The 288,358-nt window shown below is 42.0% G+C and overlaps 2 protein-coding genes across 7 annotated transcripts; both read right to left on the bottom strand.

Moving 5' to 3' along the window:
* Positions 1-30,332: 30,332 nt before the first annotated feature.
* On the bottom strand, positions 30,333-84,356 carry ICE1 (interactor of little elongation complex ELL subunit 1). 2 transcript variants are annotated; one of them, XM_045848417.1, is made up of 19 exons: positions 84,037-84,356; positions 73,593-73,651; positions 73,020-73,054; positions 70,802-70,820; positions 69,954-70,065; positions 68,412-68,488; positions 67,419-67,456; positions 65,076-65,158; positions 64,822-64,861; positions 64,681-64,737; positions 57,598-57,705; positions 54,400-54,794; positions 48,506-53,254; positions 47,110-47,278; positions 44,960-45,120; positions 41,864-42,054; positions 39,969-40,075; positions 36,661-36,759; positions 30,333-35,466 (listed from the first exon to the last, which is right to left on the bottom strand). In XM_045848417.1, exons 1-19 carry the CDS (start codon positions 84,118-84,120, stop codon positions 35,285-35,287), a joined length of 6,765 nt encoding a protein of 2,254 aa, XP_045704373.1. In that variant the 5' UTR covers positions 84,121-84,356; the 3' UTR covers positions 30,333-35,284. The 2 variants fall into 2 exon arrangements, with proteins under 2 accessions (XP_045704373.1, XP_045704374.1); XM_045848418.1 differs by lacking the exons at positions 30,333-35,466; positions 36,661-36,759; positions 39,969-40,075 and adding an exon at positions 44,302-44,387 and having other exon boundaries at positions 41,870-42,054.
* A 67,095-nt stretch (positions 84,357-151,451) lies between these two features.
* Positions 151,452-278,816, bottom strand: ADAMTS16 (ADAM metallopeptidase with thrombospondin type 1 motif 16). 5 transcript variants are annotated; one of them, XM_045848302.1, is made up of 23 exons: positions 278,591-278,816; positions 278,398-278,503; positions 271,827-272,152; positions 240,013-240,295; positions 235,078-235,277; positions 233,358-233,441; positions 231,028-231,187; positions 229,411-229,516; positions 222,134-222,271; positions 213,438-213,591; positions 210,086-210,181; positions 208,406-208,554; positions 206,876-207,048; positions 204,745-204,875; positions 202,741-202,864; positions 202,095-202,339; positions 200,701-200,839; positions 190,847-190,973; positions 164,124-164,325; positions 163,772-163,966; positions 161,210-161,434; positions 153,490-153,637; positions 151,452-152,722 (listed from the first exon to the last, which is right to left on the bottom strand). In XM_045848302.1, the coding sequence occupies exons 1-23, from the start codon at positions 278,720-278,722 to the stop codon at positions 152,607-152,609; spliced, it is 3,759 nt and encodes a 1,252-aa protein (XP_045704258.1). In that variant the 5' UTR covers positions 278,723-278,816; the 3' UTR covers positions 151,452-152,606. The 5 variants fall into 5 exon arrangements, with proteins under 5 accessions (XP_045704258.1, XP_045704259.1, XP_045704260.1 ...); XM_045848303.1 differs by having other exon boundaries at positions 278,603-278,816; XM_045848304.1 differs by lacking the exon at positions 204,745-204,875 and having other exon boundaries at positions 202,741-202,860.
* Positions 278,817-288,358: the final 9,542 nt, after the last annotated feature.

The raw sequence follows: 288,358 nt of genomic DNA, 5'->3' as shown, positions 1-288,358 counted from the left end.
GCTCAGTGGATTGAGCACCAGCCTATGAACCAAAGTGTTACCAGTTTGATTCCCAGTCAGGGCACAGGCCTGGGTTGCAGACCAAGTCCCTGCTTGGTGGTGCATGAGAGGCAACCACAGACTGATGTCTTTCTCCCTCTGTTTCTTCCTCCCTTCCCTTTTCTCTAAAGAAATGAATAAATAAAGTCTTTCTTTTAAAAAATAACATTGTAATATATACAATTACAGTTTAATGAATAAAATAACCCACATTTATTTCATATAATAACTTCTTAGAAGTAGAATTGCTGGGTCCAATAATACATGGAATTCCCAGACTTTGAGCAGCTATTGCCAAATTCCCCCCCCCCCCCCCAGAAATGCTCCGCTAGTTCATCCTCCCTCTGCACTAGAAGAGACAGCTCAGCTTCTGTACTCCATTTGCTTTTTACCCCAGTCTGATCCTAAGGTCATTAGTTCCTCTTTTCTTCCATCTCCAGTTTTGTTGAATACCAACTCTCCTTATTTTTAGAGGTTTAAAATTAATTGCAAATTGGAAAATGCAATACGCCCTTTATCATTTTTTGGATGAGAGGTTAAAAAGTTCAGCTTTCTTGAAAAAGCTCGAAGACCCTGTTCCTGATGTACTAGTCCAGCAGGGATTGTGCTGCACTCCCAACTGAAATGACGGTGACAACCTGCACCCCAATCAAGCAATGCCATCTCTCAGTAATTGCCTTCACAATAGAGATGTTGCATTACTAATTAATGGTTGAAATGATCCAGCATAAATAAAGTTACTAGACTGAATCATGCTGGTAATCAAAGCCCTCTCAAGGCCACTGGGCAAGAATGACACCACAGAGAGAAAGAATGCCTCATTTGACGCAGAAGACAGCCTTCCCTTTCTGTACCCCTGAGAAAAAAAACAACTCTGAAAATTCCCCCACTGTGGCTGATGCATCATCAAAGCCACATGGGCTGTGAAATTTCACTGAAACAGAAACAGCTTCCTCTGCCAATGAACTCTGAGCAGTGATTGCTGAATGGCACAAAGAGGAAAAGGAAAACAGGGTTGGGGCAGTTGCCGGATGTGAAAGACAATGAAATCTCTCTACTCCAAATGTCTCTGAACTTGAGATGGATATTGCAGCTCAGAGGCTTCTAACAAAGTTCCTTTACCAAGGTCATTTCACTGAAAAAAAAAAAAAAGAAACAACTTTAAAATACTGCTCTTCTTAGCATTAAAGTACAGAAGAGTAAAGATACCAGGAAGCTATTTATGAAGCTGAGTCATGAAGAAATTAACCGATTGGCTGAGTAGGAAGATTAGACTTCTAGCAGGCTTGCTCCCACTCCCCAGCGGTAGGCTTGCAGAGAGACCACCAGCTGATATCCAAACACCTTGCTGAATCAGTTCTTCTCCACAGTGCTCCAAGCCACTGACACCACTGTGAGGAGGATACACATGAGAGGAGCCTAGACTAGATGCTGTCTTCTCCATATCACATGTGGTTGAATCTCTCTTCACCTTTGTTTTTTGTTTTTTGGGGTTTTTTTTTGGGGGGGGGGGGGTCTCTCTCTCTCCTCTTATCCTTTTCTCACAGAGGGACATGAGAAAGAGAGAGAAGAAGATGAGGAAAGACTGGAGATTTTAGTCTATTTTCTCGGCATGATTACCCCACTTGAGATGGAAGTAAGAACAGGCTCAGCATGTATATCTGAAGAAAAATTTTCCATCCAGAAGGAGGACCATCCATATGAGTCAAATGATTACTTTTGTTTAAGAGACATTGGTTTGAGTAAGCTATCAGTACCAGGGACATTTCAGAAGGCAGAGGCTCTAGAATTCACATTTACTTCCATGCTGTTCAGAGAATAGTACACAAAACAAATGAGAAACTGGAAATAAGTAGAAATTTAAAAGAAGCTAGAAGCAAATAGGATAAAGAAAGCATGCCAGACAGAGCGATAGAAAGAACAGTTCATGGTGAACTCAGGAAATGAGGGAAGTTGAAAGAAATATAGACACAACTTTCCACTTATACTTCTATGTCACAAAGCACTTTGAGAGCCAGCAGCTCCTAATCTCACTACCCCTCAGGGGAAGAAGGCAGTGCTCCTTTTCAGGTGAGGCAATGAGAAGAGAGCCATCCAGTGGTCTGAGCAAGGTCACAGAGCTGGTTAGTGGTAGATGATGTCAGGTCTTCTAACTCGTCAGCTGGTGACAAAAAGACAAAACCACAAGGGAGGGCCAATATTTGAACTAGAGCAGAAGGGAGTTGGAAGAATGACTTGGAGCAGAAGCAATGTTTAAATATCCTAGAAGAAAATACATTAGACAGAATTCTCTGAATAGAAAAGCCGTACTGAGACAGGAACAGGGTTTGATTCTGTAAGTTTATGACACAGCTCCCTCAGGCTCTGTAGATGTTGGGGAAAAAAATGAATCTGGTGAAGGGAAACAGTTTATAATGAGTTGATTGAAAACACAGAAGCCAAGAGTGGAAGAAGAACAGCGAACAAGACAGGTGATGGGGGAACACCCAAATGGAACTCAGGAGGGACACATCCCCCCAGAAAACTGCACAGAAGCCCCCTGCACAGTCAATATGGACAACACCACCAGAAGAAAAGCCAAGGCAGAGGTGACTTACAGAGCTAAGACTTTGATTAAAACTTTGTAGTATTTTGAGTTAAAAGAGTCTGTGGGGATGCCTTACTTGCCCATCTGACATTTATCTTCCAAGGGTGTCATGAGAAAAGAACACGGAAGTTAACCCAAAGATTTCCACAAAAAAACACTAGAAGCCACTTCTAGTATTTTTATTTTAGGGGCTGTCGTTCAGAAGACATGGGGATTTGTTTTTCTTGAAGAAATCTCAGGAGAAAGGGGCTGTTAGTAGCCATTAGTCCTTGTGACCTCATTCACTATTGTCTTCAAAGAGGGCATAAACCAGAAGCAGATTCCTAATGAAAGCTCTTCTAATGAGCAGCGACAGACGTGCAATTTGGGAGTAATGAGCCCTGAGTCTATCATCAGCCACTCTGTTAAGAAGTGTCCCCAGATAAGTCAGCCCTCTGAACCTAAATAAACACACATCCCAACTAGTATGCTTCCTCTCTCCAGATAGCAACCCCCTCCACCTGTAAATTCTTGGTGTTTTACTGTCTCCTCCTTCCAACCAAGAATAAGGCTCAGTGATCTGGGGAATAACGAGTTTGTTTATTCTATGTGACCCAGTGGTTCTCAAGCAGAGAAGACTCTGCCTCCCCAGGGACATTTGGCAATGTCTAGACACATTTTTTACTCTCATGACCGGGGAGGGGCTGAGTGGTGCTATTAGCATCTGCTGGACAGAGGCCAAGGACGCAGCTCACCCTCCTACCACGCACAGGACGGCTTTAGGACAATAATCCAGACCAAAATGTCTGTGGAAAAGAAGTCAAGAAACCATGACCAACATTAAGACATGGAAAAGTCAGAGCTGTCCCTCTGCTCCCTCTAACATAGGAACTAGTTCACATGCAAACCCTGCCTCTGTCTTCTTTCTCACAAATACAGGACTCTAGTATTCACGTGTCCAAACAGGGATATGTGTAGGTGACGTCCTGTTGTTGCCTGCATCTACTGCTGAAGCATTGTCTTCAGGTCTCAGACAAGTCAGGCCATAATTCCACAGTGATGTGGGGTTGGGGCAGCTCTAGAATGTGTGAATACTTGGGGAAGAGACATTTGCAAAGAGGTTAATTTCAGCTGAGTCTCACATGTCAACTTTCAACAAGATTTCCAAAACCCTGTGTTTTTAACCTGGGTCATTTGCTATACAACTATACAGAAATCAGTTAGTTAGCACAACTTGATAGAAGTCAGTTACCTTCTGGATGCCTTGTCCTGTCCTGATTGTCAAAAAGTGCCCAGGCTGGGTAGCTTAACAGGTTACAGTGTTGTCCTGATACACCAAAGTGCAGGTTAAATTCCTAGTCAGGGCACAGACAAGAATCAACCAATGAACACATAAATGAGTGGAATAACAAATCAATATTTCTCTCTCTCTCCTTCTGTGTCTCTTTCTGTTTTTCTTCCCCTTCCCCTCTCTCTCTCAAAAATAAATAAATTAAAAAAATTAACAAGAGATACTAAGAAAACAAAGGCCAACTTTTAATCCTGGATTACAGACTATAAAGAAGTGGAATCTAGTTGGAGTCTAGAAGAAGAAGTTGTGTATTTTTTAAAATCCATGACAAAAATAGCAAAGAAATAGGGCTTTAAAAAATAGGCATATCACAATAGCCAAAAAGATGGAAACAACCCAAATATTCACCAACTGATGGCTGGATAAATAAAACACCCTGTGTCCATATATTTTCTCTATAAAACAGGAATGAAGTATTGAAATATGCTATAATATAGATGAGCCTTAAAAATATTATATCAAGTAAAAGAAACCAGGCTCAAAGGCCATATATTGTATATTTTCTCTTATATAAAATGTCCACAATATGCAAATCAATTGAGACAGAAATAGCTCAGTAATTGCCAGGGGCTGGGTGGGTGGGAAATGCAGAGTGACTGCTAATATGTATAGAGTTTCCTTTTGGGACAATGAAATGTTCTGGAACTAGATAGAGGCAATGGTTTACAACATTGTGAATGTACCAAAAGCTGATAAAAATATATTTAAAGTTTTTAAAATGGTGAATTTTATATTATATATACATTTTAATCTCAATTTCAAATAAAACGTGTTTTGGGAAGCTTCACTTGGAACAATCTGATAAAACGAGTTCTACTATATTGGAGGAAAGTTAAGTGTAAAAAACCTCTCATGGTCTACTGACTTATGAAAAGTAAAGCCAAACAAACAGCAAAAATTATAAATATGCCAGGTGTTTGTGGATGGTAAATTAAATAGCTCATTCCCCTTGGCACTGGGTTGCACAGTTCTGGGACAAGATAAATGAATACATATCATTGAACATAAGTCATTCCCTGGCCTTTATCCAGGCATATTGTTCTGTTATTCCCACTCTTAATCCATCCATGCAGCTTCATTTCACTGTGAATTAGAGACATTTGGGTGTAATCATGGTCAATGCCAGCCTTTGGGACAGATGGTCTCACATGAACTCTAAGAACTTCCTCCTCAGGAATATCTTCATCACTGGCATCAGTGAGTCCCTGACTCCGGAGTTGAGACATTATATCTAGATGGTCCTGGGGACAAGAAACAGTGGTGTGAGATGGCACCTCTAAAGTCTGCAAAACACTTGGCAAAGTGAACAAACATCATACAGGACGAGTGACCAGCAGCTGTGTTACCTAAACCAAGGTGTGCTTTCTACAAAGGCTGATCAAGCTGGGGAGCCCTAAGGTTTGGCACATTCAGAGGACAAGAAGGCAAAGACACAGCCGTTCTAAAGAGGAGGCGGTTTTAAGCAGAAGTGGTAGAGCTCTGAAGATCAGCTTCACTGGTTCTGTCTGCTGGCCCCACCTTGATCTCAGCCTGCGTCATCCTATGGTTAGACCTGACCTTCACCCACATACTTCAGCACCTCTCCTTTTCTGATGCTGCCAGAAAGGGCAGATTTCAGGCTTCCAGAATGTTCCAGCTACTTGCCAATCCCATGATCAAATTCATAGTGTCAGACTCACTGCAGAAAATGTGGAGCCTATTCTGACTAAAATATTCTTTGCAAAAGAAGACAGGCTTATCCAGGCAGTCTGACTTTGGACATGGTTTCTCCTGTTCATGGCTATACCTCAATAGTGCAAAAATCTGAGGATGCAGGGATAAATGAAAAGCAGCCCCCGGGACCTTAATTCTCTACTTTCCTTCCATTTCTCAGAGGCAGTAACTCTAAGCTGGCTGACAAAATGAGTACACCACACTTCTAACAGTCTTGTCACATGGTAGACATGGCCATAAGCATTCTCAGTGTTTTGCTGTTTTAAAACCTTCAGATAGCTCTTTCTGTGCAGGAGCTGACACATATAGCACACCCCCACTCCCACCCCTCCCACAAACCATGCAAAGACCAGATTCTTAGGGTGGCAGAGAGGAGGCACCGAAAGGCCAAGTATGCCAGATCTCCAGGCTCCTTGAAACTTAACGTGTACACCTTGTTCATTGTCCCACATTCACTCCCACAACACAAGACCCTGTGAACGATTTCAACAAGGCTCCCAGGTAGGCAGGTTTTCCTTTGGGTTCGGCCAATGAGAGGCACCACGAGGAGACTGGAGGGAGGGCAAAGGGGGAGGTCTGGTTTTCTCTTATCCATTTCCTGTTCTAGATGACTTTTCTAGTGGTATCGATAGGGGTCACTGCCACCAATTCATCTTAGCTCAGATAAAAACCCTTTCCTTAACTGTAATTTAAGAAAAAATCCTGACACTTGTTTAAGACAGCAAAGCAGACTTTATTCAGGGAACACCTACAGGCTCTACCACAGTGGGGCTTTTAGTGCAGAGAGACTGGGCTTAATTCTGAATACGACCAGGAAAGTGAAAATTTATAGCCCAAGAGAGATTCTGGCTGATTCGACCTAAGAGGATTCTTGCTGAAGACAGAGCAGAGTAATCAGAAACCTGATCAGATATCCAAGGAGATCAAGGACGAAGGGTGGGGAATTCTGACTAAAGCTACTTAGCAGAATTTTTGCTAAAACTGGGTGATACAAACAGACACAGACATGCAAGTGTCCAAGTTCAGGGAAGAGAGCTCAGAGAATCCTGACTAGAGTTTTGACAGGGAGAAACACTGTGCTTCCTTGGCCCTCCCAGTCTAAAATAAAGTCATCTTCCATGGTCATTTATTTTAAACAAGCTCACAGAGAACAGACCTTTCCTTTAGGTATCCTGAACTATCTGAGTTTGAATGTGTTTTCTGCCAGGACCCAATTCTGGGTCCAGTCCTTGCTGTGTGCATCATCGAAGTGTTGTTAGCATTCAACATTCTTTACTATTTTATTTTTGATGTTACCATTCATCAGAAACCTCCTGAAGATCTCCTAACAATGGACAGATCCCTCCTTCAAAATGGGGCATTTGAAAGGTAGGTGTTCCCCCAGGACTTACAATGTGCTTTCAAAGTCTCGCAAATGAGTGCCTTGTGAATAGGAAAGATTTATCACTGTCACTCCTGCCACTGAAAACAAGCCTGCCGCTCACATCAGAGAATTCCAGCTACACAGAGCAAAGTCAGATGAAATCGAACTCTGAAGACAGCGGGAAAGGTGGCTCCCCTTCAGCATCAGCATTGGGCACATTTGTTCTCTGAGGAAAGCTGATTGCCTTTAAAGGCAATTTCTCTGTTCTGCACAGCAATGCCCACTTGTCCATTCTGAGCCCCCTTTTGTCACTGAGAACAATGAAAACACACGAGCTCAGTGGATAGAGTGACCTATCTTGTCCCACTGAAAAGAATCATCATGAGGCACAGGTGAGGTAGATCAGAGCTGGATAAAATGACGTTAGATGCTTGCTGGATTTTTTCACACTCAGAGTAAAACAACATCTTTCTTTTATTAATCTCTTTCTTCACTAACTCCAAAGATCTACAATAGTTGAACTCAAGTAACTTTTTATTACGGTTGTTCAAAAGCCACCTTATGAGGGTGCCTAGAACATGTATTTCTCAGTCTAATAGCCTGACAAAGGCCTCGATCCTCCTTCTCCACCCAACCTTGAAGTGCCTTTTTAAACAGGAGTTGAAAGGGATCAAGCACTTTATCCTATCTGCCTGGTCATCCCAGTGTCCCTTCCATCCCCATCAGTCATGTCCCCTGGGTTGCCTGTCTCGTTTTGCTGTACTTTCTGTAACCGGAAGTCAGGCATCTCCCTGCTCCGTGATGACAGCTGCAGTGGCTGCCAGAGTGAGGAGGCACACAGCCCCATCCTGCAGCACTGAGTGAGAATACAGCCTGGAGAATTCCTGCAGAGCGTCTGAAGGGAAATCACCTTGAAAATGATGATGCTTAGAACCCTTCTGAGGTCACTGTTTATTCTGGAAGTAGAATGTAATGCTGAAGGATGCCTGCACTAAAGGAAAAAGTCTTTTGTTTAATGGAAGACTTAAATGAATACCAGCCTTGTGTTCTCCCCTATAAGCACAGTGGTGGCTCAACATGAAATAATAACATGTATCCCCATATACTGGAGTTTATCCAGTGTTGAAATGCACATACTGAGTATCTGGACCATAATGATGTGAAAGAACATAAGCTAAGGTCCACCATCCTCATGTAAGGTAAAAGATCTGGGTCCACAAACAATGGCCCATGAGGTAAATGTATCCCACTGCCTGTTTTTGTAAACCCAGTTTTATTGGAACAGAGAGCACTTCCATGTGTTGATATATTGTCTGTGGCTGTTTTCCCACTGCAAACGTGGAATTGAGTCATTGTAACAGAGATTGGATGGCCTGCAATGCCTAAGCTCTGGACTCTCTGGCCCTTCAGAGAACAAGTTTGCCAAACCCTGTGACAGGTAAAGGATGGCAGAACAGCCTTTTCCTACCATGCCTGAAATCCAGTGAGAATGAACCCAGGCAAATTCCTTAAACTATTTGAGTTTAATGTCAATAGAGTTAACACTGACTGTTCAGTAGAAATAATGAAGCCAGGAGACAATAAATTACCTTCAAATATTAACACCAGGAACAAAAGCCAAGAATGCAAATTCATTTAAATTCTAGAAAAAAATACATCTCAAAAATGAAAGTGAAATTAAAACATGTTCAGAAAAACAAAAACAGGTGCAGTTCATCAGCATGAGAACCACACTAAAGCAAATGTGAAAGGGTGTCCTTCAAGTAAAGGAAAAAAATACTCCAGATAAGAACTGAGAGAATGGAAAGAAGTGCAAACATTGAAACTGGGAGTAAATCTAAACAGAGTGTCCATTAAATAAAAATAATAAGAATTAAAATGAATGACAACAATAATGCATAAGATAGACAGAGGCTAATTGGAGTTAAAGTATCCTAAATTTCCTACATTAGGTGCAAGTAAGTGAAAGTATTAATTTATCTTAGAATTTGTAAGTAGAGGGTGGCTGCTGCTTTCTCTAGGGTAATTGCTGGATTAAAAAGAGCATATAACTGTGAAACTAATATTGGAGGGAAGTGGAGTAATTAAAACATGGTTAACCAGTCCAATAAAAAAGGACAAGGAACAAAGACAATGAGGGGAGGATTAGATGTGGGAGGTGGGGGGTGGGTAGGGCAGGGGAGAATAATGGGGAGAAATGGAGACAACTGTAATCAAAGAATAAAAGAAAAGAACAAGAAACAAAAATCATCTCTCCCAGATACAAAGACTTGCTATAAAGCAACCATAATTGAGACATTTCAGTGCTGACAGAAGGGTAAACACATTTTTTAAAATTGAATGACCTTTTTAGAAAACTATATGTTATCAGCAGCTAACTACAGGTGGCACTGAGAGTAATTGATGGTGGTGCATCAGGTAATGTGTTAAGTTTATGGGATACCCATTTGGAAAAGAGTGGATCTTAACCCTACCTCATGCAGTACACAGAATCCCTTCTAGGTGAAATACAAACAATACATTTTCTAGAAAATAACATAGAAGCATGTCTCCATGACTTAGGAGTAAGAAAAAATATAAATGAAGAGTGGTAAACAGAGCTGTGTTAAACATAAAAAAATAGAAAAATGGAAAAAAGTACACTACTAAGTGACTAATAAGGCAAGCTTAATATTGTTTAAACTTATTATTGTATAAGCTTATTATTGTATTATATTATGCATGTTATTTACATCACATATAACCACCAAAGTCCTCCCAATCCAAAACCCCTAGAGAACAAGAATAAAAAAGACAGACAATTGTATGAAAAAAATAGGCAAGAGACTTGAACAGGCACTTCACCAAAGAGAATGTCTTTAATCTTCCTAGCCATTTAGGGAAACAGATATTAAGACCATGATGGACTTATCTCCCCCAAAATAAATTAATCAAAATATTGACAGTGACAAGCATTAGCACAGCAGCTTGGAGATTGTTTTGTGCTAACTACTGGATTTGGACAAATTCCTGCCCTGTGACCCAACCACCGTACTCATTGATCTATACCAAGAGACATGAATGAGGATATTTGTGGCAGCCTTATCCATAATGGCCCCAAACTGGAAACAGTTATAATGTCTTTCAATATTGAAATGCATAAATAACTGGTAGAATACTAATATCATGAAATATCATGACACAAGAAAACAAATAACATACATCTACATATAACATAGCTGAATGTTACAAATATAAGTAGAATAAAAACAATAACAAAATAATTATACTATATGATTCTACTTATGTAAATTCAAAAACAGCAAAAGTGCTGTAAGATGTTAGAAGTCACATGGGGGTTAGTAATGATTTCGAGGCACCATGAGCCTAGGGTCCTGACCATGTTCTCTATCTCTTGGTCTGAATATTGGTAGCTTAGGAGTACTCTCCTGGTAACAATTTATTGGCAGTACATTTATGACTTGTACATTTTATGTTCATGTGTTATATTTTGTCAAAAAAGGGAAAAACGTGTGCTTTCAAATTCCAAAGCAGAAAGCATAAGGCCTTCACAAATTAATAGCTGAAGTTGGAAATAAGTTCCTTGGGAACCTCTAAGTTACTCTCTTGACTGGGTTTTGATGTGAGTGATTCAAAATAGATTCTGCTTCTGGCACCTGCATGTGGTGCACTAAAAAACACTAAGTTTTATGAAGTAAATAAATGAAACATTGGGTATAAAAAAGGGATATTGCTATTCTTTGGGAATAGAAGGGCAGGACTACTGTGAAGTGTTGGGAACCGCCCTGCCTGGTATCAGAAGCTATAACCCCCACCGAGGCTAAGGCTGAGGGAACACCCTTGGAACCGCAAGCCAGCAAGGAGACAAAAGCTTATCTCCCTGCCAGGAGCGCTGCTTCTGCTGCTTCATTCATAATTGAACCCCAAAGCTTGGTCGGTTAGCCAAAGACAGGTAAGATTCGCCAAGGGGGGGATGATCTAAGACAGGCACCATCACGTGGGAGGCCCCCAAAAGAAGGACTTTGGGGGCTACAGAAAAAGGGGGTGATGGACCCTCGCTCCTCAGCTTTGACACAGCCTGAGTCCTCATCATCTGGGAGAAAAATCTCCTTATCTCTTGGTTGCCTTAGTTCCCTTGCTCCACCTAAACCTGAAACAATGACAGGGTGGTGCAGCTCTGTGCTGAAAAGGGCAGATTCCCTGGGTGATCAGGCCTAAGAAAGAACATGTAAATTCCTGTGAAACCTTCTTTGTTTAGAATGCTCTCAGTTGAATGAGAAGGGTCCAAGGAGGAAGTTAGTTTGTTCCTTAAAGTTTTACAGCTGTTTGACCCTGACTCAAAATAGGCCCTCAGACTTCCTTGTTATCTATTGTTTGATCCTTACTTCCTAGCAATGAGTAATGAGCTTTTACCTGAATTCTTATGCAAACAAAACCAATAAAAAGCCTCTCCGCAGGGGGAATGGGGCGCTCTCCCCACCAGGGAGGGTGGCCAAGCAGCGCCCTCCAGGAGAGAGGGTGGCCCTGCTGTTCCTATTCCCCCACAGGACCTGGTTGTCTCTGTGTATGTTTTTCTCGCGTGCGACGAGCCATCCGCGGCATTCCATGATCACTGCTGGCCAGTGGACAACACATCAGTGAAGAAAAATAACTTTCTTGAAGTCATTCACTAAGAACCTGCCAAGCATTGCACAGAGCAGTTGTGTCTTTTGACTCAGAAATCAGTACTTAAAAAGAGAATCCCATGACCTTCATGAAGTTGAACTCTTTCTTCTGACTTCTACCAGAGAAGGGTGGTGTTGAACTGTGATTAAAAAAATAAATATGTAAGATATATTTATATCATCTCATGTATCAATAAATATGTAAGTTATATCATCATTACATATGACATAAGATATATTTATCTTTTTAAAATTTATTTGATGACTTGAAACATGTATTTTTTTTAAAGATTTTATTTATTTATTTTTTAGAGAGGAAAGGGAGGAAGAAAGGGAGAGAGAGAAACATCAATGTGCAGTTGCTGGGGGCCGTGGCCTGCAACCCAGGCATGTGCCCTGACTGGGAATTGAACCTGCGATGCTTTGGGTCTCAGCCCACGCTCAATCCACTGAGCCATGCCAGCCAGGGCAGATATATTTATCTTATATATAAATAAATCTGTAAGATATATCTTACATATGACATAAAGGCAGATTTCATGAAGTAAACGAAAGAGAATTTAAAATCAAAACACCTATAGTTTAGCCCCTGTGCAGGTATTTTAACATGGAAGATAAAATATACAATATTTTATCATTTCTTAAAGTAAATCTTGAACATTACAATATTATAGTCTTATTTATATAGATTTTAAGTAAAATGTAGATGGTTTTATAGTCAGAGAATTCCCATTAGGGTTGAAGTGGATGAACCACACAAAAAAAAAAAAGACCACCAAAGATCAGATAAGAAATCAACTGGGTTTAATTCTCCTTAAAAAGTTGTTCTCTCTGAGATTTTGAATGACTTTGAGGTTCTTTGGAGCAAAAACATAAGGAGACCTGAAGCATTTTCCAGCTCTAGTCTTCTGAGAATAAGCAAGTAAAGCTGGTTCTGCTGATGTTTTCCCTGCAATTGCTATTCTGAATTGTTCCTTTGTCTCTCTGGTCTGTCAGAATGAGCTCTGTCTAGTTCAAGAACAGTAGAATCTCAATCAGCGATGATATTCCTGCCTCAGTCCACATTCACCAGTAACCCTGAGACAGCCCCTCTAAGTCTCATGACACAAGGCTCCATGATACTCCTGGTGAAGGGTGGTATGTAAAGCCATTTTTATTTTTTTGTAAAGATTTTATTTATTTTTAGAAACAGTGGGAGGGAGGAAGAAGGGGGAAGAGAAACATTGATCGCTTGCCTTTAGTATGCATCCCGACCAGAGGCTGAAACCACAACCCAGGCAACCTTTCATTTTGCAGGATGATGCCTAACCAAGCCACATTGGTCAGGGCATATTAAACCCTTTTTCTCTTTTCTCACATTCCTGTAAACATTTTTGTTTTCAGCTTCAACCTCTGCACCTTATGGAGTCATATGACAGCCACATGAAATCGTTCCTGACTTCAACATAACACATTTAAGAAAAAAATCCATGAGCCTTCCAAGAGTCTATAGAATGGCTTTTCCAAACCAATTGTCCCAGACAAGAAGAGTAAGACTCCATTCAGAAGAGTTTCTGAGTCAACAAACAGGCTAATAATAGTAACTGTATCCTAGGGTTTGAGGCTTAAATTAGATTAAATAAGAGGTAAGTGACTGAAATGGAGTAAGCTCTATAAATCATAGGTGTCACCATCATCATTATCATTATGATCACTACCATCATTTGCCTTATCACTATTGTCACCACCACTCTCATTAGCATTAACACCATTATAACCATGACCATCATTACCATCAACAGTATCATCATCATTAACATACCATTATTGTCATTGTCATCATCACCATCAACACCACCATCATCACAATCATCATCATCATCTTCACCACTGCCATTAATATCATTCTGGAGCTTGTGGATTGCATCTGCCATCTTACTTTTCTTTTTTTCTAACCTCCCACATTCTTGAGAGCTCCCCCTGAGACCACTGGAACTAAATGTGCCCAACCACATCCAACACAGAGGCACTGGTAGAGTGGTGTGTTCCCTCTCTTGGACCATATGTCAACAGCCAACAATGCACTATATGAACCAGACACATGGCAAACAAGCTTGGATGCATGGCTTGAGTTCATTGAGTCCAATGGACGCAGAGCAGGAGTGCCCCAGTCACAGGAAACAGTATGACCAGATGGCTGAGACTAAAGATGTTGAGAAATGGCTGCCTATGATCTTGAAAGTGCAACTGACTGGAGGTCTGTAGGAAGCCTTTTTGAGACCCTTTGCCTTGAAGTTCTGAGTGAAGCTCATTGTGATGCAGACCTGTTCTGTTTATTTATACAGATAAGATGAAATCCAGGTGAGTTATTTGGCAGCGGGGAATACTGCTGTTTTTAATCGAAGCAAATAAACAGACAATCTCTTTATTGAAAAGTTGTATCCTCAAGGCCTTTTATAGACTGCAGATGTGTGCACCTTCATCTTATAGTCCTTTGAAAAGAGAACACACTGAGAAAGCAATCTATATGCTCCCAATTTCCCAATAAAATACTTAAATAATTCTATCTTTCTGAATCAGGAAAGAAAAGAAAGGGAAGTAATAAATCTGAAATGATACACAAGCCCCTGGAAGGTGATGATGCAGGGGGGATACTGAGTTCAAGGCCACCAAACTTTAGGCTGCTAAGAGGCAAATTTTATTTTACAATATGAATATGAGAAGCCAAGAAATGACTAAAATACAATGACACAAAAGGATGGACAGAAAATCAGAACCCAATGAGTCTGAGGAGCCTACAACTAGATTTATCCACTGCTGGAAAAGACTTCATACCCTCAAGTAAAGGTGAGTTGGATGCCACCTGTTAGGTCCCACATAACAACAATGGATGGTACTGTCAAGGCAAGTGGATAATGATGCTTAGGACACATTAAAAAACATGTCGTCTTTTATGGTTGCTCTCAAAGACATTGCTCTGAAAAGACAAATACCCAGAGAATGGCCCCCTACCTGGCTGACGCAGGCAAGAGCCAGCACAGTTTCATAACAAGCTGGGGAGAGAGATGATCTGCCGAGTGATGTTGCTCATGAAAAACATTTGAGTTCTTAGACATTCAGGTATCATGAATTATGTACAGAAAACATATTTTGGTGGATTTCTGATGTGATTTATTCACCCAACTAGACCAGAAAAAATATGTATTTTCAAGTTACTCTTAAAAAAATAAAAAACTAGTTTGTGCTAGTGCAGATGGAACTTTGTCTTTTCATTAGTTGTTTTACAGCTCTCAAGTGACTCTTACCACCAAATCCATTACTACTTTAAGGAGGTCTCAGTTACAAAAAAGGATACATTAGTCAAGCAAGATGAGCAAAACTGAGGGGCACTGGGACTTGGGACCTGAGTTTGAGAAGGTAAGCACTTACAGAATCCATACTAGGTGGGGAAGAGTCTCCCCAAAATTCATGTCTACCCTGAACCTTAGGATGTGACTTTGGCTTTTTTTAATGGTCTTTTTAGATGTAATTATTTAAGGAGAGGCCATTCTGGGTTAGGCTGGGTTCGAATTCAATGGCTGGTGTCCTAATTAAAAGAGAAAATAGAGACGCACAGAGAAGGATACTGAGTGAAGACAGGGGCAGAGAATGGAGCAACGTGTCCACAAGCCAAGGAACACCAAGGATTAGTGGCCACCATGAGAAGCTGGGAGAGGCAGGAAGAACCATCCCCTAGAGTCTTCAGAGGGAGCATGGTGCTGTCAACACCTTGGTTTCAGACTTCTGCTCTCCAGAATTGTGAGACAATAAACGTCTGTGGTTTTGAACTATCAAGTTTGTGGTACTTTGTTACAGCAGCCCTGGGAAACAAACACCAGGTTGCCTAGCCATCAGGAGAATGGGGTCCAGAGGCCCAGCCCCCTTCCAGGAATTCATGACCACTGAGCATTCAATTGTCCCTTGAAATCTGTGAAAGGAAGAAATTATTAGAGTGGATTAAACAATGCTTGTCTTAAGTGACCCTGCTAACACACAGAGTTTTGACAGACACTGTTTCCTCCTACCACATGCCACCGCGAGTTCTGTCAGTCCTCTGTCTGTGATGTCTTCCTTTTATTCTTGATCAGGCTTATGGGAAACTATTTGTTTGACCACCTAACCTGCATTTTCTTTTTTCTTTTTTAAATTTTATTTATTTATTTTTAGAGAGGGAAGGGAGGGAGGGAGAGAGAGAGAGGGAAACCTCAATGTGCGGTTGCTGGGGGTCATGGCCTGCAACCCAGGTATGTACCCTGACTGGGAATCGAACCTGCGACACTTTGGTTCACAGCCTGCGCTCAATCCACTGAGCTACGCCAGCCAGTAACCTGCATTTTCAACGACCTGAGTGGAACACCATGTCACCTCCCTAGGCTTCAGTGTCCTTGTACGTAAATGAAGAGACAGGATCATGTTATATTTAGGGACCTTTTGGCTCTACTAGTCTCTTGACTATAAAATTTCCATCAAGACCAAAACCACCTTTGCCTGAAATGGGGACAAACAAATGAAAACCATGTACAGAAGTCACCAGGCAAAGCAGAGTGCCAGGCATTGTGTGGAGGAGGGACAGACACCAGGCCTTCATGTCAACATGAGGATTGGTCTCTCCTGCAGAGGACACAGATCTCACAGCACAGCATAGCACAGCACAGCAGGCAGCTCCATTCCTGGCCACCGGACAACCAGTCCTGGCCAGTGCCTCCAGCTGTGAGCAGCCACAGTGTCAGGAATCAGATGCCCACCGTCAATGGGCCCAAGGGAATGTTTCCTTTGTCAGCCTGCAAATTTGACCATTAGAGTCCTAGCTCAACCGTGACTTGGTACTGTGTATTAAGTCCATCTTTCAAGTAATTACCTTGACTTAATAAGGCATTTTCATTGTTCTTGTTGCCTCCTTTCGTGTCACAAAGAGCCTAAAGAGTTAATTTTTTATGAAACTAGATCTCTCTCAGGCTTCATCACCTTGTGTTCTTAGGAATTGCCCACCTCTCATTGAAGCATGCCAGGCTGGGGGAGGATAAAGGGTTTCCAGGTGTATAATCTAACCTCAAACTTAATAATCTGTTTTTTTTTTGGGGGGGGGTGGACTCTAATGAAGAAAGCAAATGACAGATCAGAGAAACCTAATCAAGCAAGCCAGTCTTACAGACTGCCATTTATTCTTCATTTCCCCTAGAGATCCAGCCTAGAGAAGGGGAGTCAACGATGAATTTGAGTTGCAGCCTAGCTCAGTGTCAACCAGGGCACGTTCCTGACCACTGGCCTTGTCACTCCTGGGACCCGATCCAGCAGCCTGTGTGTAGGGCTGGGTGTGGAGAGGGGTAAGAAAGTGAAGAAGGGGAGCTCATTGTACAAAGTGAAGGCCAGGGCTGGAGTAGGGGTCTGCCTCTGTGTGAGTGAACAGACAGTGTGTGTGGTGTGGACAAAAAAGTACCCTGCACTCTCTGTGCCTAATGAGTATAATAGCTCATGTGGAGAACATACTCCCTAAAATGAATTTATTATTTTTTTTTATTTTTTTCATAGTTGTTCAGTTACAGTTACCCCATTTTTCTCCCATCACGCTCCCCTGCCCTATCTACCCCCACCTCTCACATTCAATCCTACCCCCTTGTCCCTGTCCATGGGTCCTTCATACATGTTCCTTGACTTGACCTTTTCTCTTCTTTCCCTGTTATCCCCCTCACTCCTCCCCCCAGTCACTGTCATTTTGTTCTTTATTTCAATGTCTCTGGTTCTGTTTTGCTCATTTATTTGTTTTGTTGGTTAGGTTCCACTTATATGTGAGATCAGATGGTATTTGTCCCTCACCGCCTGGCTGGTTTCACTTTGCATAACACTCTCCAGTTCCATCCATGATGTCGTGAAGGATAGGAGCTCCTTCTTTCTTTCTGTTGCATAGTATTCCGTTGTGTAAGCTCATGAGCCAAATTTAATCACCTGGCTGGGAAAGTTTCTGAGGCTGTATCAAAGTCAGTGACAGAGGGTATTATTCCAAGGAGTGTTACCAGCTGGCTTGGGGTGGGGAGAGTTGAACTTCAGACCTTTTGTTGTTACCACTGGCCTTATTAAAATATGTGTCCAATGACAATTGCTCCATAATTGCTAAGGCATGACAGGACACATCATTACTTTTTCACTTCTTCCTAAAACAACTTCATGATGTAAGTGAGACAGTTTTATTTACTGGCTCTGCTCCTGTGTATTTTTCTTTTACCTGGAATATTCAGATGGATATAAGCATACCAGATCTATAATATATCCACATCCATTTCCTAAAATCTTTCCAGGATTGTAAGCAATCAGCATTAAATGATAATCTGATTCATCTCAGGACTCATAGGGTGAATTTTTATTTCTGCCTATAAATCTTCAAAGGTTAACAGAAAAAGAAAATGTTTTCTACCAATGAGTCATAGAAACCAACAACATGATATAGTTCCTCCCACCTTTAGACAGAAATATTTTTAGACCATCCAACATGAACTACTCTTCTTATTCCATAGCTCTCCTAGAAATTCCATCTAAAACCTTCTGTGCGTCAAGCCTTTTGGGAGTAAAGTCCTTTTGTGCTGTGAGCTCTTCTCTTAAGACTAAGCACAGGTGCCTGGGAAGAGGGAGAGAGACTAGTTTCATTATTAATTTCCAAAGTTTCTGATCTTATCCACAGACACCCTTAGGGACAGTTCCTCCATCCACTTACACCTTGCATACCTTGGTGCTGAACATCCTTGTAGGCAAAAGAAAAATTGAGTGTTACTCCTTTTTCAATGTGGAACTTCAAAAAAAGTCACAATGTCTTCGACACTCCTTCTTTGGCTGCATCTGTGTTTCCTCCCTTTAAGTCAGGCAGGTTTGTGACTGCTTCAGTCAATCAGTACAATGGAGGCAACACTACATGACTTCTGGAGTGAGGTCTTAAGTCATGAACTTCCATGTGGTCTTTTGGAGTGTTCCCTGTTTGAACGCTCTTTCTTAGAACACAGCCCATGCCGTGAGAAACCTGAGCCCCGGGGAGAGGCCATGTGTGAGCACTCTGTTCAGCCGTCCCAGCAGAGCCCAGCCTTCAGGCCACCCAAGCCTGTGTGCCGGGCGTCTGAGTGAGGGTGTTTCCAGTCTCCGGCCTCAGATCATCCCAGCCAGGCAGGTGTTTCTGAGTAAGGCTTCAGACTGCCCTTTTGAGCCCCGTACAATTTCCTGACCTATGGGATTTCTGAGCATAATAAAGTGGTTGTTGATTTATATGACTAGGCTTGGGGTGGTTTGCTGTGCAGCATTCAAAAACCAAACACCCACATGACTTTTGGTCACATCACTTAAACTTGCCGAGGGTCCCACCTCTCAACCTCTTTCTATCCTGATAGCACATTCTCTGTCTGTCCTTAAGCACCTTTTCTATCTTACTGTTCATTCAATTTTACACTAATATTTTTCTCGTTGTAATATTTTGGTGTATTTAACTCTATTTAAAAATATTTTTTTATTATGGGATGTTTGGACTCTTTTCCATTTGGGGCAATTATGGATGTTGCTATCCTGAATATCTTTGGGTATAATTTTATGCTTGAGTTTGGGATTTGTTATATAGAATAGGTTTTCAGAAGTTTAATCACTGGGTTAAAGAGGATTAATGAGAAGGCTCTGGAGGCATATTGTCAAATTTATTTTCAAAGAGTTATAACCATTTAAGAGTGACACCAATAATATATGAGCATGCCAGTATCATTGTACCCTCTTCAGCTAAATTAGGTTTTATAATTAAGAGAAATATTAGTTTGGAGCATAAGATTCATAGCCTTATTTATCTCACAAACACTTATACATGTGGAATGACAGCAGCAAGGACAGCTAGAATAATAGACACATTATAGCACAGGATAGACAAACAGATGAAGTCTGATGTAGAGGAAGAGAGGGAAGCCAAAACAATGATTGTCGGGCCAGAGGGAGGGAGAGAAACAGCGAGATGGAGTGATGTGCTTGGAGGGAAATTCAGAGGCCATGGCAAGGTCAGGGGGCATCAGGAGAGAGAGAACCAAAAACAGAAAATTTCCCAGCAGCTGCATGATCACTGTGCTGAGCAGGACTCTGAGGACTGGGCAGAGCTCACTGAGGGCTGAGTACTGGCTACTTCAAGGTGGGGTTTTCAGGAGACCCGTGTCTGAGAGACCAAGTATTGCAGAAACCCAGACAAGAGTCCTTAAGAGAATAAGAAAAAAATAAATCTTGACTGATGGTGTCACTGTGATTGATTTACCACCTTGTCTATCACTCCAAGGTTTCCTCAGAGGGTAACTAGAGGCTAGAACACATGCTTTAGAGAAACAGCAGTAAGAAAAACATTACAAAAAATATTTGGAATGAGACTGAATTTGGCCAAACCGATTCAAATGCCCTTGGCATTAGTTTTCAAAACAACTGCCAATGCATCTTCTTCCGGGTGAAGGTAGCTCCTAGAACTAAGAAATTTATTAAAATATTCAAAACATCAATCTAAATGGTGTTCCTGGAAATCCCACTGTTTAATGGCCAGCATGCTGCGCTGGCCTAGTTTTTTCCCTGCCACCAAGGGCTTGTGAAAAAACAAACAAACAAAAACAAACAAAAAAAAACACCTGGTCTATGTGAGCTTGTTTGTGGCAGTAGCACTTTATGTAAATAAATACCTACTTAAAAACACATCCCACAATTGCAACTGATGTCATCAGCTGCCCAGTTTTCCAAGAACAAAAATGAGAAAACCACCAATTAAGGCTTCTAAATGAGAAGAGGACACCTGAGAGAACCCTCAGCATTGTGCGGGCTGCCTGCTCCGGGCTGTCGGCGAGGACCCATGGAGTTCTGTGCACGTGACGGGAATGCTGCAGTCAATCTGTCTGCTCCCACACCACGCTTAATTGCTTGGCACAAGCATCTCACACATACAAACAAATTAAAATGTATTTTCTCCTTGGACAGGAAATGGGCAAATGAAATATTTTAGCTTGTATTGTATAAGTGGTATTTATGTATCAGGTGTGGATTGTTCATTACCAGAAATCACTTAAATTTGCACACTGACCTACAGCATGCATGGTGAGTTCCTGTGTATTATCTCACTTCATTAGTATGACTCTGTCAAAAAGTTATTAATATCCCCATTTTTCAAAACCCCAGACCAGGTAAATCTAACTGCTTGCCGACAAGTGAACAGCCAGCACTGAGGAAATTATACAACTGGACATGATGTGATTTCCAATCCATATTCTCCCAGTGCACCTGGGCCCACAGACCCTTGGCTGCTCTTCCCCCACCTTACACCACAGCAAGGATGCTGTGCTGGGCTCCCTCGCCCTTACACACCTCTCCATTATAACTATCAGGGGCTCCTATGTGAATTCTACCTCCTGCAGTTATCAGAGTGAACCTAACACAGGCCCGTGAACAATAGCAGGTTCTGTAAGGTCTTGGGGGGCCTAAAGACAACCTTCAACATCATTTTCTGAAGAGTTCTCTTGTTTCTATCCGCACTCCAAATAGAACCAAAAGGCCTCTCTCTCACGTCCAGATGCTCTTTGAAGAGATTTCTGGCGTTTTCCAACTTGCTTTCTCTCCACATAGACAAACATTTCCTATTTGGGAAACATTGATCTTTTCATTTGTGCATGAGCCTTTGAAAAGAACAGAAAGCAACATGGCAGCTTCTAACACTGGCTGGCTCCCCAGGAAGGTGCTTGCTGAGGCAAGGGCCCCGGACTGGCCACACCAGAGACTAGTTAGTGAGTCCACTCTCCACAGCTCAGCGAATTTTTCACAAGAGAGGACAGAAAATAGAATTAGTTATGGAAAGGACAGTGTGACAAAAGACACAGCCATAGCCTGGGGTCAATTTCAGAGCCTTTACTTATTGGCCAAAAAGTTCATTTGTTTTTTTTCCATAAGTTGGCTCTCGTAGCACTTAGTTGTCTTTAACTTCATTAGAAACAACTTTGTTAGATTGTATTGGGACAGCTGTCATATCAGTGTGGTTTTTGAAAACAACTTACCAAAACTGGTGAATTTTTGTGTAGCTATTCAATATTGAAGATGGAAGAAAATGTGTAACATTTTTGGCATATTATGCTTTATTATTTCAAGAAAGTTAAAAACACGACTGAAATGCAAAAAAAGTAATAAATTGTGCAGTGTATGGAGAAGGCACCGTGACTGATCAAATGTGTCAGAAATGGTGGGTGAAGTTTCATGCTGGAGGTTTCTTGCCGGGTGATGCTCCAGGGACGGGTAGACCAGTTGAAGTTGGCAGCAATCGAATTGGCCCATTAATTGAGAACAATCAATGTTCTACCATGCAGTAGATAGCCGACACGCTCAATACATCCTAATCAATGAAGTTATTGGTGAAAGTGAAAAAAATGTGTCTTTTATTTTATGGAAAAAAACACACGAACTTTTTTGGCCAGCCCAGTAGATTGGAGCAGGTCCTGGTAGTATTTACACTGTGAACATAATAGGGGATACACGGCAGACCTGGCAAGCCCAGTGACCAAAAGTAAACACACAGGGTCTGATCACAAATTCCTAACTGGGCAGATCACGGTGGGTGGTCACATCCCAGACCTATAGTGGGGGGCGATGGTGGGGGAAGTGGGTGGAGACCAGTCTGGGGAAGCAGGAGCAAATGATGATGGTGGTCTTCCCGTGGGCCCTGCCAAAGAGTTAACCCAGTGTGACAGGTAAAATTAAGGCCAGTGATCTGTAGAGACAGTGAGATTAACACACTAATGATCAGCAGAGGAAACTGATCCAAGGCAAGGAGGAGACTGAAGGCTCCCTGAGTGTCAGCTCCAAAATGAGGGGTGGCAGGGATGAACTGGCTTTCTGGTTCCACCAGACCCCCCATCTGTGCATCTTTGAAAAGAAAGGAAGAAAAGAGGCCAAGGGCATGGCAGGGGCAGAAGCAAGTGAAACCGTCTGGGCGTTGGCAGGGTGGGGTGCATCACAGTCTGCAGCAGGAGATTTAAATTCCTTCCAAGGAATCAGTAGTCTGAGAGCAGCTCCTACTGCCTTCTTCCTCCTCAGGCCCCCACCTTTCCCTTCCTTCTGTTCTGGAGCCTGAGGTCTCTCCCAGTTTGGATGCAATAGCCTTTTTTTTTCAATTACAGTTTATATTTAATATCATTTTGTATTATTTTCAATATACTGTATAGTATAGTGGTTAGACAATCATATACTTTACAGTAAAGTCTTACCCTTGATATTTCAAATACCCACCTGCAACCATACATAGTAATCACAACATTATTTAACTATACTTATGCTATACGTTACAGGATGCAATTGTCTTAAGTATGTGCCAGTGACAATTGCTCATTATCGGATACACCGAGGGTCACAGGCTGCTGCTGGTGCAGTGTACCCACATAAGTCCAAAGATGGTGTGGCTTTCAAAAAGCAGCAGTGTGACTATTGAAAAGAACTTCTGATCTGGGAACACAGAAGCAAAGGGCTTAATAAATCTTGAGGGGAGGGGTGGGGTGAGTGATCATGAAGATGAATGGGATCACATGCATGCATGCATTGAACTGGTCTGTCAACCGATGGTCATTGGCACCAATTCTATGCCAAGAGGCACCCCCAATTTAGAGTGTGGTAAAGAAGAAACCCTTATTCAGTGCAAAATATGGATAGCTCAATTGTAATACAGCACAGATGTGAAAATGGCAAGGCTGTGAGGTATCCCTGGGATCAGGTCCCTTCTGGCTGGACAGCTCTGCTCTGCTCCAGCAAGACATCTTGGGTGTTGCAGCTCCAGGTGAGGAACACAGTCCTTGGTGGAAAAGGAAAGTGTGCTCTCAGAGCCAGAGGGGAGCTGGCTTATATAGACAGAAGTCTCTACTCTGGTTTCTGGTTGGTCCATTCTCATTCAAATGAGGACTCCAAATTCTTACAGTTTAATTGGTCCAAGAGGTACTGTGCTAATTGCTCAGAATAGAGCTGGTCTGGTTGGTTAGTGAAGTTGATGGGGATATACCTGCACAGCTCTAATTGGATGGATGAAAGCCTCAGTCCTATGGGTTGAAATAGGATTCCAGGAATTTTGTAGAGGTTGGTTCAGCAGGCAGGAAAACAGTGCAGACAGGCAGTTCAGTGCAGAGGCAGGCAATTTGGTGCAGGATTCTTTCTCAAGTGCAGCTTGCACGAGAGACCCCTATGCAGAAATGGCTGCTATGCTCTGTTTTTTAAAAATTTGAGTTCAGTGAGCCACCGAGACCCCTGCTTAGTAGGTCTCTTCTTTCCACAGGTGTGACCAGGGAGATGTGGTCCAGATAGGGTAGACAAAGCCTCTGTACCCCTTCACTATGGGGGTCCTAGTCACAATAGAGCAACCAATCCCATAATGACTGTGAGAACCTGACCTTCACCCACATGCTGAGTTCACACTAGAATAATTAAAAGGGAATTGCCCTCAACAGAAATTGGCACGTTGTTATTAAAAAACCCACAGACCCTGAGATGGAAAGATTACAGTTTAACAGTGTTATAGCCAACCACCATTTTTCATTGAAGAAATAATGAACAGGTATATCATCAAGAATTATGTGACGAGCAATATAGCACCCTTTTTAGGGAATCTGGTTTCAAAAATATAAATGCTCCTGTCCCCAAATATGCCAGTTGGAAGACACCTTCATCAATCACTTCAAGAATGTTTTTCCCCAAATAAATGACCTTTCATATGGAGCCACCTGCTTCCTCTGAATCAGGATGCTGTGCTGGTGCAGAGGAAAATATGCTGATGTGTCAGCCTGGGATCCCCGGAGACACAGACAAATAGGACGTGTATTAGTCAGGGATATGTGCTTCTGTGTCTTCAGAGAACCCTGATATGATGAATGGATGGATGGATGGATAGATATTAATAGATACAGATACCAATGTAGATATATCGATATATAGATATAGTATAGATATAGATATAGATATAGATGATATAGACATAAGAAAGAGTGAAGATAGGGAATATATACAATGGAGTCACTTTAACCAAGATGCTAAAATTATTAGTATTATGAAGATTGAGGTATCAGGAAAGTTTCCATTCTTATTCTAAGTTGAAAACTTAAACTTTTTGAAATTTCCAGTCCTGTGCCAAAGCCTGGATATACTGCTGGATATACATCACACCTTCAGATAACCCTCTGAGTACCATCTGAAGGGCTCACTTATCCAGGCCACCTGATATGACCAGACCTCCTGGCCACATCCTTTAGACCACCTGGCATCCATCACCCAGACTGCCTGACATCTGACTGATAACCATCCTGGACCAGTCTAGGGCTAAGAATGTAGGACTGATTATTCTCAAGAATACACTTTTTTTACTTTGAGAATTCTTTTATTATTCAGGACATTTCGAGTTTTTCCCTAGCTGTGTTCCAAGTTGCAAACTCTGAGACCCTTAAATAAATCTTTATCATGTATTTGTAATCAAAGCTTCCACACTCTTTTTGAGTTTGTTTGAATATATAGACCATAATTCTAACTACTTTTGTTGTATTGTTCTGGATTTCTCAGAGACACAGAGCCACATATCCCGGCTAATATATGTCCTATTGGTTCTGTGTCATTGGAAAACCTGGATTAATAAATTGTAGGTAGACAGATGACGAATAGGTATATGATAGATAAAATAGAGATATAAGCTCTCTCTACACATACATATCTACAGACATATCAATATCTAGATATGTATATCTGTATCTATATCTGTATTTATCTTATCTACAGCTATTGGTATAAATAGATAATGACTGACTGACTGACTGATTTTTAAGGAATTATCTCCTGTCATTACAGAAGCTAGTGAGTCTGAAATAAGTAGGGCAGCCTGGAAATTCAAATATTAGTTGATGTGGCAGTTTTAAGTCTGAATTCCGCAAGGCAACGGGCTGGAAATTCAAACTGGGTTTCTGTGTTGCAGTCTTGAGGCAAAACTGCTTTTTCTTTGGGGAACCTCAGTCTTTGCTCTTGAGGCCTTCAGCGGATTGGGTAAAGCCTACCCACAGTATCAAGGATCATTTCTTTTATTTAAAGTCAACTGATGGTAGATGTTCATCACATTTACAAAGTCCCTTTACAGCAACATGTCCAAGAGTATCTGACCAAACATCTCGGTTCCAAAGCCTAGCCACGCTGACACTTGAAGTGAACGATCCCTGCTGGTTTAGATTTCCTCTCTCTGGAATGCCACAGGGTGAGAACAGTTCTCTTTCCCCACAGGACAGCTGTGCAGCTTTCATCAGCCTGCTACTCCTGAGCCAGAGGGGGCTGCATTCAGTAGGGCGGAGGGCCCAGGGGAAGAGCACACAGAGCTAGCTGTCCAGTGGTTCTCAAGATCAGCCTTTTCCTGCTAGAATTCCCTTGAAATGGCAACTTCAAGTTTCAGGTCTGTTCTCTAAACCTAGGGCAGAGGGGATGGGCATGGCAAAACTGTTCAAAGTCACACTAGGAAAAAGTTTAAATACAATTTACACACATTGAAATGCTCAGCTCCCAACTGGACTCTTCCATAAGTTCTATGAATATCTATCAAGACACAGAGCATTTTCACAAGCAGAAAGATGCCTCTCCCCTCCTCAGTCAATCCTCTCACTCATATTAAAATCTGATTTTGAAGGTCTTAAGATGGAACAGAAATATACTTTTATCAATTTTGCTGTTAAAACAGGTTTTGGCAGCTGGCTCTAAGGCAGCTGTAAGTATAACATGACGTCGTGGGATCCAGCTCTTTGCATTTCAAGCTCCTCTACATGGGAAAAAAATTCCCAGGACATAAAATCAACTTCTGGCCAACATGGTAGACTATGGAACATGCTGTGCTCACCTCCTTCCAGGACCACGTCAAAACTGCAGCTAAATTATAGAACCACCACCCTTCAGAACCACCTGAACACTAGCTGAGCAGAGCTCTTATAACTAGAGCTATAAAGAAGCAACACGAGACTGAATTATGAGAAAAGCAAAAAATTACCAACATCAGTAAAAAGGAGATAGCTGTACAGATTCTATATTATTGAAAGTATTATTCTAATACACTTGAAAATTTAAAAAAATAAGGCAACGACCCCCCCCCCCCCAAAAAAAAAACCCATAAATAACAACAGGCAAAAGAAAGCAATAAAAATAATTCCATTTTGGTAGTCAACTAACAAACCACCGGGATTCTGCCAGAATAAGTCAATGTGCTGTGGTGTCTCCTAATGCAAAGAAATGTCTCCTGGGCTCAAATGCCTCTTGAGTTCTAAATCTCATGACCTGAATGAGCATTCTTCAGGGGGTAGTGTCTGTATTTTCTATAGAAAAATGTTTTTGTCTTCATCAGAACTTCTTGGTTGATTCAGAAAAATGGTACTTAGAATGTAAGTGTCCTGCTTCATCAAAGCTCCATAAGACAAAGGACAAGTTCAGGGACATAAAGAGCTACGTGAAATTATGAAAGAATACAGATGTTCCTCACTTGACCTGCATCTGACAGATGTGCATAGAGTCTTGTTTTTGCCACAATAATCCCAAGTAAACTGCAATGTCATTATGTTAAAAAGGAAGGAAAAAATTTTCAACTTCTCTGAAAAGTCTCTGCTGGAAGCTCTTTCCCACACTTTGGAAACTCCCACCACCAGCTGACATAGCCCCCTTACTTCTGTGAAAATTTCCTCCTTAAAATATACACCAGGAACACATTTGGGAAAAAGAGGGCATTGGGTTAATTTGAAATACACCTTGATGTCCTTTGTTTCTTTTCTTTCCTAAAACGGTATTTCCATGCATGGGTGTGGAAGGATGGATGGATGGTTGGGGGCTCATGACCAAGGTGCAGGCACCCCCTACTGGGGAGGCAAGTAGGAGACTGCAGGCCTCGAGAGAGTGAGGAGCTAGGGGACTGCTAATATTTCCAGATGCATTTCCCACTGAAAACACAGGGAATTAAAAACCAAAACAATCAACAACGACACACTTGGAATCAGGCATAAGGGTTTTGTGAAATTTAAGAGAAAAGGATGCCAGGTAAAGGACAAATACAAAGCTCAATCTGTGAATAAAACAAACCATTTGCAACAAACCATTTCTTGACTTCATTATAACATGGGAATACACTGCTAAGGAAAGCCAGAAAGAAAAAAAAAAAAAGGAAGATGAACTGACAGTTTATGGAACTGTATTTATCTTTAATTTTTCTCATGCTTGTTTCTCTAAATAGAAATTAGTTAAGCATTTAAAAATTGCAACCAAATCCAGAAAACTTATTTCCTCATGCAAATAGGCTTTATAAACAAAAAGGTGCATTAAAATATTATTCTGGGTGATGGCCAAGATGATTGGAGTTAAATTCCATTCTCTTAAAAAATACAAAGTGGGAAAGGTCAAGAGTGAGTGAGTGCCTTACCGATTCTATTTTCTGCTCCACTGCCAATGGAACAAACAGATTTTCAATATGCAGATAAAAGCTGGCCCTTGGTGGCAGGCACTCAGAGGGGCAGAGCGAGTGGGGGTGTGTGAGCGCCCTGCACGGACTGTGCGTGTCACGCTTTCCTGTCTTCCGTGAGGGGGGCTCCCCAGTACCCTTGCTTCTTGAATATGAGTCACTGGGAGATTCGCATTCTAAAAGCTAGCCTGCAAAAGGTGCTCATGACCTTTTGTAATGCACTTCTTTGCATTTTAAGGTGGGGACCAGGATTGTGTTTAGTTTTCTCCAGCATCTCTTCCCTCAGCTGATCACATGCTCCGGAAGAGACCTGACCCTTGAGTCCTGCAAAAGAGATCCCAACTCTATTCTAGATGTTTCCACATTAACAAGATTCTGGAGGAAGTTAACATCCTACAAATAGCAGGTTCTCCCCCACCTCAGAATCCCTTTCCTCATCTCCTCAATGTCCCCAGGGAGAGATCAAAGCAGAACCTCGAGACAAACCGTGCCAGCCTCTGAATTCTTGATTGGAGCTTCCCAAAATCGCAGTGAGGCTTGCACCATGGACTTGGTAGGCACATGGCTGCCCCAGCCTTCCCCCAGCCCACCCCGACCTTCCCCCTGGCCAGATCTGGTGTGGGGGCTGACAGGGTGCTCCACCTAGCAGCACAAACTCTGGTAGGCTAAGTGCCTTTTCTGTGAAAAATTTTTTCTCTTTCTCCAGAAACATTTTTTCCCCCCTGAAAGGTGAAGCACCGAAAAGTACACAGGGAGGAATACAGGTCAGAAGGCCTATCGCCCCACAGAAACATTGAGTATGATTCACCAACAGTATTTCAAGAAAGTTTCTGGAGGTCAGATTTGCTTTGTCCAAACATTTGCAAACATGACTGTCATTTTCTATTAACAGGAAGTGAGATCTTGGGTTGTTTGCTAGAGGTTGATGGGCAGGGCAAGGTGGGGCTTTCCCTACTGTATGTGGAAGGTGCCCTGGGAGAGGGAACTCTGGTTTTGGTCTCGCCTTTTGGCAATTGTTTTGCCAACTTCCAGCCCCCTTGCACTAACTAGTCCACGCAATCAGGGTGGCCTTAAATAGATATTACAGTATGGAACAAAAACAGTAATGCAGTTACCTGACACACTCAGGGGTGTTCACCATGCAGCCCAGCACAAAAATCATGTTTACTTAAAACCTTTTTTTTTTTCTCATCAGTTTTTGTTTGTGTATTTAATGTGTGGCCCAAGACAACTCTTCTTCCAGGGTGACCCAGTGATGCCAAAAGGTTGGGCACCCCTTTGAGGTCACATAAAAATCACACATTCACCGCCTCTAAATTTCAACCCCTTAAACATTACTAGGTGTTTTTTTTCTTAAGAGCTGTTAAAAACTTTAAATGCGATTATTCTTCAAAACTTAGAGTGGCTACTTCATTTGAGGTTTTGGTGCATCTTTATTAGGGTTGGTTTTAAGAATCCAACCAGTGTTCAGGGAATCATAAAGCAGGCCCGAGTGAGGAGCTGAGGCACGCAAGCCGCCACGGGCTGAAAGCTGTGTAGAGGCCTCAGGCCCCGTGATACGCCACCTGCCGGCCAACCCTTCACTCTAGAACTGTGAGCCCTGCAGCTGGGGACAGCCCTGAGGGGCAGACGTGCACACACACACACACGGCCCCTGACTCCAGGTCAGGCATCCTTCTCCTCCCTCTAGCATCTAGGATCCCAAGGCCAAAGGGTCAGCCCTCCACACTTAACTTCCTGGCACTTTTGGCTTCTGAGGGGAACTCCCTTTGAACAGCTGAGTACGACTCAGCTCTTCATAAAACCTGGAGACTTCCCTTCATCAGGGGACACCTGATGTTCCCACCCTAGGGGACAACTTTCAAAGGGAAACATGGGCATGTAGGACCCAATTCCATACCAGAAGGCGAAGCAGAGAAGGGAGAGGAGCACAGGCCCTCGCATTTTGCCACCCTCGGGGATTAAAAGAGGTGGAGGAGTGGGTGTGGGCCTGCGGTTCCTGCCCCATGCGGAGTAGTTGGGAGCGAGCATCCCCATCCACCCAAGCCACCCTGCACAGGGGAGGGGTGGGGCAGACAGAGGCTACTGCCAGGAGCCTGGCACAGAGCCGGCCCCGGAGAGCAGGGCCTGAGTGACAGGGATGGAGACTGACATTCCAGTGTGTGACCTGTTTTAATTTTTAATTTACTACTCGCATACAACACATGATTAACATGAAAAGATTAGGTAATAAAATACATTGGATTACAATTCAAACTATTAAAATGAATATGTAATAATACAAATTTACATATAAAATCATGACAATCAAGAGGGGCAGTTACTCTTTGAGTGCCAAAGGTGTGCTGGGTTCAGGGTGTGCATTTCGGCACCCTGTTCTCTCGAGTTTTGCCAGTTGTACACTCACGATGTAGGGTGAGATTTCCTCAGAGCAGCAATTAATGACTATTTGTTAAGAAAAAAAATATTCTTCAAGACAACACACCAAAAAAGTAAAAACAGGGACTAGATTCAGTTTGAGACGGTGGGAGGCAGTTACCAAGCCCTCCCCGCTTCCTCCCAAACTGCCACTGAAATGAACCAGGAAGGGGAACAAGGGGACAGCCTCTGTAAGGAGTGGCCGGGAGGGCAGAGCCCAGAGCAGCGGGCGGGTGCCCAGGCAGAACAGGGTGGCAGCAGCTCTCAGGGTCCCCAGCTGCTGGGGGTTCCCTCCACACCACCAGATTCCCGGTCTGGAATTTGGTGGGTCTGGGGTGAGGCCATGTGCCCTTTGAGAAATCCTGGTCTGGGGACCACCCAGGAAGGCCTCCCCGCCCTCACCCCCTTGGGCACAGAGCCCTTGGGGCGGGGTGCTGGGCAGCACCACCTTTCCCAGCAGGGAAATCAGAGGCCCACCTGGCCCCAAGTGTAAACCCTGGCCCAAGGGGACTGGGAGGCAGGGGAAGCCCAAGGTCCAAACATTGTTCACAGAAACCCGAAGTCCGTAAAAGCAAGCAGACATTTTCATTTTCATAAAATTGAGTTGTAGCATCTCTCAGTGATGCCTCACCCACAATTCTTTGTTTACACAGAACACTTTAGCTGAGCTGCACACACACACACACACACACACACAGAGTTTATTAAGACAGAAATGTCATGGTATAAAAGTACGTCTTCCTTAAAATGCTCTCCTCCAGGGGCAGGAAAAAGAACTTCCTGTTTGTTTCACAATGAAAACTGAGAACAATAAATTTTTCTAAGCAGGTTTCAGGCAAACAGACAACTGTTTACGGCTGCCTTACCTTCAAAACTCCCAAACTTCCCCAAATCTCTCACACACTCAACGAACCCTTTCTTGCGTCTGTAGTCTTAGGTTGACTGAACTCACATTTATAAGCTAGATCCACACTATAGATTCTTTATGGTTCTACAGGAAAATGTGCTGGAAATGGTACCTGGAAACAACTGAGTGTGTCGATGTGTGCAGGATGACTTGACTGCTCGAACACACAGCCGGTCCCGATGCTCACGCAGGCTTCCCACCCAGTATCGCTTACCCACTTGCCACTGCTGTTTTTCTGGTGAAAGCGTTTTACTTTAGGATCATTAAAAAATATCCAGGAAAGCGTCTGAACAAATAGGCAAAGTATTTCTTTTTTTGGGGGGGAGGGGGCATATTCTCTCAAATACCATTATTTAACATGTTACCCTTTCGCATTTACTCCTGGAGATACCGGGCCCAGGTGGTGGCACTAACTCCCCTCAACAAACGAAGTACGAACCGAAACAGCTCCCTGACAGCAAGGGTCTCAGGCTGCAGACTGTGTGCACCTAGGTGTGTCCCAGGCAAGGCCCCGTTTTCTGGCAGCTGTAGTTCAAGGGCGAGTCTGCAGTGCCCTCTAATGGCCATGGTGCAGCTCTTCCCACCCCTAAGAACAGATCCTGCTCGCTGTTGCTACACCCTCTCTTAACCAAGTATCGGATGTCACACAAGCCGCCTCAGGGTGGGAAATTACAGCCTGAAGCACCTTCTACGGGCCAACTCTGCACTCATGAAGAAAAGTCGGACGTCCTGGGGAACATGCGTGGGGGAAAGGTTCCAATGTCCAAAAAGATCACTGAGACACGCCCACTGTTCACCCCCAGAGCCATGGCCTCATCCGGAGCAGTTCTGTAGGCTGCTGGGCTGTTCCCACCACAGTGGTCACACCAGAGCTGGCCTGAGAACCTATGTGCTTCCTGGTGCAGACCCCTACGCCAGCCTAACGTGGCACCCAGCTCTAGGTCCAAATGTTTGTTCAGAATTTCTTTTTAAGTGAGAAAACCCCACAATGTTCTGCTTGAATACCTGGAATTTAATTTATGAACAACTTAAAACTGCTTCACCCTCTGAGAATGACAAACAGCGCCAATGGCAAGTTCAGGCCTACTTACCATCATCAGGTCACAAAACAGAGCAGATGACGACAAATTCCACACACCAAAGGGTCAAAAGAATGGCAACCAGCAGAAAATGTCAGGTGTTACCTATCCTCCACCAAAACCAAATAAAACTGCTGAGGCTAAAAAAAAAGTATTTTGAACAGCTTTGACAAATCCATCCACTAGGCAAATTTTCTAAACACTGCCTGCTGACCCGCTCTTCTCTTCCTGACTTCCTGTTCACTTTGCACACCTCTAGGCCAAATGTGATGGGAGATGCTCGCTGAGGTCACCACATCCACAGGATGCAAAACACAGTCATCACCTGGCAGGTTTACCTCACCTGACTTGGCAGCTTCAAGCATAGCTAATGCCCACCTTCTTGCCTCTGGCAAGGGAAGAGTCGCCAAGGTACTACTACTACACCACCACCTCCTGCCCTAATGCTGTTTCCTCCTCTGCCCTCTGGGATGTTACTGTACTTTTCTTCCTAGGCGTGCGCGCGCGCGCTCGCACACACACACACACACACTCACACACACTCTCTCTCTCTCTCACACACACACACACAGCTTTAAATAGCCCCCATACATTATCAGCTTCCTAACTTCTGCCCTATCTGGTCTGTACTCCAAACTGGCCTGTAAAGGCTGCCTGTTGCCTCCACTTGGCTGTCTTACAATGTCCAGGTCCCAAATCAGCACCTAGGATTTTTGTTTTCTACCACCCACCTGTGCACCTGTACCCAACCCACGGAACCCAACTCAGTAACCTTGACTTTTGATTCTTACCTGCCCCTCATCCAAATTCAGGAACTTAGCATTGATTCTACCTCCAAGAGATATGTGAAATTCATCTAACACCATAATCTCTCCCCTACCTCCTGACAGGTCCCTCTGCTTCGCCCCTTGCCCTTCTCACACCCCTTTGCCACAGAGCAGCTCCAGTGAACTGTAATCTCACAGGACACCTCTGCTCAGTCTGTGAACAAGCCCAGGGCTGCCCCAGTCCCAGGGACTGGCATAATCTGTACCATCCGACAAACGACACTTGAACGGTGTGTTCTGGCTGTATCAGTCAGCCACCTTCTCGCACAAGAAAGGCTCTTTCCTTCCAAAAGCCTCACTTACCTGTCTGGGAGGGACACGTGTCCGCTACTCTCAAAGCTGGCTCCCTTTTCTCAGCTCCTAGCTCAAGTGTTGTCTCCTCAGAGGGACCCTCCTTGATCAACACCTAGAAAGAGCAATGTCTACTACCCTGCTATCCTACTGCAAACCCCCACGTTTTCTCACCAAACTCACCAAAATTTTCAACCGTTGATTTACTGGGGTAATTGCTTAGGGTTTTCCTCTACTAACAGATCACAGGTCTTCAGGGACTTGTTGCTTGCGGTCTGCTCACCAGCTCCTCTGGTGAGGCACCGGTGCAGAGCGCACGCTCAAGGAATCCTGGATGAACGCACCAACCAAAAACTTCCGAGGGGTTACACAGAATTGTTCATACATCTCAGTTTTTTTGCTATAATTAATTTAAAAACACAAAGGAGTAAAATATTTGTCAAATATAATTTGAAAAGGGCAGCAACTGTAATTCAACAAACATATCCAATCGTAAGTGCCGATGAACACTTAATTATCTGGCGTCTGATACGACCCAGAGCATCTCGGAGATACTCAGAAGGGTGAAACACTGGCAAAGCAGCACGTGCCTGCCCTGAAGTGGAGTCTCCTTTGGAATGGCTGTCTTCTTCTATCTGCAGCAAAAGTGGGAGTAACACCAAGCATCATCTTTACTGATCAGAACAATAATGTACATGGCTTCCTTTTATTTTTTATTATAAAAAAACACATACAAGAGATTTAGGAAATGATGAATATAAGACAAATCAGGACCACGGAGAGCTGTTGAACCCATTCCCTCTGTACAAATACTAAAATTCCGAAAGCGGAACATCATCGAATGTGACACACATCATCACGTGGCACTGTCCGCAGGCTGGCGGCCGGGACCCTGCGCGCCCGTCTCCGAGTCTGCACGTGCACGCCATGGAGGCAGGGCCTGCAGAGCCTTCTGCTCCTCACTCTCCTTTTCCTGACAGAGAGTTAACTAGTTTAAAGAACTTTCGTTAAGGAACTCCTGTGAAGAAAATGCATTACGGTGAGTTTCTAGAGGCTCCCCCGTGTTTACTCGGATCAGCTGCACACTACACCTTGAGAAAAACTTCTGTAGCCCACTTCCAGCTGAGATCGCGGAAGAGTCTTCTAGTTCTTTTTTAGCCAATATAGTTTTTCCTAGTCAGTCATTTAAGCACAAAGGCCAGAATAAACTCAGGAACCAAATCAATGCTTTCATATTAAATTCATTATAAAATGCCACTCAATTTCAAAAAGCGACTGAAAGGACACTTTCTGCAGCAAAAAGGGCTAAATTCAAGTTTTTGTTGTTTGACCAAGACACAACACAATCCCTACGTCATGTAATCACAACAGCCTTACGTGATTTGAGCATGTGGTTTGGGGGAACACAGCTGTGCAGCTGCACATTTTCCCCGCCTCCTGGCCACACAGTGAGGAGAGCCTCTTGGCATTTTCTCTTTTGCATCTTTCCTGTGAAACCTTCGTTTACATTTGGAAAGCTCATTAATCTGTTTATACTCAAGACATGTGAAGGCACTTCTCTAGGTGCAGTGGCGGGCGGCGGTTTAGCCGAGCTCCCCTGCACACAATGCACTGACTTCCTCCAGGGAGCTGACCACTGCAGAGGGGACGCTGTGCGAGGTCTCTCTGCGCCAAGCTTCCAGGATCTTGGATATCTCTGCTGGATTGCTGGGGCTCAAGTCGCAAAGGGCGTACACGGCTGCCAGCTGTATACCCCACGGTATATCTGAAAAGAAGTTTCACATCCATCATCACAGAAAAACAGGTTATTCAAAAATTTAATGGTGTAATCTACTGAATACTATTCAAAAACAGAATGCTTTCTGCCAGCAATGAAAACTAAATATAAAAGACTAGATCCCTAATGAAAAAATTAAGACCTGTCTACAAGGAGGGGAAAAACAAAAGGAACAAACGCAGAACAGCTCTGTGCAGGCTCCCAGGGCTGGCCTGGGTGCCGAGAGCGGCCTGCGTGCTCCTGTCGGGCCCAGCACTGGCCACACAGGGCTTGCCCCCTCACCACCAACACGGGCTACGCTTTCCAAAGCAGTTCTGGAAGCACCAAACTCCAATGTTTATCTTTTAAGGAAATGTGAATCTCAAAGCATTCATCAAATAAATGACTCCATTTAATATCCACTGGAAGAATTTATATAGGGACTTTGGAAATGAAAAACATGATGAAATGAGAACAAATGAAAAACTATCCTTGTACCACGCTTTCCTATACCGGGTTATAGTGTATGATTATAAATTATACCACATAACTACAAATTATAGCTAGGTTATAGATTATGGCATATTAATTAGAGTTCTCATTTAACATAAGTTTATTTAGGAGTTATTTAACTGCAATTTAATTTAGTTAAATTTTAGCTAGTCTGTTGCACTGAAAGACTTTAGGTGAAAAATTCAGGAGTTATTTCATTAAAATTTATTATTAACTATATTATTTTAGAGTTCTATCATTGATGGGACTGATGCCCAACAGGGCAAACTACTACTATTTAAAATAAACAAAAAATCACAAAACCCACACATTCACATGTTAATGCTGAAAATGGAGGTAGTACTGCGGCTTTAAAATTACTTCCCCCTAATCTACAAAGCAATTAGAGAAACAGAGTGGGGCTCACACACAGACCTAAAAAAAAAGTCTAAAGATAAAAGAAACAGTGATTAAAAAAAAAAAACAACTCTAATAATTTCAATAAGCAGGAAGGTGTGGCACTGGGTAAAGAGCTGGGACTCTGACTGAAATGTCCGTGCTGAGAGTGCAGCCAGATTGCAGCTTTTAAAACCGCCCTGACCTCCTCAGCTATCCTGCAGCGAGACAGGCAGAGCACGGCACGCAGGCCTAGTGAGGACACAGTAAGGTCTAGTGCGAGGCATGCAAGTGATTCATGAACAGAAGTGTTACCTTCGTCCTGGGCATGCTGTATGAACATACCAATAACTGAACTAATGTTTTTCACAGCAGATGGGAACCCTTCCTTCAAACCCAGTTGACCTAAACGACCTAGGAGAAAAGAAAAATAAAACCAAATATAAATAATCTTTGGCTAAATGTAGATTAACCTTTCTTAAGAATTTGAAATTTGTTCTTTCATAAAATATTATGTACATTAGGTTTAATGACCTTGAACTGAAGTTAAAATGGGTACCCCTATTCTTAAGTGAAAACAGGTTAAATAGTTAACGGGTCAGAACTCAATAAAGTACCATTTGTCTTACAGGAGTGATCAAAAGGAATAGTCATCTCTTTTATTCACACATACACATGGTAGGTGATGCTTTACTTTCTCGGTGAAGTTAAAATAAATGAAGGGAATTTAGAAGAATGAGTGGTTTCAGCCAGATAGAACTTAGATAGGAGGAAGATACATTTCCTTTATTTTATGAATAGTCAGTGTGTGACTTGCTGATACTATTAAATTATGCTCTACCAACTAAATTATTCACTAAATTCTTTTGTTAATGCTGGCTTCAGAAACTCCAAGACAAGAAGGTTCTCTAGAACTTTTCTCCTTAGAATCAGTTCAAACTCCAAGTTGACTAGGTACATGCGGCAGGGTACACGTACATCCAACCCTAACACCACTTCTCAGGACTCCACCAGGTCTGAAGAGTTTGCCTCACCTGTATGTGCCCTTCCTCTCAGCCATTTCCCCCACACTATGCTCTCAGCACCTATCAACTGCTTTGTCTGGGTCAGCCTTCAGTGCCGCCAGACAACCAGGGCAAGCAAAGCTTAGCCACAGCTAGAACCACCCAGCTGTCCCTCCAGCCCTCTCCACACCTGCTTTTTCTCAGGCACACGAGCTCAGCCTGCTCTGGTCCACCTGCAGGCCTACGCAGGATTCTCTAGTCCTGACTGCTCTGATTTTCGGGACTACGCTTCCTATCTATCCATCCCTTGAACCACATTTCTGTATTTACACACTACCAATAATTCTCATATAGAAGTGTATTAAATATATGCAACTCTTAATTATGTAATTACATAAGTATTACTCTGAATAGTACATATTATTAAATTTTACAAATTATTTTCTCAAAAGCCAGAATTTAATGATTTAAAGAATAAACTAGCCTGAGTTTGACTAAAACTACAAGTCAGGTTTTCTCCCAACAATTATACATTCTAATTTTTCGATAAACAACTGACACATTCTTCTTAATTCTCATATAGGTTACTTTTAAGATATATAATTAAAAGTACTTATATAATCTTGTATAGTTATGTGGGGAGCCAGAGAATCTGTATTCTAAAAAAGCTCCTCAGGCAATCTGGGCGATCAGCTGAACCTGATAAGCACAGATTCACACCAGCCGCCTGAAGGCGAGAACCACACGCAGGGCTGCCCCTTGGCCAGAGCTGACCGGAGAGAAGCTGCTTCCATGCAGTAGAACAGCCAACCGCCAGAAACTTGAGCTTCCACTCTCACGTCCTCTCTTGTTACAATCAACAAATACATAAACACACACCACTGCCAGAGTAGCCGGAAAATCTGTATCATACTCTGTAAGTGTGACTTCAAAAAGTGTTCTTTTGAAAATCCTATAGATACTTCACCTAGGTCAACATGTATTATAGACTTAACATCTCTCCTAATTTCTTAAATTCTCAAAAAGGTTTTGTAATTTAAAATGAATTAGTTCAAAGTGAGAACATTCTTGAGTCCACAAGAGGGGGCGCTACTGACACCAGAATTCCCAGACGTGCAGATGCCCCGACTGCTGAAAATGCCATCAGTGGCTCTTCCGTGTCCCACTGCTTCCTACTCGGCACTGAAATCGTTCTTCAGGGTCTCTTAAACTGAGGAATTCAGCAAAATGTGTTTTGAGATATTAACTCACCGAGTAGTTTATTCATTTCAACTTTTGTGCCTTTATCTCCTAATTCCAAACAAGTCTTTAGCAAGCCTTCACTTCTCACACCGTCTTGTTTAATAACTTACACGTGAAAATTGGATGTCTACCTAGGTTGTTTTAAATCATTTTGTATTTACTTAGCACTGTGTTCCCATGTCTGCGTGTAAAATATGCACAGAGTAGAAATGTACATTTGCTGGAACAGTGACAAAACTAACCAGAGATAGTATGTTTCCTACTGTGACCTATTTACAGACTTACATAAATATTCTCAAACTTTACTTCAAATGGTATTATCTTGAAGTTTGAATTAAATAAACTCCAAAGAAACCTAAGACTCATGGTAACTGTGGTCAGGTACCTAGGGGCCTTACGTAAGTCAGATGAACCTTGTGGTGTGTGCTCAGGGGCAGTGAGCACGTGCTGCAGACAGAGAGGTCCGCGGAAGTACAGGGCCTGCTAATAACGAACAGAGCTCATCTCTGGTCATTGTGCAGAGTCTAGAGAGCAGATTGTCAGAGATGAAGGAAAAAGGGGAAAAATAGGTAAAACTTTAAAGATCTGTGGTTTTAGGGAGAAGAAGACCCAAATGCTCACTGAGGTCCTTCTTGATTAGATCTGTGATGAAAGTGTGTGTCCCATTTAAACAGTGGTTTAATTTCTGTATATTCAGCCTAGAGGAGAACAAAGCTGGATCCCAGCTATGGAAGTACACAAGGTGATCCTTACAGGGCAAGTACGAAAAACATATGGTATGAAAACAGTAAGAGACAGCCTTATTTTAGAAACCAAATGAGAATACAGTACAATTTATAGCAATTTATTTATTCTGGTGTGTATATTCAAGTGTGTACATGTGTTTATATTAATATTAGTACTTGAGAAGCAAGAGTTCCATTATAAATAAAACATACTAATATTAAAAACTTTTATCTCTGACAAAGATGGATAAAAACAATTATTTATAAAGAAAGACGCCCTGGCTGGCATAGCTCAGTGGATTGAGTGCAGGCTGTGAACCAAAGTGTCGCAGGTTCGATTCCCAGTCAGGGCACATGCCTGGGTTGCAGGCCACGGCCCCCAGCAACCTCACATTGATGTTTCTCTCTCTCTCTCTCTCTCTTTCTCCCTCCCTTCCCTCTCTAAAAATAAATAAATAAAATCTTAAAAAAAAAAGGAAAAAAGAAAGACCATGAGTAAGGAGAATGGATTAAATGCAAAAGTATCTACTCTAATGATTGCAAAATCAATCATTATGGTGACGTTTCAGCTAACATACACAATCATATACTTGTTCTCTCACCAAGAATATCATCAAAAACACAAAAAAAATCGAATCAGAGAGAAACTCACCAATCAGCCTTAGTATCGAGGCTATGATGACATCAGGAATATACGCAATGTTCGCATGTCCTTTTCTGTGTTTTATCCACTTATCCATCACAGGCCACAGCTCCTTACTGTAAAGTAACAACAATACACATGTGTATATGAAAGTATGAATGCTCATCATCACCAAGTATTAAGAACTTATCTTAAAAATGGTCTGTAAGAGACAGTCAATTAGTGAACAAGAGAAACTTTTGAAGGTGTCACTTTTTAAATTAAGATGAGAACAGACACTGGAAGTTCACAAACTCTGCAAATATTTGGGATATTTGTGCCCATGCTGACTTAAAAGAGGCTACAAACACCCATGATTGCATCTTTGTTCTGTTTTAACCTTTTTTTTTTTTTTTACAAGACTTTGCACAGAGAGGCTGAACAATGCCCCCAAGTCACAGAACTGGAAGAGAGGAATCTTGACTTTCACTTTGGCCTTGCAGACAGTAATGCAGCTCCTGTGTTCTAATAGCCAACAGCTTCCGTGGGAGGAGCAGGGATAAACAGGCTGTTTTGTAAAAAGAACTAAACCATCAGAAATAATAATTTTAAAAAACCCACTTTCAATGAATTAAAGAAACTTTCTAATCTCAAAAATCAGTGCCAATTCCCTTCTACTTTCTCTTTCAAAAATGTGTTTACTTCTTGGACAGTATTTATATTAGAAAAGGTAAATGCAGACAAACAAAAGAAAAATGTAAACCAAAAGCATCCCAACTAACAACACATGCTCAGGTAATTATCACTATTCTAATTTTGGGCTCCGTTTCCATGCACTTCTACGTGTGTGTGTGTGTATGTAAAAAACGTGGTGGAAGTAACCACAATGTTCAGGAATCAGGGTCTGGAGTCACTCCCACAGATGTCCTGATATTCGACACTCTGTCCTCACCACCTGTGGCAGGACCTTCAACAAAACACCTCCGAATGGCACCATCCCTGGTGGTCTCCATCCAGTCACTGGGGATAGAGGGGCCCAGGTAGGCATTCACACATCATTCCACAGAAGGATGGATAGTCTGTTCACTTTCTTAGCTACTTCCATGTCAATACATAAAAATCCATTTATAGTTCTTCTAATATGGCTGTATTTCGTTATATAATTCAACTCCCCATTGCTGACATTTAGATGTCTAATCATTCCCTAGTGTTAAAGAGGAAAAAAAGGAACCAATTTCTATACAATCAATTCCTCCAGCAGGTATCTTCAAGGATATGGACTATCAATCCTTGGTGAATCCCTTTCAATGTCATCATAATTGCCTTCAAACCAGACTTCCTCAGTCAGAATTCCAAGAAAATTAAGAACCACAGAACAGAAATTTGACTATCTTCTTCGTTTTTCTGAAGATGGCACATAGCCAGTGTCAGAATTCTAGATGTACAGAGAGAAGTTAATTCATCACTTATTTCTCTCCTGAAACCCCCAATGAGAAGAGCTGTTAAGCTGGAATTTTGAACACTTCTGTTCATGTGGGGTTTTCCAGAGTATCTGTATGCTAAGACAATGGTCATCATGTTCCATGTCACATGTTTACTGGCGCTGCCCCGTACGCTGCGGTATGCCAGTGAACCAAAGGGCCTCCCTCATGAGTCATTTCTCCTTCGGGGAGGCAGGAGCAATGGACTGTAATGAACAGCAGTAACAAGTACCACAGAAAAATAAAACAAGGAGATGTAATAGTGAGACACATACTTTAAGGGTAGTTTTATTATCTCTTACCCAGATCACAATGCCATTTAGAAATGTTTCCGCTGCCTTAAACAGCAAAAATTATTCAAACCACAAGTCAGCAATCATTCCATACACTGCCCCACAATTCAAATAACCCAACTGTACTGTAAGTTTAAAAATATCTCCGTACCTTATAATGTTATCATGTGTCCAAACCCATTTCTGATGGCAGCAGAGCAGATCGATGGCAAATATGTACTCCCAAGTGTTGTCACTTAGGTCTTCACCAAATCTTTCACTGGATTGAAATTCTGTTTTTGGACATAACTGTATGGTCAAAAGCAACTTAGAAACCATGAAGCCAACATCTGCAGGAGAATTCTAGCAACAAAAAAACAATTTAAAAATAAACAAAATTTATTAAGAGTTTCATTCAAGTGTAACACATTTTATGTAACCTCAGAGTAAAACAGATATCAGACAATCATTTAATTTTAAAGGGCACCTTCTGCAAGTTGTGTTTTGAAGAAGGAATTATGTTCATCTTACTTATGGCACGTGTCCTAAAGCAATGCTGGAATGGCGGCTGACAGGCCAGACAGAAAGCTCCAAGCATGAAGCGGAAACCCATCATGTAGAAAAGAGACTAGCTGCAATCCAGACTGGAATGCAGACTTTCAGGAACTCTCATCAGAGATTTAAAGTTATAAAGTTATAATAACAACTTTAAACTTTAGAGAACACTACACATTCTGTCATTTTGCTGACTCTAAATAGTCTCTTTATCCAGAAAGTCACAAAACTGAATGACAGTACTAGACACTTGTTACCTGTATTCTTTCCCACCTGTGCATGTTTTTAATATTTATCCAAGTTTTCCATGTACTGGTCTGAATGCTCCTTTTAATTGCTGAGTAGTAATCCATTATACAGATATACCACAGCTGATCCATTCACCCACCGATAGACATCCAGGTCATTTCTGGCTTTAGGCTACAGTTCATACTATGAGCATTCATGCACAAGTCTTTGTGTAGACATAAATTTGACTTCTCCTGGGTAATACCAGCAATAGAATTATAATTGTTTTCTTTCTTGTGTTGTTAGGTTTTTAATTTAAAATGAATAGGGACCTTTCAATCTTTTCTTATTTCTGAAAGAATGGGATTACTGGTTCTTTAAAGATGAGATAAAGCCCTGGCTGGTGTGGCTTTGTGGAAGGGATCACCAGCCTGCGAACTGAAGGGTGGCAGGGTTGGCTCCCTGTCAGGGCACATGCGTGGGTTGCTGGCCAGGCCCCCCCCGTCGGGGATGTGCAAGAGACAACAAACTGATGTTTCTTACCCTCTCTCTGAAAATAAATAAAATCTTAAAAAAAGTAAAGATGAGATTAAATTCAGGTGGAACCTACATATTTTCAGTGTAGTGCTTTTTAAAAAAAATCCTCTGGTGAGGATTTTTGAAATTGATTTTACAGAGACAGGAAGGGGGAGGGAGAGAGGGAGTGGACGAAAAGGAGAGACAGACAGACAGACAGATGCACACTGATGTGGAAAACACCGACTAGCTGTCTGCCACACACGCCCCGACCAGGGCTCTGACCCGAAAACGTCTGGTGTACAGACAGGACGACACTCCGACCAGCCGAGCCACCCAGCCAGGACTGTACAGTCCACTCTTAATCATTTTTCCTGCCTCCGTTATGATCACCAAAATCAACAGGTTTATTTAAATGTTCTACCCCCAAAACCAATTTGGTCAGTTTTATTTTGCTAAGAAATCACTCTAGGTTTCCAAATTGGTTGCTCTGGAGCTGTAGGTGGTAGTGCTCTCACTATCCTTTAAATTTAAATTTCTTCTTCATCAAAAATCCTGAATATTTTTGCTTTTTCCTTTTCCATTAATCTGAACTCTGAGCTACCAGTTTTGTATTTTTAAAGGCAACGTTTTTTCTTCTATGTGTTTTTTTGTTCTCTACTTGAATACTTTTATTACCTCTTAAACTAGACTCATTTTTTCTAGATTCCGTCTCAGCTTTTTAATTTTTAAGATTACCAGCCAACTTTATTTATTTGTTTAATAACACATTTAAACTTTCTTAATGAATATAGGCTTTCCAAAAACCAGACATCTTTGTTATGAAAGGTTTTCTTTTCAGTGACTTTGAAAAAATTGTGATTTCACTTTTCGATTTTCCAGGACTACACATTGAAAATTTCCAAGTTATTTTTATAAAATTTTAAAATTATTTTTGTCTAATTTTATTGATTACCAGAGAATTGTGAGTGTATAATCTTTACTTTGTTAAAAATTAAGGTTTCAGGTGGACAAACTCATGAATGGTTTTTGTAAATGTCTCACAGGCATATGAAAAAATACATATTCCTCATTCAAATTTACCTTTTATGTTACTGAATTCCACTCTGTCTTTACTGATTTTTGTCTATTAGATCTTTTGAATTCTTTAAGAGAATTTGGAAGTACTGCACCATAATAGTATTTTCTCCCCAAGTATTCCTTTTTTTTCATAGCTTTGACTTTATATTTTATTTAATCTGATACAGGGTAAATACATTTATTAAAATTCTACCTTATTCACAAATGTCTCTTATTATCAAATCATCACACCTGGCTTCATCCTGAACAGGCCAAAGGAGAAGGCTCCTTTGCACAAGTGGAGGACGACACAGGGGCCAAGTGGTCCTGCAGGCAGCCTGGGGAGAGTAGCCTTTTTCTTAATACGTAGTAACATCAGAAACTACTAACACAACAATCCAGATACTATATTAGCACATCAATTACTAAAGAAAACAAAGTAATAAAAGTAAACATGTGAATAAAATACTTGTAAGCAAATACAAATTCTATCAACTACAAAGAAAAATAAAGAATATTAGATTCAGAATAATCTCAACAACAAAAAAGTTGAGATACCAATTTTTTCACCTTTCTCAGCACCTACTGTAAAAGCAAATTATTTTCAGCTCTCTTAGGAGCTCTTACACACACATACATATCATCTCATTAGTCATATAAATTAGTGCTCAAAATAAACTTAAATTCTCGTAAAACACAGGTCTACAATTCTTCCCAAGGGGTCTCATGCATACTTAATGAACAAAATGCAAAAAGCTTAGGCTAAAATGATATTTTAAAAGATCTAATGCAAGGAACGTATTATTTCTAAAAGGCTCTGTCAACTAACACAAAACCTAACACAAAGCCAAGTAACATTTCCGTGAGCCCTACAAAGTATGGTATTACAAGAAGTAAAAATAAATCTCACCTTTTCCCAATTGAGAAATGCTCTCAAACAATTCAGAACCTCCCCTTTAGCACGTTGCCTGGCAACTAGCTGCATTGCCTTATTAATCACTGATTGAGAGATAAATATATCATGCCACATGTTTGCAATGAACAAAGTCAGTTTTTCTGACTCTGGGAAATCTGTAAGAAAGAAAATGAGATAGTACACCTTTATGTCTGATCAAATCAGTAAGCTGAGAATACATGTTAGTAATTTCACTTGTGCCTTGCAGGGCTTCCGACCCAATGAGGCCCAACCTCAGTTTACAAATCTGCTTCTCCTTTCCTTTCTTCCCTTTGGCAAACGTTCTTTAAATTTGAAACATAATACATGTGTGTATAAACCACTGTATGAAAAGAGTAATAAACTCTAAAACATGAAGAAGACAGAGCAACTAACCTCTCTCCAGCCTGCCCAAGTCCCAGAACCCTTCCACTTGGTTAGTGTCATTCTGGGCCATATTTTTGTGCATTTATAAGAAAACTCTCTTATAGAACACATAGAGCTTTTGATCTGAAGAGATATTTTTAAACAAATTATGAATGATAATCCTTTGTTGTAAAAATATCTCTTCCCACACTGTGGGCTTGGCCTTTCGTTCACTTAACTGAGGTATAACATACATACAATAAAATATACTCTTTAAGTAGACAGGTGGATTTTGACAAATGAATACATCCATATAAACCCCACCATATATCGAGAACACGGACAGCATCCCAAATTCCCAGGGACTGGCTTTCCCAGTGAATTACTTTATCCCAGATCCAGACAGCCCTGCTCTGTCTGCCGTCACCTTAAAATAGTCTGCCTAACTCACACGGAGCCCATGCTCCCCTTTCTGCCTGGCTTCCCCTTATCACAATGTTCCCGCAGTTCAGCCCTGCTGCTGTATGCATCAGCAGCCTCCTCCTCTGTTCAGGTGAGCAGTATTCCACCTGAATACAGCAGAAACATGACAAACAAAATTCCTGTCCTTCCACAGCATGTACGCTAATGGAGAAGTGAGACAGCAAATAAAAGAAGCGGGGTAAGTGCCCTGAAGGAAAAGGAGACCAAGGGATAGAGAATGACTGAGAAAGTATGTGAAATCACAGAGTAAGTCATAACAAAGTTGTACAGAAAGCTTCGCAAGAGAGAGACCTGTAACACAAGAACGTGACGTGAGAAGGGGCTGGTTGAGTTTGAGGAAAAGTCAGAAATCCAGCTGGTGCTAAGCAGAGTCACGCCCTCTCCTTTCTGCCACCAGCCGCTGATAAAACCCGTGTGCTTGTGTACTGTTTCCATGTACTGGCCCCACTGCATGGTCACATCTGGTTTTGGCTGCCACTGGAGCCCTGACCCATAATATTTGCATGCACCCACAATGTTTGTTGGATAAATCAGTGACTGAAAGACTAAACAAAGAAATAAAGTGGGCAATAAACACAGCAGCCTCATTCACGACTCTAGAAGTGATGGCTATATTCAATTATCCTGATTTATAAGCCCCACAAACATTATGGTAATAAAAGAATGTAAATGTTTGCAATCTAAATGAGACTTTCTGATATAATATTAAATTGCATTTTTATATCATTTTACTATTTAAAAATGTCTTCACTGATGATCTGATATAATGAAGAATGACTCCTAATCTGATTATCAGTGGAGACTGAAGGAATGGCAGTAAAGGGAAAAGAGAATCACAGGACAGCCCGCCTTTCCACTTCTAATAACCTTCTTTTCATGAGCTAATGAATCCACCTTGTATTTTCTGTCCTTTCCAGGTGATGACACAGCACTATTGTTTGTCACTTACTTTAAATCATTCCCTTATCTTGTTTCAACTACATCTGATTCTAAAGTGGCTGCACAAGGAACAGAACAAGCATACAGTAATGAGAGATCCCATATCTTACACAAGTGAAATGCTGACATTAAGTTTAAGACACAGACATTCTCCTACTGGAAATCAGGAATAGACAGGTATACTTATGGCTCTACATGCCCCCTGGTAAATGTACAAACGACTGCACAATTTAAAAAAATACACAGCAACTGCTTAGCTAAAAATACAGATCCAAGTATAAAGAGGTGAAAAAGCAACAATATGTTTTCAATACAAATAAGCCACCATGTGAACATACCTTCCTTAAGCAGGCTGTAGCAGAACAAGCGAGCTCTTTCCACGTCTCCAAGTTGCCGGCAAATACCCACGTACACTCTGCAGAGCGCATGAATGTAATTGTGCTCCAGAGATGTCTTTTGAAGTTTTAGTTCGGAGAGAATAGAATGAAGCAAGCACTCTGCTAAATGCTGGAGTGAGGGGAAAAAATGAAAAGGCAATGTACCCTGATATTTATCCTTAGCCACTAAAGAGAAGTCAAAAGTTACACAATTTAGTATCTACTAGAAAAATACAACGTGCACTCTATCAGAAAAGGTAGCAGAAGGCAGTAACTGGTAACGACTTGCTTAGCAGGTAAGCCGAGGGGCTCTGGGGAGTAAGTCCACATCTGTCAGCTGCCTGTGGTCAGTGGAGCTGCAGGTGCTAGATGGCAGATCTGAGCACACCTGGCTGTCTGCTGCCATTACCACCACTGTAGTCAATCACAGTGCCTTGGTTTTTGCTGCAATTTGTGTGTGTGCAAGTATATTAAACCCATTCTATCCTATCCCCCTCTTGTTTTCTCAACTCCAGTGCATTTCGACACATTTATCCTGCTTAGATCTTCAAACATTAGGTAACATTTTCCTTGTTCAGGAAGAGAAGCATTAAATAATCTGACATATACATCTATCTGAAAATAAGTGTCTTTCCAAAGTTACTTACACTGCTCTGTATGCTTTCTGAAAGTAAGTGATCTAAGAAAAGTATTTATACCACTTTGACTCACAAATTGTGCAGATAGCCAAGGTAGTACAATCATGTAGCATTGAAGTCATCTACACGAGGTGTCAACATTTAGAAACTGTAAGCCTATAAAGTCATAATAAACTGTACTAGATACCCACAACCCTCATCTTGAAAGTGAACATGTGCTCCCATTTGATTTGCAACATACACTAAGGGAAGGAGAAGGGGAAACCAAACCTACACGCCGTCTCTCTGAAAGACCTTGAGCTTTCAAAAAAAAAAAAAAAAGAAAGAAAAGACCTTGAGCTTTCAAATGTGCTTGTAACACTGCTGAAATGAAATGCTGTTATGCGATAATCATTTGACGCTCTCAAGTAAATAATTTCAAGCCTTTAAACATGTCAGAATCAATGAGAAATATGCTATTATAGTTCTGACAGATACTTTTTCTTTCTCTAGAATGTTATTTGATGAACAAACATTTTTAAATCTCTAGTGTCGAATCACATCTCAAATGAATAAAACTCCAGCTGGAAATAAAAGTCCAGGTCTCAATGCTTGTATGTGTAACTGTCAATATCTGAACTAAAACTTCTGTTGGAGTCCTCTGCCATCCTGCCAACAGCAGACAGCCTGTCCCTGATGGTGAGCCATCCCTAAGCTCGTGGAAACCAGGCACCACCTACCTTCTTTGTTGTGCTGAAGTCATAGACAACTTCTTTCTCCTGATCTCTCATCACAGGCTTTTTGGAGATATTTCCCACATACACGTGACTCCGAATGACGGGCAACAGGTCGAAGGATGACTCTGCGATCTTCTTCAGGGCATCGGCTATGGCTTTATCGTGGGACTCCACCGTTTCTGTGGGGTTCGGAGGCAACTGTGAATCTGAACTGGTAGCTGAAACAGAACTTGGTTCCTCTTCAGTTGCTGCAACTTCAGCCTGAGGGAGGTTCCTGCAAGGGGGCTTGTTGACTCCTTCTGTAGTGCTGCTCCCACCTTCCGATTCCGAGGACCCACTGTCCAGGCGCAGTCTTTTAGCACTCCTCAATATACACGCTGACAATGTTCTTTTCCCACTTGAATCCTGTTGCGTCCCCAAATCTCCGGACTTATCCTGATTACAATCACCACCAGAGCTGCCCCCCGTTTTGACAAAGGCAGTTGACATGGAACTGATTGCTTTGAAACCTGTTATGGCACTGACAGGCCCTGGTAAATTCTGCCGGTCAGTAGGTGGACCTCGCGTGAGCTGTATATTCCCTTTGAGGATGTTGAGAGTACGGGCCCTGGCAGATAACTCCGGGTACATGGTATCAAGGATTTTAACGGAATTCTCCTGGGGCCCGGCCACAGGAGTGTGGGCCGATGCACAGGGAGGCAGTCTGCCGGGCACAGGAAGGGCATGCTTTGGGGTGGTGGCACAAAACTGAAGAGGAGATGACAGTATCCTCTCCCCAGTGGACACAGCAGATGGGGATGGAGATGTGCATGAAGGGGAGGCACGCCTTGCATCTTCCAGCAAAGGAGACATCATGGGTGGCACTGGGATCTCACACAACGGAGAAAGCTGGCCAACAGGGGAGGTAGGCGAGGAGGGACTGGAACTTGATATTAGAGGAGAAACTGGGTGTGAAGTCCTTGGAGGTGTAGCAATCAAAGGAGCAAGCAGGGGCGGTAAAGGGGGCCCCACTTCCTGCCGTATTTTACTCAAGGTATCAGCAGAACAATCCATAGGGGTTGAGGTGTCGGCATTGGCCAGGATGGTCTGAGTTTGAGGTCTCTGGGTTTTTGTGTTAACACTGTCCGCTGAAGGTGACTGAGAAACTTCACTTGGGTTAGTTTCAACCCTGCCAGATGATGAAGTCTTTACCAATTTGTTTGACTGATCTTTGTTTGAAATCTTTGATCGATTCTTGTTTTTGCCAAACGGCTCCAGTTTTGAGTTGTAATATGTGTGATCAGATGCAACAATCTGGGACTCAAAGATTTGATCGTAAATATCAGAACTAATCCTTACGCTAGGTTTAACAGGTCTATTCCGCAAACGACTTTTATCAAAGTTGGAACTCTGAACACTGTTGGAAATATCCTCTGGGGCACACGGAAGATTACTGCCGCATGGGGGCTCCGGAAGTGGAGAGCCAGGGTGGCTGGTCTCTGGGGACTTCTCCACAGAACTAACGGAGATGAAACTAGCTCCCAGCCCTCCTCCGTCTGGGGAACCAGGGTTGTCTCCAGGAGTGTCACACAGGGTGACCTGGTCCACATTTGGCATGAGGGCTACCCCGTTTATGATGGTCCAGTTGTCTCCCTTTTCAATGACTAGATTTTGGTCCTTATTTATCAGCACATTTATAACTTCAGAAGTCACAGTAGATATCTGACATTGAAATGTCTCTTCTGTCTCACAACTGGCACTGTGCTCGGCTGTCTGCCCAGCTCCGGAGTCAGAGCACTGGGATGGGAGCTCCACCAGCTCTGACAGTACCTCACCTCCACTGCCAGTCAGCCTGGTCACATCTGAGTTACCCTCAAGCTTGTCCTGAGTGTTTTTGACAGTCAATACCCCACTAGTGGGAGAACTGCCCTTAGCATCCAAGCCAGCTGTTGCCGGGGGTGGATCTGAAGGGTGCAATGAGGAGCTGCTTATTTGCTGAGGTGAGACTCCTTCTTTTAAGTGTTCGGTTGTCAGGCTGTCGTGTATACTGAAGAGCAGTAAATTACCAGCATCTTTCCCATCTGAGTCCTCATAGTTGGACTGAAGTTCTTGCCCAATCTTGGTTAGCACCTCGGACAGCGTTTCCAAAGAACACTGAGCGAGCTGACTTGCATCCCTTAAAGGACAATCATCTTCCTCAGATTCAATCCACTCTTCACAGGTTTTGAGTGTTTCTTCATCACAGAGCTGCTTGCTATACTTCTCTCCCGATGTTTCACTTTGCTTTAATTCTTTGTTAATTTCTTTGTTTAGGCTTTCTTTGTTAGAATATTCTGAAACAGAGTCCCCTGAACTATAATCTCTTAACTGACAACTTTCGAGAAACATGACCACATCTGAGGTAGAAAGTCTGTCTATCTCAGAGAGAGTACCGATGTTGAAGTCCTGCAGTGCTGAGGTCAGACAGCCCAGCTCTGTGGAAGGCCGGGTCTCGGCGGCAGCAGCGCGTGCAGCTCCCACGTCTCCTCTGGAGGACTCAGCAGCATCCCACTGCCGGTTACCCGTCACAGCTTCAGGCTCATTCTCACCCTCACTGCAGCTAGGGGCCTCACTCTCTTCCACCTCAGTGTCAACACCCCCCACCTCCCGAATGCCTGTGTAACAATACAGAGGACCAGAAAGGCTACTTTGTGGGAGGGCATGTGTCTCTTCATCCTTTCTGCCAATCTCTGGTAAAAAGGCAGTACCTGTGGTGCCTGAACCTTCAGGAGAAGCACCACCAGGAGTTGGCGATGGCTGTTTCAGAGACTCCTCTGGACTTTGCTCTATAGTAGGAGAGTCCTTTGAAGTGGCCAGGGCTTTACCACCGGATCTGACTGTGTTTCCACAGGGCATTTCTTCAACAGAAAGACTTCTGGACGCTGCCATTTCTGCAGCTGGAGGAAGTTTTCCTGCACCAGTCCCAGATGAGTCCAGACCCGTGGCATTCAGACGCGGACGCTGCTCCTGTAGCTCTGTCTGCACTGCGGGTTCTGTCATGTTTTGGTTTGGGACTGGGATATTTTCAGGAAAAAAAGATAATTTACTCTTTGTGGAACAATGAGAATTTTCTACTGGTAAAGAACCACTTGGAGAATCAAAATCTAATTTTCTCCAAGACTTGGAAATTTCTGGTGAAGTCCTTTTTGTAGCAGCCACCCCCTTGATGATCTGGGTTGGCTCCTCACTTCCTCCACAGCTTGCTATGGATGACACGCTATCGACATTTTCTGTTGCTACGGCAGGCTCACTCCTATGCAGTCTCAAAGATTCCGATCTAGCACTCGGTGTCGTTTCGGGCCTGGCCTGCTTGGTAATAACCGACACTTGGTTAGGCAACAGTGATGCTGACCCTCTACTTTCTAAGGGCAGCACTGCCTTTTGTAACTGAGGGTTGGTCTCTTGCTCACGTTCTGATTTAGCTCTCAGCCCTTCTTCACTACCTCTCCTTAACAGATCACTATGGTGCCAAGAAGTGCTTTTAACAAAACCAAGACTACTCTTAATCAAACCAGACTGAGGCTCTACTAACGGTGCAAAATCTGACCGACTCGGTGCGAGCTGAACTCCTGGACCCTGACTTTCACACTGCCCACCCTTCACAGCTTTCATAAACACTGACTGAGGAAGGGCACACACTTTGGTCATGCCTTTCACAACTTTTGTACATTCCACGCCACTGCTGCTCTGCTCATGAACACTGGATGCTCCCAACCCCGGGTTTGGAGCATGGACGCTATTCTCCAGGTCGTTTGCTCCTGTAGAACACTCTAGAGGCTCAGACTGCAGACCTGACCTGTTTGAAGCTCTGGCCTGTAACTTCTGTTCTGAACAACACACTTCGGTAGGGATTATTTCAGTAGGGATATGTTTATCATGACCACACTTCAGCCCAGAGGAAGACTGGGGAATACTGTAGACAGATAACGCTCCTGAGGTAGAAGAGGAAGAAAATTTGGCTTCAACATCAAGCTCTGTTCCATCCATTACATCATCTGAATCTTCTTCAGGTTCAGATGATTCTCCTAAAACAAACCCTTGCCCTTCCCTGTCCTTTTCCAGTTCTCTAGATGTTTCCTGAAGATGGTCAGAAACTGACATATGATCTGAATCGCACGTGAGTTCATTAGTTGGTGTCCACTTAGTAAAGTCTGATTTGGGTGATCCTATCATTCTGGATAATGGGTTTTTCCCTTCAGATCCTGTAAGCTCACTCAACAGCCTCTTGCCAAGGGGAGAATAACACAGGTCTGACTTCCCAAGGGCTGCTTCCTTCCCTTGTGTCAGGCTGCCAGACAACCTCTCAACACTCACACTTCTGGTGGGTTTACAAAGTGTTTCCTCAGTTTGCACTGATTTATCCATCTCCCTAACCTCTCTTTGTCCTTTCGCCTCACCTAAAATGCCTCTTTTTCTACCACTAACGAGTTGAGATGACATTGCCCAGTGTTTCTCACGAGCTAAGGTGAATGTGGCTGAAGGTTCTCTCAGTGTTGCTGTAAGTGCCCCAAACCCAACAGCTGTCACTTCATTTACTTCCAATGTGTTCAGAGCTTCGGTGGCTTCCTTCGAATTGGGCTCTTCCTCCCATGTACCACTTCCTTTATTCTTTCTGGGTGAGCCAAAACAATCCTGTGCGTCAGAGGTATCATCTTCTGAATTAGACTCGGCAGAATTTCTGTGTTGGGCTGAGTCATTATCACTGGAATCTGTGTACTCTCCAAAGTAGGTTTCCTTAAAAATAAATGAGTTATACTAGTTAAGTATATACTAATTCAACCAACTAAAATATCAATTAAATGCATTAAAAAAAGTACATGCTTCCTGAAGACCCTTTAACATATGTGAGGACAGTTTACCCTCTAGGACTGCTGTAACAGGTGGGAAAGTCTCAATCACAAGTACGACACTGATCTGTCCTCTCCTAAGAGCCCATCTCTCCCCAAGAGTCATCCTCACTCATACCTCTTCTCTCGTAACAGGTTCTTCCAAGTTCTAGTCCACATGTGGTCTCCTGTGCGGTTTGTTCTCCTAACCTCCAAAAACTCTACTTCTCAACTACTTCTCCATCTTCTGGCCAAAAAGACTTCTGATATGAGAGGATACAACCCTCTCTTTATCTCCACCTCCCAGTTACTCCTCCACAGTATCTGACTCACATCTGACTGCCCTCTACGCACCAACCGGGACATCCCTCTGGGTGCCTACTCACGGACAACTCTCGCCACCCATTTCCGCACACGGCTGTGAAATGGCCACCATACAAGATCCATCTAGGTGGCAACCATTCCCTCCCTACATCACCCCTGCATTCCTGGGGCCTAGCACAATGTCTGAAACACAACAGAATTGCATTATGTTTCCTGAATGAAGGAACTAATTCCAAGTCATTTGCTCCTTAAGTCAAAAAGTATATAAATCCGTTTTATTAAAACTTCCTAATAAATTATGCAAACACACAAAAAGATGATGTATTCATGAAGTGGAAGTGGGGAATTCAGTAACCTAGGTTAATGTGTGCTATACACATGGATTTACCCATCTCTGAAAAAATCCATGGCTACAAACATGTATTTAATTCATTCATCCCATATCGGCTAAGAGCCCATCATGAGACATAAGAAGAAACAATTAAGATTTCGCTCTTCTACAGGAGACTTACAATTTGGTTGTGGATAGACCAAAAAAAAAAAAAAGAACCATAACAAAGAAAAAAAAATACATGTTAATCCTAAGGGCACTGGCAGGCCCTTTTATATTCTCTTAATACTCCCTAATAAAATCTAGTCTGAGTACTGCACATGTTCTTTGAGCATGGCTAACGTATTAGGATGAACACTACGCCCATTTGGTAAGTCAAATTCAAAGTGCACACTCACAGGTGCAAGAGAAGAAGGTAAGGAGCGAAGGTGCGGTAAGGACCCCAGAGGGGGCGATGGCACGGGAGACAAAAGAGGAGGGGGAAGCTTGAAGAAGTCAACTGCAGCTTGAAGATCTTCATCCAAACAGCGATTGCGATGCAAAAACTCACTACTGTCCTCATCACTCCTTGGCATTACAACTTCAGGAGGCTGGTCCTCACTCGGAGGAGCTGCCCCACTGGGCCTCTCCCGTCCCACATTTTTGCATGGGGAGAAGTCACCCTCTATCTCCATGGACAGCTCTGCCAGACACGTCTGCACAGCAGAGGCTCCGGGAGGACTGCCTCCTCCCCGAGTGGGCACGCCATCTTCCCCGGACTCTCTGGATCTAGGCTTTTCTTCAGCAGGTTTTGCTGTGGGGAAAAAAAAATAAACAAAGTAAATATCCAATATTTACAATATTGAGAAGACTTAAAAAACCCCCACCTTACTCTAACAGTTTAAAATGCTTGTAATATTAAGTCCAAGTAAAAATGTATTTTTAGAAAAAGATCCCTTCCTGAAGACTGTCCTATAAAACCTGAACATACTTCATATAAGTATGCCTTGCTCACAACCAATAGGATAAGACAGGTGGATGCGTGGATGGGATGTCCACGACCCTTCCGCAGCAGGGCGCAGGGTGGAAAAGCACCCCCAGCAGCCTAACGGCCCTGGGTCTCGACGACCTGCTCACTCTTCTTAATGACCCTAAGGAACAGTAGTTTCTGGCGGAAAACAGCTTTGTGCATGCAGGTTGACAGGGAACGTGATATTCTCTGTCTGACAAGCGATCTAAAAATCCACTGATAGCCAACCTACCCCATGACCACAGCTGTACAATGCTCTAATTAAGGAACTAGAGCTTTTTATTATAAGCAATGGAAAAATCACTGTAAGAAGCCAATGCTTTTGAGTCTTAATTTTGGTGAACTGCAGTGGTGCTAATTAGTGTCCTAGGAAATAATTAGAAGCATCTATTTGTCATATTTGAAACCTGTAAAAATGTGTTGTACAGAAGGGCTCTGGGGTCCTGGGAAAAGTGGCTGATCGCAAGGCTGGGGGGCGGGAAATACAAGCCAGGCCTGAAATACCCTGCAGTGCCAGAAAATGAAGAGGTACTCAGAGCGGGGTGGGGCGCACAAAAGGCCCAGCCAACAGAAAGAAGATGACCCCAATAACCAAGCCCGGGGTAATCTGAACAATATGTAATGACAGAACTGAATTATAATGCACAAAATAAATACTGCTAAAACTACACTGGTAAGTGAAAAGAGTAACTCTTTCTTACAGAAGAATCCCAATTAATAAATGCAAAACAAATGAAGGAAATACAGTAAAACCTATTAGACAAAATAGTCAATACGGCCAATAAGACCCATGGATGGCTGCCAAAATTAGTACACACAGTTGGAGAGAAACAGAGTGTCTGCAGTGGAGAAGTATCTCCCTGAAGATAATTAACTAGTAGTAACTTGACATGGAGAAACCTGGCAGACGCCACTTTAAGTAAGTGATCAAGGTTCATATCCCCAGTGACAGTGCAGCTCTACATCCCCTCTCTCTGGGCACGGCAGCCATGGCAGGGTGCAGCATGACCTCTGTGGGTGTGGGGGTCTTCCCACAAGTACAAGTCTCAATCTAATGTGAGAAGACATCAGATATGCCCAAACTGACAGGCTTTCTACAAAATCAAAAGTAAAAGTAAAACCAAAAGTAAAAAGACATGAGAGACAAGGAAAAATGGATGTGTTGTCCTTCTGGGGGAGATGGAAGGAAGAAGGAAGGTTAAATGCAAGTGGTATCTTGGAAAGGAAAAATGATCCTGGTGAGAAAACAGATGAAATTTATATATGGTTTTTGTTAACAATATTGTACTAAGTGTTCTGGTTTTGATTATTGGTGATGGAAAATGTTCAACTTTGGAGTAATAAGTGAAATTTTCTGCACTATTTTTACAATTTTCCTCATATGAAAAGAAAAGGTAAGAAATATATATATATTTTATGGTATAAAATTCCAAAGATACCATGTTTTCCCTTCTATTTGAAAAAGCTAACATCAAGGAACAGACTTACCCCTCTAAATAATGTTTTTATATAAACATAAAATTATTAAATGAAAGATGTCCCTTTTAAAAACATCTTTAACAACACAAAATCAAGTATTTATAATAAAGTAGGACTACTGACTAATACAGAAGACTAAAATGAATCTCAGGCTGCTTTTGTCTGAACAGATGAGTCCATTCTAAACTGGAGAGAATGATTTAGCAGCTGCAGGCTCTACACGGTCACATTATCAACGTTTTATCCAGGAGGTGTTCCCAACAAACATGCGTCTGTAGGCCTCACAAGGTATGAATCCACACACACGAGAGTCAGGAACTTGCCTATGCACATTTTTCTTAGGGAACACCACCTTGAGAGCCTGAGAAGAAAAACTAGGTGCACGTTTCTACAGACTTTAGATCTTGAATATCTGTAAATTCAAGCTAATCAAAAAAACTAGTACAACAACAAAACACTTAAAAAAACATTTTAATCTTATGCAAGATAGCAATCTCCTCCCCATCTCCTCCAAGTGACTAATACCTATTTCCAAATCTTGAATACAGTGTAACAATGTGGTAGAAAGCCTCCATGGCTTTTTACTGCAAATCAAGATACACCACAGATTAAGTCAAATCTCTGAAAATGCATTAGCTACTTGTGCTGTACTAACAATCTGATGTGACAGTTTTTATCTATCCCTCTCTGTATGTCTGTATCCTAAAAGAGAATACGAATGCAGAATAGATTATAACTAAAATTTCAGCCAAAGTAACTGGTAAATTACATGAAACACAAATTAAGCTAAACTGCTGGTGGATGAATGGAACCCATATGACTGGAAAAGCTGTTTGTCCTCAGTCTTTTGCATACACCTGTTAAATATGCCTCCACTGTGGGTCCTGCCAATGTCTCTGTATGCTCTCTAATGAAAGGTGCTATTAAAAATTAAAACCCAAATGCATTTACTGAGATTGGCAGAAGTAACATTGCAAGGAAAAGAGTTTTATATAACTAAGAGTACTCATTATAGATTAGTTTATTCTTTAATGGAAGTTAAGACACCAAAAACCAAAGGCACACATTACCCAAGATAAACATCTCTACTTTCATGTACAATATGTACCTCTGGAAGCTTCTATATCACCTGGGAGACATCTGCTGCTTTCACCAGGTACTCTGTGTGTTGTGTTTATACAGAGCCAGAGTTCTTTCAGAAGTAGTTTTACTTTTCCTAGGAAAGAGAAAAAGGTATTAAAGGCACGCTACTTGCCTCAATCTATGCAAGGCCAAAATATAGTCTTGTGAAATCAGGACTTATCAGAAATTTAGAAAACTAAGTAACTTAACGTCTTCCCCAAATTCAACCACTGTGCATAACTGAGTTAGCCACTGATGGAAAGGTCTGCAATGCTCTAGCCCATTTGGGAGAGGAGGGAGAATGGGAGTCAAAAGACCAAATATTCCTGTTGTTAATGGCTTCTATCACCTTTCTGTCGGTGTGGCACAAATAAATCTGTGGCCTGTAAGTTTTCAACAGAGAGTGGTAAGTGATTGGGGAAGGAAGCAGGTATAAGGACTAATGTAAGAGGTTTGGGCTCTACATATCCTGCAAAGAACAGGACAGCTGTATCTCCTCAGTTACATGAAGTTACCAGAAATGCGTCAGACCATGCTGTAATTAACCTGGGGGCTTCATGGATCACAGAAAAGCCATTAGTGGTCTTAAGGAAGAGTGAGGTGAGAGACAAAAATGTGTGCATGTAAGCATATAGACAGGACAAGATAATCACACAGAGAAGCATATGCTCTCATGAGCAAAGCAAAAGCTTTGGAATTTTTATAACCTTTCAAAGAGCTTTGTCTGGATCCCTAAAATGGTTGAGAACCACTGGTTCAAGTTGAAAGGCCAACAGTAGTTGTAACTAATACAGGCCCAATAAAATTCATATAAATCAGGAGTATTAACTATGGTTTTAAAGTGAGTTTAACATTAATAAATATACAAATTAAAACAAAAACTCCCAAAGCAAAAAAGTATTCATGAAAATATAATAGTTTTTGGTCAAATCTGCATAAAACAACAACCCACATAAATTAAAATTCAACTTAAAATAAGCTATAAACATTAGGCAATTTCAGGTCACTTCAAAGTTCTGTTATTGTTTCCTTGAACATGTTTTTAAATTAATCTGAAGCATTTATTAAAAATACTGAAATCTTCAACCTAGTCTCAGGAGGCTAAAAGACCAACCTTTTAAACCAAAATATCTCTAAGGAATCACAAATTTTGAATAGGTCAGATCTATGGAAGCTGGCAAACCCCATCACACCAAATAATGAGGTTCAGACAGAGGGACCAGGACAGGAGAGGAGGACAGAGGCGCAGGGTGGGTTTGAAAAGCTGGACATTTCCAACTTCCCCTGAGCCAGTCAACCTCTGATGGTCACCCTGTGTGAGACACATCCATTTCTGAGTTCCAAATTCTGTGATCAAGCAGCTTATCTACATTGTGATTTAACCTACCCCAAAGCCTGCTTCCAAACACTGTAATCCCCTTTGCTTAAATGACCTGACCAGGATCCCTGCTTATTACGTATACCCAAAGCAGCAAACAGGGAACCTTAAAAAAAAAGAAAAAAAGTTACTTTTCTATTCTTATGGAGGCTATTAACCAGAGCTATGGCTATTCTAACTGAGCACTCTTTCATTATGTCTATACACAAATAAGAGAGCTATCCATTCCCAGCAAAGAAAAAAAAAAAAAACCCTACTGTGGCTTTACTACGTAAGTGGGGAGAGAAAACCTCATTAAATTGAACAGCACACCTTAACCCAGTATTTTAAAGCACTTCTTTTATCAAAATATAAGGCATCTGTCAGTATTTCCGAACTTTTCTATTTCACTGACTAGTCAGTTTACACATGAATACCACACTACTTTAATCTCAAGTTTTATTACTGTTTTCATATCTGCTCAGAATTTTTTTCTTTTTAAAAAATATTATTCTGAACATCTATTGATTCCAGATAAAATCTCAGCATCTGCTTGTCCTTTCCCATATAAAACCTCGAGATTTTGAGTGAGGCAGTGTATTTACAAATACATTTTGGGAAAACTCACGTCCTTATCCTTCGAATATTTCAATCTCAAAACATGATGTTTATTTACTCTAACACAGTTCAGCAGCGTATGAGGCATGGCACACTGCTTTTAGGCCTTTTCCTAGACCTCTGATGCTTCTGTTGCCATTTGAGAATGGGTTGTTCTTATTCCATCCCTCTTCTAAAAAATTCATAATGACATGTTGTGTGTTCCACGTTTGTATCACCACTTTCCCAAGCTCCTACACTTGTATTTTCCAGCTGAGACTTTTCAATTGTCTAGTCATATCTTTTGAAATTATGACAATGTTGACTCTTTTTTATCAGCTGTGAATACAGCTCCTAGAGGCTTCCCATAAAGAATGGAGGTAACAGAAAGCACGTTTGCCTTGACCTTGCTCTGTACATTTCACCTTTCTCAAGTGCAAATGTTTTTATTCTATTGTTACCTCACCACTATTTTTTATGAGGAATGTGTGCTTAATTGAGATATCATTTCTCTCTTACCCAGTTGTTGCAGTATTCCTCAGAGCAATCCTTAAGTCATAATTTGTCTATATTTGCAATTATTAGATTTGAGTTCTTAAAATTTTACTTATATTCCTTAGTGGCAAAGCTCTGAGTCTTGAGGATGTGTGTGCATGTTATTCTTAACTGACTTTGGTACAGGGTTATGCTAGTCTGAGAGAAGGAGACAGAAAGCACTGCATATTTTTCTAAGTTTTAACATAAATAAAATAATAAAGACTTTAGTTTTCACTGAAGGCTTTACAGGGCTCAATAGCAAGCTACCTGGATCTCCTATGGCATTAGAGCTTTAACTAATTTTTAAATTTCTTCTGAGTTCTTTTTCTGTTCAGGTTTGTGATAACTACTCTGAGTCAAATTCAGTATGTTTTCCTAGAAAACAGTCCATATCAACATGATCAAGTATGAATATAAATTTGTTGAATTAAGATTCTCCAACTACAGTTTTATAGGTTTCTCAGTCCTGGTACTGTCAGATTTTTGTCCCTTCCTTTCTTAATCACCCTTGCAAAGACCTGTCAATTTCACCAGCATTACAAAGATCAGGCAATTGGTTTTAATGGTCTCAAACAAATTGTTTGTTTTCTATTTCATTAACTTGTTTTCATCTTCACCTTCTGCTTCACCTTCAGTTTCCTTGTATTTTCCTGCCTTCTCAGTTATTCATTTTCTGTAATTCTTGCTTTCTAAAACAATCACTGAAGACCACAAATCATTCCTTTGAATACTATACTGGCAACATCTCAAAAATTTAATAAATGCTGCCCTATTGTTTATTTCCAAAACAGTTTAGCATTTCCATTTTTATCTTCTGTTATCCAAGAAGGATTTGTTCGTGTTTATGTGTTTGCAGTTACCAGGTAGGTCTTGAAAGACTTTTGGGGGGCATGGGAGAGTATTTTTACCAGTATCTTATTAAACCCCAATATCTTAATATACCAGATTAGATAGGAGTTATTAGTAAACAGCCAGCTTCTACATATGCTTTAAAAGTATTTTAAATTCTAAACCCGTGGTTTAAAAGAATCATATGTAAATCAGCAATTTTGCAATTACAATTGCAATTCTACCTCCTATTTTTTACGCTTTTCTATTTCTGAGAAACAGATTAAAGTCTCCCATGAAAACAGATCTGGCTACTGCCCCTAGAATTTCCAAACATTTTACTCAATAGTTTCATGCTTTTTTATCCATGACAGTAGTCTCTTCTTGGTGAATTGTACATTTCATCAATCTAGATATTCCCTTTTAACCCATGTAAAGTCATTTCTAGGCTTGAATTATTTTTTTTGTCTTAGATTACAGCTTACAAGTTAGCATTTGCTTGGAATTTCTTTATTCATTCCTGTATATTATTTTTTCTATTATTTCACCTGATGTTAAATATACTCCCTATAAAAACATCAGAGATAAAGATCATTAACAAAGGTCATACTCAACACTCGGTATGCCTTTCCAATATAAATATCACATCTGTGCTAAGCTCTGGGAAGTTTCCTTCTGTTATTTCTTGATCACCTTTTCTCCTTAGGCTGTTCTACCCCGAGAAGTTCTAACAGATGGCTATTAGGATACCCAGCCTATCATTCAGATTCTTACATTTCCCCTAATACTTTTTATTTCTCTGTTCTTTTGTACCATGTTCTCAGAGACACCTGCAATAGGTCTGAGACACTTATATGTGTCCATTTAACAATTCAGCCTTTCTAGTAAGTATATTTCTACAATCATATGTTTAGTATTCCAAAACCCCAATTCTAATTTCATAGCAGCCTATTTATACGTCCTTAGACCTTCTCTAAGGATACAGCTCAGTTTTTAACATTTAACACAGTTCATGATTTCATACTATTTCCTCAGGTACTAGGTCTTCTCCTTGCGCTTTTTTGCCACTGCCTTTTCTGTTTTGGATGGAAGTTTAGGCAGGACATCTTTGATAGCCAGAGAATGTTTCTTCAGCCTACAGTTTTTAGCCATGTACTCACAATAAATACAGGTTCTTATTTCATGAGCCTATAGCAACAGTCCCCAACCTTTTTGGCACCAGGGACCAGTTTCATGGAAGACCATTCTTCCACGGACTGGAGGCTGGGGGTCAGTGGGAGGGGATGGCTTTATAATCTGCCACCAGATGCAACTTAATTGTCACTTGCCACTCACTGATAGGGTTCTTTTTGTTTTGTTTTGGACCTATATCACTGATAGGGTTTTGATATGCATCTGCAAGCAATTGATTTATTATGGTCTCTGTGCAGTCAAACCTCTCTGCTAATGATAATCTGTATTTGCAGCAGCATCCCGGTGCTGGCATCACCATCTCAGCTCCACCTGAGATCATCAGGCATTAGATTCTCCTAAGGAGCACACAACTACATTCCTCGCAGGCGCAGTTCATAGTAGGGGCTGTGCTCCTATGAGAATCTAATGCTGCCAATGATCCTGACAGGATATGGAGCTCAGGCGGTGATGCAAATGTTGGGGACTGGCTGTAAATACAGATGAAGCTCTTGCTCCCTCACCAGCTGCTCACCTCCTGCTGTGAGGCCTGTTCCTAATGGGGCCATGGACGGTACCAGTCCATTGCCTGGGTGTCGGGGACCCCTGGCATACAGAACCCTGCCTTTAGGGGGCGGGGAGACAGATGAATGCAGTTGTTGAGGACTTACATGGAATATGTAAACATCTCATTTTCTGGGACCAGAAGCAGCTATCCTTCAAAGCAGCCACAATTGCCAATTTTTGCACCCACCCTGGGTGTCTCCCATGGCATAACTAACACTTTAGAGAGCCGAACTTCGGGCCATAGCCTACGGACAAATGTCAGAAACTGTTTCTGAACCCAGACGGTTGCACATTCTTCACACCTTAGTCAATGGCCTGGCAAAATGCTGCTGTCCTGCTCCTTCTCCCTCCCCCTGCCAGCTCTGCTTTGAGGAAATACAGGGCTTCTGCCATAAAAACTTGCTTTCTGAGGGCTGCTATTTTCTCTGTAATGTGGGGCTTCATCGCCCACTGATACCGACTACTTTACATAAAGAGCTCTATTTTATTTTGTCGTTTTTACTGGAATTTGAAAGGAAAGGCAAATGTAGCACTCAAGCAGCCTTTTTAAAAGTGAAATCAACACTCTTTCTGCCTAACTTGTAAATCTCTGTCTGAAGTATTAAAGCATTAACTTTACATTTGAGTATTAGGAATTAAACCCATCCAAGTCCACAACTTATAATCATCAGCACACTCCTGAAGATAAAGACTTCCATTTATTTAGAAAAAGTAAAATCTACAACAAACAACATCCCAGCCCCCACAGGAAGGGAAGATCAAAACAAACCAAGATTTTACTTGGAGACAGTATCAAGCTCTTTGAGGAAAGTAAAACAGAATGTAAGGACAGAGGCCAACTACAGTAAGGGGGTAGGCGGGTTCGCTTCGAAACACTAAGGCTTGAGAACAGCCAAATCCTAGGGCAAATCTGTCAGTCCAACAGAGAACATTCAATTCAACATCTGACCGGCACTTCGGAAAGCCAGTGTTGTCCAGACTTCTACTTCTCAGCAACATGTATTACTAAGACTTTCACTTTCCACACAGAAGAGCAGGAAGAGAAAAGTCAAAAGCACATGAATTACACATCACTGACAGTGATAAATCAGTGCCCAGATAACGGAAATGTGTGAGCTGTTAAGCCTTAAACCACACAGAAAAAAATGATCTTGTGCTCTGAATTGAAAAAAAAAAATTAAAGAAAAAAGATGAAGACTTCTAAAGAGACACTTTTTTTATTGTACAAAACGATGTTAAGTGGTTTCAATAATATCCATCTTGGGAAAAAAAGCACAATAGTGACATGAAAACACCAATATTTACATTTTAAATGTATCCCTACCAAAAAAGCGAGAGATGGCAGAGCAGAAATTCAAAACTCCCCTTTAAAGAACGAAGAAGGAAAACACACAGGAAGGTTAACGGACCCACAGTGAATGAACAGAAGTACTAATGGGAAACCCCTAAGTTCTAACTGCAGGGTCAGGCCTCCTCACCTACAAGACTGCTCTGGGGTGAAAGGCACACCTGCACACCTGTCATTTCCCTTGCGCACTGTTCGACAACCACTTCCCTTTTCCTCGTAACTTGTGCCCTCCCCTCAAGTTTTGTCTTCTGAAAATACACTTATGTGACTTTGACTCCAGTTTTCCTGCCTAACAGTAATAATGTTTATATATTTGGCGCCTAAGAAATTAACCTGATAAATTGTAAATGAATTCCAGCACAAACCAACCCAAACCCTTTAGTTTTTATTTTTTGAAAAGTGTGGAAATTGTATCTCTAACTAGTTTTCATTTCCCAAACAATATGTTTCTTCATGTTTAGTTTCACTGTGTTCTTTTATCGAACAGCAGGGTGATAATGTACACGGATCCAATGGAGACAGGAGACAGGATATGACTACTTCTTCCATGAAATATCTACTAAGCCCGGGGACTTTCACAGTTACAGGGAACAGCAACCAAGAAAAGCTCCCGAACCACTAAAAGTAGTGAACAGAAATAAAAAGAGAACTTGGAATATACTCACTTTTATCTATGCTTCCGTAAGAATCACTCGAAATTTGTGTTCCAATGTGTTTCAACTCTAAAAGTGTGGGGGAACAATGGTTAAAAAGAATACTGGATATCAAGACAGAATTTTTATGTAGGCCATTAACTGAATACTCACCTTTTTCATTTTTCTGCTTAGCAAACTCATCCAGCCTTTCCTGTGAAAACAAAACACTAAGAGAGCTGGCACTGCACAGGAGTGCAGCCACTCTGGCCCCAGCCAGGGGAGGCCGCCTGGCCAGCACTGCCGGCTACGCTCCTCAGGGGCCTCATCCCTGACTCCTGCGTGATTAGGACACGGCATTTTTACAAAGGACACTAAGGAGCCCAGAGGCCAGAAATTTAACGTGTGTGTGCACTGTTATCTATTACCTGTGTCTTCTTAAATTCCTTTTCAAGTATTTTCTTTTCATTCCTCAGTTGCTTGAAGTCCTGAGTTTGCTTGAGAGCGGCCTCTTTATTTACAGAGGGTATGGAAGTAAGAAAGAAAGAGAATTTATGAACTTTACAACTACCATTGATAAAACATTCAAAATCTAAAATACCGAGAGTGTTCTCTCATTTCTTAAAACTTTGAAAAATTTTTGTGAAAGATCACTTTCTTCAGTATTTTATCAATCAGGGATAAATGAAGAAATACTTTTGGCTTTAAATATTATCTCTTTTAGCTATAAAACCGTAACACTGGCACAGGCCCTAAAAATCCTTTGTAATTCCAGCACAAGCCCACCCAAACCCTCCAGTCAGGCAGGAACCCAACAGGCATGACCTTTATGGAGGGAGAGTCCACGACCCGACTCCTTACTCTTCTACAATCAGCGACATTGCAGGTTCACAGATTTCAGAATACTGTTAATACAGTTCTCTTTATTTGGGGGAGGGGACAAACTTCTCTGTGCTTACTATATTGTTACTCCTTTCTGGAATTTCCTTCAATAAGCTGATAGTCATGACTGCTAATACCTTTGTTAGTGATCTACAGCTGACCTCTGAACAACACTGGGGTCAGGGGCGCCACTCACCTAGTAGGTGAAAGTTCTCATAAAACTTCTGAATACCCAGAAACATAACTACTAATAGCCTACTATTGATTAGAAGCCTTACCAACAATATACACTGTCATTTAATACACCCTTTATATGTTATATATGTTATAGAAAATGGTATTAAAAATCATAAAATAGAGAAAATATATTTACAGTATATGCTAAAAAAAATCCGAGTGCAAGTGGACCCACTCAGTTAAAACCCGAGTTGTCCAAGGTTCAACTGTACTTTTTTGTAGCAGTGCTCTGAATCCTAAGCCCGTCATTCATTCCTATTTCGGGTTCTGAGGCGCTGCACAGTCCGAGAACACTAGAAGGATCTGAGCAGTACTGGCTTTACCTGAGACTGTTCATACGCAATCATCATGAAAAGTAATATCCCATAAAACACTGGAGTAACAATCCTTACTCGATTCATTTTGATAAGGCCGAGTATCTCTTTACTCGATTATTATGCCTGGTCATTTACTAGAAAAAATATTTTTGTCACATAGAAAACAAAGGTTATACTTTTGCTTCAAAGGAATTCTGTTCTAAAAGCTGTAAGTAGTCTCACAGGCATTTCAGACCTTTTTAAAAATATCTCCTTGAACAGATACTTATCTCCGCATACTGGCAAGAGAAGGCAATATTTAGAAAGAACACAATGCTGTTGTATTTGCTGCCACACTACTGTTTGTGCAACAACCAAATCAAAGAAAAATTTGTTACCAAAATACTTATGGAGTTATGGCGTAAAAAGATCAGTTCCAATCTAGGTAAACTGATGACTATTTTCTCATACCTACACGTCCTGATCCGACTAAACTTAAACCCTCACTCCACACCCTAAATGGGCTCCACACCGTTCCCCAAGGCAGAGCCCTGTCCAGCACGAGGAAACAGCGAGGAGCAGGGGCGGTGAGCCACAGGAGGTTCAGTGGACTCCTGGCGCCCACGTGGGAGTGAGAGAAACGCGCACTGCACCTGGAATGGGCCTGACAGAGTACTCCTCGTCTCCACTGGGTGAGACGTATTTCCACGTCCCAGCCACCCCAAGGAAAGAGGGAGAAAAGAGAATAAAAGATTCTGTGTTCAATTCCTGAAAGGGTCATCAGCTGCCCCAGGAAAACTGACCAGACCCGTGCACGGCGTCTCTGCCCTCTGCGTGCCAAGGACAAAGTGACAATCCTCAAAGCAGGGAGCTTCACGGACATCTCTCCATGGATGTTGTCACAGCTATCGAAATACCTCAAGTTTCTTGGGACTAAAGGTAGTGACCTTCTCTACTAACCACTGATTTCATTAGGAAAAAATGAGAAAGCCCCATGAGATTCAACTTTCTAAATTAAATCCTTTTATTAATCACTGCTCTTTATGGTAAAAGTAAACCAGACAAGCCAACCCAAACCCTTTAACAGGTAAGAACCCAACACACATGACCTAATGCAACCCACCAGGCTGCTATTATTTTGAGTGCAACAACATTTCAAGGATTTGCCACATTCCACTTTCACACTACTATCCAGTAACTGAAAGGAATACAGCATTCAAACTTCTTCCCTAACGGTGCCCGTAATGAAGTCACCCAGGGATGCACCATCGAAGAAACCACGATGACTCAACTGCCTAACCAAGTACTACGACCTCTTCTAGTTACTGTGCGTAGCTAGACAATAGTGCCAATTACCTTCCAGCTTCTTCACCTTGGCTTCTAGTTTCTTCCTCCTAAAATAAAATTTTGTATTTTAAAGTGGCAAAAAAAATATATGTAACAGGAAAAATATATACACCACAATTTGTGGTACATTTATTTTTTAATCACTGAGATTTATATAACAAAGTAAATGTCAGTCACAATAAGCATCACACATCAATCACCAAAATTGCCAGTCACTGTTCTGAAGGTAGAGCAAACGTAAGAAAAAACAGTATACCGTTCAGTGTGTAACAGTTCTAAAATGGATTAAAGAAATCTGTATTCTTCTCTCTGAACCACACGGTCTCATCTATCAACCAAGCTGACGCGTCGGATGGTCCCTAGAATTGGTGCGGCCTCTAACCGATGACGCGACTTTTGGGAGCACGGACAGCAGGAGTGCTCATGACACCACTGTGGCAGAGGCATGGCTGGGGACATGTACTCCTTTTAGTATGAATTTGAATCACAGAAAGGAGGTAAGTGTCTGAGAAAGAATCTCTGAGTGATTGCTACATCAACATTAAACTGCTTTATGTGTAGCTCACAAGTTTGTTGGATAATGCGAATATAGTATTAAACTTAAAATCATCAAATGGTTGCTTCTGAACGGCCCTTTCTATGAATGGTAACAAAGACATCCACTCCACATGATACCTGTTGAAGTGCTGGCACGAGGAAAAGAATGGATGATGTTTATGCACACAGACACAGAAGCACACATGCCACACACAGACATAATAAACATGTCTACAGAGGTCTTTCTTTGTGTAGCCCTTTGACAAGGGATGGTTTATTTAACTCTCCTTATAGTCCTTCAAGATAGTTACAATGTCCATTTGGCAGATGTGGACACCAAGGTTAAGAAACGTTCAAGGTCACACAGTTAATTACAGCCAACAAACCCAAAGGCAGAAAAGAAACATTCATTTAAGAATTTTCAAAGATGAAATCCCTATTTCCAGCCTTTTGGAAACTACTTACTGAGCATCAGTTTTCAAGCATTCTTCTTTTACACGAGCATATTCCTGATGAGTATCCTGATACAATTTTAGAGAACTCTAAAAAAAGAAATCAATATATACTGTCAATTTGAAAGTCATTACTATCAGACTAACTTATTTTGAGCTTGAAAAGCTAAATTATCATTTCAAGGTATGAAATTAACCAAATATATAATATGTTAGGAAACCAAAGTATAATTCATTGAACATTTTAAAGGATATAACCAGATCAGTATTAGATAGTGTGATTAATAATTTAATCAAAACTATAAAATTGAAAATATATTAATTTTAAGGCAATCACAAATCTTCATAATATCAAATAGTCAATATTTTTACCTCAACCAATTAAAATTCAACAAAACCTAAAGAAGTTTTAGAGCTTAATATAAACAACTGTTTACTACTGTAAACAACTGTTACTGCTATGCAAAACTATAAAATATGTTGTTATACTCAACAGTAACTGGAAAAAAATGTGTTAACACCAATCAATATATACACCCTGATGGCCACACTGGAATGAGAAAGAAACGGTTATTGAATAGCTTTGTATCACAATATAATGAGAGATACTCATTTCTCTCATCACCATAGCTCTGAGACGGGCTCTATGACCTCTTTTCACAGATGAGGGGTTTGAGGGTCCGTAAGATGAGTGTCTTCCAAAGTCAGAGTGAGCGAGTGAGTGAGTGAGTGAGGAGAACTTTTATCATTCAGTTCTGACTTCAGTTCCTGTTTCCTCTCACACAGGGCTGATGAGATTGTTATACAAGCAGAGGTAGACAAATTTTAATGTTGCAGCTGTTTGTTTTTTTTTAAATTTCATTGCATAGTCAAATATATAATAAAGAATTTCTACAAAAATAGAAAATCAATCACTGTTAAAGTACGTAAGGCCTCAGACAGGTGCGTGGCATTGCTAAAATGCCACAATCTGAACACCGAGAGGCACGATACTACCTGTGACGAGCTTAGGAAACAGGTAGAAGAGCCCAGAATCGTCCCAGCTTGGCTACAACTAGTCTTCTGCAAACCCCCTCACTTTAACTGCTTTATATTTTTCTTAACTGTAAAAGCCATGAATTATATTCTAAGATTCCTATAAAGAGGAAACCAAAATGTATAAAGAAAAGCAAGCTTATACCATTTTAAATAAACTTACTGCAATCTAATCTTGAAATGGAGAACATGATTTTGCTATCTTTAATTTTTTTGCATGTTATTTTACATTAAATTAAAAAAAAATGGAAAGGCAATGCAGGACACGTGGAGCCACAAGTTCACAGCTAGAACCCTTTTCAAAAAACAACAAACACAAAATTACACATTTAATGATGACTATAAGGTCCGAGCCATAAATCAGCTAGTTCAATGTTCACTAAGTACAGTAACATACGTAAAGCATCCTGACTAGCATTTATTTCCTTTGTTAGCACAGGAAATGTCCCCTTATCCCAATAACAGTGACTTAGAAGCTCTTGATTAATTTGAAACTCCGGAGGAAAATTACTTTAGGTACCTTTTTCTCTTCTAGTTCAGCTTTTAAAGATCCTAATTCTTCCTGACATTTCTGCAGAGGAGAAATTTTTTGAAGCATCTGTTCCACTTGGTGATGCAGAGTACTATTCTCTCTAAAAATGGACAATGAAGTGAATTATTAAATGTATCTATTGGTGATTTTCAATTATTTTCTAAATTGAAACAAAAAAAGGATAAAAGACTTTCTCTTTTTAAATGTATTCCTTCTATTAATATCAACATGATCCTCATGTTGCTTTTTATTTCTTTGGCACTATAGTCTATTTCTAATAAAAGTACATCAAAAAGCCACTTGAGAAGCAGAAACAGCAGACTCTCAACCTGCTGGAGAATATATTAAAGGGCAATCCGCCAAGCAAGCTGGCTCTTCCAATAATGAACTCATCCCCATTTATTCAAGTTAAATGATAGGCAATTTTGTGGTTCATTTTATAACCATGTTTTATTGTTTTCTCCTAAGTGATCAACACAGAGTATGAAATATTGCTAAATTTTTATGAAAGTCTATTTTAAATTGTTTCAAATACACAAGATAACCCCCATTAAACAGTCCAATTCATGTAGATGACAATAATTATATAGTAATAAGCTTCATCTCAATGGCAACACAATTGGTAAGAGTTATTGAAAAGCCAAACCAGGCAATAATTTAAGACCTTTATTTGGACAATTTAATAGTAAAGAAAACATGAATCTTCTTTGATCATGACCATCAAAGCAACATTCCAAATAATGCATCAATCTTATACAGCGCTTTGTTCGAATCTGCTTAAAAATCTAGGCTGCTGAATGTCTCGCCCAAATCAACAATGAAAACAGGGAGCTTACCTTCTGGCAAACTGCAGCTGTAAAACTTGTTAAAGAAAACTGACAATTTTACCTAGTGACACTTGTCTGAAGACAAAACTCACTTAAAAATAATGAGTATTCAATATACATATAGGCAAGATCCTAATTCCTAGAATGCAATATTCAGTTTCATCTACAACATACATGTAACCGTGATAAAGAGTTTCACTGTTACTCCTATTTATAACATGTACCAAGAGTCAAAATATTCATTTCTCTAAATTAAAAAGGTATCTGATTAAATATATAATTAATATTAAATTTGAAGCCCTGACCGGTGTGGCTCAGTTGGTTGGGTGTCATCCCACAAAGCAAAAGGTCACCCTAGTTAGATTCCTGGTCAGGGCATGTATGGGAAGCAACAGATTGATGTTTCTTTCTCACATTAATGTTTCTCTACCTCTTTCTTCCTCTCTCCCCGCTATAAATAAATTAATTGATTAATTTTAAAAATTATTCAAAAATTAAATTCTAAGAATAAAGATAATATGAAACTAATCAAAAATACCTTAAATCCTGCATATGTCAGAACCCCCAAAACAACCTGTCTTTACTTCTCAAACAGTCCAGACCTTAATTCCATCAAACAAGAGTTAAGTTCTTACTAAAATGATACGAAACTATATTCGGTGAGTAATAAAGAAAGAAGACAGGGAGAACATAAAATCTAGAATTCCCATCTCAAGCTGCCAGTATTTTTTGCTCATAGCAAAAAATAATTCCTTCAAGTTTTCATCTTCTATAAACTCCTGCTTGTATCACAATACAGCAAATGTTTGTTCGTAGTAAGTCTGCATCCTCCTCTATTAGAATGCAAGCTTCTAGAGATTAAGGAGTATACTGTATTTATCCTAAACTACTGCAGTCTTTTTTTGCAAGAAAGAAAAGCTCAAAAAACAAAACTCTGCCCTTTAGAAAGAGGAACTAATAAACAAAGAAATGGTCAGAATTATATAAAAAGAAACCAAGTTAGAAAGCCAAACTAACTGCAACACTGGTATTTCAAGGTGTACAGCAAATTACTACATACTTGAGGTTCAACAAATACATATTTTAGGCAAATGCCAAATATATATATTTTTAAATCCATATTTACTTACAGTTGAGACAGAAGCTGAGTACATCACAGAACGAAAATTCAAGAATTGAAAGTTTTACCAATTTTTAGTAACTTATTCTAACAATTTCGATTTTAAAATTCGGCAAATTTTAGAAAAGTAAATGATTTTCCTGCTTACTTGTGTAATTTACCTAAAAAAGATTATACCATTTCTTCCAAAAATGACATAAAACACATACAGCAATAAGCATCTCAATGGCAACATGATTAGTACATAGAAGTGACAGCCTGTTTTCCTATGTAACTAATTAGAAGTACTTGTAATAACTTTCTGTGCAGTCTTTGTAAGCAAAGATATTACCCTTGTAGTAATACACATTTATAGGTAAAACAGATGATAGTTTCAACAAATGAGGCACGAGAAACTTCAATGACATATTTCTTAATGTAAAAAACAATTTAAACACGAGTAGCAGATCTCAACATCATAACTTGATTTTATTCCCTAACCACACAAAGCAGGTATGACGGCAACAACACAAACACATACGCTCAGGACACCAGAAGCGACACTGCAGCTGGCCTCGAGTGACTGCCAAAGGTGAACTACACTGAAGCTGTACTTCAGTGACCTTCTGAAAATATATGTGTCTTTTTATGGAAGAAATTTTATTTTTATGGGAGAGAAATAATTCAGGGTAAGTGTCCTCACACAAGATGAGGGAGGATGGAGGATCAGTTATACACACCATTTTCACACTGCCAAGGAATTAACCAGAGGCCAACTGCGCACAGGTGCTCTCCAGGTGCCTGAGCACAGGGTGACTGTGCGCCTCAGAGCACGTGGTGTGTACCTGGTACGAGTGGAAAAGACCCACTGATGAAAAAGCTTATGACACCTTAAGAAAACCAAAATCAATAACAAACATAAAATAAATGCTAAAATAAGGAGACCAGCAGTCTTTATCACGAACATGTAATAATAGTACACCAGCTGTTTACTGTGCTTGTTAGAAACACTTCCTACTTTAAGCCTGTAAATACTGCCCTCCAAAAGATAATATCAATACCTTACATTTCTTTAAAAAATCATAAGTAAAGTTAAAAATTCAAAGGGAAAAAACAGTAAAAGGATATCATCGCATTTCTTCTGATATTCTGTTAACAAATTACTGAAACAAAAAAAGGAATTGTTATGTTAAAACTGTTTTAAAATATGCACAGCACCTTTCTTCCTATGCAAAGAATTTGTTTAATTATATATACATGTATTACCCTAAATTCCTTAAGAACAGTGCACTGATATATGAGCTTTTCACTTAAAATCCCTCTGATCTGACATCTTAGCCTATCAATCACGTGACTTCTACAGAATTAAAATCAAATCAAATCCCGCACTACAGCTCTGAAGTACTGGGAGGGAATCTGAGGCCCTGCCCTAAAGCTAAGAAGGCTCTGAAGACAGAAAACAGCTTTTAAAAAATGTTCAGCTTGGCAAAAACCATTTCCTGGGCCATGAGTCTTGTAAAAGCCACTAACGGAAGGTCAGCAGCTAGGACGGCAGTGGCACCGCCTTCGGGCCACCACCACGCCGGCCTCAGAAGAGAAGCCCCCGCTCGCCTTCCCAGCCCAGGCGCTGACGGCGCCCCCGCTCGGCGTGCCTGCCCTGCCAGCCCACACAGCTCAGCCAAACACAGGGAACATACTCACTCTGTGTTGATGATTTTTTGCTTCAAGGTAATTAATGCTTCAACATATTCATTTAAATTCTGAAAGAAAAAAAAAACACTACAGTCAGCTACTTGTTTTTACGTAAGTTACTTTAAATATGATTTTACTGAAACATGTCATTTATTATAAACATATTGTTTACTCTACTCACATAAATGCAGAAATATGTGAATCTATTATTTCCATTGTGTCTAACACAGAGACATATGCTGAGCCCACACTGTCTCTGTGCATCTCTTTTACCCGAATGATGGACTCCACAGCAAGGTAGCTGCACAGATGAGCAGTGCACCCAGTTTCCACTGCGTAACACCAGCAAGCTTGGAAATCAGCGACACCAGTTCCCTCTCAGCCATGCCTCACAGAAACTGGTCCTCCCTCATGTAGCAGGAGCTTTGCTTTTTGAAGAAGTCTCTTCCTGGAACACTGTGAACACCTGGAGCAGGTGGACTAGAACAGTGACGGAGGGACAGGATACACCCATGCACAACGGCTGCCTGCTTCTTCTCCCCATTAAGCTCCCAGATGGTGGCAGCCAATCTTGACGTTCTCCAGGCAGAGACCAGAAACAGTTTCTCTGAGGATCTGAGGAACTCTAACCAGTCTGAGGATAAGATCTAATGGTACTGACATCAGATATTATTTAATCCATAAATGGCCCAATCTGACCTACTGCAATAAAGCTCAGAGAGAAATTTATAACATGAAGCCAAAAAAACTTGGAGTAAGCAAAAGCTGAGAAGAAAGCTTCAAAAAAATTAATACAATTTGAGATAAATTAAATTCATGAAACAGGAAGCTGTTTTTAAAAGGAATAATCAGAGCTCTGAGAAATTAAAAGAAAAAGCTCTTTAGGATTATAAACATCCACTAGTATGGCTAAAATCAAAATGACAGGCAATAACAAGTGTTGGAAAGGATGCAGAGAAATTGGAACCCTTATACATTGCTGGTGGAATATAAAATGGTGCAGCTGCTGTGGAAAATAGTTTGGCAGTTCCTCAAAATGTTAAAGAGAGTTAACCATATGATCTAGCAATTCCCCTCCTAGGTATATACCCAAGAGAATTGAAAACACATGTCCAGGCCAAACTTGTACACTCTTATTTATAGCAGTATTATTCACACCAGCCAGAAAGTAAAAATAAACTCAACGTCCATCAACTGATGAACGAATAAACAAGATGTCATACAGACACACAATGTGATTACTAGGCAATGAAAAAGAATGAATGACACCTGCTACCACATGTATGAACCTTAAAACATTATGCTAAGTGAAAGAAGCCAGACACAAAAGGTTATATGCTGTATGATTCCATTCACATAAATTGTTCATAACAGGCAAATCCAGAGACAGATTAGTGGTCTTGGGGGATGGGGGGGATGGCAGGTAATGGAGGACAGAGAATGACTGCTAATACAGGGTGGGGCAAAAGTAGGTTTAGTTGTTCGTATGAAAAAATACAATAATTAATAAATAATAATACAAGAATAAACTCTGTGTTCACATACTCACAACTGTAAACCTATTTTTGCACCACCCAATATTTAAGAAGTTTCTTGGCAAGGACACAGGGGTGTGTTGATGAACCTATTTCACAATTACATAGTGGTGACAAGATGAGATAACTGCGAACATACTAAAAACCACTGAATTATACACATTAAAAAGATGACTGTTATGGTGTATAAGTTATATCTCAATAAAATTGTTATCATTAATTAAAAACAGGGAAACAAAATAAAAGATTTGATGATAAAGTTGAAAAAAACTGTCCCCCAAAATAAAACAAATCACAGCCCTGGCTGGTGTGGCTCAGTGCATTGAGCATGGGCCCGTGAAGCAAAGGGTCGCTGGTTCAATTCCCAGTCAGGGCACATCCCTGGGTTGCCGGCCAGGTGCCCAACAGGGGGTGCGTGAGAGGCAACTACTCACTGATGTTTCTCTCCCTCTCTTTCTCCTTCCCTTCTCCTCTCTAAAAATAAATAAATAACATCTTTAAAAAAAAATAAAGCAAACCACAGACATGGAAAAGGATAAAGAAAAATAAAAACAATTAGAGTGTCAGGGTAAGAGGTCCCACATGCCCAATGACAAGAATTCCAAAGAGAGAGAATAATAGAAAAGATGCGGAGATAAAGAAATACTGATGTTCAAGAAAAAAAATCCCAGAAACAAAGCCAGAAGTTTCCAAATTAAAGGGTCCAACACTGGGACACAAATAGGATCCAAACCATGACACAGCAGTATACAAGTTGAGAACATTAGACACAAAGCAAAGAGCCTCTAAGTATCCTGAGAGAAAAAGACAATGATACAAGTCATATATATACAAAGACTGTGGAATCAGAATGGCTTCAGACTTCAACAGCAATCCAGAAAACGAGAAGTCTAGAGACTAGAAGTCAAGCCTTCAAAATTTGGAAGATAAATGAATTCCAAGTAAAACTCCGTATGAACTATCAGTCAATAGTGATAGTAAAAAGCGTATTTTCAAATCCGCTAAATCTCCATAAACTTACTTCCCAGACATCCTTGCTCGGGGAGGTACTGGAGGATATGAACAGGCTCCATGGAAACCATGGATAACCCAACAGAGGACAATGCGGGGCGTAGAGCAGAGGGAAAGAGAATCTAAGGCGGCAGCTGAGTGCCAGATTAGAGCTGAAGGCTCAGGAGGGAATTTTTCCCCTACGATGAAAACAACAGAATTATCTGCTGGAAGAATGAAAGCATGAACAGGATATTTAAGCCTAACTGTCAGAGAAGTGCAAGCAAGTGTATGGAGCTGCTTTCCATCATGCATTTAAATCATGATCTTTTTGTAAAAGCGATTCTTCCTTTTTCATTCTGTTCCAAGTTCTTCTAGTCGATCTCATCTTCCCCACCTTGCTTCCAGATGCCATCTGTAATGTGAAGTACTACGCCAGAGGCATTCCAGGGACCTCAGACCGCAGAGTCACACACAGCTGGATTCAAAATTCCTGTTCCTCCACTTTTTGTCAGAGTGACCTCGGGCAATCTTACTTGACTTCGCCCTGCTTCAGAGCCATTTCTAACTGCACAGATAAGGAGACAAACACTGGGAGGCCACAAAACTGGTTTGCTGTCAGGATTCAACAGGATGAGCCAAAATGTTTAACCCAGCCCTCAGCATAATGTAAGCACTTCTTAACATTCTTTAAGATGAGTACACCGGATTAAGGATGTAATCAATAACCAGGGGAAACCAGAAAACACAGGAAAGGAAAAGGGATCGTAATTTACTTGAGAGCTTAGCTGTGAATAACATATAGTTAGGTCAGCTGCCTTAGTGACCTACCTGAAATCTCAACTACACTGAAGACCTGGGGGCAGAGAAAGGCTGCTTGACAGATGGGGTGGGACAAAGGGCAGAAAGGGAGCTCAATTCTCACCTTCCAAAGTCAAAAATCCAATGACAAGCCTAAAAACGAAAAGCAAGGAGCAGCAACGCAAGTCTATTCTTTAATGAAATGTAAGTTCATTACGAAACCCACACTGTGCAAACAATTAAAAGCACTGTCTGTTGGGAAGGGGCATGAGTGGGGCGGGGGCTGTCTTAACAAATCTTGTATATCGAGCTGTCATTCTAAACTACATTCATGTATAACTAATAAAAATAAAACCCCAGCCCTGACTGCTGTCGCTCAGTGGATTGAGCATGGGCCTGCAAACCAAAAGGTCGCTGGTTCAATTCCCAGTCAGGGCACATGCCTGGGTTGTGGTCCAGGTCCCCCGGAGGGGGCATGTGAAAGGCAACCATACACTGATGTTTTCCTCTCTATCTCCTTTCCCTCTCTCTAAAAATAAATAAATAAAATCTTAAAAAAAAAACAACCCTAAATTCACAAGACATAGCATTATACAAGGAAATAAAACCCCACTAAATGAAGATGACTTCTCAGTTTCCTACAGCATTCTAATCTAGCCCCCGACTAACTTTTTTCCTAAGGCCTGGTTGGGTGGCAGAACAAATTTGATCAGATACTGTAGAGTCCTAAAAAACATTCTATTTTCTCCAATCTGATTCAAATGTCACTTACGTTAATTGCAACAAAGATCTTCAAATAATGAATCTCACGGTTGTGAACACTGCGCAGTCTGCGTTTATTCGAAGGGTCCCTGGAGCCCCTTCCAACCCACATTCACTGTCAGGCACACGCACAGGGCCCTCATACTGCCTGGCCTCCAGGAAAGGAAGTGAGGTTCAGCATACCCTTCTCTCCAGGAAAAGGTTAAGGTGGTGTGGTTTCTTTGGTTACTGCTTTTCTACCAGCAGCCCTGCTTTCTTCTTTGAATTTCTATTACAATACCTGCTGGAAGGCTCAGATTTACTCCCAATTCTCTCTTCTTCTCTCCTCCCATCACTACCATCTTTTCTCTTTCTTTTCCGGTTGGTTGAGTTCCTCAAGCTATGCTGTATACTTACTCACTGGGCCACTAACACAATTCTCAAAGGAGCCCATTACTCAGACTTTCTGTTCCCCTTTCACTCCTTTTGTATAATGTACAGTTTAAATTTTATCCACACAGTCCTTCCTAATTGGCACTGTGAATATGCAGCACTGGAGAAAAAGAAACCCACTCTGCGCTTCCCATCTTCCTTTCCCTTCTTGGGGAGGTAGAATCAACACAGTGGCTGAGCCCACAGGACGAGGGGAGGGGGCAGCAGGACAGCCACTGGCGAAGAGCAAGCCAGCAACCTGGCCAGGGTAGTTTATGAAATGGCAATACTAAATAAATAAATACAATCTGTAGATACACAGCAAATAAGTAAAGAGATAATGTGGGTAAAAGTCAACTGCCTGAGTGGCTGCTCCTCTAACACTGCTATCATTCTGGGCTTGAAGACCCGTATTTGTGGGAGCTGTCCCGTGCGCTCTGGGATGTTTGGCAGCATCCCTCCCAGGTCTCTACTCACTAGCTGGCCAGAGCACCCCAAGCTGTGTGTGCAAAACAGTTGCCAGAGGAGGACAGAGACCGCCATCCTTAGAAAAGTTTGCTTGCAAGGCAGGTCCGTGGGTGGAGTCTTCCCACCCCAGTCTCTCCAGCCTGGACTTCTGTTGCCTTTACCTTTGACTTTGTGCCCACTCCATCACAAATGACTTTCTCCCCTCCATGCTTCTGAACATGACATGTCCTCATCCACACACTCTCCTTGCATCTCTTCCCTTTCACTTAACTAGTAAAGTTACTTACTAACTTTACTTAGCTCAATTTAGGTTCACTTCCTCTTACGAAGCTTTCAGATGCCCCACTTAGATGCTCAGGGTACCCTGTACATCACCCAGCAAAGTACTTACTGCATTACGTTTATAGTCCGGATGCTTTCTCACTCATCTGTAACCTCACGCAGAACATGAGCTCTGAGCCTCCTCGGTTCTTGACTGTGTTCAAAACACACCATGGCATCACAAACGCAGTGATCCTCGATAAAGGTTTGCTTAGTGAATAAATGACAATTCTGCGAGCATCCCTGTAACATAACCATTTGTCTATTGATTTGCAAATCAATATTTCTATGGGGACATATGTGTTCAGTTCCAAATGATGAAGTTCAAACCACTGGCAATTATCAATGCGAGTTCAGCACAAGTTTATATAAATCATAGGCTCAAATCTGCTCCCAAAACAACCAAACACCATCTATTCTAAAGCTGTTCTAGTTGCATTAGCTAAACAGTATACCATATGCTTCAAATTCTCATCCGGGTCCCCAAGAGATAAAAACGGTTAGCTCTACAATGACAAATGAACTGGTAAGAAAAAAAGGGGGGGGGGTGCCTCTCCTTCATAGGAACAATGTGACTTATGGCAGCTCGACTTGAAACCACTCAATTTAAGCCTCGTTTATTGTACAGATCACCAAAGGTCCACACTGATTTATAACTACCAAATTTTGGCAACCCATATGGACCTTAACTTACAGATCTCTCATGAACCACTGCGATCAGTTAGGATGAGAAAACAGAAATGAGATGATGTACTGGACTACAAGTAAAAAAGGTGCAACAGTGTGGTGATCTATACATTTCTGAACCAAGGCATGATCTCAGGAAACATACTGTATCTCTTCAACCAGCAAGAAAAGAGGGCAGGGAGTAGCAAGACATGAAAGGAGATTTCCAGTGCCAGCAACAACTATTCAATCAGGACAGCGACAGTCAGCCTCCCAGCACAGCTCAGAATGAAGTCACAGCACTGATTGTGCATGCCTCCTGCAGGGAAGGTGCCTGTCACATGCTTGCACATTTTCTGCAAAATCCAGAAGTTTCAGCGTGTTGAAACTACACAGCAAGATGCTACCGTCTCTCTGTATAGAACCTCTTCAGTTTCTCTCTGGCACAGTTAAGTGGAGCACAGAACTTGATGTTCTACTATGGAACACTACAGAAATGTCTTTCCTAAGGTGGTTACTGACCTCTCATTGGCAAATCCAATGGCCTGTTCTCCACCCTCATGCTTTCCTAAGCTGAGTGCCCATACACACTGCCTGCACATCTGTCTCTCCTTCTCACCATTCCACACTCACCTTCCTCATTCCTTCACTGGCTCCTCAGGATGGCATGCAGTCCCATGGATTGACACAAAGGTCTTCAAAGTTTCTTTTAAGTGACGAGAACATGCTCCTCCATTGTCCTATTCCTACCACTCACCAAATAAAATCTTACCATGAACTCAGCACTCATCCAATGGGACCTCTTCTCTAATTCCCTGGAAGTATGTTAGTGTACCCTGGAGCACCGTGCTTCACAAGCAACAAATGTGAAAAGAGGGGAAAATCCTGAGTCCCCAGGTCATTCCAAAATTTCATCCCCACACTTCCAATGCCTCTGCTGACTTGGTTTTGCTTTCTCTTGCCTCTACCACAGGTCTCCCAGCCACTCAGATTTTAAATCTCTGCCCCTTCTATCTCCCGGGCTTGAGATCTATCCATTCTGCAGTTTCTCACCATCAGAACCTTTCTCTCCTCCATTCCCAGGCCTAGGAAATTTCAATGAACCCAGGCTTTTATTATCACTGGTATGCATTAACAAGGTAATTTACAAGAGCTAGTTGCACCTCCTCCAATCCATTCTGCTCACTATCACATGCCATTCTTACTGTAAGAACTGCTCTTATGTGGTAACTATGCAGAACCCTTCACCACTCCATAATGCTGACAGAAATAAGAACAAAATGGTAAGGTGTTAACCATTCAAGGTCCCCTATAATCTACCATGAATCTATTTTTACAGCCTTACTCTGCAATATGAAGATTTGTTCCAGAGACTCTATTAACCCTCTTTCCCTAAAACAAACAAACACATTTCACATAACAGAAAACCCAAATGCAATGGTGTGTCCAGAGATAAAGAAGAGGCCTGCAAACTAAAGCCTTTAGCCTGTTTTTTGTAAACAATATTTTGATGGAACACAACCCACCCATTCCTTGTGGCTACTGGAATGTGGTCAGGTATGGCCTGTGGCTACTTTTACACTACAATGGCAGAGTTGGGTAGTAATGAACAAGACCAACACAGCACCACAGATTTAAGAACTTGCTCCCTACAGAAAAAGCCAGCAGACACCTGGGTTTAGAGGTTTAACAAGATTACTCCTATTGCTGTTTTGAGAACCAACAGTGGGAATGTGGCAAGGGTGGAAGAAGGCAGACTCTTTAGGAGGCTACTGGAATAATCTGCAGGCAACAGATTATAGTCACTGACACAAGAGTAGAAGTGGTGGGGATGGTAAGAAGTGAATGGGTAACAAAGAGTCGACAGAATCAGTTGATGGATTGGAAGCAGGTTTGAGAGAGGGGAATTAAGGATGACACAGTTTCTGGCTAAGTAACGAAAAGGATACAATTGCTACTTTTAAGCAAGATGGGGCCTACTGTGAGTAGAACAGGTTTTGAAGATCAGATCCACGACTGAACAGAATAAATCACACTGGTTTCTTTCCTGCCCAAAAGCCTCCAATGGGTAACAAAGACAGAGCAAATACAATCAGTTGACGGACTGGATGCAGGTTTGAGAGAGAGGAATTAAGGATGACATAGTTTCTGGCCTAAGTAACGAGAAGGCTACAGTTGCTACTTTTAAGCAAAATGGGGCCTTCTATGGGGAGAACAGGATTGGAAGGAAGGTCAGATCCACTACTGAACAGGATAATTCACATGGGTTTCTTTCCTAAACAAAAGTGTCCAATGGCTCACTATTCTTTCAGAGTACAAGTCAAAATCCTCACAATGATTACAATGACCTGAATGATCAGTTCCTCCATTATGGAACTTCAGATCTTCTGACCGCTATAGACTGTGCCCCCCACCGCCCTCCAAAAATTAGTATGTTGAAATCTAATCCTCCATGTGCTGGAATTTGGACTTGAGGCCTTTGGGAGGTAATTAGTTAGGTAGGTCATAAGAGCAAAGCCCTCATGAATAGAAGAACGTCCTTATAAAAGACCGTCTTCCCCCTTCTGCCCTGAGGACACAGCCAGAAGGCAGTCCTAAACAGGAAATCAGGGCATTACCAGCACCAAATCTGCTGGTGCCTTAATCTTGTACTTCCCAGCCACCAGAACTATGAGAAATAAGTTTCTGTTACTACAGGCCAATGAAGCAGATGAAGACACCAACATGCGCTCTACCCCAGATATACAGCCTCCTTTCTCTTCCCAAGCACATGAGACAGCTCCTGCATCAGGCCTCCACACCTGTCTTTTCACTGTCCAGGATGCTTTTCTCCCAAGGAATCTACAGAGCTTATTCTCTACCCCCACCCCCCAACCCACTCAAACATAACCTTCTCTGTGAGGCCTTTCCAGCCATTGGTCCCTTCTCCCCCACTTTTTTCTCCCCTCTTCTCTACTTTATTTACCTTCAGTGTGTTTATTACCTTCTCACATAACTTGTTTGTCTCTTCCCCCCACCTCCTAAGAATGGAAGCTCCAAGAGAGCAAGGTTATTTATCTTTTCCCCTCACAGCTGTAATTGCACTGTCTGAAACACAGCACATGATCAACAAATATTTGTTGAATAAGCTGGCCCAAATAATAAATATAATTTATCAGAGTCATCATAATTTCACTCATGTTCCCAGGTTTTTGAAAAGTAAAAAAAGAAAACCACACTGTAAATGCTTTATATGCAGCTTAATTCCATGATTTTACTAGATCTCCTTCTAGTCCAGAATACCAGCATATGACTCCCTTCTCTCCTTCTCCCGCTCTTAACAATTAAAATGTTTGTGGTCAGTTCATAGATAACACATGTGCGCGCACACACACACACGCTTTTCTTGGTGGCCTATCAGTCCCACATTCCTTTCTGGTCCCATTTCATCAGCAATCTTCCCCTCTGCAACACGCACTCACACCAACCAGACCGTGTTCTCCTCAAAGGCACTGTGCTCCTTCTCACTTCAGTAACCTTTCCACCCTCTATCTGGAAAGCACCCCACACCTATTCAGTCTGCTCCTTCTCACCAAGATCTCCAATGTCACTCTCTCAAAAACACCCCGCCTGCCACTCTAGCCAAGAAGCAAGACCACTATTTCAACTCCTCCTCTATTTTCTTCCTAAGACTTAAGACCATCTCAAGTCTTATTTGCACACATATATCTTACTTATGACAACAGATCTTACCTATTTTTTCCCCACTATGCACCCCTTGTGCCTAGCACACTATACAAAACAGATGGCCACTGAATTACATCTAATAGGTATCAGGGTGGATAGCCCCAATTTACCACTGAAGACACTGATATTAAAAAGTTAAAAGATCCCTAACATCAGACAGCTAGAAAGTTCTAGCTGGAAACGAATACTTGGGGCTGGTTTTACAACCTCACAAGACCTGGGGCCAGACACTAGTAACCCCTCTTCGGTCACTACACAGAACAGTCCACGTAACCGCCAGAAACTTCCAGCATCTGCATGCCTTCAATTGATAAAAGACCCTTCCAGCCAACCCAACTGTCGCAGGAGAACCTGCCTCCAGGCAACAAATATTTAAAAACAGGCCGGGACAAGTAAAAGCTTTATCCTCGGAGGAAAATATTCCTTCAACATTTCACCTATCAGTCACCAACCTAAATGTAAGCCTTGGGGAGCCGTGAGGTTGGGTACGTGTATGAGGAGGCCCTCCAGAACTCCCTTACTCCACCCCACCATTGCATCCCCGTACATGAATCCGGGGTTCCAGTCCTATGTAAACCAAGGTGAACCATTCCCAAAAAAACTACCGTAGAAAGAGGAGGGAAAACCGGGGGCCGGGGGAAGGGGAGGAAAGCTTCCACCAAGAAGCTAGAGCAGCGCGCAGAGACACGGCCCCCGCGGCCAGACCTCCAGCGCCGCGTCCACACGGGTCCACCGAGTCCCCCCGCGCCCTCGGCTCCGGGAAGGCACCGCACCTGCTGCAGGGAGGCGCAGCCCTGACACCGTGAGAGATCCGCCGCTGCTCCGGGAGCCGCCGAGTGGGTCTCGCCCGGCATCATGGTGTCGCCGCCGGGCCCGATGGACCCGCACGCCTCAGGGACCCGCGGCCTTAGCCCTGTAGTGCCTCTGCTGACGCCGCCGGGGCCGCCGCCTGCCAGGCCGCTTCCCGCCGTATCCCGGCGGGTCCATCCGTGCACAGAAGTCCCCGTGGAGCAGACTAAAGGCTCCCTGAGCCAGAGCTGCCTCGGGCACTAGACAGAAACGCTACCCGGTGCGGCCCCCGAGCGCGACGCAGCCTGGCCAGGGCCCCGCCCCGCCCTGGCTGGCCCCGCCCCTCCTCTCTCCTTGGGGTGGCCTAAGGTTCCGCCGGAGCAAAATAGGGAGCACAGCCGTGCTGATGCGGCGGCGGCCACGTCCACAAAAGAAAATTCAGGAAGAGCAGAGGCATCTGAGGTGCACTCCCTTCGCTGTTTCCGAGATAACATTTTATTACCGGCTTGTTGCATGACAGACTTTCCATAGGCACCTAACTCTTCAACTAAGGGGAGGTGACCTGTGATGATGTCATATAAGGCGTCTCCTGCGCTGTGAGGACCTTACCCTCAACTGGTAAGTGCGCGATTTATAACTAGAGGCAGCCGCGCTGGGCGAGTCCAGCCCGTCTGGGTGGAGCCCCGAGGACTACAGTTCCCGACGCTCCGCGCGACGGGCGGACCCGAGCGGTTCTTCGGCCGCGCCCGGTGGGTTTTATCACCTAGTCTCGGCCTTCGCTGTCAGTGGTCCTTTCCTCCTCCAGGAATGTTTTTCTTCCCGGCAGCTACCCTCGCCTGCTGTGCTCCTTTTGCGGTCCAACTTGACCCCCTCAACCATCGCTCCCGGACCTGGTTCACAGGCCCATCCCCGCAGCATCCCTCGTGAAGCTCTCGCTGTGGGCACTGCCACCCACCAGTGCGGAAGGCTGCCCCGCCTGGCCTAGTCCTTGGCGACCCCGTCACCGCTCATGGTGACTAGCCAGCCTATGTCAAGTGTCATTTTAATACCTCTTGGGAGGGGGTAACAAAAGAAATTCTTCCCCTGGCCACAATTATTGGGTAACTTCAGGATCCCGATCCTTTTGCTTGAACCGCAGTTTTTTGTTTCTCCAGTTCCTTATCCACCGCCACCAGAATCTCAATAATCACAGGGAGTTACCATCCCTAATATCAGAAACCAACCTGGCTTCCCTGATATCTAGTTATAGTCTAAACTCTTAGCAGTCATTACAAGTATTTTATGTGCTAAGAGGATTTGCTGACCTTACCAGCTTCTTCCTAAGTCTTTAGGATGGAAATTGCAACTGGAAATTCCCCTTCCAGGAAAGCAGCCAGGATTTCTCCCCTTGACTACACACTCTGGCTGATAGCTAGAGTTCTTGTCATTGACACCTAAGCTAGCCCAGTATCTGACTGAGGAAGTTTACTAACTGATGCAGATGCGTGGAAAACAAGAGTAGGACTAAACAGGAAATGAAATGAACAGATGTAGAGCAGGGGGATGCCGACACACGTTGGAAGACAGACGCCAACAGGAATCTTCAACTTGGGGTGTGGTGAAGAATGATATTCACTGCAAAACAGCTAACTTGTGATACAGCTTGGCTGTGAAAACAGCAGGCTGTGAGGCAGCTCTGGGGCCAGGCCTTCCTCCAGCTAGACAGCTCTGCTCCATGCTGCATTGGTCTGCTACACCGGTTTGCTAGTTTGCTCCTCTCTACTCCCCATTGCATCTTAGGGAGACCCACTCTTAGGTGGAAGGGAGAGGTGCTCTCTGAGGCTTATATGGCCAGAAGTCCCCACCCTTAGCCCCTGATAGATCTGTCATGCAAATGAAGACTCCAAATTCTCCCATTGTGATTAGTCCAAAGGCACTTGTGTGCAGCTTGGGTTGGATGGGGAAAGCCTCAGTCCTATTGGTGGAAATAGGCTTCCAGGAACTCCTTTGTAATGGCTGGCTCAGATGGCAGAAACAGTGTAGGCAGGAATTCAGTGCAATCTTTTCCCTGAAGTGCAGATTGTGTGAGAGGCCTCTGTGTAGAAATGGCTAATAGACTTTTTATTTATTTATTTATTTATTTATTTATTTATTTTGCCTGCTTACCCACCAAGAGCCCATTTTAGTAGGTGTTTTCGTTCTCAGTGTTCACATGACTCATTAGAGAAAGGGGAGAGACCTGTGTGGGTCCTAATGACTTTATATTTCTAACTTCTGGTCCCAGAGAGTTTCAGAGTAACTTCCTTTTTATTTAAGGTTTCCTAAATTAGTAATTTTTTTCTGGAGTACCTCAGTGGGGGAGGCACCAGCTTACTGTACAGCTTTATCTCCCTCTCCTCGGTTCAGCTCCAGCTACTACGCATGTACCACTGCGGGAACTCAGAACCACTGCTGCCTTCCTGCTTTTGCATAACCTGTCCTTCTCTTCCCTTTGCCTGGAACACCTTCCTCCCAGCTCTAGATGTGGTGGTCCACATATTCTTCTAGAGCCCACATTTGTCCTCCACATCTCCAAGTAAGGCCTGCCTCCTTTTCACCCCTTAGCACTGAGTAATGTTTTATAACAGTACATTTTGACTTGGAGTATAGCAACTTTTTATGTCGTAGGGCAGAATTTTCCTTTTAAATCCTGAAAAGTGCTGTACAAGAGTAGGTGCTCAATGAATATCAGAGTGAATCAGATTTGTTGCAATTAAATGACAGGTAATAAGAACAAACACTTCTGTTCAAAAATGAAAGTGCATTTGTTTCTACTGCCTTTCTCAAAATCAGTTCTAAGACGTTTAAAGGATGAAAGTGTTTTGTGTAATGCAGGGTGGGCAAACTCTACATAAAGAACCACATAGTAAATATCATATTTTAGGCTTTGGGAGCCAAAGGCTCTGTTGCATATTGGTCTCTGTCATTTTTTTTAAAGAACCTTTTAAAATATAAACATCATTCCAACCCTCCAGTCTGTACAAAAACAGGTATAATTACAGGAAATAAAGGAAACTGAGTAGGTCACTCACTGAGGAGTGCTGAAAACTGCATTGTTCCTCTTTCCCACGTGATGGGCCACACCTGTTTTGTCATCTTGATGGAAACAAACGTCTATACCGAAGAAAGAGATGGACAGTGGCTTTGGAACAACATGCCTGGCTTTAAATTCTTAAGCTAGTGACCTATGTGAGCTGGTAGATTCTTACAGAGGATTGGCTGTAATTTAGGTAAAAAGTGATGAGGACAGGGCTGAATCCTTAGCATCTACCATAGAGAGAGTAGTTGTTAACAATTTATTCATGGCATTTTTTTTTATTCTGGAAAACAGAACTTTGTGCTTTCTGTCCAACTGTCCTAAGACCATCTGGATTTTGGACTCTGATTTGGGAGCTTCCCTGTGCCTCTAGTGTCTGTTAAAGTCCAGTTCTTGCCCCACACCCACATCATCACCTTCCAGGTCCTTGACAACTTCATGAAACAAATTCTTTAGACTATAACATAGCTGTGAAGTGACTGAATGTTTAATTTATTAATATATGCTTTCACTGAAATGGCCTGTAGAGTTGGTATAGAAGCCAAGGAGGTTTTTTTGTTTAATCATTTCTCAAAATGGATAGCTATCTCTTCTTAGCTTTATGAAGAGCTGCTCTTTAATTTAATGCATTTTCTTTTCTCCTGTACATCCTCAAGAGATGTTTTATAAAGTAGTTCGCAACACTAGCAGTCTACAGATTCAGGGATATTATCTGATGATGTTAGATTAATTTTCAGACCTGTGAGGTAATGCTACCATGTGCCCACAAGATGTCCATCTTTCCCTGCCTGTAGTTTAGACACAAATTTAATTTCCTGCCCTATTGATGACACGTCAGCCCCCTCCATATGGCAGTGGAGGGGCCACCTCTGGGGCATCCCAGGGCAGGAGACGTTTTGTGGCAACCACCTGCCATTAGCAGCCCACCGAAGCTCGGTGCTGAACTACTGTGCCCCGGTGTTTCTCACTTCCCCGGTGATGGTGCCAGTTTGCTTTGTCCCTGGACCTCAGGAATAGGCCCCTCGCTTTTGCATACAGCCCCTGCTCTCACCTCAAAGGGGTGCAAAGTCTCGGGGGAGGGCACACATTGTGTCTTCCTGGAAGATTAAGTTTATTCAGAAATCAGAAGAATCCTGACTTTTTTTTATTCTAAAACAAGCATAGTTGGAATAGAATGCAAAACTGACAAGATTGTTAAAGATGGAGCACAACTCTAAAGGCCTCTCACAGTTGCAGTACCTTCTCCCAGGGAGTACAGGCTCACTCTGCCTTGTACAATATTTTGTGAACAGCAGGCAGCTGAGACGGCTGGTCACGTCAGAGCTTCTGGTGGCCTTCAGGATTTGAAGAAGGGAAGTAGGGCTCAGAGAGGGTGGCACGTGAGAGATTCTGCCAAGGGGAGTGGCTATGCCAGGGCATGTCCTTCCTACTGCAGAGAAGGGTGTTGGAGAGGGAAGAGAAGTGTGTCCTTTCATCTTAGGCCTGTGAGGGGTCATGGAGCGAATCTCACAGAGCTCCCTATGTGCCTGGAGTGACTGGAGGCAAACATGGGAAGGCCAAAGGTGGTAGGAGGTTCCTGGGGCTGTGGGAAAAGGGCCACTGCAAGTGAGCCACACTTTCACCAGCATTGGAGAAAAGTAGGGGTTTTCTGTGCAGCAAATATATAAGCCTCTCCATGAGAGCTGTCCAGGGACCCAAGAGGACAACCAAAAAGGAAGACAGACACCTAGCAGGCGTTCCTGGTGCCCAGCACCCAGGCAGAGGGAAAGCAGGCAGCCTGGAGTCAAGTGTTGCTGCTGTATCCACCATCAAAAGAAATGCAGCTGGATGCCCACAGCCTGTTTTGGCCACCTCCTGTACCCCAAACGCATGGCAGACCATGTCAGCTGCTCACCAGCATCTGTTTCCGTTTTTCCTGGGCACTCAAGAATTCCCCAGCCTCCCTTGCAACTCACATGAGAGTAAGTTCCACTGGTTGAACGTCAGCATCGCGTCCTGTCGGTGGTGCCTCTCCCCACATCCATCCACTGTTCCCTCCACAGCAGTCGCTGCTATCCCAGGACTGCCAGCTCCTCCCGAGTAGCTGTAAGGAGTCTCCCACTGCACTAAATTTCTGCTCCTGCTCGGCCTCTGCCCTTGGCCACCCAGTTTTGAGTGGCATCTGGCTGTGCATGAGGGTGGCACAGTGGAGAGGAGCGAGGCAGACAGGCTCTGGATTCAAATGTATTGCCTCCCTAAACAGCAGAAACAAAATTCAGACTCCTACACACGATAAGGTTCCACTGGATCTGGTCCATGCCTTGTACCCCACGCTGCCTGTTCATCCTTCAAATCTTCTGGACAGGTGCTTTCTCATCACTCGGGTCTCAGCCTAAATATTACCTTGTCAGCCCTTCCAGGCACACGCTGCCCAGACACTACTCTTTCACTGTCTTCGGAAGAGTATCACATTAGTCTAGGAAGAAAATAAAATCAATGTAAATGATCTGAGGTGGTCTTATTTTATCCACGCCTTGGCTTTCCACCTATCCCCTCTAGAAGGTGAGCGTAGGGAGCAAGCACTTGGCCCACTTGTCCTTCCGGAAACTCGGTGCCTCAGGCCGCACTTGGCACATTGCAGGCAACAGTGAGTATTTGTTCCGGAAATGGATGAATGTGCTTCTTTCCACAGCTCTAGGAGTGCATGTTAATTTACAAATGAGTCGCAGACCCAGTGTGATTAAGTGGCTTGTCTCACATGTCACAGGGAGTAAGTGACAGTGCTGGGACTTACACGGAAGCCCCAGTGACATGCTGTGGCCAAGGCACCACTCAGTGTCCAGTCTTGGTCTCCACTTTACATTATAGTAATTCTCTGAAACAAGCAGATTGCTTTGCACACTGGGGCCTTGCAAAAGGTATTAACGACATGGAAAGAAATGCCCCTTTCTAATGAGTCTCCACGGTTAGAGCCCTGTTGAAATGTGTGACCTGCCAGCTGCCTTCTTTCTAATTAGATCTGCTCCCAGTCCCCCTCACACTGAGTGGTCCCAAGCCAGAGTCACAGGGCTGATTCCTCATCACTCTCAGACTCAGCATGCCAGAAGGATCGCCTCTCCCCTATGCTCATTTTCCCCTCCTACTTCTGAGAAGCCGCTACCATTTGGCATCCCACAGCATCGATTGGTCGACTTTTCACTTTCACCAGGTTCTACTATTCCAGGTCTCAAGTCTCTCCTTTCTGTCCGTCTGCCTGCCTATCAAGGCCCTTCATCATTGCAGGTACACCCTGACCTCACCCACACATATTGTACATTACTCCTTTCTTTGAGGGCCTGATTCTTAAGACCCCAGGGAGCCCTAAGATCACCTCAGGATGAGTACACAAATACTCTGCTTGGCTGCTAAAGATAAAGTAGTATTCTAACTGTTAAAGGAGAAAAGAAAGTATGGCATATGATGGAGAATGGTGAGGGAGACGATTCAGGATTGTCGTGCTAGGTGCAGGGCCTGCTGCAGTGGAGTTTGCAATGGTAGATGGAGAGATTGGCTCAATGCCACATGTAACAAGGGAAAGTGGGAGTGTGTAGCCAAGGAACAGGTGGGGTCAGTGGATGGAACGTTTCTAACATGAAACATCAGGGGTAAGAGGGTTCTGGCTAAACCACCTAACAGGATTCTTGCTGAAGTCATGCAAGATTGGTGACCATCTGGAAATGGAGGAGGGGGAACCCAATCAGATTTCAAGGGTAATCAGATACTGTGGATGGGGGACTCTGGTTACACTAACTCACCAGGATTCTTGCTCATATCCATCAATGCAGAGATGAACACGGAGGCCCAGGAGTGAGAGTCTCATTGAGAAGAGAGTTCTGAGGAGTTTGGTCAAGGAGGGACTCTGTCAGAAAAAGAGGCAGCTACTCTCAGGGGACTCTTGTCCCTTGTCCTCACTTCACTGCTGCTGGGATCCTCCAAGGTATCATCTAACAAAAGGATTTTACCTTCAAAAGAAGTGTGGCGTCATCTTTCTCAGAGTCATGCCTCAAGCATAGGTTGAGGGCAGGTCTGCCCAGGCAGGGCTCAGCCCTAGGCAATCCACCAGGGCATTTCTGAACAGAAGCTTTTATATAAACATACACTGTTAGTACTCCAGGCAGAGGCAGAGGGTATCAGCACAGGGCAATGGGAGCAAGGCAGGCCTCCATGAGGGATTCATGGGGAGAGACCCAGCACAGGTGCCTCGAAGGCCAGTCCACTGGCACCTGCCTGGAGGTTTAACTCTTCTGATGCCGTTCCTTTCTAGCAAGTCTGTAGGAAGAGGTCTCTAATGGACACTCTTCAAGGAAGGTGGTTCTCCTTTCGAGATGGACATCCTTGTTCCACTCCGTGGAAATAAGGCCACTGTGAGAAGCAGCACCACCAGTGCCCAGGTGGCTGTCCTGCCTGCTGGGACTCTCACATCCTTCAGCTCCCAGGCAGCCCTTGCAGGGCTGAACTGGGGCCTCAGTCCCCACTCCCAGGGTGCCTGTCACCATGCCATTCAGTCCAGCAGACACTCAAAACCCTCTGCTAACCTCCCCCATGATTTTCACGAAGCTTCATTCTCTGTGCTACTGTTTTCTGCAGACAACAACTATTTCACACCCTTCTCTTGGTCATTGCCTTCCCTGGCCATCCTTCCCCAACCACTTCAGCCTCTGGCCTTCTGAGCCAAAAGTACTTGGGCTCCACAGCTTCTGCTGGTGTGTCCCACATCCTGTCCTCATGCTGTCTGGACCTACTCTAGAAATAACCTGACTCTATCATACCTCTAATCCCCAGGATCCCACCTCTGTCTTGGAACCCCTGGTCAACATCCTCTAAAAGGCCATCCTTGCTAACTTAACCAAAACATCTACACTAACATCCATGGAGAACAGCATTTCACCACCATTTTTTATGATTATTAAATGGGAGGTCTGGTAACCTCATTCAAAGCTTGGTACAAACGACCCATTGGTGTCATGAATCACACCTGAGGACATATTTATATGCACTTGTGAGCCTGGGTGTGCCCGGACCTCTGTCCTGCACCTTCTCTTCTCTCCCACAGTCACCCGCTGTGTGATTTCCTCCAGTCATGGGGCTTTAACACTAGCCAACATATTCCAGCCTGGGTTTCTGGCCTGAACAGTACAGGTGTATGCTCACCAGCCTGTGTGCTATCTCCCTGCATGTATAAGAGGTATTTTAAGCATCTCCATGGGTTAACAACCCATGTCCTCCCATGTCCTCCCGAGGCCAAGGAGGGTGCTTCACACTCTACTCCCTGTCTCCCCTCATCCAGTTTGCGAGTAGTCAGAGCACCCACAGCTCCACATCATGCACACCGGCCTCCTTCCCATCTTCGGGTGCCCATATCTACCTCAGGTGCTCATCTAAACGATGCATTCGAAATAAGCCAGATCAGATTCCTCTTTGGACCAGAAAGAGTAAAATCCCAGCCTTGGAAATCATGTGTTACCTCCCTGTTTTTCCCACCTCTCTCCCCTTCTCACCTCAGTCTGGTGCTGGGGTTCCGAGCTGCAGTGTGGGGTTGGCACCATCTCCTCCAGGTCTTTGTGGTGCTTTTCCTTTCCAGAGATACTCTTCTCCTCAGCATCTGCTGGTCTTTCTCCTTCACCTCATTCATGTCTCCACTCCAATGCCACCCAGCCCGAGGGGCCTGCCTGACAAATCTATCCAGAGCAGCAATTTTGGTCAATCTCTGTCCCTTTTCCTGCTTCCTTGTCTTCCCAGCTCTCACCTGAAATTATCCACTTGCTTATTGATGGCCTTTGTCTACAGAATAAATGCTTCATGGAAGAGAAACCCACATTTTGTTCCTTCTGTGTCCCCAGTACCTAGGTCATGCCTCACACATGGCAATTATTCAACAAATGGTTGTTGAAATCTATCTGGATAAATATTTATCTGGATAAAAGCACAGCCCAGTGAGATTAAAAACCAAGAGCTCCAGCAATCTCACTCCTTGGTATTTACCCAAATGAGCTGAAAACTATATCCACACAAAAGCCTGCACACAATTGTATAACACCTTTATTCAAAATGGCCCAAACTTGAAAGCAACCAGGAAGTCCTTCAGTAGGTGAATGAATAAACTGTGGTATACCCAGATAATACAATATTATTCAACCCTAAAAGGGAATGAGCTTTCAAGCCATGAGAAGACATGGAAGAAACTTAAATGCATGTTACTAAGTGAAAGATGCCAATCTGAAAAGCCTATATACTATATGATTCCAACTCTATGACATTCTGAAAAATGCAAAACTATGGAGATAGTAAAAAGTTAGTGGTTGCCAGGGGGTAGGATAGAAGGATGTATAAATTAAGGAAGCACAGAGGGTTTTCTTTTAGGAGAGTGAAACAACTCTGACACCGTAATTGTGTGTTCATGTCATCAGACATCTGTCCAAACCTATGGAATGTCCAGCACCAAGAGTGAACCACAGAGTAGACTCTGGACTGGGCATGACTATGATGTATTAATTCAGGCTCATCAGTTGTGACAAATATACAATCTGGTAAGCGATGCTGATAGTAGGAGAAGCTGTGCCCTCATGGAAGCAGGAGATAAATGGGAAATCTCTGTATTTCCCACTCTATTTTTCTGTGAACCCAAACATGTCCTAAAAAATAATATCCATTAACAACAACAGCAACACAAATCCCACTGAGGACAAAAAGTTGCCAGCAGTGGGAATGGCAGCAGCAAGTCTTCATGTCAGGAGTCAGTAATGTGGCATTCATGGGAAAGCATCAGACACCAGCTCAGAGTCTGGAGAGCACACCTAATTGAGGTGAGGGGGTGAGCACAGACCACATCATACAGGAGCTTGTAAGCCAGGGCAGAAGGGTTTCAGATGGTTATGTGCAGGGGGAAGCTACCAACTAGTGGCATTATCTGATTTCATTACTGCTGTCATCTGGAAATAGGCTGGGAGCCTGGGTGTCATTTCCCAAGCTGGGAAAGAAGAAATCAACTTGAGGTAGGAAATCAAGGATATTTTGCTTCAAAGATGTGCATAACTTAAGGAGGTTATTTTCTTCCTTTCTGCATTTAACTAGGAAAAATCACACAATACAGTTACCTGGAAAAGTGATGGGTTGAGTTTCTTACTGACCTTGAAAAGACATAATTCTCAAAACTTCCTTATTTCTGAAATTGAGGCTTCAGATTATTAGTTGGGATGGTTTTATTCTAAGATCATGAGAATATGGCACATTTAGTAATTTATCCAGGCAGAAAATGGTTGCCAAGGAGGAAAAAAAACTATTTTTCATTTAAAATAAATGTCTAGCAATTGTTTGAATTTTAGATAAAATGATACCAAACATCTTTGGCCAGAAATTTTCCTTTGGCCTCATCCTCAAGTTCTGACATAAAGAAAAATGGTGCTCAGTTCTAACAGTGTGTTCCAGATACATGGTGGAAACTCCAAGATTTGTAGACAATCGTTCAACATACACTAGAGCTAAAAAAATAGCTTAACTTAATGTTTTTCATTAAAAAAGTAAGAGAGGAAAGTATGACCCCAAACATCTCTTGGATGCATCATGTTGAATGGTTATTATATTCTGAATTTCTACTAAAAGGAGAGCTGTTTTATCAGTGAGAAACTTTATAGATGTTGAGAAAACAAATTCAAATACCTGTTAAGCATGGGTTGAAATCTCTTTGAAAATTCAGCACTAAGATCTGAGAAGGATGTTTGTGAAACGGATCACATCCCTGTCAAACTCTGAAGGTATGGATTGCAGCTTGTCAAGTCTATCCTTGTTTTCAAGAACTAAGAAATTCAAAGGGTATGTGGAAAGGAAAGAGGGGTGAGGAAATGATGATAATGCTTTCTTTTTCTTTGCAAAAAGTTAAGCCACTGTGGGCACTCTTGAGTAGACAAAATAACTCAGGTTTCTGCTGATGCCAGGTAGTTATATCACTTAGAAATGACTCAGTTGTAATTAACAGAGAATCCAACCTCATTTGATTTTAACGGAGCATGTTGGCTCATGTGACTTGTGGGATTCAGGGCTCACTGGATCTGACCTTTTAGCTCTGTTTCAGGGATCAGAAAGGCCCTCTCTGCACCATCACATGATGGGTGATGGCAGCTCCTTGTTCTGCATTTCTGTGGGTTCTCATTTTGCTAGGGAAAAAAAGCTATCTGTGCCTGCCCCTAGCCACAATGCCAAAATTCTGTGTCACCTAAGTCAGGTGTTCATACCTGAACCAGTCTCTGCGGTTGGGAGAAGCTTAGATCTGGGTCACATGTCCTGCCCACAGCCAGGAGCACAGGCAGCACAGCCTTGCCCCAAGGACTTTACAGGTAAGGGACAGATACCTACATGGAATCAGGTGCTTCTGCTCAAGGTGGAAGACTGGATGCTGGGTGTCCCTGGCACCCAAACAGTGATCCAGTGGACTCTGTGACTGTCCTGCCCACTTGTGGTTCCCACTTTATGCAGAGTTCAGAGGAGCGAGACAGTTGGTGGCTAATGACTCACTTTATGGCTAAGGTGACTGATCGTGTTAGAGACTTTAACAGTAAAATAAAACCAGATTTGGGAGGGTGGTTTTAAAGCCAGATTTCTTTAATTTGTTCATTCATGGGACATATTTCATGCGCCACTGTTCTCTATTCCAGTTCCTGTGCAAAGACATGCAGGTACGAGCTCACCGTGTCACCAGGATCTCACTTCTGAGTCATGTAACGTAGCGTTGGGAGCGAAGAAAAACTGTTGTTAAAGTCAAAAAAGAGAAACAGGGAAGTCCTAAAACGCCTAGTGGTCAGAAATCACTGGGAAATTGAGTTATACCTGGATACTTATTTTAATAACTTTATGTGGATAACATATAAAAATGAAGGGTTTAGCCTTATACAAGTAATTATTTTAAAGGAATGAACAAGAATGTTTGCTTAGCATTCATCTACTTAACTGCCCAACTGATGATTGGTTGTTCAGATTAAGGAACTATAACCAGGACATCAAAACTTAAGTCATTGCAATTAAACCAAAGTATAGACAAAATATTATAGATGAAAACAGCAGACTTCTCCAGTGGTGCTGAATTTACAAGCCTTTATCTGTACTTGGAGAAAAAAGGACACATGGTAAATAAATGCAAATCACATGCAATAGACCAAATTGTGTAAAATTAAAGCAGATAATTTCTCATTGTTTAAACGTGGCTTAGTGTGGTGGGTGGAGATGATTTGCAACGGCAGCCTCCTTTCATTTTCTCGTGCATCTTTTACACACTAGACAGTGTAGAAAACTATCACCACCATGTTCATGTGTCTTTGTAGCTAGAATGATGGACGTGAATTAGCCTCTGCCAATTAGGTGCACTCAAAAGTAATGGAAGGAGGTCACGTTTCTGCTGATGTGACTTTTCTCTGTGGTGTTCCCATGCGCCATCACTAGATTTGTTTAGGGGTTGAGAATCCTTTGCAGCTGTGATGCCTAGAGCTTCTCTGCACAGCTAGGAAAGAAGGGCACTGAAAGTCACAGGGTGATGCTGTCCTTCTACTCGGTGCCTTCCCAGCTTGGCCCAGGTTGCCACCCCTGATCTGCTTTGTCCTGCAGCGTCCTGGAGCCTGGAGCTGCTTTTCCAACTAGGGTCCAACAGTTCTGTGGACTCTCTATTTTAAATGTCTTTCTACTTAAAATGGTTGAAATTGTTTTTATTTCTTAAAATGTAGCGCTTAACTCACATTAGTTCAGCAGCAGATGTGGTTGTGGTCAACAGATCCTTAAGGATGAGCCCATGAAACTGTGTATTTGTGTTGGTTGAACTAGAGGGCAAAGAGGATCAAATTACCATTGGAAAATGAGAAATAGCATAGGTGACACACTATTGAAGAATAGCTACTTAAATTGTTACCTGAAGTCACTGAGAATAAAGACCATAGGGACAAGAGTAAGGAGTACAAACAGGGGTATGATGGCTGCTGGTGACTGAATTGAGGCGTGAAAAGAAAGACAATGTCAAGCTCGAAGCTTTGCATTATCAGCTCCAGGTACAATCAGAAGAGGAATTCCTTAGTCCTAAAATTGTTGCCTAGCTCTGTTGGCTTCAGGCCACACATAGCCAAAAATATCATAGGAATGTAGTCATCATGTTGCTGGATAACTTAATTTCAAAGTGTCACCAGCTCAGCTTTATAAAATACAAGGAATGGTTTAGTTAAAAATGGGAATGGGGAGATTACTCTGTTAACAGAAGTTCCTCCTCTGACCGATAAAATCAATCATATCCATTTCTGACCTAGTTACCTAGAAAGGAATGCTAGTTTCCCCTGAGCCCATCCCTACCTCCCCCATCACCTCTAGACATACAGAGTCCAATCCCTACATGCCTAAAAGGGTAAGTATGGAATCTGACCCAGGAAGAGAAGGTTTACTCTTCAAAATAATTCTAATTTGTTTATACTTAATTACATTAGAATAATCCTGGATATTACATTTTGGAATGGATTACAAACATGCTAAACTAGGATAAAAGGAAGATAATTTTAGTTTGGGCAAAATGTATCAGATATTCTGGACTCTTACTTTTGATATACATCAATATTTTTATTCTCTATCACAATTTGGTCATCAGAAATTTGATTATCTTACCACCCTATAATATGGCACCATATTGGTTCAATTTGTAGGTACCATCATGCTTATTGAACTTGATGAACCAGAACTGCCCTATTACCTGCCTGATAGAGCAGGTAAGATAAAACCTATAAAAATATATAAGAGCTACCATCACAAGAAGTTTCTGCAGGTCCAGATATGTCCCAACATTGGAGAATAAAAAATACGTTGTTGGTCTTTAAGGCCCCACCACTGGAAAAGTGGCTCAATGCTGTGATGCTGGGTCTCCCTCCTTCTCTCCCTCCTTCCCTCCCTCCTTTTTTCCTTCCTCCCTCCCTTCCCTTCCCTTCCTTTCCCTTCCTTCCTTCCTTCCTTCCTTTCCCTTCCTTCCTTCCTTCCTTCCTTCCTTCCTTCCTTCCTTCCTTCCTTCCTTCCTTCCTTCCTTCCTTCCTTCCTTCCTTCCTTCCTCAGAATGTACCACATTTGGGTATTCTTCTCTGAACAATTTATGCAGTAACTTGAAAAGTCTACCAACTTTTTAAAAAGCACTGGCAGGGAAGAAGTTCTGCCATCTGGTTATCCAACACATACAGTGGGACAAACCATATGGCACATGGAACCTATTACAAGCTCTAAGAGGGGATAGATAATGTCCCTTAGTCATCTGGCCCAAAGTAATGCTTTTTGGGGAAAATATAACAATTTTTTTTAAAATGGCTTTTGGTTGCTACGAGGCACCAGTAGAGACTGAATGCTTAACCATGGGATATGGTGTGGCTGTGTGATCTAACTCACGAAGTCCTGAAGTCTGACTTCCTTAGCAGCATCAGGTCAAATGGAAGTGACATGTGAGAATGAGTATAAGTGAAACCAAAACCCAGGTTCAGCTGCTGCCACAACCAAAGCCAAGCTTATGAGAAAGGTGCTGGTGAGAAGAACAGCAGTTCAGTCAAGTGCCGGCCACCTGAAAAAATGGAGGACTCTCGTCCCAAAGCCCGTCTTCACATCTCAGTACAGGCAGACATTTTTATAGGAGGGAGAGGGAAAACAGAAGAGATCGAGGGCAGGGGTTTAAAAAGTTCTCTACACGCAGACCAGCACCGTCCATTCTCATAAGGATCTTGAAGCAGGTCAAGCGATGGCCTGGTGTGTGTCATCCTGGTATTGCTGTTAAAGGTCAGCAAATCTCCTTTAGCTGGATGCCTGAAGGTTGGAGTCTGCTTCTTCTGAAGTTAGTTCTTAGAACTCCTTTACAAATATGCTGGTCATCTACAAGCTACAAATTAGTCAGAGTTAGCATTTGCAGAAACAATATCAAAAGAATGGTGGGGTGGGTTACATGAGCAGGTCTTGAAGGCCAATACAATTGCTGGAGCAGAAGACTCCCCCACTCAATGTCCCCACTAATGCTACACTGCACTTCTGCTAACCAGCCCATGTCTCTAGCCATGCCTCTCTCTATGCCCAGTTGTCAGAGGAAGAAAAACATTGAGCCTTGTTAACAGAGAGCTCTGCATGGTGGGCTGAGAATAGCCCCCGATGGATTTCTGCAGTATCACAGCTCCCCTCAGGCTAGTCTCTGTAGACAAGGTGAGAAGGAAATTTCTCCCAGCGGCAGAAATTGAGCAGTCCATGCAAAGTCTCAGTATTATTAGAAGGAGATAAGGCCAGAGGTGTAGACCTTTAATGATTCATGGGAAGTTGATAGAGTTTGGAGGCTCAGGGACTTGGAAGGAATAAGACTGGAAAACTGGTGGTAGGATGTCTGGCACAAAGGTATAGGCCCAGGGTATTCATGTCCTAAGGAGTGCTCACCATCGGGCACCAACTTCTGAGAAGTTTTGTAGTAACTAAATAGACAAGATGAGCCATCCTGTGAGGGCCAATTAGCACTTTTCCATGTCACCCTAAGTTTTTCCAATGGCCCAGTAGCAAGACGGCCACAGAGCCATGGATGAAGATAAAGGATGTGTCCAGCAGCACTGGCTTTTCTTCATAAGGCCGATCCATCAACCTTACTGTGTTCTCATCTTGTCAAGCAGTGACAGTACAGAGTGTCAGATACCGTGTCACTGAACGGGAGATGAGACAGACACCCAAGGGAAAATAATTACATCAGACCCTTCCACTGTGACAGGAACAGTGATTTGCCTTATTGGAATAGACACTTTGGGTATGAAATGCTTCCGTCTTCACTGCCATCGACTGAGTGTGTTATTTATTACCATGGTGTCCCATGTACCATTGCTTCTGACCAAAGTATCCATTTTATAGGAACAGAAGTATGGTGAAGGTGTCTTCCCATGGGATTCTGTGTTCTTTCTTTTTACCCCATCATTCAGATGTGACCGGTCTTTAAAAATGGTAAACGGGCGATTGAATACATATATATGAGACATCCATCAGGAGACATCATGTGAGGATGGGGTACATACTATGGAAGGCAGTATATGCCTTTGAAGTGGTGACCAAAATTGGAACTATTTTCCCAATGGCCAAAATATATGAGCACTGGACTCCTGCAAGTGGAAGTGGCTCCTTTTGTTATTGGACCTAATGCCCAACACATAAACTTGTGCTTCCTATTTCTCCAACTCTGTGATTTGTTTATTTAAAAGCCTTGGTTCCCAGAAGACATGCAGAAATCCACATAATTCTCAGGGACCTCTCTTAGTACTGCCAAACTAATGGGAAAGACTAATTGAAGAGTCAACAAGTCAGTACAGACAGGACCTAAAAGATTCAAATGTACCAAGATTTGAGTTGCCAGGTAAATAGTGGAGATATTTTCTGAATGGAAAAAAATGAAGTAAATTGTAAATAACTATAATTATGTAAATACAAATATTATTTATGACTTTGGGACTACGTGTAGAAATAAGGGTTGTAGTAACTACCTGTAGTTTCTTTCCTGTTCTGTAAAAGTAGATAAGCCAAGTTCTTTCTTTCACTTTTTCCTTTTCTCTTTTTATTTCACACGTGGTGTGTTGGCAGTGGTTAACTTCTTAATTTAGTCTTTAGGCTGCAGAAGGTGAGATCGTGAATGTAAACCAGAAGAATGACATCATGAAAACTATTTGACTGGTCATTGCTGGCTTTAAAGGTAGAAGAGAGGCATGAGCCAAATAATGCTTTCAGCCTCTAGAAACTAAAAAGGGCAAAGAAAGGGATCCTTCCCTAGAACTTCCTGAAGGCACATGGCTCTTCCTGATTTTAATTCAGTGAACCCCTTTCTAGACTTCTAACCTGAAGAACTGTCAGATAATACATTTATGTTGTTTTCAGCCACACACACACACACACACACACAATGAGATCCAGTGAGGTGCTAACTGACAAGACTTTACATCAATCTTTTATGAAGAAGATGGAGCTACTTTTCCTTTATTTCATGACTAAACCCATTATGATGGGCAGCAGCACTTGGTATTGTTATGGTGGTTTGGAAATTTCAACACGGAATGGTGTGTGTAGACTGAGAGTTACCAGGACATGTTCCTAAGACACATGTGGCAGCTTGGCCCTCAAAACCCATTCCAAACTCTTTCTCATATGCCTTTCCAGAGTTCCAGGGATGGAGCAGTATTTCATTCACTCAATTCCATCTGGGTTTCTGGGTACAGATTAACTTCTGAGAAGGAGTTCCTTTCACAGGAATGTTGCCAGGCAGAAGGGTGGCAATGCTTACCTCACTACCAACTTGACCATTTCAGCTGACATGCGGGAGTGAGATGCTGGCTTTATGCAGCGTGGCCTTCACTATCTGTACTCCAGAGAATGTTTCCTGGGACCTGGAATGCCCCTCAGGCAGGGTGTTCCTGAAGTCACTGGTCCCAGTGGTGGCCTCACAATCCCCCACCTTTCTCTTTACTGTGGAAGCAGAGCTCTTTAGAAAGGCTTTCCAGAGTTACTCCCACAGTCACAAACCCACTCACACTCGAGGGGAGAGAATTATACAGGACATAAGTTCCTGGGGAGAGGTTGCCTTAGGGTATCACCTGAGTATATTAAACATCTGTATGAATTCTTCCATTTCTTAAATATTTAAAAAATTACAAAAAATACAGAAAATTTAGGTTACATGAATGAATACAAAGGAGAAAACAAAATCACTCCTAATTATTACCCTTTCTATCATGAGGACATGCTCACTTAGGACACTTAAAGATGTTTTGGACCCAGTTCTTTGGACCAATGCAGCTTCCTTCAGTCACGATTTACTGCTCAATGTGACTGATGTCGCTTCAGAACTATGTGCTGAGACCAACCACATTCTTACAGGGCACAGAAAGGAGGCCTCCATCTTCCCTGGCAAGAAAGAAGCTTCTGGACCTCTTCTCCACCTAACAGAGGAGGCTATTGGCCAACTGGCCAGTGGAGCCCCGTGTGCTCTATGATGCGACATTTTTGAATTTCTAATTGTCACACTGTTCAGAGGGGGGAAAGTGCTACTGGCATCAAGTAGGTGAAGCCTAGAGACTGTATGAAACATCCTACAATACACAGGACAGTCCGTTGCCACACAGAAAGGTCCAATGCTAAGAACCCCTGGTCTCACTTCTTACACAGAACGTGAAGCTAAAGACATTGTGGGTTATCTCGGTTACTTACAAAGGTGTTCCTTTCTCTCTCAATCACACCACATGGCTCAACCCAATGAAAACAAAGAGTGAAAAGTTACCTGGTTGCAAAGCATCTATAAAATTCAACACATTTTTTTAAAATCACATAGCAATCTTATGTAGACATTTACATGTACTAATAGATCAGGCAGAAATTGTATTCCCCCAAAATAAACCACTAGAGAGTGGGAGAAGATTTATTGAGATTTAAGGAATAAAAAGGAAAATTATGTTATCAAGTGACAGCTTGGAATTAAAGATTAGAAAATGCAAACCAGCACAACCTCCTTCCCACAGGAGCAGCAGGCTAGCTTGCCCTCTGGGATGTGTGGGGCCCAGCATGTGGGCAGAGGTTTACCTAAGTTCTCCTCTTTGGAGCCTGTGATGGTTTGAAAGTAATGTAAGAAAGTTGTCAAGCTGCCCTGGCTGACGTGGTTCAGTGCATTGAGTACCAGCCTATGAACCGAGAGGTTGCTGGTTTGATTCCCAGTCAGGGCACATGCCTGAGTTTCTGGCCAGGTTCCCAGTTGGGGGCGAGCAAGACTCAATCATGTTGATGTTTCTCTCCCTCTTTTTCTCCCTCCCTCCTTTCCCCTCTCTCTAAAAGTAATTAAATCTGAAAAAAAAAAGTTGTCAAGCCAAGGGGACAATTTCAACAGGCAGGCACCTCAGAGGTGAGGATGGAAACTGCTTATTGACTGCGAAATCATGGGATAGCTATGTGATGAGGAATTCAGAGGCTCAAAACCCTAAAAATTGCTAAGACTCTTGATTCAACATGCTCATTCCACACACTGAGAACCTGGGGTCACAGAATAGCCAGGGGAAGGCCAGATTTGGGTTAGACGGTCCTGTATCTCCCTGTGCCTTCTTCTCTCAGGCTGACTCAGGGGGTGGAAAGACAGGCTTTGGAAGAAAGCAGCCCTTCCTCATTCCTCCCATGAGCTGCTCGGAAGTAGACCTTTGTAAAAGCAGCCTCACATGCAGTCACCATCCCCAGCTCTTTACCAAAACTGTCTGCTCCCCAAAACAGAGTTGAGTCACAGGCAGGCAAGGCAATCAGTAAACTGCTTCATAGATGGCTACACAGCTGATAGGAGCTCACTATGTTATCTCCCCAGGACAAGTTCATTATTACAGATTTAACAGTGTCTTCACTTAGATGCAAGACTAATGGTGGACCTTTAAGCATTTATATTATGGTACATTATGCTATATCTAATATATGTGTGTTGAGGAAAGTATAGAAAAATAAATGATAAATATCATAGTATGTGTGCAAATATGTATTTCATTCATATGCTCCTTTCTGTAGAGATATATAAAGAATATATATGTTCTATAGAGAACATGAAAGATAATATTCTATAAATATGTACATATTTTATTAATATGTTTTTATTTTTCTACCTCTATGACCAATGTAAATATAATTTTATAACCATTTTTTCACTTAACAATGAACTCTAAACATAAATAGGAATGAATCTGTGCCAACAAGATCATAGTTTTATCTCACGGGTTGCAAAACTTTCCACTTTAATTGATTCAACCTAATCCCTGTAACTGCACATTTTAGTCATGGTTTCTCAACCTCGTGCTATTGACTTTTGGGCTGGATCATCCTCTGGCCGGGGGTGGAATGTCCTGTGCACTATAAGAGGCCGAGCAGCATTCCTGGCCTCTGTTGACTAGATGCCAGCAGCAGCAGCAGCGCCTGCCAGTTGTGACAATTAAAACTCTCCAGACTGGACACATCAAATGCCCCCGAGGCCAGAACCACCCTAGGTGGAGAACAAGTAATGTAATTTGTTTCCTTTTTTGTTTGTTTGGGTTTTGGTGTTGTTGTTGTTTTTTGATTATCAATAAACAAAGCTGACCAAACTTCCTTATGGTTTCTTTCCCACCTCTATCCAAGTATATTCAGAGTGGAAATTCCTAGATGTTCAATTACTGTTGTAGAGAGCAGGCATCTATTTGAGAACTTTAAAATAATTTTGCCAATTTCTGTCAAAGTATCCTTTATTAAAAGTTAAAATGTACCTCTCATACAGATGTAGAGCAAGCCTCTGGCCACCGTTTCTTTGTCTCGCTGAGCGAGACAACCAAGAGGATGGCAGGGCAGGTTCAGAAAGAAGTGGAGAGACAGGGCCCAGAAGTACTACAAAAACACTGGACGGAGGGTGTTCGGTCCTGCCACCATGAAGCTTTTGCCTTGGGCAGTGAGCCCTTCAAGGTTACAGGACCTCGGTCATTTCCACTGACACCAGACAGGAGTCACTTGTACTGCTGTCAGCTTTCTGTGTGTTAACATGGCCTCCCACAGCTTGTGAAGTGTCCTGATCAATAGGAAACAATCCGTCAAGGCAGAGGGAGTTACTCCTACTGAAGCAGAAAGGCCTTAGGTGGCTGTTGGCAAAACCCAGAGTATCCTTGAAAAGACAGTCTTTCGTTCTCCTCCCCCTCCCCTCCCCCTTCCCCTCTCCTTCTTCTTTGCCTGTGTCTATTTTAATTTTCTTTCTCTTAACATTTTCTTCCTGAACTTTTATAAAATTGACTCAGTTCAATTGACCCAGCTGCCATCACCATAACTAGCTGGGGGATTCTCATTCTTTTTTACTATATCTATCAGATAGGCATTTTATTACTTTGTTTTAACTTACTCCACTGCCTACAAGGTCAAATATGTTCTCGCATGTTTATTGGCCATTCCTGCTCTAATTTAGTTTGCCTATTTGTGTCCTTTGTCCATTTTCCTTTTAGGAAATTCAACTTGTTCTCATCCATTTGTAATTTACTTATCCATTTAGAATAACAATCATTTGTCTTTTACAAATGTTAGGTCTATTCTCATAAAGATTCCTTTACCTTTTCACTAAGTTTTAATTTATCATAAAAATTTATATTTATGAGGCCCATCAGCATTTTTCTTTATGGTTTCACTTATGCAAGTACATTGGAAAGTTGTTTCTTAAACCCAGAATTAAATATTTATCTATGCTTTCTTCTAATATATTTAGAGGTTATTATTTCATACTTAAATCTGTACTCTATTCAAAGTTCATTTAAAAATAAGAGGAGAGTTGAGAATATAACATTTTTTTTTCCAAAGAGTTAGCCAGTTTTCTTGACTCTGTTGAATAATTCACCTTCCTGAGGTCCGTGGCTCAGATGTGAAGTCCCTGTGCAGGAGAGCATGTTTCCGGACAGTCTGTTCTATTCTCTTCATCTGCCTGTTGTCTTGGCCGCAGGTCATAAAATGTAAATCACTGTTGATATGTAATGTACTTTATCTGGCAGAGCAAGTCTCATTTTAAAGGTCACAGCTTTTATTTGCAAATGGAAGAGTATCTATGTATGCAGAATTAAGGTAAGTGAAAAGGTGCTCTTTTTTTTTTTTAGGACAGTGATTTTTCATTCTCTTACCAGGCCAAGAATTTCCTGTTAAAAAGATATTTTCCTTTCTTAGTGAGCATTTTGAAGGCATGAAATTTCCCTCTGTGTGGCGAAGCCACCTGTCTTAAATGTTCTTACCAGATCTCCTCTTCCTACGCCCACAGTGTCTAGGAATGTTTAGGCCCAAGGTCATAGGGAAATGTCCTGGGAATGTCCACAGCTGGCCGAAAGCACCCGGGCACTCCTGTGGGTGCACACTCTCATACGCTCATGGCACAGCATGACCAGAGTGCAGGCCATGCAGAGACACATATCTTTACTGATTTGTTTTTACTAACTTCTGGACCAGTGTTCTTAAACTGGTCCCCTCAAGTCCTGCAAGACTTATTGGAGTGACTGGAGGAGAGTGCTCTTTGGAGCACAACTGTTAGAAAACACCAGGTTAAACCATGTTGAGAAGTTTCTGCATCAGAACTTCTCAAAGGCTTTAACCTGCTAATGTCCTATGACTCCCCAAGAGTGTGATGGTTACTAGGCCTTGGCACCCTCCTCCAGGAAATGATAACTAAAAACCAGTGGACATCAGCCTCCTAAACTCTGCAGCCAGAAAAGGCTACTTTGCAGATACTATTATTTTTCAAGCAAAATTGTGAAAAAGACAAGATGTCTCCTGCAGTGAGAATGAAGACAGTTGTAATTAAAGATAGTGACTGACAACTAGGACATGATGGAGGGATTCCATTCTACCCTTGACGGCACTTTCTATTTTTCCAAGTGAATGCTATGCATTTTTCTCAGCATCCCTCATCACTCTCAGATGAGGAATGGAAGATTGGAATTATTGACCCTTTTCACTGAAAACGTTGATGTCTGGGGCTGTGGAATGGTGGAGCCCGAATCTGCATCTGTTGATTGCACAACAGATTTCATTAGCTTTCCTTTGCCATGTAAAAGTTACCAAGAACTTAGTGGTGAAAGTCAACAGCTATGTATTATGTCAGAGACCTCGAAGTCACAAGTGGGGCAGGGTCCCAGCTCAGGGTCTCACACAATGAGGCTCAAGAAAAGAATCTGCTTCCAACATATGCAAGTTGTTGGTGGCATTAACCTTTTCATGGTTATAAGAGTGAGGACCATAGATGCTAGAGATTGTCCACATTTCTTATTGTGTGTTCCCCCTATATTCAAAGCCAGGAACAGAGAATCTTCCTCATGCTGAACCTTCTTCAAGCTTCAAATTTCTTTTTTTAAAAGATTTTATTTATTTATTTTTAGAGAGGGAAGGGAGGGAGAAAGAGAGAGAGAGAGAGAGAAAAACATCAATGTGCAGTTGCTGGGGGCCGTGGCCTGCAACCCAGGCATGTGCCCTGACTGGGAATCGAACCTGCGACACTTTGGTTCACAGCCTGCACTCAATCCATTGAGCTATGCCAGCCAGGGCTCAAGCTTCAAATTTCTATATTCAGGAAGTTCCCCATCCCTGTATAGGCTCACCAGATCAGATCAAGCTCATCCAGAATCTATCCTGAAGTCCACTTATTTTGACTCAAGACTTAATCTCAGCACTACTTATATTAGTGTGATTGAATAACTGGAGGATGATGTGGGTACTCAGTGAGGTCAGGGGAGTGGTGAGAATCTGGGGTCTATCTTAGAACGCTGCTTCCCACAGTCACTCCTGTTTGGTTGCACTGATTTTAGAAATTTTTGTGCTACGAAGGTGCCCATGTGTGATTGTGGAAATAAAAAACAAATCAGAAGAGATTTGATCTTAGTTAGTGAGTAAAATACATGAGAACCACAAAGACACTCCAAAGCTGCTGATCCTGACAACCCAGCAAAGTTCTTTCCAAGTTTGGCAAAACTGTTTTCCTCGCTGCTGCTGGTGATGGAAAGAATGTGTATGGTGGTTCCACGGTTGCCTTTTAATGAATACTTTAAAAAGAGTCTCTTTTAAGCTTCATTGTTATAATGCTCATATTTGGAATAATTCAGTAGTTAACTATCATGGCACTGACATTCTTTACGAGATGCTAATATAAATACGTTGTTTGCCCTTAATGACAAACTGGGGGGAAAAAACTACCAATGCCCCACTCCCGGAATGAGGCTTTTTAACATGACTGCCAGCACGTTGCACTCCAAGTCATAGCTTCCCCAGCTACATCTGACCTTACTTTCTCAGTCCCTGATTTTAAGTTTATAAAAGTCACTCTATAAAGGTTTTAGTGAAATCTATCAGGTGAAAAAATTTAGCCAAGCCAGACTCCCTGGTGATGGGTTTGTTGCAGCTCCCCATTTTCAGCCAGTGCTGGAGGGAAAAAGAAGCCCTGGGCAGAGGCTAAAGGACCATCCTGCTCCACATCCGCCCCGAACTCCTCTGCTCAGGAACCACCTGCTTTCCCCTTGACTGGAGGGAGCTGCCATGTCCTCTGTCAACGTGCAACAAACTGGGCTCTTCTGGGTGGGGCTAAACAGAAAAGTCCCACTGCATGGTTCCCTCTGCATCAGGGCTGTTACCAAGGGAACTGGTCCCCAGCGAATCCCTCAGCTCTGATGTCATAGATTAGGGGCTGGGCTCATTTCTCAAGCAGGCCAGGCTAATATCATTAAGCTGCCTGGTTTTAATTTTCCACCACTTCCCAACTGTCTACTTAGGCAGATGGAAAGCCAAACTCATTCATTCTTTCCACCATTTCCTGGTGATTGGAGCAGTTTAATGATTGTCTTGTGAAGAGGAGAAAGGGATGCAGATCAGGAACAACTGGAGAGTGATGAGAGAGAAGAATTGAAAGTTGGAAGAGGAACATCAGCTCATAAATGTGTAATTGAAAACATCATACTAGTACAATTACTGTGGTGGGCTTGGGTAACAGGGACTCTAAATTTATCATACGGCTGAGAGTCCACTGTGAGAAATAAAATTTTAGAATATCTGGGGGGCATTCCAGTATTTCTCAACAACTTTATCTGAGAGTTTGGCGTGTGGGAAACAGAATGTGGGGGCAATTTAAGGGGTCCCCTTGCCCTTCAGTAAGGACGCCAGCTCTATGACCGGCTGTGGAGATCTGCACTCAGTCGCTGACTGGAACCTGTAGAAGCCCTCCTGTGTTCTCTGAGAGAAAGCAGATATGCTGCTGGTCTGCCTCAAATCTGATGTCTTGTCCTTTAGATAGATGTCAGAGTTCAGAGAACAGGGTGGTGGCTGTGAGGTCAGTTAGTTTGGACATTTCCTTGTTCATTTTAACCTTCAACATGCCCACAAAAATGTCCCATGATCATCGCAAACATTTCTTTCCCGCATCTACCTGAGCGTTTCAGAAATCTGGCCCTTCAGTCAGTAGCTCCACCCTCCTCAGACCTTACTTCAGAGGTGGCTGTGGGTTTCCTGTGTCCTCAGAGCTCAAATCCAATGGCAGAATGTCATATGGGCTTCCCCTCCTCTGGCCTTTCTTTCCAGCCAGGCCACTTCTTCCCTGACCCCTGGGAGAAGATCCACCCCCAGCATGTCTGCTTTTCCTCTTTCCCCCACTCATACCTGGTGTGCTCACAGGTACCTGAGGAACAGGTTCAAAACCTAAATAACATTGTGCTATGTCCCTGCACAAAGCCCTCCAACAGCTTCCCAATTTGCTTAAAATAAAATTAAAATATTACAATGGCCTATAGACCTGCATTTGCAAATGCTGCCTCTTCCTACTACTGGCCATCAAGAGCCCTCCTTTCCTTTCTGTTCATGGAATATGTCATGTCCCTTCCTACCTGAAGGTCTGGTCCCCCAACCCAGAGCACACCCTCTTCAGATCCTCCTGTGATACACAGGTTTCTGTTCAAATGTGCCCTCCTCTCCTGGACAACACATGTTGAGTAAGGGGGCAGGGGCAGGAGTGCCCAAGGCAAGAAGGGCATCTGAGCGGTCTCTCAAATGTTTGGAAAATTAATGAATGAATGAGTAATTTCCCTGATATCTCAGAAGGTTTAACCATTTAAGCCAAGAACTATGATACGTTCTCTCTTATAGGTTCAGTTCATTTCAATACCCAAGCAGTTTGGGAGCTTCTAGTGCTGTGTTGTCCAATCAGGTAGCCACTAGCCACATGTGGCTATTAAAGTATAAATTCAAAAAGACATAAAATACAATAAAATATCCAGCTCCTCAGCCACACTATGCACATTTCAAGGGCCCCATAGTCACATGCGATTAGTGGCTGCCTGTTGTGGACTAAGTACTGTGTTTCCCCAAAATTCATGTTGAAGCCCTAGATGCCAAAGTGGTGGTATTTGGAGACAGGCTTTTGGGAAGTGATTAGGGTTAGATGAGGTCATGAGGGTGGAGTCTCCATGATGTGATTAGTGCCAAATAAGAAGAGACACTGAGGTACCTTCTCTGTGAGCTCTGTGAAGACACAGAATAAGGTAGCCACCTGTAAACCAGGAAGTGGACGCTCATCAGAAAACAAATCTGATGGTACTCTGACTCTGGACTTCCCAACCTCCAGAACTGTGAGAAAAAATATCTGCTGTTGAAGCCCCAGTCTGTAGTATTTTGTCAAGGCAGCCTCAGCTATAACAATGCCTATTGCCCAGTATAATTGTGGAACATTTGCATCACTGCCAACAGTTCAGGTGTGCAGGCCTCTTATGAAATGCGGTGTGAGACACATAGTCATCCTCTCTTAAGGAGTTCAGAGTCTGCTGGGGAAGCAGAGATGGGTAAACAGCATTTAATTAGTCCTGGTATGTCTGTGCACAGGTGCTGAGGACTAAGCACAGAGGCCATGGTGGGCCCCACAGCTGCTGACTTTGAGCCCAGTTTTCAAGGATGAGCAGGGGCCCTCTGGTAAAGCAAAGTGTGGGGGAATGAAGGTTGACCTCATGTATCCTGAAAATAAATACAAATGTAAAAAGACCTCAGCAGGAGATGTAAAGCTCCAAAGAGTGTTTGCTTGCTTGTTCCCCTCTCTTCACTTCCTTATACATTTTGTTTAAAAGAAAAGAACATGTCACTCCTGTTTCTTGGCAACAGAGACATATATGGAAGTATGTCCCAGTAAAAATGTTGGGGATAGTGGACCAAGGTACTCTTTGTGGAAGCATCTAATGTTTGTGAAATAGAAGAGATAGTACGAGATTGTGGGAGGTGCCACATTGTCATGTGAATAAAGGTCTCAAGGTAAGACCATGAGGGTGGCTGGCATTCACACATTCTGCAGAAGAAGCACCCTTGTGATGAGCAGTGATCACAGCTGTGTAATAGGTTCCAGTCACAAACGTGGGTCCTCTGTACTCATACAAGGTTATTGGCTTAACTTCTCCGATGGAGGAAGTGCATTCAGCCTTTTCTCTGCTCACTTGATATCAGTTATTTTCTTGCCAAGGTAAGTGGTTGTTAGCCTGCCTAATATCCAGGAGTTTCAATTATCCAAACTATCCACCTGGTTTCCTGCTGTGACTTTGCTTCCTGGCATTCATATTTATGGACAAAGTTTATGCCACCATTTCACACCCCAGTCTTCCTTTCTCCCCAGCACCCAGCAAGATCCTTCCCAGTAGCAGGTATTTAACAAGTTGATGCATGCCCTGTATAATGGTAAATGAATGACCTCCTGGTTGAGTACCCAGTGCTAGGCTGGGATTTGGCCTTGCTCTAATTCTCCTGAACCCCATTCCTAGGATTGTGGGTAGCACGAAAATAAGAGAGAGGCGGTCAGATTCCCCAAGAAGCTCCAGAGGGGAAATTTACATTCTTTGACATGGATTTCTAGGGATCTATGTGAGGAGTGAATATATCTTTGTGTCCATAGATGCAAGAAGAAATGAGAAAGGTGCAGCAAGAGACTCTGAAACTGTTTACCCAGAAAGCAAGCTCTGCGTCCAACTCCTAACGTCTGTGAGGCTCACAGGAGAAATGATGGCAGTTGCGGTGCATTCACACAGATAAGAAGGCTCTTCCTCGCCTTGTCTACACTGGCCATTTTTCATTGTTTTTGGAGGCTGCAATTGCTGCCTCTATAGGCTGTGCTGGAGATGATATAGCCAACTAAGCTTCGTGTTGAATAAATGTTGGCAACCACATCAACTTTAAATTGATATTAATGTCAGGGTTGCTTTTTATAGCTTTCCTGAAGATTTAACAACAATAGACCAAGGCAAGCATCATGGTACCTGAACCAAAATCAAGCTTGCATTTTTCTGATGTGTATTTAATTTGGTTTTGGCACAGAGTCTCTGTTTTTCTTGGGTTTTACATCATTTATGAGGTTGCATGGATACACTCTAACAAAACATCATCTATAATCAACTGAGGCTCACAGAAGAAAGAAATGTGTGCCAATTCCAACTAATCTGAGCCTTTATGGGAATAGCTCTTTGCTATGAATGATTGGCCAAACATCTGTGTCAACACTTTGGGAGCTGGAGATACAGGGGTTGTTCATCGCCACATTCACAGTATTTCTAGCTTCATAGAGGGGGAAATGCTCATTACAAATAAATATCTCAACTAAGCTCCTCTGAGTGAAACCTACTCTCCTAATTAGTTATAATAATTAAAAACGGATTTTGAATAGGGTATGTGTATGTGTGTTGTGTGTGTGTTGGGCAAAAACAGTTTTCCCTGTTTCACATGAACTTTCTAATAAAGTGACCTCCAGTCATTCTTATGGGGTCATTTTAGGAAGAAAGCCATATTCTTTTCCTCATTATACAGAGGCATCTGGTCTCATCCACCCCTCTATTCCAGACATCACTCAGCAATTTCTGGACTGAAAAGAGGCATACATGCTCTTCAAGGATGGCTTGTGTGGTTAAGGATGATGAGAAAGCTCAATAATTGAATCCACTGTACAACGTTTCGCACAAGAGTCAACATCTGTCCTCAATTGTTCCATGCATCCGTGGCGTTCTCAGAGCTTGTTGTGGGGAATGTATTTCTCCTGGTGATTACCAACACTCAGCTGCCTGACAACTTTGCCTCCTAATTTACTGCTTAAGGGGTGGCGGGGGCTGTGCCTCAGGGCAGGAAGCTCTTCTTTTCTGAACTAAAGCATCATTTCTTGTTGCAGATCGCTCTCTGCTGGTCACCCATTCTGCTTATTTGTGACATCTGCCTGAAGAGTGGACATCACATGAAAATAGAATAGAATAAGATCTGCACACACAAGAAGCCTGAAAATTTTCTTAGATTTAAAAACAGACACAGATGTTGCCACTGAAGAACTGGGATACTGTCGAAGCCTGGGGCGCACGGAGAATCCCATGCAAATGGAACATTTCTATTCCATTCGAGTCAACTGAAAGTACCATTGGTGTCGGGTCAGCAGCTGCCTCTGTTTTATCAGCTGCATCCTCTGTGGGCATGCAGACATCCCCCAGCCCTCAGAGGAGGCCAATGCAAAACCTCTGAGTCATTGGATCAGCTGTCTTTAAACCTAGACACAAATTCCATGAGTTTAATAAAATGAAGTTTTAAATAAAATGGGTTTTCTACTTTAATGTCTGTCCCTATTGCATCTGGCTCCTTCTTAAGCCCCTGGACTGAGATTCAGAGAGCAGGCAATGGAAGGAGAGCTGTCTAAGATAGTTCAGTCTCAGATCCAGTGGGTCCTTTGAATTAATAACACCGACTGGAATGGAATACAGCTACAGATTTGATCCCACTCTGGACAGGCAGTTTCACCTTTTTGTTTCCTTAAGTCAGCCCTTTTGCCTTGTAAAGGTTTACCAATGAGGCAAGTTCTCATGCAGCACAACCAGAGACAAGAACCTAAAGATATATATCTAGGTAAAGTTTTTCCAAACTGCTGTCACTCGCTCAGAAGAGAGTGCTTCCCATGACTGAAGTCATCATATGTCCCAGTGGGTTTGCTCCTGCCACCTCAGCCTCATACAGCTTTTAGCCTGGCCTTCCACCTGTGCTCATTAAAAAGCCTCCGATTGTTCTGATTTTGGCACACTGAACCAGGAAATCATTTATTACCTTTACTGAGAACCCTAAAATAGGAAAATGATTGGTATTTATTTTATTTCAGAGTCGGTGCATCTGGAGGCCAGGAGACACAGGCTGCCACAGTGAGTAAGCCCAGCCTCTCTCCCGAACAGCTGTCCACAGAATCGTGAGTGCTCCTGCCCAGCATTCCTTCCCTGGAACTTGAGTGCTAAGCAGAAGTTCTGTTCAGTGCATCTTCCTGGAAGTCTGCCCATCTATGTATCAGCACCCAATTTGCAAGGGGACAAAAATGTAACTGGAGAGGGTGCTCAGATGCTCAAATAGGTTTCAGTAAGATGGAGGTACTTAATGTTTTTTTTCGCAGTAATTTTATCATACATTTCCCCAGTCTATGGGATTCCTCCCCTCAGTTGTATTTGTGACTTCAGTGTATGGTAGCTGAGGGGAGGCCAGCTTGCCTTGAAGATATGTTGCAAAGACCGGGGTGACTGTTGAGCTAAAGCCTCTCATTGGCCTAAGCACCCACTTCCCCTCTTTCTTGGGCTCTCGGATTACAGCCTCAGGCCCTTACATCGACTGTCCATGTAGATTACTACTGCTTCCAAATGCCTTGTTTTGAAATTGCGCTCCCATGTATAATGTACACCCACATTTTGTGCACATTATATATGGGATTATTATACGCATGATATGTAATCATTATGCCCATGTATAATGCACATCCTTATTTTCCCCTCAAAAATTTTTGCAAAAAAGTGCACATTATACATGGCAAAATGAGGTAGCATATATTGGGCACAAGAAAACACAATATTCTTTCTTGACAAACATGTGGGTTAGCCACAACCTGTAGACAGAGTCCAAATGCTCACTTTTGAATGAGCTGATATGACCCTACACTATTTAGACTCAAAGGGAAATTTTCATACAGCTTGCTTTGTTGTGATGGAAACATACAGTAAAAGCTTATTCATTTGAGTGTAAAATGAGAACTTACTTTGGGAGACTATATGTAAACTAATTAAAACTCTGGAACTTTGGAACAAGCCCATGGTGGAGAGCTATAGAATGCAATACAGTGCTAACCCAAGGTCATTAAGTAAGGCTTGATAATGAAGATTTGTCTCCTTGTATTATAATTTGAATGTTGTCATGGTTTAACACTTCCTAAAGCAAAAATTCATTTTGGTTATATTCATGCTTAGATGGCCTTGGAATGCATCTTTGATCAAGAGATGACAAGAGTTGCTCTTTGGAGCAGTTGTCCTGGGTTCTGCTTCTTACTGTGGAATTTTTTAAATGAGACTGTTATCATTCAAGTCCTCAGAAAGGTACCCAGCTAAGTTTGTGGGGCCTTCTCTTTGCAACAAGTTGCTTCTGAGTAAGTCTACACCAGGACCCCACCTTTTGATGCCCTGCTACCTGTATGGAAACTGAAATGATGTGTAGGGGAAGGGGGAAGACTAGATCACACATCTAGCCAAAGTTACTGTGATGTTTCTTCGTCTCACCCAACAACACAATGGATGCAAACTTAGCACAAAGATAAAGGGGGAAGTTGAATTCTTTGGGAGAACACATAGCCCTCGTATTATTTACTGGGCTTATTCAATTACATTAAAGAGTCCAATTTTATAGGAGTTACTTTCCAGCTTTGGGCTAAATTTTGGATGTTCTACACAAGTTGATTTGAGTCATTCATAAATTATCATAGTTTATTCCATCTCCTAAAATTTCCACATTTTATTGAATCAACTATATATGTTATTAGAGTGATTGACAACCAAGTTATGGAATTTACATGTTCTATTATTTTAGTTTTAATATTCAGTTTAGTTTTGATATAAAGAAATATATACAAATATAAAAGTTTGAAGTTTGTTGTTTAAAAGTTTCAATTATATATTTTTCTTGGGATAGTGTTTTTAAATTTTAGTTCGAAAGTACTGGGAAAATATGCTTTTGATAATATTGGGTTGGCCAGAAAGTTCATTTCATTTTTTCTGTAAGATAGCTCAAACAGCACTTAGTTGTCTTGAACTTCATCCGGAACAGTTTTGTTAGGTTGTATTGTGACAGCTATCATATCAGTGTGCATTTTAAAAATTCTTATCAAAATTGGTGAATTATTTCAAGAAAAGTAAAAGTGCAACTGAAACACAAAACAAGATTTTTGTAGTGTATTAAAAGGTACTGTGAGTGATCAAATGTTTGAAAAGTGGTTTGTGAAATTTCGTGCTGGAGATTTCTAGCTGGATGATGCTCCATGGTTGGGTAGACTAGTTGAAGTTTATAACTATCAAATTGAGACATTATTGAGAAACATCAACATTATATCATGTGGGGGATAGCCAACATACTCAAAATACCCAAATCAATAAAGTTATTGGTGAAAATGTGTCTTTTATGTTATGGAAAAAATGAAACAGACTTTTTGGGCAACCCAGTACCTCTAATAATTTTCTAACTACCCACAAATAAATAGAAAAGATGGGTAAAATGAACTAAATAGTTGATGACACTTCTTTGCTTTCAGTTGCTGTTCATTCTGGAAATCTGTCCAGGATTGAAAAAAAATAAACTAACGGGAGGGAATAAGGTGAGGAAGAGAGGAGAGAACATGAGATCATCAGCTGATTTGACAATGAATGAAATCAGAATTGAAATAGCTGAGAAGAGGTGTAGGTGTTCTTGAACTGTGCATATGAAGGATTGAGCTGGTTTGGGGGCAGGTCCCTCTTCTTTGAGGGGTATGTTTGAGCTGGTCTCAGAGGTATAAAGGAATTATCCAGGGTAAAGTGTTAAGATGAGCATCCCAGGCCAGGGAATGGTTTCTGTCATGGTCGCGTCCACTTTGCATTGAGCCTAATGTTCAAAATCACCTCTTTAGGAATTAGTTGAAATTCCAGCCATCTCCTCAAGCCCCACATGCCACCATTCCATGTACATTCTTCAGCGACACCATGGTCCTAGTTAATTCCATATATCCTCTGCCTCCCAGTGTGATATAGTTAGCGTCTTTTCCCTGGGCTCCTATAGCCCATGGACACGGCCCACTCTTACCAATATGCCATATATAGCATGTAACTTGCTTGTCTCTATTCTTCTTCCAGACTGGGCTGCAATGGCTCTGTCATCACTGTAGCTCTTGTATCTACTACTGAGTTTAGCACATAGTAGGTCAACTAACTGAATGGAAAGAAAACCACCAGACTGTCTACCCGTTAAGTCTCAAGAATCCATGTGGTGAAGAATGTGAGCTTTTCTACACTTATTCCCCCCAGAAAAGCCTTGGCATAATGAGGACTCAACATCTCACTAATCCCTTCTTGAAAATAACCAAGTATTTTAAAATTCACTTACTTTACCAATGATTTCTTTTTATTAGCTATTTCTCTGAAAATGAAACATGACTCACTGCCTTTGGATGAAAGTGGTTCATCCCTTTCTCTGCTGCTTCTTGTTCTTCCCAAGGATACTGCCTTCATTTTATTTTATCATTCATGTAGTCTTCTCTGCTTCTTTTTCTCTTTTCCCTGACTCCAAGGATGCTCATCATCAGCTCACATAGCCTGTCCCAGTAATCATACTGCTTTTTCTTTCTCTTTAACACAGTCATCTCCCTCACCCCTCCCATATCCACAAACATTCACATACCTTTCCCCTCCACTCAAGCTCCCGCTCACATTCTTCCCCTAGAACTCCCCCACCACAGCTGGACAAGGCCGGCACATAGTTGGGGAGATTAGGTCACTGTGGCTTGTCTATACAGCTGTGTTTCTGGCAGAACCCCAGAATCTTTAAGCCCATCCCTCATGGTGGAACTGATAAGTTAGTCTCAGATCCATTTTCCAGGCATGTTCATACTCCTAAAAACATGGCGTTCATAATAAACATGAGTCACCTAGCCCTCTAACCAGGCACCCACTTCCTGTAGGTTCCATAACCCTGATGGGAACCTGGATTCACTGAGAAACCCTCCCAGCTGATACTAGGAGTGGCTGCTGTTAAGGCTACCATAGCAGGTGATGGTGAGGTCTGCGAACAAGGTCATTTGTGTGCAGTAGAGCTATTCTTGGGATGATGAGTATAGTGGCTGCTATACTGTATAGTGCAGAGTAGTGGCTGCTACTCTGGGGTGGAGGAGACTGGCATTCTGGCTTCATGCTGGGCACTTTATTGTGGTACTGGAAAGGCCTAATTTGAAATTTGTGGGTGGAACAGGAGCCATAGATTGGGTCCAAACCAGAAGAATGTTAAAAACATGCCAGAAGAGAGTTGGGGATTAGGTAATATGGAGGGAAAAGGGCTAGTCCGCCACTGGGCTCCCAGTTCATCTGTGTTTACTAACAGTCATGGTTGGCCAAGGTCTATGTGAAGGCGAGGCCAAAGTTGTCAAAATAATAACTCTACTTGAATACAGACCACACAGTCATGGGCTGTCAGAGTAGGAAGTGACTTTAAAAGTAGTCTAAGGTTCACAAGGTCAGAACAGTTGCCTAAGTCACAAATATTTGGGACCAGTCTTCAACTCTTCCTCCTCCCAGTGGCCTTTTCAGTACTTTTTTATGCCACAGTGCGCACACCAAAGGTTACACAAGGAGGTGATGCTTGTTGCTAATCTAAGTACTTCAATGCTATTACCCATGAAACCCAGCCAGGAATGTAATATGGTCTTGTACTTTTTGGACATTTTATAATCTGGCATCACTTAGAGAAATCATAATTCATTTTGCAGCACCTGAGAATAGTGAGCAGGAGGTCAACCAACCAATATTGTGTCCATGGAGATGTGTACCGGATGGTCTGCCTGCCTTTCCCTGGATCCCTCCTCTTTTATCTCCACTCATCTGCTCAGAATCTGTCCTGTTCTTTTATGAGCCTATCTCCACGGCCCTCTTCATTAATCCAAGAATGGAAACCTGATTCATGTCAGGTTTATTCCCCAGGGTTTTTGAATAGGTGCAAACTGAACCGTGTAAGCCAAGGCACTGTGCATGTCACATTTCCTTCCATTCAGAGAAAGGTCTAGGGTCCCAGTGCCCCACTGGGAGAGGCAAAGACAAGGTCCTAAAACTGAGAAATCCTGGTAACATCTACATGTGGAGGTGAGCTGCCCTGGAATTCAAAAGCACCCCTCCCCTTCAGAGGATGGTCGTGCAACCCATCCTTGGATTCTGTCATCTAATCAATTGATCTTTGGTTTATGCTCACTCAAGTCAAGTTTCTGTTTCTTGTCACTTATATGTGGAATCTGGTGAACTAAATAAAATGATGAACAAATAGAAACAGAGGCATGGATACATGGAACAGATCGACAACTGTCAGAGGGAAGGAGGTTGGGGAGCTGGATGAAAGAAAGTGAAAGGATTAAGCAAAAATCACACACACACACACATATAATACAGACACAGACAACAGTGTGGTGATAGCTGAGGGGAAGGGGGTAGAGTAGGTGGAGGTGGGCAAAGCAGGGATAAATGTGGACAGAAAGAGACTTTTATGGGGTGATGGGCATACAATGCTGTGTTCAGATGATGTTTTGTTGAGCTGTACACTCGAAACCTGTATCGTTTTGTGAGCCAATGTCACCCTAATACATTCAATAAAAAAGAAATGATCCCAGACTGCACTTTACCCGTGGGGAAATAAATACAAAGGACATTACTGGGTCAGTTGTCAAAACTGGACAACAGACAGTAGACTGGATAAAAGGATTTTATCACTTTAATGCACTGCAGTTGGTAACTGTGCTATGATTATCAAAAGCAAATTTGATTTTAGGAGCAACGAGGCATGATGTATGCAAGCTATTCTCAAGTTGTTCACAAAATATTTTATATATCTGTACACACACACACAAATACATACATACACACAGATAGAACAAATGACCAAGCAGGTGGATAAAAAGGCAACAATAGTTGAATCTGAGTGGAGGGTACACAGGTGTTCTTGTTCTATTTTAAAACCCTTTCCTCTATATTTGAAATTATAGCCAGCCAAAATGTTAATAACACTGCAAATATGGTGCAGCCTATGTCCCCAGACACAAATCCAGACCTGTGATGGGTGGCAGATTCCTCACCTGGGTAGGGCAGTCTCAGCTTCAGGTTTTGCTATTTGGGTCCAGTAGTGGCGCAGCAGGCTGGGCTGCTCATTCCTCTGCCTTGCCTTTGGTGACTTTCTCCTTTCCAGGATGTTTGTTTCAATTAACCTCCAGGTAGCAGAGTGTGACAAAGTCCAGCTGTGTGCCAACAATAAAGCCTGGCTCTGGAGCCGCACAGCCTTCAAAAAATTGTAAATAAACAAGAGGCAGGGAATTGCCTTTGATCTGAAAAAGGGTTAGTTAGATATTCTAGGGTGTTGGAAATGAGAGTTGTTTGAAATTTCACGGGCCCTTACAGGTGATTTAGAGGATACTATATTGTCCAATATTAGCAGACATCAACTGGGCAAAAAACATAGCTAAAGACTAAATGTATGAGGAAAAATTGTTTTTTAAAAAATTCAGTGTCTTAGACCCCAGGACTTCAGTGATCCTCATGTTTAAGTGAACAATAACAGGATCAACATATATCCAAAAGTCCTTGAGCTTCTAAAGATTCTGGCTACTGTTTCTGCAGGCATTCCTTTCATCGTTGACACATCTAGAGCTGAGAGGGCTATGCAATTGCCACATGACCAAGCTAAAGGGACAGCATCACTGGTTATCAGAGTAGGGTCTCCAAACAGCAGTGTCAGAATCACCCAGGAATTGAGGAATGCAGATGACCAGGCCCCAACCAGACCTGTCAAATCAGAGCTCTGAGTGTGCTTTCACAGGCCCTTGGCTGATCCCAACACACACTGCAGTGTGAGAGCCAGGGGTTCGTCTCATTTCTCAGTTTTTATTTTCATTGGAAAGTCAATTGTTTGAGGAGGAAGATGTTAATCCAGCTCTATCACCTATAACCTTGGGTAGATCAAGACAAATTGTTGGGCCTTATTGTAAATTTAGGAAATTTGATCAGAAGACTTGTTTTTTATTTCTCCTTTTTTATTATTTTGTTTATTCAAAATTACACCCAACTGAATTTATCTAATTTGAAGGGGTTCTCAACCTTGCTGCCAAGTGATGTGTCAGAATTTATTCATTTACTGATCTCTCAATAGGCAAGGATTCAAGGAGCACATCGAATTATTTGTGGAAGGGCATGTGGGAGGAGGGTGACACATGAGGAAACCCCAAGGTCCCCTTTTCCTGCTCAGGGTCTGGTGGGGCCCGTGCTTAGAGGGAGGGGCTCTCTGGCTCAGAGCAATGCTTATATCTCATGGTCTGGTGTGTAGTAAATGCTCAGTAAATACAGTGTGATGAGTCAATCAGTGCACTAATGATAAAGAGTTGTTATATTGCTTCCATGAGAAAAGCAATATTTATGCTAAAACTTAACCTATAAACCAGAACTATCTCCATAGGCACTTTTCAAGAGCTCCTGGTCTTTCTGTAGATACTCTGCTTCCTCTTCAGGGTCACAGCCAACAGAGAATGAGATCAGGATAGTGAAACATGGTGAAGTGGGACAGGTGGATGCAAGCTTCAGATGCTCATATGCCAGTTGCTTGGTTCTCTGCCATATCCATGACCAGGCATGCATTCCTACAGAACTTGGATGCAGGAATCATGAAAAGGCCTTGGAAAATCTAAGTAGCAAGGACCGAACTCAAGTCTGGAAATCCCCAGCACCAACAACCTCACCTTTATTGAGTTTCTTTGACCGGTCTCACTCTTTGAGTTCAAATTCTTACATGGTAAGTGAATCCTTTCTTGAGGGTGACCCTTTAATCACCAGGAGTACCAGGATCTCATGTGTCCATAATGAGCATGGTACTGAGGGACTGAGAGGAGTTAAGACTGCCTTCACTGCTAAGATCTTGCACTGATCTGCATTAGCATCTCAGGTCCTGGATGCCCAGTCCTGCCTCTGCCTTCGTTTTCAAGGTGACCATTCCTAACACAGATGTGTATTCTGACCCCTTCAAGCAGATCAAGAGAAATGAAGATTTATGAGACTACACTTTCTGTAGCTAGCCAGTTCTGTTTGCTAAATGTGTCTGGTGTCCTGGGGATGCTTTTGTCTCCTGCATAAAAGAAAAGTGCTTTTAGTGAGAACGAAATAGATGTCCACAGGGGGAGGGACAACCTGGGCCACTGGTTGCCTCAATTTCCCATAAGAGCCTCATATTTTCAGAGTTCACTGAGGCCAACACAATTTGGCAAACACCTCAGATGTCTTCAGTTTAGATTAGAAAAAAACGTTTCACTGCTATTTAGTTATTACATTTAAGCTTTGTGAATCTGCTCAAACATGTATCCCTTTATTTAGGCAAAACTATGAGAACTATTCATTTACAGAGGTCATGTTTTAAACTTCTAAACTGAGAGATTATGTTTTGTAGACACCTCATACAAAGGTTTTTGGGTGGGGTGTGCTGGTTGTCAGGCAATTCTTTCTTCCATTGGTCACTTTTCATCAAATATGACAGCTGGTCTTAAGCCCGACTCTTAAAAGTTCTTAACGGTCACACACATGGGGAAAGAGCCCTCGGCAAAGCCACTGACCTTCATAGCCTTCAGAAGACAAGGCACACTAATGAAGGCAGGATTTAGTAGGCAAGAATATGTCAAATTGAAAAATTTAAGTTTCTTAGTGCAATTACATTAGTCCATTATAAAATACCAAACATGGCAAAGCAGACTTTGTTACTTCTGTTGCCATAAACTGAACATGTGTGATTAAAACCTTCCCACACCATGTTACCTATGCCTCTTCGCTATCTACAACCATCTCTCTAGGGCAGTTCTCAGCCCACCCACTGCCCCTCACTGGCACCCCCACCCTCGGCCTTCTGCTGTTGATTTGTTGATTTAAGGGTATGGCTGCTACAACTACAAAGCCCAGCCCCTCTCAATCTCCCAGTGAAAGCACTTTGGGGCATCATCCATGGGGTGAGAGCTTTCCCACTCCTTCTTTTGTGCTCTCTTACTTTCGAGTTGCTTTTTCTGTCCACCTCTTTCTGGCACATATGTCCACTCCCAGGCCCAGAATGTCTCTTAAGAGGCATGAACTTTTGCCTCCATTCCCTCCACCCAAACACCTTGTCTCATTGCTTTAGGACCTGCTCCACACAAAACAATCTACTAACCAAATTTACTGTAAGATTGGAACATAGTGACTGATAGGGGCAGATCCAGGTCCTGTGAGGCCTGAAGCTTCACAACTTGAGAGGCCCTCTGTAAGAAAAAGAATACAAGTGAGGTGTGAAAGTGACATTTATTTAAAAGGAGAAAAGAAAGCCAAGCAAAATGAGATCCTTGGTGGTTCAAGTCACTTTCTTCCGAGACCTGGTTGACAGATTTATCAAAAATGCTTCCTAAAACTGCTTCCTGTAAACATCCTGGCCTCCCCAACCTTCCCAGAGCAGTTGAGGGTTACAGGGGGGCTGGAGGCCAAAGTTTTATCAGCTTCACTGAAAACGCTCCTCTGGTGGCAAACAGAGGGTGGGCTGGGTTGACCAGATGTACCTGGTTTTGAATCCTGGCTCCATCCTCCACTCAATCATGGGAAGGTCTTAGAAAACAATTTTTCACTTTTAACTTTCCTCATCTGACAGTACACACTACTCTGAAGTTTGTGGTGAGACCATGTATGTAATTACTTGATGACATTTGGTACTGACACCTAGTAAATGATTAACTGTTAGTAATATGTTTAATTATATGAATATATAGACAGATGCCTCTTGGCCAAACATTTGGTATTTCCAAAATTCATCTATGGAGTCTCCCAAATAATTGATTTTACTTAAAAATGATAAAAACAAAGCAACAATGGAAACACCAACAATAACACCTTTCAGAGCAAAATCCACCAATTCATCTTGAAAAGCATTTTGGTATTAAATAAGCCACAGCATAACAGAACATCTTTTTCTGCACAAACATTGTATGTCACAAATAGCGTGTAACAGTGATGCATCTGGAGGTGACGTTGCACACAAATGATGTGACCCTACCCTGGGACAAGAGCTTTCCTTGCCATAACACCATAAAGTCTATTTTTCCCCAACTTCTCTGATTCCTTCAGCGATTTCCATTACTTAGAACAAAAAACTGAAATTAAATCTAGGGGAAGTAAGTGGTGTGTAAAGTGTGAGAGGAGAAGATTGCCTTTGGGCTTTATTTAAGATTTTGGCTTGGGAGGTTGTTTCTAAAGGATAACAGGGGGCTGCTGGCTGCCCCACCCCTGGCTGAGATCTCACGGGGGCCTGACCAACGCCAGCAGGAGTACATGCTGGGAATTTTTGCTGCCTTGGCAAATCCAGGACACTGGGGAACTAGGTCTGTGTGCCCAAACCAAGGAGGTGGGAGAAGAATGGAGGTGAAAAGAGAGAACTGGCTCCAATCAGCCCTCCAGAGTGGGCTCAGGGCCTTAGCATTCTATGAATTATAACTTATAACTTGAACTTCACTTTACCCTGTCAAGAACAGAACCACTTTCCCCTAGTAAATTTTGTGTGTAGAAAAGTGCATGGTTAGGGAAATTCCATGATGCTATAGATTGAATGTTATAGTCCCCCACACCAACCCCATTCACATGCTGAACACCTAACCCCAATGTGATATTAGGAGGTAGAAACCTTGGAAGGTGTTTGGATCCTGAGGGTAGACCCTGATGGTGAGATCAATGCCCTTATGAAAGACACCTCAAAAAGCTCTCTTGCACTTTTGGGGGACACAGTGAGAGGATGGGTGTCTGAACAGGAAGCAGACCATCGCCAGACACTGAATTTGCTGGCAGCTTAATCTTGGACTTCTAGACTCCAGAACTGTGAGAAATGAATTTCTTTTGTGTATAAGTCACACTGTTTATGGTAATTTTTAGAGCAGTCTCAATGAAATAAGACATGTAGGTAGAATATTTTTCATGTTTATCTTCTGGAAATATACGTACTTGCAGGGAAAAATGCATTTGTATGAGGAAAAAAGGGAGAGTCTATTTGGTAAAGTGATGTGACAAAGGTTTCTCCCACCAATTATTTTAGTTCCTCTTCCCGGTACAGCAGTGAACATGCCTGTTATTAATATAAGGACATTAGCCTAAGCTGTGTGTAATCATACACAGTGATTTAACTGCTATAACTGATCTAATGAATCAAATCAAAGTTTTTTTTAAGTCAGTCCAAACATTAAAAATCTGAAAAATTCAATCCATTGCGTGTCCTTCATTTTTTTTTCTCTTTGGAATGTCAGATAATGTGGACACTTACTTCATCTTGACGTCACTGGAAAGGAGTTATTGCGTAAGTCAGGACAATCAACATATGCTGCATTGTCTGGATACCACGACTCTCCAGGCCTGTGTCTGTCTTTCCAGGCAGATGCTGCTCCCAGGACCCTTCCACAGCAGGGGCTGCATGGGGCTGCTCCTCTACAGACACGGTCGTGCTCACATGTCTTTTTCTTTTGTGATCTGCAGCAGGATAAGACATCTCTTAGTGCCTTCTTGGTGACAGGTGCTCTCTGTTTGTGTAGTTTGGGCTGGTTTATTTTCCTTTTCAGCGTGGGAATAGTCCACGTCCAAAAGTGAGTCTCTGTTTCATGATTGGGGACTGTTTACATGTTCAAGAATTTCAATGAGCAGAGTTCCCTCCACCTTCTCAAAAATGCCATCTGCTTTGTCCTCTATAATATTTATGGTCCCCAGTTTGAGGAAAGGCCACATGCCTTCTTTGGTAGGCCACCCTAGGCAGTGACAGACTTAAGGCAACCACAGTCACATCTTTCTGAAGATAAACATCTCACATCTGTGGCCTTGACACACAGAGGGCTGATCATATTTTTGTTTCTATGAAGAGTTAAATATTAAATATTGTGACTGCAAGTTAGTTCTAGGGCTATAGAAACATATAAGCACAAAACATACACAAGTATATTCACAACTATGATTGTTACTTCATTGTTGAAAAAATAAGTTTTTATTTTAAAAATGCACCTTTAATTTAGAGGCTTTACAAATAATTTACAATGCCTGAGTGAGGAATGGCATGTTCTCCAGAATTTAGTAACACTGAACTTTAATTTATCATTACAGGAGTGGTTGTGAAATTTGGTGGAATGACTTACACAGAAAAGTAAATCTAGTTTTCAGCCTCAAATTTCTCATGATTGAGCAATTTAAACCTCTGTGACCTTAACTTCCAAGTATTGTGGCCATATTAAACAAAATAAAATTGATTTGCTAACAATATCAGGTTTTGTGGATATAGTTATCCATCCACCCATTTATTCATCCTTTGTTCATATATTTATTTTCAGGTTTAGTAAGTAGACGTCTCCTTCCATGGTGAGAAATAGTGCAGGGAGTTATCTAGCATGAACCGTAGCTCATTCATCTCCACTGCACTGCTTTTCTAAGGCCAAAGTTAATTTGTTTAGAAGAGTTTGAAATAAATATAGAATTAGAAAGATGGTGGGAGCCTTGGAGATTATCTGAAGCCGTCACTGTACCTGTGGTCAGAGTGTTTAGGAATGGTGTGAAAATAAGGGGTGCAGTAGACTGCATCTTTCTATCCCCTCCAAATTCCTACATGGAAGTTCAGCTCCTAGTGTGACCATATTTGGAGAAAGAACTTTTGGAAGGTGGTTAGGGTTAGATGGGGTCATATGGGTGGGGGCCCCATGGTTGTGATGGGTGCCTTATAAGAAGAAAACAAGTTAGCTCTCTCTTTGCTGTGTCAGGACACAGTGAGAAGATGGTCGTCTCCAGACCAGGAAGGGCACCATCACCAGAACCCAACCATGCTGGCACCCTGAACTCAGATTTCCAGCCTCCAGAACTGTGAGAAATTAATGTGTTTTGCTTAAGCCCTGGTCTATGGTAATTTATAGTGGCTTGCATATCTGAGCGAGTTGTCTAAGCAGTGCTTCTTAGCAGTTTGAGTCTTGGAGTCAGAACACAATCTGGAAAGAAGGTGCATATCTGGCCAGTACCACTGGCAGTTTCTCATACCACCCAAGGAGCTGAGGACCATGTCGCAGTCCCTAGGGCCTGTGGTGGGTCAGTAAGAGCAGCTTGTGCAAGTGCTGTTGCTCACATTGGCCGTGGAAGAACCAATTCTTATCAACGGTGAGGGCATCTGAGGCAATTATGTGTACCAAATGCTGTTGGTGATGGCTACAGTTAGAATGGAGATCAATAGTATAATAAATTGACTGATTGGCAAAATTAGTGCCACTGACATTAAAACCTAAACCATAGCAATCAGATGAAGTAATTTATTTTCCCAAGTAAAAAGAACAAATCAGTCTTTGGACTAAGTCCGATGTCAATGCACCCTTTAATCCTACAGGGAATAATATTAGTGGTTAATGAGAGGTTACAGTTCCTTTCAATAATCAAAGATCTAAAATTAAAGGCCTCACATATTTCTGTGCTTCACGACACAAGTATTTCTCTTGAGTAATCTAAGATGAAAAGTAATTTTTAAATAGCTGAGTCCATAATTTTTTTAAATAAAGACATATCAGAAACATGTACAATTACAAAACCTTTTACAATCAGTGGCATTTCACCATCCTATGATTGATGAGACATGTGCAGGGCACTGATGTGTCACCCCACAGGGGGTCAACCATGCCAGACTGTGTTTATTTATTGGAAACTTAAAAGAAGCACCAGACCACGGGGATGGTCAGGATTTTACAAAGGATAAGATCAAATGGGAGTGGTGCTTTAGCATGCTGTCCAAAACCAATGTTTAGAATAGGATAAAGGAAACCCAAAAATGTAACAAAATACAAGTCCATTGACTTTTTCATTAATATGTTTATACTAGGTGGGACCACATTAAGATGTTTATCCGGGGTGGGATTGCATTTCCTTTCTTTTGAAAGTAAAGCCTTGGGACTACAGGAGGCCACACTTACTTGGTCTGAAGCAACAATCCTTTTTCTTCATCCAAGGTGTTTCTTGGCCTCTAGGGGGAGTCTATGCTTCTGCCTACTCCTCTCCACCTTTACCATAGCTTGAGTGGCCTGTGTGGGTGTAGAAAGGACACTCCTGTGCCAGTCTTGACAACTGGGGATGTATAGGTCAAGTATATGTTGAAACCTTGAGACATGTTTAGCCCCAGAGTGAACTGGCAATGAAAGGTGCCTGCAGCCCTGTAGAAGGCTTGGATCTCATGGGGTGAGCCTGCTGTCCAAAGGTGGAGAGACTGCCTTAGGTTGAGCACATTCCTCTGCTCCTCAAAAGGGAGCCAAGGGCTGGGGTCAGTCAGCCACTATTCAGATCTCAGCTCTGCCTTGAGGGCTTGGGAAATGCTGGGTGATCACTCACACATCCTCCACCTTGGGCCCCCTGTCTGTCACAGAGGGAGAGGATTGATAACCCCACCCCATTGCTCACAGGAAGGGTTTGAAGATTAAATGAGGAAATTCACATAAACACATTTTCGAGGGCTCTGTATCTGTAACAAGTCGTATGAAAAAATAAAAGTTATTTCATGAAATAGTGTTGGAATCATTGGACATTTGTATGCCAAAAAGTGAAACTCACACTTCATATAAAAAGTATCTCAGGGTGAATCATAGATCTAAATAGAAAACCCAATTCTATAAAATTTCTAGAAGAAAACATATGAGAAATTATCTGTGATTTTAAATTAGAGAACTCTCACATATAACAACAAAGCACAGTTCATAAAATGAAAAATTGGTTAACTGGACTTTATCAAAATTACAGGGTTCTGCTCTATAAATGATGCTGTTAAGAGAATGAAAAGACAGGCCAGAGATAGAAAGGAAATAGTTGCAAAAGCAGTGTCTGCTAAAGGACGTCTTTACCAGAAAATCAAAACTCCATTGAGAAAACATGTATAAAGGATGCATGGAGAAAACCAAAGGCGGGTAGGATCAAGGGTGGGAAGTGAAGATGTCTAGGATTGGGGGCAGGGAGGGTGGGGGAAGGAATGGAAACAACTGTACTTGAACAACAATAGAAAAATGTGGAAAAAAAGAGAAATTTGACCCTAAAAAAGAAAATAAACAATGCAGTAAAAATGGGTAAAAGATATGCAAAGATTCTTTGCCAAAGAAGATAGGCAAATACGATCACAGAAAATAGTTCAACATCACCAGTTACTAGATAACTGCCAATCAAAACCTTGGTTGGATACTAATACAGTCCCATTAGGATGGCTCAAACAAAACATCCTCAGGCCATGAGGCCCATTAGCCACAGACACTTGGGGCTGACGCAGAGGCAGAGCAAGGCAGTGGGAACCAGCGAAGAGGATGCAGGTGGAGGAAAGCCATGGATGCTTGGTGGCCATCTTGGAAGAAGAGGAAGGAGGTGTAGTTGGAGGTGAGCTTATCCCTGTCTGAGAGCTTGGACCCTAACACAACAAAATATATGCCTCAGAAAGGTATCTGTAAAAGGTCTCTGAGTTATAGCTCACTAGTCAACTTGAGTTTTCTCTGGCATCAGCAGTATGATGGGTATTTGAAGGAGTCAAGTTCAGCTCTAAAGAAATAAGTCACATGCATTTTTTATTGAGACAGAGTTAACATATCACATTACATCAGTTCTGGGTGTACAATATGATGATTTGATATATGTATGTACTGTGAAGTGGTCACCACAAGAAATTTAGTTAATCCCATCACCACACGTAGATATAAATTTTTCGTGATGAGAACTTTTAAGATCTACTGTCTTAGCAGAAAACCACAACTAAAATCTGAGTTGTATTGTGTATATTTCACACTCCCTGCATATTCACCTCCATACTTTATCAGCACACTTGAAAGTACCAGAAATTCAAAAAAGATTCCTCTTCCCACAAAATTAAGTTACTAAAAAGCTAGGAAGTCCCTTTCTCTCATGCTGTCAAATGCTTGACCTTGAGGCCCAGTTCACAAATGGGCAGAAATGGATTGGACTGGACAGTTGGTAGGTGCACCATGCAGGTATGACCAGAAAATGCATTCTGTCCTTTACAGAAGCATATAACATTTAAATGTCCCTACTGCAAAGCACTTTCAAAAATCATTTTAAGCACTGGAATCCTTTTCCCCAGACATAAGCAAACATAGAACCCTAATAGGCGGAAGACGTAGATGGGTTACACTGAAGCCAGCAGTCCCTAAATCCTCCTCAGACAGCTTCTGGGCAAGGAAACACCTTTCTGAAGCCCCTGGGAGATTCTCTGCATCCAATACCAACTCAGTGAATTTACTTTTAGAGTAGAGTGGGAGTCTTAACATCCACGAGGTTGTTATTTCCAGCTGGTAGGGCCGGCAGAGATCTTTTTCCCATCAGTTCTTTCCAAATTCACCTACCGTGCGTGTGTGATAATTTCATAATTAGGGAGACGGAAGAGTGGTCTGCATTACTGGGCAGGTCGCCCTTCATGTGGGGGAGACCAGAGGGAGAGGCTTGGCCACACCAGGCCGGTACCCCCAGAGAGGCCGGCCTCGTTGCATGACTGTGGCTTTTCATGATGGTTCAGCTTTGCTCCAAACAAATGGGTAGTTTGTCTTAAAAATTCTCTAAGGAGTCATTGTCCTAATTGGTAGCCAATGAAAATTTCTTCAAAGAAAAAGAAGACTTAGCCTTTGTTTTTCTGTTGAGTAAACTGTGGATCCTACATCCAGGCTTATTCATGTTCACATCTCAGCAATACAATTAAAATGTTTTGGTAGCAATTGTTACTTAAGAAGATTACATTTTTATATTTGTTAAAGTAGTTGTGTGTATATGCTTGCATGTGTGCGCGTTTATCTAATAGGAAGAGAGATTGGTTAATTACCTGTTAAGGCTGAGTGTTTTGCATTCCAACCTGAAGATGCCTTTTTTGTGAGAAGACCTGAGCTGAGCAGCCCTCCAAACAAGCCCGAGTGTGGAGTAAGGAGGCTGAGCTCTTCTTACTGCCCCTGACGGGTGAGTTCCACCAGACAGGTCACTGCACTCCCTCAGCCTGAGTCTTAGTCGTAGAAGAGGGAAAGACATCCTATCCTGTCCATGTCACCTGGTTTCTCTGAGAATAAAATGAGCCAACATGGGTAAAATAATTTTTCATATGTTTTTAAATATACGTGTGCTGGCAAGAAAAGTCAATTATAAAATAATATCTACTAAAAATGTAGATATTTCCATCATAATTTCTTCCAAATATGGATTTCTGAAGGCAGAAGAAAAAATCATTTTTTGTGGCTCTTCTGCCTTCAGCATTTAACTTCCTGCCTCTTCCATCAAAGTAAAAGTGACCCCCTTTTCATGGGGTGCCATCAGGGCTTTGGTAGACCTTAATGGCCAAGAACATCCCCTTCACCATGTCACTGGGTTGTTCAAGAATGAGCCAGAGTGCTTGACTCAGCGTCTGCACTTGAAAAGAACTTCTGGGGGGTCTCACCCTCAGTTCCCCAGGACAGCACATGTGGGGATATGAGGGGTGAATTGCTGCAGGGTGGGGAGAGACTGCGGGGGCCCATTGCAGGCACTGCAGGTAGCCTCCCCTGCCTGGGCAGGTGGAGCTTGCTGGATGGGCAATCATGACTATGGGAAAGAAAGCAGTAAGAACCATGATTGGGAGAAAAACAGGAGGTTGATTTCATCGGGAAAAGTAAATAATCAGTGATTGCATTCAGAGAGAATGGAGAGAAATGGAAAGCACTAAGGTATAGTTTGCAAATGTGTGATCAAAAATGAAGAGTGAGCCAAAGGCAGAATTGATGTTCTAAGGATGCCCTTTGATGAAGGAGTGCTAGCATGAGGTGGAGTGCCAGGTGGATTAGCCCACCCAGTCCCCACCACCTAGGGGAGAGGTCTGGGAGGACTTAGGGAGGAATTTGAGTCTAGAGAAAAAGAATATGGGTTTTAAGTCAAAAGGGCCTTAATCTGCTGTTTCTTTGGACTTTAGCTATGGTCACAGTAGTGTGAGTAAGTCACTGGTTGCATAAGCCATAGCTCTTACTTGTCCCTCCACCCTCCAGCATCCCTGCTGAGACCATGTCCTCTCTGGGAGGACAGCAGCTCCTGTGCACAGTGGCTGTGACTGGAGCTCGGGGGTCACTGTAAGGGAATGTCCTTCCTGCCCCAGCTCTCGAAGCAGGGCTGCCCGGAGGCCTCAGAGGGAGCAGAGTGGGAGTCACCTTGCGGTGCACCAGCAGAGGTCTTTTGGGGGCCCAGGTGGGAGAGATCCTGTAGGCTGGTTGTGAGTATATGGGTCCCTATTATATCATTTGCTACGTGTTTGATATGTTTCACAATTAAAATTTAAGAAATGGAGACAAGGAGGAATAAGCGAGAGCAGGGAGAGAGAAAACAGGGGACTGAGCTCACTGAGCTTTGAGAATTAAGTGGCTGATTGGGGCGCGCTGAAGGCCCAGGGTGCCACAGCGTCAGTGTGAACGGGGCTCTCAGGCAGAAAATCAGGAGAGGTCAGGTGGGGACAAAGAGCAGCTGTTTTTGGTGTTTAAGAAAAGTGATAGAGGGAAAGTCTGATACTTTGAAAAGCACTGTGCTCTAATTTAGACAATGTCAAAATTTGCAGAAAAATTAAAATGTTATCAATTAATTTTATTTCCTTAATAGGGATTCCCATAGGAGCAAAGTGAAGGCACTTGTCTCTGAGCTCCAAGAGTGATAGACCAGTGGGTGCTGGCCCAAGAATGGAGCTGTGCAGACCACATTCAGCAGGGTGGGTACCCTCCACTGGAGAATCCTGCAGAGTGAGCCCCCTGTGTCTGTCTGCCTGAGGGCATGCTCCCCAAGGGAGCAGGAGTTCACCATCCTGGTAAAAGATCCCTTCTGGCTCCAGTGTGAGGTGAGTCACATTGAGCAGTAGAGAAGGTTGGTGACCAAAGCATTCCATTGTCCCAGGGGCCACCCCTCCCTCCCCGCAGGAAGGGCTTACCAGCCTGGAATCAGCAGAATGTTGAAGAAGGCAGACAAGCACACAGATACTGTTTACATTACTCACAGCAGGATGAAAGAGATGCAAGACGTTTATAGCCCAGACAGAGATATTTAGTGCCGCTTTATAAATATCACGTCAGTCTGGCAAATGCATTTATCACTCATCTTGACAATTGCCATAGCTTGTCTCTAGGATCTTAGAACAAAGTGCCTGAGAAGGGTTATAAGATCTGAGAATTAAGTCATGGGAGAAAAGAAAAGAAGGAGAGGAGAGGAGAGGGAGAGGGAGAGGAGGGGGAGGGGAGGGGGAGGGGGAGGGAGGGGGAGGGAGGGGAGGGAGGGGGAGGGAGAGGGAGGGAGGGAGAGGGAGAGGGAGAGGAGAGGAGAGGAGAGGAGAGGAGAGGGAGAGGAGAGGAGAGGAGAGGAGAGGAGAGGAGAGGAGAGGAGAGGGAGAGGAGAGGAGAGGAAAATCAACAAACCTCGCCATGCAGACAATTGTATGGTGCTCTGGCACAGTGACTTTCTGGAAACTCAAAAGGCCACTGTCAAATAAAGCTTGGGAAAAAATTAACTATTCCTCTTAGATGCCAGGAAATCTCACAGAATCTCTCTTTACTGAATGCACTGAAGTTTGGTAGCATTCATTCTCTACACCCTATTCCCCCAACTTACCTCTTACCCTTGCTCCCAAACTCTAGAATTCACCCAATACAAGATGCCCTGCAGCCCTACAAAAGACTTTGAGTCAAATATTAGTCCACTCCCCTGATTTTTATCTGATGCTTTCCCTCTTTCAAACATTTAATTTTTTTGAGAACTGTCATATGTATTTTTTTCTTTCTAAGTGTCTCTCAATACATTTTCTCCAGCAGGCCATTCAGAAGGTTGAAGCTGCCTCTGAACCCATCAGGAGCTGACCATGGAGCTTAGGTGGGTCTCTGTGGACAAGAACCATCAGGACCAGAGTGTCGGCTCTGGGGGTGGCTGGAGGAAAGGCTCCTTGTATGATCAGTCTGTGCTCTGATTTATTTTATCGCATGAACTCTTCTCCTCTGAGGTTCTTGGTAGTTCTTAGGACAGCTCAGGTGTCTACCTATTGACAACAAAGGAATGGGGTCCCTAAAATTTTACATGAGGACAGAAACAGCATTTGGTAAGAAAACATAGGCTGCTTTCTGGAATGAGGGGCAGAGATCCAGGACTGTAGGGAGTCCACCCTGCCTTGCCATCCCCATCATTGGACCTGGGAGAGTCACATACAATCCTGGGCTTGTAGTTATATGATCATTAGGACAAACAGGGAGGAGTGGTTTCCATCTGTTCTTTCACAGAACACTGGTTCTTTCCAAACATGATGGTTTTATTTTAACTTCTAAATAAAATAAGTTGCTATTTACAAAGTCAACTGACTTATATTGTACCAAGCCATCAGAATTCTTGTGGCCTTGTTTCTAAATATATTTTTTGTGTGGGGGGCGTGGCATGTACTCATCCACTTGCCATCTCAGTCCCATGGGCAGCTACTCACAGAGCTGGATTTTAATTTACACATGTGGACACCTACTCTGCTTAAGCTGCCCCCCCAAAGACTGGCTAAGTTGCAGCTGGGAGAAGGATAAGTTGTGTGTCTACAGATTTTTGCCTGTCAAATGACAGGCAATTCAGCTGCGAGAACTTCCCAGCCTGTAGTCATGGATGGAAGAGGCTCAGGGCCTCTGGGAGGGTGGTAGAAGCCAGAGTGCTTATCATCAAATCCTTCTGCCTGGCATTCGGGAGCTGCTATTTAAGTCCCAACAGTGGAGTTTAAGGAAGAAAATGTTTGATGATTAAGAAATATAGACGAAAACTTTGTATTCTTCAAATGTTATCTTTTCCCACTGCCGCACTGCTTTGAGCTGGTTGGCACTGCCTTTTGTGGCTGTTCAGTTGCTGAAGTGAGCACAAGCCCATCCTTCCAGCTGTGTGGGCCCCAAACCCTAGCGTCATCCTTGGCACCTCTCTCTGCTCACACCCACGCCCTCTCCATCAGCAAGTCTTCTGTCCCACCTCCAGAATGTGCCCAGTCTGCGCCTTTCTCTCACAGCCTCTGCCACCTCCCAGCTAGCTAGATGAGGTCACCTCTCAACCATCTCTCCACCACTGCCTTTCCTGCCTCCTCACCTCCTCTGCTCAAAGCAGCTGGAATGACCTTATCGATCATAGTCCTCCTTACCCACCACCGTGCTCCTGCCCTCCACTCCTGCTTGCTCAGGCGCACGTCAGCACAGTGTCTAGGAGGCTCCCCACAATATGGCACCTCTGACCATTGGCCAAGTGGCCACCACCCATGCTGCCCTGCCTCCTTGACATTTCTCGCCCCTTCTAGACAGAATCGTGCTAACCCTCTGAACAGTTTGATTTTCTCTGTATGCATGCCCATTTCCTTCCTTCTTTCTTTCAGATCTCAAATGTCCCTGAAGAGGGTGACTTCTCTACATAGCAGCAACATTCTTCTCTCCATTAGCCCCGCCTCCGGCACTCCTCTGCATTCGGTGTTCATTTTTTCTGAAGCACTTAAAATCTTTGACATAGTGTGTGTGTGTCTTAGTTTGCTAGGGCTGCTGTTACAAAGCACCAAAAATTGGGAGGCTGAAACAACAGAACTTTATTCTCTCACAGTTCTGGAGGCTGAAGTCCAAACAAGGTGTTGGCAGGGTAGGTTCCTTCTGAGGCTGTGAGGAAGAGGTATCTGTGCAGAAATTCACTCTTTCAGGTCATGTGAGCTAACCAAGTAGAAGATATTTTTTCCTTTTTGGCTACAGGATTGAAGTGAGGTCTTTCAGCTCAGGGGTGATAAAGTTACCTTGGAAATGAAATCAAACCCATGTCCTTCTCTGCAGCAGGCACAAACACTCTTCTGTTCCAAGACATTCATTTTTCTGTAAGTATCTATGTTACTACTGTGCCCTCTGACAGAATGTGGGTGACTCTGGACTCACAATGACTCTGTTAAGTATCCCTGCCTCTTCTGAAGCAGATATTAGAGGCCAGTTGCTCAGAATGCCCTGGACCTGAGACAAAGACACCAGAATAACCCATCCCTTCACTTTCATCGTCTAGGTCCCATGGGACCTAGAAATGCATGAATTAAGGGAGCTTCCTGCAAGAGACCAGCAGGAATGCTTATGAAAACCTTCTCTTCTGCCAGGCAAGGGGGCATGAGGAAGACACTGCTTCCTGGAAATCAGCCCCTGCAGAAGAATGAATTGAGAAAGATTTTCTTCAGCGCTAAGCTTTTACCAGGAATCTTAAAATTTTTTCCCACTTGCCCGTGTTTGTTGCCATCTTTTCCCTATGTTCTCACTTAACAGGATTCACACAGATGGATCCTCTGAAACTCTTTGGCACAGTGTTTTGGGCAGTCACTCAACTTGGAGTCTTGGCCATCTGTGTTTTCACATTGTGCATTTCATTATGTCGGGGTATTCCTATTTCCCAAACCCATGCCGTTAAGTCCTTCATGATGACTGCCTCCCCTCAAACCTTTTTAATATTATATTTTATGTATTATATTTTATTTAGCCACACATATAATTAAATTGATCCAATCAAAAATTTGTCATGTGCCACTTGGACTCTTCTAGAGTATCTCTTGGACACATACCCATCATTAAGAAGCCCTGAAAAAAATTAATTATCTTTTATTTTCTAAAGTGAAAAACTGTCTATTTATGTAGGCCTACCTAGATCAGCAAAGACTTTGAGGACCTTAATAAAAAATAAATACAAGATAACAAAATGAACAGCAGCCAAGGGCATTTGGGAAAAAGAACAACGAGCATAGAGAAGCAGTGTTAACCAGGTCTATAAAAAGCACGGTATGCAGTGATTCTGCTGAACATGGGTCCTCAATTTTAGTTTAGGGTGGAATTAGAACAGAAGCAGGAGTGGTTACTAGTTACAGTACTCACAAGACAGGAAATAAATGAGGTCTTCAGAAAGAATAGGAATGTTCTAGTAGATGTGAAGAAATTTCTCCCCTGGGTCGTCATGGAGAGAACACAGTGTAATGTTGGCTTCTACAGCAGTCTGGGATAAATGAGTAGCTTCCTGAACTATGTCCTGTAGCACACTTGGGCGTGGCCAGAGCACATTCTCTGTGAAGGTGAAGGAAGCCACTTACCCCATGCAGGGGCACAGCCTTGCTCTTTCCTTCTCAGTGCCACTGAACCAGTGCAAAAATGAGGGGACCGAGAGGATGGAGAACTGCGCTAATGAAGGATAACCCTCCATAAACATGATTTTTGTCAATTGATCTTCTTAGAAACACTTGAGTGGCAGAGAGCTTGAAGTTATACTTGAAAGATGACTGAAGTGTGGCCATTCTATTTCATGAAGTTCATTATGCCTTTATACACACTTTCACACCCCACACACAAAACACACTCACACACCTGTGCACATACTTTTATACAACCCTTGTACTCTCACACACCCACAGGGGCACTCACATACACACCTGATACATTACACATACATTCATGCCCACACTTTACTTTTTAAAATACAAATTGTGTACTCGTATATATCTGTGTTTGTGTGTCTTTGACTTGTTTACCTTTAACATCTGTCTTGGGTTTAGTGCTGTGCTGACTTCATTCAGCACCTAGCCTGTACCAGTTCAGTTCCAATTTGTTTTTTGTTTTGTTCCAGGAGGGGTCATAACCAGACAGTCACACCAGTTATGACTTGAGACCTGCTCTGCTGTTAAAAACTCAGCTTTGGAGTCCCCTGGACCTGCTATGTCCTTGACCTTCCACTTATCATTTGTGTGACCTTGGGCCACTTACTTAAACTTTTTAAAATTTAATTTTACTGTATTATAAATTAAAACACTACTACTATTATATAAATTTTGAATTCCTGTTTATTTATAAATACACCATTTTGTCTGTCTCATAATTAGAGGTCTGTTATGAACATACATTATTAACAGTTTTATTATTTATTGTTATTACTTACTAGCATATATTATATGTCTCTGATAATTTATGTGCCTTTAACATTAAGTGAAAATAAAATGTATTGTCTAAATGAGAAAATATTTGTATGATAAATTGTAAGTTCTCTATTTTCCAAAAGGACTGGAGACACTTTTTCTTCAGATATTCTGGAGACTTTTGTCATTTTCTTCACAAATTTTGAGTGGGCTTTGCAATTACTATCTACCTTGTGCAAAGCTCACCTCTATATTTTACTTTTAAATTATTCGATTGATTTTGGTCATGATTTAGGCCAAATGTGGAGAACATGGATGCACACTAGTGTCCAGGGAGTGGTTGATCTTTTGTGTTATCTCAAATCTATTGAGTGAAGTATGAGAGTCTGGTTGGAAAGAGGCATCATGGGTAGATGGTGAGCAGCTGCTGGAGGGAGGGGCAGGAGATAAGGACTGTCTTGTCTTTTGACATTAAGTAAGCAATTTGAAACACACAGTGATTGCAAATGAACATGTGTTATAACTATAATTTCTGAGCCAAGGGCTGAATGTATTTGAGTTGTTGCTACCACTGTGGTGTGTGTGTGTTTAAAACCAGTTTCTTCTCTTTTGAAATCAAATTTGGTTAGCAAAAGAAATGGGGAGGGTGGATGAGTGAAATGCAAAGTGTGATTAAATGCCAGTGTTTAACTTTAACTGCTAACTTCCCCCAGCTTGAAAAAAGAGAGCCAAACCAAATACACTCCAGGAATCACTGCGTATTAATGAGAAATCCCAGCCTCCAGGGGCAGATGTGATAAAAATCTGTGAAAATGTTGGGCTTTGAGAATGTTGCCTAGGAAAGAACAATGCTTGGGTTTTTCCAGGGCAGGATGTGTGGGTTGAATGGCTTTTTATTTTATTTTTTATTAATTTCCTGAATATGCGGGCAACCGTTGTGAGCCCTGAAGGTCTGGGGTGGGGGTCAATCTGCAGTCATATAGCAGCCCACTCAAAGAATTACAGAATGGAAAGGAGGGAAAGACTCAGGGAGGTCACTTTATGGAACTGAGCTGGGCTCCATGTCTGGGAGAGAGGGAAGGATGGGTCAGTTCCATGCAGAGCATCTCACACAGTGGAAACATCATGGTCTGGTGGCTGGAAAATGCTTCCGGCTGCAGCCAGCACTGGATCTTTCCTGGAAGGTCTGTTGTTCCATAGGAATGACAAAACCAGAGTTTTCAGATTTGTGCAGCTCATACTAGGAAGGAAGGAGCTTAAGAGGCTGAGGTATGATGTGGAATGAATTAAGGAGAATCTGAGGAAGATTGATTAGTCCTTTTAAGTGATTTCAAATTCATACCATAACATGCAACATAAAATGACCACTCTTAGTCTGCTTTGACCTAGAGAAGGATGCCCTGATGTCACAGCACAGACACATACTAGAAGAGTACCAGTCATCAGGGTCATGTTGCAGTGGATGCAGCACCAAGTGGTGTTTCTGGAAATAGGAGAAGGAGAAAGTTCAGCTGCAGAGGAATAAGGGGAGGAAGACTGGTATCATCAAAAGGCTTGGAGCCTCCATCCCCCTCGGCTGATGACTCAGTTGATTCTCAACTAAATCACATACACAAAATGCATTCTCAAAACATCAGTGGTAGGTAAGGAAGGGACACTGGAGGACAGATCAGGAGTCTCCCTAAAATACACAATGGGACTCTTTTCATTTTGCCTTAAGTGTTGATGTTCTCTGTTACGTCAGGCATTAATCTCTAAGGATTTACTTAGAAAATAATAAAATGAACTGACTCACTTTTCTCTGGAATGCTTCCCTTCTTTTCTTGTCTTACTTGAAAAGTGTAGATCATTACTAGAATCATCAAAAGTAAAAGAAGATTAAATTCTTGGAAGAAAACATAAGCATGAATCTTCATGACCTTGGAGTAGACATTAGTTTCTTAGATATGACACCGAAAGCATAAACAACAAAAAAAATTGATAAATTAGACTTCATCAAAATTAACTTGTTCTTCCAAGTACACTCTCAATAAAAAGACAAATAGCCCAATTAAATTACAAACTGGCAGTTATAAAAATAGTCACAGGGACACAGACTACAGCATGGGGAACAGAGTCAATAATATACTGATAAGTATGTGTGGTGCCAGGTGGGTACTAGGCTTATTGGGCAAATCACTTTGTAAGCTACATAAATGCCTTAATATGTCAAATATAGAGTATAAATCTAAGGGAAATAAAAACACATGCACACAATTGTTCACTATACAGAGTGACAAAAAGGTGTAAATGGCCCAAATATCAATCACCTGATCAATGGATGAACAAAACTGGGTACTTTTGTTATCTGCAATAAAAAGAAATGAGGCAGTGATGCATGCTACAGTAAAGATGAGCCTTGAAAACAATACACTTTTTCTTTTATAGAAGATGCCCAGAGTCATCAAAATCATAAAGACAGAAAGTAATTAGTGGTTTCCAGGGGCTAAAGACCTGACTGCTAGTGCTGTGGAGCTATTTGTGTGTGTGTGTTGGGGGGGTGATGACAGAAATGTTCTAGAATTAAGTAGTGGTGATAGTTGCACAGCTCTGTGAATAAACCACAAAACACTGAAATGTGTACTTTCAAAGGTAAATTTTATCGTATGTGAATTATGTCTTAATTTTAAAAGAGCAAAGATGAAGAAAGCATAGTGCATGCATACACCATTTATAAATAAGGCAGTGGGAGTCATATTTAAAGACTACAAGTCTTTAAGTCACAAGTATGTCAGCATGTGTGTCTGTATACAGACATTTTGGGAGGAGTGTTATGGGTGATGAGTTGATGCATTTAGCTCAGCTGAACCATTCCAGCACCCACTAGTGGCTTCCTGGAAGAGTCATTCCTTGAGGCAGGGCACAGAGCAAGGAATGAGTCTGGCCCAGTTGTCCTGGGAGCCCAAACTCCAGAGACTGTTACCCAGCTGTGAGTTTCAGATCCAGCCCCAGGGTGCGGTGAGGGTGGGTCCTGGGCCTACCGTTCAGTCATAGACTTTGACCAATCAAGTAGCAAACTGAGGAGCCTCAAGCAGGAGAAGAAGCTCCCCTCTTCTCCAAGCACCCTTCCCCAGTGCAACTCACATTTCTTAGCAGGGCTGTGTTACTGCGGTAAAGTCCTCTAGTTTAATGCGTATATTGTGGGTGGGTGTCTGAATGACTCTGCCATCCTTTCACAGCAAACACCTTAGAATCACAGGGTGGCTCTGTGGTGCATCAATTCATACTGTTGCTCCGACATGTCAAACTCAGTTTCCAGTTCTGCAGAATGCCTGGCAGTCCTCAAAAGCAACTCCCTAGAGAGCCTGAAGGGCTCATGTATTCATACAGGATTGACGGCCCTGTGTTTGTGACTGTCCTGCTGGGCCCCTTGTGGGAATCTGGGTCTGTTGAAATCCCACGCAAGCTGTAGGAAACCCCACACAGAGGGAAAGAGGTGCAGTGTCAGACAGTTCCATCTGCAATCAATTTTTCGGATAGTTGAGGATAAATCAATCAGAATCCATTAGGAGAAAAAGAAAGACAGGGTGATCAGTTAGCTGGCCGGGGATGTGCGCAAGTCCCATGCCGTGTGAAAGCTGAGTGATTGTGAGATGAGTAATGCTAAGAGGAAACAAATGCATGGAGGCTTCCACAAACGTGGGGGGGCCAGGCCAGGGCCCGGTGGGGCAGAATGAGGTGGGAGGTCTGGTAAAAGTGTGCTAATGTTCGGGATCAGCTTTCCCAGTATTCCCTTAACACTCATTACAACCCCCTCGAAGTGTAACATCACAATAAATTTTGCCTGAGTGGGTTGGTAGATTAATCCCTTTCCTCAATTATCTGCCCTGGAAATCCTGCCCTGTATCCCTCCCCTTCTAGCCAGGGATCTGACTCCTTGGAGACCCAGTCATTTTTCTCCTGGCCTAAGATCCTTCAAAGGGATAAGGAAGTCTCAAGATAAAGCTGCAAAGCTTAATCCACTTTACCACAAATGGTGTTAATAGTGCAAAGGGAAAAAATAGAGGCAAAGGGAAAATTGTTTTGTACATTTGGACTATTTAGAGACTTAAGGTGGACAAAGGCAATAGTTAAACAACAAAAAAGGCTGTGCCCTAGAAATGGTTTAATCTTTTATAAGAAGAGAAAACTACACGGTAGCAGGTTTGCCCTTGAGTTCTAACTCAGCTCTGGGAGGTGGCTTACCAAAATATCCCAGGAAAAGTGAAAGGGAAATTTGGACCAGTTTATTTCAGGTCCTGGGTTTGTCACATCAAGGAGGAAACTCGGGTGCACAGCCTCATCTCCTCTTCCCCAGGCTGGGGAAGAGCTTGTCCAGCTACTGAGATCTATGGTGGTGGGACCCATGGCTCTCAGAGACCCTGAGAGGTGGGGAGAGAGCTCCTGTTGAGAACACAGCCAGGCACCAGCTTACTGGTGCAACCTCTGACAGTGTGGTGACTCCAGGCTGTGGCAGATGGCTCCAAAGCCATTTCCCTAAGCCGAGTGTGTTGGTCCCGCAGCCTGGTGTGGCTACTATGAACAATGATGGTATGACCATCGATGGACCAGCTTTTGTGTAAACAAGTTTTCAATTGTTTTGGGTATATATGTAGAAGTGGAGATGCTGGATTGCATGGCACTTCTATGTTTTACACTTTGAGGAGTCTCATACTGTTTTACACAGTGGCTGTAACACTTGAAATTCCTATCAGCAAGGCCTGAGGGTTTTAAGTTCTCCACATCCTCACTTGTTGTTTTCCAACTTTTTGATCATAGCCATCCTTTTGAGTGTGAAGTACTAGCTCACTGTGGTTTTCATTTTCATTTCCCTAATGACTACTGATGATTAACATTTTGTGTGTATGTGCTTATTGGCCATTTTTATACTTTCTTTGGAGTCTATTCAAATCCTTTGCCAATTTTTAAATTGGGTTATCTCTCTTTTTATTGCTAAGTAGTCGATTTATTAAGAGTTCTTTATTTAACTCATTAAGAGTTTTTTAATCTGTATATTAGACCTTTATCAATGCATGGACTAAAAATGTTTTCTCTCATTGTTTGGGTTGTATTTTCACTTTCTTGATTGTGTTCCTTGATACACAAATGTTTATACATTTTTTGACATTTAATTGATCTGTTTTTCCTTTGGTTGCATGTGTTTTCTGTGTCATAGCTAAGAAACGATTGTCAGATCCAAGAATGTGCTGATTTAGATCTTCCAACTATTATATAGTATTTAGGTCTTACATTTAGGTGTTCGATCTATTTTGAATTAATTGTTGTATTTGGTGTGAGGTAGGGGCCCAGTTTCCTCCTTTCACATGTGGGTATGCACTTGTCCCAGACTGTTTGTTAAAAGCTCTACTCTTTCCTCATGAATTGCCGTGGCTGAAGTTTTATTATAAATCAAAAGGACCCCCTGGACAAAGACGACAAGGGATGGGGAGGATTGATAGTGAAAGGTGGGGGGTAGGTAGGGCAGGGGAGAGTAATGGGGGGGTGAATAGGGACAACTGTAACTGAACAACAATACAAATTATTAAAAATTGAAATATTATCTAACTTCCTTTTAAAAAAATTTCAGAGTTCCATTAAGGTCATTTCTGGAAGGCTGGGTGGTTTTTACTAGAGAGTATTTTTAAATTTTTGTTTGTTTTTGACTGTCATGTTCAAAAGAATTTGAAAATTGACACAAAGGTTTTATGTTTAAAAAATCCTCATCTATCCTCTGTAAGCAAACACATATTTCACAACAACCCTATGCCACCCCTGAAATGTTCTGGCCTCTTCTTTGCCATGTAGGACTCAATCTCAGTGCCTCCCCTTAGGGTATAGCCATCTGAGGTCTTCTCTGTACACCCTTAGGGCATCTAAAGCCAGTGTTTTACATACTTCCATTACTGAAGGGTAATTGCTTATTTATAATCCAGTCCTCTTCTCCCCCATTCCTCTGAAGAGACAAAAATTGAGCCTCTCAAACTGGGCACCTGGGCTTAGGCCGAACTTCGGTTAGCATTGTGTACTGTTCCTACAGCAGGACAATGACTCCACCTCCCCCAACTCAGGAACACTGGGAGGGCACGGTGTGTTCTTGCCTGTCGTGAGTGACAGAAGGTATGGCCAGCATTCTGTTTGGAACAAGGGGCAGGACTATCCATCCCACGTGGCAGAAGCATCATTTATGGTGCAAAATCATCCTGCCCCCAGTGCAGATGCCAACCTAGGGAAATCCTGATTCCTAAAGGAAAACTCATGCTCAGTTTGAAGAAAAACCTTGGAAATTTCATTTGATACTTCTTGAGAAACCAGTAAGTCATATAATCAATGCAGGAAACTTGGAATTCCTGAGGAAAAAGGGTCAGACTTGTGGCCAGTCCAGCGCAGCCCTTGGTCCTCTACGGTCACATGAGGTTCTTCCAGGAGCTATTCCCTAGGCCCCCAGGAAGTTGGAGGCTCATGTGGTCCCCTTTATGTTCTGTACTTTTGTAATTTTCTTCTTACTTCTCTCACCAACAACCTATTCCTACCTCAGTCTTTTGCCACATCATTGAGCATGGACTCCTTATTTTATCTTTGCTGTTTTTCCCAAATCACATGACAGCTCCCTGATTGGTCCAGCCCTTTCTCAATGACTGACAAGGTCTAGGCTTTTCTTCTGGAGTTAGCTCCAGTTCCGCCTCCATTCATGTAGGACTTGTGTGAGAAAGTGCCGCCATGCTGGCTGTGCACAGAGCTGGTGCGCATGTTTCACATGGTTACACACTTCTGATATGTTGTTTCTTTTGTTGTGTTGTTGCATCCACCTGGAGGGCCTTCACCTTTCCCCCAAGCACAACAACATGCCACCTGATCTGACCAGTGACTCCTCTTGCCGTGCTCACCCCAAACCTCCTGATGCCCACATCACAGATTTAACTTCAACATGTTCATTTCAGTGTTTATTTATACCTGCTATTAGGTTTGATGCTCATTGCTTCGCATGTATCAAACTTACATCCACGATAAAATTAGAAAGCAGCTCAGGACTGGGGTGAATTGTGCACTTAACCTTGTCCTTCAAAGGAGAGCACCATGCTATGCACACAGCAGGTGCTCACATGAGTGACAGATGAACTGGATTGAATAAATTTATCTAAACCCTTACTAAACCTCCAATATGTTTAGCCTTGCTGATCACATGTTAGCAAGCATTTTAAAGCTTGCATGTCTCATGTGACTTAGGGTGGGTAGAACTGGGTGAAAGAGAGTTTGCTGAGAGAAAGAGGAGTCAGAGGCGATTCCTGGAATGGAACATTTCTTGGGCTTTGTGACCCGAGAAACCACAAACTCTGTTTCTGGCGTTAAGCACTGACGGCTGAGCTCCTGGGGAATGTATGCGCGTCCCCCTGAGGGCCATGATCTGAGACAATCCTCAAAGAATGCCCCTTGTGATCCAAACCAAAGCATAACCTCCAGGATTGAGAGCTGTGGCACACAGCGATAGAAGGAATCTGTAGGGAGAGTAGGTTTTCCCTTTACTTGGAAATCATCTCTGTGTTAAGAAAGAATGCTTGCTCAGTGTCTTCTGCCACACTCACTGCCCAGGAAGCCACGGCTCGTCAGAGGTCATGGTTGAGGAGAAGAAAAGAAAGGTACCTCCAATGATTAGCTGTGTTTTTCTTTGTCAGGAGACAGTAACTGGGGAGTGATTTAAGGAGACCTGAGATGTGTGCATAGAGATTACTTTCTAAAGTGGTAGTTAATCATGACTGGCTCATAATGACACTACCCTAACAGTATTTTACATTTTATAGGGCTTCAACTTTTCAAAGCCTTTTTATGTCTTTCACGTGTTTACTTTTCAGGAGGAAGCCAGGTCCAGCATACACTGTCCCATGCTTCTACCGTCTTCTCACCATCTCCTTGTCACATGGTTTTGTGTGCACAGATGCATAATTCTGCTGATTGCATTTGATTGCAGGTAATCATTTTAAATACTTAGCATTTGGTAGCTACCTTTACATTTGTTATATCGTTGACAAAGAAATATGATTCAAACTTACACATTTTTTCTATCCTTGATCATGCTTAACCCTTCCTTCCCTCACCAAATTCACTTGCAAGATAATTAAGATCTATTTAAAAGATAATGTCTGTTCTCCCATTCTGTACTTTTTTTATTCATTTATGATGTTTGTGGAAGGCATAAAGATACTTCTTGTCCTTTTCTTTTTTGCAAAAAAAAAAAAGCCTCTACGGAGGTTGTGTCCTCATGGACTCCACTTCCTCTGTTACACACGTGGATTTCTGAGGTCGGTCAGATCCAACCATGCTCAGACTGAAGGTTAAAGCTAATTTGTTCTAGTGTGAGTGGAAAAGAGGGAATGTGTTTGGGGAACCCTCCGATATGCCATGGTGACTACAGGTGGAAAGAATGGGTGGCTGCAGTGTGGAACTGACCTCAGAGAGAATCAGTGGAGCTGGGAGGGGGCTGGGAGGAGGCTCTGGACTTGTATGTGGATGTGATGAGTTGGTGATTCTGCCAGGACACCCAAGGGCATGTGTCTCAGGGGCTGCTGTGGACTGAATGTTTGTGGTCCCCTTCTAAAAATTCCCATGTTCAAGTTTTAATCCTTCATGCAATAGTATTTGGGAATGGGGCATTTGGAAAGTCATTCTGTTCAGATGAGGTGATGAAGGTGGGGCCCTCATGATGGAATGAGTTCCCTCACAAGAAGAGCAGTAGCTCACTCTCCCTGCCATGTGAGGATACTGCTTGAAGGAGGCCACCCTCAGGTCGGGAGGAGAGCTCTTACCAGGCTCTCAGTCTGTTTGCACGCTCACTTTGGACTTTCCAGTGTTCAGAACTGTGAGAAACAAATGATGAAGCCACCTTGTCTATGGTCTTCCATTATTCTGGTAGCCTGAAGTGACTCAGATTAGGCCAATTGAAAAGAAGAGTTTGGTGTGAGAATGCTTCTGAGGCTGAAGACCAAACAGGGAGCCCATCTGTAAGTGGAGCCCGGTTATCTAGAGAAGGACCCGTGGAGGAAGGCAGAGTGGTGAGGGCCCTTCTGCTGGGCAACGGAGGTGGCCAGGACCTTCTAGGAGGAGTCACGTGGAATGAGATGGGGGCTGTGGCTTTTCTACTTCTCTGACTCAGCTGAATCTAAAACAGGTGGAAATATTAAGGGGAGCTCATTTCAAAATCACATTGTTGCTATAATGAAAACTTGGAAAACAGGTTGAAAAATTATTTAGAGGAGATTGTAGAAAGATGGTTTCTTTCGCTCAGATTCTAAAATGAGACCTTATCTTCTTCAAAGGTCTCAAAAGCCCCCCAGATCATTGGCGTGCACCCTTGTCCAGCTGCTGGACCAGGGCTCTCCACAGAGGCCTTTCCACCCCATGACCCACCAGCACAAATGGTGGCGTTTTCCTCACAGCCTTCTCACCCTTTTTGTCCTGATCTGCACTGCAACACTGTGGTCTTGCAAAAAAACAAAATATGGAAAACAAAATCAAAACTCCCTCCCTTAGCCAGGAGAACAGCGACCATAGATAAAAGGCTAACAAATAAAACAATACTTGAGCTTGGACTTCGTCAGAAAAACCAGAATGTAATGTCACCACGGCATGGGCCAGCTCGGTGTTGGCCTCCATGTACAGATAGAAGAATGTGATTAACCTAAAATTTGTGACCACAACCTTAGGAATTCTATTCTGCTGCTGAAAGCCACTAGCAAAGAAAACAATGTGGGGATGACCCTTCTTATTTACTGTGGTTTCATTTTTCTCAAAATTGAAAAGAATGCCACTTGTCATAGGCAGTCATTACATGGTGTACCCTAAGTTAAGATAATGAAGCTAAAACAACTGTGTGCATTTGCTTTCAAATTATTCATGCAGGTTGCTCTGTGAAGACGAAACTCCCAGTAATGAGTGGTTGATTATTTCTAGAACCTCAACATCTACTTGACCAAAGATCTTCAAAGAGAATGTAAGTTTTCTTTTTTTTCTTCCTGCTATGTCTCCTCCCTTCATTTAAATTTGCCAAGATTTGATTAGTGGGCTGGGTAAATATACAGCACTCATTTTTTAAAAATTGAAGCAGAACAAGAAAGTTCTTTTGCATCTATTTTTGAAATTAAGGAAAAGAGTGGAAAATAACGTGGTTGATTTCTTGCAAATTTCTTAATGTATTTCCTTCTTCCCACCCAACAATGTACACAGGTGAATGCATGTGTTGGGGGAGCTATCTCTGGTGTCTTTTCTATTACAGACTCCAGTTCTACGCAGCTAGGACCCCACCATATGACTTCATTTAACCTTAACTCCCTCCTTACAGGCCTTACCTCCAAATGCAGTCACTCTGTGGGTTAGGGCTTCAACATATGAATTTAGGAGAAGATAATTTAGTCCACAGCATGCAGTGTGCTAGAGGAGGGAGTTTTAGGGTATCCAAGGTTCTGGGAGTGATCTTGACGGGTGCAGAAGTGTGACAGAATAAGACAGACTCTAGAACGATTGCACTCATTTAAGCATGAAGGGAGAGAGTTAAAGCTGAGCACATATTTGCCCATTTCCCCTCAGGGGCAGGCCCAAGTGTTGTGATGGGATAGTTAGGTGTGCCCCAGCTACAGAACACAAATAGACCAGCTGGGCCTGATCTGAGGAGGCATCCTCAGGGAGAGAGCAGCTTTGTGACCTTCACAGCCCCCATGGGGAGGCATGGTTTTCCACTTGAAGGCAATGTAGGGAGCTAGTGGCTCACTATAGTGCGGAGTCCTATGGGAAAAGCGTGAAGACAAATGTGGCACATGCATGTATCATGATATTTTGAGCCTGATTTCCCTGGGGATGCTGGCCTGCCCTCCTTGTCCCCTGAAAAGATGGCAATATCAGATGAACAAGCAAAACAGGCAGAAATGAGCTTCTCTGCCCTCCCCAGGCCCCAGGCTGTCCATCTGGCAGGATCATGGGGCCTGGGCTCCAGCCAGGGCACAAATCTCACTTGTCTCTTGGTCCCAGGACACACAGGTGTGTGAGCTGAGTCTCTGTCCAGACTTCAGATTAAAGCTCTTATGACTTGTAATCCCACCACAGACCCTCTGTGGTTTTCAGTCTCCAGCTGGGGTGCCAGCTGCCTGGGCTGGCCATCAAAGCCCCTGAGGTTAGAAGAAGAAATATCTGTCACTGTAAGTCAAGGGCTGAATGCTGACACAGTGGGAGCCCCAGGAAGCTCTACCAGGGCCCTTGACCATGGAGGGGAGCCAGGTGACTATAAGGGTGAGTCTGCAGGTACCTGAGCTTGGGCACAGTTCCTGTTAGAGACTCCTGGACAGCTGTTCTAGAACCTATTCACCTAGCCTCTTGGAAAAATATAGGTTGGTTCTGTTCTGCCACTACCTGGAGCCTGTGAGTATATGAGTGTACGTATAAGGAATTCAACAGACAAAAATGATCCTTAAAACCCCAGAGCTTTCTTTGTCTGGTTTTCAATGCAGAGCAGGAGAACTTTCTCCACCTAGCTAGATCTGTTCTCCAGGTTTATTCTTGAGTTCTAGGAAACTATTAGTTTTATAATAGCAAGTAAAATGAAAAGGTTAGCATCTTAGAATTTTGAGGAACCTGCATGATGACCTAATTTCTTAATAGATAAAAAATCCAACAACCAGAGAGGTAAAGTGACTTGCCCAAGGTCACACAGGTAGTTAGTATAAAGACAGTCAGACTGCAGGAGTCACAAGGGAAGGGCCTTGTTTAGTTTGGCAACAGTTGAAAGCACAATGCCTGGCATGTGGTAGGCGTGGTAGATGGTGTTGCTGTTCTGGATGGTTCATTCCCTTCCTGGTTAAGTGCAGTATACACACTAATGCTGCTATTTGTCATGTGGGGCCTCCCTGTGGAAGCAGTGACACTAATTGATGAAAGGCAGGGGTTGTCTCTGCTCTCTGCCCTGCAGCCTCAGTGACTGGCCGTTTCAAGCCTGGGGTGATGGAAAGAAAAAGGAGGAGAAGCTGGCTGTGCTGGTGTCTGTCCAGCTACACCCTGGCCTTCCTGATTTCACTGAATCACGTGTGAGTTTGTTTGGGTCTCCCATAGGTAGCCTCCAATTCAGTCAAAGGAGTAAGGGTGCAGATGGGTTGCAAACTCCAAGCAGGCCCAAATCACGAGGGGTGAAGTGTGAAGGGCTGTCTCTTCCTCCATTGCCCCTCCTTTTTACAAACCAGACCCTGACAGCCCAAGGCATTAAATATGTTGTCCACTGTAAAGTGAGAGGCTTTAGTTTCACCACTTAGGCTAATTCCATTGGTAGATAGAAAAAATACAGTTCTGTATTACATTAGATTGAAAAAAATACTGTGTTCTTGCCGTTTAAACATTGTAATCTGTGCTCCCTGAGGACAACATGAGATGGCATAGAATGGCAGGCAAAGAGCAACACCCCTTTCTTCTTCCCACAGGTGGGGCCTGGAAGTCAAACATTCAACTGGAGGATGCTGGGACTGTCACTCATTCGCTTGTTCACTCTGTCTTTGTCTCCTTTACTGAAAGAGCAATGACAAAGGAGCCAGGGTGAGACCAGAGGAGGTGCCAGACATGTGGGGAGTGTCATCTGCTTTCCCTTTCAGCAGCTGCAACAACCCGGGCTCCTGTTTTCCCAAGTGTGGACCACGGAGGGGGCTGGGGGTGGCCCAGAGCAGGTGTGTGGGCCCTGAAGGTGGCTGGATGCAAAGGGAACTTCTGGAGAAGCCCTCGCAGCCTGGAGCTGTATGCAATGTCAGATTTCCTCGTGACCTTGGGGGTAGCCTCAGGGAAGGTGAAGACATTTGTCTCATTTGTCTTTGATGACAGATGTGCCCTTTCTTGTCCTAAGCCAGGTCCCCTGGAATTGATCCTTTCCATGACAGGGAATCGGGGTAGGGGGCACTGGAGTCCAATAGCTGGCATTAGGTCCTGTCCCTGCCATACTAGGTGGGACCTAGAGCATATTGCCTGCCTGCGTGGCCTCACTTTCTCAGAAGTAGGGAGGCCTGAGGACGTGCTGTCCCTCGGAGGGTGTAGGATTGATTTAGCTGATGCAAGTCAGGGCCCAGCATGTGTGTGTGCATGTGTATTATATCAGGGGCAAACAATGTTAAGAGAAACTAAGTCAGGTTGAGAAGAAACCCAAATTTGATCACTTCTAATTGAGAGTGATTCCCCACTGGCCAGATATTTCCAGAGCACTGGGAGTGGGAAGAATGGAATTCTAAACCTGGGAGCAGGCAGCTCTAGACACTGCATGGGCCTCTTGCCTGCGAGCCTCTCCTGGAGCTCCAGGCCAGTGAGCTGCCTGGACAGGCGACTTTACCCAGCCCATCCATGCTCGGTGCACACACGGCCACCTGCCTTACAGATTTTGGACATGTCAGGCCTCGTAATCATGTGAGCCAATTCCCTCCTCTCTCCACATATAGCCTATTGGTTTTGCTTCTCTACAGAACTCTGACTAATAAAAAAGGAGGGATCATAGGGTCAGGGCCTTTTAATTAATAATGGCATCATCCAGAGAGGCCTCACCTGAACCTCTCCGATTGCAGGCGCAGGGCAAAAGAAGTAGTCACCATGGCGCATGGCCCCAGGGGCACTGCCCGCCCCCATCCTGGCTTTCCACCATTTCTGGTCACCAGCCGGCTGTCTTCCCTGGAGCCTCCTTATTTTGGGCACTTTCAGACAAGTTCCAGAACTTTCTACTAGGTTCTAGAGCCCCATTTCTCTGAGACAGCTTTCCAGGCTCTGTACCAGATGCAAACCTTGTGAAGAATCACAAGCAGTTCAGAATGACGCTGTACGATATAAACTTTATTATAAAACTTCAGCAAATATAAATATCCAGGCACCCACTCCGAATGGAGCTGCATGCGGGGAAGCAGAATGAAAGCAGCTTCGCACTGATGGAGATGCCAGAGGCCCCCTGGACAGCCCCATCCCAGGAAACCAGGGCTTTCTCTCTGAATGGGTCCCACAAAAACAGCCAACACTTATGAAAGGGAAGTTAAAAAACCCACAACGCACAGAAATCAAACACAGGCTCTAAGGCTATTGCGTTGGCATGTCTGTTCCAAAAGGACCATGCACACCCCTTCCTAGGACAGCAAGGCTCTGGTGTAGGCAGCGATTCCCTAATTCTGGCAGAACCTGTAACTCAGTCATTTAAAAAGGAAAAGCACTAAGAAATGGGTTTAAATAGAAACACTCACTTGTAAGTAACTGAGAAAGATAACACATAAAATATAAAATCCTCTCCTCCAGCACACGAGTCTGAGAGGGATAAAGCACCTTAGCAGGAATTTCATTTTTCCCACTTCCAGAGGCAATGTCTCAAATCGGGACAGAGTCCAACCTCGCCCGGGCGGGAAGGTGCCCCTTAGAAACAATACCCAGCTCTTGTCACAGCACCAAGTCCTTGAGAAGGAAACTCTGCTGCTGGGGCAGGGAGAGGGGGCCCTGGGAACACAGCCAGAAGCTGTCCAGGCTTCCTGCTTCTCCTGGTCGGAGGCTGGTTATTCCTGGCGGGACGCCTCCGAGGTGGGAGCCAGGTGGGCATACTTAGTGGCAGATATTTTTGTACTTATTCCTAATGCTGTGGCCTTTCTTCTTTTTAAAAAGCACCAAACATTTGGCATTTGGCAGATTCAGCCCCACCTGTCTTTCTAACTCGATTTAGCTGAAATCCAAACGCCAGCGAGCACTGCTCCTGTTCCGCAGAGCGGGCCCTGCTGCCTGCCGCCAGGCTCCCACCAGCACGAGAGCATGTGCTTGTGTGTACACAGGTACGTGCACACACACCCGCACATGCGCGGGCGTGCACAGATTGCTGACAATTTTTCTCCTTCCAGATTCCATCTTCCTTGGACGCATTCCCATACAGACTGGACAGCTCATTGGTGCTGAAGACAGGTATTTTTCTCAGTCCTGGGAGGCGGCCCAACTGACTCACAGGTTGGATCTGGAGCAAGTCTCACAGCACTGCTGGCCATAGAACTGGTGGCTGCACATTCCGTGCTGGGGCACCAGGGAGCACCAGTGCAAGTGGTCTTTGCAGAAGACATCTGAAAACAAGCAAATTCCATGTCAGTCAATGTCCCCAGGCCACGCCCAATGCCAAAAGCTAATAACTCCACTGGCCAATCAAGATAAAGTTGTCATTGTCTTGAAGCTGCTGAGGGAGGGGAGCTCTTTGGGTCAAACGGGGCCATGTGAAACCTGCTAGTTTTATAAGGCTCTTCTTAGAGGGTACCTGCAAAACTAAAACTCTCTTCTTTTTGTGCTAATTCCTCCCACTCCACCGCTCATCTACCCAAGACAATGGGCCCTCTGAGGACGGAAGTTTGAACTCTAATTCTCTGACTGGGCCAATTCACGTGCTCTCCCCAGCACCATCTTCTCTCTGAGAAGCCTGCAGAGACAGACCACTGGTCTCTGCAAAGGCATTTGAGGGTCTGTGCACAGGTGCACAGGGATGGCGCTTAAGAGCACTCACCGAGTGAGGTAGGCTTTGTTCAACTTATTTCTAAATAAAATGAATGGCATTGAAACAGGCAAAGATACCGGGCTTTTAAAGCTAGACTTAAAATTTATCACCGTTGATGCCATTTCTGGGGAGGCCAGAGAAATGAGGGCTGTTTTGTGGGATAACTGGAGGAGGGTATAAAAAGAGGGAAAAGGTATAGCAGAGGCGAGACCTGAACTTCTGCACTCTAGGGCTCTCTAATAACCAGTGTGCAGGCTGCCTTCTCCAAGCCCTCTAAGGATCTGCTCCAGAAAAACAGCACCCCTACCCCAGCGTACCTAGGTCTCCCAAGCCAGGAGCCCTCACCTTGTTTCTCTGCGACGGGGCAGAAGTGAGTGTTGCAGGCCAGGGAGGCTTCAGGCTTCCGGTGCACGAAGCAGCCCACAGCTGGCCGGCCCCCTGCCAGGCACTGCACGGACCTGGTCTGCACGCCACCCCCACAGCTGGCTGTGCACTGTGAGGAACACACGTGAGAGTCACCCAGGGTTGCTCGGTTCTCAGGGCACTCCCCTCTTCCAAGGGTCCCCCTCCACCCAGACTCTCTCTATGATGGTGGGTGGCTGACCAGAATCTGTATTAATCCCAGATAGAAACAGAGGGGAGGAGTGCTCAGAAGTGCAGAATGTTCTTCAGTCATTCACAGGCTGATGGACACAGGATAAAGGCACAGATCTGGAGATACAGCACTGTTCCCTGGACCTGTCTGGGCTGCGGGTCTGGCATGAGGGAAACGGTGCCCTTCATGGATGCTATCACCAAACCATCCCTTCTGGTGCTCCTGACAGGTCAACTCCCACAGAGGCTTAAAAACAGTAGGCCCCTTCTAGACCCCAAGTTCACAGACTCTGGGTGCCTGGAAATGGCAACACCAGTTTCTTGGGTTCATTTTGCTACGACACTCACATCCTCCCAAGGGTGTTATCCTCTGAGACCAAGGCCCGGTACCCTAAGGCACAATGGCACAGCAGAGCTAGAGAATGCAATGGCATGGCTAGAGCATCTTCCACTAGCTGCCCGGGTGCACAAACTCAGAATATGTGGCTGGGTCATCTGAGATCTACTGCAGGTAAGAAATAGGGAGATGAACAATAAGAAAGACGAACCCCAAACTGTTGCAATCCATGTGTCCAAAAGAAAACAACTAAAACTCTAGACTGAGTCACATCAGGTCAGTTGTGCTTTAAAAAGGCTACTGGGTCAAAAATGTCAAGAACATAGGCAATTAAGAAGAACCTGCAGGAAGATGGGGTCAGATAATATTGTGGATGTCCTGCTGTATGGTGGGTACGCTAAGCAGTTGCTTTAAAAGGCAAGAATGAAGCTGTTCAGTGCCGGGGACAGACATGACTCAGCATGCTTGCCACATTTACAGGAGAGTGCATCAGAGCCCCATGGGAGCGCGCTAAGGCAGCAGCCTGGGGCTGGTTTTCCTCAGCACCAATCAGTCTGCAAGGGAGCAGCCAGCTGCTTCCCTGTTGCTTACTCCTGACCTGCTGCAATCAGAGCCTTGCAGCACGGCTCTTACAATCTGCTGTGGGTTGGGACTGTCAACTAACTAACTAACTAACTAACTAACAAAATAAATAAATAAAGCCACTTTAGAATGGGGATGGAGCTGCTATGCCAGAACTGTCTTGCACGTCTCGTGCCTCAAATCTTTGGAATGTTAAAATAGCCCCTTGGAATGGGCCTAAGCAACGTTGTGCCCCACAGAACTGTTTGTAGGGATAAAAATAAAATAGGTGTTACTGAACTGAAGAATACTGGTGTAAAAATTAAAGATAATATTTAGAATTATTGTCACTGTTTTGCTATCTGCACCTATAGAAATGCCTTTCTTCTGTTGATGCAAGTGTCCTCCTTCCCTTTCTCGTAAGTAGCCCTTGACTTCACCTCCTAATTGAAACACTATTTGGGCTTCTGCCTGAATCAGTGATTCCCAAACAGCTATGCTTATTGGTCTCAAATAAATGCTCACTGCCTCTCGCTTTGACAGGCAAGACTCCTCATTTGCTCCAGGTTCAGAGCCACCTCTGCAGGTGTCCACAAGGCCTCCACCTCATGAATTAAATTTCTTTCATAATTAGAAGCTAGGGAAGGATTCCATTCTGGCTAAGGGCAATATATCTCAGTTAGAAATCAGAATATCTGGCCATCGTTTGTCATTATAGAAACAGTGCCCACGTTATTACTGTGTGGTTTGGTTCTTTTCGTCACTGATCCATTTATTTACACATAGAAATCACCCGCCTGCCTTTAGCAGGCACTGTTCTGGGGCACTGGATACTGAGTGGCGAGTACAAGCCATGTGCCCCTTCCACAGGTACTTACAGAATGGCACTACTCAAAAATGACCACAACACAGGCAGCAGTGCGGGGTCTGTTAGCAGTGTTGACCCCCAAAGTCCCTGCCTACCCTGAACTCTGCCCAGAACAGTCTCCAGATGATTCTTCTGCACACCAAGAGTGAGAAACACTGGTCTAGAGTTTTAAAATGCCCCATGATTGGATTGAGTGCAGGCTGCGAACCAAAGTGTCACAAGTTTGATTCCCAGTCAGGGCACATGCCTGGGTTGCAGGCCACAGCCCCCAGCAACCACACATTGATGTTTCTCTCTCTCTTTCTCCCTCCCTTCCCTCTCTAAAAATAAATAAATAAAATCTTTTAAAAAATATTCCTCATGATAAATTTAACATTTTGGGAAAAAAGCCTCCAAATTATGCAAAATTTGCATTTCATGTAAATTGAAAATAAATTAAGTCATTCAGCTACAAATTTTGAAAATACTTTGCACCAATAGAGCTGTAGATACACCAGAAGATGCAAGAAAAGGAAATTTGGAAAAGCTTCTTCATGTTTATTTTCAGAAAGAAAAACATAGAGAGTTTGTTAATTAGTATCACAAGCATAATGACTTCAGACTCCTGATGGCAGGACAGAGGAGGCCAGCGTGCTGTGTGGTGACTGTAACTTGCACCTGCTCGTGGACCTACACAGTGACAGCTGCTGGCACCATCTGTCCAGACCCCCTTGCCATTGTCTTCACCTCCAAATCAGTGTTTTGCAAACTTGAATGTGCATTCAAGCCAGTTGTAAGACTTGTTAAAAAAAAATGCTAGAACCCAGTCTGAAATCTCAAGTTTCCACACATTTGGGCTGGAGCCTGAGACTTGCTATGGACCCTGAGAAAAAGGATGCCTACCAAGAAGGACTCCTGGTGACTAACTGGGTTCAACATTAGAAACAGGGCTTAGCAAGTATTTCTATACAGAGGTCTCTCCTGCAAAGCACACTTCAGAGAGAAACCTGCAGTGAACTGCCTGCCTGCACTGTGTTCCTGCCATTTGAGCCAGCCCTTATAAAGGAGTTCCTGGAATTGTATTTCAACCAATAGAACTGAGGCTTTCTCTGTCCAATGGAAGCTATGCAGCTATATCCTCCACCAACATTTTCACTGACCAATCAGAGGGATTCCAATTCTGACCAATCAAAATGTGAGGATTTGGAGACCTCATTTGCATGAGGACAGACCAATTAGGAGCTGCGGGCAGGGACTTCTGCCTTATAAGTCAGCTCTTCTCTGGATCAGGAATGCAGTTTCCCTTTCTACTGCCGACTGAAGTCTGCCTGGCTGGAGCTGAGATACTGAAGATGAGACACAAAAGGTGTTTCACGTGACCAGAGCAGAGACCAGCAGGAATTGCAGAGCAGAGCAGAGCTGTCTAGCTAAAGAGGGGCCTGGTCCCAGGGTCACCTCACAGCTGTGCTGCTTCATAATTGAACTGTATTACAGCTGAGCTGTTCACACTGCATAAAGTTTCCTTCTTCCCTGCACCCCAAATTGAAGACTCCTGTTGGTGTTGAATTGCTGCCACTCATCATTGCTGACACAGAATATTTAACCAGGACGCTCCTGGTGATGCGGGTCGGGCCACTGCTCTACGTGTCAGAATCACAACAGCAAATGCCCATTTTTCTTTTCCTTTTCAGGACACTTCAGTTACGTCTAAATTTAAGAACGGTGGTACATAGAGCCCATTTCTGTCATGACTGCAGACATTTTAACAAGTCATCTTGTCAAGGGACTGAAACTTTGTGTGTGTTGCCCTGGCAGTCCCTGGTTTGCTTTAGTCAGACAGACAATCCAACAGGTGTTCTCACTTAAACCATTCCCAGACCCAATGAGAATGTGAACCACCCTCCCCTAAGCCCAAATGACCCATATAATTTAAATCAGTCCTACCAGGTGACAATCCATTAAATCTGATGATAAGCAATGTCATTTAAATCAACAGAAACCCTGCAGATCAAACAAAAGAACCACAATCTCCATACTGTTACAAGAATAAACCCATCTGGGGGCAAAATTCATAATGCATGTGGCCTGACAGTTTCCCACAGTCTGAGGGCACAGAGGGTGCAAGTGCTCATGGCAAACACAGCCCTCCCTCTGAGTTACCACTCCCCAAAAGTTAAAGTCTCAGAACATGCTAGATGAATTGCATTGGATTAAAAACTTCAGGCAGCGTGTGGTAAAAATGACTTGTTAGTACAAAAATCGAGTATTTCAGACTGACAAAAGCTATTACAGACATGCGTTAGGTGTTTTGGTTTTGGTTTAAACTCAATACTGATAAATCTCATTTTCCTCTTTGTATATTTGCCTGGAGCCTGCGAGTTGAGCAGAGTGGCCTGCCAACTAGAGGGTGGGGAACTGGTTTCAGGGGCCCCAGTGTCCCCACCGACAGAGAGACGACAGTCTTGGGGAGCCACCTCTGTTCGTCCACCTCTGGGGACAGAGGGAGCACAGCAGTGACTCAACTCCACTCCTTAGCTCCTCCATGGCTTCATCCTGTTGGACAGACTGCACTCGGAAGGAAATTAAAGGGAAATGTTTGTAACCATTGATACTTTTTGTTAATTTAAAATAGGAAATCCTTGAAAGAATATAGTTCAAATGTCCCTTGCTCCAATAATTTAAATGAAACAATTTCTAATTTGAATATCTTTTGGGAAGGAGTCCATATATTTCCAAATGAAAAAACTATGTCAGGTTCGGAGACAACCAGAATCACAGTGGAGCTGGAACATAGGCCAAGGTCTGTAGGAAACCATTCTGCGTGGCGTGGGCCCAGCTCCCACTCGGAGATGCACAGGACCCATGCCCATGGATAGGTTCTCCTGTGGAGAATCAGGCCTGCAATGTACCTAGGCTGCTATGAGTTTTGCTTTTTGCTAAAACTCCCTCACCCTGAATTGAGGACATTTACTGCAAAGCAACTTCCTAAAATCCATGCTAAACCTTCCAAGGATGAGTGTAACTGGTTCAATTACTTTTGCCTTTTCATTTGCAAATATCCCTCTTCTGTGATGTGATTACCAGCTTCCTCTCCTTTGTTTTCTGTATAAGGTAACCACTTAAATTGAGCCTGTGCATAGTTAATGAGGACCTTCTTGTAATGTGCCCAGTAAGACAATAAAAGCTCATTGGAGCAAGGGCTGAGGCTTTTGCTCCTTTTGAGAGAAAAGCCATGCTGTCCCTTTTCCTCCACCGGACTCGGTAGTCCATGTGAATGTCTCATTTCATCCATACTGACTCAGACACTGTGGGCTGGTGTCTGCATCAAAGGTCAGTATATAAGGTCCATGGAAGGTGTAGCTGTTCCTCCTCCATGGATTGAGGGAATAGCTCCTTCTGCAGAACTCAGAGACTGGGACCAGGAATTATGGCCGAGGAACAGAAGGAGGACTGTGGCCAGGCTGGGACGTCACAATTTCTTAAGAATCTGGTGAATATACAGCCAACCCTGGGCTCACAGAGACATGGCCAGACCTGTGACACAATGATGTGGGTGCGGGAGGCATTATTTAGAGGAGACTTTGAACTGATTTTATGATAGTAGAAGTTTAGGTAATATTTAAAAGGATTCCATGATGGATTACATTGGTTCTGATGAATATTTCTGTTTGTTTCCTTTGGACTTAAAGATCATAACTGAGTGATTTTTGCTCTGTCACATTTGTTCATTTCAGTTTCCCATGCAGAGTTGGGTTGACGTGAACAGATTGCTGGTGAGTACATGTGGGCGGACTCCTGAAGGAGCGTGGACACAGAGCCAGGACAACCCCTGTCTGTTGGCAATCAGCAAAGCCAAGAGTGGAAGGGCCAACACCACGCCACCTCTAGGCCACTCCTGGCATCAGGGGACTGTGGTGCTCAGTGCCTTGAGGTCCTCCCTCCGAGCCTCACATTTTTCCTGCTAGAGAATTCCTGGTGGTGGCAGGTGCCACGGTAATGTCAGATCCAGCTCCTACTGTTTACCTGCCTATGGTTCACAGCCCAGGGCAGGAGGACTCTGAAGTTAAATAGGACACAGCTCTTCCCTGTTGGATCTCACTTTCTGGGGGGCGGGCAGTCTGAGGAAAACACAATTGGAGGGGGACACAATAACCCCCTGTATTAGTTTCCTGGAGCTGCTCTCACAAATGACCACAAACCACCCTGACGGCTCAGAATGCCAAGGGCCAGGCGTTTACAAGGTGAGAAACCACAAGTTTGTGGCCATGCATAACATCATTTTAATTTGACTTTTAAAAGCCCACATTCCACCCGTGTGCCCATGATGACCATGGGCTCTGACTTGGTCTGTGTTCTGCTGCCTGGGGCAGGGGCGTGGGACAGAGTAGGGGACCCCTGGGGCCCAGGCTGAGCTATCAGGGCCATGGATAGGCTGAAATCACATGACACGTAACAGCCCCACTGAGAGGGCCACATTCTGCCTCTCATTAGATTCTCTGTGCCTCAGTTTCTTCATCTATAAAATAGGGGTGATAATGGTGCTGCTGGGAGGAATAAATGAGCTAGGAGCCCCACAATGCCTAGCACAGTGCCAGCGGTGGGAAAGGGTGGCGCCCAGCAGGCACTAACCATTGTTATGGCCTTTATTGCTGCACATGTCAGGGAGGCTCCCAGCAGAGAATCAGGAGTACCTTCCAGGGAGTTGTGAGTACAAGTTGGGGGATTCTCCGCAAGATGGGCCTGGCAGAGGGGGGCACACAGGCTGGTCGCCACGGCATACTACATCACTCTGCCTCCACCTCCATTTCTTCAGAAAGAAGGAGAAAGTCAGAGATGGGGCCTCCACTGTGCAAAGTGGAAGGATCCTGGCTCCCTGACTAACAGATTAGAAAGTCGGAAAATGTTCCCTTCCCCTCCCTGCAGGGACAGATTAAGGCCAAGCGCCCCCTCCTGGGTAGAAGCAAGAAGTACACATGCTCCAGGTTTGGCCAGCTGGAACCAGTTAGAAAGGGTCAGCACCTGGCACCTCTCCGGTGAGTCATCTCCACGGAGTGAGAACAGAAATGGCAGCAGGAGCCAGAGGAGTGAGAATGTGGCCCTCGGACAGAGAAACTAAGGGCAGAGGAGCAGAACCACAAGTCGAGAAGGGAAAGAGTGCAGTGTGAGAGCTGCCGGGAGCCCAAGGCAGAAAACAGGGCGAGGAAGGACGGTGAGCTAACAATAGTAATGGCAGAATTCTCCTTAGGATTGAAGGGAGTGTGGAAGAAGGAGGGGCATGAAGACACCGAAGGCCCTAGGACCAATCCCGAGGACCTCTCTGGGCCTGGGCTGCCCTAGTCTGAGGGCCCACGCAGGGAGCAACAATTCCAGGGTGTCTCGGCCCCTATCTGCACTCGGTTCACATAAACCGAGTAGAATCTCACAACCACCTACTTATTCCTAATTTCTTCCCCATTCATTCATCTCTGGGGAATCTTGCCCAGCTATTACCAAAAGGCATTATATTTTCCGACGCTTAATTGGGTGACGACTTAGAACAAAGCACAGGTTCCCTAAAGGACTCCATAACTTTTGGAGACTACCCTCTTCAGAAAGCCACAAGCACGCCCAGAAACACAGGCACTTGTACACACTTTGGAGAGGCAGGTCAGGAAATACTCGGCTTGGACACCCTCCCAGAAACCCCCACCTGAGCCAGCTACCAGGGTTCAGAGCAGGGCCCCTACCTGAGACCAGGGCGAGGTAAACCAGCTGGCCCGCGGAGGGCCCGCAGCAGCAAACAGGGCGTGCTTGGGGCAGGGGAACAGGGCGCAGGCGCGTTCCAGCTCCAGGTCGGGCTGTGGCAAGTGCAGGCACTTCTTTGAGGTCAGCTCCCGGTACTTCCCAGAAACATACTTTTCAGCACATTTTAAGAATCTTTTCTGTGTTCCCCTTTCACATGTAACAGAACACTAAAAACAAAAGAAAACAAAAGACATGAGTGAAAAATACTTCTCCAGTGGTGGTTGTCTCTTACAAAATCGTTGAGCCAAACTATCTCTTGATTATATCAGCTTGAACATTTACATGAGTGTAAACATTCAGTGAAGTTTACTGGCATTTCAAAGGTAGTTCAGATTCTTTCATTAAAAAAGGAGGACTTTGAGCCCACAGTGGCCTAGGGTATGGGGCCATAAGTGGGGGCCAGGCAATCAGAAACCATGAAGGGAGTATTTCTGAAGCTATCATTCACTGGGAAATCAAAATGTTGGGCTGTAACTGATATGAGAATGCACTGAAATTTAATACACAGGACAGGAGGTGACCCTCAGAGCTCCGTGCTTTAACACCACCCGGTAGCAGTGTGAGGCTGGACCCTAAAGCAGGGGCAGAGGAAACCCAGGGCTCACAAGTCTTCCCCAGAAAGCTCCGAGCTCCCTGTGAAGAGAGTAAGCACACACGACAAGCTAATACATTTGTCCCCACGGAGGTGTGCTCCTAGCCACAGTGATCACTGATGTGGGATGCCCTGGAACATGCAGAATGGGCCCTGGATGAACCTCTGGGCCAGGCAGAGGCACATAGGCAGGCCACAGAAAGACAAGGCCCACTGTTGTACCAGGGGGCTGGTGGGCTTGGAGGGCCTCGGAGGAGAGGTCCCAGAGTCCGAAGGTGCAGGCTTGTGCTGGAGCAGTGGGTGATGCTCAGCCCGATGGGGGATTCTATCTGTTCTACAGTGTCTGCAGGTTGCATAAGCAGCACAGCCAGTGTGGCCACACCTGTCCAGGTTCTGGCCTCACACTGTCATGCTTAGGTGTGGCTTATAGGTGTGCTTTGTGGGTGTCCTGAGGCCAATACAGAGACAGAGCTGGGGGACTGCTCTCAGTCGCTGGCTGGGGCCCAGCCTAAGAGAGAAGCTGAGGCTCTGTGTGTGTGCATGTTAAATATTCAGGGCGAGGACTCCCCACCTGGACACCACCCACAGACTGTACAGCCCCAGTCACTTCCTACCAATGGACTCGGCCTCCTAAGAACAGTGAGATTTGATCCTAGGAGATAACTGACACTCCTGTGTCCCAGGTCAGAGAACCTGGAGTTTTTCCTTAGCCATGGCAGGCTTGCTTCAGTGAGCGACCACATTTTCACATTTCCGTGGCAAACTGAAACAGTGTCTAAAAGGAGTTAAAAGCCCTGGCTGGCAAGCCACCCCTTCACTGACTGATTCATGTCCCATCCTGACCAAGGCATCATTCCTGGTGTGGGCTGGACTGAGGCCTTCTGTCTGCCCCTGAGGAGCTTGAGGTCAGGGAGTCTGGTGCTTTCTTTGCACAGGTGCTGTGGGAAAACAGACAGCCAGTTCTGGAATTGGGGGGAGGTCTCTCAATGCCCGTTCCCATGGGTTTGCATTGGCAGGGTGCTAGTGTCATTCTCTGCTGTGTTCACTTTCCAATGTCCTTCTGGGTTTACTGACACCTCTACCTCCAGGTTGGTGCACACCACAACACAATTAAGGAGCTTCTGATATGCTCTGCAGGCAGCACTTGCACATGTCCCAGTGTCCCCTCCCTGGTGTGGGAGGCTGTGCTGGGCAGAGGCAGCAACTCCACCTGCACCCTCACAGGCTGTACCATCCCTCCATTGGGCTAGAGCTTGTTATAAAACCTGGAACACTACAAACTCCTGTTAGTTCCAGCATAGCAGGGCCAGGGCAGTCCCCGGATAGTGCAAATAAGGGGGCTTCCTGGCCTTTGGCTGCACAAGGTGTTGATTCCAGCAAACCCAACGCGAGTGCTTTCTTCCCCAAATGTAAGAACTGCCCGTGAACACTGGTTTCAGTAAACAGGTCCTCTGGCTTTCCAAGGTAATGCATTCTCCTCCTGCTCTGTGTTGTATAAGCACTTTCTGGCAAATGGCTGCAGCTGTTCTGGGGTTAGGTGGGCCCCCAGGACCCCACTGTCAACATGACAAATGTCCTCTACTCTCACACTTGTACCCTGCTCACCCACCCATCCTCATCTCAGTGCCAACTGAGCGATGGCCTTTTGGATGCCATTGGGTGGGCTGCTCAAGAACATGATCTGGAAGCTGGAAGACATGTGTGGGAGTGGAATGCCTTGAGGTTGGCTGAAGCCCAGATGGTGGCCTGAATGGGGAGGGTGGGCCTCCATTCAGGTAGAGGAGAAAGGAGGGAAGAGGAGGAGTAGAAGGAAGCAGTGAAACCAGGTGGGGAGATGTAGCCCCAAGGGGAGAGGTGGTTGAGCTGGGTAAATCCAGACCAGGCACACCTACCTGGGACCAGGGGCACCTACCTGGGACCAGGCGGACACCAGCCATTGCAGCTTCTTGTGCTTGTGGCACCGCTTAAGTGGACAAGCCTCATGAGTCCTGGGCTTGGGCTCTGAGCTACAGAGTACGTCAGGCAGCAGCTGCATCCTGGCTGAGGGGTTAGTGCTCTTACAGGCCACGGACCTCTTCTTCCACCCTTTCCCGCAGGTTCGTGAGCACTGCACAGGAAGAGTAAGCATCAGCTCCCAGCAAAATGCATCGGACCTTGTTGGGGGACCCAGGCCACAGACGCTGCAAGGCCTGGTGATAACCCAGCTCTGTGTTCCACATGAGGGGCCCAGCTACCGCCCTCTACATCAATCCTGCCCAAGTTACCTCTGCCCAGGGCCCGATGCTCCACGTGGGAGGGCAGCTCTGGGTGTGGCAGGCCTGTCGGCTGGAGGGGGCAGGCTGGGGGCACAGGCTGTTCAAGACCTGCTCTGATCTGTAGTGGGCCCGCCGCATGCACTGGACCACCCGGCTCTGTGTTCCACCACCGCATGTCCTGCTGCAGGTACTCCAGTTCCCCACGGACCAACTGGGAGGTGACAAAGAAACACACAGTGAGGGATGATGCCACCTCCCTGGGAGAGGAGGGCCACATCTGTGCAGGAAGCAGCTGCCATTATTTCCCATCTACAGTCTACATGTGCAGAGTCCTTTTTATTTATGCTGAAGGTCTCCCACTGACCCCCGCTGCTTCTCACTTCCTTATTGGCTTTCCTGATTGCCGTTCTTCCCCCTGCCCTGGCTTTCAGTGTGTGTACGTGTGTGTGTGTGTGTGTGTGTATAACATGACTGAGGACAGACAGTTTATATGTAACCTTTAAATTCAGCAATTTGACGATTCAATATCTAGAACAAACATTTTCATTTTAGTGCAATGCCTTTGTAAATGTCTTTTTAGAATCTCTAACATCACAGTATGGAGCAAATGCACATCCAAGTAAGGAGACAGGCAGAAAGGATTGGGTCCCGTGCTCCAGGGGGGCCATGACCATCCCAAGGTTGTGCCAGCGCCAGGTGTGCCGTCCTGCTGAGATTTCCGAGCAAAATGACCAGTGCCATTCCTCGAGTTCTCCAATGGGTCTGATTTTCAGAGCCATTTTCAGACTCTTGTGAACATTAAGTCAGTGGTGGAAGGAGAGGGAAGCGGATGATGCCTCCTGGATGGGAAACAAAAGCGACCTCACCCCAGCGCTGCGCGCAGCCCTGCCACATCCCTTGCGCCTCTAGGCTGTGCTGCGCTGTGCTGGTTTTACTCACTGTCACTTGTAGAAGCCTTGAATTATTTTATACTAAGGTTGCTCCTGAAACAATTCTATTATGTGTCTGAGAAAATTACAAAATAAAAGCAAACCCTTTCATACAAAGTTTTGTTCACATAAAACAATGTTAAGCTTATAGGAATTGCTCTGTCTCAACCATGGAAATGTTTCCATTTTTCAGAGTCCATAAAATTACTGCCTTTTATTTCATGTTCAATCATGTAAATTATTCCTCCTCATGATGAGGCATGGGTTTTCAGCCCCTTGGCTGTGATGCTTCTGCCTTTGGAGCCTCTAGGTTGCTTCCTGTTGCTTTTACGTTTTCTCCCATATCTTGCATTTGCTCTCTCAGCCCTGTGGCCTTATAAATTATAATTGGTGTGTCCGCATGGGGGTTGCAAAGACATCTTGGCTGCACTCAGGCTTTTCACACCCTCTCGTTAAGTCCTCTGTCTCCACCACCTTAAAGCTGTTCCAACTGGGTTGATCCATTCTCTGCCCTTCTGTTAACTGCCCATCATTAAGAAATCCTCCTGAACAAAGATCATTCACATGGCATGTGGAGGCGCCAAGTGTCTGTCTGCTTTCAAAGACAGAGCTCTGGGGAAATGTCTTAATTGCAGCTCATGATAGAGTCAAAGTCTGCACAAGCTTCCATGCTTTCTGAGGATTCTGAGAGCAGAAGCGAGGCATGCTGGGCAACAAACCAGGGGCCACACTTGTCCCGCTTTGTTCTGTTTTCCCTGACTGCCAATTGGAACCGAGCAGGCAGCTGGAATTAGCCAAATCGGGAAGACTCAGCTGCCCAGCCATCACCTGTGCTTCCGAGGCCCAGGGCTGCCCTCACAGGGCACATCTTTGAGCAGGGCTGTCGGTGCTGCTGGGAGAGGTGATGGACTTTTACGGCTGTCACTCAACATTTTAGACAAGGTCTCCTGGCACCATTTGTTCAAGATTCAATACCACTATTTGTCAATAGTCATTAGTAGTTTCCAGATAAAATAACTTTCTCCTCCATATTAAAAAAGTAGTAACATTTTGGTTTTGGTTATTTAAAGTTTCCTTTGAAAAATACAAATTTCCAACAAGAGTGTTTGGCTTTAGTAAAATACCTTATGGCGAAGCACCCCTCAGGCAGCCACCTTCTGGGTCAGAGGCCACCCCCTTCCACATGGACCGGTGCCTGCTGCTGACGGCTGAGACCCACCCAGAGCCATCTGGGGGATGTCATAGACTTAGCATCAGTGAGTCACTCAGAGAGCAAATACTGCTAATTTCATTTTAGAAGTCAGTTTCAGTTTTTTTCCTGCTTATTCTCTTTGAATTTTCAAGGCAGCATCTGTTATTCTATTTTTATAAATAACTTGATCTTCTAGGAAGTCTTTCGTAACTCAATAAACACATGAAATAATGACGGGGCAGAACCCGTGTCCCGGCATGACCCTACAAGGAGGCATGACAGACATCAGGTGCACACACACAGCTGGATTCGGGTCGGGAGAGCTGCTGGCCGCAGTGAATGATGGCACGGACATCCAGCACTGAGCACGTGTGCCTCCTCCGCATCAGCAGGCTTGTGCGCGAGTGACTTTCACATGTCAGTATATTTGTCACCGCTTCCAAGTGGGCTGTTCTTAATCAGATCATCCACTTCCAGGTTCGGCAATGATCTTTAAAGACCTCCGTGTCTGTGAACTCGGACACTCGCACACGGAGCTATGGGTGGCCCAGGGTGAAGGCGGCTACCCCTGGTCTGATGGGCCCTGGGTTTGTATGGTTTTTCAAGACAGAAAAACCTTTTCTTTGTGTGACACTATAGCACTTTCACACGAGAAAAGCAATTTGAGATCTACCACACTTTTCTTCTACATGAAATGTTTTAAAGATAACAATGCATATCCAACAATGAGCAGATGCTAGTTTGAAACATCTGCCATTTCCACTGGGAAACAGTAAGTTAACCTAGAAGAGAGTCAGCAGAAGTGTAAGTGGGAAGCACAGCAGTGGAGGCTGGAGAACTTGGGAGGATGAGGAAGGGGAGAAACTCCTTTCCCATGTCCATCTGGCCCCTTAGCTTGCTTTCTTTATCTACTGCTTTGGAATGTGTTATTGGTCTGTGTCAAAGGATGTTTCATCTGTGTCAACTGGGACCAGCTACACTCCAGGCAAGTTTACAGGCAGAAGTCCAGCTCTGCCAATGATCTTGGTAACCAAATATGTAAGTGAATGGTGTTGGTATAGCCAGAGTTATTGGACAAACAGATGGCTCTACCTGCTAGAGCAATGCCCTTTCTCTCCAAACCCATCCAAAGTCCACTAGTTCATTAGAAACGACAGTGGGTACTGACCACTCACTCATCCCTCTACCTCGGCCTGTCTGCAGGATGTTCTGGATGCTGTCTGGGGAAACCAGGACCCTCTGTCTACTGCACAGGTGGAAAATGCAAGGCCCATGGTCTGAATCCAGCCTTCCACCTTGTTTTATCCAGCCCGGCACCTTGTTTCTATCTGACAGCAACGCCGAGCTCTCACTTAACTGTTAAGGAGTGGTTGCATTTATACAGTCCTAAAATTACATTTGGCCCTTTGAAGGCAACTGTGAGACTGATGTGGCCCCCAGTGAAAATGAATTTGACACCTCTGGTCTATTGGACGCATCCTTCTAGGGGCAATGCTGGGGATTGGCTTTGATTTTCTCCTCAGAACTGAGAGTCCATTCTGACTGTTGGTTGGCAAGAACAGGGGCAGACTTCAGAAACCTGGAGCCCTGGGTGGGGACTGCAAGCCTTTGCCATCAGCACATGGAAGCTGTGCCTTGACAGTTACTTCATTTGTTCAGTCCCAAAAGTTAAACCACTTTGGGGACTTGTGAGACTAATAGATTTATAATGAGCCAGACACAGGCACTGCGTTGTTTTCATCTTTAGATGCAGCATTTCTTCTCTGAATCACACCAAACCAAACTGAAAGACATCAAAATCTCCCCCCAAAGGAAGCTCTGTGGGTGCTAATTTTATGGACTGTGAGAAGCCAGAGGTATGTGCATTTTTATTATTCAGGGGCCAACATTCTATTTTTGCCAGAATTTTTTTTTGGTCTCACTATCCTGTCATCAGATGTTATCTTAAGAAGAATCAGTAAGATCTACAGAGCTTTCCTTTACAAGGGGAGACAGAAAAAACACATTTATGAGGGACATAGAGACCACAGAATCTGACCTCACTGTTCAAAACAGGCTCAACAATTCCCTGTTTCAGCAAAAATCCTTCTTCTGAAGGTTTTTCTTTCTGTAGGCCACTGAGGGTGTTTGCATCCCATTAACTCAAATGTCAGACTTCAGCTCATAAAAGGTAAAAGGAAAACCATTAGATTCAAATGCTAATGAAGTTCTGCCTCTTTGTGAGGTTGCTCCTCCATCCAGTTTCCACAGAACGTTGGACAAAAGAAAGCTGACTGCTAGAGCTGGGAAGGACTTCAGGAATGATGGACTTTACAGGCCACATCTTACAGCTGAGCAACAGAATCCCAGGGAAAAAGGACAGTTCCAGAGGAAGATGCAAACAGGAGGAAGGTTCAGAAGACCCCCTGCACAGTGTCACTCTCAGTGTCCACGCTACTCTACTCAAAAGAGCAAGCTTCTTTTCCATCATCAGATTGTAGCGTGGGGAGGGCAACTCCCTCTTGCTCCTCTTGCATATGCATTCAACACCAAACCATGGAATTAGCTGTTTATATTGCGAACACCTTTGTTATGGTGTACAAGGCAGTAGGGTGGGAACTACATATTAGCAGACAAATTAGCAATCTAGACCAGATTGCAACTGAAATTGAGTAGAGTGAAAAGGAGGTACCTTCCTCCACTTGATCAGATTTAACATCCCAAATTTTCATGCTCAAGGATAGAACAAAAGAATTGAGAGGACCCCAGTTTATTTGCCTGTGACCCAGATGATGCTAAGGCAGTGTTTTCCAAACCACAGCTCACACACCTAGGTGTTTCTCATCTCTCCTTCATTCTACAGGACTCACAAATCTAGAGATGGGGGTCAAGAATGTTAGTGTTTACAAAGCCCTCCCTCCCCCTGTCTAATGATTAGGATAATAAGCAGGGTTGGGAACTGACTCTTAGGAAATGCAATAGCCTGTTCTTCAGGACAGTCCAGGACACTGGCCCTTACAGATGAGCCCTGTCTTCCCTCCTTCCCTTGTAGTAGAGTTGTATATATTTTTTAAATAAGTGATTAATTTATTTATAAGGGAAGGGAAGGAGAGAGGGAAAGGTTGCCTCTTGTGCACCTGCTACTGGGGACCTGGCTCACAATCCAGGCATGTGCCCTGACTGGGAATTGAACCAGTGACCCTCAGGCTGGTGTTCAACCCCCTGAGCCACACCAGCCAGGACCATCCTGGTTTTTAAGACTGCTCTGGACCAGCTGCTAGACGTATCAGAGACTGAGCTTCTGCGGGGACACATAGTCATGCAAGCTTAGTATACTTCCCAAAGAAAGTCTATGCCAGAACCAAAGTGGCTGATGAACTGGGATGGGTGGGCCAGAACTGCTTTTTTGTATATTGACTAGTCCAATCTCGGAATGAAGAGCTCTGAGAGGTAAAGGTAACTATGCCCAATACTGACACTCACTCTTCTCAGCCTCCAAAACCACCTAACTTGAGAGCTGGGGAGACATTTCTATCCAAGGGCAGCTCCATGGTGCGAGGTCTTTGTAAACATATTTTGCTTGGACATGGAAGGTTGTAATAATGGATGAATTCATAACTGGTGATATCATCTAGGTTACAATGATGGCTCTTAAACCACCCTGCCACCCAAGCAGACCAAAGGTTTTCCACTGGGCAGGGACAACATAACTTCCTATATGAGACTCCTTGGTTTTCTGTCCTCAAGAGGTCAAAGCAGTGGGACACTCCCTTGGATCAGCTTCTGTCCTTTTGGCCCTCTATATCTGACCTGCTCTTCTCTGGACACCAGGCATGCCACTCCTCACTGCCTCTTTCCCACCAGAGGAGTATCTCTGTTCCTAACTCATCTGAACTGATGCATCGGACTCTCTGGGGCTCTCCATTCTCTTGGGGAAACAGCCCAGCCACTGCCCACACCATGCTGAGTGCCACGAGGGCCAGCTTTGCCCATGGTTAATGACATCCTTTTGCTGTCACCCATGGACAAGTGGGAGCACACAGAACCAGCTGAGTCTGCACACTAATCTGCTTCTGCCAGCTGAATTTGTTATTGGAATTATGTAATATAATTAAATTTGGTATAGCCTGATGAAATGTGAGCATGAAAAATAAGAAGCTTGTTTCCATGAAAACGAAATTGGGTCTTCAGAATGACTCAATAAAAACTAGTCATTAAGTGAAATTACTGTCAGCTTAGGTGTGGCTGAGACCAAAGTTTAATATAGAGAAAAATTAAAAAGAACAAATAATTTTACACTTTAATAAATGAATGAAAGAATGGGACCAGTTTCACTCTTTAAATAAACTCAAAGGGGACATCACAGATATCAGGCATATATTATGCAAATAATGCACTTAGATTTTTATTAATCAGATCCCTACTCAAAATAAGTTTTGGCCATAACTAAAAGAATAGCAACCGAAGGTACACTTATGTGTTTTAATTGAACATAAAGATTCAAAGTGTGTATATTTTAAATGCATTTTTCCTTAAAACACTTTTTGCATCAGTGTGTTGAATGAGAATTTCTCTTCTACCTGGTGAGAACTTCCAAATTTTCCCTATTGAACTCTTTACCTGTGTAACCCCTGTTCACAGAGCATGTCCCTCTGACACGTGATGGGAACCTGGAACCCATAGTCCCCATCTCCACCCTCGTGCCCTGTGTGCCCATTTCAGGGGGTGTAACATTCCAGGCTTCCTTTCCCCTGACCATCCTACATTTCACCAAGTCACAGATTCTACTTCCTGATTCTCCAACAAAGCTGCATTGTCCTGTATGTACATGTCATCCAGGTCTGTGATGGTTTCTTCTATGCATCAGTTTGGCTGGGCCATGTTACCCACATATTTGCTTCAACATTACTTTACCTGTTTCTGTAAAGGTATTTTTTAGAAGTGGTTAACATTTAAATCAGGAGACTTTGAGTAAAGCAGATTGCTGTCTGTAACATGGGTAGGCCTTGTCCAATCAGTCACAGGCCTTAATAGAAAAAGACAGACCCTTCCCAGAAGGAGAAGGAATTCTGCCAGCCAATGGCCATTGAACTGGAACTACAGAATCAACTCTTCCTTGAGTCTCCAGCCTGCTGACTCCACAGATTTTGGAGGCTCCCCATAATGCTTACACATTCTGATACTTGGCTAAGAAATTATATACGTTAAGAAAAACTAGCCATGTAAACATAAGCTTGCATGTCACATAGATTTAGTGATTACTACTCTAATTTACTTTTTTTTAATTAGAAAAACTTTCCTGTATTGAAGACATGCCATTTTCCTAATAGAGGAGAGGTAAAACACGTTACCTAAATTGCTGACAGATGAATATATTAGTCAACTCATCATGTAACTCACTCTAAAAGATACTTAATGTGAATGATAGAAAGACTGTAGACCTAAACCAGATTCAGGCTTTCTGAACTGTTTGGAATATATTGCTGCCATGACATTAACATTCTTATTTTGCCCTGAAAAGGGTGAAAAATAACAGAGACAGCATTTTCTATTAAGACACTCACTTCGCTAGAAAATGTTCTAACCTAGCCCAGGAGTTGTCAAACACTTTACCAAAGGGCTAGACAATAAATATTTTAGGCTATGGGCCACGTGTTCCCTGCTGCAACCACTCAGCCTGGCCATGGACAGAAAGCAGCCAGAGATGATGTGGAAACCAATGGGTGTGCCCGTGTTCCAATAAAGCCTTATTTTCAGAACCACCGTAGGCCACAGTTTGCCGATCCCAGATTCGCCAGTTCCATTTAGGAATAACAGGACTGAGCACACCTGCAGAAGCCGGGAGCAATGGGCTCCTGTGCAGCAGACGGCATGCCTTCTTCACAGGGTAGGCACGCTGAGGTTGTAGGCCTATTATGAGTGATGCCAAAGCGGATTATTGGCATCCAATGGAAAGACCAATCCACTCCATTATCAGAGAGAGATGTTAACAATAAAACAACAGCAACAAGGATAGCAAGGCCCACTTGCTAAATCTTGAAGTTCTAACAGAATCTTTCCAAATCTTAAAAGAGACAGAATGAGGCCTACAGAAGATGACTTCAAACACTGCAGCCCAGGGCAAAGGAACCGGCACCTCACAGGGAGAGTGCAAATTCAGTTAAGTAAAAGCCAAACTGGAGCTCTCAGTTTTTGAGAGCTATGCACTTGTTTAATTTTCCCCACAAACCAATGAGGTGGATACTATTCTTTGTTCCACTTCAGAGAGGATAAGAGTGAAGTGCAGAAAGGCCATGCAAAGGGTGTTGCCTGGGATTTGAGCCCAGTGAGCCCAGTTTTGGGGCCTGGGCTCTCATTGCTGAATTTGAGTCCATTTTCCAGGCACACTTGGTGCCTGCTCTGTGCCCTGCCCTCTGCTAACTGCTTACATTGATTAACTCTTCACATATATGAACCCACTTAACAACCCCAGGGCCAGGTGCTATTAGAATTCTTATTTTACAGATGAGAAACTGAGGCACAGAGATGGTGAGAGCCTTTGCTGCAGGCACTCTGGTTCTTGATGGTCAAGGTCACATAGCTGGTGAGTGGCAGGGCCAGGGAGAAAACTCACTGTGCTGTGTGCTAAGGCTGCTGCAAGTAAGTCTTCTGCAAAGCTAGCTTTTTAGCTGGAGAACTATCTAATGTGTGCTAGTAACCCAATATTGCTTGGCTCTAAAATGCCTTAGGAAATATGTATATATATTTAGGGAATTTTGTGGGTATTACATATCTTAGTTGGATAGTAGCAAATTTTGTTATGCATATCTACTTTGTATGCACATAAGTGTAGAATTTATTACTATAGGTAAAAATTGTGTGTCTGTAATTTATAGCTAACTATCCACACAGAGTATTGTTTTGAAAAGTCCTTAATGATTCAGTTTTGAAGCAGTGCCAAAATACTTAGTTAGGGCCATGCTCTTTCCGAATGATTTTTCCTGAGTCATCATGACGTGCAGAGTTTCTATAACATCTGAAATATCTTTTCTCGCCTCTCAAGAGAGCCTATTAACGGTGCTCTAAGGAAAGCCTATGAGTCTAACATAAATTTAAACATTTCGCAACTCCGGTTCGTTTTTCTTTTAAAATAAATGACCTTCTCACAGGGGATGCTTGAATAAGCATCTCTCAAGGTGCAAAGTGCAATTTGAGTCATGGAAGATTCACTAATGGCTGGGTCCCAACTCACTTTCTTTGGATCCTCCTTTGTTTGGAAAGGAATGTCTGTTTCCTCTTCTGTTACAGAAGTCCAACTCTCCTCACCGTGGCTTCCTTTTATGAGAAGAATTTTAAAATGATGGCATTGCTCCTCCTGCAGTTTCAGGCTTTTCTGGCATTTCACTTTAGGGTTTCTTGGATGTTCATTCTTAGCTAAATACTTTGAAATGAGCTTCTCCAGACTCATGAGTCAGTTTTCTAAGAATGCTTTCCAGGTGGCCTGGTCCAATGGATCTGGACAGTTGGAGCCCAGACTGCAGCCCCACAGTTCCTGCAGCTTAAGCACTCACCCAGTGGGGAGTGCTAGGTGGGTTTGGGCCAAGTGGGATTGTTCACTTAGGGCCATCAATAGAAGGTTTGTATAGCAGGGTTCCCAGGAATTGCCATAAATTCAATTGGTTTTAAGAGAGAAATCAAAGAAACAGATTGAATCCATATTTTACACAGGTCAGATTGCAAATTGACACCATGGAGGGAATCCATGTCAGGATCCTGCCCAGAGTTTCGGGCCCATTCTTTGCTGTCAAGTAATAAAGAGAGACCGTAAGAACATCGCGGTCACGCCCTTACACGGCTTGCGTCCGTGAGCTGGCCACCGTGCTTTTCGAGTAGTTAGCACATGAAAACCAAACAAAATTGGTAATCTCATTTCCTTGCTTCCCTGCCTAAACTCATGAGAATACTCACAACAACTGAATGATGGGGGGCATGAGGCATAAACCTCTGGAGCTGGATCTAGGCAAAAGCATGTGAAAATTTGCTGTGGTTTCCACAAAATGATAGCAGAGCCTAGTCTTCTACAACGATTTCTAAGTTTTTTCTTTTGAACTGCCAAACAGCTTCCAAACTGAGGTCCAGGTGTGGAGGCACCATGTGCTGTAGTGTAGACAATTTTTCTGGCCAATGGATGCCATTGGGCCTGGTGGTTGCCAAAAATATACAGTTAACACTTGATGTTGGGTCGGTCATCTTTCTTGGTGAGGTTGGAACATTCCATTCTCGGCAGGAAGGAGTTCTCACTGTGGCACTTTGAGGAGATTAATCAGAACCAGAAAACGAACACACAGAGTAAGAAGAGGAGTATTTATGTAACCTCCGGCGCCCATCCCTGTGAAACTGTGTTTTATAGTCGTATTCATTCTTCTTCAAGACATCTACAGATTAGTTATTTTTTATTTTATTACTGTGTTTTAGGTTCCCATTTGTTGAACTTTTTTCTCCATCTGGTGGGTCTTACATATTAGTAAATACTAAAAGGTTGTGGTGCTTTTTAAAATACTTAACTAAATAATATAGCTGGTTACACATATTTAGTCAACTAAATAATTAGCTAATGCTGTCTTTGGCATCAACTCCCCCATATAAATAAAACTTCAGATATATCACTAAACTTATCAGGTGAGTCACATTGTGAATTCCATATTCATATACTGCTCCTCAGAACACCGATGCAAGAAGACAAAGGGGGTGTGAAGAGGAATGTATTATACTGATATCTAATGGATATTATTTGCTGTACTATAATTGGTATAATTTATTAGCCTATGTTGAAAAACAGTCTAATGATCCAATGCTTTCACATTATGTATATAGACATAATAACATTTTTTTATATTTAAATGATTTGACATATGCTCAATATTTTTACAATGATTTGGGATAGAGGAAAAAAGACCCATATTTAAAGATCTCTTTCTCTAGCTCAGCTGTTTTAAATGACTCAAATTGGGACCGCAGCCAACCAGTGTAGCGTTTATGATAATTTATGCCAAAATATCATATGCAGAACATAAAAACGATGTCTGGTAGTTTAGACAGTACTATGATGTCTTTCTTTAACTGACCCTATGATGTAAGGTCTGCATTTGCACAAGTAGCCATGGGAGAATTGCATTAGCCTTCAGAGACATGGAAAAAAATCAGTGAGAAGTCCAATTCTTTGTACAAAATAAAAGAGTCTCCTGGAGAAGAAGTGAAGATGTATGAAAATGGTGAGACCAGTGGAGGGCTGAACACAGGTGTCCTGTGTATGGCTCACTGTGTTTTACAGTCTAATAGGCATTAGATGATACTGGACAGGCTCTGCAAAATCTCATTGTCTACAAGAAAAACATATATTTCAAATCCTGAACAATCTACAGTCAGACAATCTGGGCTGATGAATTCAATCCTAAATCCCTGTAGTCCACTGAGTTCCAATAGTAGTAGTAATGATGGCTAGTATTTAATGAGGTGCTCTATTTGTACTAACTCTCTAATTCTCACAGTACAACTAGATGGTACTTATGATTATTATATGCATTTCAAGGGTGGAAATTGAGGTACATAAATACTAAGTAATGTGCACAATAATATGCAGGAACACATGGAGGAGTCAGGATTCCAGTGCAGGGGGCCTGGCCTGATGCCTGAGCTCTGGACCACCTGAGACCTACCACCCTGAGGCCAAATGGGGACATGTCACAAATATGAATCACAATGGTGACTAGGACTGTGGCTGACTGCCAATTCTGGAGAAAGCCTTCACAAGCATCCTTTGCTGAAGGCAGGACAGGAGAATTGTCTGCAGAGATAAACAATGATGTTGACGATCAACAGACAAGACTCTAAGTTAATGTCTTTGGTAACCATGGGTAGGCCACGCAAATATTGATGGGTGTGGGCCACTCTTCAGTAGCTTTATAGAGGAAGCACATTTCCCTGAGAATCTTTTTTTTTTTTAATTTAAAAATTGAGGTAGAAATTTTTGGGAAAATGGTGCAAGTGAGGGAATACAGAGATTCTTTTTTCCCCAAAACAAATGGCTGAGAAGCTGTGAACATATAAAAAAAATTTAAAAAATAATACTACTCACATAACAAATTATCTATATTTGTTCCATAAAGCATTTGGAAAAAGTACACTGCAGGAACAAGGCCAGGAGGAAGGAGACCAGCTCCATTTAGGTCTATGAAAGGATTAGATGCAAATGCCCAGGTAAGAACTGAGCTGGAAAAAGAAAACATACATGGAACTTATTGAAAATTACAGAGCAATCCTCCCTCCACCAAGAAGCACATGTAAAAAAGATCTATAGCACCCAAAACAAAGATGAAGAAAATAATAAAATATTCTGGAAGAACATTTGCTTTATCAAATACAAGTTTACAAAAGAGATTACACTGTCAGGAAATTTAAAAGAGCAAAAATCCCAAAAAACAAGACATCAAGGTTGAGATAAGATCACAAAATGACATTAAAGGCAGTTCAAAGAGAAGCAACAAAAAGATACTCCCAGATATGCAAGGAGCTGGAGATCCTCCTTGAAAAATCTCCTCAAGACATACTCCTGTTGACTGGAAAAAGGTTTAAACTACCGAACTCAAGAATGAGAATGCTATTGTATGAATAGATGGCAAGGTTCCTGGGTTCCTTTAAATAAATAATTATGCTTACGCAGCTGTGGTCAATATTATAACACGGAATTTGCATGCTATCATTACTGAAGAAATACAGGTACATAATATATTATTATTATATTATGAAAGTAAATTGGAATGAAAAGCTTGCAAGCACTTATAACAAAGATTAATATGTTTAAAAAATAAAGAAAAAAAACAAAAAACAAAGATTGGGGTCTGAACTGAAGTATGAGAAACAGAGAATTAAAGGAGTACAAACATGCTTGTTGCCTATTTTGTTCAACAAGGTTTTTGTAGCTTTAATTTGTGAAGTGGATAAATCATAAAAGAGAAGCTTAGGCATATTATTTAAAATTGTATAGATAACAAAATTAATTTTAGAAGTGTACTGTATGTCTTCTAAGTAACCAGAGGGTAAAAAAGAGGAGAAGGGCATAAATCAAAAGTTATAAAGTTATAGTAGAGACATATTAAATAACTAAAAATAGCAGGCGAACTTAGCTAAAAATAATTAATATAAGACTTATCTATTGAAAGATAGCACACAAAATCACAGACCACTCTTGTGGAAATATATGCAAGTCATGAAGAAAATGCTGTCAAAATAAAGCCACCAGCACATTCAGGAATACACAGTGATTAAGTAGGAATGCAAGGATGGTGTGATTAATCACAAATCCCAGGTCTCATTCATCTTAGGCTGCAGCGTGAGATATGCTTTGCTTTTCTTCAAAAATTTAATGTCATAAATGCTCACTTATTTGAATGATAAAATGTGTCCTGGTTCAAGTGTCCAGTGACTTGAGAGGTTGACATGATGTCACTCACATAAACACAAAAACTTCAGTCCACTTGGCTCCTGTGAGTTTTCAACTTTTGCCTGTAAAGCCCATGGACCTGTCTAGACAAGACTGATGTTCTTCATTAAAAGAATATTCACTAAGGTTTTATAGCTCCATATCCTGAGGTACATGTCCTCTGGGCTTTCTGGATATTTATTACATGTATATAATTTCCTAATGCACAGGCACACATATGCACACACATGTACACACATACACACATACATACAAGGGAGCAACCCCAAGAAAAACTGAATTATCTTCTGGAGGGCAAGCCCCTTGCAGTACAGGCTTGCCCCGCTAGGGGAGTGTTCTAGGAACCCACCCGTATAAGTGTACCAGGTGGCCATTGTTGTGAGAGGCTGCATTTGGCTTCAGTGAATGTTTTCTGAAGACTTTTTAAACTCATTTGCCCATTTCATGATGGGTGATATATGAGCACACCTGACTACACCGTGCTGAGTGTTCAGCGTTTTCGACCAGAAATATCATGGCCCCTATGCCCCACCATCCCTAGTTGCCCAACCTTGCCCCAAGTGACTTTTTTTTGTTTCCCCTGATAAAAAAGTTCTCAAAGGGAAATGTTTTGCCCATGTGGAAGAGGTGAAACAAAAAGCAGCAGAAGCACTAACAGGCATCAGAATTGATGAGTTCAAAAACTGTTTTTGTCAGTGGAAAAATATCTTGTAGGTGTATTGCATTAAATAGAGAGTACTTTGAAGGTGACTGAAGTTTAAACACTTAAGAATAAATACACAATTTTTTATAAATAAATTCCAGGTTTTTTGAGCCTCCCTTATACATACATATGTACATGAAGGAAAAAAAGAACTCTGAAAAATATTTTCCTACTGATACATTTACATACACAATTTACACAGCTGCCTTATAGGTAGTTTAAGCATTTCCTTGATAATTTTCTCTCTGTGCAATCTCCAATGGTCACATGCTTTAGTCTCCTCATCTACACCATGGAAATAGTAATAGTGTTGATTTATTGGGTTATGGTTAGGAGTCCATGAATTAATCCCTTACTTTGGTAAGCTTTAGATAATGCCATCTGCTATCATTTTATCAGTAACATCATTACCATCACTGGAGTGAAGGGTATGATTGGAGTAGAACTTATTTAGGACAACCCCTCTAAAAACAGTAAAATCAAAGAAACTTGAGCTCAGAGGAACCTTGAAGCTGCAGCCTCATGGACTCCATGTCACCCTCCCCAATCACTGATGTTCCTGGGCTGACATTGTGTGTGTATGCCCTGGACATTTCTACTTCTCCATCCAAAGCGACTGTTCGGTAATTCAAAGACCTGAAGGTGAATATCGCAGGCAATGAGAGAAATAGATAAACACTTTCCATTATAATTATGTATGTCCTCATGTCATACACGGAGAGAGAGGAAAGGGCGACCAATTTGATTGGCCCAGAACGGCTCTCTGGGTTCCCCCGACACGGGACTTGGAGTTTAAAAACTGGAACAGTCTAGGGCATCTGGGATGAGTTAATAACCTTAGAAGTCATTTGCTTTCCTTTCTTCTCAATACAATACAAATATAACCATAAACTTTTGTAAAAATTTTCAACAAATTGTCTCAATACTTCAAATTGCTTTAGCTCCAATTCATTACTACTAATGATTAAAATAATGTCCCAGCATTGACCACATTTTCAATATCTTGTGAATATTTAGTTGTCTTTCTAAACAAGCACAATGGAAGCCTTTAGTGAAACACAGTGGGCTAAGTATGTACGTTTTTATGCCTGTTGCCTTCCTCAATTTTAAAGGAGGCTAGGAACGAGTTTTTCCTCCTGGAGAGACTGACTTGGGTGTTAGAGACAGGAAAGGTGAGAGAAAGGGGATCTCTGAGACTCCACCAGCCCCAGCCACCTTCCTTGCTGTGCTCCAGAGAGCTGGCACACATAATGGCCCATCACAGCAACACACACATCTGATGACAGGACCCTTCTCTGGAGAAATGGGTGGTCTCAGGGGAGAGAATCTGGAGATGACAGACCAGTTCAAGAAGCCTGTCTTGGCACAGAAACATCTAATCGGCATCTTGGCCTCAGTCCCCACATGACTGGATAGGCAAGAATTACTAGGCATTGGAAGAAGATCTCAAAGCAACAGGAAAGACCACCCACAAACTGCTAGAAAAAGGAAAATGGAGAGAATAGACTCTGCAGATAAGAAGGTAATACAAAGGAGGGTGGAAGTGGTTGGGCAGAGAGAGAGAGGGGAGTGAGAGAGAGAACAATGAAAGGATTTTCAAAGAAAACAGAGAGGAGTGGGGTGCTTTAAAAGAAAGATTACAATCAAAGGCCACAAAAGTAAGAAAACATTTGTTGTCAGGTATTAAAAACTAAACAAAACAAAAAACTCCAGGAGATCTGTAAGATAAAATAAAAAATATCTCCCACAACAAAAAGATAAAGGGATGAAATTTGAGAAGAAAACATAAGAACATTAAAGCACAAACCTAATGTATTAAGAGTTCAAGGGGCAAAAATATAAAGAATGAAGGGGAATAGTATTAAGAACCTCTTCCCCCATACGCACTCAGAAAACGAATGAAGATACAATGAGATTAAAGCACATTAGTAACCCAAGAATAAATGAAAGTCCCTAAAGCTTCCAAAAAAGGAGGAGGTAAACATAATCAGAATCGCAGCAGACTCCTTGGCAGCCGCAGGAGATGGAAGACAGTGATGTCATGCCCATAAAACTCCAAGGGAGAGGGGATTCTCCCCCTGAACTCTGTTCTCAAAACCCTCTGTTACCCGTAAAGTTGGGAAAGTTCAACTCCCGGAAACTCTCAGACAGTGCAAAGAGGTTGTCCCCCGAATGTGGTGTAAACATGTCAGGAAACAATATGCCAGTCATGTCACAGAGAAACAAGGGGAGGGAGTCCCAGCACGACAGGTTCAGGTTGGAATGAAGTGGTGGCCTCATGGGTGAGGTCCCCAGGGGAAAAACCAACTGAGGGGCTCTTGGACAGGCTGGACAGTGTGGGGAGTGCTGTGAGAAGCCTGTGACATCCTCACCTCCTCCTGGTCCTGTCCTAACAGCACTTTCTCTATGAGGTGCACCCACACTCTGCACCTCCTGCCCTCGCTGCTCCCACCTCCTCTGCCTTGCTCTGTTTTTTGCCTTTTGATCTATGGCTCTTACCGCTTTCCAAAATATAGTATCATTTAAAAATACATTATGCTTGTTGCTTACTGTGCCTCTTTCCCAATACGCTCAAGGACAGGGAGTTTTGGTCACTCACTAATGTGTACCAAGAGCCTGACACACAGTAGACACTCAGCTTACATTGGTTAAATAAATTGATGCCATATATATATATATATATATATATATGTATGTGTGTGTGTGTGTGTGTGTGTATACATATACATAGTTTTATGTAAAAAAACCCGAAGCAGACAAAATGCAGGCGACTGACCTTTGGAAAAGTAAAATTTAATATATACAAGGACAGAATCAGGATATCCTGCTTAGCCTGCAAGGATTGATAAATGATAATGTGATCAATGAATAATAATGAAATGCCACCATATTGGGAGAATGGAGGCCAAGGAAGTCGATGTTCAGAGAGAGCTCAGTGATGCTGAGTAATTCAACATGATGCAAAAGGGCTACATCCTCCCCAGTGATGGATAAGAGAATAATCTCTAAAACCAATAAACAGAAAAATGATAAGTATGCATACTTATTGGAATATTGGAACAGAGCCCAAAAGAGAGAGACAAAGTAACAGAAATTTTTGCTCTGGTTATTGGAACTAGGGGTGAGTTTGTGGCTGGGGCAGGAATGGCAATTTCTCATAGTGAACTTTAAAGTACAATATGTCTTTTTAAACTATCTGCATGTCTTTACTAAATAAAAATCAATTAAAATAATAGATACCAGAAGCGAAAACCTAGATTTAGTTTAAATGCTGAATTTTGGGAATTTAAATGGATTCTTCTCTTTAGTGCTTGCTTGTTTAAATTAAGAAAACAGATAATTAGTGCATCAAAAATTAAAAATCCCTTCTTGTTGGAATTTTGCCTGATAGAAAAATGTAATGAGGCTTCACTAATGTGGCAGTTGCAGGTGAGGGGGGGAGGGTTTGTGTGGATTCCTGTCTTGCACTGGGTCCAGACAAAAGCAAACATTGTAGAAGACCATGGGCTCTTTCCTTTGTGACAGCTGCATTCCTGGTGACCACAGTCAGACACATATTAGGAATTTGCTTTCTGTTCCAGGTCATTTTAACCTGAACTTATATGGAACCTGTAGGAAAATAAATCAAGGTGAATATAAAAATGTTTTATGCTCTCTTGTGGTTGTATTTTTTATCTTGCAACACTATTTCTTCATGGAAATGAGGTCTTGTCTTGAAAGTGATGTTTTAACTGAAAATGTAATTCATCTAAACAAGTTAATTTGAGGGTCTCTTTGGTTTTAAGGATATTGTTTAAAACTCTATGCATGCCTATAAAAGTGCAATGAAAAATATGTAACATTTATTGGAAACATCACAAATAAAATAAGGATTGCATAAACAGAAACGTGAGGAAAATAAAAGAAGAATAAGAAAATTCTAAGCTGGAGGAATCATATTCATATCTGTCAAAAAATCTCACAGCCACACGCTAAAGTTAATGCTTAAGTCTTATTTTCCTTGCAGACCTTAACTACTCTCGAAGGGGAGATTCTCAAGTCTCTACAGCTGGTGAAGATGAGATGCTTGAAAAAATCATATTTTACAGGTGATGCTGGAATGACAACACAGCATGTCCACCAAAACTAACCTGAATTCTTAAGCAAATGCTAAGATGAATTGTAAAATAAATTATTAAATTCCTGTTTCAAATTTGGAAGTCGATTAGTTTGATTTCCCTCAAGTTAAAGCTCTTTCAAGGTTACATGAGTAACTGTACTCATCTACTCAAACTTTCTAGTCCTGTAAGGTCAGAGATTTGTTTTTAATTCAGTGAGACTGTTTTATGGAGGAGGGTGGGGAGGCAGGGAAAGAGGAGAGGGATTCTGGTGGGGAAAATGACTTACTATGGACACGTCACCAGCAGGGCTACATGGGAGAGATATTTGCAAATCAACACTTTTCAAGGAATGTCTAAAGAAGAGTTTTAAGTAACCAACTCTGAATTGACAGAATGATTAAAAATGCTGTTCAATATTCAATCAATATTCAAACAGCCATGCCATACCTGACCCACTTCTTTCTCTTCCCTTGGCCTTGCCCTCTTAAAAATACAATATGAAAAGCAGCAAAGGAAACTGGCTTTAAATGACACATTGTCAATACAATCTACTGCATTTCAGTCTCCTGAACGAATCACCTGGTTTTCTGGTTTTTAAAGTTGTGTTTCCTAAATATGTGTTCTTAGGATGCCTTTAATGCAGACAAAGTGCTCCCTTGTCCAATACTCCCAAGAGTTTATCCAAAATTCTTCAGCGCAGTAATGGGCCTATGAGACTTTCTGTGGACAGAGCCATGTGCATCCAGGCCCTTCTAGACAGGTGGAGCATGGAGTAAGCTCTGTGCCCAGACACCGGGTGCCCTGTGAGCAGCCTCTCACAGCAGGAAAATTCTGCTTTGTGGTCAGGTCACTGTCCCCATTCCCGGTCGTGCCCCCTCAATGCTCTTCCTCTCATTCTTAGAAGTGACTTTGATTCCGTCACTGGGAGAAGAGAAAGATGAGTAAGGCTGCCCCCTCCCAGTCCTGCTCGGCTCCCTCCTAGGGTACCCTCACAGGCCCCTGCCACACCTGCTTCCTCCACATGCTCCCCATCATTTCCGGAGGACCACAGCGACTGCACCAGCCTCCATGTGAATATGAGAGAACCAGCAGCAAGCCCTCCCTTCTTGATTTCATAACATCAAAATCCAACAGAAATAAGTCCAACCTATTAATTCAATGTGTAGAAAAACCAAATAATACAGACATTTACAAGTAAAGAGAATGAAGAAATGTAAGGCTGGCCAAAGCTAAGTAAATGGAAGCTGGTGCCATACTGTTAATTTTATTAAAGAAATAGAGCATAAGTTGGAGAGCAATATTAGGGGTAAGAATAGCCATTATTTAATGCCAAAGAGTAATTCTCGCAGAAGCTGCAATCCTACCTAACAACATAAAGGGAAATGTTAACATTAAGTATAAAATAGAATATAAAAGGAAAAATTGAAAAATAAATAATCACAATGTGGGATTTAAAAACTCTTCTTTCAGAAACAGAGACACAAGATAGACAAGAGGTCAGAGCATGTTTGAATAAATGACTCAGGAACTTGTTCTAATTATCATAGAAAACAACCCGACTCCAACACAGAACACACATTTCTTCATTCCCCGGGGAAACATCTGTAAAATCCCCCACTCCTAAGCCATAAAGGAAGTCTTGAAAATTCTAAAAATGATATAATATTGATTCTTTCTTTGATCTTTAACGTACCAACGTCTGAAATAACAAAAAACATTACTCAATGCCTCCATAAATTTGGAAACGCAAAACCACAAAAATTCTAAGTAATTTACAAATCTGAGAGTAAGGGAATCCTGCCTAATTGTACCTAAAAACAGCATCCTGTGTTCTTCCCCCCAGTCTGGAAGCCAAGTCAAGCTTCCAGTTTTCAACAATACATGTGGAAGCGCTGACTGGTATACTTGCAGGGAATATGTGGCCATAGACATAAATTATTAGCAGTAAAATCTATTCCATCTATCTGTCCATCATCTATCCGTTCATCTATTTATCTCTTTTAATAATCTAATTATTTATTATCTATTTGTCATTTACATATTCTATATATCAATCTGTAGGTTTGTTTTTTTATGTTTATTTCAAAATAATTGAAATATATGCCATAGCATGTATTATTAGATGATAGTCATGCTGAGTATGGGGTGCTTGGTAAATTTTATAGTCAATCATGCTGAGGCTTAGAGAACAGAATATACGACTCTTATTAGAAATTTGGGTATTATTTCATCTACATAACCAGGTAGATTCTCTGAAAAACAGTGCTATTCTCAAAGTGTCTTTCTGCCATTGGTCATACTGATACATAAATAAACAAACAAACAAATAAATAACAAAACCAATACACATACTCATGCACCACAATAAAACAAATGAGCCAAAAACAAAGAAGTAGAAAAACATCCCTCCAATGCACAAAAGATTTTACAGAGCTACCTAGGGCAGATTTTTAGGTGTGGAATGATGAATCCTGATTTAGGAAGTTAGTTCATTTTTATATCCCCATTGATTCTGCAATGGTTTCTATATTAATGTTTGAGTGAATGAGGCAGTAAGTCATATCAGTTTTCCTTCTGGCTAATTCTGTTTGTCCATATTTTTTAAACATTATTTTATTGTTGTTCAATTATACTTGTCTGCATTTACCCTTCACCACTCCCCTCGACCCCAACCACCCCCACCTCCCTCCCTTGCTTCCACCCCTCTCTTGGTTTTGTCCATGTGTCCTTTATAGTTGTTCCTGAAAACCCTTCCCCCTGTAATTGGATTTGCACTAAGAATGTATTTTAACACTTGTCATTAACAGCCTGAGTGAATTTTAAACTCATTGTTTTGGTGTTAAGTGACATTTTCTCAGGAGAGATTCAGTTACATATCTTCTTTGTATCAAGATACTGTCACACCCAGGTGATCATCTGGTTTCCAGTCATGATACTCATACATGACTTGGTGACTTCACACTTCCACTGAACCTCTCTCTGAAGAGAACGTCAGTTACAGAGAGGATGTAACACTTCTGGTTTCCCTGATTAAACAGAGGTTAAATGCCTTTTCAAAGGGGATACAGTGGGGACAGGACAGACATCTAAGAACAGGAGGGTTGACCCAATGGAGGTGACTCCTCTGGCATGAGACACAGGTGGCCTGTCTCTCAGAAGAACAGGACAGGGGAGCATCAGAGCCCAGAAAACACATCTTCTCAGATTCTGTAAAGCCCCTTTGCAAATATCTTCATTTGTCTGTGAGTTTGCTTAAGTTCATCAATGCTGGCACTTATCCCATAGTGAAAAGAAGATAAGAAGAAGATTGCAGCAAGTAACCGACATCCTTCCCATCGACCACTGTGGTGTCACGGAGAAATCTCTGCCTTGAAGTCATTTCCACAGAGTGACATTCCAAACTCAAGAGTAATATAGGACTGATTTGCTAAAAGAAGAAACACTTCTTCTTTACTAAAAGAAGAAGTCTAACACAATTCCCAAGGATCCCAGAAAACAATTTTGAAATTCAAGAGAGGCTGCTGGGTAGGAACAGCTGTGTAACTTATAAACTCCAGTGTGTGATGAAAAATCATTAGATGTTTCAAGGTGGCGATAGCAGAGCACGAAACCAAGCAGGGACTTTTTTGAGTGCAGGGCTCTGGGCAGTTCAGGTTCCAGACCTAGGAAGCGAGTCCTGCTGCTACTTTATTCTCAGTTACTCAGACAATTAAATAAACTAAAATGTTCTCATTTTTGGCATTCCCATGATTTAAACCCTTTCATGCACAGGAACCACAGAAGTGATCAGGGTTCTTTTCATTCCTTTGATGACTTACACACCACTGGGTGGTTAATATTTTTGTGGCTCATATCAAAAAGAGATGAGGCACACATAAAAATGACTGCCCCAATGCTGTCATTAAAAGTGTTGAATCTTCTGTGTCTACAGCGTGCAACCCAATGAATGTAGTCACTGACCTAGTTATCTTGGCTGTGAAAGAAGCTATTCTGTGAATGGGTTTGTGAGGAGTCACCAATGTATAGGCAACAATAATATGACCATCCAAAGATCCCATGCAGAGGATTACAGAGAGAGGGTATTTTTGTACTGATTGCTAAGATGAGAAAAGAAGGCATTTTTTGATCACAACACGTTTCATCTAAATTCTCCCTCTGCATTCCTAGAAGAATACTGCAGAGAGGGGAAAAGTATCCCTTTACCATCTGGAAAGTATTTCCTCTTGAATCTTCAATCCATTGTCCAGGAAAGCATATATACTACGGGTTGATGCTCTGAAAACTAGCTAGTTAAGATAAATGACATGAAGAGCCACTCTATTTAGATAAACTGAGAAATAGAAAGGGAATAAATAGTGGTGTGACTTTATAGTTCTTGTTTCAAAAGCAATAATAAAAATGCTTGATTCATGCTAAAAGGAAGACAGAGGCAGCTGAGCTATGGGTGGGGCGGGGGGACTGTGTATTGCTAGTCTGTTCCAAGGCCATTGCAGAGACAGACTTCCCTAGCGCGGGGAAGAGAGACCAGAGGCTCTGTGTCAGCTCAGCTCCTTTCCTGAGGAGCAGCTGGGAATCACGTAAGCCCTGTCATTTAGCCATTACATTCATGCTGCCTGGAGCCAACCAGACTTTTTAAGATCATCTTCCTCCAGCAGGGAGACCCCTGGACTCCTAGTACTCTGCCCCCTGCAGAGATTTATGACCTGGGATCCCCATTCTGCTAACGACCCAGGAGCTAGACAGGACTCCAGCTGCATGAGTCTCAGGCATGCCTTTTGGACGCCGATGCAGGGGGTCGGGGGTTCAAACCAGCAGAGCAGTTTTTCTTTTTCATTTAAATTACAAATGAGAAGGCTGCAGATTAAGATGTTTTAAAGATTCCACTCCTCAATCCTTTGGGGACCCTCCTACAAATTGAACACGAAACACCAAATCGCACCCTGTTAAATCCTGCCATTCAGTTGGCTGAGTGAGGTGTGAGAGAATGAGCTACTGCAGTCACTCTGGCTTCTTGAGGCCATTGGAAGGGCACCACCGGACACCGGGGTTTGGAGAAGGCCCCACGCCTCATTGGAGACAGACTCGAATAAGAAAAACGGGCTCTCGTGTTCAGAAAAATAAAACTGGGCTTCCTGTCTACTTAATCAGGAATGAAAAATTGTTAGTATTCTGGGCAAGAGAGAAATGTATCTGACAGCTCAAAGGAAAACAAAGCAACTTTTAAAATTAAGATCTATTTTCCCAATTCAATTGTTAAAACAAAACTCTGGAATTTAAGTGTGTGTGTGTGTGTGTCTGTGTGTGTGTATTGTTTCAAAAGCAAGTGATAAAAATGCTTGATTCATGCTAAAATGAAGCCAGAGGCAGCTGAGCTATATATATATATATACAGAGAGAATATGTTTATTCTTCTGTACTTTGTCATTGATAGTTTTGCTTCACAGACAAAACAAGTAACTGTTGAGAATTTGATTCTCTTTTTACAGAAAAATTAAGCCAACCAATATTAATTGGGTATTTAGCACATGTGCTGTACAAAGAACACTCACATGGATTTGCCCAGTGTGCCCTCCCCTTATGTTCCCCCAATTACATACAAGACGGGCAGATGAAGGGAGACTGGCACCCAGGTCGGTGGCTTCACAGCCCACACCTTTAACCACGTGCAGTCTGCCCAGCAGGTACTGTATACTCCCTTTGGCCCACTGGCATCCAGGCCCACTAAGTCCACTCCATGCAGAGGTGTGGGTTGGGAGCCAGGATCTTTGTCCGACCTGTGCCATAGGAAGCTATGGGGTCCGCTTGCCCTCCAGCCCCTGCTGTTGGCTGGGGTGCAGCAGGAACCACCTTTGTCCTCCTAAGGACTCTTCCAGCAGGAAAGCACGTCATTTGGTTTCCAGTCAGGATTTGTATTCTTTTCCAAAGCTTTCTCTTTTAGGGGAAAATACACATTTTAAAATGTGAGACAAATAAATAAAAAGTTAAGGTGGGGCCTCTGGGTTGTTCCTAGGTGAATCTGGGGCACTCTCAGTGTGTTTTCTACCTTCTGCTGCCATACACCAGGTTCAACTTCCCCCAGGCCCTTCTGTCGCAAATTGTCTTTCCTTTCAGCACACAGAGCTCTTGCCAGAATTTGCCTATAACATTGGGCCTGAATGAGATACGGGTAGAATACAGGACATGGAAGAACACAGAGATGTCTTTGGCTCTAGATCCCTCAAAGCTAGAAGAACAAACTGCAGGGAAGCAGAGAAGGACCAGTGGAAAAAAAGTGATGGGCAGAACATCCCTTATGTGTATACATACTTGCAACAGAGCATAAGGGATATATGGCATCCACTTAAAAACTCTTTGAAGGAATCAGTAAGCATGCAGCAAAAAGGGAACCAGAGACATACTCTGTGAAGGCTTTTGGGAAGAAGCGGGACATTGGAGGAGAAAAGGCAGAGTGAGGGGGTGGATTCCCAAATGGGCTGTTCGTGGGAGGAAGGGGTGGTCGTTTCCTGATCCCCATCTCTGAGGTCTGAGGCTGTGGGCCCAGAGTGTGGAATGGGGTGAAGGAGGAATGCTGGGAGAGACCAGAGGGAATATCAAATCAATGTCCTGGGAGGGAGGAAACGACCGGGCAAGGGTGTTAGGATTGGCTGCCATCCTGGGGTGACCGTGTGAGATAGTGACCATAGTTTTTGAGTGAGAACAGGGGCTTATAAATTTTCTGGCAGTATTTCACTACTGAGCTCCATGTATGTAGTGGGTGATATGTTGAGTGTAGTTAGGCTGGGTCTCCCAGGAAGGATAAGGGAGCAAGAATTGGGGAATCCAACGCCCTCCATCCTGTGACTCTGCTCGCCTTGCAGGTTGCCCTTCCCCACCTGACTAGAGCTGGCTCACTAAGGCAGGCCTGCCATAGCCCATGGAGAGGTGAAAGGGGGAGGCCGAGTCTGCAGGACATACACAGAAGGACCTGCCTCATTTCTGCTGGCATCCTGCCAGCCAGACGATGATTTGGGCAGGAGGATGGGGAATCCTGGCTGAGGCAGGGCCAGTAACTCTGTCAGATAGTGGGTCCCCAGTCCCTGAGGACACAGGTGGGCTGGGAGTACAAGATCTTCTCAGGGAGGCCCATCTCAGCACCCTAATGGAAAGAAAGACCCTAGACCCTCAAATGTTGATAAGGGGACTCATCTGCATTCTGAACAAGTGACCCAGGCACCACACAGGTGAGAGAAGAAGGCAGACAGACAGTGCCTCTCACCCTCCTATATTTTACTGTCTCCACGAAAAGCATCCATTTTATGATTGGAGCCTCAGTTCCGCAAGCCTGGGACCCACATTCCAGCTGTTTTTGAAGCCGCCCACCCTCCCTTTACCACCCAGGGAGCCCTGTGCATGCTTCCTCTAACCGATTCCATTCAGTCGGCCTCAGAAAAGATAAAATGCTTCCATGTGCAACAACATGGATGAACCTTGTGAGTATCACGCTAAGTGACATAAGTCAGACAGAAAAAGTCAAGAACCATATGATTGCACTCATACGTGGGATATAAAACTGAAAGCAACAACAAACGAGACAAACAAGTGAATAAAAGATTCATAGACACAGACCACAGAGGGGTTATAAGACAAGGGGGTTGGGGGAGAAAAAGGTAAAGGGTGTCAAATATATGGAGACAAATTGAGACTTGACTTTGGGGGGTGGACACACAATGCAATATATAGATGATGTATTTATTATACAGGGTCCAGCAGAAGTAAAGCTTCTTTGAGTGTGGTTGGTAAGTATGTGAATGTCTCACACAAGATGGACAGCACTTTGAACACTTCACTTAAAATTTTATATAATGTGCTCGAGTGTGATATTGTTATGTTACAGATTTGTAAGCTTATGATTTTGTAATAAAAGATTCTGTAATAAGAAGGGGTGTTATTTGTGCCGGACCCTGTAGAATTGAACCCTTGAAACCATATGTATTCATTGATCAATGTTACCCTAATACATTTAATACATTTTTTAAAAGAAAAAGAAATAGCAGGAAGGAGGCAGGAGCCTGGGAACCAAAACATCTTCACCACATAATGTTTAAATACTGTCACCCATGCCAGTATGCAGACTGAAGTAAAAATCTAACAGGATGCTACTGTGAGAACTTCCACTGACATTCCCAACATTTCCCAGGTGACTTTTTAAAGCTCACTTTTTCAGGCAGTCCTTGTGACTTTTGCCTCTTTGCAGTTAGGGATTACATGATGGTACTCAGTGCTTCTACCCTCCAGACACAGGGGTTCCTAGGACTTCCCAAGTATATTTGCAAAACTACCAAACCAGTTCCAGTGCACACAGTGGTCTTACCTGGGAGGACATGCAGATACTTTGCAAGGCACCACCCCTGTGACAGGCCGGGTGTTGGGATTGCAGAATGACGTATTTACTTGAAACTTCAGGTCTCTGTAGCAGCCTTCTCGTGTGGTCATCTGCCCTACGTGAAAGGGTGAGATGCAAGATAAAGACTCACAGACATGCTCCATGGTAAAAGGCAAGTGAAAAGCTAATGAAGACTCATAGAAAAAAACTTCACGACGTTTGCAAGTCTTTGTGTTACTGACCAATTTGCTAACTGTAGGTCTTATACTTTCCTGACTGGTCTTCATTATTTTTATTAGTGAATTTCATCAGTTCTAAGGTATGTGCATTTTCCTTCTACATTTTAACTTCTTTAAAATCAACATGGGTCTTGCTGTCCATACAAACATACCTTTGATGAAACAGTAATTCTTTTCTATTGTTTCTGTGGTTGAAATATATGTATTGTTTCTTAAAACTAACACAATACTAACTATGCTAGACTTATGTGTCCATTGAGAGGTTGCAATTGGAAACAATCAATCGGTAATAAAGCAGAAAGAGATACAGATGAAAATAACACCAGGCAGTTTATCACCAGAGAATTTACAGAGCTAAATATTGCCACAGTTTCAAGCCAACTGTCAAACTTTTCCCAATAATGATTTAGGTGTTGTATGGAATAAGGTCAATGGAAATGTAAGCCAGTTTGATTTCTGCCTCTGCTTACATCTTCAGCTATTTAGGACTCTGTGAACATCCCTAACTTTGTTCAACACTTGGATTCATTAATTTACCTAAATAAGCATTGTTACTTACATGAAGTACCTAGGATAGTCAAAGTCATAGAGAGGGAAAGTAGAATGGTGGGGGCCAGGGGCTGGGAGAGTGGGTTAGGGCGTTGGTGTTTTTTGGGGCCAGAGTGTCATTTGAGAGGATGGAAAAGATCTGGAGATGGGACAGTAGTGACTGTGTATGGCAGTGTCAATGTGCCACAGAACTGTGCACTTAAAAGTAGCTAAACAGTAACTTTTATGTATATTTTATAACAATAAGAAAGGAACTCACATTAGATATTCACTTTGATGGATGTTATTAAATAGTTGATTTAATGGAGAGAAAAATATTAATAATAAGAACCAAACTTGTGTCGATTTAAAATTAACAACATTAAAATATATTATCATCTAAAATAATTTAATTGCTGTGCTTGGAAACACTGGAGTCATACTGTTTATGTGGCCATATGTCTTTTGCTTCCTGAAGCCCAAGCTGGAGAATGACAGAATGATGTCCTGACTCCCTGCTCAGGAAGATCCTGTTTGCTCGTAGAGGAAAAGCCCAAAGGTGCTTCAGGACAGCCAAGCCGCTGTTGTGGGTTCCAGGCGCAGCAATCTTGAACTCTTGGTTCCATTTGAAACCAAATCCTTTCTTACTTAAGGAGAAGCAAAGCCTCTAAAGCGAACATTAGAAACAAGTTTGACATTTGGGCTCTCCTTTGTAAAAGGAATAAACCAAGTCTCTAGAGACTCGGTTTTCTTGAGTGGCAAGAGGAGGAGCAGCCTCCAGGGGTCTAAAGCAGACCATGCGCCTGAGCCTCAAACCACCCACTGCCTGGGGTTTAACCCTGTGGGGACAATGGAAGGGTGGTTGCACGGGACATTTGCAGTTTTGTGCAATTATTCAACTCTTTGCTAATTTTACACAATCATATTCTAAAAGGTTTTCTGGGAGGTGTCTCCCACTGTGAATTTTGCAAACATTTCTTCCTGATTTTAATGATATCTGATGAAGAATGGTTTATTAAAAGTGACATTGATGAAGCCCATGGAATACTTCTACAGTAACATAAGAACATTTATGTACACCTTTTGAGAATCTGGAAGGCGATATTTCTATGAAGGAACAAGGTCTAAATTATACATAATGAATGACCCTAAACACTACTGTCAGGAAGGTCAAGTTGGCATTCATTGAAGAAGACCCTCAATGTCACAGGGCAAAAGAATGAAAATAAAAATGAGTGTTTTAAGCGCTCTGGTAAGTTTGCAGCCCCCATGTCTGCTCTAATACATAGGTTTAGGACAATCAAAGATGGGGTTGGTGACTCGTGTGGGACACAAGAGTGTGTTCCCACACCCGCATGGAAGAGACAGAAGTAGCGATTGGAGAGACAAAATTCCCTCTTCAGCAGAAGCAGGGTGGACGGCAGCCTTCACATCATGGTTCTGTTCTGTGGGCTGAGCTGGGACATTCACACTTCAACACTTAGGGAGCATCCAGGTGTCACATGGCCAGTCTCCATGGAAACAGGCTTAGGTTCTGCCCTAAGAAACCATTTTTCACAGTTAATTCAGAGCTACAAAGAATTCCATTAGATCAGAAGGTCTTTACTTTGCTCCAGGACCTGAAAATCTGAGCTCACAGGCCTGGCCAAGGGCATTCCTGTTTCTCCTTTCACATCCCTGCTTTTGTTCCTTAGTTTCTGTATGGTTCCTATCAGATCAATTCTCCCTGGAGATTTCCCTCCCAATCCTCTCCCAAATGCCGGCTTTCCCATTACCTATTCACCACATTGTTCTCACCTATATTTCAGCCATCCAGTAACCTCATTTATAGGAAAGATGGCAAGAACTAAAATGTAAGGGAAAGAAATTACTCTCACGTTTATGTGCAATATTTATATTTTTTTTCCTTAAAGACTTTTTGTGGGTCCTTAATCAGAGACTTCTGCTCACCATATGCCTGTAATTTGCATACTCAAGTTCTTGAGATTAGACTTCTGAGACTTTAAGTTGTCTGCTTGCCTGTTGGCCTTTGTCACATTCCAGAAGGAAAAAGACAAGCTGTTCTTTGAATTGGCTTGTAGCCACTCAGCTGCAGAGGCTACAAGCCAGTACTCTCATGCACACACACCCACATCCAAATACATTCGTGCATGCACACAGGCCTTTGTACATATGTGTGAACAGATATACACTCCTCCTCTTTAGATGACCACATAATCCAAAAATAGGGAGATATGTGTTCATCATCCCTGCCCTAGGGCCACAAGAATAACAAGATCATTATGTAATTCCCTCTTGCTTCAAGAGTTTCATAACCTAACCTACATAATTTCTTAGGCAACGCTATAACATGAACAGAAAAGAATAGAAACTGGCATTTATTTGACTAGACAAAGGGTTAAGAGCTTTATAGCTATTCTCTCATCTAGTCCTTAGAGGAACCTACACAGTAGGTCACATTATGATCCACATTTTACAGATGGGCTTAGGAAGATGTAAAAGGCTTACGTAGCTAGTAATATGAGTTGTTAAGATGTGGGGCCAGGACATGCCCCCTGGCTTTATGGCCCAAAACACCACAGTGTACATTATAGCTCACTTTCTTTCTACCCAATGTTAACACAGGGTAGAGGCTTCTTATTTGAGACAGAGATTCATGCTATTTTCTATTTCAGAACTCTTCATAGACTAGGGGTAATTTCTTAAACTCTGTTGCAGTGGAATAAATGGAGCTCAAAATATAAATAATGAAAGTCACGCCCAGAAGCAGGAACAAGAGAGGCATGAAGTGGGCCCAGGGGAGCTGCCACCATGGAGGGGTGACAGAAGGCTTGCCCCACGTCACCATCCCTACACAGGGTCCTTGCATATTTATGAATTGATAAGTGGTTAGGATCTTGTGTTTGTTTATTCAACAAGTATGCACTTGGCTCCTGGTATATGCAGGACACTACGCTAGGTCCTGAAGACACAGCAGCTAATGACAAACCACAAATGTCATGAACCAACCTCCACCAAAACCATTCTATCTCCGTCACAGAATCCAAACCATGAAGAGTACAGCAAATAACAAAAACAGACCTGAGTACACATCAGGTGTGATAAAGCCATGAAGACAAATATCTTGAGAGGCCAAGGGAGTCAAGGGTGGCACTGCCTGGGATGGCAAGGGACCACGGCCTGCTGCCGAAAGGCTTCCTCAAGCTCATGACGGGTGAGCAGAGCATGGCAGAGACAAGCTGCAGGGAACACTGACACTCAGTGACAAAAGGTCCTTCTTTCGAGCCAGGAGAGCTCAAAGCAATGAGAAAGCTTGCACATATGATGCTGGTGCAGAAAAGAATCAAAACCAGAGAATGGTTAAAAAAGCAAAGCAAAGCGGTGCTCAGTACAGTAACAGTTAGAAAGATGAGATGTGGAACGTTAAATTCTGTTATCTTCAGGACACGTTTTAGGCAGTAAGTGTGCCCAGGTCCTGGGTATTCTGCAGAGATCGACTTGGGAACTGACATAAGAAATACTCTTTCAGTTGTACTACAGGCATTTATCTCTGTTTCAAAATGAGAATCGTACCCAACACATCACTGCATTTTTGCTGTGATTAAGCCAGGTTGTGAATAAAGGGGTAAGCAAAGGCAAGGTGGGGGGTAATTGGCTAGGCAATCTTGTTAGTTACATACTGAGCCCACAGGCCAGGCTCCCCGGGCCATGGGGGTTCACTGTCCACACAAACACACACAGGTGAATACAATATGACATGCCAGGGGTGTACTGGATGGACCAGGGATGCCACATCCTAGATTCTTAAAAGTGACCTGGCGACGCTCAACCTCACTTTCTCTTAATTGAGGGGATCCTTAGCAGCACTTAGAAAGCAAAGAGGAGGGAGTACACACCAGTGCCCACCATCCCAGCATGAGTGCCTTCAGGCAGCTGAGCACCCCTGGCCAGGTTGGGGAGTGCTGGTCTGTTAAGAAAAGGACACCTGCAAACACTCCTGGCTTTGGATGTCCAACCAAATCAGCATTTTCCAAAAGACAAGATTTTTCACAGGGATACAGCCTCAAGACACCTGTCGCTGTGTTTTATGCTCCATTGAAATGGCCGGGGATATAAATGTTCAGCTTGCATGGTGAATGAATTTTTGAGGTCAAATCTGTTTGCAGGTGGTAAGGATGCTTGAGATTTTAATTTATAATTCATTTTCCCAGACCATGTAAACAATAATGGACATAAAACTGAATTTAAATGTTTTTTCCTTTGGTGGTTTTCAAATATCTAAATATGCTGAGAAAATAAAAATATATAGAGACAGTCATATCCCCAATAGTATTTAGGACTTCCAAGTTCTATTTTTACATGAAGTGGTAGATAACTATGTTTTCAGATGAATTTCCTGTGATGGGATTGGGTCTGCTCAGCCGTACAGCTGAACATTTACAAGGACTCAGGTACTGTTTCTCTGACTAAGGGCACATCTGTGGAATAATTTCTGAACAGGGCTGTCAACTGCTCGACTATTTGTCAGAAAGAAATATCACATAGTCTGTGGGAACACCAGGATCAAGCCAATTTTCTAAAATGATCCATATTAATAAATAAGAGGGAAGAGTATACAACTCAAAGGCTTGAGTAAGAAAGTCAGAAAGGACATCCTCTAACTGGGAAGTCCGGCCACGGGAGGTGGCAAGTGTCGTGAACCCTGTGCCCAGGCTCTGCCCTCATCTTCATGGAAACTGACTCTGGCCAGTTCTTTGAAAAGCATTTTGAAATCTTCACATTTTGCCAAAGTATCTGGAAGAGGAGTATTCAGGCTTAAAGACTGTGATTTTATCAAATAATCTCCAAGTTTTTAATAATTTTAACTATAGAATTAATTCCAGCTGTTGCCAAAAGCCTTAGAAAACAACCATTCAAGCACAACTCCACAGAGAACTGGAAAATATTCCACAAATAAATGCACGTGGTCCCTTGAGAAGCGCATCATTACTACAGGGAGTGCTAGAGACACTGCGGGCCTGTGATACATAGGCACAAAATCCTGAAATCGGAAGAGAGACAATATTCCAGGACACCAGAGTGGGGGAATTCCTGGGAGCAGCTCAGGTTCTGAAGGATTCCAGGCTGTGTTTAAGTGACAATTTCCCCTGGTGTGATCACACTGAGCATATGGCACCCTAATGTGCTCCAGAACTTGGAGGCTGGTGACTATGGTCGTTTATGGAGGACACAGGACATCTTTATGCATCTGATCTGCTTACTGATTTCCAGGACAGCACTGACCTGTCAACCTGACAGAGGGAGAGGCGCTGCTTATCTTCTAAGTAGCTATTACCTGTTCATAAGGTTCTGGTTTGTTTAGCACAGAAGCAGGCAGCACGACTGGAAATACAGGCATGCACACACTCACAGCAGTGGGAGCACTGGGGTGGTGTTGACCATGACCATGTGATGGGAATATGGGAGGGGCTGACCTAAGACAGACAGTTGAACCCAAAGTCCCTGATGAGGGGAGGTTTGTGGGAACTGGCAGGACTCAGAAATAGGACATGATCTTCGTTCCTTGGGAAGAGGTGGGCTCCCGCCTTTTACCCTGGACCTTTGAGCATGCTTAAAGAAATGGCCAGGGGTGGACATCACATGGGGAGCAAAGGGGTGGGCAATGCATTTTGTAATTTATCAGGGTGTTGGATAACGACACACAAGGTATTTTTATTAACTCAGCTCACAGGTGACCCAAGGCAGGGAGGGAATAGCCAGATTATTTCAAATTGATCTCTGGGACCCAAGGACAAGGCGACTCTTGAAATAAAGTTTTTTAAAAAAACTGTGCACTTACTCTAGGATTTTGAACATTCTAGCACACAAAGTAAGGATGGGAAAGATCTAATTTGAAACAGTTCCTGTGAAAAATATCTATAGAGATGTTAGTCAATCGGACAAGGAATATGAAGGTAAAGGCACCGCTGGCCGCCAGAAGCTGTCTCAGCTCCCCAGCTCTAAGACAGACATTCCAAGTGCAGCTACGCCATCACTCCCTCGGCCCCATGGTCCCAGGGTCCTCTCAGAGTTCTCACAGGACCCCACTTACAATCCGGAGTAGTTACGTATGTGTCTATGGTAACTCCTCTCTGGATTGCATATGTTTTTGAGGACAGGCCAGTACATATTTTTCTTTATAGTCTCAGAACTCAGCAGAATGCCTGAGGAAGAATTGCTGGATTGAAATATTCCATTCCTTTGTTGAGATACACAAATACACCATATTTCAATGAGCTACAAAGCTAAAAACTTTCTAAATTCTTTTCATGTAACATAACATTTATGTTGGCATTTCACTGCTCAGTTCACAGGCAGAGGGAATTAACTGAAGTTCTCTGTATTTTCCCCATCTGACATTAAGCAATTTGATATTCAGATTAGTGCTTACAAATATCTGCTGACTAAACAAGTGAGGGAATGAATGAACAAATGAGTGAATGAATGGTTTGACCTCAACAAACAAGGGCAAGACTGCTGATGACTCCATTCCATTTTCTGAAGCTACTTGCCACACTAGTTAAAGTTTAGGCCTGAGGCATAAATATCTGAAGATGGTGAAGGGAATATTACTGGAAAAGTAGAAAAGAGGTTGGTTGATAAGCCAGTCTTAAGGTTTGTCTGAGAAAGTTTAATTGTGAATCAGATGAATGTTTTCATTTGAAAAAAAATCATCCAACACATTGCATGGTACATTCTGGAGTTCATAACATAGCAATAAGCCAAATTTTAATATGCACTTTCATTTGGAGGTAATTTAGATGTTTGAGATTAGTTATTTGAAATGTACGAAACCAACTGAATCACAGAAGCTGATTTTTAAAAAGTGCAGCATGTGTAATTCTGAGAAGTGGCTGATGCCTTTACATGTAAACGAGAGTTACGGAAGTTACTACCACGTCACAACGTCTCCGTCTTAGAGTCAGACAGAATCAGCTAAGCCGCTGCCTCACAGCATCTCAGCTCCGAGCTGCCCCGTGTAAGTCCTCCCCCCACGGCCAGGACCCAGACACTGACTGAGAGTCCAGTCAGGGCACAACGGGGCAGGATCGTTACAGTGAGTTCATGTGGTCATATCATGAAAGTGAGTGCAAGGGAAAAGGAGCTGGGGAAGCTGGTCAGAGAAGCAGATAAAAGGCACTACCTGACTTACATCTGTCAGGAAATCTTATTTTCTACAGAGAGATCTTCTACAGGGTCTATTAGAGCTGGTAAGGAAATGGGACCTCTTTAAATTGAAAGGAACTATTTCTCCTCCACTGGTACTGCTTCTTGACTGAAAGTAGAGGTGGGGAGTCTTTCGGTTGCCATTAAAGCCTCTGGCTTGCTCTCCTGTGTGAAGGAAACCACATTTTTCCTTCGAAAGCTCTTAATGTCAGGATTTAAATATAATTTGAATATTATATTCTTAGTTTAAAATGGGAAGGATTAACGTATGTCAAGTACACAGTGTTAACTTTTCAGACCGTAATACTTTGGTTAATCTTTGTCACATTTATTTTCTTCTCTTTATTAAGAAGGTATGAGTTCATTGTTTTTCTTTACCCATTCGTTAGATTCTTACTTTATGCAAGTGCTCATTTGGAAACCATTTCTACATTTAAATAGTATGCTGTCTGAATTAATTTCCTAATTATTAAAATTTGGAATGCACGCAGCTGAAATTTATTTGCTCAAGTGGAAATATGGCTGCTTTTAAATTATGGACAGTATTTACCATTCTGTGTCTATACTTGCAAATATTTACTTGCCACTTGTTACCAGATAGTACTCACCGACTCCAGCTAAAAAATGTTCTTCTAGTAAAGTAACTTCAGCAATGTAAACAAATCTCACAGTATTAAGATGAAAATTTTTGTCACGTGAGATTCTTTTGATGTGTTATTTCTTGTCACTTCCACTGCAGTTTTAATAACACTCTTATGATTTCCCCATGAATTTCAGTATACAACTTTACAGCAAATTTTTTCCACTGAATTTTTTGAATAAGACCATTTGATTTAAAGATTCACTCTATATCAGTAGACTTTTCATGCATGCTTCTATTTCTCATCACCACCATGATACATATATATGTATATATATATACATATATATACACTATGTGTGTGTGTGTGTATAAAATAAGTTGAGTGACTTTCATTTGGATAATCTCATAACAAAACTATGTATAAAAACTCTTAAATCAGATAAAAATCATAAACCAATTCACTAAAGGACTTCCTCAAAACTACACACTAATTCAGATCAACTGGAGAAGGAAGTTGAAGCTTTCAAGTGATATTCAGAACCACTGTTCTCTCCCTTGTCTCTGCAAACGTTACTGCTACCCTCAGGCAGACACCCTGGGTTACTCATTAGGACATGATGAGCACCAGTGTAGTATAGGGAACCATTCCGAATGGCATGGGGAATGTAGCCCAGCTCCCACTCAGAAAAGCCAGGGGGCAGCGAGGTCCGGCATACAGGACCCAGATAGGTTTTCCTGTGGGGAATCAGGATTGCATTGTGCTTAGGCTGCTTTAAAGCTTGCTTTTGCTAAAACTCCCTCACTCTGAGTTGAAACTGCAGACATTTAATGTATATCTCTGAAGCAACTCCCTAAAATCTGTGCTAAGCTGTTCCAAGGACAAAATGTTACCAGATCAACCACTTTTATTGTTTCCTTGCATTTGCAATATTTCTTTTCTCTTTTTGTTATCTGTAAGAAGTAATCACTTAAAAATAAACCTAAGGATAATGAATGAGAACTTTCTTTGATGTAAAGTGACTAGAAAGCAATAAAAGCTTGTCCAGGCAAGGGTCGAGGTGCTCTCCTCTTGAGAGAGTGGCCAAGGTGCTCTCTCTCTCAGAGAGTGGCTGTGCCATCCCTTTCTCTCCACAGGACTTCTGCAGTCTGTGTGAATTTGTTCATTGCATCCACAACACACAGACTCTGCGGGCCAGAGTCTGCCTCGGTATAGTGCATGTCACAGCCCATCTGTACTCCGGACACCTCTGTGCCCACCTCTGGGAGAGATAAGAGAAGTGACCTACCCCCTCCACAGGAGGCTGAGCACTCAGAGCGGATGGTGGCCCAGGTGTAGCTGGGCTGGGCACTGGACTTCTTCTCGCCCCCCAGCCGAGGCACCGAGTATTCCCAGGCAATGCCTGGGTTCCTTCCCTGAAGCAGCAGCTACAAAATAAGAAAGGGGGAAATACAGCTAAAGTAGAAACAAAACTATTTGATAATTTATTTTAAATTACCTGAAACAGTAACAATGTCAACAAAAAGTTATTACACTGATAAAATAAATACCGTCCATTCTTCACAAAACTTACATTAACTTTCTGAACAGGAATAAACGCCCAATTAGACTCAAACACACCTAGAAACTAGGTGTGTAGACACTCTGACTTGCTTGCTTTATGTTTAGTGTCTCCTCTACACATGGCTTCAGACGCCCCCCCAACCTTACAAACATATTTAGTTATTTCTTGCTTTCTCTGGGTGTTTCTTCAGGATTCCCTGAAAACGTTCTCTGTATGAGTAAATCAGAAAGTGACACCTAAAAAGTGCCATCACACTTCCTAGTAACAACCCAGGACACTAAAGTGAATCATGTATCTCACTGTCAAAGCTAAATCAGAGTACTTTCCACTTGACTGTTGGCAGGTACCCTGGAGTTCCAGGAGCAACCTGTCTCACTAGTCAGGGTGATCTCTCTGGCCCAGCATGTCTGTGAACCATGGTTTAACACATAAAATTGCATGTGAACTCTTCACCTTCTAGTGTGAAACCCAAACACATGGACCAGTCACCACCTTATTAGATGGTTGGGTTTTTTTTAAAGAACCATCATGATTAACCTGTTGTTAAACACCTCCATCTCCGAGCCTTGGAGCCTTTACTTGTCTTGATGTGATGTTTCAGTGGATAATGACACTGGCCCTTCCCTGACTCCTGGGAACCACAGTCCCCTCCCCGACAACACAGCTCATCTCAGTCACTGGACAGGTTGGTGGTGTCCTGGAGAGGTAGCTACTTCACAAGGCCATTGAGAAGCTCCCCTTCCGACACCCTGATCCTCTGCGACTCTTCTACAGGAATGGTTCCTGATAAGCTGAGCTCATTTTCAACCTGGACACATCTCTCTTTCTCTATGACTATTAAAGCTAACAGCCTGAGACAGCAGGAGAGAAATAATCAAATAAGAATGCAGGGTGAATAGGTTCACAACAGGGTGAAGGAAGTAGTTCAAGGTCAGGAGGGGAGATGGAGGTGGGATACCTGGAGATATGGCAGCTGTACCAGATGGAAGGAGCCTGCCAGATGCAGACATCAGGTGGCGACATCTGGGTACACTTAAAATTATACCATAGCCCTGGACCTACAGAACTTCCAGAAGATCCCCAAATCCAAGTCCCCAAACCATGAGGCTGTAGTCTACCTCCACAATCAGTGTTTCGTTGGTTGGCCCTGCAGAGGTCAAGCTCTCTGGCTCCCTGTATGACCGTCGGTAATCGAAAGCAGTGCCTGAAAACTTGTAGCGGCCGGGCCAGTCCACAGTCCAGTGTCCATTCAGGTAGTATGTTTTGAGGGCATTGCGCACAGCAATGTAGGAGGTAGATACGTTCATTTCATAGATGCGAATACTCCGGGCTCCAGGAGGAATGGTCACCATCTGATAATATTCTAGATTCAAGTAAACAGGAGGGGGCAGAATGAGGTATTTCATTCAAGTAGTCCTAGGCCAAATCTCTCAGCACCTTGGGTACTCCATAGCTACAGTGTGGGAATCCACATTTAGCAATGGGAGAGGATCTGTTTTGTCAATCGGTTATATTAGTCCTATAAATGACTTTTTAAAAATATTGAAACAGTTATTAAAACTTTCACTATTCCTAATGACCATTTCAATCAATTCAAATAATCTAGCAACCACTTGCAATCAAAGTAGGCAGGGAAGGAGGCAGCTGTGGGACCAGTCAGGAGTCTTAGCTCCTGCTGTGTTCACTGCACCTCAAGTTCTTTCCACGGAGGAGTTCCCGCTCCCATCCGGTCTCAGCCGGGGCCGGCGGCGGTGGCATACTCACGGTTGGTGCGGTGGTTCTTGGCATAGAGGCCCTTGTGTGTCGTGCAGTCTGAGTCATTCCCCTTGCACACACCACAAGAGTCTTCAACGGCATTGGATCCAAGGATGTTGTCACATCCGACTCTCTGGGATATTCATGAGGTCACATGTCATTCATGAAAGAAAAGATAACAGGAGCAAGGTCACAACCCTCAGTCAGCAAACCTCCTCCCCGCTAGAGCTGAAATTTCACCAACACAGGGAAGTTAACAAATATTTATTGGATACCCAATATGTGCACAGAAGGACTGCCATTCTACTATTCAGGTACAGAGCAGGAAAACTTAAACATAACCTGAATTCTTCAGCATTGCTACACAGCTGTTTCCTGAGCCCCGAATTATATCTATCTGGTTGTCATGGTGGAGAATTCAGACTGACATAAAGCACTTAGTACTAATGACAAGTAATGTGTCCTCACGAGGGTCCACTGGAATATGCCATGGTGCTTTTAAACCCTCTGTCCACTGGCAAAGTAGCACATGTCACGTGGAAATAATTCCCAGCAGTAAATTATGTAAAGGACATATTTGTTCACCCTCTTACAATTTTAGGAACTCTTTATAATTTGCATAATGCTTACTAGTTTTATAAATCCCAACAAAAGCATATAGTCTATAGATGTAAGAAAATATTTTCAGAAATGAAATAACTAATCCACAATCCCTTGCTTATAATCCTTTAAGGATGGATGCATTTCAGAAATTTTTGGATTTTAGGGAGGTAAATGATATATTATGCACATAACATGAAAGTCCCAGATGGGACTAGGAAAGCAGTGATATTGCTATGACAAAATGCTGGCGTCATTGTCATACTAAAGTGGGAACAAGGAAACTGACAGGCAGTCTCACAACAGTTCAGGGCAGGTTTTTGCCATCAAACAAATTCAGGTCATCTTATATTTTCCAGCCAAACAAACTTTCTATTTCACACCTTTTAGATTTCAGAATCACAAATAAGGGACTGCAACACTGTATCACTAAGAATACCAGAAAGTAATGAAATATTTAACAAATCAAGCAGTAATTAAGAAAAACAGGTCAAGATGAGCATTTTAAAGTTGAAAAAGATCTTAATAGAATCATCTACCTAATCTTCCACTTTACCACTATTGTACAACTTACAGAAAACTAGAACTAGGACCAAGGTCATCAGACTCCACAGAATAAGGATATTGAGTAACTTCTTCATGCCATGCATTTGATCTGGCCACGCCTTAATTTTTATAATATCATTCTTCTCATAATTTACTCCTGCACATGGCAACAAGCTCCAGGGGTAACGTTCACTGAGCCGCTCAGTGTTTCCCAGCCTGTCTCCCAAGTCCCTTTCCAATGAATGTTGAGACTGCCAGGCCTTCTGGAAACCCCTGCAACAGCTGCCGAGTGGCCTCTTGGTTCTGAGCTGTCCCTGCTTCATTTACTCTCCGTGCCATTGCCCAGCCACTTCATCTGATCCCATGAGTCCATTTGCTCCCAGTCCCAGTGCCTGATCTACATGGACACTGGGATCAAAACCCAACTCCTCATTCTGGCAGTGATTGTTCTTATGAGAGCCCATTCACCCCCCTCACCTCCCCCAGCCCCCCAACCCCTGCCTGACTTTCGGGTACTCTGATGACTGAGTCAGGTCCTACTCTGCCTGCTTACCCAACATCCCCCTTCCAACTCACCCTTTCAGATTTCGCTTGGAAGCTCTCTTCTCCAAGGAGCCCCGCAAATCTCCCAGATCCACATCTAAGAGAGAATGAGCTCTTCCCTTCTCCCTGTGCTCTGTACACACCTTCATTGCAACACATCACTGTGTGTCTCATTATGTGCACATCTGGCTTCTCCCCCACTGGGCTGTGACTTGGAGGAAAAGGGCTTGTTTTTTATCTGTTCTCTCTAGCTTCTCACAGGATGCCTGGCACAAAGCAGACTGTCTGGAGATGTTTGTTGAATGAATGAACGATCATTATTACCTCACATAGCCCATCTATACAAACATTACGGCTATCCTCCGAGCATGGAGTCCCATCTTTGACTTTATTTGACAAAGAAAAGAAGAAATCAAATCCTTCTGCGATACAGTAGAGTTTGCATAAGTCCTGATCTTAAAAAGAAATACACACACAAACACAAATAAGAAAAATACTTAAGCGCTGATCATTTTTGTTCTAAATTTTAGATAGATTTTTTTGCCCATAAAATAACTCCCACACAATAATACATTGCAAAAACATTTTTGTATGGTTGCTTCATTAGGCTTGTTTGTTTCCCTTTAATTTATTATTATTTAAATGTTCACTATTAATTTTTACTCTACTCTGTCCTTTATTAGTCTTTGTTCTTTACACAGTGGTTGGCACATAGTAGGCATACAATAAACATTTGTTGACTTAAACTACAACATTATTATTCACTATTCTACTAGTATAATTAACTACTCTCTTGTAGAAATGCAAAAAGTCATTGCCACTTTGAAACAATATGCAAAATTCTCACAAATAAAATGTAATATAAGAATTAAAGTAATCACTTAATTTTTTAATAGCTAATGCAATTGAAGAAATACAAAATATTTTTAAATTAACAAAGGGAATAACTTTTAGGTAAAATCTCCAAAAACAATGTTTTTTATAAATATAATGGGTTGTCAAAAATATGGATACATGGAGAATACGGGTATCGTTATGTAGTTAAGACTGGTAGATAAAGTTCACTTCTCTCAATAATCCACTTCAAGTGTTTATGATTTATATAGTTAAACTTTTGTAAAAACCATTTCCTTTTGTTTTCTTCTTGGTAAGAAGGGAACAGTTTATGATGAAAAATTAGTCTGCCTTAGGAGTTTATAGGCCAGAGTCTCATCTACAAATATTTTCTGTATTGTGCAAGACAAGAGACCAAACTGAATCAATTTAAGAATAAAATTTAGTATGTGCTCCCATGATTACTACATTTATTTACTGAAGACTAGCGAAGTCAGGAATAGTATACATATTTTTGACCCCAATTCAAAGTGCTTTCTACTTTTTTCTTCTGCTACTTGTTTCTCACTGGTTTAATTTTTACTGAGTTTAACAGTGAAAACACCACCAAAGGTATTTTTGTGAAACTGCTAACAATTTTCCTTCTATAATCTACTAACTTCATAAACTTCTCACTATGAAAATATTATATATAATCGGATGGAGAAAGTACATGTCACATAAGAAGGTCTAACTTATATATTTCCTGAGTGTTGTTTGGACAGTATTTACAATTTCAAAGAATAAGATGATTTGATGTTTTTTGAATTTATTCTTTTCTTGATTTTTTTTAAAAGATATTATTTATTTATTTTTAGATAGAGGAGAGGGGAGGAAGAGAGGGAGAGAAACATCAATGTGTGGTTGCCTCCCATGCCCCCTACTGGGGACCTGGCCTGCAACCCAGGCATGTACCCTGATTGGAAATCTAACCGGGGACACTTTGCTTCACATGCTGGTGCTCAATCCACGAGCCACATCAGTAGGTGAATTTATTCTTAAGTTATGCCACCTGAGCTACGAAGTTCAGTTATTATAGTCATAAGAATAATGCATATTTCTCTCCATCTGGAGAGTAAAATTCTACATATGGTACAAATAAACATCTGAGTTTATAGTTATAGATCAAGTCTTTCTGAATATAGTACACTTGAAAATTATCTGATTTTCTAAAAGATACTTAAATTTTTCTTTCGTTCTTTGGAAATGATAAGGGTTTAGTGGGTGACATGCTTAGAGCAATATCGCCATCAATTACTGGGCCTTGTAATTAAAAATAAACATTGATGCATTATCAATAAAAACATCTACTTTCAATTTTTTATCATTTCTCTGAAGATTTCATGGTATTATGTACTTATTTTCTATCTGGCTTGTTAATTTCTGACCACAGAGCTGGTTAAGTTTAGATTAAAATGCCAGTGGCCGTGTATCAAACTAACCCCAAAAAAGATTCTGTGACACGGACCCCACGTAGCAGTATCTGGTCTATCTGAACATTGCCCTGAGAACCATGTAGTTCTTTAAAGAGGAAAGATAACAAAGCAGGAGGCTGTCACTAGAGGGTGGGGTTGGGAGTTACCTTCGACTTGTGTGTAGGGCTTCCACTTGTAGTGCCACCCTCGGAACCGTTTGCCGTTGTATTCCGCACACTGCATGGCGCGGAAGTCAACGCTATTTTGGGGGCATTGCTGGCTGTTGCAAAGCTTCAGAGTGCGCGTGGAGCCCTCACAAAACTTCCCGCCATGCGATGGTCTGGAACACATATTTTGCCATTAGAAACCTTCCATCTTTTTTTTTTTTAAAGATTTTATTTATTTATTTTTAGAGAGGGAAGGGAGGGAGATAGAGAGAGAGAGACAGAGAAACTTCAATGTACTGTTGCTGGGGGTTATGGCCTGCAACCCAGGCATGTACCCTGGCTGGGAATCAAACCTGGGACACTTTGGTTCCCAGCCCGCGCTCAATCCACTGAGCTATGCCAGCCAGGGCTAAAACCTTCCATCTTAATAACCACTCACCTCTTCCTTCAAATTGAACTTACTGATAATGTTAAAGTACATACAGTGGTCAAACAAAAAAGGTGCATTCTTAGGAGCCGCTGGGACTTTCTTACATATTAACGACACGGGTAGTGTTTCCTTTTCTGTTGAGCACACTGTTTACCACAACGGCAGAGAGGTGTGAATCCGGAGAGCTGGTCTGTATGTAAATATTTGTTTATGGTTGCTTCCCAGCCTCCTGCTGCAGGACACAGGGTAAGCATTGCTGATCTCCAAATTCCATAAAGGAAGGGACAACAGCAGGAGGGCAGTGGCTGTCCCGGAATTATACAGTTGATAGAAAGCAGAACTGAGAATGAAACTGACTCCACTGCTTCTTTCCACTCCCAGCTTTCTGTGGCAAGGCCAGGATGCCAAATTGGGTCAGAAGAACCAGTCACCTTCCACTGGTTGGCACTGACGGCAAGTGTTCAATGCTCACCCCCCTGGCCCCTTGGAATTCGTGGGGACCACTAGGACGAGAGCATCCTGTCCACGAAAGAAACCTATTGGGCCACACACAGTAAGGACAGGGCTGAAATAATGGCAATATAACTTATGCCTTAAACAAATGGTGCAAAGGGAGGACTTCAAAATCCGTCAATCTACCACACTGCTGATCGCATTGAACATTCTTGCCATATAGCAGGAGGCCACAATTAAAACACATGTTGGAAAGGTAAAGACACTTGATAAAAAAACACAAATTTGTATTTTTTACATAAAATAATTCTTCTTCATTTGTGTTCTTTATACTTTTCTTATGATTTCTTTCTTTGTTTTAGGCAAGGCTTGGTATTTCAAGTAAATATGGTTTCTTGAAACCCAATTCTGCAATATCGCTGTTGGGTCTGCTATTTTTCACTATGGTCAGGTAGTTATAAGTATCTAGTGTCAAAGAAATATCCTTGTTCAGAACGTTTGAGGAAAAAGGCTTCCCTACTTAGTGTTTCTGGCAATAACAGGGGAAGTACAGAATGAGGATGACTGAGCTCAGGAACGGGAACTTTTTGGAAGGCCTGTGGAGGAGAGATGCTCACTTGTGAGTGGGGAAGTCGAGACTTGCTTACTTGGGATTAGTGCAGAGGCGGTCTCTGTGGGACACCCCTCCTCCGCAGGTCCTGGAGCATGGTGACCAGGGAGACCAGTCTGACCAATGACCATGGGTAGGCTTGGGGCCTTCGTCACCATATTTCACACACTGCCCTCCACGGCACCACTAAAAGTTAAAAAAAAATGTAGGTAAGACTCACAGAACGATATGTGGGTCATCGCTCTTACAATGCTCGGTCATGGGGCGTCTAGTACCATATGCGGACCTTAATGTCCCTAACCTCTAGTAGCACATCATACAGATATACGTCATGATGCTTCTTTAGTCTTTCCAAAACTAGCATTGTTCCATAAATCCATGTCAAGGAAAGATAAGTAGGGAAAACCCCGCCTGAGCTGCAGGAACTTAACACATTTAATTAAGTAGTGTTGCATGGACACTCAGCTCTCGAGTGAGTGGACGCTGACCTCTCCTGAAAACAATGTGCTTTTCATCCCTCATTTTCAGCACAGACTGAGTCTCAGGGGCAGAAATCCAGCTGGAGGTTCCATATGACTCAACACCTTGTCATTTCTGGCGGGTGGGCGCTGACTTTGCTCTAAAGCACCTGGACTCAGAGCTGGGAGGTCATAACTGATGCTCGTCAGAGGTCATGCAGCTTTTTGAGGAGATAATCCACACAGACCTCCTCTGTCCCTGGAGATATTATCAGCGCCCCTTTCTGAAGAGAAGTGCCCATCAATGCTAATTCATGCTAACATCTGCATGGTTTCTTCACATCCACCCCACATAAAGGCTACACAAGATCTCGAATTGTGTTCAGTGGCATTGTTTTTTTCTATTTATGGCTTGGTGTAGACCTGAGGTTCTTAAATATAGACCTAGGCCATCTGTTGAGAGGAGGCAAGTGAGTTCCTTGTCCCTTATCTCTGGCAGAGCCTGGCCTGTGGGCCAGGGGTGAGGCATGGGGCAATTTAGAGCTACCTTATTTGTTCTGAAGAAAAAAGGTATAGTGCTTTTATAAGAGGAAAGGAAGAATACTTCAACTATTAATGGATGTATTAGGTTAAATTATATATAAAATTATTGATGTTTGATCATTGTTGGCATGTAAAAGTGGCAATTTCAAATGGTTCAATTTAATATTACTTAAGAAAAATTAAGTTTAGAAAGATAAGTAAGTCTGAGAGCTAAAGCCTAAGCCATTCAATTATTTGATTCTTCCCTATAAGCAAAAACAAAAACAAAAAATTCTCTTCATCACCACCTTCCCTCACACCAGGTGACAAAACGAAGTCAAAGCCCCATCCCCTCTCAGCTCAATGAGGGGCGTGCAGCTGGGGAAGGATCTCCAAATTCTGCTCTGTGACTTTAACATTACTGCTCAGTGCTGGTTCTCTACCTGGGTTAACGGTGGTTAATGTTTCCTCTTCCTGAATAGATTCAGCTGTCACCTTTGTTTGTACCTCTATGTCTCTTTATTCCAGACAGCCCTTCAATTGTACCACTGAAAAAAGTGATAAAAGGAGTCCTCTTCACAATATCAGTATAAACACAATGGCATCACATGAGTGTAGGTCCGCACACATATGTGAGAAAGAAGGGCTTACAAACACCATTGCAAGAGGAGGAGAGAGGAATATGTTGAAAGACTGATGTCTAACAGTAATGCATGTCCCTATGATTGGTGTCTTACCATGTCATGCCCACAGATGGTGCCTTCTGCTGCTGGCATAAATTTAGTCTCACATTTCCTTCCAACCCGATGGCACCATAGGGCTTTACAGATATCCTACAAGGGAAAAAAAGGTCATCAGTCTTATGAATGGTCCATTATAACTAATTAATGAAAACTTTATGGGGAAACAACTGATACAAATTAAATCTGAGGTCTACTTAGCAACAGATGCACAGAAAGAGGGAGCACCCTGCAGACTCATGTCCTAGACTTGGTTCAGCTTAATTCCATCCCTGAAACTTTATTCGTTTTATTTACTATAAATTTCGCAAAATTATACTTTCTAAATTACGAAGTGCAATATCCTTAAGCCAGACACTGCAGACAATTACAAAAAATTAAAATTAACACAAGAAAAAATCTAACAATATATTATTGACTTCATCTTTCACTAACTTCTCCAAATCTGAATCCCTAATTTTCAAATTAAAGATGGTTATACAACTTGCTGGTTTGTCTGTTCATCCATCCATTCATCCATTCCCTATCCCCAAACCTTCAATAAAGGCCTGTGATATGCCAGGTAGGTAGGAGATTCTACAGGGAATATGAATCAGACCTGCCCTTTCAAGCTTGGTCTTACAGGGAGTGGTGAATTTGCTGAGAACTACTGTGTGGTGCATGTAAGAAGGGAAGAACGGTGAACACGGTGAAGGCGAACTTGCTGGAAGGACAGAGGGCTTTGCCCAGAGGCCTCAGCCGAGGAGTCAGAGGAGAAGTGAAGTCTGAGCCAACTCTTGAGCTCTAAGTTTTGTCAGGGGGGAAGGGTGGAACTTTTAAAGAAAATATTGAAAACTCAATATGTAAATATTTTCATGATGTAATAATTCACGATGCTTAAAATAAAATCAATACCTTTAAATACAGTTAGATGGTTTTACATTCTCTATCATGTAAAATTGTTCTTAATACAAATAAGCCTGATATATTTTGCTTTTACAAGTTAAATTCTATTTTTGTGGCCAGAATCTCTAATATGAATCTCAAAACTAGATATTATGCGACAATTAGATTTTTAAAAAAATTTCTGTGTGGACTGAATTGTCTCAGGACATTTTACATTTTATCAAAATGGTTCCATTTTGTTAGGCTGAACTGTAACGACCAGTAACTTTTCTGGTGGGGGAATATAAAAGAATAAAATAAGAAGCAAATTATGCAGCACCTCAGTCAATACCTGTCACAGAAGAGCCACTTAATTAAATTTGCTGAACAGGGTGGTGGATGGATAAATGATACTTTAGAAAGGGATGAACTTCTTTTAAATACCACATGCTATTTAGCTTCAAAAGTTAATATAAAGTGCAAATGTATCCTTCTTGTAAATAGATGGATGTGCATTTGGTGGATATGTCTATTTACATACTCATGCATAAACTCCCACAATTATATGGCCATTGTTTTCTCGAGTTACTGACAACTTACATATTGATAATCAGAATTAGTAATAAAAACACCCCAGGGAGTTGGGATGTAAGACACACAGGGCATGAGGAGAGCCCCCAGCTTAACAACAGAAGCCAGGACACTAAGGTGATCAAATTTCAAAGTAGCTCTGGCAGCTTGCATTTCAGACAGCAGAGTCAGCCCAACAGTAATGTTGAGGAAACAGAATAGGTACTTGATAAGGACAATGTTTATAAGAAACAACACCCAACTCAGGAAGCGAACAGTTTGAAGCCCAAATAGAGAATCCACTCTTGCTTTGTCTTTGATTTGTCTTTGCAGCTAAGGAATACTATCTTAATTAAGGTTCTCACTTGCTATTTTATCTCATAATTTAAGCAGTATGACTTGGTTCATTTTAACATCAGAACCTAATACCCCAAATAAAATAGTTCTCAAATGACTATATTGAAAGTTTATTGTGGTATTTCAATATTGCAAATAGAGTGACAACGGATTTATTTTCTTAAACTGTGTGTATTAGACTCTTCAAAATGTCCTGAGGTGATGTTATAATAGGGTATGTAATCTACTGCAATCATTTGTATCTACAGTAATAAAAGTCAGATCAATGGTGGTTCACTGGGGTGGAGAAGGGATTGAGTGGAGGGAGATAAAAGGGAACTTTCTGGCTTCATGGAATTATGCCATATCTTGCCTAGGATGCTGGTAACATGGGTGAGTGCATTTGTTAAAATTTCAGTCAAACACCTTAAATAAATACATTTCATTACATGCAAGTATTTCCCCAATAATAAAAAAAGTGCACACTAACTTCTTTTTTTCTATACTTTTCAAATGGCACTGGGGTATCATAGATGACATAGTCCATGGTCACAGAGCAAAGTAATGTGGGAACCAGAAGCATGTCTCTGGTTTGAAAGAAAACATTAGTTTTATGTTCTTTTTTTTTAACACAGAAGAGTAATGCTCAAAAAATTCCTGGGAAATTAACATTGTGCCCATGGAAATATACGCTGATGCTGGCTCATTTATTATTCTTGGTCCAAGCCGAGATGACTCAGCTGCGGAGATAAGAACCCAGTTCTGGCGCAGGGCTGTAACTGGTCTTGGTGGGAGCTGTGCTTGAGTTCAGGGGAAAGAAGATCATGTCAGATGTAAACTGGGAATACTCCCAGTGCACTCTGCAGTGTCTGGAGCTTTCTGGAGGATTATATATTTTTGTCTATCTTCCTGCTAATTCCATTATAAACTAGAATAAAAGAAACCTCAAAAGAGTTACTTTCATTTAATTTATGAGTAGGGCTCATTGGGGTTCAGTAGAGTAGATTCCTAAATCTCAATTTCCCTGTCCAGTAAGAACACACATCTTTGGGTTACATGAGGAATTTATATTAGGAGAACACACCAGTGATATCCCCGGGGTCCATGCTGTAGATAACATCTTCTATGAGAAACTTGTCTATAAATACTTTATTAGGAGAATTTAATAATCAGAAGCCCCTGATAAGCTGTTACTTTATAGTAAATTATGCTTATATGGGAGGAAGGTAATGGCAGACCTTGTTTTTTTAATACCATTCGAAAAAAATGTAGAGTATTAATTTGCCAACTTACACCATTGAAAGTGATTGCTGAGCTCCCACATGATAAATCAGAAAGCAAGAAGTGATCTAACAGGCCAAGTTGTTCTGAAACGAAAACTGATACCCACAACAGTATCAGTCATCATTTTCTTTGCCAGTAAAACATGTGTTTCCTGTTATACGGGACCAGCTCTAACATACAGGATTTGACATTTGGTAGGTACCCAATAAGTGCAGAATACATCAATGTCAGTTACACTGAATAAAATGGTTTTTATGAATAATAGTGCACTGAGCATTGGCCAATAATCACTTGCCTTCTTAAAATCCAGCATGCAGAGTTTGGCTTTCTCTCCAAATTGCCACTTGCACTGTGTGTTTGCATCATATAACTGTCCCGGCAATTTCTCAGGATACTTGTATTCTTTCACAGGCTTTGGCTGATCAGCAAGGCATGTCGCTTGAGCAGTGCTAGAACCAAAAGGAGATGGGCTGCTTGTAATGCCAAAAGAGTTGTCAAAGATATGTATTCAATTGTGCCATTTCTTCACAAGTGTTTACTACATATCCTATATAGAGGAGAGGGTATTTCTTCCCCCAAATGTCTAATATAACAATGATATTAGTTACATTTAAATATATGGGACACATTTCTGAAACCATTCATTTTTCTTTTTCCAGGAAGGCAATTTGTTTTTCCTCAGATTACTCAAATGTTTCACAGAGAAAAGTGAAATGGAGTAATACAACCAGATGTTCAGTGTGAGAAGCTCCTATTACAGGCCTTTTTTATGTACACTTTTTGCCAGGACTAATCAAAAGGTAGAAATGGGTATGGTAAAAGGCAAAATGCAATCTGCCAATTTCAAAGGTTAACATTTGTCTCTCTCCCTCTCTCTCTCTCTCTCTCGCGATCTCTCTCTCTCCCCCAACCTGTCTCCTGTTCTTTCTTCCTTCATCTCCCGGGCTAGGGACATGTGCACAACAGCTTACACCTTCCAGAGGTTATGCATTGAACACTACAATACTTTCCATCAGAGAAGGTCTTTACTCAGGATGATTTCTTACTAGACTTCCAAACAAGGAGGAAAAGAACTGCTTAAGTTTACTAGCAGATGGCTAAAGACCAACTAATAATTCCTTCCTCTACAAATACAGTATCCCCTCCCCTACCAGGGATGTACTTAGGTATAATTTTTGAATTTGCAGGGAGGAGGGCAAGTGTTTGCAAATAGCAACTAAATCCTACTTATAAATTTTAATAAGCTGAAAGAAAAAAAAACACAACCCTCCCCCATAATCACAGTAAATTGATCATCAGCAAATATGTTCATGCATCTCCAAACTTTTCTTTGTGTGACTGTGCACCTTGATTGGAATCTTTCTGGTTCCAGCTTCCAGGGCCCCAGTCCCAGGTTCCTCTGCCTTGGAGCCCACTGATCCATGACTTCAGTTAATGTCCACATACACAAAATGAGAGGGATGGTATCAGCCACTGTGCACAAGACATTGATCCTACATGCAAGGAGGTCAGAAGGCTTTTCGGAGCAAACTAAGAGGTAGAGATAAAGTCAACTGATAGGAAAGGGCTAAGAGTGGTGACTGGCTCACTGTGAGTGCCCAGCAAATGGTCTTTTACTTTTATTCCAATCATGATGCAAGAGCATATTTATAAGCAAAGAAAAATGAATAAAAGTATAATGAACACTGTAAGACAGGAGTGATTTGGAAAATTTCAAATTCCATAGCTCCTTTCTCTAATGGATCTCAAATGATTTCTGTATACTAGTTAGATGTCTTGCATTATCTCCCAAAGTTTACATCAGGGTTGGCAATATTATTCCCCATCCATGGACTGGAAACTAGGGAAAGTCAGCTACACTGACTCGCCCACATGAGAGTCTGAAAAATCACAAAGTGGTTCATACCTTCAGGAACTTTTCCAGTTTCTGCAGGCATCAGAAAACTGTTAGAGTAAAAATGACATAGGGATAAAAATTTCTAGAGCAAAGGGAGACACAGAACTGAACCAAACACCCAGTGCTATTTTTCTGCTCATAACAGGAATTTACTGAGTTACAAGCAGCTGCCAAGAAGCCAGGTGGCAGCGTGGAAAGTGGAAGTCAAGAGACTGAGAAACTGAGCAGTGTTTTTGGCAATCTGGTGGGGCTGGGACATGAACCGAGGGTCTGCTGTCAGGAAGGGCTCTGGTAACATCCAGGATTTTCACTGATACCGCAAGAGGTCTAAAGAAAACCTGAACAGGCCACTTTAGAAAGACTGGATGCCAGGCTGACATCAGCTCAATCCCGAAGTCAGTGAAGATAAACTGCAACAACTGTATCTGCTTAGAAATGAAAGATATTATTTTGTCTTTAAACTTCTCATATACTACAATGTCCTCATTTGTTCAAAATTACTAAGTGTATTAGGAGATAAGGCCAAATGATCGAAATCCAAGAGAATATATATACACAGAATAATGGCAGTCTCATGAGAAATTCAGATACTGGTGTAATAAAAAATAGAATTTGAAATTATTGTAATTAATAGATTCAAGAAAATAGAAAATGAAGAATTTCACCACAGAACTAATATATATATATAAAATACGCATGTGGTATACTGTAAAAAGTTCTAATATTTACAAAATTGGAATCCAAAAAAGAGAAGATAGAAGAGATAGAAGACAGGAAAAATGAGGCAGAATCAAGATTTATAAATAAAACGGACAAGAATATTCAAAAACTGATGGAACACAGCAAACTATAGATTTAAGCAGTTCTAAAATCCCAAGCAGAAAAGCACATATAAGTACATTATAGGAATTCTACAAAAAAACAAGAATCACAGAAAAATATCAAAAGCAATGAGAAATAAAAGTGGCATATGTATAACTTTCAAAAAAGCAACAACAAGACTGACAGCTATCTTGTTAACAGAAACAGCAGAGGCCGGGAAACAATGAAATGACAGCTTCCAGTTACTGGAGAAAGATAACTGCTGAACTAGGATCCTGTTCAAAACCAAAATGCCCTTTACAAAGAAGGATAAAATAAAGACACATGAAATATGCCACTAGGAAGGCCACAATAAAACAAACAAATAAACAAACAAAAAAGACAAACAACACGCTAATGGGAGTCGTTCAGACACAGAGGAAATGTTCTCAGATGGAAAATGGAAATGCTAGAAGTAGTAAAGAGCAATGCAAGGGTAATTAAGTTGGTCAACAAAGCCACAGAGAAAGCACTAGGCAGTGAGGCCAAGGTCTCTGCCTGGACAGCCTGGAAGATTCCCTCAGATGGAGAAGATGCAGGAACACACATATCAATGCCAGGACGAGACAGTGAGCTCAGATTAGCATCACATACAAAGAACTGAAACTTCATGTGCTGATCTCATCCCTTTTAAGTCTGGCTAGGCTCATGCTTGGGACTGTTGCTCTTGCCTTCTTGACCAAATCGTGTCACATAGCTAAGCCTGGAATCAATGAGGAAGGTGTAGGTGCAAGAAGGAAAAGCATGACAGACATTTTATAAACAATATGTGGCAATATCCACAATGAAAAAATGTGACTTTTTTGCATGTCTTGCACCAAAATCAGGTAGCTTAGATGTAAGAAATAAAACAATAACCAGTATAGGAGATTATGGGGAAGACTATGTGTATGACTTTGGGATAAGTAGAGTGTTTTTCCAGCAATGCACAAAAAAGGCTAATGCTAAAGGAAAATATGGATAATTTGGACTTCATTAAAAATTTTAAAAACTGCTCTGGCTGGGGTGGCTCAGTAGATTGAGCACTGGCCTGTGAACCAAAGGGTTCCGGGTTCTATTCCCAGTCAGGGCACATGCCTTGGTTGCCGGCCAGGTCCCCAGTATGGGTCACGTGAGAGGTAACCACACCTTGATGTTTCTCTCCCTCTCTTTCTCCCTTCCCCTGTCTCTAAAAATAAATAAATAAAATCTTTTAAAAAATTTTAAAAACTTGTGTTAAAGAGAAAAGGTAAGGTCAAAGATACCACAACAATATTTCAAAATCCTTTCGTGAACCATAAAATATTAAAGAGTTTGAAAGATCTTTTAGCTTTATTCCTTCCTTTTCCAAATAAAAATTTGAAGGCCCCCACTAAAGATTACATCACTTGCCAAGGCCAGGACCTTCCCAGGCGTAAGTGATAAAGACCCGATCAGCGTTCCAGCTGTGCTTCCCTCTGCTGCTCTTTCCATCACATGGTAGTACCTGTTTTCCAATCTTAATGTCACACAGGCTCTGTAGAAACTGCAATTTGCTGTGACTTGTCAGTTTGCTTTCCTTAAGACGAACATTTATATGGCAGGACAAAATGTGAACTGAAGTATACTATTGCTTTTATACCCAAAAGCAAAGCTTAATGAGCCCTCTGGTCAACTCAAATTTCCCCACTGGCAGAGGTGGAATAGGGTGTGGCAGGGGACCCATGCGGCCCTCAAACTTCCAGCTCTGTGATGGTCACCTTTCATATATATTGAGGTAGACTCTTGTGGTCAGAGGGGAGGCATGCTCAATGATCATTAGTATATGACTCAAGTTTTTTTTAATTGAAGATGAGTCCATGTTGTAGTTAAGTTTAAAATAATGAGCTAAATTTTCCCTAAGTCCCAGGCCTCTGGGATGCAGACATGAGTAAATGTGATGAGGTTTGCATCTGTTCATAGGACATGACACATTACTTTATTGACGAGGTTGATGAATGTACTCCAAACATATATCTGTCCTTCTTGACTCTACCAAATATGGAGAAAAGTTGTGCTGACAACCTCAGGCCAATTGACTGCCTTATTATAGGTTTTTTTCCATGTACCAATTGCTAATAAAAGAAATTGTTATTAAGAGTTCACCATTTATCCTTACTCACTATTGGGATCATATCCAAACAGCCACCTAAACTGGTAGAGAATGTAACAGTGTTTTGATTCCTTGGAAATCAGGAAGCCAGGAAGTATGACAAAGAAGACAGTCTCAGAGTCATTAAGCTGATGAAAAGTCAGTGTTAGCACATTGTGGACATGTCCAATTCACAGCTGGTCAAATAAACCTTTATAGTGAATTTGACAATGAAAGTCATTTTTGGAAAATTTAATCTTCTGAGAAAACAAACTTGTGAGCATGTAAAATCTTGCATATTTATTTATAATCATGTGATCCAAAGAAATTAGTAAAGTCCCTGAAAATAAAGGCTTATTACTGAATTGTGCCAGAAAGTTTTGACTGATTGCCACCAAAACAAATGAACATACTTCAGAGTTCATTTGAGTGTTTCAATAGCACAGAACAAAAGTGGCTTTGAATTCCAGAACCTTAATAATCATTCTGAAAATCATATTCTGATTTGAAGATTACAACCCATACTTAGTGTCATCAGAATAATTATTCTCTAAGCACATAAATATTTTCTTTCCATGAGTTTTTCTATATTTCTTGGCAGTTAAAACACTTTTTCTGGACACTGTTATGAGGCTGATTTTCACCACACACTTGAACTTTGCATCGCCTGTTTCCCAAGTTGTCAGAGTACATTTAAAAATTGAAATGTTTATATATCTTCATCATAACTATGAAGATGTAAAAGCAATATAATTTTTAAAAAGAATCTAGAAATTATAGAAAGAATTTGAGATATAGGAAATTCCAAATGGTTAAAACTTGTGTTAAAGAAAAAAAGGCAAGGTCAAAGATACCACAACAATATTTCAAAATCCTTTCATGAACCATAAAATATTAAAGAGTTTGAGAGATCTTTTGGCTTTATTCCTTCCTTTTCCAAATAAAAATTTGAAGGCCCCCAAATTTGGAACTTTCTTCTTAATATAAGTAAGAACACTGTAAGCCGTAAAGTGAATGCTCTTTACCATAGGAAGCAGAATTCCTTGCACACACATACACATGCTGAACAGCTACAAGGAACAGCTAAAAACAATGCTAACAATCCCCAACTTGACTTCACAAGTGAAGGAAACAATGCATGTTAAAAGGATGCCACGTGTCATGCCACTTGTAGAATAATGTTAATGTCACCTTTTTTGATAATAGAAATAGAAAAAATGCCAAGCAGTCCCAGTATATGGGCTTGTATTACTAGGATATAGATATTGTCCACAAAATTTTCCCTCTTCCTTGATGATAGGAAACATGAAAAGCAGCCACCAGTCAATATTTTGCCTGAGGTCTCAGAGTAGGCCTATGAGGAAGCACAAGCGGAAGGCTGGAGTCCCTGCGGGCTGGTGGGCAGGATGCTGGTTTGGAAAATGCGTTACAAGGAGAACTGAAGAAAGAGGCAACAATCAAGGTAAACCCATGTAGCCTCACTGACACAGGTGGGCCTGGGGGAGCAGTCCACAAGATGATGGACAACAAACGAGAGTAAAACTGACCCTGCCCAAATGGTGTTCTAGCAACAAGACGATGTAAATTGTGCTACAGAAAAAAAAAGCAAGGAAAGGAGCTCTACTAAAAAACTAAGAAAGAGAGAGAGAGAAAGAGAAAGAAAACTTGCACCCCAAAGTGAAGACCTCAGTGGAACTAGACACATAGGCCAGGGTAACTCTGAATGGTATCTATAGGAGATAATGGGGATGATATACTTTTGTAGTTAATTTTTGGAATGGAGTAACTAGTTCTTAGTTTTGACCACAAGAACATATAAGTTACAAAGACTTGGAAGACAGCTATCTGGCTGCTAATCTTGCACTTCTTGGGTACTGCCCACCTGTTTTTTTCTCCCATCAACTCTGGTTGAGCCAGTGCAGGTCATGAGCCCCGCAGCTGCCTCTCCATGCTGTGCTATTTAATCGCTGGCACCATGTTGTGGCAAACCAGTAAAAGTGTTCCTGGAGCCTGTGTAGACTAGCCCAGGATGGAAAATACATAGAAACATTTTTTATAAACGCATGCATATATATAAATCTATAGTTATGTTTATACACGTACATACACATGTGCAGTTCTATTTCTTTTTAAAATTCTATGCTGGTAAAAGCTTTGCTTTCTTTGAAATATTGGTATTTGCCTTATTTTTTGTTAATATGAACATATTATTTCTCCTTTTTGTTGCTTTGGTTTCTATAAATATCCTAGACTGAGTTTAAGCTTCAATACCACAGATACAGGTTTTTCTTTAGGGTCTATGTAATTGTGTGTTTTTCCCTTGATTTTCATTTTTTTTATTTTCATTTGATTTTTTTCTTCACTTGACTTTGAGATCTGCTAATTTTTTGGTGCCAATCTATTCCAGTTTCTTAAGGTAAAGTGGTTTCTTTTGTTAGCTTTGTCTAAGAATATACAATTGAAATGAAAGTTATAATTCTTATACTTTCTTTGGAATCTCAGAAATGTGAATGCATTTCACTGAGAACTACTAGAATCAGTAGATTATTGTGAATTACTGAGTTGTTAGCAAACAAACACAATTCTCTTGTGTTGGGTAAAATATATTTCTAATGAATAAGCATGTCTTTCATCCTGAATAAAAGCATTTTTCTTTCCTGGGGCCAAAAAAACAATAATGTTCCCATTTCAGGTGTGTCCTCCATGAGGAACAAAGATATCAAACCATAGACTGTGCCAAGTATCACCATTTGGTCCCAGAAGAATGTATTCAGAAGGGAAGAAAATGGATGTTGAGATGTTTAGATGGATTCAGCACCTAAATTTGTATGCCCATGTATTCAGTTGTCTATGTTGATTATCAAAAAGAAGTCATCCTCAAAGAGTTAAGAGCTACTTTCTAAACAAACAAAAATTCTCCTTCATCTTTATAGAATTTGAGCCAAGTAATTTTGTTAAGTGACTACATACATAAAATATATAATTTCAACAAAATTGCTTTTCCTCGGCTCTTTGCATCTATGGTTCTTGGGAACAGAGGAAGGAAGTCAGGTCTAGGGTACAGAATACCTGGGTTCTGTTCTCAATTCTGCCACCAACTAACTGGTCCCTGCAGGTCTCAGTTCTCTTGTAATGTCATCTGGGGTTTGATGATATAGCACATGTCCCTTGCTCTGCCAACCCTCTTGTACTTTTCTGCCAGAGCAAAAAGTTAGACATCTCTCAGCCCCACTTCACTTTGGAGGACCATAAATTGAGTTCTCGCTTCCAAAAATATATCCCCTTTCCCATACACCTGCCACTGCTCTCTTTCCACAGCCACCTTCTGGATGCTGTGGATGACAAGTTACTAGAAGAGGAAAGAACCACAGGGTAGAATGAACTTGGGCTTCTGAATGACTACTTGGAACAGAAATCTCACCAACCTGTGCTGGTATGTGGTGCAAGTCATAAAGAGTTATGGTTTAAAGCTTAAGTGAAACTGTAAATTCAAAGCCATTGAGATTTAGGGGATAATCTACTTTACCAGCAGATCTAAGAAAGTTTCTTGAAGTCTCTTCTTTCTCTAAAACTTTAAAATCTACTGACTATATCTCAGGGGGTCAAATCCTACTTTCCCAGTGTTCTATACTATACCCTAAATAAATTAGTACTATAGTCAAATTCCTAAAAATAACTCCTGAAATTATGGTATTTTATAGCCAGCTTAAGGTTTATAGATTCAAGATTTTTTTCCTATTAAGAAATGAATGTTGTTAAAAATAAACAGAAAAATTAGGTATGCTTTACCAATTTGTGCACAGACATATACATGCTACCTCTTCCTATTCATGAACATGGCTAGTTGTAGACAGGAGAATTTAGAAAAACTAAATGCAGACACAAAATTTTGGCTTGGTGAATATCATATGGACTTCCTTTGATTTTAAATGTCATGTGATGTTGGATGAAGCTTACAGGCCTCCATGCTTTAAGAAGTGTTTGGCAAACTCCTTAGTCAAATGAGTGTCTTAAAACACCTTCAAATGGGAACCGTCTTGGGAAGTCACACCCAGGCTTGGCACTGCTTGCGTACGATCAGGCTAACCAGGCACTGAACATCAAAAGCACCAACAGATACACAACCAGCTCTAAAAGTTCATACCTTAAAAATTTGTGCAGGTACTGGCGGCTGCAGGGTGACCAAGAGAAGACCCCATTGCGTCCTGCTAATGTAGGAGACATTATGTTGCCCTCAGACTTCTTGCACATGTTCCCTTCTCCATCATGGACCATGCCAAAGCTACAAGAGAGAGAGAAGTGGTTCTTTCAAAACAAAGAAGAGTTTAAATTGTCTAATGTGCTATAACAAACACATATTAACACTATAGAGACTCCTCTACTTTGTGTGCTGGTCCTGCAGAAATTATAGCATCAACAGTGAAATTGTGGCGACCAGTCATGTGTTCATAGACTTTTCCTGAAAAACCATCATTCACTGAGTTGTTTGAAAGTACACACAAATATGAATACAGAGCACTGCCCAGATGTCTGCTAATAACAGATGCTTTCATTAGAAAAGAGCATTTCAAATATCATGTGGAGAGCCGCTCACTTGATCGCGCAGCAGAGCTGTAACTGTTCTATAGTCCTTCATTTCCTCTACAATCTCTTCTGCTCACCAGCAATTGTCAGAATTTCCAGTGTTTGTCGGAAATACAGATGACAGACTCCCCAGGTGTGTTTGATACCCAACACAATTTGAGAACTACTAGCCAACTGCTGTAACTCTTGGTGGTGCTGACATTTTGTCCCTACACTTACCCGGTACTGCCCCATCTCAGTATCGGTCTGCACTGCCAGAGGCTGCGACAGCTGGACAGTGCTTGGCCAGACTACCAGACTACTCCCCACAGCCCTTTTGAGGAAGTGGCTCCATGGAACCTCAATGAGTCGCTGTGGTTGCACTTATCTGTGGGCCTTGTTTGAAAGTAAACCTGTTGCTCTTGATTTAAATAAGTAACTTTGGGGCTTCAGCTCTAGCTTAGTAAGAGGGGACATCTCAAGCTATAGTGGCTGTGGAAACTCTTAATATGTTTCTTTACAGGTGTTTAAATCTTACAATGACAACCAGCACCCCATTACTGTCACTTGTGTAGCTCTGGTCCCAGGAGAATCCCACTGACTGAGTTTCTATTTCCCCTCATCAAGTAATTCTTAACTTTCTAAAGATTTTGCCAACTTCACCTGCCCCAGAGGAGCACAACTTGGGAAGAAAGTTCTCCCTTGGAGAGAAAGCAAGGGGGTTTGGTAGGCACTTTGTAGAGCCCAGAAGGCTTCCTGTTAGGGTAAAAACACTTTTAGAGAGTCAACCCATTGTTGGTCATTAATGTCTGATACCCATCCAATCATAACATGGATTCACAGAGAATAAGGTTTTGAATGAGTGGGACACAGAGGAAAGGAGAAAGGCAGGGGAAAAAGAGAGAAAAACAGATGAACAAGGTGGTTACTTGGATCTGCATCCAAGAATCCCATGATGAGTGGAGGGAGAGGCACAGGCATAGGGACAGAAGACACCAGCCCTGGGTGAGTGGGATCCAAAAGGTAGCCAGAGAATCTGTACTTGTTTCCAAGGCTAAAGATACATTTTCTTACTTTCCTATTTTGCCCATAATTATTTAATAATATCAGTAAAAATATCAACTGATATTTGTAAGCACTCACCATTTTATAGACAGAACATTAAGCATGCTACCTAGCTTTTTAAATGCAAACCACACTACAAGCCTATAAAGCAGGTGTAATATAATGACAGGAAGGCTGAGGACTTGAGAGGCTTGTCCAGGGTCTCAGAGTCACTACCGGAACCTGACATTCTAATGCCAGGGCCCAGGCAGGACCCATGCAATAGTGTAACCCAAACATAGTGAAGGGTGTATCCAAGCAATTCTGGTATGCAAACATTGTTCAATTTCTGCAGAATTCCTACTCAAGACCAAGGGTGATGTATATGTAGTCATTTCAGCCTCCACCCATTCTCTGAAGTCTATTAAAAGCAAGCAATCAAGGCCAGAGTAACCATATGGCAGAGAAAATGTGTCATGACTATGGAAAAGGTTCAGACTATAATCACATATGGGTGGCTGCCTTGGGGAGAAAGTGACCAAAAGGAAATACCAACACACTAGTCCTTGACCTGATATGGCAAAGGCACATTATGGACTATCAAGTGCCCTAGATAAATTTGTTACCACTTTGGACTGCATTTCTAAGAAATTGAAAGTCACAACATTCCAAGACTGGCAAAATCTTGGTCTTAAACTTTGCATTTAATGTATTTTCAATGATCCCTTAAGCATTTGGTTCAAACTTTGCTGTGCATCCAAATATCTGAGAAACTCACTGTACAATGTGGCTATGCAAAGCCCACCCTGATAGGTTTCTGATTTTGCAGGCTGGGGGTTAGACTCTGGCATCTGGGTGTACTGTAACCCAGTAAGGTAATTCTGACACCCACCCAAATCTCAGCACTACTATTTTAAGAGTTGTGTTTCCAGTAGTACAACGCCCATAAATTGTACTGTGATGGATGCCTGCATATTAGCATGAAAGTGCCACAATGATCACATTTGATATTAACATCAATATAGTAATGGAAGAATGAATAGAATACATTCTGAAGATAAGGTTGGTATTTGGCAATCCAGAAATATAATTAATATTCAAGTTATAAGTGGTAGATAATATTTTGCGTCCATTAACCATAGTACTTTATTCAAAGTGACTATCACTGCATATGTTAATGGAATAAATATATATTTTTTCTTTCTTACCTACTATCTAATACATTTCTGAAAAACCAAGATTCTTGTTATCTGTGCTCATAACTCCTGAGTCAGTGGACTCCCTAGCCCATAGCAGGTTCTCCATTCAAGTTTATTGAGTGAATAAAGAACAATCTTCCAGCTATACTACTGACTCAAATACCCAAATATAAACATAACTTCAGAATGAATTGGGCTGGAGAATTATGTTCAATGTCAGGTGCTTTTAATGACTTCTACAATACTTACCTCTGTGATTCAATTACATAAATAACTATTTCTTCATTATTAATAACATACCCAGGTGAACAGCCACATACATTTAAATATCGATTATTTCAGGCTGTTTAGATAGCAGGGATTAATGAAATGAGAAACTCTCTAAGGAAACCATGGGTCAATGTAATATGGATAATAAATCACACCCTTGGCCTGATGGTAACCACTGCTAGGACCTAGATCTCCAGAGCTCCGATGCAGGTTTTTTAAGAAAACCATTTCATAAATGGTTTGACTTCGGGCAAATTACTTAAGTCTCTGAGTCTCAGTTTCTTCACTTATAAAATGGGATAAAAGAACTGTCCTCATTGATTTCAAAACTTCTATTTGTTTCTCTCATTGAAATGGTTTTGGTCAAATCACTTAATACCTAGATGCTGTTTGTATATACATAATGAGTTTGTGCGTGTGTTTGTATGTGTGGGTTTGGCCAAAGGTCAATGGGTTTCAAATACGTTTTGGACACCGGAACAAACAAATAATTTTAAGAGAAATGACAATAAATAAATTTGGTAAGAATTCTAATTTCTTACCAAATTAGGTATAAACTCTAATTTATTACCAATTATGTAAGAACTCTAATTTCTGGGGTTCCTTTGGAGAGCAGTCCGACAATCATCAGACCGATGATCTTCATGGTCTAGGACTGCCCTGATATTTTACAAATCCTTCAGATTACCCAGTACCCCCAACCCAGCTGGAGAGGTCCAGGTTAATGATAGAGCACAGCCACAAAGTGGCGGGGTGTACATATCACTATCAGATGCTCAAAAGGCACCTAACCTCATTACCAGCTTGAGGTGAATGGTACTAGCAAGCCAATTCTGCTTCTTTCAAGAAGACTTACCTGATTTACCTGACTGTGTCTCTTGCAATGTCTATAGCCCTCACTCTTGTTCCCTTTTGTGCCATGTTTATTTTATCTTTCTGTTAGACATTGGGAGGGAATGAACTGCCAGTCCTTTTTAGAATCCTACACAGTGCTTTGCTGGCAGAATGCAAATTGTGACCAGAGAATAGATATATAAATGTTGGAAGATAGGAGAAAAATGATAGATCGTGCATACTTTTGAGCACAGTAATGTGTTTTAATTTGGTCTTAATGGTCTGAAATGACGATGCAAATTAAATATTTTAGCATATTGTGTATAATAGGGATGTTCAGTTCAAATGATACCACTGTAATTGTGTCTGCACACACCTGCTGAGGATCTCACAGGCTCCACTTGTTTTGCAGATGGGAAGCTAGGTAAGGACAGGCAATTGACCCCAGTCAACACAGGCTGTGGGAGAACCGCAATGTATCCAAGTCCCATGGCATTGCCCATTAAATGGCATGACTTTTCTTTGCAAGTGGGAATTTTCAAATCGATGACATATTATCCAAAATGTGTAATTCAGTTCTCAACATGCATTTCCCAATTCTCCAAAACTTGCATGTAGCAAACAACATGTCTTGTGTCATGTTATTTAATATTACCAGGAAAGTCTCTCTGCCCCACCAGCTTAAGATCAATCCTGACTCAGTCCCACATACAAACAAAGAACACACATCCTTGCTTCTGGTTCCAGTCTTTCTCCCTTCCTTTTCCAACCAAATCTAAATGCTGGTTCTTAGCAATTTCTATTTTCAGGTCACACTCTCCAGTATAAACCACAAGATGTTCTGAGACGAGAACAACTAAATTCAGTAGAATAAATTGGCTAAACATTAACTGAAATCTTTTTTTGAGTTAAAAGTTAGAAAATCTATGGCTGAAAACATGGGGAAACACTCCTCCACCCTAAAACAATATCCTCTGAATGCAAATGAAACTGAAGAGATAAAAGTCACCTGTGAACATGATGCTTTTTATACAGACTTAATAGATCTAAAATTGTCTTTTAATTCTTAAGGTACCAAACTCTAAAATTGACTCTGCTTGGAGTTCATTGCCAAGGATAAGATAAAGATATGCTGTGTGTGTTATGATGTTTGACTCATATATCAAACCCATAGTCCCTTCTTCAAGAACAATAGTTATTAAATAAATGAACTGAATAAATGTGCTTGTCTTCAATTCAAGTAAAATTCACAGCATTTGATTATTGAGTGTCCTATACCACAGACTCTCCTATTTAGTATACTTTGAAATACTCTACATTTGTTCACTTTCTCACTCCCCATCTTGCCCTCCCATTCTATTCATGCGCATTTGCTGAATACTCAGTATAGTCTACCTGCTAAGTCAGTGAAGGAAAATGAGAGGTTGTTCTGAGTGGTTTCTATGGCTTGAGATACATGAGAAATTGCTTTTCACATTTATAAAAAGGGCTCCATAAAGAGAAGATATTAAATTTATCATCATCATCATCATCATCATTATTATTATTATTACTATTATTACCCATTTTGGCATTTAGCACCTGCAATTCATTTGAAAATATTTTACATAAATTTCCTATTTCAATAGGATCAGAAGCTATTTCATTGGCACATTAATTTTCAGACTTCCCAGTTCCTCCATCTCTTGCACAATGACCTCTAACATCAGGTGCTCAATAAGCAGTTGATAATTCTCTGAAGGTTAATTCTATAACCTTCAGAGAAGGGGAGCGGGATTTCCCTTCATCCAAATCTAGAGCTCCTTTCCTTCGTCCCTTCTATATTCTCACTTGCAAGTACAAACACTTATCTCTTGTTTAGAAGAAATTCTTTTTTCACCTAGACCCAGCCCAAGCGATAAAAGGAAATATTACTAGTCGACTGAGAGAATATAAAACACTGATAGTTGTTGGTATTGAAGACCGAGAGCCCAGTTTTGAATGTATCAAGTTTAATTTCGGTTAAATTCACCACCTGCGACTGTGAGCACTGCCAATGCCTGTATCTCAACTGCTTATCTAATGTCGATTTGCTCAGCCCCCAGTGACCTAAATATTTCTTACCTTGATTGTTTAATTAAATTCAGGTATGGTTCAGAGGACAGCAAGAATACCATGTCGTTAAAATAATGAGAGTTTTTGAAGTTTTAACTTTAGTAGTCTATTAAAAATACAATTATGATGTAACTGAAAGCTTTATGAAGTATAGGTGCAATTTTCTGGGCACTGAGAAAGTCAATCATTACCTGTAGTGCTGAGGGATCAGTAATGGGATATACAGTTTCATTTTCAGGTCACCGGTTCACACACAGCTCAAGTCTGCAGGGCCTCCATGGGATTGGCTCCATTACACACAAAGGCCCACATGTGAACACACACACACACACACACACACACATGCACGCATATACATGTGCTTTGGTTGGGGTGACAAGAATGATCTCAGTCCACTTTCTACATAGGGGATAGAGACCAAATCACAAATACCGCCTTTCTCAAGTTTGTGATTTTGCAAGTAAAATGGGGGTTTAAATAAAAATTAGAAAAAATATAATTCCTGGTTGTGCATTTTCTAGGTGAAGTTTCAAGTACAGCTGCAGTATAGCAGGAAAATACCTACATGACCACTGTTGGTGTTCAAATTAATCAGGGCAACTGTAGGAAGTTAGCAAGTGGGCTCATCAAAAAAAGTAATAAATGTGCCACAAGGTAAGGCAGCTTACTACATTATTAGCCCAAGAAACCTTATCTACGTTTCTATAAGTAATTGATAGAAATTTTTCATTTTACAGGAACAAATGTAAACTTTTCACATAAAAAGATACCACTAACGACAAGCCATCCATTGCTGAGAGCTGCTTGTCTAGCACCAGCATCTGTCTGTGCTAAACCACCAGGCTCATTGCCTACCCTAATACCGCTCCATTTCAAAACCAGCAACCCTGGGGAGCAAATCATCTATTACTGGCCAAATCTCCTGTAGTACTCTGCACTCCCCAAACTCTGCTCAGCACACCAATCAAAAAAACACCTCCCCAGCCTCTAAAAGCCATATAAGGACACAAATGCAAGAATAAGAAGTTAACAGTAGGAGGGCTTGTTCCTACCCTCACTCATCTGGAGTACCCCAACAGGAGCTAACCATGGAATGAGATTAGCTCCCAGGACAGAGGATCAGGGCTGATCCGAGTGTCTGCAACTGTATGTGCATGTGTGAGGAGGAATGTATGGAAAGAACAGAGTAAGGAAAGTGTAAACACATGTATTGATTGTGCAGAATGAGGCACTAAAATAAAAACAAAAGAAGTGCCTAAGTGATCATATTTACTATTTCTCAATGACATTCTCCTTAGATATATGTGAATTCCCCTTACAGACTTGACCTAATGAAATCATGGAATCAGTAATTTCACAGCAACCACCAAGAATGGAAAGGACCCTGGGCTACACCCACCCATGGACATGCACTTACTTGTGTCCAGACTCATGAGCGATGGTGAAAGCCAGTCCAAGACCTGTATCTTCATTAATTGTACAGCTTCGGTATTTACTACACATTCCACTTATGGGGGCAAACCCTACAGGCAAAAAGGCCAAATGAATATTCAGCAGTTTGTAATGAAATATAAAAAAAAACAGGGTGTATTATAGAGGCCTCTTTACCCTCCATCCTTTAGGGAAATTTGGTTCTCATCCTCATCATGCTGAAATGCTTGGACAGTCACAGAAAGGGCTGTTAACCACGTGGGAGGAGGGGATCTGTTCTCTCAGCATGGAAACTATTTGGAGCTCTATGAAATGTGCCTGTCACAGGTTATGACTTGGACACAGTAGAAGAGGCATTTCACTGCAGATGGAGAGGAATTTATGCTTTTTTCCATAAACATCTGTGTTCACAACAGATGGAGTAAAAGTGCTATAGGAATGGGTGTGTCAGGAAGTCCCAAGACCACCCCTGGTTCAAGAATTTGCCTGGAGGACTCGCAGGCTCAGACTTTTTTATACTCATGGGTATAAATTAATATGGCAAAACAATAGAGAAAAATTAGCAAAGGGAACAAGTACTATACATGGGAAGAAGTTTGGGGGAACAGGAATGAGCTTCCAGAGCTCTCTCTTCCAGTAAAACGACACGGGGCATGCTTAATTCCCCCCGGAACATGTATCGACAACAAGTGTAGACTGTTGTCCACCAGGGAAGCTCATTAGAGCCTCAGGGCCCAGGGGTTTTATTGGGGGCCAATCATACAAGCACCCTCTGCTTGACACGGAACCACATTCCAGACTCCCAGGAGGAAAGCAGGTGTTCCACGTAAATTGTACTATTTGTACAATTAGTGTTTGATTGTCTTACATTTTCAGCATAGTAAGCCACTCTTATTAGGGAGAATGGTGAAAATCTTCTTGAAATCTAAGTTCGCAGAAGCCAGCTAAGGGCTATCCTTGTAAGCAGGCCTTCCTAAATACAAGCAGTAAGTTTACCCTACATTAAACTCAGTCCTATCTGAATGCTTTTATAACAAAGGATCTTCCTCCCTCAGGTTCTGGGGGAAAATGTCCAGGAGAGCCCTGGTCAGTGGCACACTAGGCTTTACAATAAGTGTTTGGAAAAAAATGTCAAAGTGATGCCTCTGAGATCTACTCAGCCTTATAAACATGCAAAAAGTGCTATGATTGAGACATTTTCAGAGAAATTTTAAGAACTGGGAATATGACACAGTTGTAGTATCTCTATAATACTCATAAATATACCATTTCTGCCACATACTGAGACATCCTTGATTCTACTGACCCCGTTCTCCCAGACAGAAGAAATGAAAGAAATTATTTCTTAAATTAGAAGAGTCAGGGACTCTTGAATCTGTGAGAAATGTTCCCTTGTGAAATGATCAATTTTGACAAATAAGTGCATACTCCTATGTTTGGTCAAATTTCATACACAGATGCAAATTTCTTCTTTCCAACTGCACACAGCAGCGGCTACTGCTTATAGATTTGGAATGAGTGTTTGGAAAAACACTCAATATATAAGAGCACAGAAGGCACATAGCACATGCATGGTCCTCAAAACTCTGCTGGACGATCTTACCCAAAGTATCACAGGGCTCATTCTTCCAGGAACATATGTCCAGACCAGTTAGTAAGATGGCGTGGTCATGGCGACTTCCATCTTTCCCCATCAATCCTGACTGCCACTGGCAGAAGCTGCTTAAAGTGTGGTCCGCGTGATGGTTTATCATAAGCCCTGGCTATGCAAGAGAGACCAAGACAACCACGATAACAGAAAGAAAACAAGGTATAATGCAATTGTTACCAACACTGGCATCACAGCAAGCTTTCATTAATTCAGATTTCAAATACATAGATGGATGCAAATGGCACATATGTGATTTTACCCATTTTATGCATTAAAATACAAAATGTGTGTTACATAAAAAATGCAGACTCAGTGTGGACACTTACGTTCATTTCTCTAGTTGTGTGCCAAAACAGTTGGGATGTGTTTAGCTGACCCTGAATGCAATTTCAGTGATCCAAGAAAGATTATTTCTCTGTATAAAGTTTTTGCATTTAAAATCTTCAAAAACAATTTGCAATATTACATAAGACAACAGGACCATTTGTATGTGACTAAACACATATAAAAATCACACCTAATCATTGAATGTTTATTTCATTACCAAGTTGAGCAAGGGAATTTGCAGCTTCTAGCCCTTTTACTATTTACTACTGCAGTGTTAAATTAAGTCACTACAGAGGCAACATATTTATGAGAAGAGGCAGGTCAATTTGGATCGCTTTATTTCTAGAAAATAGACTGGAACTAGAAGGAAACTAGATAGGAGACATTCAACCATATTCACATATACCAAGTTCTAATAAAGCAACAGTGAAATATCGGAAGAACATGTGAACTCTTGGGAAATGGGGAATTTGGGGGTGGAAGGCACATCCAGCAGAGCAGGCTGCAATGAGTTGTTTGAACCTTATTTATAGGACTGCTATATTTCCCTAGGATGGTCAGAGAAAATCTGATTAAATACCTCAATTTTAGGACAACTAGTTTCATGACTAGAGTGCCGTGTTGGAATTTTTGTCCCTCAGTCACACAGTATGTTTTCTCTGTACAAGTTTTTGTCTTTCCAGAAAGTCAAATACACCTGAGCTAGATGTTGTACATCAAAAATGGGACATGCCTTCCATTCTGCAGCAGGTGATTTCCAGGAAAAACTTCATTAATTAAAGTTAACACAGGTGTACGATCACAAGATAACCTCACCTATTCTTTGCAGCTTGGAGGAATTCCAAAGTGAAAACGATTTAATACAAAGAATAATTAACCTGTCACCTGAGAAACCCTGCTGGCTCAGCACCCACCCTCCCAGACACATGCTCACACAAAAGACAATGAGGGTGTATCTTCTTGACTATTCAGGCTAGCAATAGGCTTGTCCCTGCTACCCCTACCCTGCCCCAAGAATATTAAAGCCTGCAGGCATCTTAGATCTTATAATCTTAGGTTTCATCTAAAAACCCTTTGTTTTGTAAATAAGAAAACTATTGCTAAACAAGAGATTATGCCGAGACATCAGCAAGGGTGGAACTGGATGCAGGGTGCCTGACTCGGGTCCCAGGCACAGTCTCCCATGCCCAGTCAATGATCAGCTTGGGCCAAAATAAAAGTGAGAGCCTTTGATGGCCGAGACACCCCATATTACTAATGCCACGAAATGTTCATATACATCTTCTTTGTGTGCTGAAGTTTATGTCTGGGCATTTAGACAGGGACTATGGAATGGAGGCAAGGGAGAAACTTTTACCAAATGCTACCAAGATCCAGCATAATTTGGGGTTTTGTATGCAATGAGAGAAATGTGCTCAATATTGCAGAATCTCTATGAAAATAAAATCCTGGGACTGAAGGTGGTGAGGGTTAGTGGAATCAACCTTAGGAGTTGGGAGACAATAGAGCAAAGCAATGCAATAATGCAATGCCACACAGTACAATTTAATTTCTACACCACAGGGCATGTTCAGTCTTCTAGCAAAAGACAGAAAGGGCTCACTTCCACCTGGCATCCTGCAAGCTCACAGTGGCTGAAGACACATTTTGTACTTTGTCTTCCAGTGAGTTTCCCACCCATGTATTAAAGGCAGCTTCTTTATGCCATTGTCTCATAAGTGAATTACATGAATATTTTTTACTAGCTCTGCACAAAAACCCAAAATAGCAAGTAATCATTAAAGGAACTGACAAGCAACTCATTGCAACTCATTGCAATTTACTCATTGCGTAAATTATTATAACTTTTTGTCCCCGAGGAAAAGAGAAGTAAAGGACCCATGTTAAGGAAAACAAAGCACTATTTTACATTTATTTTTCTGGGAGAAGAGTTGCTGGTTTCAAAGATAAAATACCTGTTCTTCTTCTAGAAGAATCAGACCTACAATTGCAATGTTGATGTTTCCTCCTATTGTTCCATCTTTGAATAAAGCAGACACCTGGAAAAGACAGGCAGTCCATGTCAGTCTGCATGTGTGACACCATTTCTCCCCAGGCCACAGTCTGCATGGAGTCCTGACACTGAGGGCCAGTCTCTGTGTTGTTTAGAGACATGGCAACACTATGTTTCTTATAGTGCCAGACAGAGGAGTATAGGAATATTTATCAACCAATAGACCAATTGTTGAATACTTGTCATTGGTGTCTGGGAGAGAAAAATTGAAGTTTAGGGAGGGAGGGTCCAACTAGTCTCAAATACCAATGTAGGGAATACAAGGTCTCTGAATTGCTATGTCCTCAGTAGAATAGAATAGACAACTTTTACTCATAGTGATAACTATATAGGTAAGTACTACCCAACCTCTCCTGGCAAGGGATTCCAGAAACATAAAAAAATGCTAAGAAAAGACCAAGAGGACATGAAAAAGAGAGGAGAAATAAAAGATGATCAAAGAAAGAGGCAAACATTTGACATGATGATCAAAGGTGTAGAAGTGAATATTGAAGTGGCATTTGGGGTGATAAGTAATGACAATCCATAGTGTGGGACACAACAGGGAGGTGACTTTGCACTGAGCTACCCCTCACCACTCTACACTGGAGGTGGAGAAAGATTAGAAAAGCTCTAGAGAATAGCGGCGACACTTGAGCATCCTGGGCCCTGTTGTCCTCAGCCCGGTGGGTGTGCAGGGGCAGGTAAGTGAGTGTTACCGTCTCCCTCAATTCCCTGGGAGGTCATAAACTACAGGGTCACACTATCAAAAATGACACTAGCAGCAACAGCCATTTGGCAACATAGAAATATAAAAACATTTAGGGGTATTCTGTTTATTGAGGCAGAACATAAAATAGATTTTTAAAAAAGATTTTATTTATTTATTTTTAGAGAGGGAAGGGGGAGAGAGAGAGAGAGAGAGAGAGAGAGAGAGAGAGAGAGAAACATCAATGTGAGGCTTCTGGGGGTCATGGCCCGCAATCCAGGCATGTACCCTGGCTAGGAATCGAACCTGGGACACTAAATCGATTTTTAAAATATGGTTACCACAAGTATTTTTTAAGACACATTTTGGTGACCCAAGATTTTGTCTTCTGTTATCTAGAGGTCACTCTGGTGACATGAGGCTTAGGTTCCTATTACCACTCTTCCATAATTACTGTAGCCGCCAGTGTGGGGACAGACACTCTTTATGTGAGATGACACTCTAGATGGTTGTACTGTTTTTCTAGATAAAATAATATATACTTAATATTTGGACATTAATATTTCTAAAATGAGTATTTCTATTAACCATCTAAAAATCACACAAATAGTGGTGATGAACAGATTTGCTGCACTAAAATAACTCAGCATACTCCTTTAGATTTCTGGTAACTGAAAACACCAGTACATCAAAACAGGTTACCAGTTTACAGAGAGGATCAAATTGTCCATCCTCCTTAATTTATTCTCTGAAGTTCTAAAAATGGCTCTTTTGAAGGGAGCATAATAAAACTGAAGGAGTTATCACAGATAAACCATTTCCATGTATGAGACATAAAACCATAAGTAAAAAGCAAAATGTAAAACACACACGCACACACACACCCCATTAGGGGTAACTACACACTCAGCCTCAAGAAGACAGATGCTTTTACCATGTTGAGTATTGTCAGTACATAGGTGGTGATATTTTCATGACCGTGGTTTTGCATCATCTTTTTGTCGACCACTACCAACGTCTCCACGTTCAATTCTTTATTCCTATGGGACTTCAGAAGAGAGCGCTTGTGCCGTGGGCAGGACTTATACTCGTCAGGTAAGATGAAAAGGTCTTCCTTGGGAGGCTTGGGCATGTCTACAGGGGACATACAGAGAGTGAATTAAAGCCGATTCATCACACAAAATGGCTGGTGGAACTTGTTATATAGAAATTGAATTTAAAAAGTGAGTGTTCAGCCCTGGCTCAGTGGAGCTCAGTGGATTGAGCACACGCCTGCTAACCAAAAGGTTGCTGGTTTGATTTCCAGTCAGGGCACATCCCTCCATTGTGGGCCAAGTCCCCAGCAGGGGACATTTGAGAGGCGATTACACGTTGATGTTTCCCTCTATCCTTCCTTTCCCCTCTCTCTAAAAATAAATAAACAAATCTTTTTAAAAAGTGAGCGTTCAGGTGCCAGAGGAAAGGGAGGAGGAGGGGGATGGTGGGAAGGTGGGAGAGGGATTAGTCAAAGAAAATGTGTGAATGACCCCTGGACATGGACAATGGTGTGGGGATGGACTGTGGGAGAGGGGGGTGGGCTGGATGGAGGAGGGCAAAGGGGGAAAATTGGGACAAGTATATTAGAGTAAACAAGAATAAAAAATAAAATTAAAAAAGTGAGTATTAATGATATGAAACATATAACCCTTAAAACTTTATGAAGCTTGAACACTCAGTTCAGAATGTTCCACACCAAAGAGTCCAGATGTCATGAAATCATTGTTTTATTTACCTTTGTGTAACTGTGGCCTGATTTTAAACAAGAGAGGGTCATTTTTGTTCTGAAGTATAGCATCTAGAAGCACAATGCTTAAAGACTATTAGTGTAAGAATTTATGGAATGGGCTATGCAAAAGAGTTATTGACAAAACAATATGACCAACAATTACAAGAAAGTGCTGCCTTACATTTTTTTCTTATTTGAAGGCTTTGCGACTGGTTTGTCTGTAGTGTTTCAAACAGGTTCTAAACTACTTGAAACAGATCAACCTCACTTCAGAGTTGACTTTCCTAGAAAGTACCATAAATTTTACCTAACTTAATTAGATGACAAAACGTACTCTGTCTTCTGGAAGTAAATCACTTAAAAATAGTTTTGGCATTTATAATCCTAGGTCAATCCTAGGTTAACCCTAGGTTAAAAACAATTCAGTTTAGTGGATGCCTTAGAAAACGTGGTTAAAATTGTATCATGTCAAAGTATATTTCAAAATACCCGCATAATTAGCCTCCAAAAACTACTCCAGCTCCATTTATGGACCACACTGCTAGACGATGCCTTTTTGTTTGACTGGCACTCCCATCGAATGCATTTTATCTCTCTTTGCTAAAATACTTTCAAACCTGAACAAACCTTTCGGAGGATAATAATTATACCAGCTAACATTCATCATTCACTATTAACATGGATATAATTTACACAGATGTGAACTCTACCTGAAGCTCTGTCTGTAACTAACTCAGTCTCTATAGCAGCCCTGGGTAGGGATGAGACACAAAGGCTCAGGGAATGAACATAATTTGCTCACTGTCCCTTCTTAGAAAGTGTTAAAAATGAGTTTTATATTTGTCAGTGTGGTCCTAGAGGCTTTGATTTTAAATTTCACTGGTGGTAAAATGCTTGCAGGAGGAAAACAGACACAGCGTAGAAACAGAGCAGTTTACAGGTCTCTGGAAATGGGGGTGGGGCAGAAGCACTGGGAAAGGTGCGGGGGTGACCTTACTGGCCAGGGCTCTGAGAGCAAATCACTCTGAGAGCCCCTCAGAGCAAATCACTTGCTCTTCAGTGTGGTAATTGCAGCATTTTCCTCCAAACACAAGTGCCATCTCAAAACCCAACCACAGAGCCTGCAGCTGGAAGCAGCAAGCTGATTCATGAGCCTGAGGTTCAGGGTCAGTATTGATTTTAAGCAAATCGATGTGCCTTTGTTTGCCCTTTTCCACAGATAGATGCCTAAACACATAGAAAAATCTCTTATTTTCTGAGCCAGAGCCTCTAATAGGGATGAATCTTTCAAGTATGAACCCCACTGTACCAGAAGACCCAGTTACTCCAGGGGAGTTGGAAACCTCACAGAGAACGTGGGAAAATCCATGCACAGATAACAGGGGTCCTGAGAATTAAATGCCTCAGCCTGTAGCCAACGTTTGTCAGTTCTGCTAGTCACACAGCCCACAACCACCCAGGGGTCCCACAGTACATAACTACATGTGCTCAGCAGAAAAGGGTCAGAAATAGTTGTCGAATCAGACTGCACCACAGCTATCCCTACCATCTTCCACTGACAAGGTGCCTTTTTGTGGCCATTTCCTCTTCTAGTTTTATTATGAAAACAATAAGTATTTTTATATTCTAAATACAAAACTCATTGTACACTTTAAGTCTTTTTCAAATAATTGCCAACAGGTCACCAATATTGAGATTCTACAATACCTGTTAAGGCAACATATGCACCCACACGCAGGCACAGCTGCACACAATATGCACACAGGGCACACTGAACAGAACAGTTTTACTGAGATGCATGCACAGCTGAGCCCTAGCTGCTACTGGCCCGAGTGACTCAAATCACCTCTAGATAAGAACAAAAGGGTCATATTTATTTCTAGATAAGAACCAAAGGGTCATATTTATTTCAGCACTGTTGGGTTTTCTCAGGGCCTATGACAACATTTGCTTCAGTGTTGGGAACCGCCCTGCCTGGTATCAGAAGCTGAAACCCCTGCCTAGGCTAAAGCTAAGGGAACGCCCTTGGAACCGTAAGCCAGCAAGGAGACAACAGCTTATCTCCCTGGCAGGAATGGTGCTTCTGCTGCTTTATTCATAACTGAACCCCAAAAGCTTGGTTGGTTAGCCAAAGACGGGTAAGATTCCCCAAGGGGGGAACGACCTAAGACAGGCACGATCACTTTGGGGAGGCCCCCCCAAAAGAAGGACTTGGGGGGGGGGCTGCAGCAAAAGGGGGTGATGGACCCTCGCTCCTCGGCTTTGACATAGCCTGAGTTCTCAGCGTCTGGGAGAAAAACCTCCTTGTCTCTAGGTTGCCTTAGTTCCCTTGCTCCACCTAAGCCTGAAACAATGACAGGGTGGTGCAGCTCTGTGCTGAAAAGTGCGGATTCCCCGGGTGATCAGGCCTAAGAAAGAACATGTAAATTACTGTGTAACCTTCTTTGTTTAGAGTGCTCTCAGTTGAATGAGAAGGGTCTTAGGAGGAAGTTATTTTGTTCCTCAGTCTTACAGCTCTTTGACCCCGACTCAATAGACAGGCAGAGTTCTTTGTTTTCTATAGTTCCTTACTTCCCCCTAATGAGTACTGCACTTTACCTGAATTATTATGCACAATGAGCCCAATAAAAGCAGGTATGGACGGTAAATCGGCACACTCCCCACTGGGGGGGGTGGCCATTTCGTCCCTACTTCCCCACAGAAACTGGTCTGTCTCTGTGCCTGTGTTTTTTCTCGCGTGTTTTTCGGCGAGCCATCTGCAGCGTTCCGTGGTCACTGCTGGCCGGTGACCCATGCGCAACACTTCAGACCCTGGCATGGCTATTAAAAAGATGAAGACAATCCTACTCTTGTCTCCTACCCAGATCGACTTTTCTTCCCTGATACATTAAATCTGTCTTTCCCAGACCACACCCACAGCCCTAGTCCCGCCAGCATGCAGCCAGGCTCTGACCTTGTCGATGCCTTACTTCTCCATCTTGTCCTGATTCTGCCTGGACCCATCCTCTGCCCTTCCCACATGCCTCTCCCTGCCCACTCGTCCCTAGGCAGCTATGGCTGATGAATATACTCTGTTATATTGTATTACCCACTGACCCTCTCTCTGACCTGACTTTCTCAGGCTCCTGTTCACCTGTCCTTGTTCTTAATTCTGTTCTTCCAGCTACCTTTGTTAAGATAGAACTGAGTCCACTGACGAAGTCAATTCGGGCTGCAGTTTTTCAAATCCATTTGAATGTAGCTTAAGGCTTTTATGTATTGGAGGATATGAGTTCAGATGATACCTGGGTGCTATGGTATTATTCTTTCATTGTAGGGGCCAGCTGGTTATGCATCATTCACTCTATTCCATAATATTTATGGACTTGCCTGCACATGCCCACCTCTGCTTTAGGGTGCTGGGTATAGCAGCCCAGGAAACCAAACAACAGAGAAAGATGGAGCTGGGGGAGGATGGGCTCGGGGGAGGAAGGCTTGATGAAGTGATGCTGGAAGGGGATGTTGAAGGAAGTGGGGGAAGTTCCAGAAAACACTGAACTCATATTCTTGAATTTGTAAGAGGTTCCCACATAAAATGTAAACAACACATCACCACCTAAATGTTCATGACAAAAAAGACTTTGATAAAGTCATGGTGATAAATTGTAGGTAAACTATGTCCTGCGTAGGCAATCTTTTGATGTGGTGAGTCAAGTCCATAAATATGTATAGAGATAAATTACCTCAGCAGGAAAACTATGTAGGCTTTAATAAATCTAGACCTCAAAAATATAGAATTACTGAGTAGACATTTCGGGGTTCTTTTGAAGATGTCTGGTGAATTTTGTACTCCTCAGCAGTGTGTCATTTAATCTGTCCGGGAAACAGCTCTTTAAAAAAATGAAAACATCTACCATCCATTATCTATCCATCTACCATGGAGAGAGCTTTTATACTGAACACACAGGTGATGGGCTTTCTTTGGAATCATCACTTACATTAGCAAGGACAGTTAATAAATGTCACCTTGAAGACAGACATACTTTGATGAAAACTGAACATACTCCGTCAGCTTATGTAAATGGTAAAATCATTAAATACACAAAGAAAATCGCCCTTACATACATTTCTTGCGTCTTCCACAGAAATGCTGCTTTTGTGGGTGCCTGAGGTTAAAGCGGCCGTGCACAGGTTGATTTTCATGATAGAAGAGGTGGCGACTTTCCAGCTCCCGCTGCCTCTGGACCATCATTACCTGCCGCCCTCTCTGAGCCCGTGGATCTGTGGATCTCTTATACAGAATGTGGGAGGGAGGCCCACCTTCGGCAGATTCATTGAGTCTTCCTTCTAGGTGTGAAGGAAGTGGCTTTAAGAAGTAATCTGCTTCTTGTGTTCTTATCATGCCTGACTGGAAAATGGAGAGGAAGAAAGAAAACACAATTATATTTCCAACTGGAGACATAGACAGCACTACAAGCATTCCTTGTTTTATTCTTACAAGCATGCTGTTCTCACATTCTGTTCCATCCTTGAGAACACATCTTCAGGGACTCACACACCTGGGCTGGGATTTACAAATGGGAAATGGCCATCTCTGCTCATATGCAACCTTTCAGGAGGGTGTGTGTGGAGGTGTTCCATGACTTGACTTCAGCAAGAGAAAGAGAGCACCCAACATACTAATGTCAGTTAATTTTAACCAAATAATGGAGGAGAAAGCACACATACACAGAATTAGACATTAGTATGGGTCTGTGCGTGTGGAGCGGTTCCCAAATGAAAAATAAAATTACAACCTTAACAGAGTAATTTGCAAAACTCTGTAAACTTGAATTAATGTGATTGCTTTCTATAAAATTGTAACTTAAAATTAGTCCAGAAAAAGAATAAAAGAATTTCTGAGGGAATCAGGAAGTTCTTTTTTAAGCAAAATATGAATGACGTAGGAAAGAACTGACATTATAAAAACACTGGAAATGTCTGTACAGCACAACACAAAACTAAAGTAGCATAAACAACACCAAAAATGTCTTAAAGAAGATGAAATTGAGAGACTTTGTGCCTTTTGGAGTGACAAACACTTATAACTTTTGATAGTAAGAATTGCTGAGAATGTGGGTGCAAACAGTCCACCTGACACTGTGGGGAGTGCTAACTGGGGCCAGAGCCAGGAGCTGGGCCACTAGCGCTATCGGCATTCAAAATATACAGCTCAATTCTCGGAATTTATCTTGTAAAAATCTTGTCAAATACTTCTTGTAGACACGTCCTCAATATTGGTAAATATTTATGAATGTATATTGCAGCATTTTAACAGCAAAAATGTGCAAAAAACAAAAATAGTAAAAACAAGAATTTAAGTCTTTACCAATTAATTCAGGGTAATTTTTAATTAAAGATTTTATTTATTTAATTTTAGAGAAGGAAAGGGAAGGAGAAAGAAAGTGAGAGAAACATCAATATGTGGTTGTTTCTCAAGTGCTCCCTACTGGGGACCTTACCTGCAACCCAGGCATGTGCCCTGACTGGGAATCAAACCAGTGACCCTTTGGTTCACAGGCTGGCACTCAATCCATTCAGCCACACCAGCCAGGGCTTAATTCAGGGTAATTTTTTAATGCACATTTATATGTTTGTAGAGTACATACCATTAAAAAATAATACAATTATGTACTTATGATAATCAAAATTAAACATTTTTTCCTGAGTTCCTGAAACTGGTCAATACATTAGATTCTATATAATACCTTATTTATCACTCACAGTGATTCTGCGATGTTGCCATCATTATTATCCTCCTCTAGGCATGAGGAAACAGAGAGATAGGGTGATTAACATGTTCAAGTTCACCTGGCTAGGGAGTATACTGCATGGATTTGAACAAAACAAGAGTAAATTCAGGACCTATAAGTTTTAGGTTTTCAAGGTTTCCAAAAGGCATTGAACTTCAAAAAAGTATATAATAAAGTACATAGTTGAACTCAGTTGTGCTCATTTTGAAAAGCATGCTTCTATACTTAGGGACTTTTCCTGGAAGAACTGATGAGAACTTGTGGATGGTAGTTATCTCAGGGAATGAGTAGGAGGGGTCTGGGAGGGGACTTCCACTTTCATTTTTATATCTTTCTGTCTGTGTGCACCATTGCATGGCTGGATCACAGAATGACAGATGCATTTTTAAAACCCTTTAAAAATGTAAATAAGTATGGCCATACAGTCAGAATACAACTAACTACTCTTAAAGAACTGGTAGGTACTATTTAAAACTCTCCAATACTGAACTTCCAGAATTACAATTGTGCTGATTTTCTCCCAAGTTATTTTGATAACTTAGTATATGGATGCTTACCAGGTGCTCAAAGACACTGATGCACCAGTGCCTGTTCTAAGCGTGCCTCTGACAGAGGAGCCCCAGTCTGATTCTCATTTGGGAAGTACTTATAGTGTGTCCTTGCCACCAAATGAAGTTCTTTGTTGGGCTGTGCTGTGCTGCATGAATCTGAATATTTGCACAATGTGGGATGGTAGGAATGGGGAAGCACCTCTTAGATCTTGGGAAAGGGCAAATACAACTCTGGGGGACCCTAGAGTTAGGGATTGGAGATATAAAAGAAGGGGGTACATTTGGAGATGGAGCATTGGCTCTAGTGTTCCTGCTGGTGGGGCAAAGGTATACTTGGTAAATTATCAATGAAGCTATCAGCACCATGGGGGGTGGACCTCCTGGGGCCCGAATGCAGCCTCACAGTGGAAAGTGAAATTCTTGGAATTTACGCTCTGGATCACAGAGGAGGAGGCAGGCTCTCCCGCCAGGTTCCAGGTGAGCGACTTGGTAATCTTTCTTGCCTTCTGGAACTCTACCAACTAAACTAGGATACAATACTGCTTTAATGTTTGCTGTTCTATCAAGAAATAGACAAGTAGGAAATTAAATAGTAGCCAAAGCCAGTTGGGTTTCACCCTATTTACACTTCAACTAACGCAAGAGTAGCAGAGCCATCATGGATGTGCTTGATCTTGTGCGATTAACACTATCCAAAGAGGTTTTGCACTCTATTGAAAGTAACTAGTTTGAGTATTAAACTAAAAAAAAGAAAAAATAAATTTTTGCTTAAAATAAACTTTTCTGGCATACAAATAATTCCTTGCTTTACAAATCAGTCTTTAGAAGACTGTCAGCTCCTCTATGTTCTCTAGTAGATGAGGTTCAGCATATCTAGTTGCAAGCCCCAGTGGACCCATAGAGATCGGCCGCATAAGCCAGACACCTGAGGTAGAAATTATCATCCAATCCTACATTATGACCTGTGTGACCTTGGAAGTTTTACTTAGCCTCTCTTTGCCATTTTGCCATCTAGGCAGCAGATATAAAGACAGCTATTTGCCATGAGTTTTTAAGACTGAACAATAATATACTTTAAACACATAACTTGCAGTAAATGTGCAAACAAAATTTGCTGAATTAATGAAACAAAGAGTGTGAAATAATATACTTCATCCTGATAATTCAGGAGGCTTGGGGGGACTTTTCACTGTACAGTATGAGATCTCTCTGAAGCCCAAATGTTGGTGCACTTCATGTCCACAATTGCCCCAAACACATCTTTGCTTCCCTGGCAGGATCCCTTACCTTTTACATTCTGTCTGGCTTCTTCACCTATCTTGCTGTATTATTGGTTTTCAAGTTTATTTAAAAGATTAGGCAAGTCATGGAAGATTAATGTTTTCTCCTTATCAAAGTTTTCTTTTGCTTTATCAAAAATATTTATTTGGAAACTCATAAAATGTCTAGTGTACACCTGCCCACAGTAACCACTGAGATGTCAGCTGGGTGGCTTATTAACCATGTCCCCCAGGCTTTGCAAAGGAGCTCTCCCAGGGCCTCCATCTCTCATGGCCAATTCTGTAAATCATTTTACAGTGGGAAGCCTACCAAACACTCATGCTGAATTTATAAGGAAGGAAAAAATGTGTGTCATGTTAGTGCTGAGAAAATGCTGCTTTTGAGCAATGTAAGCAAAGAATTGTTGAAGTTTGAAAGTAGGATGTTTACTGTATTTTAAGTGGTATCATCTACAGTTAAAAGTTGGCAGAGTTCTATTGATGTGTATCTATTTATAAACACTGTTCATAAAAGTTGCATAAATCAAAAATAAAATGGAAATTAGGAAGAATGAATAAATGTCCAGTCAGGGAGTCTGTTTCTCCTACAATCTAAAAGGCCATCGCTGAATTGGCTCTAAGATTGTCTCAGATGACACCATAAGCTCTTTTCAAGACTGCCAGCTGTTAATAAACACAGTGAGAACACGATCACTGTGTTTCTCCCATTAAGAGAAACAGGCATTTTAATTCCCCACTAATTTCATTTTTACTCTCTTTCATTTTTTTCTCTAAGTGTTATTTGTGTTGAGAGTATTCTACTTATTCTAGTCTTCTCAGTGATGTGTCAGAAACACAAGACAATCTTAACATTTGTAGAACTTTTATAGAAGCCAGACTCCGCTTTTTATTTTCTTATAACCTCAGGGTCACACACGAACCTGGCCCAAGGCCAGTCCCTCCCTTGCCAAGGGCCCAAGACCGCAGTAAGTCTTGTTGCATGATAATTTGTGATCCTTTGAAAATGAAAATTCGGCCAAAATCTTCTAAGAAACTAAACAACCACAAGGTTCTCTCCTTTCCCAAGAGATTTCATATCTGATTCTTATTATTCCTATCCTTGCTGCACCTAGTTTGGGCACTGGGCTTCCTTATTCCTCTGGCTTTCAAGGACAATGGGGCTGGTATGCTGGTCACAGGAAACACCCACCATCACAAACCAAAATCAGTCCAGTCTTCAAAATTCAGTCATTCACTCAGCTCTAGACTTGGTCACTGGTTACATTCTTATTGCTCATCTACAGTTTCAAAAAGGCTAACATTTTGAGTCTTATAAAAGATTTCTGGTTAAAGTTAAATGCTGTAAATTTTGTTAGTTATGACATCATTTAAGTCATCACAATCCACCAAAAAGCCTGAGCCCAGGTTTCTCAGAAATCTCAATTCCTACTGCAGGGCTATCAGAAGACATGATTCACTCCTGAGCACTTGCTGGCACCTGGGAGGAAGAAAGGTGGGGCTGGAGGCAAGGGAAGCAGAACTGCAGAGAGGCTCAGCTGGAGGCTGACTGGGAGTTGGCACAGAAGGGTGTGTCTTCTGAAGGGGAGAGTTCTAAGTCTTTCCCCATTTGCATGGCTCAAAGCAGATTCATTCGCTTTGTTGAATTCTATCTGGGCTCGTGACTTGGTCAAATTGGGTGGGTGTCATCACTAGCAGAGGACAGACAACAAGTGAGACTTGGGTGAAGTGTCATATGTAGAAGTGAAATATCTACACCCCCCAGCCCCACCCCCCTCCCCACACACCATGATAGGACGGATGCCGCACAGCTGAGCAAACCTGAGCCTTCAGCCCATCAGGCTTGGAATAATTTTATGGCAGAAGGAAGCAGAGGTGTAATTTTAGAGTACAATTAATCATTGCACTAGAATTATCCCTGGCTATTCCAAATAATTATTGAAAGTGAATTTATTCAACACTATTCCAGAATCTTTATGTTTTTCATCTGCTTTGAGAAACAGTGTTTCTTTAGTCTTAAGGCCTCAAAACTGAAGCTTCAGGTGTGCAGCATGGTGAATGCTCACCTTTCCACACTTATCCTTAAAATCTGAGGAGCTCTCACAGTTTTGTTTGCTATACTAATTTAATTCACCTGAACATTAAATTATCAGTATTTCTTGCCTTAACCTATGATATAATTTTAGTAGTGACATAACTTATGATTAGAGCTTGGAAAAATATAATTATGTGTGACTCCCAGTAGCATGCCTGGCTGAAGAATGAACCTAGAGTGAAAGATGACCCTCTGTTGGGGGTAAGCACTTCTCACCCACTTTATTGTTTCCTTAGCACATCGGGATCCAGGAGCACTGTACTCTTTGCCCCTCACTGGCTCCTCTCCAGGGAGGAAATGCCTTATCTGTAAGTTGGAACTCAAAACTGGGCATGCATAACAGAGCCCTTTCTGCTCATGGACAGTGTCCCCAGAGGAAGCTCTTGTAACCAATGGATCCTGATCTTAGGATCAGCTTAGCTGCCAAATGGGCAGCACAGGTGTGCCACTGGCCCAGGTGGGTCACTTCCAAGGATCATACTTCTAATTTATGGAGTATGTGCATATGAAATGCAATGAATATGCAAAATGTCAAAGACCCTGATGATATAATGGGGCATGGCAGGTATTTATAGTGGGAAATCAAACTTATCTTGGAGGTTAAATATCATTGTAGTGTGTATTTTAATTTTTCATTAATGAAATTTTTGTTCTAGTTTATGTGCTTTTCAATTTTATGGTATCTTTCAGGCCAATCTATTATAAGGAGTTAAGTCTCTGTGAAAGGAAACCTTTTTAGATACATGCTTTGCAATGTAGTGGCCACTAAATTTTAATTAAAATTTAAGAAAATTAAAAATTCAATCCTCCAACTGTTTAATAGATAAAAATAATACTTGTGACTTCCTGTGTCATTGCTTAGCTGAAGAGATGGGTGTTCAAATTAAGTTTAAATAAATTACAATAAGATAAACTTAAAAACTTAGTCTTTCAATTGCTCAATAGCCACAGGTGACTAATGGTTACCATATTGGACAGCACAGATATTTCTATCTCATGGCAAAAGTTTTTATTGAAGATAACTTCTCTAGAACAACTGGTAATTAACAAATCTTTGGGAGCTCACTTCTTAAGGCTAGTTTGCCTTAAGATAAGCTATCTAGTTTGCTAGATAAATGAGAGGTTGGTATAACATTTCTGTATAATAAATAGTATAGGTCACACAGTTAAGAACAATCATATAATCACATCCACAAGCATATTTGTAAAATTGCCCCATGTGAAATATTCAAAACATGTTATGCTAGTACACCTGAAACTAACACACAATAATATTGACTGTAAACTGTAATTGAAAATATTTTAAATAAACAAAGCAAATACATAAATAAATAAAATTCATTACAAAAGTGTGTTATCCTAGATTAATTGTTTATTAAGACTGAATTTGTTTAACATAAAAATATCTGAACTAAGCACAACAGAAACTAAATTCTCAGATCCTGTATCTGCACATTCCCAAGACACAAGGTAAAATATTAAGCAAACGGTAATCTAGTCAAGGCACTGAATATATTGCTGCTACTTCATGTAACTAAAATACCATGGATTGAACATTATACTAGATTCCTTTACAGAGCTGTATAACATTCAGACATCAATTCCTCCATAACAGGAGAAATTCATAGTCCTCATCCAAGCAGCGTGTAGTACTTTTGTTCCTTCATTTACTCATTCAGTAATTCAATACATATTCACTAACTGCCTATTAAGAGTCAGACACTATTCTAGGCAATCCAGATACAACAATGTACAAAGTAGACAAATACATAAATTCCATCGTGAGTAGGGGAATGGGGACAAATAATAAACAATAGACACAATAAAATGTAAATAAGAAGTTAAATGCAATGTGTCAGTTCTTACCAACTTGATCTATGGATTCTATGTAACCTTAATCTAAATCACAGCCAATTATTCTGTGAATAACAACAAATTGATTCTAAAGTTTAAATGGCGAGGCAAATGACCCAGAACAGCCCACTCAATATTGAAAGATAAGAATGAAATCTTAGGACTGACACTGTATAGCTTCAAGACTTACTATAAAGCTACAAAAACACAAAGAGGGGAGAAAATATTTTCAAACCACACAGCTGACAAACAAGTATCTATAATATGTAAAGAACTCTCAAATACAACAGTAAAACAATAAATCAATTTTGAAGATGACCAAAAAATATGAAGACACATTTCACCAAAGAAGACATATAAATAGCAAATAAGCACATAAAATATTCAACATCATTAGCAATTCGGGAAGTACTCATTAAAACTACAATGTGACATCACTTCACCCTTTTCAGAATGACAAAAATAATGATTGAAAAAGCTAGAGTAATGAAGACAGTGTGGTGCTGAATAACGAACGAATAGGTCAGTGGAAAAGAAAAGTGAGCCCGGAAATGGACCCACGCAAATATAATCAACTGACATTTGACTAAGGAGTGGAGGTAATACAATAGAATAAAGAGTCTTTCCAGTAAATGGTGCTGGAACAACTGGACAGCACGTGCAAAGACATAAATCTAGATGCATACTTCATATTCTTCACAAAAATTAACTCAAAATGGATCACAGATTTAATCGTGAAGTGCAAAGCTATAAAACTCCTAGAAGATATCATAGGAGAAAATCTAGATGGCTTTGGGTTTGGTGATGACTTTTTAATTACAAAATTACTAAATTTCAGTTGATGTGCAGTCTTATATTAGTTCAGATGTACAACATAGTGACTTTACATTTAAAAAAACTTAAAATGTGATCACTGCAATAAGTCTCTTTATCATCTGTTACCATACAAAGTTATTACATTATTATTTTCTATATTTCCTGAGTTGTATCTTATATTTCCTTGATCTTTTAGATGCAGTACCAAAGGCACAATCCATCAGAGAAAATTGATAAACTGGACTTCATTAAAAATTAAAATTACTGCTCTGCAAAAGGCACTGCCAAGGAAACAGTCAAACCACAGATTGGGAGAAAATATTTGCAAAAGACCTACCAGATAAAGGAGTTGTCTTAAATATATAAAGGACTCTTGAATCTCAACAATAAGAAAACAAATAATTTTAAAAAATTGTCCAAAGTTCTTAGCAGATACCTCATCAAAAAGATACACAGATGGCAAATGAGCACACGGAAAGATACTCCACATCATATGCTATCAGGGAAATGCAAATTAAAGCAGTGAGATACCACTACACACCTATTAGCATAGCCAAACTGACAACATCCAGTGCCTGTGAGATTGTGGAGTTACAGGAACTTTCATTCGTTGTTGGTGAGAATAGAAATAGCACAGCTACTTTGGAAGACAGTTTGGCTGTTCCTTATAAAAACAACTCTTACTATAAGATACAGCAATCACGCTCCTTTGTATATCTGCAAATAAATTAAAAAATTATATCGAAAATTATACACGAAAACCTAAACATGGATATTTATAGCAGCTTCCTAATTGCCCAAACTGGGAAGCAACCTAGATGTCCTTTAGTAAGTGAATAGATAAGTAAACTATGGTTTATCCAGACAGTGGAATATTATTTTGCATTAAAAATGTAGCTATCAAACCATAAAAAGACACAGAGGAACCTTAAGTGAACCTTACTAAGTAGAAGAAACCAATGTGAAAAGGTTACATCCTCCATGATTTCAACTGTATGCCATTTTGGGAAAGGCCAAACTATGGAGACAGTGAAAAGAACAGAACAATGGTTTCCAGGGTTTAGTGTGGAGGGAAGGATGAACAGGCAGAGCACAGAGGATCTGGGGGCAGTTAGAAAACTCTGCACAAAGTTATAATGATGGGCACGTGTCATCATACAGTTGTCTAAACCCACACACAGCACAACACCTAAAGAGAGCCCTAATGCCATCTACGGACTTCGGGCGATTATGATGTGTCAGTGCAGGTTCACCAGGTGTAATGAATGCACCACTCTGGCGGGGATGTGGGCAGTGGAGGAGGCTGGGCTTGCGTGGGGGCGGGGTGCAAATGGGAAATCTCTCTACCCCCTGTTCAGTTTTTCTGTTTTGCTGAAATTGCTCTAAAGAGTAAAGTCTATTAAAAAAAGAGATTATATTCCCTATGCTGTACTTTGCATCTCTGTGACTATATAGTCAATATGGTAATCACTATATGTGGTGTCAGGTGGGTACTTGAAATATCAAAGATCACTTTGTAAAGTATATGATTGTCTAAATCACTATGCAGTACACCTGAAACTAATACAAAATAATATTGAATGTAAACTATAATTAAAAATAAATTTAAAAAAAGAAAGAACCTGGGACGACAAAGGGCATCAGGAATGCAGGACAGGGGGTTTCAGCTCTAGATTGGATAGGTAGGTGGCCTCATTGATAACATGGCATTTCGGCAAAGCCCTAAATGAGATGAGGAGCTAGCTGTGTGACACGTGTGGGAAGGCCCTGGGCCAGGCAGAGGGAACAGCCACTTCAATGACCCTGTGGCCCAACATGGCAGCAGCCGATTTGTGTTCTTTGAAAAAATCCACATGTGATAGATTTGCCTGCTAAGTACAAAAACAACAAAAACAATCCAGCAGGGTCTTGTTCACACTGGACGAAGTCTCTTACTCGTTCTTTCTCAGCCCTTCAAATAAAGAGGACACGGAAAACTCGGGGCTTGTCCCTGTATGCCACCTCCGCCACCTCCCCGAGAAGGTTACGTTTAACATCTGCTCATTCTACTTGTGCTCTCCTTCCAATTTTTTCTTTACATTTTTGAAGGGGAAAAAAAGCCATAAACTCAATCACTTCCTACTTACAACCTTGCAGGCATGCCCCGACTTGAGAACACAGCCCATCGCCTCCGTGGCCAGGCTCCCATATGGCTTGCTCTTGCTGCCCCACCTGGGGCTCAAGGCACTTCTGCTGTGCCAGCCACTGCTCCTGTTCCAAAACACAGAGACTCCCCATGGCCTCGAAGCCTTCACACCCACTCATTCTGCTTCCTGATACACACCTCCCCCAGACCTCCATTGGCCTGCGTCTCTCTCACCATGCAGTTTGGAGTGACAGAGTGAGGTGTGGGGACTTGCTTGCCATTGTGCTGCTCTTAATGGTGGATCAGACGTAAGACTAAGCCTTGTAGCACTTGCTGTGGTAGTATAATGGCAGTCTTAGGGGCTCCTGTGGTAAAAGCCAAGAGTGGCTCCTGTGCCTGCCTCTCTTTAGAGGGTGAGCTCCTGTATTTGAGTGTGACTGTCCTGTGACCTAGTTCCTATATCTGCAAACAGAGGATACAGCTACAGCTATTTCCCAGGGTGACTGTACAGATTACATATACACAGTTCAAAGGTAGCAATATATATGTGTATGTATATAAAATATATATATATATATTCACAATGGCAATCAAGATTGCAGTACCTATTTTTTTAAATATCAAGTATGCACAAGACTGTGCAGGTTAGGAAATAAAGACCAAAAGGCCGAAGGCAGTGGGATAGTCATGATGGAGCTGGACAGCCACTACCACTTTGTCAGGGCAGAGAGAGTCACAGCAGAGTGGGACAGCCATTGCCAGGTCCTCATGGCAGCAAAATAGGCCACAGTCATGTGGGCAGGCACACGTGTTTCTCATTAGAGGTCATGGGACCCCAGGGTGTTGTCACCTGGATCTACAAGCCATTGCTGAAATCATCGTGTTTTTCCACACACACTCTAGCCATCCCAGTGTGCAATCCCATGGCGCCCTTCCCTCTGGCAGTGGCAGGCTGCTGGCTTGAAGTGAATTCTGTTATGAGCTCATCAAGTTGACACTTAGCTCACGAATCAGCTGTTTTCTCTATTTAATTATGCCACTGGAGATATTCCTCTTCCCCACTAGTTTTGGTGTTGATATCTAGTCTCTTTGGTGTTGAGTCTAGTGCTCTTTAAGCTCAAGTTTCCAGGATGGTCACATAATATTTCTGTTAGTCATATTAATATCATGGCATTCAATGCTGCTGCCTCTGTCCCAGGGGCTGGGTACCCTGCTATTATCAATCATCCCAAGAACAGATTTGCAAGTTAGGGATTAGCAGCTACATTTTTATAGGGGAAGAAATTGAGGTTGGAACAATCCAAATGTCCATCAACTGGTGAATGAATAAATAAAATGTGGTCCTTTCTTACAACAGAGTATCATTCAGCATGAAGGCAAGTACTAAGGAACATGGCTGAATCCGAAACCATCATGAGTGAAATAAACCAGAGCAAAAGACCCTGTATTGTATGATTTTGTTTCTACTAAATGCCCCCCCACAGATACACACAAAAGAGGTAAAACTGTAAAGGCAGGGAGCAGAACAGTGGTTGCAGGCTGGGGGTGGAAGCAGAGAGTGACTGCAGTCGGGCAGGGAGGTGATGCAAAGTGGTATAAAACTAGCTTGTGAGGTTGCTGCACAATATAAATGCATTGCACACTTTAAATTGGTGAGCTTTCACTGTATAAATTACACCTCAGTAAAGCATTTAGAAAATAAAACTGAGGCTCCAGGCACAAGGGTGCACAACTAGGACATGGGGCCAGGTCTGCTGGGTTTTTTATAGCCATTTCCTCCACAACTTGGTGCTTCCCAGTTGCACAGTGGGATGAAATCATTCGGAGATGTGTCCTTGTAAAGAACCAACAGAGCAGCACAGACTCCAGGGCCATTTACAGGTCAGGTTTCTCGCAAAAGAATGCAGAGCCAAATAATTAAGCCAAGAGGATGCTGCCAGCCCAGGAGCATGGCAGGTGTCCGAGCTTCCTACCCCTTGATATATGTGGAATATTGCAAGGCTGAGAAAAAGAATCTGTCCCATTTCATTTTCACCAAAGCCACTCTAAACGGTGATTACGATTTGAAATCCGTTCACTGTCTCCTCTCCACTGCTGCCAAAGTAGGCAACCCAAAGGAAAGGACCACAGGTTCTTCACTTGAGGGTGTACAGATGTGCGCATACAGTAGACACTTCATGGACTTTCCCTGAAGAACAGCCCACAGGTCAAGAGTATTATTCATGGAGAATGCACCCTCCGCATACATAGCCATGAAACTCAAAACTTCCTGTCCATGAGAATTGTCTGAATGGCTCACTGAAATCCATGTTCCTCCTACCCCCCACCCTCAGATGTTATGGGGTGGGAAGGGGGTTTATGACAACAGGTTTGTTTAATAAGACTCACAGACCCAACCCCGAGACACACCCAGGGTATGCGTCCTGAAGGCCAAGGACTGTACACCCTGTGCTTAGCTGTAACCTCTCACCTTTCAGCCGAGCACTGAGAAAGCAAGACAGACACAGCCCCTCCATCTGTTTCATCATCTCCCATATATTGGCTGGCTTGCTAGGGCATAATTTGACTTGGTATAAAGTTTGTTACAACTAAGTTTTCTTATTTTCAAGCAATGAAGTAGTGATTTTAAGCAATAATATTTTCTGATGGTATATTAATATCAAAAGCAGTACCAAGTACAACTACTCTCCATTAAGTTCACTGGAATAGATTTAAAATGTGGCCAAATGATGGCTTTTGTAACATAGGGCCTGGGGATGGTCATTTATACCAACACTGCATGTTCTACATGACTTCAGCTAGGAAGTTCCTTCTGTAGGAACCTCCAGGCAGTTCCTTTAAACATTCGTTACTCTGGATATCAACTTGGACCACGAATTCCAGCCTCAGTTATAGCTGACTGCATATACCCTCACCTACATGTCGATTCCCAAGGAGATTATAGTTATGACCAGCCCTATTTCTAGGCTTTTAACTCAAATTGTATAATTATTATACCATGTAGCAATGCATATTCAAAATGGTATATTTTAGATTACCTTTCTAGTAAGCTGTGCTCAAAAACCTATCAGGTAAATACTGTCTCCTTTAAAAAAAAACACAGAAATTAGACATTGGCAAACACTATGGAAAAATCAGTCCATTGAGAATGTAGAGGTCTCCCAAACAGCACCTTCACGGGGACAGCTCACTATCGGAAAGCTTTGGCAGGTCCCTCTCCTCCAGAGGACAAAAACAAACAACAAATAATGAAAAGAAATAGGCTAGGTTGGTTCCTTAGTGTGATTCACAGCTGGTTTGTCTAAAGTATCACATGGAAGTCAGCTGTTACATTTGCCCACCAGTGGGGAAAGAATTCAATTTTTATTGCAGCTCAGGGAGAGCAATTCCTAATAAGCTTGGGGTCAGCATCATCCTCTTCTTCTGTGGCCATAAAAAGAGCCCCGCAATATGGACTTAGTGGGTGGCCCCATGAGGGCAAAGAGAGACGTCCTGAATCATGCAAATACACTGTTCTGTATTAACTGGATGCTACTGCTAATTTAGGCTCCTCTATGACATAATTTCAATTCTTCCAACCACTAAATATCCCAAAAGATAGATGAGGGATGCTTACATTATCTCTCGAACAACTGTGCTCAATAAATTTCTGTTCACTTTGGTTCTAATCTTGCAGGAGGAAGTACCTTCTTCTGTCAGAGGAGGGAATCATGGTTCAGTTTGACCATCACAAACTGGGGGATTTTTGGTGTATTTTTAGAACAGATTTTATCCTCAAAGAGTTTCTCAGATAGATTATTTCTTACTGTCTACTTAGGACAAGGAAACGGAACCTTCAGTGGAGGGAGGGGAATATCTAACTGCCTTAGACACTCTATTATCCAGTGACATTATGATATCATTTGACCCATTTATCCCTGGTGTATTCACCATGATTCATACACATAAACAATGACTCCTGAAAACTGAGGCATGGTCCCCAAGGAACCCTCTTTTCTGTATGTTACTACCAACATACTGGAGCTGGTGGCCATGGTCCCCCTGTAAACATTCAAAATCCACATGTCAATTCTGCAGAGTGTAAGATACTGCTCAAGTATTATATGTAAAATATTGGCAAGAGCTTGAAACACAGCAAATGATCAATATTTAAGAACTCTATGTCCCTGGTCACATCATAGACCTGGTATTTATAGGGCAACTTGCAGGCCAGGAAAGTTGTTCACACTCAGGTTATCTTGCCCTCCAAAGAATCCAGTAGATGGAAAAGCTTCTGGTATGTATGCATAGGTGTGCATGTTTCATTGGCAATGATAACTCCTAACCTAACAGGTTATATATTTTCTTCACAAAAGAAATAAAAAAGAGAACGTTCTGAAACCACTTTTCTAGTGATTTCCAAATGAGACATTCATTTCTGTTGGTCAGCCAATGATGACAAGATCCCAACATTCTCTGAAGTTACCTTCTTTTCTGCCAATTGTCATATACATTTTGACTCAGCCATATGAAAGGAAATAATGCTGTTATAAACCCTGTTGTCATGCCCCTAGGAAGGCCCAGTGTCTGCGGGCTGAGAATTGGGCTGAATTAGTGGGACCACCCACTATTTTAATGGGAACTTTCTGTAGCCTTCCTTGCTTAGTTTTGTATTGAAAAAGGTGTTAAACATATGTTATGTCTGTCTTTCTGGTCTTTTTTCTTAAATTATACAATCATGTGAACTGATAACTATTAGAAGCATAAACATAGTCCTACAAAAGCCCTCACCTGCAAGTTGTCTTAAGGAATAGTAGCTTTATAAGTTAGGTGGTACAGAATTATTGTGCAGCTGTCCCCCATGCAGGCATCAAAGTGATTTTACAATCACCGGTTTTATACATCTAAGCTTTACTATTGCTGACAAGATCTAAATGGCCAACCAGTCAATTTGACTCCAAGGACGTGAATGTAGAATACCCCTAGAAGGAGACAGAGATGCTGGGTGGGAAGCTCATCACTTGTTCTGAGATCCAATAGATGTGTCTTGGAATCTGGACTCTGTCCCTAGTTAGATGGCAGCATTTGGCATGCTGCATAATCTGTCTGATCCTCAGATGCCTTTTACATAAAGTAGGAACAGAATCTCTTCTTGTGTTGCTAAATGAATGGAGTGCAATAGTAATGCATGCAATTAATCTGCTTACAGAAGAAATGCCTGGCCTGGCATATAGTGAGTGCTCATTTTAATATCAATCCCTACTTACAATGGGTGTATTTTCATATTTTATGAAATATGAAAACATGAAAGTTGCATCACTGACACGTACTTATCATATATGAACTTATGATAAAGAAGCAGAATTCACATATATTTATTTTGTAACAACTACACATGGAACAAGTTGCCACTAGTTCTTTTCAAAATGATGATGTATTGTTAGTTGGATGTGTTAAACATTAAAACAGTTTTAGGTTAAGAATTTTTCTCCAAAGCTCTGGTTTATGAGTTGAAGAAAGCGATGGGTTGGTTGAAAGAGGAGGAAAGTGAGATAAACCACCTTTGCCTGAAACCATCAGCCCCCACATTTTCTGGTTACAATGAACAGAAGAACCACCATTTCCAAAGAACCACCATAACTGAAACATGTTAAAGCCTAAGGAAGTGTTTACTTTTCCTGTGACAGAAAAACATTATCACAGGCTACTCTTCTGGGTAAGAGCTATAAATATGTGCCATGAAAAGATTACTGACATAAAAAGATAATAGAAAGAACATGTGAATGGAAAATGAATTGGAACGCTATAGGCAACTGGGAAGTTAGCTCATTGTGAAAGAAATTCTCCATCCAGGATCCAACTAAACACGATGGCAACGGCAACCAGACTCTTCCCACTCATCTTTGTCTCTAGGTTTAGCCAAATGTTAGAATAAATTATCTATTATGCTTCTGGACTCTCCAGCTTCACACACATGAGCATTGTGTCTACACCAGCTGTGTCCTGGCCGCTCCATCACCAGTCAGAGCCTGGAGCTGGCCACACCTTTGACCAACGGGAGATGAAAGGGCTGAAATCAGAGAAAGGAGAAGTTGGTTGGGGTTGACTTTGAAACGAAGATCAAACAAAAATGACATCTTGGAGGTTTCCAAATCGAATCCATTTTACATTGCATGAGATGAGGGTGAAATCTAAACTGTGAATAATTGCCAAATGAGAGGATTAACTTACAAACTATAAAATGGAACATGATACAATGTCAAAATGTAATTAATATGCTTGGCCTTCAGAGTTGGGTAAGGATATTGTCTAGATTGGATGATAATGCCTGAGTATAGTGTACTTAATACTTTTATTCTAGTATTCATTTACAACAAGATATGCAATTCATGGGTATATATTAACCAAGGACTGCCATTCAACAATCTAATTTTAAGTTACGGGTTTTAAAGACTTTTACATTTAAATTGCAATCTGTGAGACTGTAAAATTATTTTCACTAATTTACTTTACATTTTAAGACATGAGTGCACGAATCATTATATACACTGTGTACCCCCTTATACAAATGCACAGGCATCTCAGGAGCACTTAGCCATTCTGATAAGTCTAAAAGCTGGTTTTGCATGACTCAGGCCTGAGGTGAAACTAGATTTTGTTTTGTTTTAAGTTTTTAAAAGTTTTATATGAAATAAAGGAATATTTCCATTACTTTAAGTAAATGTAAACATTTGCATGATCCAGTTAGCATTTGGAACCCGAATTAAGGGAAAATTGTCTCCCATAAAGTTCCTGCACTGACCACAGTCTGGGTTGCAGTCATTCTGAGACTTGAGACTCGTTCCCACTTCAAATACGTGGGTGTAAGTAACTCTTCTAAAAATGTCATAAACCAAGCATCTCTAGTCCTTCCTCCAGGAGAGGAGGGTGTGACACATGTACTATTGTACCTCTTCAGAGGATTAATAATGGGAAACTTGAAAGTGTTTGGGATCAGTGAGCTCAATTTCATTTGAATGCCTAAGAACATAAACTACTCCTAATAGACAACATACTGGGTTATTAGACGCAGAGACGGGCAATTATGATTGATACTAGATCCCCAAAAGTTTTCAAGTAGTAAACATATAATTATATTATGTATTAAAGCAATATTGGAAATTCATAGTGACGATCCTGAATGGTGAAAAACAGGCTGCCTTATATTATTGACTTCCCTAAGGAACACATAACACCTTTTGTTTCTACACATGGCACACTTACACGGCACAGCCCTTACGTGTTGCAGCATCTAATACTTAGTCTCCCAAGTCTTCTACACATACTTGTACAGCTCAACCAGAAAGAGAGCTTTGATATAAAACATCCTAGCTTCTTTTTTGGCTCATTATTCTGTAATCCATCACTTCTTTTTTTACTACCTAGTGATGACCTGTAGAGGGAATAGTCAAAACCCCCAAGCTTCAGTTAGAGATAATCTCTGCACATAAAACAGGGTTTATAGCTCCTCTGACTGCGGCAGGGGGAATTGAAAGCCAAAATGTCAGCTGTTCTGGGCACTTCCCTCATTTATGATACCTCACTAAGCACAGAGTAATCCCCCAGGTGCTAGGAATAGACAGCTTTCCATCAAATGTGTGGGCATAAGCCAATGGTTCTAAGAATGGCATAAACGAGACTCTTGCATTTTAAATAGTCTGTTCATATGATGTCTTTTTAGTATCCTAAAGTGCTTTCAATAAATTCCCTCAAAAGTTTCAGCATAACTAAAATATATTTGACTCTTATTCCCACCTTATCTGTGGGGCTTCTCTAAAGGTTGATGGAACTCCACCTCTGTTCTTTAACTTTACTTGAACTTGCATTGCAACATGCACAGTTATTTTCTAATTAGATTTTTATTGAAATTACATAGTTTAGTAATGGGAGGTAGGAGGAAGAGAACATATACTTGCTCAGCTTCTGGTATGCAACAAGCCCTGTGCTAAAATTCTTTTACGTATCTATAGCCTCACTTGATCCTCATGCAACCATATGAGGCCAGTGTTATTTCCAAATTAAGAAAACTGAAGTACAAAGTGGTGAGCCACTTGGCTGCTCAGAGAAATTCTATTTGAATAAGACTAGTCTGACTTCAAAGGCCATTTTTTTGGTTATATTTCCCATTTGCTTGTTTTAAGTCATTTTATCCTGTTTCTTGTTTGAATGTCTATCTAGATATTTCTTTGAATGAAGAGACTTATATATATATTCATTAGTTTCTCAGGATAACTACTAAAGCCCTTAAATTATAGGTGTTCCAAAATGCTTGTTGACTAGCCTGGTTCTGGATTTTGAGAAAACAATTGCTTAACATTTATATTTATATTCACACTTAATATTTATCTTGACTAAAAATATAAATATATATTATTTTTCCTATTTTTATGCTAAGAGACAGCTTTTTTCTTCTAAAAGTTAGCATAGAAAAAGTTTGCTTTATCATTTTCTGAAGGATTCAGGGTGGTAAGAATGCCATTTATCAGAAATCTGAATGTGCAATAGGCACCCACCTTTGTCATAAGCTTGATAATTAAGAAAGACATATATCTAAGAAACAGAGACATGGCAATTACAATGTCTCTATGCACTCACATTAACGTATAAAAGACTATAAATGGGCAAATGTCAGTTAGTATCTTGAATCATACTGTATATAAATTATATCATATCCTGTCATTGCAACATTTGTTATTTAGAATTTGTTTACAGAGTCTGTCATTAGAAAAAATTACTTACATGGTTATTACTGGAAAACTACTCACTTACAGATGGCCTTTCCTGAGACCAAGTTAATGTGAACAGCACTCAGGCTGCAGAAATACGCTCCCAGGGCCTCAGCAGACAAGCTTGGATCTGTGTGGTGGTTGTCTAGGAAATGCTTGCTTTCCAAACTCAACTTAGCACCATTTCTGGACATGGTTACTTATAACGACTACACCCTCTGTCTGAGACTCACTACAGCATTGATAGAACTAGTATCTGAAACTATAACTTTTCATCCATACATCCATCCATCCATCCATCCATCCATTTATCCAATTATCAATCCATCCACCAACTCTTCCCCCTGCCCTTCCACCCGTTACTTCTATGGGTAAGGCATATAACTGTGTACTGGTGGTCCTGAAGGGATTGTGACAGCTACAGTGCTGCGCTTAAGATGCTTACTGTGTATTATGAGAGAGCAGTAAATACTAATCTATTAAGCAAAAACAAATTAAATCGTAATAATTCCTTTCAAGTAGAAAAACAAAGTGAGTCATGAATGTAGACAAGGGAACCCCCCCTAGCTTGGAACATCAGAGAAGTATGACTTCTGGCAGTAACTTTCCAATTGAGAACTAAAGAGTAAGTGACATCAAACCAGTTGTCAAGGGATGGGAATTGTGTTCAAGGCAGAGGGGATAGCTTTTGCTGAGACCCAGAGCAGGTGGGGACCTCAGCCTTATTTTGAAAGAAATAAGTTGCCACTGCTTCAGTCTAGAGTTTCCCTTATTAGGCTGGAGGTATAGTATGGGAAGATCTCCAGAGTGTGATGAGAATGTGGGGTTTACTCAGAGCACAATGGGAGCATATTGAGTAGGATAATGACAAGATAAGAACTCTGCTTTTCAACTTTCACTAAGGTAGCTCCCTGGAGGGAAGTAGGAGAAGGGTAGAGATGACAGTAAGTTGCCTTAACTTTCATGGAACACTCTAAGGACGCATCCTTTCCAATGTCTGCCTACATTCCCAAGGCTCAAATTGAACTTCCTTCCATGGAGGCCCTGTCTATTTTAGCAAGCACAGTCAAAACTAAGATTCTTTTTTTAAAAATGTTCCCATCTTATGTAGATTTAAATATGGGCTTACCACATTTAAGGGAGAGCCCCTAAGTTTTTACCTATGAGAAAAAGATACTATGCACTCACATGAAAATTTAAATTATTATGGAATAAAATGACCCTAAAGTCATCAGGACAAATATTTTTCAAAGACTTTTCACTTAGAGAAATCATCAATTGCTTAAAATATATTTTGCTTCATATGTTTTGCTCCATTCTTTAATGTCTTAATTAAATAGAGATCTATTCAATGACAAAAAAATGGAATGATTAGATAGATCATGGCATTGCTTATTAAAGCTTCCTATTATGTTAGTGGAATTTGTAAACTAAAGGCAACCAAACATTTTAGCCTCGTTGTAAATCTGATGACACCATGTGGATTTAAATTTTTTTAAGTTTTGTCTTAGTTTAATTTAATTTTTGTTTAAAAACTGGTAACTTTTTAATATATCGATTGTAAATCCCATATTTGATACACCCATTTACAGTCAATTAACTACACCAAAAAATAAGAACTCTGCCTACAATTATTTAGGTTGTAATTTTTCAAATAAAGTATTTTATTTAGTTTTTTCTGTAATTTCACAGAAATTATAGAAAAGGAAATATAAAATTAACACTGACTTTGTCACTAATTTAAAATACCAGATTTACTAGACTTAATAAAAACACATAATGCTCTTCCAAAAAAAAACCACCAACAACTTTAAAACATAGGGATGAATATGTGCAATAAATGACAGATGATGACTGTTGTTAACAGACAAAAGACTCAAAAGCAGCAAAGATGACACATGCCCGGAATATTTGAGTAATGGAGTGTCAATAGAAGAAACAGTGCAACTAGCATCTTCTGGCTCTGGTCAGAGGCTCAGGGAACCTGACAGGTGGCTGAGATTACTCAGTGACTGTCATCCGAAATGAGCGAGGACAGGACTCCACTGGGTGTATAAATTGACTTGAATGTAGACTCTGGCCTCAGGCCTACAGGTGATGATACCCTAATTTCTCCTTCAGGAGTCATTTGGAGTAACCAAACTCACAGACACTGGCAACACAAACACGCATTTGCACACACAAGCCCCTGAGTGTCTATTTAATCCTGTACAATAAGCCATAAAATACAACTTCCAAGTATACTGAGGAAATGTGCTTCTTGTCCCCCCAGGTAAGCTACAAAGGAGACTTCAGTCAAATCATTAGCAATGGCGAGTACAGCCCTCTGCAGAGGAGGAATGTCCGCATGAACTGGGCTTGAGAGCTCCATCCCCTCACAGGAAGAGGTCTAGAATCTTCTAGGATGAAGCTTAGACCTTTCCCTAGGATTGGGATGTCCCCACTACTTTAATTTTGGGGGGTTCCTGTCCCCCCCCCCCCGCCCAGACAAGTGCTGTGCAAATAATTTTTGCAGAGCACAAGGATTCTTGTTTCTCTATTTAAAAAATTATTCAATCTATTGAACAAATTTTATTAAGGGCTTTACTGTGTGCCAAGCATTATTTGAAGTGCTGGGGATAAAGCAAGAAAAAGTCAAATGTAAATTCCTGCTATAATCTCAATATTTAGCATAGTAGGTAGATTGCTTAGCATTAAGAAATCACCTTTAACTCCAAACTGTCCTTTTAAACTCTGCTTTGTAATATTGAGGTTAAAACTCTTTAAATCCTATTTCTGCTCAGCTACCTATTTTTCATTCACTTCTGTCAATAGGCCACACAATGAAGGACCAGACTACTGAGGAAGGTGAGAAATCTTGTTCCTTCCTCTCTGCTCCCTGTGATCTTCATGTTTGCTCCCAAAAGACTTCCTCTTAGCTGACTGCAGAATCTCCATTTACTTCCCATCAGCTCCATATAGACTTTCTGTTGGTTGCCTATGGACTTCCTCTTGGCTCTCTACATATTTTATTTTACTTTACTTCATTTTATTATATTTTCCCCATCACTATGTGTACTCCCTATCCCTCTTCTACCTCTACCCCTCGCCCCTGCAATCACTGCACTGTTGTCCTATACTCTTCTTGTCTCATCACTGGATTTCCTGTTAGCCTCCTATGGACTTCCTGTCGGAACACTGTGAACTTCCTGTCTGCTCCCTACGGACTTCTTGGTTTCTGTTTCCTAAATGGACTATGATTGATACAGATATTGATAAAAGCTAAGTAGGAAAGTAAAGCAGGGAAAAGAAGAGGAAGTGTGTGTGGCAGGAGAAAGAATAGGTCATTTTAGATGGGTGGGCCAGGGAAGTCTTCATAGTAACAGTGACATTTAAGAAGAAAAACTGTCAAGTATGTGTTGAACAGACCCAATCAGCCTATTCTTGTTGAATGTCAAGAAAGACCCTGCTTTAAAGAAATTGGTTTCATTTGGCCTCTTCTTTTACTCTCTCTGAGCTGAATGGTATCTTAAACAGTCACTCTCCTTTGGACAATCCCAGACTTGGAGCATCCTCCAGAGGGCACCACCACAGGGACTCCATTCCCGCTCTTCCAAGGAGATTCTTTTTGCTATTTTGAGGCCGATCTTGTCCATGAAGAAAATCCTGGTCATACTGACTGTGGAGCACTATTGCAAAGATCCTCATTGGCAAAGTATTCTAGTGACCATGATGTGGGTCAGTGTGAGGTCTGTCCTTGGTGGTGAGAGAGAAGCAGAGAACCAACACAGGGCTATCAGAAGCACTGACCACTAACCAGTCTGTTCTCTCCCTGCTGGCACGTGGCCTAGGTCTCCAGGCCACCGAGTTCTTGGTTTATTTTTAAATTCTCTGACATGTATGCCAACAGTTAAATTCCCTTAACTGGCTATTCCTTATAGTGTAAAAGAAACAGCATTGACTGTGTGTCAGTGAAACATCACTGGACAGAGAATTTGAAGAAATGTCTGTTACACCTGCTTAATCTCCACCTGGCTTTCTAATATTGGCCCCGTCAGTCTATCCCTTGGTATTTCAGGTTCAACACCTGAAAAACAAGGAAAGTGGAACAAAACTATAAGTTTTATAGGTAATTTTCTCTAATTATCTAATTTTTGTTTACAAGTAAACAAAGATTTAGGGTTAGGGTTAGGGTTAGGGTTAGGGTTAAGCTAATAGAATAATGGTAAGCTAATAGAATAATATGTGGTCTTTTCAAATATAAAAGATTATCTTATAAAGTATTCTTTTGACCCCTTTCTAGTAATTAAAACACTCATTGTTGTCAATTTCAATTTTTTTTACTATATTTATGTGATTATTGAGTACTTTCAGTCAGTCAGCTCTCCACACTCACTTTTTAAATGTCCTAATATGAACAAACCTTGATCACACTTTACCTAAAAACCTCCCACATGCCTCGCAAGCCTGGCATATGTTCGATGGGGTGTACCATCACCAGCCTTTTCAGATAGTGACAGTTTTCTTTAAAAACTCATATTATCTCTTCTGACAACCTCCATGTTGATTCTTCCTTTATACTTCTGTTTTATTTTTCTAGCTCATGAACATTTTTCAACATCATTGAAATTTTGGCAATATTTCAGATAGCTTTCTAGGATTTATTAGGTGCTTTAGAGAAACTCTCAATGACTAAAGTTTCCAGAGAATCCCTGGAGTTTGTGGCTGGAAATAAAACCTTGTATAATTCAAACCAGGGTCCAGAGTAAGTCTCTAACCAAGTGAGGGAATTCTTAAAGAGACCTGAGAACTGTGGCATTTACAAGTTTCCAACATAGTTAAAAACATGAATAATTAGATTTTAGTGGAAGTGATACATATCCTGTGCATTAATGTTGTAACAAACATTACGTTTTATGCAAAAGGAGCTAAAGTTCAGTCAGATTTTGTTCCAAGGACTTGATATTATTGTTATCATTAGTATTATTATCGTTAAAATGCTACTCCGAGCAGAACTTGCATGAAATCCTTTAAAAAAATCTAATCTTGTCATATGAAACAGAAAATATTTCTATAACAACCTCATTTAAAAGTATTGATTAATGTGAGTTTTAAAAAATGTCAGAAATCTTATGAATTAATCATTTCTAAGTAAAATATGTGCTTCAAAAGACAATTTAGAGTTTTTTGCATTAGTTATGGAAAGATATCCAATAACTGGATTATAAAATTTTTATATTTATTCATGCTTTAATAGAGGTTGAGAAGATATAGTATTTTTGTTTGTAAATTTGAAATATAATCATACATTACAAGATAAAAAATAGTTTTGGTTAGCATTTAAAGAAACTTAGGGATACAAGATAAATAATATAAGATGTCTTAAAGAGTTTACCTCCTAGTATCAAAAACCAAACATGTAAATAAATAATTATGGAAAAAATCCATGCATTTTCATAGAAATCCCTGATGCATTACAAGTGGAGTCACTAAGCTCAGAGAGGGCTAGATGTGAAAGGATGTGGCATTAAGGTGTAAATTAAATGAGAAAATCATTACACTCTCTGGGGAATTGATGGGGATGCAATGAAAAGTCATGTGAATGACTGCAGGTCTCTCTCAGGCAGCAATGGCCTCACGATCAATGGAAGGAAAACAGTACTGTGCTTTTAGGTGCTGGTTCTAGAATCAGGCCATCTAGGTGCAAGTCCCACTCTTCTAAGAATTATCTTGGGAATTATCTGTAAAATGGAGATTATAAAATGGCTTGGGGGAAATAATCTCTAAAATGTGTTAATAAAAGCACCTAGCACAGACTGACTTACAGAATAGTAGTGTGGGTTTGGCAGACAGTCTCTTCATTTAACTGAAACAACCATTTAACTGCTAAATATTATATACACAAGCCACACATAGCACACACACACACACACACACGCCCATTTAAAGTGTCTATAAATTGTTCTGAGGGCATAAACAGTAGAGAATGATTTATTGAATTAAATTTAGTAACTTGAGAAAAATGGCTAAATTTGGTAGCACTTAAGCCATGATCTTGTCACATAGTCACCCAGCCCTCTGCCCAGTGTGACAGAGCTTTACTGCAGGCACGTGCAGGCCAGGAGACAAGGGCTCCTCTCCTCTAACTGCCATTCTACAGCTATATTTTCATGTCAGGAGGAATAAGCCACCAGCATCTCTCATCTTCCCAGATCTGTATTTCAGAAGCTCTATTCCAGGCAGGCATGACCATGAGCACCCATTTCCCTTCTACCACACAGCCCATACTAACAAAGTGGAAGCTCTATTCTTGACTCAGTGAACAGAGAAAGACAAAACCCAGAATATCTCCATCCCAGTTCTCTTGTAACGCAGAGGTTTTAGCCCAGAAAGCAAAAGCAGGGAAGACCAGGTGATACCCTCCCCACCTGGAGCTCCACTCATAGAACAGGAGTGTTACTCTGGAACAAGCGAGACAGCACCAGCCCACATTTTGCCCAGGAGGAGAGGAAAGCTAAAAGAACAAGGAGCTTACCTGAAAGGCTGACTTTATTTGGAGTAGAGTGTGTGAATGTTTATGCCTAAGGGAATTGTTAAAAATCATGGAGCTGTTGTGGTGCTGGGGTTAGGGGATGCTCTTGCCTACCCTTTCCAGCAGGCTCAGCCAGAGCCATCCCCAATGGGACACTTTGGATCGGTCTTCCCCATTGCCAACAGTCCTGCCACACTGAGCTTAGTTCTGTGGGGGAAAGAGGGTGTTGCACAGCCCTGGTACCTTCCAAGCACATCTCCCTCAAAGGCTCTTATCTAATAATTAGATGGCCAGTGGGTTATGTGGCTAAAACATGGTGGGGAGTGGATATTCTTGCCCTCCTTGCAGGCCCTGACCCCAACGGGAGATTCTTTTGACCTACCTTTCAAGTTCCCGGAAGGCTCTACTATGTGGAGCTGGCTCCTGCAGTGGTGCCAGGTGGCTGCACCCAACCTGAGCCTTCAGTGTGCTCCTCCCAGCAGGAGGAGCTAGGGTTGGAGATTCTGGCAGAGACTGAGTGGTATGCCTATGGAGCAAGGGCCACTCTCCCTCAGTGAGTGCCTAACCGCACTACTCCCAAGCAGGAGACCCAAAGGCTTGGTCCTCCTGACCCCAGTTGTCCAGCCCCATGGAGCTTGTGCTTTGTGGAAGGTCTGTGGGGTGTGTCCAGCCTGACTGCAGTCTTTCTTTAGAAGGCTCTGGAGAAAGACCAGGTAAGTGAAATAAGTCAGAGAAAGACAAGTACCACGTGATTTCACTACTATGTGGAATCTCAGTAACAAAATAAACTAATAAAATAGAAACAGACTTGTATGTACAGAGAGCAGATTCAGCTGTCAAATTGGAAGGCGGAGGAGCTGGGTGAAAAAGATAATGAAATTAAGCAAAAAAAAGTGGGGGCAGACACAGACAACAATATGGTGGTTGCCAGAGGGAAAGGGGGTGGGGGCAAGTAGAAGAGTATAAAGGGGAGATAATGTTGATGGAAAGAGATTTGACTTTGGGTGGTGAACACAGGATGCAACATACAGATGATGTATTACAGCGTTGTGCACTTGAACCTGTGTAATTTTATTAACCAAAGTTATCCCAATGAATTCAATTTAAAAAGAAATTGATTATATACCCCATATGTTCTTTAAAGTTTCCTAATAGTTACTTTTTAAAAAAGTGAAAAGCAAAGGGTGAAAATAATTTTAGTAATATTACTAAATCCCATATATCTAAAATGTTATTTCAACATGAGATCAATATAAGAATTAGTAATAGGATATTTTATATTTTTTACACTTATAGGATGCCTCATTTTGAACAAGCCATATTTCAAGTGCTCAGTTGCCACAAGTGGCTGGTGGCTACCATACAGGATCCCATTGATACAGACATTTCCAGAAGGTCATTATGGCTGAGAGCCACTGAAACAGCAATTTGGGTGGGGGAAACGCATTTCTGAACCCTTTTAGTAGGGAAATCTCCAAGGCCAGGGCAGTTTCTGCTAGTTTTTAAATAATTTTCATGTGGTTATTGAAATATGAAAGGCTGTGAATACAGCTAGAAAAATACTCATTAGGAGAAGCACATTATATCTTTAATTTCTACCAGTTTACCAAACACTATTTGCTTATTCACTTATTCAATTTCACTCTAAGGACATCTTAATATTAACTATAAGCACAGTAGCCATGGGTTTGAAATACTTTTTGTTTTAAATTATTCAGTTCCTTACACCAAAAACTGGTGAGCATTTGAAAGCATAACACCCAGAGATATTTTAAGAGCTCAAAAAATTAAACTAAAGGGAGAAAACCAACTAAACTGAAAGTTGGCAAGAAATTATAATTTTATAGAAAATCTTGTTTGGAGCCAAATTCCTAAAAAGACATTGGGCCTGAAGCAATATGTTTCTTATTAAAACAGTGAGAGTCTGTGTTTGTTTAATTCACCAAATTTATTGTGTTAAGAAAAAAAGAAGACATTTCCCAAAGAATATGGGCAGTAGTCTGTTAACCTAATATTAAAAGGCTGAAATGAGAAAAAAACAACAAAACAAAACACCAAAAAAATTATGGAGCTGTAGTTGCAAGCAATTAAGAACAGGCTGTTCACCTCATGATACACATAGAAATAAGCAAAACAGGCCACAGAGTAGAAGTTCAGCAGAGACTCAGGGAAAAAGACATCAAAGAATATTTATTCCCCATGCTGTTAGTCTCAAAAGCAGGCAGCATCTTCATCTTGTAAAGGAGATTCTCTTTAATCGGATCAGACTGTGGAGCAATTTATGTCACAGGGTGTTGTTTTGAAAAAAGCAGTAAGCTAGTAGTTAAGTGTAGGCTAACTGCTGAGTGGGACACCAATAGAGGCAGAGTAGCATGGGCTTTCAGGAAGACTGGGTTTGCCAAGTCACCAAACCAACAATTAAAAAGAAAGCAACCATAACAAGCCCTGGAGTGGCAAAGGTGGTCATTATCTCGAGTTGCTACAATGTATTATCTATAATGTTCAGTTTTCAACAACAAAAAAAAAATATATATACACTCACATATATACTGTGAGTATATATGGATATTACTCACAATATCCATATATATATATAGAGAGAGAGAAAGACAAGTATCATGTGATGATTCCCCTACTGTGGTATAAGTATCATGTGATTTCATATATACATATGTGTGTGTGTGTGTGTGTACATATGACATGCAAAGAAAGAGTGTGATCCATACACAGGAAAATAAACAACCAATAAAAATTGCTTCTGAGGGGACCCAGTTATTGGTCTTAGTGGACAAAGACTTTAAAACAACTATTATATAAATGTGTTCAAAAATCAAAGGAAACTGTAGTTAAAAAATTAAGACAAAGCTTACAATGTCTCATAAAATACAGAATAAGAGAAATTATATAAAAGAACCAAAGAAAATATGAAGTAGAAAAGTATTATATCCAAATCAAAAAATTTACTACAGAAACTTAGCAGTATATTTGAACTACCAGAAGAGAATGAGTCAACTTTAAGATAAACCCATAGAAATTATGCAATCTGAAGACCACAGAGAAAGAATAATGAAAGTATTATTTCTCTGAATAATCCTCAGAGAAATGTGGGGACCATCAACATACTAACATATGCATAGCAGCATTATTCATGTGTTACCCACACCTACAGATACCCACACCAATACACATCATAGTGAGAATGTTGAAATACAAAGACAAACATCTTGAAAACAGAAACAGAAAAACCACTTCTATGTACAATAAACTAAAGTAAGATAAACAGCTGACTTATAATCAGAAACAATGGGATCCAAAAGGAAATAAAATGACATATTCAAAATGCTGGGGGGAAAAATAACAGCAACAATAAACTGCCAACCAATACTCTCTGTCAAGTAAAACAAAACCACAGTGAGATACCAGTTCGTATTCACTAGGATGGCTATGATAAAAAGATGGACAACAAGTGTTGGCCAGAATGTGGAGATGTTAGAAACCATGTACATAGCTCTGTATGTGGAAAATGGTACCACTACTGTGTGAAACAGGTTAGAAATTTCTCAAAATTGTAAGTATAGAATTTCCATATGACTCAGTAATTATACCCAAGTATAAACCCAAGAAAAATGAAACATATTTCTGCACAAAAACTTGTACACAAATGTTCATAGCGGCATCACTCACAATATCCAAACATGTTCCACAGAGGACTAAAGCAAATGCTCCCAAACTCAAATCTGAGAACCTGGGGAAAAACCATTTATCACCCTGGAAACTGCAGAGTCTTACAACTGTAAACAACCTTCTTTAGTTGAATAACATGGCATATTAAACTCTTAATTAGGGAACATATTTTCACTTAAAGATAATAGTTTTGTACTATAGATGAAGTCGAAAGAATAGGATATTGGTTATTTCCCATAACCAGGGATCTTGTTTTCAAAGCACTCCCCCATCGGGGCTGCAAATGTGTGTGAGTGACCACAGAGCAAATAAAAGAGAATTCTTCTGACTCTGGGCTCCCCTCAGATAACTGGGTCAATTAGAAACCCTGAAAAAAAAATGCTTAACTGTGATCTACCTGGAGCTTAGTTAAAATCTGTAAGGATCAAGAACAATAACACTAACAAAAAAGACCCATCATCCAACTTAAAAGACATGCTAGTTTTCTTTATACGTTAACAGATTTGGAAGAGGAGGGCTGCGGTAACCATCAATCAGGAAAGAAATAACAGACTTGGCAGCATCAAGAGGGACATTCTCATTCAACGTTTTTTATTATCTGGCTAAAGGGAGAAGACTTCTTTATCCTCCCTTTTTCTTCCTTAAAATGCCTTTGATTTGTCTTATCATCTGGCAAAAGCCCCTGAACCTCACACCCATAAGTCTAATTGAGGTCATATTTGTTATGACCGTCTACAGACAGAGCGTCAGTGAAGTTGGGATTAATGTATTTGGAAGATTAACGGTAGAAGCACACAGATTTCTGTTCTAGTGACCAAAATATTAAATTGCAGTGTTTGTTAACAGAAGAGCCCCTTTTTTCTGTTCTTTACCACTTCTTTAATTTTCACATAGTTGCCATTTACAACTTTCACTAACTATTTTGAGTTCAAAGAGAGCCACAAATCTGGGAGAGCTTTGGCTCACAGAGACCCTAGCGTCAACGAGCCTGCACCCCTACTGGGTTAATGGAAAGCACCTCGCCCAGTGATCTCTGCAAACACATCCAAGGATACTGAGCTCTGAAGGGCATGGCACAATTCCCTACCACACAGATGGCTTCCATTTCTAGTCTGAACCTTTGTTGAAGAAAGCCAAGGAAGAGCTATCTTCCTTTAGTGTATTACATGAAGAGTTTAGCCCTGTAATAAGGAAGGTCTATTTTTCTTGAGAAAACATGGAAAAAATCAGCCACACTGTCTTCATGCTTAACAAGTTTGCCAAATAACCACCACCCTATCCTTGGCAACTCTCTACTGTATCGTTCTCAAACCAAGAGTCTTCTACAAATAAGAGTAGACATGAGACCAACCCATAGCAAATTCCCTAAAAAAGCAGAAGTTAGTATTTTTAAAAAATTAACAGGATTTAGCATTTGCAAATATTTAGTATTTTAAGAAGTTGGTTACAAATGCTCCTGCATCATCCACTATTCACATACAAATACACAAAATCCTTCTGATATATAGAGTATGATTTCTCCTTTTCAAAAGGAAAAGAAATTTAAGGCAGACTTAAAGCATTTTCTCGAGATGTAGTAAATGCTCAGAAACTTATTCTCCAAACCTTTAACATGGTCATGATCTTATGGTGTTTGGCTCACACATTTTCCCTTTGCCATCTAAATTATGTTCTTCCTAAATTACATGGACTAATTAGCTTGCACTCAAGAATCTAATAAGCTTTTCTTTCCTAAAAATATGAACGTATTTTAAGAAAAGTTAAACGACAAGCCATTAGGATTTCAGCTTGGATCAGCCTGAGGGGTGCAGTATCTTGTCAACTGGGCCAGGTGCCTCACACTCTAGGGGTCCCAGCAAACCAGACCACATGAAGCATCTAAATGATGTTTAATGTATTCATCTCATACTAAGATAATGGGGGATGTACCAATAGAATCATCAGTCCAATAAGATCAGTACTTCCCTGCCATGAATTCATCAACCCATTTGGAATTAACACCCTAATTGGGAAGTATGTTATCCTCATCAGAATGACAGAAATAAAGTGCTTTTAAGCAACTGATCGAATAATTACCACAGCCAATCAGCTGAGTACTGTACTCTATTCAAAATGAGGGCACTTCTCCAGTGCTAGTAATGGACCAGTAGTTAGAGCACAGCCATCCTCCGAGAAGTCAGTTCCTGCACAGGTGGCCATAAATTCTTATGCACAATTTTCAAGCTGCAGTTCGTTCCCACAATTCTAAAACAACAAAGGCAATGAAAGGCTAGGCATGTGTGCTATATTCAAATGGGCCAAAGAAGGAAGGAAGTATGGCATATTTTAGACTGATTATTTGGCAATATCTCCTGATTTTAGGATCAGAAAAGCCTGCACTACAATAATAGAAAATCAAGCTGAAATATTTCAAGGGAAATTGGTCATCTTTCCTCTTTCACACATCACTGTCCCTGCCATCTCACTGCAGGTAGCAAGAGCTGTACTCACCAAACCTTTGCAGGTTGAAAGAGCCACGGAGGAATTTGTGTGGGATCGTAAGGAGCCTTGATAGAAACAGAAATCCTTGGGCGGGAAAGCCTGCAGTGATTTAACGCCTCCCTTTCCCAATGTCTGTATGACAAATCCAGGAGCCACCAGGTTGCTGGAAGTTTTCAACTCCATGTGAAAGTCATGCCTGAAACCTTTCAGCCGAAGGTGAAGAGAGTCCACTCCGAGCTGAGCCAGGGCTCTTTTCCTCCTCTGAGGGTGTGTGATTTCATGGGACACGTAGTTGCCATTGTAGTCAACCTCATAAGGAGATACCAGGTCATATTCTGAAAGTATAAGAGGCAGTATGACTAAGGAATTTCAGAATTCTGAAAAGAATACAAAAATTTCCAAATACAATTTATTTCCAGATGAAACTTTCACTAAGAATAAAATGGAGAAATCATCAACATCAATCCACCCGCGAGTCCAAACTGTATGATGCATAGAATCAGACAAAGAAAATGTTTTCCTTTACAAGGGAAGTCACTGCTGCTCCTGTAACGTGTTACAACCAAGCCAACCAATTCAACACTTCAAAGGAAAACTAGATGACACACCAAATAAAACTAAAAAATTGTGTTGTATGATTATATTTCATAATTTCACTTTAGGGCAATTTGCATCATTGTAAACATTCTTTTAGTTATATTTTTTGTTTTTTAAAAACATCTCTATTGCTAAGAAATTTTAGCTTAAAAATGCTTCCAATTTTTCAGAAAACACTTAAAATATGAGTATGATGGGCTTCCTTTGCTGCTTAGTTTTTGATATTCAGTTATTAAATCACTGACTACATAGGAGAAAAGGGGGAAGGCACACACATTCCAGGTGTCCCAGATGTTAACATTTGGAAATGTTCGCATGTGTATTTGCTCCCAATGAAAGCCACTGTTGACCCTCCAATGGGCCTGAGCTCTTAACGCTTGATCATATTTCACACTCAAGGGCTTTTCAAAGACGTGAAGCACACTCTTCTTCCCACTCTAATTTACGGTATGCTAGCATAAAATGCATTCAACTAAATGATTTCTTTTTAAATAGTCAAGAAAACCCCAAGGAGTTATCAGATTTCCGGGCACCCATACAGGTCTGCAGAGCTTCAATCACAGACACTCTTACAGTTTGCATTCCGTGTACATCTGAGTCATTTCCTCTCTGTGAAAAGTAAAGAGAGAAACTGCATCCGAATCCTGGACAGTGGCCTCTACTGCCTTCCTGGAAATAGTCTAGTTTTCTTCTCCAAAGAGGTAATTTTCTCTGAGGGAGAAAATTAAGGGAGAAATGAAAACTTATTTTCATTTTATAACCAGGATTTGTTTTTTCAGTACCATCATTAATGATATCATCTCTGCTCTCCAAAGGTCAGGGAAAGGTGGTTTCTGTCCCAAGCAGGACAGAACTTTGTCTAGCTAGGGGTGGCTTCATGCCAGGGGCAACTGTCCCCGTGTGGTCAGTCACCTTCTACTGTCCAACTTGGACTTTCAGACCACGTGAAGCTGAACTTGTCAAGGCGGAGGTCAAAAAATTTCTTAGTTAACGATGCGTTAGGTTGGTTTATACCTTTCAGATAATTAAACATAGGGTATAGAGTCTCTATTTGCACACCAGCAATGAGCCCCACATACCTTCCAAGGGGGCCTGCTGCCTATACTGCATTTTTTCTAACCATGAGAAAATGGCAGGTTAGTCTGGCATCCAGCCTTCCTCCCAAGACGTATTTGAAACAGATGTCAAGCTGAAACTCAGAGAAGGCTAGAAAGCTCTCCCCCTGCACTGAGTGAACAGTCTTTTCAGGCTCTAAATGCAAATTCCTCTTATGTGCCTAATGAGAGGCTGATACTAATATCCTTCTCCTGATTCTAGTGTCTGAAGAATGTGTATGTGTTCTTCTTTTATTAGTAATATACCTTGTTAAGAAGCTGTTCTGCTAGATGCTTAAAACTGGGGCCCTTTCTGCCTTTGTGTGAGCTGAACAAGGTTCTTCGAGTCTTAGATAAAATAAAACATTGTCCTACTGAAGTGGCATTTGGTCACACGTCAGCAGTACTCGAGTGAATTTTTTGTCTGGAAAAAATAAGGTTTTTTTTCCACAACTAAAACTCTTTTGGGACAGGTTCCTGTCCTCATATCCCTTTGCTGTCCAGCCCCTTTGCTGAAGCCCATGGCAAGGGAGGGTCTGAGGCCAGAAGGCCAATCTGAACAAGAAGTGTAATAACGGAGGCTTCGGCTATGGCCTCTGTGACCTTAGGCTTCCTGTTTCCCCTGCTCAAAAGCTTTGATGTGGGATTTCTCTGGGTCCATTGCTGGGCCCACAGGCGTGGCCCTGCTGTACAGGTACAGGTGAATGGGCACTGGTGAGATGGGCCACGTACAAATCAGACAGACAGCAGGTTCTGGCAGACAACCTGACAACTAACCGTTGAAATATACGTCAAAGCAGGGTACTGTGTCACACAGGGCAAAATACATGGAATTATTTCACAATTTTTAGGAAAGTGAGACAGTGAAACAAATTCAGTTAGATTGTGTACAAGGACAGAAGAAAGCGAAAACACATCAAGATCAGTTTGTCTGGTGTGAGTGTGTGACCACAGTCTGCCCTGGGCCATTCCAAAGAACAAAAGTGGAAAGTGCATGGCCCAACTGCCTTCCTCATCCCTGCTTTCTGGACGAAGGGGACAGGCTGGTGTGACAGGGTCATCTTGTTGTCTGTCATCCTGCCCCCTCCCCAGGACTCTCTGGAAGTTTTCCCCTATCGCCACTAGCCTGTTTCCATTCCAGCAGAGGCCCTGGAGTAAAGACAGAAGCATGTGGGAGGCTCCAAACACTGGCTAATGCACAAATTTATTGCACGTGAAAAGATAATTACCATTTAAAAAAATCAAATTGTTTCCAGATGATATAAGCCATAATCTTATGGCCTTTATTTTGGATGGCAGATAATACCTATTTTTTGAAACAATGGCTGATAAACCTCTTTACACTAACACATGCAGTGTTGTGCTGATAAATGTGTGACAACCAGCTACTGGGGGGGAAGAAAACAGGCTGGTTTACAACATTTTCCAGTTCCTCTGGTGTACATACTCCCACCTTGGCTGATTTTGATGACCAATGTGTGACATCGCCGAATGGGGACTTCAGAAGAGACTCACAGGAGCAGGCTATTACACAGCATTGCCACCAGGCAGATGCTGTCCCAGCAAACAACCTCACAACCACAGATGGTAGTAAAATATAGTAAAAGAATTGTGAAGTGATGATGAGGTTTGAGTATTTTAGTTTTGTGTGTACTATGATTACTTCAACTGTAAGTTCATACATTTTAACTCTCAATAACCAGTTTGCAAAATTCCTGAAAAGGTACCAGTCAGCTCTGAAGGACTGGCAGGTGCTGGCCCCAGCACCCTGGCCCCAACCTCACTCATGGACACCAATGACAATCCCCTTTGAGAGTGAGGTGTGGCAGTGTGTGATGGCTGAAGACCTGGCTTTCAATTTATTCCAGTGGTTCTCAAACAGGGGTTACTCCCCTACTGTTAGAGGACAAATGACTGGAGACATTTTTGGTTGTCCCTTAGCAGGAGCGGACAGTGGTGCTATTGCAATCTAGCAGTTTGAATACAAGGAAGCTGCTATGCGGTCTTCGAAGCACAGGACAGACAGCGACAACAAAAAGTCAACAATGTGAAGGGGGAGAAATCCTGCTGTGGTGAAAAAGAAGTCCTTCAAATCAAATACGCTCTCGGTTACATATGAGTCAGTGTGAAAAGGTCATAGCTAAAGAATTCAGTGAATGAACAAAATAAGTATAGCATCTCACCATACTATTTGGAGAACAGTCAGTATATAGTTTCAGTAAACTGAAAATTTTAAACTAACTTTTGATCTTATGTTTTAAGATTATAGTCCCCCAAACTATTGGTTTGTGATCTTGAGAAAAAACTTAATGTGATCCCTGACCTTTGAGAATCCTTTAGATAGGACTTTGGTCCTATGCAGATTTTTTTAAGGGGAAAAAAATACACATGGCTGATTCAGTCAGCACCTTGGACTGCTTGATTTCAAAAGATTTTTTGACCACAATATCAAACCTAGGAATATTCTGGTTCAGATGGAGAGCATGAGGTGTGGACCACCTGGATGTGTCCTCGGACTGACGTGACCGGCTGCAGAGAGCCAGTTTTGCACACTGCATCCTCACTGTGCCTTTAGTGGCATCACACTGATATCTTGAAATTTGCCAGGGTGGGAGTAATGACCCCGTGACAGCAAGCAAATGCTACAAATCAGAGCTCCAAAGAGCCTCTTGTTAAACATTTACACCACTGGTCAACCTGAAAGAGACTGCCCTGACTCATGTGATGTGAATATTTGAATGTAAATCAATATAAACTTCCAGAGCACAAACACAGATCTATTATGTCCAATGAAACGAAGTTCGAAGGAACTCATAAACCTTCCTGGAAGCTTAATTCACTCTAGAATGAAGACGTTAGCAAATTTGTGACATGCCTCTGCTCTTAACAAGAGCCACAATTTTTATTATAATGGTAAATTAGAAGGAGAACACATTTAAATCTACTACGAAGGAAAAGCAATGCTAAATCAGCCAAAATGTAATGGGCATACCTAATGTCCAAAAGTAGAATTTCTCAATGTAGTTATCCTTTGTTGTCGCAAGGGGTATATGGAGTGCTCTTTCCTGTTGCGTAGTTACTTCAGACAACCAGTGAAATTTGCAGTAGAGTTTTAAATATATTTTAAACAAACATTATGGCCAAAGGAGTTATTTTAACTTATATGAATATAACTGTATACTCGTATGCAGTAAACTGACCCCAGCACCACACACAGTTTATTCTTTTTAAGATGGAAACAGGTAACACCGCTGACTAGAAAGTCTTTCTCTGGTCATGTAAGGTTGTCCCTGGATACCCCCTCTCTCGGCCTAGCTGGTTAAAATGAAAGACCTAAAACAAATGGAGGTGGGGGGTAAGAACAGTTTTTCCACTCAGCGAGACCTTCCAGGACGACGGATTGTACCTTCCACTTCAGGTTCTGACCAAGTAAGGTAAGTGGCTGTCGTGAAAAATCTGGGCTGCGACAGGAGCTGAGGTGCCCTGTGCCTGGAGCTGCGTGCCAGCCAGGCTGCATTCCAGCCCATAGGGGTCTATTCTCCCAGGGTTTGGAAAAGCACGCTTGACAGGAAGTCTTGGCTGCCCCTCCTGGAAATAAATGGTTCTCTGTCTATAACACTCTTATCTTAAAGGAAACTTCATAAAGTACTTTGAAACTCTCCTGAGACCTTCAGGAATTTTCATAATTGAAAAAAACTAAAGTTTTCACAAAAATCTGTTTTTAAGTGTGAGGGGTAAATTAACTTCTAATGTGGGTAATTATATTGTAGACTGCATTGTAAGAGAAACAATAGAGAAGACCAGGCAACCACAAGAAAGGGAGCTTTAAATACACAGTGAAAAGTAATTTTTAAATATTTTATATTATTTACATCTAGCACCCTCTGGTGGTCCTGGAAAAGGTCCTCAGTTACTGCATTCCTCAGATTTACTACTGTATCTACTGCGTATCGATGACTATAGTCAATTGAATTTCAATAGTTAATGCAGACATTAAATTATTGTCTTCATATAGTTTTATCAAGGTGAAGAAACCATATCAGGTATTTCTAATTATTAACTCTAATTTTCAAGATTTTTTGAAATTATGCCGTGATAATCCAATCTTGTTCTTCCTTCAAAAGTCATTATTCATATTTAAGATGTCCATTTATTGTTGAACATGAGGCGAATACTAATATTTAGTAATTGCCAATGCATTGGGTTCAGATTAGAACTGCGGAGCCACCGAAGTTCTGCACCTGTTTTCCCAGCCACCCTGATGCAGCTCAGGACGCAAGAGTCCGTTCCCAGGAAAGCTGAAATTCACAAATTCCGCTCGTCAGCAGCCAAAGTAAAACCACACGTTGCAAAAGGATCAGATTTGTTTTTGTGACAAATTATGACACAGGATATGGACATGGCTTATGATGTCACAATATGCTAACTACCCCGATTCTCGAAGAGCATCAACCTTGATACTAAGACCTAAGTACTGAGAGACAATGGCTGCCTCTGCCTCCTGTTCTGAGTCAAGGACAGAGAAAGCTTAGTTTAAAAAGAAGGAGGAGGCGGAAGGAAGGGGTGGCTCTTTGTCATTGCTTGGATGCATACATTGATACAGCATGGAGATTCCTCCTCGGCTCTTTAGTGCTTTTTCAGTAAACTGTATCCTTGTCTTTTCCCCTAGTGTTTGTGGTAATAACGCTGGCGAACCCTTGCCAGCATTGTTTCACACGGAAATATAATGTAAATAGTGGTGAAGGGGGACTCAGGTGCTCCCTTGTAAGAAGCAGGGCAGTATCTTAGGTGTTCCTGGAGTGGTGAACATTCACAGCACCTTAAGAAACAGCGTTAGAGGGTCACCAGCTGTTACATTGCAAGGATTAGAAACCTGCTCGCGGACTTACCGCCCTTTTCCACCCAGGCGGGCCACTCCGTGGGACTGGGAGGACGCTGGACGCTCGGGCTCCCTGGCGAGGCCGCTGAGGGTCCCAAGGCGCACGCAGGTGCCTTCTGGAAAACAGCGGCGACACCTCGGTGAGACTGGTGGCTGAGCGAGGGGAGCCACGGGGAACCCCGACCCCGCTGTCGGGGACTCACCTGCACACCCACCTGCACTAGCAGTAGCACCCAGAGAGCGGCGCAGCCGCGGCCCCGCATCGCCCCGCTGCCCCGTGCGCCCCGCGCCCGTCGCCCGAGCAGCGCTCCCGCGGGGAAAACGCACGACTTCATTCTGGGGCGCTTTGGACGTCCGGGACCTGCAGGCTGTCCCGCAGCCTGGCAGGGCACAAGTGGGCACCCAGGACCTGATCCGATTGGAGCGCAGGAGGCTTCCCCTCGGTGACTCTGCTGCCTGCGCGGGGGTTATTACTGCAGCTCCGCACCGCGCGGGGGGGCGGAGTGGCGCCCGAGGCGGCGGGGGCGTTGGCGGAGCACCCGCCCGCACCGTGGGAGAACAGGGGGAGGGGTTGGAAAGCAAGCAGGAGAAGGGAGGAAGAAGGTAGGAGAGGGGAAGCGACTGGAGGAGCGAAGCAGAGGAGGGAGAAAGGGGAGTTGGAGAGGAGGGAAGCGGAGGAGGAGGGCAGGAGGGGAGAAAAGAGGAGGAAAGAAGCAGAAGAAGGGGCAGCGGGTTGGAGAACGAGGGCAGAAGGACAGGAGAGGACCAAGGCGCTCGCCTATCCACAGTCACGAAGGACACCTGGTGGGCACGAGTGTGGAGAGGGGGCCGGGGGGTCGCGGGGTGGTGAGGAGGTTGGATGGCCCGCCAGTCACTCTACAGACCCTACTGTCTAGCTACCGGTGTGGCCATGCCTAGCTTCGCTGTGACCGGCTCCCCCAGGACCCCTCGAGGGTCGTACTTGCGCACCCAAAGGCGCGTACACCTGCCGCAGGATAGTGTGCGGCTGGACTCGCCCGGGTCCCGCTGGGTCCACCCTCCTGTCCAGTGGGGAAGATGGGTTGCGGACTGGGACACTCGGACCTCCTGACGAACACGCAGATCAGAGTCTGTGTATGTTGCTCTAGGACTTGTGAGATGATGGGCGAGCTGGAGAGTGAAGGAAGCTTCTTCTCTGCGCCATCTGCCCGGGGATGTAGGAGCGCTCCTGGCCTGGGAGTAGCTGCTGCTCTCGACTGGTCTTGTTTCGCCAGTGCCCGTGCTGGGGTTTCTAGGCGCCTCGGTGCAGCCTTTGGATGGAAAGGGCTGGGCTGCTGCGCCAGCATCAGGGAGCCCCGGCAGAAGCAGGAGTGTGGCCACAGGCCTGGCAACAATCGCAACCCTGGTTCTGCATCTCTCCCCAGTTTGTGTGTGTACACATAGGTGTGTGCATTTCATTGTGAATGGTTGTGTGCATGCACTTGTGTATGCACATATGTACATCAGTGTCTGCTTGGGGTGCACATGTATGATGTGTATATGCTTGTACGTGAGTGCAATCGCCTGTTAGTGCCTGTGACTGCTCTGCCACACTGCTTGCTCTTCACCTTCCCGACCAGTTATCTCCTGCAGGTCTCTGGTCTGTGTCCCTTGCATTCAGTTTAGCCAAGATTTTCATGTTTTGCACATTTCCTAGAGGACACTGGAAAGAAAGTGGTGGACATGGTCTCTGGACTCCTTTGCGCAGCTAGCCCTGAGCCTGGAGGTGCCTCTTGCCTTTGGCAGTCCTGCAATGCCCCCATCCTGGGCCCTGACGGCTGCACCTTCTTCCTGCACAGGGGCTAGATCCTGTTCCACATCTTTCTGTCTACCTCAATCTCTCATATTCATTTATTTAAAACCCTATTGAAAATGTGGGTATATTTTACATAAAGGCCTGTATTAAGGATGGCTTTAGAAAACCTGCCACCCTCCCCCTCTGAAGTACCTGTCAGGTGTATGCCTAGGTGTGCGGGTCAGGGAGGGAGCATACATGGGAAGAAATGGGAGCCTGGCTTTGGGCTGATCATCAGCGATGCACAAGGTTGCGCAGGAGGCAGAGTTTCCCTTTGTCCTGAATACAGGGCACTGCATGCTCGGTACGTAGGGGTCTCTAATCCTCTCTAATTAGGTCAAATGTAGCCTATGAGGGATTCAGTTCTCCAAGTCTAGCTACAATCACATGAAGACACCCAGGGGCTCTTTTTATAAGTTCAAACGGATGCAATGAAAGAAGAATGACTGGTATAAAAAGATTCACTTTTAGGATTTTTTTTTTTTAGTTATACCAAATGAGTCTCTGTCCATTGTGAGGAAAGAAACAATATTCTTTACAATGATGAACATTTTTCCAGTTCCTTTCACTGTTCACTGAATTCAGTGTTTACCCTTGACCCCAGATGTCTCTAGATCCTACAGAGCAAAGGCAAACTTTGGCGAAGGGGCCAGGTTGGGAGCTGAGATGACAGAAACTGGTAACCTGGGTTAAGAACACCAGGAACACAGTGTGGTAATGTGATTTGTGACTTAAACTAAGATAAACATATGTGGTCTTTTATTTGTGGCACAGGGCTCCTAAAACCCTTGGAATTTCTCAAGTGATTTAGAGCATTAAATGTGTCTTTTGTTATGCTAATGACATGGCTTTGCACCTCAGGATGTGGACTGGTTGGATGCCCAGAGAACCATGTAGTGAATTCTTAGGTGAATTTCTAAATGCAGCCCTGAGAGGGGGCTGTTTCTACTCCCTCCTTCCAGGCCTGGGATTATCTCTATTATTAACAATGGGTCCAGATGCTCCATCAGGCTCTCTCCAGCTGATCTACCCTCTCCAGGCCTCAGTTTTCTTATCTGCACAAAAAGAATGACAATAGTGGCTTGCAGATATGTTAGGGTTAGGTGCAGTGCAGTGATCTAAACATGTAGCAGGGAAGGGTTCAACTTTCCCTTTCTCCTTGTTCTTCAGCCACCAGGAGGAGTGCATGTCAATGTGCAGTGAAGTATCTCCAAGGAAGAGGACAGGAGAGTTTCACTCAGGTCAGACTATCAGTGAGGAGGGGTTCCAGGGGCAATAGAGCACGTTTGACAATGTACTCCCCTTTCCTGCATCACAACCAAGTCAGCATGAAATAACATGTGTAAGCAGCATTTTTCTTCCAAACACATCTCTGTTGTAATCTGGCATTTATTTACTTTGCAGAGAAGGCTGGAGGCAGGTTTGGTTATATTATTTTTGGGGCAGGCTGTTTTGCCCTTCAGATCAGGTCCACATAGGATCATCACTTGTCCATGTCTTTGGGGTTTTTTTAGGATGTATTTGGCTCTGCATTTTGTCATTACTTTTTCCTGAAACATCATAAGTATATAGATATTTTTTTCAGATTTGGCAAGATAGAGATACTTATCTGCTTATTATTTGGGAGATAGGACATTCAATAAGTAGTTTTTAGTATAAAAATAGACAGTTTGGGTAACTGCTGACATGAAAATGACAAAGACAATTACTGAAAAAGAAAGTATATATGCATATATATATAAATAAATGAGGTCAATAAACATAGCATGCTTAATATTTTACAAAATATTTTCAAGGAACTGAAAGGGCAGAAAGCACAGAAAAGCAAACTGATATTCTACTGAAATTCTATTCTACATAGATGCTCTATTTGTAACTTTGACCATCAGAATATTAAGCTAAGATCCTCTTGAAAAGTTGAAAATAAATACCGTTGGTTAAAATAAGAAGAGTATATGAGAATAAAAAAGTAAAGATATTTTGAATATACAGAAAACAAACAGAATAGCAACAGGAAAATGACAATCAGAAGGTATAAATGTGACAACAGACGTAAAAAATTATAATAATATATACAATGGATTAAATTTGCTTACTATACAATAAAGTCTTGGATTTTGTTATGGTAGTAAAATTCAATCATATACTCTTAACAGTGTATACACACTGCAAAGAAGAACTGAAATATTAAATTACTCAATTAATATTAAAGTAAATATTTGCCAGGGAAATACAATAAAACTGAGACTGCCAGAATATGATCTGGTCATGTTTCCTGCCTAACTGCCAGCGACTTTGTTTTCTCATTTGTGTGAAGGACACGATAAAAATAGAACCTCCGCCAGAAGGCTGATACGAGGATGCAGTAAGTTAATATATGTTTTTAATCCTCACCGGGGATATGTTTGTTGATTGTAGAGAGAGAAGGAAGGAGGGAGAGAGAAATATCAATCAGTTGCCTGCCTTATGGGCCTTGACTGGGCACAACCTAGGCATGTGGTCTGGCTAAGCACCAAACTCACAAGCCTTTGGCATACCTGATGATGCTCCAAATCAACTGAGTCACCTGGCCAGGTAGAATAAGTTAATATCTATGAAGAACTTAGAACAATGCCTGAAATGTAGAAATTGCTATATAAGTTTAATTAAACTTTAATTTAAATGAAATTGAATGCATTTATCAAAATAATACATAGTACTTTAAAAAATAAAACAAATGAGATAGTTAACAGTATCAGATCAGTACAGACCAAATTAAACATGAATATCAACATTTCCTTTGCTCTAAATTTTGCTTCCATATCCAGTTGATTTGCATGGGAAATGGTTCCAGTGATCCTTCCAGAATAAAGAGATTTCATCTCTTGAACAGCATTCAGCATTTCTGCTGACCGGAGACCAAGAACTGCATGGCAAATCTGTCGTGACAAATCCAATTCATTTTCCCATATCGTATCTCATGTGTGAATGCCTTGACTAACTGGACAAACTACCCATCACACTCACAAAAATCCTGGGAGAAGAGAACAAACCTCACTGTTTCCAAAAGCATCTGGAAAGCATCGGGTGATTTTCAAAGATAAAGAATCTCATCGACAGTGCCGCAAACACCACAGTGTGTGTGGTGCTTAATGCCCTGGGACAGATTCAAACGGAAAACCCCACCATGTACAGCTAATTACTATGACTCCATTACTGAACAATTTTAGCTCAGCTGTCTTATTCTATCTTCATGAGATGGAAAAATCCAAACTCCCAGATCACAAAATTCCGTATCAGTAACCACGTGATAGTATTTACAGATTAAGACCAGTGTATTTGTCATCATATTATTAATGTTTCTTTTGTGAAGAAAATGGTTGTGGTCTGCAAAATCATTAAGATACAAAAGTCTCCATTGATTCCTGGAAACTGAGCAATGATTTCTTTTGGGAAATTTGAACTCTCAATTTTTACTTATTTATGATTCAAATAAAAGCTTCTTGCTTTTTAGCTTTCTCTACCTGTTCTCTCAAAAGAGCTGATGAATTTGCCTGGTCTTTAACCCAAATTCAGTTTGGTAAGTGTGATAGCATGCTTTGACACCATTTGGAATTTGAAAATAAATTAAATAAATAATAACTAACAAAAATTAAATTAATGCAATGTGGATTATGTTGTCTCACACTCTATCTGCCTCAAACATTGAGTAGGTCCCTCTTAGCAGGAATGGACACTGATTGTGAAGTACTAACAGATATCGAAAAGTCTTTTTCTAGAAAACAGCACTGTTGATCAGACAGACCTAGATGGTGTCATCCTCATTTTTCTTTTCCTCATGTGGGAAGGTCTGATCAAAACTGCCTTTCTCAGAACAGATAATTGCACCCTATCCATTTACCAGGGTTTGTTCTGTTACTCCCTCTTCGTCTACCTGGAATCGTATTATGTATTTGTCAGGTGCCTACTTATTGCCTTTATTCCCCTGGAATGTCCTGTTCACAGCTGCATCTCCCCCACTCAGGGGGCCCGCATTGTGGTACAGGCCCACCTCCACAGTTGCCTAGATGAAGGAACAGGGCTACATTCAAGTTCCCTCTTACCTTTTATCATGCTCAGAAAAATCCATGATTATCACATGATTGAGCAGTAACAGGAGAGCAGATACCTTCCAGCTGTCCCCAAAGTGTCCAAACTCTGCCTTGGGGAGAGGCAGAAGGTATGAGCCCTTAGTTTGCACTTTAGCATGCACATTGTTGGAAGAATGGCATTGTGTTTTCTGCCCAGAGACAGAGACGCTGGCATGGAAGACGTTGTCTTCCCAGGCGGAATGCTTGTTCACTGTGGACATTGCATCTATGTCCTCTTTCTCTCAACCATATGTCTCAGAAGTCACCACGGAGGACACAAGAATTAAAACTTTGTATTTTAGAACATGAAGTGGGTTTAAAACTTCCAGTTCAAACTCTGCCCATATATTTTACATTGTCTGGGCTTCTTCTTTGGCATGCTTCAGAGTAGAGACAGACTGGAAGGGAGGAAGAGTTGATTAGATTCCAGGAGAGGGTCTAAACCAAGGAGGCCAGGCAGGCGCTAGACCTCAGTGGGCACCTGGCCAGGAGACTGGAGTTCAGAGCTGGACAGCAGGAACAGCAATGCGGAGCAATGCGGCAGAGCCTAGGGGCATGAAATAGCTCCGGGGCATGGGGGTTGGTTCAGGAACAGAAGCAGAAGCTAAGAGCAAAGCCCGGGTAGGAACATCAGAGCAGAAGGCAGATTTAACCAATAAGAGCCTGGTTGCCTGGCAGAGATGACAGCTAAGAAGGGTGGGGGGCATGTGGCCTTTGAAATGCTGTGCAATTTTGAAGAAGTGACAGTGAGACTTGCTGCTGCAATTAATCAGCAACTTCTGAGTACCCTGTGTGGTATTTGATGCAAGTCCCAACATGTTTGGGGCTCACGGTCCTATGTTAACCTGAAAAAAAAGGCCTTTCAAAATGAGAAGCAATGCACATTTATTTGAGATAAGAAGGAATAGCTATTCCTGACACACTCATTCAGGTGAAAGCCCAAATACTGTAATACTGTTCGAAGACAAGAGGAGACAAAGGCGAGGGGTATTTATGAGAAAGGGAAGAGGAACAATTTCATCAATAGAGGAGATGCATTTCTATAGGTGTAGATAGCATAACATGGTAATGCTAATTGTCAACAATGTCTTTAATTTTCACTCTGGCAGTCATCAGTCCAGTAGTCAAAATAGCTGTTTTCTTGTTATCTTTGCACAGTTCTTTGGGACATAAGGCTGCTCTAGGCCCAGTCCAAAGGTTATTTTGTCCTGTTTTAACATGTCAAAGATTTGAGGCATAAGACATGCAATACTGACACCTCCAATAAAGTAGGTTTGCAGGTTCATAATAAAACCTCCCTCCCTAAACCTGCCCACAAATGTGGCAGTAAATCAAGGAGAACATAATGGCGTGGATACAGTCAGCAAGAACTCCTGCTCAACTCTGTTAGCACACTGTGTTTATGAGGGTCTAGAGGTTGACTTGATAGCACTTTCCCGGATGGTTCAAATGCACATCTTTCCTTAGGAGCCCAAGGAAAGTAGGGACTGGTAGGTTCTGCACATCCCTGATTTAGTCCTAACAATGAAATAAATGAAACGTGTGTGAGAAGAGTGTTGGCTTAGGAGAGAAGCAGCAAAAAAAAAAAAACATAGGCAGTTTTTACTGGGGAGAACCTACTAAGCTGAGCTAAATTACGGCAACTCCTAGGCTGTTGCTGAGGGAAGTCCAAGGAACAAAGTACTAAGAGACCCGTTCATGGCCCACCAGGCTTTGCACACATGGCCACTATCCAAAACACCAAGCTTTTGACCTTTGTATGACCCCATGCTCAGTTCTAAGTCACTTGCCTTAACTCAGTTGTTACCGTGTCTCTCAGCCCGCTCCCATGATTCCTGACCATGATCCAGCATGTGGTCCTCAGACACAGCATCTGACGTGGCCTCTGCAGTCTGGGCCTTGGCCTGGCTCATTTCTCTTTGCACCCCATTCATGTCTTCTTTATCGCCCCCAGACGAATCTTGCCTGATGACAATTATTTCAGGGGCCAGAGTGACTTTCAGAGAACGCCCAGGCTCAGTCTTCTCCAGCCCACACTGTGGAATTAATCTGTACCACCCACGGCTCATCCACATAAAGCTGCATGTAATCCACCTCTAGCCCACTGAACATTTTGCTGATCAAGCACTATTTCTTCTATTAGTTTCTCTTTCGGTGCTATTTCTCTGGACACAGCCCCTTCCCTCTCTGCCTGTCAAAATTTCCTCATGCTTTATAGACCAGGTTGATGCTACATCCTCCTTGAAGCCTTACTTGCTTACTTGATCACTCCATTTATCTATCATTTTCCCCTCTCTTTTAAAATGCAGATTTTATTACTATTATTTAGGTATAGTGAGGGCAACAGAGCATGAATCGACTGTCACTGTAACTATAGTTTGTGACCAGTCCCAAGGCATGGGGCACATCCAGTGGTGGCACACTGGGAAGCAGCAGGGTCCGAAGGCAGCGGGAGAGCTGGAACAAGTGGGCAAGAGCCTGTATTGTGGTTTTCACAGGAAGGGACAGGCCAGGTAGTGCAGGAAGGCTTAGGGTTGGCTAGTTTGAGTAAGTGCAGAGGGCTCTGGGTACAGGGATGATTTTTAATTGTCTGGTACTTGGGGGTGACTAAGGCAGAGAAATAGTGTCCTGAGTGTAAGCTCCAGGGGTGGTTGGGGCACAGGCTCTGGATTGGCTGGTTTCATATGAAAGGTACACTTGCAGGTGAGCCCTGTGAGGTGCTCTCTTTCCAGGGTTAACAAAGTCCAGATGTGAAAGTATCAACAATGAAGAATATAAAATACATTAATAAATTTTCTTTTCTCTTGGCTAATATATCCTGCCACGTGTCCTTAGTTTTTAACTTATCCAACTTATTTAGTAACCTCTATAATAAAGGGATGCTTTCTTGTTAAACCTTTACTTTGCAGTACCTACTAGTGTTGAATGCTAATTGTAAAATTCGAAAGATACTTGTTTGCCAAAATGCAGCACAAATTTTACTTGGAATGTGGCAAAGGGAGGAGAGAGTAGCAGAGATATGAGGTTGGTTATAAAGCATTACAGGCACAGAGGGACCAATAAATAAATTTAAATAGAACATGCATACTTGGGCTGTATTTGACCTCTGCATGGGTTAGTAACAGTTGGACTATATTGAATCTCTAGAGAAAACCTTACAAAATGCAAAAGTGCTAGTAATTCATGAAAAAGCTGAAGGAGCACCTCTTTTTTTCTGGACAGCTCCTATATCTCACCTGATAGTTATTTTCATGTCCTCATTTTCAGCACCTCCTAGAAAACCCAAGGTTAACTAGGTTACAGTAAGAGCACGTGAGACTTTTCAATGATGTGTGTTGCATATAAAATGCATGTTTATTGTGAGCGTGAGTATGAATTCTTACCAAGTTTGTTTAGTTGTTTGTTTTGGTCATTTGAGGAACAGCCTAGGTTTGGTGGCAGTGCCCACACCGCTGAGATGACCCCAGGAGACACACGCAGAGTCAGGGACCCAGAAAACCAACGACTCTGGGACATCTGCCAAAGCTTCACTGCAAACCAATCTTTCAAATTAGATTTGCAGATGCTTCATTTACTCAGTGGGGAAACTGGGGAATAATGGAATATTTGTACAGTATATGTTAATCTGATGATCTATTTCCATTTAACAACTTCAAAGCATCGTAAACACAAGACACTCATTAATGCTTCCAAGTGAGGCATGAAGATGACCGGGCAATTTGAAAGCTGGTCCTTGACAACAAACTGCCTTTCAAAACTGGTTGTCTCTGCTCTGATTTGGGGCATAACCCAGAGAGGTGCCTCTGGACTTTCCTTTTTAGGCCCAGGACTTCTGTGCAAGTGTTCAGAATACAGGGCTAATAAAGTCAGATGAGTCATTTTCATATACACATTTACTGGGCTGGTCCTCTTGCTTCACAGAGGAACACAATGCATTGTATATAAATGTGTCTGTACAGATAAACTCACGGCACATTCACCCATTAGTGACAGAGCCATGGAGGTGCTGCCATGGTGTCATCGGTTCTAAGCTCCTCTCCTGTCTTAGA

This window comes from Phyllostomus hastatus, unplaced genomic scaffold (assembly GCF_019186645.2).
Source record: "Phyllostomus hastatus isolate PE091 unplaced genomic scaffold, TTU_PhHast_1.1 phas_contig_58, whole genome shotgun sequence".
NCBI lineage: Eukaryota > Metazoa > Chordata > Mammalia > Chiroptera > Phyllostomidae > Phyllostomus > Phyllostomus hastatus.
Note: the sequence above shows the minus strand (reverse complement) of the source record. Positions and strands in the feature narration are given on the sequence as shown.

Coding starts and splice junctions, on each gene's coding strand:
- ICE1 (XM_045848417.1), bottom strand. CDS start 84,120: ATGATGCCGGGCGAGACCCACTCGGCGGCTCCCGGAGCAGCGGCGGAT. Junction 67,457..68,411: donor TGCTTGAAAACTGATGCTCA/GTAAGTAGTTTC, acceptor ATTTTATTTTAG/GAGGAAGAAACTAGAAGCCA. Junction 57,706..64,680: donor TTACGGAAGCATAGATAAAA/GTGAGTATATTC, acceptor TCTCTTTCCTAG/GAAAAGTAAAACTACTTCTG.
- ADAMTS16 (XM_045848302.1), bottom strand. CDS start 278,722: ATGAAGTCGTGCGTTTTCCCCGCGGGAGCGCTGCTCGGGCGACGGGCG. Junction 213,592..222,133: donor TACCTGCACAAATTTTTAAG/GTATGAACTTTT, acceptor TTTTGGTTCTAG/CACTGCTCAAGCGACATGCC. Junction 204,876..206,875: donor GCCCTACACACAAGTCGAAG/GTAACTCCCAAC, acceptor TTTCTTTTTAAG/ATCAGGACTTATGCAAACTC.